At 34.2% G+C, this 283841-nt stretch overlaps 1 long non-coding RNA gene and 1 pseudogene across 1 annotated transcript; one reads left to right on the forward strand and one right to left on the reverse strand.

The window, feature by feature from the left end:
- The first annotated feature begins 1287 nt into the window (after window positions 1-1287).
- On the forward strand, window positions 1288-197666 carry LOC149561351 (uncharacterized). Its single transcript, XR_016363422.1, has 4 exons — window positions 1288-1783; window positions 8890-8997; window positions 187684-187815; window positions 197402-197666. It is a non-coding gene; the product is annotated as an uncharacterized LOC149561351 (long non-coding RNA).
- Window positions 89797-100392, reverse strand: LOC149561352 (xyloglucan endotransglucosylase protein 7-like; annotated as a pseudogene).
- Window positions 197667-283841: the final 86175 nt, after the last annotated feature.

Below are 283841 nucleotides of genomic sequence, written 5' to 3' on the forward strand. Positions count from 1 at the left end.
GGAAACAAAATCCATTTTAAATATTACTTTATGGTTGCCTCCACCTAACATAGTTATCTTTGGAACACCACTTCCTTTTCTTAGTTTGCCATTTCCTTTCCCATACTTTGGGCCCATTTGGTTACTAGAATATGATTTGGAAATTGGAATATGAAATTCTAGATTTGAGATTCTAGAACTTAAAATCAATATTATAGTTTTTACAATTTAGTTTGAGATTGTTTGGTTCACTAATAATTCCTTATAAGAATACACATTTCCTCCATTTGGTTGCACATTTTAGGAATTGGAATACCAACCATAATTTGAGCAAAAATTTATTTTTTTCAACATAAATGATTTTTTTAGAAATATATTATTTTTAAGGTGATTTTAAATGTGTCTCGCATTGCATGATTTTGGCTACAACCAAACAACTCTATGCTATGAGTGTATGAGTTAGAACTAAGAGGTTCATAATTTTTGAAAGAAGAGAGGTAGGATGTGTAGTATGTTTATTAGTTCATTATTATTATTATTTTATATTAATTTGTTCATTGTGCAAATATTTTTAGATTTTTTTTTCTAAAAATAATTATTTGTTCAATAAATTATGTGGTCTAATTATAAAATCAATAAATAGGTGTAGTCTTTATAAATGAATCTAATATGGAATAGGTAATCTTAAAATCAAGAAATATGTATAGTCTTTTGAAACAAATGTAATGAGGAATAGATAATGCGCGTAGTTTTTGTGCACAATCTTGATTGGGAATACGTCATTATTATGCTAATAAGTATTTAAAATTCAATATGATTAAAATTGACTAAAACATATTAAAGACTAATAGACATAAAATATTTACTATCATAAACTAATCTTCACTTTAAATTGTTTGACAAATCTCTATATATCTTCAAAGTAATATAAATTTGAAAAACTAAAATACATTTTAAGATGTAAGAAATAAATTTCAACTTTTCTAAGTTAATTCAATTTTATCCAATCTATATATCCATGGTTATATAAAAGATTAATACAAAATATTAATTTGATATAAACACATATAAGGCATGGTCTTATGGGAGGGGCTTGGGCTCTATTTTTGTGAAGCAGGTGACCCCAGAAGGTTATTCAACTTCCCATAAGAATGAAATAATATCTTTATTTTAAAATTTATGAAACAATTAGATTCCTTTATTTTAGAAACTAAATTTTTAAAAGATAATTCAATATAAAATTTGTTTCCTTGTAAATATTCTTAGAAAAATCTCCAACCAACTGAAGTAAATAAATGCAATTTTCATCTTAAATGATAGATTTTAGGGATTCACTTACTCAAAGTCGGAGATTTTAGGGATTCACTTACTCATAGTCGACGAATAAGGAAAACTTGCAGACAAAGGAAAGGAGATGAAACAGAAGGCGTAGATGAGGGCAAAAGAGGCAGCTACACATTATGATTAGAGAAACTTACCATACTCATGTCTTCCCTGCTGTGGACCATGCAAATTTTAACACTAAAAGTTGATTTCAAATTGATAGTGCAGTGTCGCATGCGAAAGGAAAAAAATCCAGGCAATGGCTTCTGTAACAATTTCAAATAGTGAAATGGAAAATGTTAAGGAAAATAGATGATTCTAGGTTGAACGGAGGGTGGAACAAGCTTTGCGAATCATGTGACCAGCTGCCGACTGAATGCCATGGAAGCAGATCAAAGAGTGGAAGCTTGTCAGAGGGTAGTAATGGACCGAGCCAACAGAATTATTAAACACTGTGCAGTAGGACATCCAAAAAAAATAGGTCAGAGGAACCTAAAAAAATTTTATTTCAATTAATATGCAATTTTCTTTTTACTATGCAATTTTCTTTTTACCAAATTCTATCTATTTAGATGGAAGATTAAATTTTGATTTCAGGGAAAATGGGGATACTAAATTCTATTTTTTTCCAATTTCAATTTTGATTTTGTGCATCCAAATACTAGATTATAAAATTTTCAGAATTTCAAATACCAATTCCTCTCCACAACAACTCAGGCAACCAAAACAACTCAGGCAACCAAAATGACGTTTGTTAAAGTTAAGAAAAAACTACAAAATGATCTTAATGGAATACTTAATAATTATAAATTAAATATGTAAAAATTGAGAAAAAACAAGTACAAAATGACGTTATTGACAAATTGATTAACAAGAGCTGTTATCTGCTGGAGTCCCTGCCTGATTTAAGTGTACTAATAGAATAGGAGTCTCCTTTACAACCATCATCCTATTTGGAAATTCAGTTTTCATAATTTACCTCAATTCAAATGACAGTTTTTATGTGTGAGCACATAGATTTCAAAATTCTTGGATCACTGTTCCCTGCATCCTTCAATTAGCCAAATAGAACCAAGTCTTTCAAGGTTTAAAATTTTACATGGAATTTGACTTTGCAGACTATAGAAAATAAAATATCCACAGGAAAGATCTCCTAATCTTTTGGTCAATACATTGAATTGAACCAACAATACTTCAAAAAATATAAACTCAACATTTTTCAATAGAATAATATGCCAGTACCTCGCAAAAACAGACCAAAAGCAAAAGAGCACTACTCCTTGATTTATGCTCATATTTTTAATACAGAAAGAGTTGTGTTCCAGTAGGTCATAGGAATAGAAAAATTCAGAGCTAGAAAACAAAAGAGTTTCTTGAAAAGGATTCTATGAAAGAGTGAAAAAACAAAAACAAAAAAACTTAGCACTGAACAATTGTTGCACAAGAAAACATATTAAGACTAAATTAGCTAGCAGAGGTCATACCTACAAAGTGAGCTCAAGAAAATTTAGCCTCTCCTTTACATCTTCAGTCATGGGTGAAGTGATCATCAGACACTTTTAAAGCAAGAATTTTTTACTACAAACCACTATAATGAAAAGGAAAAAGAAAAATGTGATACATGTGAGTCAAATCTTTGCAAAGAATCAACATTTCAGAAACACAAAAAATGTACAAATATCCTCATAGTTACAAGGGTAAAAGGAATCATAATTAGGACAATAATTAATGAATGTATTATGCTTATAAAATCAGAACCATCTTGGAAAGTAACATAACATTAAATAGGTCAATTAAATTGTGCCAAACAATGGTATTTGTGCACTGCTTGCAACACTATGCACTAGCTTTTTAAGGAAAATTTAAAAGAGATGTTGCATTGGTAAAAATACGTGAGGAAGCAAGTCCCTTGAATGTGTTTCTGAGTAGAGATATGCTTCTCTGATGCTTAAGTTGGAGGAGGGCACCAATGACTATATTGACCACTATATTCTATCAAGTATGTTGCTAGATATGAAGAACCTTACAGCTGATCTGTAAGATGCTTGGCATGTACAGAATAAATAGGTTAAATCAGCAGGTCTAAAGTTGATGAGGAATGATACAATTTTCAAACAAGCGTCCAAGCTCATCAATGACCCACATGAGAATATTGTAATGATTAATTGGTCTGAAGGATATGCTATTTATACTGCTAGTTGTAATCAATGATCTAAGAGAAATCCAGAAAAGCCTAAGGTTTTAGTAGGAATATAGAAATCTATACGAAATGTGAAGGAAATTTTGTTCGACGAGGTATCACTTGTTGTGAAATGCATGAGAGGTGGTGGGAAAACAATTCTATCATTTTTCCTTTGCAACTGTGGTGTAGATTTTCTTATTTTTCTAACAGTTTATCCCCATGTTCTGCGAGGACTGATTTGAATTTGAATTTGTTAATATAGCATTCTTTCATTGAAAAATTGGTTTTCATCTTGGTTAGTCACAAAATTTAAGAGGCATTTTAGGAGACATAAATCTCAGAATGCTAAAAATGCAAATAAACAGCTAAAGTAGCAGCTCTTGAGGCAATTGAAGCCAATTCTGGTGGTGTTGGATGATGTCTGATTTATAGCTGACAATTTTCTTATTTGGGGCTGAAATTTTCCCAATGATTTAATTTATTTTTTGTTTACAAATTTTAAAATAAAATTTTCTAATCACTCAAAACTGAGCATGGAATTTATTTTTTAAAGATTTCTAATGTTTGTGGGCTACTGATGTCTCTCCAAAATGGGTAGTATGTTTGTTTTCCTGGATAGCTAGTGGACGCGTATGGAATATAAATATGCAACGACAAGTGTCTTTTAGAAGTTGTGGCTAATTACAAACAGATGAATTTAGGCCCCTTCTGATTGTCATTTTTGTCTTTATTTTTATGCTTTTGGGTGAGATTGTGTAAATTTGGCAGCATCAACGTTTTGGATTATACTATAATTTTTATCTTTGTTCATTTCTTTTTCCCTGTCCAAATGGTCTGAATTAGATTCTTCCTTTGTTGGAATGCTTCAAATTATTGGGGGTCAAAATGTGGTCCTTTAGATTTGAGGGCATTATCAAATCTAGGGGATTTCATTTTAGATTCATCCATTTTCATTTTCCCTCCTGAAATCTATTCCTACTTCCATGTCAAAAACACTTCGAGGAGATGCTGAGCAGCTCAATAAGTGTGAAGCAACTGCAGAAATGAGGTTGACTGGCTACTTTGATTGATCGGGAAATGACTATGAAGAGATATAAACTCTATCAACAGAGCAGCTTGCAAGGAGGCATGCACAGGGTCGCTACTTAAGCTATTAATGCATAAGATAGAGGGAATTGCTATTTGTGCACACCCATCTTTCTACAACCGGCTAAAGGAAAGAAAGGGGATGCTTTTTCCACTCATTGCAATAAGCCTAGCGGGCCTCTTTTTGCTGTTGCAGTGCTTACTTTGGTAATTTGGTTCTGCGTCTGGTGTCCCGAGATTACAGTTCGGCAAGATGAGTGAAATATTAATTGGGGGGGTTTAAAGATATTTAGTCAAATGTTGCAAAGTGAGCAATATTGGGTCAAATTTTATACTATACCATATAAGGACGAGGTGTTTAGTATTATGTGTTTCAAATGTTAAAAGAGTTAAAAAGATTAGCATTAAAATATCAAGTTCACCATATTGATCTTATGTTTTTTGTTTAGGCCTAGAGCATTTTCTCTTCCATGCTCGAGATATCCAAGATTCCAAATAGAAATAACAAAGAGTGATTGTCACTGTATCACACCATTTAAGCCGTATGACAAATTCTAGATAATGCACTCCACATTGGATGATTAATGTTAACTCCATGATGTTCTAACTGGGTAATGAATTCTCCATTGATCATTGCATATACCCATGCACTTTAATCAACTCTTCTAATACATTGATCCTTACTCTATTATTACAATTCTGATATCTTTCTCTAGCTCACAAATATGATACAGTACAATACATTAGAAAAAAATGATAAATTTTAAGTGGAGAAATCACAAAATATATAAACTTGCCTGCCACCAAAAAAATAATACCATATGCATAACCAATCTGTAGACACTGAGACAGACAATGACAGAAAACATAGTTTAACAAAATGGAAAACTACGGCATCGTGTAACAGTTATGCTATTGGTTGAAGAATTTTGAAGTGTTATGGAGGAAATAGCCACCACAAATAGAATGGCAAAATCTTCATTATTAAAATTTAAATAACAGAAACCAACAACTTAAGAATTCTAATAATAGAAAAACCATTGCAATCACCTCTCCTTTATCATAAAATATATAGACTACATTACAAAATAGGGGAATCATACCAGAGTTAAGCTCTGCTATAGTAGATACCCTTAACAAACCCAATATTTGGATAACACACAATCTCAATGTGGAAGTGGGAGAAAACCCTGTATAGATTGATCTGCAAAATTGTATTCCAATAATCTGTCAAAATCTCAGAATTTTGTTGATAACAAAAAATTAGATAACTTTTAATAGTGACCCCAAAAGGAAAAACTAATATTTCAAATTTCAAATCAATTTTCACTTTTATTTGCAGGGAACTTGAAAATCATAGTATACTCTGGAATAGATCCAAAAAGTCTGCAACAATTCACAAGAAATTTAGGAACAATCTGGAACTATAAATGGAAAGGCATTCACCCACGACGATTGTAACTGATAGTGTAGTATTAAATGTCGTATTAAGTAAAGCATTACAATGTGTTAATATTTTTAAACTGCCATTTTTTCATTGGTTGGAATATTTTTCCTTTAATTTCTTAATAGAAAAAAAACTAAAACTCCTAGTGAAACGGACTAATGAGAAAATAAGAATAATTAATATAAATGAAATTGAAAATCTGCATGCACTGTACACTATAGGATAAATTTTATTGATGTGGATTTAACTGTGTAGTTTTTGAGTCAAACTCATTGACCCATGTTTCATGAGTAGTGCTTCAACATGAATTCATTTCTCATGAGAATAAATAGAACACTTAGTATTCATTGGATCTAGGTGATGCTCACAGATTAATTACCTCTTAACGAAGCAAAAAGATTAGATGATTTTTAATATCCTTAAACATAGTCTATGGGACAGCCTTCCAACTAAATCAACTTTAACAATTCTATTCTTTTTTAGTACAAACTAATTAATAAATCTAACTAAACCAACTTTAACAATGATGAAGGTGAAAGAAATGATTAGATAATATTAGTATTGGCTCTAAGAAATCCAACTACTCATAGACAAACTGAAATAGATTTAAAAGAGGGAGAATCCATTTTACACCTTAATTTATTTTTGTGTCCATCTACATAGCTATCGATGGAATACGACATCCTTCAATTTCCCAAGTTTCCCAATTCAAAATTTTAAAAAACATTAACGGTTAGATTCCTTCGATTCCCAATCCAACTACGGCTGGATTCCTTTGATTCCCTATTCAACTACGGCTAGATTTCTTTGAGTTCCCTAATTCAAACTTATAAATGTAAACGGCTAGATTATTTTGATTTCCCCAACACAAATTTATAAATCCAAATGGCTACATTCCTTTCCGCTTTATCGCTATGTACGAGGGTACTTTTAGCATATAGGAAACCATTAATGCTGAACAAGAATAGAGATCGCTGAATTGATGTCATGTGTTACTGTTCCATAGAAACCTCAGAATGTGACCCATGAGCAAGGAGATCGATTCAATAATACCATCCCCTGCTTTTGTAGGAAAAAGGGAAGGATAACAAATGTGAGCGATTGGGGTGAAGGAAAATTTGGGGCAGCTTTAAGGTAGCAAATTATAATACATGTTCAATCATTCTTGTCTACTTCACTTGTCAAAATAGCTCTCTTCACGGCTAACCAGAGCATCATGCTAGAAGCATTCAAGGGCGAGAGAAGGAAAACCCATATTATTGATCTCGATATAATTGAAGGGATGTCATAGCCACCATTAATGGAAGCTTTGAAAAGTGGGCTTTATGATATTGAACACCTGGAGAACTTTTCCCTTATATGGGATTGTGGTTGTGATGAGATTATGTCTGAAAAAAGCATTTCTTTAATCGCTACATACTTTGTATTCAGGATTTTCTGCTTATTAGACAATTTTGGGTGTCGCAGATTGATTTTCTTTCTTGGTTAAGAGTCATAAATCAGAGCTTAAGACTACCTGCAATTTCTTACAGGTAAGACAGTTAAAATCTAGACGTATTGCGCAGCCATAATCTTTAGAAAAATTATATGGGATAATCTCTTTCTAGAAATGATTAGGAGAATCCCTTTGTTTTTTTTAAGGGTTTAATTTTAAATGTTGTTCAAAATCAAATGAATCTCATAAGCATCACTAAAAGAAGGTATTTAAATTGGCGAGGAATAGGAGACGTTAGTTGTTATATGAATAGCATTCTTCTGGCTCAATCATTTATAGCAATAGGAAAACGATATTTTATGTGTTCAATAATTCATAGCAATAGGAGAGTTGTTTTCTCCACCATTGAGCTCTTTAGCTGTTACTCTATTTGTAATTTTACAAGCAAGTTTTGAGACATAGACCCTTTAGCTCTTTTCTCACAAAAGTTAGTTTGGATTATTTTAGTAGGAAATAATGTGTGTTTGAAGAGAAAAATGTAGCGAAATGTTCAATCTTTCCTCCTCGTTAAAGATTGAAGTTGTAGCAGCATTTTATGATGTCTTCTAGTACGATTTGAATGTAAGAAACACTCTGCAATATTATCTGTAATATGATTTGAATCTTGGATATAGATAGACCCAAATGTTAGAAATGAACTTTAGAGTTGTATTATCTATTTTTAGGATTATAAATCTTACAGTAATTTGCCCTAAGTATTTAGAAAGGGACATTACAATCAGCAAGAATACAGAGGACTAGTAACGTTGTATCTGAGATAAATTTTATTTTGACAAGTTTATGAAATTATAACTCTGCATATTGTAGGAAAAACTGCTCTGTTGCCTTTTTGATTGGGGTTTTTTGGTGTTTCACTTCTAATTTTGTTTAGTATCCTACTTGGTAACCGTGCTACTTTCTTACAGTTTTTCAAACCCATTGAGCTAAATGAAAAACAAATTAAATCGATGTAAATTCTCTCAACTTATCAAATTTTTTGTATTTTTGCATGGCTCCAGTAATGATTTACTCTACAAAGAGATCCCCATATATCTTAAACCAAAACTTGCAATCCATCAAGTAGTCTCTTCAAGTGTAAATAAATTCTCATATGATGATAATATTTTTGGAAACAATGCAATATCTTTTGTTGCTCATTTAAGCATTTGACAAAATATATCCATGCTTAGGTCTTCATGTGGATTTTGATTCAAAATTGCTTAAGATTTGCTTTTTTGACTTTTTTTTCTTACAAACATGACAAATTTTGAATCTGTTATAATTCGATCTTGTGCATTTTGCCAATAAATATTTTCCAACATCAACCATCTACCAAAGATTTCTACATGCATGCTAACATTTTCTCAATTCACTCAACAAGTACCTTTTTGTTTGCAGATTCAGACCTTCTCACATTTTGGGGCCCTATTCTCACAATGGTAGGTGATAAAAGCAGCACGAGGGAGCTTAAATTACAAAAGGAACAACAAACAAGCTAAAAATCAGGTCTCCTCTTGTCATATATTGCCTCAAAATGAAATAAAAAATAGGTTTTCATTTGTCATTAAATGTTTAAATTTTTTTAAACTGTTTATTTGTAAAGAATTTCTAATTATTGATAATTTTTCATAATTTGGATAAATAGATGTAAATGATTCTAATATTCCTTATAGGACTTAGACTAGTGTAGTTTAAATTAAATATATATGTCCTAAGCTAAATGAGTAAAGATATAATAATTCAGTCTAAGACACTCAAAGTAAAGGTGTAGGAGGGCATGTGAGGATATTTATATGTTATGTTTCAGGTGTGATATACATAAGGTACATACATGTGTGTGTGGATATTTATATGTTATGTTTCAAGTGTGAATATACATAAATACATAAGATACATACATACATATGTGTTTACACACACAAACCCTCCCACATAGATATATATGAACTAACAGAATGGGCTGGAAGGGTGTTGATGCAGAAAAGCAACCCCTACTATTCTAAAGGGGTTGGGTGGGAAGAACCTACTATAATAGTTGTTCTGGGGGCTTGATAGTGTAGAGGGCCCTGACCAAGTCTATGGCCCATACTATTCTCGGTGCAACAATAATCTTCCTATAGCCTATATAAATAATGGGGTGGGGGGCAAGGGCACATCCTATAAATTGCCCATTTTTGTCTAGGCAGGGTGGGGGGGATCTCATTCTTGAACTACCAACAATCAACATTACCACACTAGAATTATTGTACCTCCAAAAAAGCTATAGAGTAAGTCCTTCGAGTTGCTGGTATAATTATAGGTGTCGTGGGACCAGGTTGGGGCCCTATTCGAAAGAGAATCATCTTGGCGACTTCTTTCGAAGATGAGGAGAGCAATCCCTCCCAACTTAGTTAGGGACTCGGGAGATGCCAACAAAACTTTTGTGTGAATCTTGGGGTGGTGGCCCTATAGGGGTGGGTGGGAGGATGCGTGCAAAAGTGCCCTACTATCTATAGGCAAGAAATGAAGGGCATTTCGAGATAGAATTTACACGAAAGTGATTGACAGAGAGTGCAGTTTGGAATAACATTCCACTAGCATTGCATTCGATGAATGGCAGAAAATGAAGCAAGTCAGCTGGTGCGACTCGGTAACAAAATAACATGCTCTACAATAAGACTACTACCAAGGTAGGGCATGAAGGTAAGTGAGAAGGGCCCTGATGAAGCGACAAACTCTCGATCAAGGATAGCACTCAACTGCTTGGTTGGCACTCGATCCTCAAGGATCAAAGACGGGATCACACTCTCTTTGGTTCAGACTCAATGCTCGACCTTCACTCTATAGAGCACTGGGCACTTTGCATTCACACTGACCCCCTTGACTAGATGGGTATTTAGGTAATCAAAATTGAGTCTGGGCCTTTCCCGCTTTGAAAAAATGAGAGATCGAAAAGAAACTATCTATAGTTTCAGCCTATAGTTTATTTAGGGAGATTTCATACCTAACATGCCCACGACCCTACCCCCTGCATACCCCATACTATTGAGAAGGGCCCCACCTTTATTCTATTATTCGGGAGGGTTGTTCCTAGGGAACTGGTGGGAAACAAGAGTTCCTTATGATTCTAGCTGGTTGAAACATAGGACTAAAGTTGGGGGTGGGTGGCCCGTAGGGGGAAGGTCACAAATTGAAACATAGGACTAAAGTTGGCCATAGAATTGTAAGGCAAACCTCAAGATGATACATAACACTGGTTCAAGAATACTACTAGAAGAGTTTTAGAAAGGAAGGGGAATTTAAGAAGACCTATCCTTAACATAACAAGCAATCTGCATGTAGCCCAACTTTTATGGGAGCTGTGAATTGTGTGAAAATACTCTTTATTGATTGATCTGCAAAATTTACATACATAATATGCATCACACACTCAAAGCAGCGAGATCTACAGATAAGTTCATAACAATCTGATTTTTTATCTTCTCAGTGAGAAGAGAGCATACTCTCTATGTCAGAACTTGAGAAAACTAGGACCTTACAAAGACTTAAAGGACTACAACTGACTCAATAACTTGATTACTCATAACCGCTTGCTTCACTTGAAGGAGGAGCTGCTATATATAGGCAAACTTTCTTCATTACAAACTTGAAAGATTTGAAATCTGACCATAGAAGATGGACACGTGTTTCATACTTTCGGCAAGCTTATCTACACGGAATCTCGAACAGGAACTCCACTTAAAAAAAGGAGTTGAACAGTGATTCGAGAAGGAACACACCAACAGACTTTATTAAAAAGCATCTTTTTGATCGAGAAGGTCAACTCAACACATGTTTTAGTTTTACCATGGTTGACAGCCATGTCTATGATGAGTTCACAAAGGGTGAGATGCCTTCATCAAGTTACAACCCCACTTGATAGGATTAATATCTGTGACTGCGAGGTGAACTGGTGTCTTAGTTCATTTCTTCTTCATCTTCAGTCCTAAGTGAGATGGGTCTTCTTTCTTGTTCCAGTCGTTCAAGATGGTCTTCAATGGATTCTTCTTTCCATAGAATACGACGAGTGGTTCTCATGAAGGTCGTTGGAATTGATACATCAGGAGTTCTATTTTTAGGTATTGTCTCATACTGGGTAAATAACTAGAGAGGTTTATTTTGTTGGACAAAGGATGACAACATCCTGAGTTCAATGGTATTAGCTTGTGCACGAGACGGACCATATGTTTCAAAAATTTAATTAGTTATAGGTGTAGGTGTTTCGCTTAGAAACTGAAGATGGAACAAATAACCATAATTAGTGGTTATGGGCTGCTGACTATGTGAATGAGGATAGAGACCCAAAAAGAATTCACTGAGGGCTGAATCCCTATGTAACCATCTATATTGGTTTGGAATATGAGAATTGCTAAGAAACTGAATAGGCCATTCATAAGAAGTAGCATAGGTTTCTATGGGTCCTAAAGCAAGAGAGATTTCTGAATCAGCTTCCTGACAGGGGTATTTAGCAATGAGAGAATCTATAAGAAGTTGTCAATTTGCGGCAAAATGGATGTGGCAAAGATCATCATAGATTTGTTTGGTTAGGAGATATGTATCAAGGATCCAGGGAGTATTACTCACCATTGGATAGATTTTTTTGCGTTCCATGATCATTCTCACATTGTGTTCTTGTGCAGGTGCAAGATCTGGAAGGCACACCAAATTTTGATCTCTTTGATCTTCTGCTAAGCATCCTCTTTCTTCTTCACGTTCGAGCACAACATGATCTTCTCGAACTTCCTGTTGGGTTAGTTGAGGAGAAAAATATACAAAGTTATATAAATTATCTATAACATCAGGCAAAGTTTGAGCAACATTTATGGGAGCTGTGAGTTGTGTGAAAATACTCTTTATTGATTGATCTGCAGAATTTACATACACAATATGCATCACGCATTCAAAGCAGCAAGATCTATAGATAAGTTCATAACAGTCTGATTTTTGATCTTCTCAGTGAGAAGAGAGCATACTCTCTATGTCAGAACTTGAGAACACTAGGACCTTACAAAGACTTAAAGGACTACAACTAACTCAATAACTTGATTACTCAGAACTGCTTGCTTCACCTAAAGGAGGAGCTACTATATATAGGAAAACTTCTTTCATTACAAACTTGAAAGATTTGAAATCTGACCATAGAAGATGGACACATGTTTCATACTTTCGGCAAGCTTATCTACACAGAATCTCAAATAGGAACTCCACTAACAAAAAGGAGTTGAATAGTGATTCGAGAAGGAACACACTGACAGACTTTATTACAAAGCATCTTTTTGAAGCGAGAAGGTTAACTCGACAGATGTCAGTTTTACCATGGTTGACAGCCATGTCTCAGATGAGTTCACAAAGGGTGAGATGTCTTCGTCAAGTGACAACCCCACTTGATAGGATTAATATCCGTGACTACGAGGTAAACTGGTTTTCCAATTCATTTCTTCTTCATCTTTAGTGCTAGGTCAGACGGGTCTTCTTTCTTGTTCCAGTCATTCAATACGGTCTTCAATGGATTCTTCTTTCCATAGAATATGGCAAGTGGTTCTCATGAAGGCTGTTGGAATTAATACATCAGGAGTTCTATTTTTAGGTACTGTCTCATACTGGGTAAATAACTAGAGAGGTTTATTTTGTTGGACAAAGGATGACAACGTCCTAACTTCAATGGTATCAGCTTGTGCACGAGACATACCATATGTTTCAAAAATCCAATTAATTATAGGTGTAGGTGTTTGGCTTTGAAATTGAAGACGGAACAAATAACCATAATTAGTGGTTATGGGCTGCTGACTATGTGAATGAGGATAGAGACCCAAAAAGAATTCACTAAGGGCTAAATCCCTATGTAACCATCTATACTAGTTTGGAATATGAGAATTGCTAAGAAACTGAATAGGCCATTCATAAGAAGTAGCATAGGTTTCTATGGGCCCTAAAGCAGCAGAGATTTCTGAATTAGCTTCCTAACAGGGGTATTTAGCAATGAGAGAATCTGTAAGAAGCTGTCGATTTGTGGCAAAATGGATGTGGAAAAGATCATCATAGATCTATTTGGTTAGGACATATGTATCGGGGATCCAGGGAGTATTACTCACCATTGGATAGATTTCTTTGCGTTCCATGATCATTCTCACATTGTGTTGTTGTGCAGGTGCAAGATCTGGAAGGTGCACCAAATTCTGATCTCTTTGATCTTCTGCTAAGCATCCTCTTTCATCTTCACATTCAAGCATAGCTTGATCTTCTCAAACTTCCTGTTGGGTTAGTTGAGGAACAAAATATACACAGTTATATAAATTATCTATAACATCAGGCAAAGATTGAGCAATAGGATTTGGCCTTGGTTGAAGAAAAGTTGCAATCTCCCTTTCTTTAGAGAGAGCATTAACATAATGACCTTCCATTTCTTAAAAGAGAGCAATAACATAATGTGTCAAGAAATTGTGCCCACCTTAACAGGCGACCACGAGCAACTTTGTTCTTTGATTCTTTCTTGAAGAAATTGGCAAGATGCTGGAGATCACTACGAAGAACAAAGGGCTTATCACCAATGAACAGCTGAAACTTGAAAAAGGCATTAATAATAGCTAATAGCTCTTTGTGTGTACTATGATAATTCATTTTGGATCCTTTAAAAGTGCTAGATTCATATCTGACAACTTCTTCACGAAACTTTCCATTGTGTTCAACAACTTCAAGAAGCACAGTGCCCCACACATCATTGCTAGCGTCTGTCTGGACTATTTTCTTGCTGGATCCTAGAATTCTAAGAGGAGGCAGTTGTTGATACTAATCTTTGATTTGCTGGATAATCTGATTATGCTTTTCTATCCATTGAGGTGGATTCTTGCGCAAAAGCTTATTGAGTTCTTTCCTGGCTTCAGCAACCTTTTCATAATAGCTCGCTATATAGTTGACTAATCCAAGAAATCATTGCAAGGATTTCCTATCCTTAACTTCAACTTTTAAATGGTCATGAGAAAATGTTGTTGAGGATATAATCGACCATTTGGCTCAATCTGGGTACCAATGAACAAGAGACTTTCAGTACACCATTGTAGTTTAATAGGATTGAGACAGATACCATGAGTCTGATAGATGTTAAGAAATTGTCGAAGGTGACTCATATGTGAATTATAATCTTGACTAAATATCAAGAGAGAAGAATCTTGACTTAATTATTTGCATGATAGTACATATTGATATAAAATGAAATTTTAGATTCATTTGAGGAATCTGGAGAGAAGAACTCTTCAGGTTCTTCCTGGGCAGGTGGTTTTCGTTCGAAAAGTCAAAGATGTCTCACTTGAAGAAGATCATCATCACTTTCACTACTGGAACAATCTTCAAGAACTATATCTTCTGAGTCAGAGGCTTCAGAGACAATGGTTACAGGTTCATTGTGAAGATTGGCTCATCGTAGAGCACGAACACGTTTACCCTTTTTCTGTCTGTCAAGACACTTATTAGCATAATGGTTTCCTTTGCAAATATAATAGACAGGCTGAAAATCCTTTTTCTTGACTCTATCTTTCTTTCTTAACACAAATTTTTTTCTTTTAAAATTCTTGTGTTTGGGGAAAGACTTTCTTCTGGCTGGTTGATAGTCGTTTTGATATGATCTATGTTTTTTCTTTCTGTGTTTCTCACAGCCATAAGAAGTAGATACACAATGATAGAGTACACTCTTGAGATAAGGTAAGACTTCTTTTTTCTTTCTGCAATTCTATTTTTCTGTACAAAGATCACTATTTATTTCGTTAAAGAACTGACAGAGTTGTAGAAATGTGACATCATTAATGGACATCTCTAGAGTGTTCATTATACTCATGAGAATCTTTTCTCGATAGTAAGACTCTAGTTGCAAGGTGAAACCATTTAGGAATGTATATTACATCCAGATGTTATTATTGGTTTGACCAGATCTACAAAAATTTGTATACTGATCATTGCAGTATTGATTCAGTTGACTCATGTCACAGATCTTATTTTCCTTAAATTTCTTCAAGGCAGCACATTGTTCATTATCATGTTGTCCTACAAACATTTTGTACAAAGCCCTACTGACAGAAGTAACACGAGCATTTATTAGATCATCTTTGTAATCTACTAGTAGGCTATTCCATGCACTTCTGGCTATACTAGTTAATGCTTTCAAGCCTTTTCTGATAGCTTGGTCTTGTGTCATGTTGGCAGCATAGATGGCATTATCCATCCATGTTCTGAGTGCATCTAATGTAGCTTTGTTCTTGATAGGGTCATATGAATCAAGATTGATATATGGTGGCACATTTTCATTGAAAGCATATAGTTGATCATACGGATCTTGGGTCACCATATTGACATTTTTCCATGTTCCAATAGTAGGGTCAAACTCTTGTAACTTTGGCTTTGGTACATGCAGGACTAATGCTTTTCCTGTATTCTTGGCATGCAGGCATTTGAGATAGGCTTGGGAACTAGAAAAATTGCTTGGCGATCTCACAGAGGTTGTCGTGGCTTGCGGTTGACTACTAGATTTGTCATCAAGGAGATTCTCCACTTGTTTCGAAAGGGTACTTAGGACTTGAGCATCAGCAAGTTGTTGGGAGATCACTTGAGTAGTAGTTTGTTGACCCGTAGATAATTTTTTGGCAATGGTTTGAGTTGTGGATACCAAGGTCTGAGTGGTATTGGAGAGCTGATGGCTAGTAGCAAACAAAGAGGACAAGCGATTTGTACTATCCACCCACCACGCTTCAGACTGAGTGCAAAAAATCTGATAATTGGTTTTAAGGGTGGTTATGTCAGTCTGCATTTGGGTAGGAAATTATTGTTTCAAGAATCATTCAAGGGCTTGAAGGGAAGCAATAATAGTATGGAAGTTTGTATTATTACTAGCAGTGGCCTTTTGAGCAGCAAGCTCCATTTGCACAAGCTTTTGCATGGTATTTTTTTGCGTGAGCAAGGCTTTGCGAATGTAGAGATTAGCATAATTTACCATTTTAATTTGAGTGGGTGCATCAGGTTGACCTAAGGCAATCACATGCTGAGGCCAGCAAGGGATGCTATACTTGTCATCAATAGATTTTAAAATAAAATAATGGAACGTTGGGATGACAGGTTCTTCTAACTTTGCTTCATCAAAAGAAGTTTGCTGTCCTGACATCAACATACGTACATATCTAGGGTGTATGTATGCACAATTGGTACATTGCATTGTACCATCTTCTAATTCTATAAATTGAGGATGCGTACAGGGAGCATTCAAAGGATTGGAAACAGGATCTACAGGGTTTTGTACAGGCTGATTTTCAGACAGAGTAGGAGGATGTCTGAGAGGTGGCATGGACGGAGTCCGAGTCACACTTTTTGTTGGCTAAGTAGGCTAGGATGTTGACAAGCTTCTAGTTAAGGATTTTTTTGCAGGGGTTGATGCAGATAAGGATGCATTAGATGACGCAAAAGATATACGAACTTGATTTTGATCCTCTTGCACATTTGTTATAGCAGTCAAGTTGTTAGGGCCTTCTAATTGCTTCAATCCCTTTGAGATCTATTATCCATTCCTTTGGAAATTGGATATCAGAAAGATGTAACATTTTAGGTGCAGTGATTTGAGCACCCTTTGCTTCTATTTGCCATAATAGAGAATATCTATTTTGAGACTTATCAACATGGGGATCTTTCACTATGGGAATAGTAGTGTTGAATAATCTTCCATATAGGGAAAACCAGAGGGCATGTGTTCTAGACCCAGCTTTCATATTCAGATAATGAGTTCCAAATTGAAACATCATTACTTTATCTAAGTGATCATCAAGCAGGCTTACAGCAAAATTAGGCACAACATCAAATGTTGTAGCTCCAGCAGCCATAGGAGTTGAGATTCCTCCCATAAGCATATCACTATAACGATTATGTCTAACATCAAGTAAGGTCATGAAAACTGTAGTAGGAATACCTTTGCAGTATAAGGGTTCTATACCAGCAACTATACTTCCTATATGCAAATACTTAAATCCATTTTTGGTTTTTGCTTGTTTTACCAAATTTTGAATATCCTTACTGGAAAGAAAATTAATAAAGCTATGAGGCTGATCATTCTTAACAACTACTTATAACTCAATCAGCTTGCAAATAGTCTTAGATTTATATGACATGAAACCTAAATCACTATAAATCTCATTTCACTTTTTGACAGGCAATTTAAATCTTTCACTAGGCAGAGAATAAGTGTCACTACTAGATGCTTCTTCTTCCACATTAACATCTTGCATAGAATCAAAGACAAATCCTAAACTTACAAGTTCTGATATATGCTCTGGAGATTGCTGATCCTTCTGATCGGCCATCTCGCTTTCTGTTCTTTAATAAGGTTGAAATGTGCTACCTTCCCTGCCACTTTATGCCTTCAAACGACTTTCACAACGAGGAATTACTTCACGTAGAGAGACTAAAAGAACAACAATAGACTCTTACAATCCTAAACATACATAAAACTTTGAAAGGAAAGAAACATGTCTCTGATACCAAATTTTATGGGAGCTGTGAATTGTGTGAAAATACTCTTTATTGATTGATCTGCGGAATTTACATACACAATATCCATCATGTGCTTAAAGTAGCGAGATCTACAGATAAGTTCATAACAGTCTTATTTCTTATCTTCTCAGTGAGAAGAGAGCATACTCTCTATGTCAGAACTTGAGAACACTAGGACCTTACAAAGACTTAAAGGACTACAACTGACTTAATAACTTGATTACTCAGATTATAAATATCAACTTTCCTAGAGTAGCGGAGATTTCTGAATCAGCTTCCTGACAGGGGTATTTAGCAATTAGAGAATCTGTAAGAAGCTGTCAATTTGTGGCAAAATGGATGTGGCGAAGATCATCATAGATCTATTTGGTTCGGAGATATGTATCGGGGATCCAAGAAGTATTACTCACCATTGGATAGATTTCTTTGCATTCCATGATCATTCTCACATTGTGTTGTTGTGCAGGTGCAAGATCTGGAAGGCACACCAAATTTTGATCTCTTTGATCTTCTTTTTGTCTCTCTATGTGAAGTAGGTCCTCGTTGTGAAAGCCGTGTGAAGGCATAAAGAGGCAGGGAAGGTAGCGCATTTTGACCTGATAAAAGAATAGAAAGCAAGATGGCCAATTAGAAGGATCACCAATCTACAGAGTATACATTAGAACTTGTAAGTTAAGTATCTGTCTTTGATTCTATACAAGAAGTTAATGTGGAAGAAGAAGCATCTAGTAGTGAAGCTTATTCTATGCTAAGTGAAAGATTTAAATTGCCTGTCAAAAAGTGGAATGAGATTTACAGTGATTTAGGTTTCATGTCATATAAATCTAAGACTATTTGCAAGCTGATTGAGTTACAAGTAGTTGTTAAGAATGATAAACCTCATAGCTTTATTAATTTGCTTTCCAGTAAGGATATTCAAAATTTTGTAAAACAAGCAAAAACCAAAAATTGATTTAAGTATTTGCATATAGGAAGTATAGTTGCTGGTATAGAACCCTTATACCGCAAAGTTATTCCTGCTACAATTTTCATGACCTTACTTGATGTTAGACATAATCGCTATAGTGATATGCTTATGGGAGGAATCTTAGCTCCTATGGCTGCTGGAGCTACAACATTTGATGTTGTGCCTAATTTTGCTGTAAGCCTGCTTGATAATCACTTAGATAAAGTAATGATGTTTCAATTTGGAACTCATTATCTGAATATGAAAGCTGGGTCTAGAACACATGCCCTCTGGTTTTCCCTGTATGGAAGATTATTCAATACTACTGTTCCCATAGCAAAAGATCCCCGTGTTGATAAGTCTCAGAATAGATAATCTCTATTATGGCAAACCGAATTAAAGGGTGCTCAAATCACCGCACCTAAAATGTTACAGCTTTCTGATATCCAAGTTACAAAGGAATGGATAATAGATCTCAAAGCATTGAAGCAATTAGAAGGCCCTAAGAACTTGACTACTATAACAAATGTGCAAGAGGATCAAAATCAAGTTCATATATCTTTTGCGTCATCTAATGCATCCTCATTTGCATCAACCTCTGCAAAAAAATCCTTAACTAGAAGCTTGTCAACATCCTGGCCTACTCAGCCAACAAAAAGTGTGACCCGAACTCTGTCCATGCCACCTCTCAGATCTCGTCCTACTCTATCTAAAAACCAGCTTGTACAAAACCCTGTAGATCCTGTTTCCAATCCTTTGAATGCTTTTTGTACAAATCTTCAATTTATGGAATTAGAAGATGGTACAATGCAATGTACGAATTGTGCATACATACACCCTAGATATGTACATATGTTGATGTCCGGACAACAAACTTCTTTTGATGAAGCAAAGTTACAAGAACCTATCATCCCAACTTTCCATGATTTTATTTTAAAATTTGTTGATGACAAGTATAGCATCCCTTGCTGGCCTCAGCATGTGATTGCCTCAGGTCAACCTAATGCACTCACTCAAATTAAAATGTTGAATTATGCTAATCTCTGCATTCGCAAAGCCTTGCTCATGCAACGAAATACCATGCAAAATCTTGTTCAAATGGAGCTTGCTGCTCAAAAGGCCACTGCTAGTAATAATATAAACTTCTATACTATTATTGCTTCCCTTCAAGCCCTTGAATCGTGCTTGAACCAACAATTTGCTACCCAAATGCAGATTGACATAACCACCCTTAAAACCAATTATCATAATTTTCACACTTAGTCCGAAGCGTGGTGGGCAGATAGTAAAAATCACTTGTCCTCTTTGTCCGTTACAAGCCATTAGCTCTCCAGTACCACTTAGACCTTGGTATCCACAACTCAAACCATTGCCAAAAAATTATCTACAGTTGAACAAACCACTACTCAAGTGATCTCCCAACAACTTGCCGATGCTCAAGTCCTAAGTACCCTTCCGAAACAAGCGAAGAATCTCCTTGATGACAAACTGAGTAGTCAATCGCAAGCCACGATAGCCTCTGTGAGAACGCAAAGAAATTTTCCTAGTTTCCAAGCCTATCTCCAATGCTTGTGTGCCATGAATACAGGAAAAGTATTAGTCCTACATGTACCAAAGCCAAAGCCACAAGAGTTTGACCCTACTATTGGTACATGGAAAAATGTCAATATGATGACCCAAGATCCGTATGATCAACTGTATTCTTTCAATGAAAATGTGCCACCATATATCAATCTTGATTCATATGTTGCTGTCAAGAACAAAGCTACATTAGATGCACTCAGAACATAGATGGATAATGCCATCTATGTTGCCAACATGACACAAGACCAAGCTATCAGAAAAGGCTTGAATGCATTAACTGGTATAGCCAGAAGTGCATGGGATAGCCTACCAGTAGATTACAAAGATGATCTAATAAATGCTAGTGTTACTTCTGTCATTAGTGCTTTGTATAGAATGTTTGTAGGACAACATGATAATGAACAACATGCTGCCTTGAAGAAATTTAAAGAAAGTAAGATCAGTGACATGAGTTAACTGGATCAATACTGCAGTGATCAGTATATGAACTTTTATAGATCTGGTCAGACCAATAATAATGTCTGGATGTATAATACATTCTTAAATGGTTCCCCCTTGCAGCTATAGTCTTACTATCGATAAAAGATTCTCATGAGTATAATGAACACTTTAGAGATGTCCATTAATGATGTTACATTTCCATAACTCTGTTAGTTCATTAAGGAAATAAATAGCGATCTCTGTACAGAAAAATAGAATCGCAGAAAGAAAAAAGAAGTCTTACCTTATCTCAAGAGTGGACTTTGTCATTGTGTATCTACTTCTTATGATTGTCAGAAACACAGAAAGAAAAAACATAAATCATATCAAAATGACTGTCAACCAACCAGAAGAAAGTCTTTCCCCAAACACAAGAATTTCAAAAGAAAAAAATTTGTGTTAAGAAAGAAAGATAGAATCAAGAAAAAGGATTTTCAGCCTGTCTGTTATATTTGCAAAGGAAACCATTATGCTAATAAGTGTCCTGACAGACAGAAAAAGGGTAAACGTGTTCGTGCTCTACGATCAACCAATCTTCACAATGAACCTGTAACCATTGTCTCTGAAGCCTCTAACTCGGAAGATATAGTTCTTGAAGATTTATCTAGTAGTGAAAGTGATGATGATCTCCTTCAAGTGAGACATCTTCGGCTTTTTGAACCAAAGCTGCCTGCCCAGGAAGAACCTGAAGAGTTCTTCTCTCTAAATTCCTCAGATGAATCTAAAATTTCATTTTATTGCAATATGTACTGTCATGCAAATAAGGTCATAGATCGCCATCGATCTTTGACACAAATTGATCCAAATTGGTTGAAACTAACACCTGAACAGAAATTTGAACGAATCCAAATCCGTTGCAGTCAGCTGCTAAAGAGAAAGGAAGACTTTCTCAGTCCTTACCAGTTTGAAAAGATCCAAAAAGAATTAGCAATGTTAGAGGAGCAAAGAAATAAAATTTTACTAGCACAAGAAGAGGAATAAATTCACCCTCTTTGTGATGAAGACGCTCCTGGTGATCTGCCTCTCGTCTCTCATGGTTATTCTCATAAACCTCAGGTAGAGAAAGCCTTTGCTAAGGCTTCCTGCAAAAAATGGCTCTCTCAGCACCTTGCTTTCCTTTATCAAGCTAAAGCTGATGTTATGAAGGAAATACATCAAGTTCAGCAAGAATTGAAAGAATATGATGCTACTTCCAGTCCCCTCAGCGCTTTTGATAAGCTCCTGATTAAAGCAGAACAAAAAGATGATAAATTGCAAAAAGAAGAAACTGTTCCAGAAGAATAGTATGAAGAGGAAAGTAATCCAAAACAAGTTTTTGGATACCTCAAAGGTATGCATAATCCATGCCCTGCATTTTTACTCACAATCAAACTTTCTAGATTAAAAGCATACGCGCTATGTGCCTTGTTAGACTCAGGTGTTGATTGTAACTTAGCTAGACCAGAAGCCTTTTGATCAGATTGTTGGGTGCCTACAAAGACTAGTATTCACTCTGTCACCCATGCCAATAATCCAATCTATTTCCAAGCACACATCCTAGTCCAGTTTGCCACAAAAACTTGTGTTATCACCCTTCTCCAATTCCTTGTTGATCAGTATAACTATATAATAGGAAGTCATACCCTACAACAGTGGAGTCCCTACATTGTTGGGATACAAGGCACTCATATAGATTTCCAGTTTGGCCAAGTTTCACAAATTAATGAGCACCGTTCCTATGCTCTGAAACTCTCTTTCTTGCTCCTCAAAGCCATTCCTCCACAATCACGCGTCTTGTTAGCCACGCAATCTCTTTCCACCCGGGGGGATTTAGCGGTGATACAAACTAATTTTTTCAACACTGTGCTAACCAAAGACCTTAGTAAATATAAGCATCACATGGAATGCAACCTCTCGCTATGACGCGATGAACAAGTTCATCTTATGTTACCCACCTGTAAAGCCAATTATTTTATCCTTTCAAAAGATGAACAAGAACTCTGTAAAAAGGAAATTTAGGATTTACTTCAGAAGAATATCATCTGCCCTAGTAACAGTCCATTTTCTTGTCACGTCATGTATATGCCAAAGAAGGATGAACATGGTAACATTGTTGCTAAAAAAAAATTGTAGTGAATTACAAGCCATTAAATGTTTGCCTGGAAAAAAAACCAACACCCTTTGCCAAGCAAAGATTACATCTGGCAACGCATCCAAGGATGCAACATTTTTAGCAAATTTGATCTAAGCAAAGGATTTTAGCAAGTGTCTGTAAAAGAGGAAGATCGATATAAAATAGCCTTTTCAGTACCACAAGGTCTATTTGAAGAGGAAGATCGATATAAAATAGCCAAATTCATTCAACCATATATTGATGATATCTTGATATTCAGTCAAGATTATAATTCACATATGAGTCACCTCCGACAATTTCTCAACATCTGTCAGACTCATGGTATCTGTCTCAATCCTCTTAAAATACAATGGTGTACTGAAAGTCTCTTGTTCATTGGCACCCAGATTGAGCCAAATGGTTGATTATATCCTCAACAACATTTGCTCATGACCATTCAAAAAGTTGAAGTTAAGGATAAGAAATCCCTGCAACGATTTCCTGGATTAGTCAACTATATAGCGGGCTATTATCAAAAGGTTGCTGAAGCCAGGAAAGAACTCAATAAGCTTTTGCGCAAGAATCCACCTCAATGGACAGAAAAGCATAAACATATTATCCAACAAATCAAAGATCAGTGTCAACAACTGCCTCCTCTCAGAATTCCAAGATCCAGCAAGAAAATAGTTTAGACAGACGCCAACAATGATGTGTGGGGCACTGTGCTTCTTGAAGTTGTTGAACACAATGGAAAGTTTCATGAAGAAGTTGTTAGATATGAATCTGGTGCTTTTAAAAGATTCAAAATGAATTATCATAGTACACACAAAGAGCTATTAGTTTTTATTAATTCCTTTTCCAAGTTTTAGCTCTTCATTGGTGGTAAGCCCTTTGTTCTTCGTAGTGATCTGTGGCATCTTGCCAATTTCTTCAAGAAAGAATCAAAGAACAAAGTTGCTCGTAGTTGCTTGTTAAGGTGGGCGCAATTTCTTGACACATTTGATTTTGAAACAGAATATGTCAAAGGAGTCAACAATGCTCTAGCAGACTTCCTCAGTAGGGAAGGTCATTATGTTAATGCTCTCTCTAAAGAAAGGGAGATTGTAGCTTTTCTTCAACCAAGGCCAAATCCTATTGCTCAATCTTTGCCTGATGTTATAGATAATTTTTATAACTGTGTATATTTTGCTCCTCAACTAACCCAATAGAAAGTTTGAGAAGATCATGTAGTGTTCGAACGTGAAGAAGAAAGAGGATGCTTACCAGAAGATCAAAGAGATTAGAATTTGGTGCACCTTCCAGATCTTGCACCTGCACAACAACACAATGTGAGAATGATCATGGAACGCAAATAAATCTATCCAATGGTGAGTAATACTCCCTCGATCCCTAATACATATCTCCTAACCAAACAGATCTATGATAATCTTCACCGCATCCATTTTGCTGCAAATCGACAGCTTCTTACAGATTCTCTCATTGCTAGATACCCCTATTAGGAAGCTGATTCAGAAATCTCTGCTACTTTAGGACCCATAGAAACCTATGCTAATTCTTATAAATGGCCTATTCAGTTTATTAGCAATTCTCATATTCCAAACCAGTATAGATGGTTACATAGGGATTCAACCCTCAGTGAATTCTTTTTGGGTCTCTATCCTCATTCACATAGTCAGCAGTCCATAACCACTAATTATGGTTATTTGTTGCATCTTCAGTTTCTAAGCCAAACACCTACACCTATAGCTAATTGGCTCTTTGAAACATATGGTCTGTCTCGTGCACAAGATGATACCATTGAACTCAGGAAATTGTCATCCTTTGTCATACAAAATAAACCTCTTTGGTTATTTACCCAGTATGAGACAGTACCTGAACATACAACTCCTGATGTATCAATTCCAACGGCCTTCATTAGAACCACTCACCGTATTCTGTGGAAAGAAGAATCCATTGAAGACCGTCTTGAATGACTGGAACAAGAAAGAAGACCCATCTCACCTAGCACTGAAGATGAAGAAGAAATGAACTGGGAAACCAGTTCACCTCGCAGTCACGGATATTAATCCTATCAAGTGGTGTTATCAGTTGACGAAGGCATCTCACCCTTTGTGAAGTCATCTGATTAATGGCTGTCAACCGTGGTAAAACTGACACATGTTGAGTTAACCTTCTCGCTTCAAAAAGATACTTTATAATAAAGTCTATTGGTGTGTTCCTTCTCGAATCACTGTTCAACTCCTTTTTGTTAGTGGAGTTCCTATTCAAGATTTCGTGTAGATAAGCTTGCCGAAAGTATGAAACATGCATCCATCTTCTATGGTCAGATTTAAAATCTTTCAGGTTTGTAATGAAGAATGTTTGCCTATATATAGCAGCTCCTCCTTTAGGTGAAGCAAGCGGTTCTGAGTAATCAAGTTATTGAGTCACTTGTAGTCCTTTAAGTCTTTGTAAGGTCCTTATGTTCTCAAGTTCTGACATAGAGAGTATGCTCTCTTCTCACTAAGAAGATCAGAAATCAGACTGTTATGAAATTATCTGTTGATCTTGTTGCTTTGAGTGCATGATGCATATTGTTTATGTAAACTCCAAAAATCAATCAATAAAGAGTATTTTCACATAATTCACAGCTCCCATAAAAGTTGGTATCAGAGCCATGTTTCTTTCCTTTCAAAGTTTTATGTATGTTTAGGATTGTAAGAGTCTATCATTGTTCTTTTGGTCTCTCTGCATGAAGTAAGTCCTCATTGTGAAAGCCGTGTGAAGGCGTAAAGAGGCAGGAAAGGTAGCACACTTTGACCTGATAAAAGAATAGAAAGCGAGATGGCCGATCAAAAGGATCAACAATCTATAGAGCATGCATCAGAACTTGTAAGTTTAGGATCTGTCTTTGATTCTATACAAGATGTTAATGTGGAAGAAGAAGCATCTAGTAGTTTTGCTTATTCTATGCCAAGTGAAAGATTTAAATTGCCTATCTAAAAGTGGAACGATATTTACAGTGATTTAGGTTTCATGTCATATAAATCTAAGACTATTTGCAAGTTGATTGAGTTACAAGTAGTTGTTAAGAATGATCAACCTCATAACTTTATTAATTTTCTTTCCAGTAAGGATATTCAAAATTTGGTAAAACAAGCAAAAACCAAAAATGGATTTAAGTATTTTCATATAGGAAGTATAGTTGTTGGTATAGAACCCTTATACCGCAAAGGTATTCGTGCTACAGTTTTCATGACCTTACTTGATGTTTGACATAATTGCTATAGTGATATGCTTATGGGAGGAATCTCAACTCCTATGGCTACTAGAGCTACAACATTTGATGTTGTGCCTAATTTTGCTGTAAGCCTGCTTGATGATCACTTAGATAAAGTAATGATTTTTCAATTTGGAACTCATTATCTAAATATGAAAGCTAGGTCTTGAACACATGCCCTCTGGTTTTCCCTGTATGGAAGATTATTCAACACTATTGTTCCCATAGTGAAAGATCCCCATGTTGATAAGTTTCAAAATTGATATTCTCTATTATGAAAAATAGAAGCAAAGGGTGCTCAAATCACTACACCTAAAATGTTACAGCTTTCTGATATCCAAGTTCCTAAGGAATGTATAATAGATCTCAAAGAATTGAAGCAATTAGAAGGCCCTAAGAACTTGACTACTATAACAAATGTGCAAGAGGATCAAAATCAAGCTCATATATCTTTTGTGTCATCTAATGCATCCTCATCTGCATTGACCCCTGCAAAAAAATCCTTAACTAGAAGCTTGTCAACATCCTAGCCTACTCAGCCAACAAAAGTGTGACTCGGACTCCGTCCATGCCACCTCTCAGACCTCCTCCTGTTCTATCTAAAAACTACCCTATACAAAACCCTATAGATCCTATTTCCAATCCTTTGAACTCCCTAAAGGCATCCTCAATATATGGAATTAGAAGATGGTATAATGCAATGTACCAATTGTGCATACGTACACCCTAGAAATGTACATATGTTGATGTCGGGACAGCAAACTTCTTTTGATGAAGCAAAGTTAGAAGAACTTGTCATCCCAACTTTCCATGATTTTATTTTAAAATCTATTGATGACAAGCATAGCATCCCTTGCTAGCCTCAGCATGTGATTGCCTCAGGTCAACCTGATGCACCCACTTAAATTAAAATGCTAAATTATGCTAATCTTTGCATTCAAAAAGCCTTGCTCACGCAACAAAATACCATGCAAAAGTTTGTGCAAATGGATCTTGCTACTCAAAAGGCTACTGGTAGTAATAATACAAACTTCCATACTGTTATTACTTCCCTTAAAGCCCTTGAATTGTGCTTGAACCAACAATTTGCTACCCAAATGCAAATTGACATAACTACACTTAAAACCAATTATCAGAGTTTTTGCACTCAGTCCGAAGCATGGCTGGCAGATAGTACAAATCGCTTGTCCTCTTTGTTTGGTACTAGCCATCAGCTCTCCAGTACCACTCAGACCTTGGTATCCACAACTGAAACCATTGCCAAAAAATTATCTACGGTTGAACAAACCACTACTCAAGTGACAACCATATCTGATCTCTGGAGTGTTCATTATACACAAGGGAATCTTTTCTTGATAGTAAGACTATAGCTGCAAGGGGAAACCATATAAGAATGTATTATACATCCAAATGTTATTATTGGTCTAACCAAATCTATAAAAATTTGTATACTCACTGCTTTGAGCGCGTGATGCATATTGTGTATGTAAATTTCGCAGATCAATCAATAAAGAGTATTTTCACACAATTCATAGCTCCCATAAAAGTTGGTATCAGAGCCATGTTTATTTCCTTTCAAAGTTTTATGTATGTTTAGGATTGTAAAAGTCTATCGTTATTCTTTTGGTCTCTCCACATGAAGTAAGTCCTCGTTGTGAAATCCATGTGAAGGAATAAAGAGGGAAGGAAGGTAGCGCATTTTGACCTAATAAAAGAACAGAAAGCAAGATGGCCGATCAAAAGGATCAGCAATCTACAGAGCATACATTAGAAGTTGTACGTTTAGGATTTGTCTTTGATTCTATACAAGATGTTAATGTGGAAGAAGAAGAATCTAGTAGTGAAGCTTATTCTATGCCAAGTGAAAGAGTTAAATTGCTTGTCAAAAAGTGGAACAAGATTTACAGTGATTTAGGTTTCATGTCATATAAATCTAAGATTATACCGCAAAGGTATACCTGCTACAATTTTCATGACGTTACTTGATGTTAGACATAATCGCTATAGTGATATGCTTATAGGAGGAATCTCAGCTCCTATTGCTGCTGGAGCTACAAAATTTGATGTTGTGCCTAATTTTGCTGTAAGCCTGCTTGATGATCACTTAGATAAAGTAATGATGTTTCAATTTGGAACTCATTATCTGAATATGAAAGCTGGGTCTAGAACACATGCCCTCTAGTTTTCCCTGTATGGAAGATTATTCAACACTACTATTCCCATAGTGAAAGATCCCTGTGTTAATAAGTCTCAAAATAGATATTCTCTATTATGGCAAACAGAAGCAAAGGGTGCTCAAATCACTGCACCTAAAATGTTACAGCTTTCTAATATCCAAGTTCCAAAGGAATGGATAATAGATCTCAAAGCATTAAAGCAATTAGAAGGCCCTAACAACTTAACTGCTAAAAACAAATGTCCAAGAGGATCAAAATCAAGCTCATATATCTTTTGCGTCATCTAATGCATCCTCATCTGCATCGACCCCTGCAAAACAATCCTTAAGTAGAAGCTTGTCAACATCCTAGTCTACTCAGCCAACAAAAAGTGTGACCCAGACTCTGTCCATGCCACCTCTCAGACCTCCTCCTGCTTCGTCTGAAAACCAGCCTGTACAAAACCCTGTAGATCCTATTTCCAATCCTTTGAATGCTCCCTATACGCATCCTCAATTTATGGAATTAGAAGATGGTACAATGCAATGTACCAATTGTGCATACATACACCCTAGATATGTACGTATGTTGATGTCGGGACAGAAAACTTCTTTTGATGAAGCAAAGTTACAAGAACCTGTCATCCCAACTTTCCATGATTTTATTTTAAAATCTCTTGATGACAAGTATAGCATCCCTTGCTAGCCTCAGCATGTGATTGCCTCAGGTTAACTTGATGCACCAACTGAAATTAAAATGCTGAATTATGCTAATCTCTGCATTCACAAAGCCTTGCTCATGCAACAAAATACCATGAAAAAGCTTGTGCAAATGGAGCTTGCTGCTCAAAAGGCCACTGTTAGTAATAATACAAACTTCCATACTGTTATTGCTTCCCTTCAAGCCCTTGAATCACACTTGAACCAACAATGTGCTACCCAAATGCAGACTGACATAACCACCCTTAAAACCAATTATCAGAATTTTTGCACTAAGTTCGAAGCGTGGTGGGCAGATAGTACAAATCACTTGTCGTCTTTGTCTACTACTAGCCATCAGCTCTCCAATACTACTCAGACCTTGGTATCCACAACTCAAACCATTGCCAAAAAACTATCTACGGTTGAACAAACCACTACTCAAGTGATCTCCCAACAACTTGTCGATGCTCAAGTCTTAAGTACCCTTCCAAAACAACTGGAGAATCTCCTTGATGACAAACTGAGTAGTCAACCGCAAGCCACAACAAACCCTGCGAGACCGCCAAGCAATTTTTCTAGTTCCCAAGCCGATCTCCAACTCCTGCATGCCATGAATATAGGAAAAGTATTAGTCCTACATTGACCAAAGCCAAAGCCATAAGAGTTTGACTCCTCTACTGGTACATGGAAAAATATCAATATGGTGACCCAAGATCCGTATCATCAACTGTATCCTTTCAATGAAAATGTGCCACCATATATCAATCTTGATTCATATGATCCTGTCAAGAACAAAGCTACATTAGATTCACTCAGAACATGGATGGATAATGCCATCTATGCTGCCAACATGACACAAGACCAAGCTATCAAAAAAGGCTTGAATGCTTTAATTTGTATAGCCAAAAGTGCATGGGATAGCCTACTGGTAGATTACAAAGATGATCTAATAAATGTTGGTGTTACTTCTATCAATAGTGCTTTGTACAAAATGTTTGTAGGATAGCATGATAATGAACAACGTGCTACCTTAAAGAAATTTATGGAAAGTAAGATCTGTGACATGAGTCAACTGGATCAATACTGCAGTGATCAGTATACAAATTTTTATAGATCTGGTCAGACCAATAATAATGTCTGGATGTATAATACATTCCTAGATGGTTTCCCCTTGTAGTTAAAATCTTACTATAGAGAAATGATTCTCATGAGTATAATGAACACTCCAGAGGTGTCCATTAATGATGTCACATTTCCACAACTCTGTCAGTTCATTAAGGAAATAAATAGCAATCTCTGTACAGAAAAATAGAATCACAAAAAGAAAAAGGAAGTCTTACCTTATCTCAAGAGTGGACTTTATCATTGTGTATCTACTTCTTATGGCTGTGAGAAGCACAGAAAGAAAAAACATAGATCATATCAAAATGACTATCAACCAGCCAGAAGAAAGTCTTTCCCCAAACACAAGAATTTCAAAAGAAAAAAATTTTGTGTTAAGAAAGAAAGATAGAGTCAAGAAAAAGGATTTTCAGCCTGTCTATTATATTTGCAAAGAAAAACATTATGCTAATAAGTGTCCTCACAGACAGAAAAAGGGTAAACGTGTTCGTGCTCTACGATCAGCCAATCTTCACAATGAACCTATAACCATTGTCTCTGAAGCCTCTGACTCAGAAGATATAGTTCTTGAAGATTGTTCCAGCAGTGAAAGTGATGATGATCTCCTTCAAGTGAGACATCTTTGACTTTTCAAACGAGAGCCACCTGCCCAAGAAGAACCTGAAGAGTTCTTCTCTCCAGATTAGCAATGTTAGAGGAGAAAATAAATAAAATTTTGCTAGCACAAGAAGAGGAAGAAATTCAGCCTCTTTATGATGAAGACGCTCCTGGTGATTTGCCTCCAGTCTCTCATGGCTATTCTCATAAGCTTGAGGCAGAGAAAGCCTTTGCTAAGGCTTCCTGCAAAGAATGGCTCTCTCAGCACCTTGCTTTCCTTTATCAAGCTAAAGCTGATGTTATGAAGGAAATACATCAAGTTTAGCAAGAACTGAAAGAATATGGTGCTGCTTCCAGTTCCCTCAGTGCTTTTGATAAGCTCCCGATTGAAGCATAATCCATGCCCTGCATTTTTACTCACAATCAAACTTTATGGATTAAAAGCATACATTCTATGTGCCTTGTTAGGCTCTGGTGCTGATTGTAACTTAGCCAGACCAGAAGCCTTTCCATCAGATTGTTGGGTGCCTACAAACATTAGTATTCACTCTGTCACCCATGCCAATAATCCAATCTATTTCCAAGCACATATCCCAGTCCAGTTTGCCACACAAACCTGTGTTATCACCTTTCTCCAATTCCTAGTTGATTAGTATGACTGTATAATAGGAAGTCATACCCTACAACAGTGGAGTCCCTACACTGTTGGGATACAAGGCACTCATATAGATTTCCAGTTTAGCTGAGTTTCACAAATTAATGAGCACCATTCCCATGCTCTAAAACTCTCTTTCCCGCTCCTCAAAGCCATTCCTCCACAATCGCGTGTCTGATTAGCCACACAATCTCTTTCGACCTGGGGGGATTTAGCGTTGATACAAACCAATTTTGCCAAAACTGTGCTAACCAAAGACCTTAGTAAATATAAGCATCACATGGAATGCAGCCTCTCGCTGCGACGCGATTAACAAGGTCATCCTATGTTGCCCACCTGTAAAGCCAATTATTTCATTCTTTCAAAAGATGAACAAGAACTTTGTGAAAAGGAAATTTAGGATTTACTTCAGAAGAATATCATCCACCCTAGTAACAGTCCATTTTCTTGTCACGTCATGTACATGCCAAAGAAGGATGAACATGGTAACATTGTTGCTGAAAAAAGACTTGTAGTGAATTACAAGCCCTTAAATGTTTGCCTGAAAAAAAACCAACACCCTTTGCCAAGCAAAGATTACATCTGGCAATGAATCCAAGGATGCAACATTTTTAGCAAATTTGATCTAACCAAAGGATTTTGGCAATCGTCTGTAAAAGAGGAAGATCGATATAAAACAGCCTTTTCAGTACCACAAGGTCTATTTGAATGGAATGTTTTGCCATTTGGTATCAAGACTGCCTCATCTATCTTTCAAAGCCACATGGATAAGATCTTCTCTCCCTATGCCAAATTCATTCAACCATATATTGATGATATCTTGATATTCAATCAAGATTATAATTCACATATGAGTCACCTCCGACAATTTCTCAACATCTGTCAGACTCATGGTATCTGTCTCAATCCTATTAAACTACAATGGTGTACTGAAAGTTTCTTGTTCATTGGTACCCGGATTGACCCAAATGGTCGATTATATCCTCAACAACATTTTCTTATGACCATTCAAAAAGTTGAAGTTAAGGATAAGAAATCCCTGCAATGATTTCTTGGATTAGTCAACTATATAGCGGGCTATTATCAAAAGGTTGCTGAAGCCAGGAAAGAACTCAATAAGCTTTTGCATAAGAATCTACCTCAATGGACAAAAAAGCATAATCAGATTATCCAAAAAATCAAAGATTAGTGTCAACAATTGCCTCCTCTCAGAATTCCAGGATCTGGTAAGAAAATAGTCCAGACAGATGCCAACAATGATGCGTGGGGCGCTGTGCTTCTTGAAGTTGTTGAACACAATGGAAAGTTTCGTGAAGAAGTTTTCAGATATGAATCTAGCACTTTTAAAGGATCTGAAATGAATTATCATAGTACACACAAAGAGCTGTTAACTGTTGGTAATGCCTTTTGCAAGTTTCAGCTCTTCATTGGTGATAAGCCCTTTGTTCTTCGTAGTGATCTCCGACATCTTACCAATTTCTTCAAGAAAGAATCAAAGAACAATGTTGCTTGTGGTCACCTGTTAAGGTGGGTGCAATTTCTTGACACATTTGATTTTGAAACAGAATATGTCGAAGGAGTCAAGAATGTTCTAGCAGACTTCCTCAGTAGGGAAGGTCATTATGTTAATGCTCTCTCTGAAGAAAGGGAGATTGTGGCTTTTCTTCAACCAAGTCCAAATCCTATTGCTCAATCTTTGTCTGATGTTATAGATAATTTTTATAACTGTGTATATTTTTCTCCTCAACTAACCCAACAAGAAGTTCGAGAAGATCATGCTATGCTTGAACGTGAAGAAGAAAGAGAACGCTTAGCAGAAGATCAAAGAGATCAAAATTTGGTGCGCCTTCCAGATCTTGCACCTGTGCAACAACACAATGTGAGAATGATCATGGAATGCAAAGAAATCTATCGAATGGTGAGTAATACTCCCTGGATCCTCGATACATATCTCCTAACCAAAAAGATCTATGATGATCTTTGCCACATCCATTTTTTCGCAAATCGACAGCTTCTTATAGATTCTCTCTAGGATGTTGGGTGGGCCCCTACTATCCATAGAGCCATTCATTCCATATCCTTGCTCCACAATTCTATGGCTTTGCTTGATAGAGTGATGAGGAGCGACCTCGAGCATTCCATGAAAGGTGATGTGATAGTCAAGATGGGAGGGTGGGAATGGTAATGATGCTCGAATTCCCCACTACAAAAGAAGATAGGCCTAGAAAGACCATCCCAAGTTTACACTGGGATGGGTTTTACCTTATTTGTCTTCAATTTCCTCGTGGAATCACCCAAGTGGGGGGGAAGAGTGGAATATAGAGAACAACCAAGATTTCTTTGGCCCTACTCTATAATGGTTGGTATTTTAGAGGAGTGACTAGCTAACACCAACCTCTCAATAGGGCTATAATGCACTTTTGTCTAACTTGACCATCATAGAAGCATTTTGGTTCCTTTTGAACCAAAACTACCTATTAAATAGTAGGTCACTTCCCATAGGGATAGCCTACTATTCTCCCCCACCCTGTATAGTTGGATATTTTGGAGAGTATGCATGCAAAGGTTTACCCCCCCCTCTAGAGTTTAGTTCCTTTTGAGAGTAGGTTATAGTTTTTACCTACACCCCCCCCCCCCCCCCCCCCCACCTTTCTATGGCAGTGAATGAGGAGAGGACCTCATTGGATACCTCACCCCTACTTTATTATGGGCAGGGGCACCTCACCCCTACTTTATTATGGGCAGGGGCAGGGGGTGTTGGACCTGAGGAGAATCCATCTCCATCTCTAGTTGGATAGTTTGGCCCCACCCCATCCTAATTATATAGATAGGGATCCTTTCCCTACCATTAGCCCATAGTGGGTGGGAATGGTAGGGGAAGGAGGTGGGGCAGCCCATAGGGCCCACCTAGATTAGCTCTATAGATAATAGGGGCACTACCTTAGCTATAAAAAATCTAGAATATTATAATCCCATGGCACTATACCCCCCCACTTTCTGTAATAGAGGCCCTGCTCTCCTACTCTGTCATGGTGGTCGATATTTGCAACTAGAATTGGAGCCCACCCTCCCCTATTATTCTATTATTCCCTATGCTAATGCCATAAAGAGGGCTACTCTTGCCCTATCGAATAATGGGCAGGAGGGTATATACCATTGCCGATGAAAGCATGTAGAGGGCTGCTCTCACCCAACCAAATAGTAGGGGCACCATATGTAGTGAACTCTAGCCCCATAGTGCCATTTTTTCTATAGTTGGGCGAGTGCGAGGAGTAGCCATCCACATGAAGTGTTCATTCAAAAAATGAGTGGGAAGTGCATGAATTCTAGCTACCCCCACATATTAATATAGTGGCATTGGATCTACTGCTTATACTGCTGCTTAAACTACTACTGCCTCCCCTGAAGCCTAATTGATTAACTTGGGTTCCTTCGTAGGATGGGAATTGAAGCATTGTCCTTTCGATGCATCTCTGAACAGATTGTGACCCACCACTTATCAACCCCTACCCATACCCCTACTATTTTAAGGAAGGGTAAGGGCCTCCTACATACCCATCACCCCATAGGGTTGAACCATTAATGAATGCCCTTTCTAGCTTTTATCCCTCCTGCTTAGGGTGGCAGGATGAGACACTAGGTAGTTGGTTGGCATTTGGTTTAGCCCCATTGGATCCAACTATGATGAGTAGGATGATAGACTAAGAAATCCACTAGAGCAATGATGCTCCAATCCACGGGTATGAGTTCACACAATTCTTTTGGTGTTGCCTGCAAATGGATCATTGGAGCCCTACCTATATAGCCAGAAAATGGAGCTGGGGTGGGGGGGTGGGCATGTTACATATAGAATCTTGGGATGCCCCTCACTATTCTATGGCAATCATGTTGCCTTTGGAACAACTACTATCTAGTCTGGTCTAGAAGGCACTACCTTTCAATCAGTAAATATTTAAGCCAATTTCTTGAGAATATAGAAGTTTGGGTGAGGGTCCCTACTCTTAGATAGGGGCATTTGTTCCTCATTCCAATTGTGGCTACACCAGATCGACCCCCACAATAATCTATCCCACACACAAATAGTAGGGGGAATATAGAAAATGTTGAAAAGGGTGTAATTTCCTGAAGAGGCAGGCTTCCTACTAATCATGAGACATATATAAATAGGGCCCCACCTCTTTAGATTAGAAGAATCTTCTATATAGAGGGAGGGAGTGAACTAGAGAAAGTATTCTTTCTTTGCCCCTAGTATTGGTAGATAGAGGTGGGGGCCTAATATATAGATCCATATATGAGATAGGGGGTAGGAATGTCCTATCCTCTTCGATCGAGGTGCCCATGATCGGTATAGTGTGCATCCAATGGTAGGGTTACTCCATCCTCACCCCTGGTGCGTGTAAAGGAGCTAAAGCATGCTCAAGCTAGATGCTTGTTGTTGCTCTTTTCATTAGGTAAGGTCAAGTTGGGAGGCCTCCACTATTCTATGGGTGGGCTAGATTTGACAAAAGTAAACTATAGTTCAATAATCAACAATAAGAAGAGTCGAAGGATATTGTTCCCAACAATAGATGCCAACTATAGTCGGCCTATTTCCCACTTTTGAATGATCGAATGCAGGTGGGAGGGCTAAAATTCTATGGTAGGGAGGTGGATTAGAAATTAGGGAGACCTACTTAGTTAATGCCAAGTAAGAATGCACCCCACACAATTGGACTAAGAACATAATGGGTAAGAAGCTTTGGCTATGGGCATGCAGGGGTGGGCATGCTACATATAGAATCTCCCAGAAGGATGATGTTGGGGCCCTCCCTATCAAATAGTATATCTATGGGTATGAACCTTGCATGCATTTAGAGTAGTAGGTTGAGATTCTATACTACACATTGCAACCCCTGCATGCCCATAGAATAGCAGGGGTAGGGTGCGTGGAAAAAGAGTAGGTGCTAGGTGTGACAAATACTATACATAACATGAGTGAGGTAAGCTATCTCCTTACCTTCATTCCTCAAGAATGGGGTTGGGCCCCTAGAAGTGTCAACTCACCTGAATGGAATGAAGGTGAGGGCTATGGCTCATTTGAATGGCATTAGTTTATGAATTGAAAGTAGATTTTCCCTAGGGCCTATCAAATTGTAGGGGGGTTAGAACTCACTCTAGTAGCTATATTCCAGATTCGTTCACGTAACATGCTAACCATCCCCCCCTTCACATTATTGTAGGGCCTTTCTCACGAATAGTAGGGGCTCTGCATTTGCATGCACACACCACCTTGCCGACATAGCCCCTCCCTACAATTCTATGGGCTATTCTATTGGGCCCCACCACATTATTGTAAACATTTTATGTCTAGAATCTAGTGTTGACTTGCCCATAGCCCTATGGGTGAAACAACTAGCCTAGATAGAGTAAGGGCCTATAGGGGCGTGGTAGGGTAAGGCATACAGGATAGTGTGGTTAGTAATAATTGTGGGATTAGCGGGAGGTTGCCAACAACTAATAAACGTTGGCCAATCTTAATTGGTTGTTGAATAGTAGGGAAACCAACGACACTATCTAGTATTGAGGGAATTATCCAACGCTGAAGGTGCTAGCCATAGAATTGTAGGGGCCCTTTGCATGCATGGACAATGACATCCCCATAGAATAGTAGGGGCTATACTAACCCCTTTAAAATAGTAGGGAATAATCTATTTAGGGGGAATAGTAGGGGGCAATTTATCTAGTAGCCTAAGAAGCCCTACTATTATAAAGCCAACAACCCCTATTATTCTACGGGCCCTATATAGATTTATTTTGATGTATTGTATATCGAGCACGAGGAAAGCATAGCTTGCTTGGATAGGATATGGATTTTCTTTATTGGGCAAAGAAAAAGAAGCATTCGTAGTATAAATACACATAGTATAGTATAATGATTATGACTACATCAAAATATATATAGTAGTTACTTCATAGACAATTGACAACTTGCTTGTTTTGTTACTAATAGCAGGTATTGATACATATTTTTAATCTCTAATTTCTTTATTAGAATTAACAATTCCTTGACCACCTCAATCTTGATTTTCTTATTCATCTTAAGATGGGTCCCTGTATGGTTGTATTTGAATTTCTTAATAAACCTCAAGACTAATCAACTATTATCCCTTTCTTAGAATAGACACGAGTCTCCAATATTCAGACCTCATCACAATATTAGTTTACTCTGTGAATCATACCTATTAGGCTAATGAATATTTATTCTTACTAATCACTTCTTTAGATGATACTAATAATAATAATCATTAACTTCTCTAGCATACCATTGTATTAGTGAACTTTTGGGGCAACATTCACCAATATAGTGATACCTAATGGATGATTTCCACTTTTCCATATGAAAAGTCTTATATTGATATCGTCACTGCTCATATTGACTTAATTTAGACTTAATCATTTTTCAATGTCACTCAAGTATCTATCAACTTAAGTGAGTATTTCCTTACCATATGAAATTGTTGTTTTAGAATAACAACATATATTTAAGAAATTGTATTAATATTAGAATTTTACATTACTATTAAAAATGCACATTAATATTAAAAATCTATATTAATATCAAGGAGCATGATATAATATTAAAAATTAATATAAGAAGAATTGATATAACATAAAAAATCTTTAGAAGATCTAAAATGTTGAACACATGTTTGCACATGTTTCCTCTTTTTGTCCACTGACAATCAAAAATATGTAAATCTGATACAAATTTTCTAACAAGGATAACAATCTGCATCCACTATTACTTTTGATATCTTTGAAATAGTTAAGTAATATCTTTCCTTTTTGAAGTTAGTCAAGAATTTAGATAGCTATGGATATCTTTTATTTTTATAGTACGACTCTACCCTATGGAGAAGTGTATGAATTAGTCAATTAGTTTTATTTGTGTATTTCTTAGGATGATTACTTAAATAATCTCTTAATATGAAAATGACAGGACTCTATAGCTACATCAGTTTTGTGGTTGGCATTAGAGAAACTTTAGAAAACAATTGTCCACATCGCTATACAAAAAATATATCATGTCTAAGCTTGAACTATAAATAAGCTAAAAAAATTAAATGCATATAAACCATAATGGATAGTTTGTTACTATTGTGTCTTTCATTATGACATTAAGTCTTATGAAAATAATCAATAAATTTCTTCTCTTCTTCAAACTCCTCTATGATATTTTTATTATCAAGTGAGTAATGATGTTGATATTTTCACTCATTGTATACTTTATTTCACAAAATCTATCAAACATTTTTGTTCTAACATCCCTATTATTCAGAAATCTAGAAAAGATTATATCAGAGTATGTTATTTTACATCTACACACATGTTCCAAATATATCAAAATATTCAACAATTAAAGGTTTCTCTACAAGTTACATTATAGAAGTTGGTAATAACGATTACTTTTTGACAACATTGATTATTTAATAAAAAAATATTTTTTTGCTAGAAATTAGGAAATAAATATTTTTGGAAATGAAATATAAAATAATTACATTCTTATAAATATAAAGTATGGTTGATAAACTTTGATTGCTTCAATCTCAGTACTAACATCATCTATCATGAATGGATTGACATGTTAATCTTCTTTATATAATTTTTCTCTTTTTTAAATCATTCTTAGCAATTTATTTATATCCTCAATTCTATTTTTTTGAAGATATAATTCATGCAATAAGTACACCAGCTTCTTGTTCATCAAATACAAGTAAGACATATAATTCATGCTATACATGAATAAATCAATGATATATTATATTTTTGGTGTCAATTAGACAACAAATTAAATTTAGACTCATAAATAAAATTAACATTGTTCTACTTAAACCATAATTATTTGTTGAGAATGTAGAATCTGTTACAATGATAGAGTCATGTAAACATTTCACCATCATATCTCACATCCATAATGTTTGGATGTCTATGATAAATGAAAGATCTCTCTCTTCCATGTGCCACAAACATACACTTTTTACATCATCTTTATTTTTTAGTGAACGTGGGGAACACACTATTTTCTATCCATTCAATAATTATTTCTCATATATTCACAAAAAAGTGATGATGTAAAAAGTGTATGATAACGACATGCGAAAGAGAAAGATAACTTATTTTACTATAAAAATATATATAATATAGAAAAAAAAATCATTTATCATAAGCATTTAAACACCATGGATGTGAGGGATGATGGTGGAATATTCACATGACTCAATTATTGCAATAAATTTTATAATCTCAATAAATAAATATGGAATAATTAAACAATATTAATTTTATCTGTAGAACTTAATTTAAATTTTAGTATATTTCAGTTAAAAATAATAATGTATCATTGATTTATTCATGTGCAATATGAGTTATACATGTTACTTGTATTTGATGAACAAGAAGTCAGTGTACTTGTTCCATGGGTTATATCCTCAAAAAATAAAATAAAAAATATAAATGAATAGCTAACAAAGATTTACAAAAGATAAAAAAATTATAAAGAAGATTGACATGTCATTGCATTCATGATAGATAATGCTAGTGTTGAGATTGAAGCAATCAAATTTTGTCAACCTTACTCTATATTTATAAGAGTGTAATTATTTGATATTTTATTTACAAAAAATATATTTTTTAATTTCTAACAAAAATTAAATTTTCATTAAATAATCAATTTTGTTTGAATGCAATTGTTATTACCAACTTTTATAATGTAACTTATAGATCAACCTTTGATTGTCGAATACTTTTATGTATTTGGAATATGTGCATAGAACATGGTTGAAGAATGTGTATAGATAAATCAAAATTAAATTTTAGTATATAAGAAACATCACATGCTTAACCATCATAACCTAATATAAATTGTATACTCTAGGTTTGTGAGTAATAGAGATATTAGAAAAAAATATTCGATAGATTGGGTAAAATAATGTATCGATAAAAAAGGAAAAAATCTTAGGTTTTTTTTCAAATAAAATTGGTGTCATAATGAGAGACAATAAGTTCATTAAAATATTCATTATGATTTATATGCATTTACATTTTAACTTGTTTATAATGTAAGCTTGGGCAGTTATTTGCGAAGTTTCTTTCATGCAAACCAAAAAACTAATATAGCTATAGAGTCGTACCATTTTTTACATTAAGAGTCACTATTTAAATGACCATTCTAAAAAATGCACAAGAAAAATTAATTGCTTAATTCATATGCTTCTCCCTAGGGTGGAGTTATACTATAAAAATAAAAGATATCTACAATTATCTAGATTCTTGGCTAACTTCAAAAAGGAAAGATAAAACTAATAGCTGATACAAACTGTTATTCTCATGATCTTCTTCCTGATACATATAAAATAAGAATTCAAACTGATCTAAAAAAATGCTACCTCATTACAAAGTTTGGATTGAATCTACTTGTTTGTGATTGTTAGTGGACAAAAAGACGAAACCCCTGTAAAGATGTGTTAAAGATTTTATATCTTCTAAATAGAAACAAGGGTAAGTGCACAAAAACGTGGTACCAAAAAGATGTTACTTGCATTTTTCCCCTATCCAAGACATAGTGTGATCATCCAATAGCACGATCATAGTATAGGGCAATCATACTATGGGTTGGATAGCATGAGTCATAAACTTGTCAAATTCAAAACATAACATGATCACACTATATTAAAATCACATTGGAATAGTTAAAATTGAAACCCATGACCATTTTGTCATTTTCAACTTTCTAAATGTAGTTTAAGCTTCTTCATCATCTTCCAATACTATGGATGTGTAACTAGGTCAAAATTTATTCATTAAATTGATTAAAAAATGCCTCCATCCACATCAGTGCTAGTCAAAATCTAGTGAAATAAGTAAAAATTTTAACTATTATTTTTTATGAAATTGAAGTTTTTTGTTAAATTTCAATCAATTTTATTTTTGGATGTTTAATTTATAATTTATTAGGTTTTTAAAATAGGATTATTTATCTACAAGGAATGGGTAATCTATAAAATCCTCCACCCAATCCAACACAAAACCTTCCATCAAATCCACCACAAAACGCTCCGAATGAAGAATAGAAACCTCAACAACCACCAATCCAAAAACTTATCAGGATATAAGAATTTTTTTAAAATGAAGATGTTAGAAAGGAAATTGAATTAGAATCATTGGTTAGTAGGTTAAAAAATTCAATTCAAACAAATCCTAGAAGGGTGCAACTTGTATAATCACTTGAATCTATTTTGACCCATGTAAGCTTAGTTAATGAGTAGCTTAATATATGGCATAATAAGAGAAAAATGGAAAAATGTTATTATGCAAGTAAATTGTCATATGAAAATGTAAAAAGGAAAAAGATTTTAAAAGATGACATATAAATTGTTTAAAAAACCAAGAGAAAATGACAGCCTTAGAACTATAGCAAAGAGGTATTCTATTTATTGGTGCATTAATGAGGATCTAAAAAATAACTTTTGGTATAGATGGTGAATGATATTTGATGCCCCTCCCTATAACAATCATGAGGTTCCTATATATTTCTTAAGAAAATTGTATTGCAAGTTTTTTCTTGGAAAGATTAGCATTTGATAGGTAGGAGGCACATTGTGACCCTAATTCACCTAGGGTGCCTATTGGCAAGCATGTTAATGTTCCTTCCATTGTGAAGTAACATGTGGAGGTCGACACATTAGGCACCATTAATTTGCTTTGATTTAGAGTCTCATTTGTTGTGTCACTCCTCTACTTGAGGATGAGTCTCATAAGTTTAGACAAGGCCATATGTGTTAGTCATGTAGATCTTTGTTCTCATTCGATACCACTGACAAAGATGAGGAGGATGGTGGATTGATGATCGATGAGTGCTTCATTGTGACATTTGACATTGATACATAGGTAAATATTTACAATTATTTATATACATGAATGCCTAATAAATTAATATGTATTGATTGTGTTCAAAATTTAGGGTCAGACTATTGGTGTCATTGGTAATGATCCTTTGACCCTATTTCACTCTACATCGATGACTCCACAAGTATGTATTGATTTAATTACTTAAATTAATATGTTTAATTATTATGTAATCATATGAATGGTTGAATCATAACTTATTATGTAGAGGTATATATCTTTGCATGTTATTTGATCTAATTGATTATGTTTATTTAAGAAATGAATGAATAGTTAAAAGAGTTGGTATATTATTATTAATATATAGTGTCATAGTGGTCAGGACGATGTTGAGATGGGGTCACACCTAGCTTTGCAATGAAATCCTAATGTAGAGTAGCTATCATGAACTTTAGGAGAAACCCATGCGATAGTAGCTATCCAGTGTGGAATAAGAATGCAAGCCTACCTCATATGTGGGATACCAGACTATGCCTTCACCTAAATGCCATTGCAAAATGTCTATCTATTAGATTTGATGACTCACAATTGTATTCAAATGGTTTGAACAAGCAAGGCATGTGAAATGGTGCCAAAAGAAATAACATAGACCAAGATGTATGGTGGTGCGATTTCCACGATATCCAATACATTAAGTGCAAACCAGATTACAAGTAACAATGAATAGGATGTTGTGTTCACTAACATAGACTCACCCACCCCCACCCCCCCACCCCCAAGATGAGATCACATCAAACAAACTTTGTAGCCCTTGTTATAAAGTAAGCACCAAGCTCAAAATCCAAATATCTACAAAAGAAAGTCAGTTGAATATGACTAAGTGCTAAGATAGGTCACCCAACAATGATTGCCAACTCCTCTCACTTAGTTGCTCCTCCACTGCTCAATGCTTCCTCATCTAGATCTCCATCTAGGTGTTGCCCTGTTAGCTAGGATCAAGATTCATAATTAATGCATGTAACCTTTTAAGCCATAATGACTAGCTAGGGTACACCCAATTAAAATCTCTAAGGTAATTGCTTAAGGTCGACCCTATTAAAATCTCCAAGGTGACTGCTCATTAACTACTTGGATCTGATGTTATAGAGATCCCACCATAGGACCTATCACACCCTTGCACAAGTATCAAGTAGGCTGACTTCATGCTGGGTGCCTCACCAAGTGTGAAGACCCAAATCAACTTTCTTGAACCATTTGAGTGAACAAATTACTAGGTCTGTCAGCTCCAACAAGGTAACTTGTGTAGTCAGGTCAGCCAGAAGTGCATACCCCTTACACACTACCCCACTAAACTAATGATGATGTTTTCGAGGCCTGTGCAGTCTCTTATGCACGAGGAGATCAACCATGTAGAGTTAGTTTTCATGTTTGAGCTCCTTCCCCAAAGGAACCTAGTCTTTTCATCAAATTCGATCTTGGTCTCATTTTGCCTTGGTATTGAATCTATCCATTGAACCAATCCTGCTCAAAATAGTATAGACAGTATCTCCTCTCCCCAAGTTTTCACTATTTGAGTGAATTATGAAGGGATCTCTGAATCTCCCATTCACTCCTCCATATCAGTAATAACTGAGATCTCTCCAAGGCATGTCATATCCTCAGAACACTCGAGTCCATCTAGGTTACCAAAATGTTATCTGTATGAAAATCCTCATTGATCTCGATGAATTCTAGGTAGGCATCCATTGAATCAATCTCAATACGTGTTAAATTAATCCAGGTGGGCAAATTGCAATAGGGAATGCATCAGTTATTGAAGACATTTCTCCTTGAGTTGCAATGTGTGGCATGGCTTCCAACATGTCTACATATGCAATATCAAGTTGAATTGTTTCGAGAACTAGACTGTCTTCCACATCGTCAATCTATTCCCCTTCTCATTGGATGTATTTAGCTAAATGAATAAGCTCATCTCTCAAAGGCTCATAGGGTACCTCTTCTTGATCTTTCCATATGCAACCATCCACAACTTGAGAGCACTATGCAAAGATCTTGAAAGTGTTGATATACCCCTCTAAATTTGAAGCATCTAAACTATCCCCAAGGTAGAACAATTCCCCAAAGTGAACCACTCCATCTTGACTCCATGTCTTAAAGATCCTTTCTTGGTGAAGATAATCTCCCAAGCCAATGCAATTCAAGATGATGTTACCACTATCAAAACACAACCTAGTTGAGCCATCTCTAAGATACCTGAAGGTGATCAAAATGTAAGGATCTAGATGAACATTGCCTTGGTCTATGCCATGAGGTGAAACTCCCACTATAGCTCCAACCTATGTCACTGTTGGATCATTAACCTCACTTTCATCTTCATGCCCTATGACATTCAAAGTGCCCAACCTCATTGGAGCATCCTACTTTAGCCAAATTAGATCCATGAGCTCTCCTCCTAAAAAAATCTCTACATTTTCCAAGTATATCATTCCATATTGTTTTATCAACCCTGGCCAAGACCACACGAACTCATGAGAGAGTAGCTCGACTAGTTTAGAGAGTCTACCACTCCACGGATCTAGAATTTCTTGTTCATTTCAACTCCATCAATCAAGTGTCTGTGTACAATTGTTTAAAAGTGTCAAGGCTTTTATGTATCCTCTTGCCTACATCTCTCAATGAAATTAATCTAGATCAACAAGTCGGTGCTTGATCTTAGCCATTTGAATGTGAAACATGTAGTGTGGATGTTAGAGGCATATTTACAAAAAAATTCTCTTGAACCTTCTTGATCTTGTATACTTGCACCTGTCATGGTAGTTTCACTAAGGTTCATATCGTCAGGCTCTCCAAATGGCCCATCAAATCTTGGCATTGCTAGAATCTACTCCTCAGTTGGCTTTACCTTCAAAGTTTTGAATGAATGTTGTTGTTTGTCACCCCATTTCCAACCTCTGTCTTTCTTTAGCAAGTTGGTAAAAGGGTTGACAAGGTTGGAGTAGCCTTCTACAAACATTTGGTAGTAGTTGGCTAGGGCAAGGAACTGCCTCACCTTGTGAACATTGTAAATTGGCTCCTAGTCTCAAGTCTCTGTCAGCTTCTCTGGATCATGATAAATTTGCTTGCATCCCACAATGTGTCCCAAAAATGACAACTCCTATTGTACAAACATGCACTTCTTCTTCACATACAAGTCATGCATCTTGAGCAATTTGAACACCTCATAGAGATGATCCTTGTGCTCAATCACATCTTTTTTGTACACAAGTATGTCATCCAAGTAGACTACCTCACACTTGTCCAAAAAAGGTCTGAATACATCATTCATCAAAGTACTACAAGTAGCAAGGGTGTTAGTTAGACCAAAAGACATCACTAAGAATTCATAACTCCCACACAGTCATTATGGCCATTTTCTCCTCATCACTTGGTGTTATCTTGATCTGGTAGTAACCTTACCTCAAATCCAAGTTGTTGGACACCCTTGCATCCACCAAAAAGTCAAAAATATCCATGATCAATGGGAGTACTTGTTCTTTATCATAAGCTTGTTCAATACCTATTATTACACACAAAACCTTAATGTTCCTTACTTCTTGTGCTGAAACAAAACTGACGCTGCATAGGGTGATCTAGATGGTCGAATGTAGCCAACCTTGACAAGATCCATCAACTACTTCAACTTGGCCATATGGGGTCCTAAAAGGCAGTACAGGGCTTTCACAGGTGGTTTAACTTCTTCCTCCAACTCAATCTTATGATCAACGTGTCTTAGTGGTGGAAAAACTGATGACAACTTCTCGAGTATGAGATCGGTATACTCTAGCAAGACATCTTGGACAACCAAGGTGTTGAAAGTCCTAGATGACTCTCCTTCATCCCATCCGCTAACAAATATAGTTAAGTATAGCTCATCCCGATCACTTCTATAGATTTTCTTTACACTCAAGGCATTTAGGATGTTTTCATCATCCTTTCTTTTAACTATCAAGATCAAACAATGTCACTCCAAATCAATTACCAAAATGCAACTCAAGTATGGCACAACCACTATTGATGCTATCCTTAGGAATTCCTACCAAAGGATGAGATCAAACTCATTCATATCAATAGCTACCGTGTCAATCACACCTTGCCAAGGTCAAGCTCAAATGACCTTTTGAATCTCACCGCTCACCTTCTTCATGGGTGTTGTGACTGCCTTGAAATAAGTTGATGTTTCTTCCATCTTAAGGCCTAGGTTCCTAGCCTACCTAGTTGATATGTGGTTGTGTGTTGCCTCTGAGTATACCATAGCCATCACCTTTCTTCCCCCAAAGAAAGTATCCAAATAACAGAACTCATGTTTATCGGCCACAAATGCACCTAATGAGTTGTGCATTGAGTTGAGAAGTTGCAAAGTGCTCATTTCGGACACCTTTGCTTCCTTTCCCAAGACTGTGTTGATCCTAGTCCTGTCTAGACACTCTTTTTCCTAGTGACCAATCTTGTTGCAAATGAAACAACCCAAGTCTTGATTCTTTTTCCTTTATGGGGATGAATCTTTCTTCTTGGCATTGTCTTTTCCATTTGTCTAATTTTTATTCTTCTTGCCTTTGTGACCACTTTCATTGTTGGAAGAGTTATCACCCTTCTTGTTATTCCAGCAAAATCGTTTATCCTAGTTCTCATGAGCTTGTCCAAAGCTTTTAGCAACATCTCCTTTGTAGTCAAGTAGACCGTCTACTACTATGATTGCCTCGACAAGAGTTTGAACTTTTTAACGTTGGATCTTCTCATTAGCCCAAGGTTGTAACCTATTAGTAAATAGGTACAAATGCTCAAAAAAAATTTGCTTGGTGCACTCCAAATCCAACACTTGAAATGTTTTGACATAGTCTTGAATCATGCTTATTTATTTCAAGTTCTCCATCTTTGTCCGGATGATCCAATATGAGTTACCAGGTCTATGCTGATCATGCAAAGCCTACTTCAAATGTGTCTAGGTTTTGATCTCTTTGACAGGCTTGTCAGCACATGCTACTAATTGATGTGTTCTCCACCATAACTTAGCACTCTTAGTCAAGTATGTCATCAACTCTTTGACTTGAGCTTCATTGCTTAGGTTCGATGCACCTGCTAGAAACTCCTCCACATCCCAAAAGAAGTTTTCTAGGATATTTTTGTCTTGAACTCCATCATACTCATTGATCTTGAAAGAATTATTTGCATGTTCTTGTCCTTGTATCAGTGAATGGTAGATTTGCTAACACTCTTTCAAGGAAGGGATGTCTTCCTTGAAAGAGTCAATTTGTTTGCCTAGACTAGCCAACTCAACATTCATCTTCTCTTCTAATCTGTCCTCCAAATCAAAAGTCTCTAAAGCATCCAATCTTGCATCATGTGCTAAAAACCAATCCTGGTGTTTAAGAGTCTTACTCCTTGCATCTTGATGTTAGGTCTGGATTTGGTCCAAATCAGCTTGACTATCCACATTGCCCATGCTTCCACTTCATTCTTAGATATGACCTCAAACAACCGTCTATACAAGTTCCAACTCGATTTTTCTAGAGACCAAATTCTCCAAGATTAGACTTTCTCTAATAGTAATTGTCGTAGACTTTGGGAGAAGCCCATGTGACACTGGCTATCTTGTGCAGAATAAGAATGCAAGCCCAACTCACATGTGGGATACTAGACTACGACTTAACCTAAACGCAAATGTGGAATGCCTATCTATCAAATTTGATCACTCCCAATTGTATACAAATGGTTTGAACAAACAAAGCATGTAAAATGGTGCCAAAAGAAATAACACAAACCAAGATGTATGGTGGGGCAATTTCCCCAATATCCAATATATAAGGTGCAAACTAGATTTCAAGTAACAATGGATAGGATGTTGTGTTGACAAATGCAGATCGCCCCCAGGATAAGATCATTCCAAATAGACTTGGCAATCCCTTATTACAAAGTGAGCACCAAGTTCAAAATCCAAATGTCTCCAAAAGTAAGCCAACCGAATGTGGCTAAGTGCCAAGGAAGTTCACCCAACAATGGTTGCCAACTCATCACACTTCATTGTTCCTCTATTGTTCCTTGCTCCAAATATTTTGATTGCTCTATTCTGTATGTTCTCAAACAAATGTGTAATGCTTCTTATAAAGATAACAACCTTAGGTAGATCTCCAACTAGCTATTGCCTAGTTGGCTAGGACAAAGCTCCATAATTAATGTAGGTGACCTTTTAAGCCATAACGGCTAGTTGGGGTGCACCCTATTGAAATCTCCAAGGTAACCACTCAGGGTCGGCCCTGTTGAAATCTCCAAGATGGCCACTCATTAATTGCTCTGATCCAATCTTAGAGAAACCCCACCATGGCACCTATATTACTCTTGCAAAAGTATCAGTAGGTTGGCTTCATACTTGGTGCCTTGCCAAGTGTGAAGACCCAAGTCAGCTTGCTTGAACCATTTGAGAAAACAAATTACTAGGTTCGTTGGCTATAACAAGGTAATTTGTGCAGCTAGGTCGACCAGAAGTGCAAACATAATCTCCCACTGAACTAGTGGCAACGTCCCTAACACCTGTGAAGTATGCTATACACTGGGAGATCAACCATGTAGACTTAGTTCTACATGTTTGAGCTCCCTTACCAAAGGAACCCAATGTTTTCATAAATTTTTATCTCGGTCTCATTTTGCCTTGGTATTTAAATTACTCATTGAACCAATCCTACTCGATATGGTACAGACCATGTCTCCTCTCAACTATCCCAAGTTTTCACAATTTGAGTGCATTGTGCTAGGATCTCTGAATCTCCCATGTAATCCTCCATATTGGTAATAACTAAGATCTCTCCAAGGAATTTCATATCCTCAGAATGCATGGACTAAATAACATCCCAAATTGAAACAATATTATCTCTGTGAAAATCCTCATTGAACCTGATGAAGTATAAGTAGGCATCCACTAAGTCAATCTCAATACATTTTAAATCTATCCTAGGTGGGCTAAAGACAATAAGGAATGCATCAGTTATCAAAGGCATATCTCCTTGAACTGCAACGTGTGACATAACTTCCAACCTATCTACATCTGCCATATCAAGTTGAAATGTCTTAGGAACTAGTCTATCTTCCACATTGTCGATCTATTCCTCTTCTCCTAGGATGGATTTAGCCAAATGAATAAGTGTGTCTCTAAAAGGCTCATAAGGTACCTTTTTTGGAATACAAACACCACTGAGAGGGGGAGTGAATCAGTGGTTTAAAATACTTTTCAAAACTTGGAACAATTACAAGTTGTAAAATTTTAACACATGAGCAAGATAGTTAATGAATAAAAAAATGACACAAAATTTTAACATGGAAAACCCCTTAGGGTAAAAAATCACTTTGAATCTAAAACTTTATTGGCCTCTTGGGCAAATCTTTTAGAGCTACAACTTTGGGAAGCACCAACACCCTGCTTTAGAAACACCAATTTCAAGGAACACCAATCCCTTACACCTGAAGCACCAACCTCATGAATACAAGAGCACCAACTTCATGAATACAAGGAGCACCAACTTCCAAAATGAAAAAATGAGATATAAAATTAGAGGATCATCTCTGTTACAACACAAATGAAGAATCACTAGTTTCAACTTCTTGTTGAAAACATAATGCAGGATATACTTCTATTCTCCTCAAAACATCCAATATCCAAATAAATTTTCTTTTTCCATTAAAACATTTGATCAAATACTGATATGAATGAATGAAGAAGCAATATATAACCCTTCTTCTACCTCTGATAAACTTCTGCAATGGAAATCAGACCACAAATATGAAAATAGAAACATAAAGCATTACCCTCTTCTTTGCTATTAAAAATCTGCCTGCAAATTGTTTGGTCTACATGGAATTCGATGCCAATCCTTCAACTTCTATCAAAACCACCTATTGAATGTTTTAGAGGAATATATCCTCTACTTATAAACTAAGAAAGTCAAAATTTTGGAGGTAGGTACATACTCCAAATTTCTATTAGACCAAAACTGCTCAAAACTGCTAAAACTGTCATAACAATTTGGTAATTGTTTCTGATAAACAAACTTTTTCTCTTTTCATACATGTGTTATGCAAAAACTAATAAATACCCATTTTAGCTAACTCAAAGACCTTTCCAAATAGGCATGATAGCTGGGGTCTATCTGATAAAAAAGCTTATCGACTTTCTCATAGACCAAAACTATTTTTTTATAATCATTTTCTAAACGAATGTGAACATTAAGTGTCAATTTTATAACACTTAAGTGTTTGTCTTGAATATGTTTTCAATGATATCTAAGGACATCAAATAAGATAATTACATGATGTTGACCATACCATATGCTCATTATAATTACATTATTGACATCAATGACAACAATCAAAGACCAAATACCAATGGTTCAATAACCTCTTCATGATCTTCCCATTCCCAACCATCCACAACTTGAGAGCTCTGTGCAAAGATCCCAGAACTGTCGATATACCTCTCTAAATTTGAAGCATCCAAACTAACCCCAAAGTGTATCACTCCATCTTGATTCCATGTCTCCAAGATCACATCATAGATGATAATAACCAAAATCATACCATTCCAATAAAAAATTTTGAGTGCCTTCATGAAGAATAAATAACAAAGAATAATGAATTTTTATCATGTCTTCTCTTGAGAAAAGTAAGAAAATGGGATCAATTGTCCAAAAAACCCAAAATGAGGGCTAATTGTGAAATAGTAGTGCTATAAGGAAGTAAACAAGAAGTTTGAGAAACGATATGAAACAGGTCTTTTGGAATGATTAAAACTGCCATATTAGGTAAAGATAAAGTGGTCTAGGACATGAGTAAATTGCTACAAGACTATATAAGGAGGACATATTTTGGCAAACTAGGTCTTGAAACCCAAAAGCTTGGAAGGAAGACATACTACCTAGCTAGGAGACCTACATTTAGAGACATGGAAAGAATGTTAGCCCTAGGTTTTATTCAAACAACCCACATAGCCCTAGGAGACTTCTGCATCAAACAACTCACACCAAAAATTGAATAATCATACAATTGAATCAATAGATCAATTCTTCAAATAGAAATTGTTAGATTTTGACGTAGTGTGTCATATATAGAAAAAAATGATAGATATTCTCATATGAAAATCCAAATATGAGTAAAATTGTATGTCTGATAGGCCAATAGAGTATATGCTAGTATACTATAGAGTATATTTAAAACTTATTTGTTTTTCAAGCCAAGAAATGATAAAAAGTCATTATTCTTTCCTACTCGTTCTTCATGAAGGCACTCATAATTTGTTATTGGAATGGTATGATTCTGGTCTCTATCATCTAGTGTGCACCTTGTATTCTTTTTCCTCATTTTATGATGCCAAAAAAAATATTATTTTTTAGATTAGTAACATGATAAAAAGACAACCCTTGTGATAGAAATGAAGCAAGTATCATGAAAATTAGGGAAATTTTTTTATAAAATAATATTTCACAAATATGAAATTTAGTAAATAGTTATAGAAAATATGCTTACTTTATGCAAATAGGAACAAATTATATGATTGATCTATGACTTTCGATTGACCAAGGAATATTAACAATTGTAAGATGTAAACATCTTGACAAGGGAACAATAGATACAATATACTGCAACCAAAATTTGTAGATGGTGCACAAACATTAATTTTGTGTTTTAACATGGATCAAACAAATCAAGAAGAAGAAGAAGATTCCATTATAATTTCAAATGCCACCAATATAGGGAAAGATTCCAAAATATCTTCAAATACCACTAAAATATTACATAAACATTTTTTTTTTCCAATTCATTACTTTTAACTTCTATAATAGTTTAAGATGAAACTCAACATGAAATCTTTTGACTCATAACATGTGCAACATTAATTCCATATTACTATATAAAAAAAATTCAAATTTTAAAGGTATGTGACCTCAAAATATAGCACCGACATTAAACAACATAAAAGTTTTAAATCAAAATGTCTTAAAAGTGGGGTTTTTCAATAATCATTAACATTGCCAATAAGACCAAAATCCTCATCACTCATGTTTGTATCTACTTGATTACCTTCATCATCATCATTTCTGGCATGTAATACATTTTCTCTCCCAATTTCTTTATTGGAAATTAGAATATCTTCTTCAAGAAGTCTCTAATTGTCTCCATCCACGTTTTCAAATTTTTTTTGTAAATTAACATATTGTCTATCGGACAATACATTGGAAGCTTCCATGAATTTTCATCTAGAATGAGATTTTGTTTGAATGATGTATGACCAACCTAGGCTTCTGCAATCATCAATCAAGAATGATTGGTTGATTTGAAGAGAGGAAAAATTTGACAGCCTTTGATAAAAATTGTTGTGTATGTGCACATATAAATCCATACTCATCAAATTGTACTATAGATGGTCGAATCCACTTACATTTTAATAATATAAGACTATTTTCACCAAAATCCACTTGAATGACTCAAATATAAAGTTTATTCTTAGTATCATGAAAAAATTCAACACTATATCACAATTTATCTCCCCTTTGTCTTTTTCTTCAACTCTTAAATGGCTACCATATGTTCACATTCCACCAAAATGTATAGCCCATATATGTGGATATTGTGAGAGCTCACTTTCCTTTGTTGTTATATCTTCACCTTCTTCTTTTTCATAATCCATTCTTCAAAGTTTGGAAAAGAATCATCTCTAATCAAACTACAATATTTGTGGTTCTAAGGTCGATGTTGCATCCAAATTTGACGGTCTTCTTCATATTTTCTACATAGAATAATGTAATATGAATAGTAAGATAAATAACACAAATATGTAAATACAATTGAGAAAGAAAATTATTGTTAATTTTTTTTTCTACTTGTGTCATTTATCAAATGAAGATATGTTCTGAAGAACAAAGACATTTATTGCATTTTTTTCTTGATATGATAACTCGAAGCAAAATCCATTGCCTTCTAATACTTCACCTGTAACTCTCTCATCTTCACATCATCCCATATACATCAATTGACATTTTTTTATAATTCTTCATATATTCTATATAAAATCCTATGCCCTTTTGCATTGAATATCCCTCAACCACATTGCCTTCTAGTTTTGCCATTGTACGAACAAATTTTTAAAAAACCTTCATATATCATTTTGTATGATACACCCATCTTGTTCTTACTAGGCCACAATCCTCTAGTTCATATGCTAGATGTATTAATAGATACATAGAAATTATAAAAGATTGCTTGTGAAAATTCTTGTTCCAATAGACAAAGGGCTTCAACAACCTCCTCCCTCAAACTATCAAACTTTGAAGAATTTAATACATGTAAACTCATTCTTTTTAATATAAGGCTCAACCTTATAATTACCAATCTTGGTCCCTTTGTCAGTCTTGATATACTTACCACAACAAGTAAAATATTCTCAAATGATGACATTATAGTCACAAGTCTTGAGGTCTCTGAAGCTATTAATGTCATTTTGACTTTTGATGTTGCTACCTACATATCTTGTAGGAAAGCGAGTCTGGGACATTAATTATAAGAATTTTTTACGTTGTTTCCTTGTCTAGACATAAGGAGCATTAGACTTTCTATATTTTTCAGTATCATATTTCTCAACCCATAGATTTTGATGAATCTTTATTTCTCAAAAGTCTTCATGTGATAAAATAGTATCAAGAGCACCAAAAAGAATTCATATAATAGCATAAGCTATATTTTTCTCGATATGCATAAAGTCAACAATATATCTAATGGATATGTCTTTGAAGTATGATAACTTGTACAATATGCATAATCATTTTACACCACTTTTATTACATGGACCATACCTACTGCCAATAATCTCATCATTATCAATAACATAATTGCTTGTTATTAATAAAATTGCTTCATGATTCTCTTTTTGACCATTGAAACATGTTTTTTATTGACGATATGGATGGTCCATTTTGAGGTAAGAATGATGTCCACAATAAATACACTTGTGCAAACTTGTTGAGTGCCTTAGAAAATCCTTAAAATTGCAAGCAAGACATCCATGGTATCTATGAACAGAGAGATTAGATAATGTACCATATGTAGGAAGGTCATGAGTTGTAAACAATAAAGAAGATTTTAAAGTGAATTAGATTGAATGACCATCTATGAAAGATTGAATTGCTTCAATTGCTTTCGACAATTCTTTTAGCGCACCATATAATGGCTCTAGATAAGCATCTATTGATTTTGAAGTCACTTTTCTTTCCTGGTACAATCAATGTTAACATTAAGAAAAATTGCTTAGTTGCTAACCATGGAGGCAAGTTATCATTTACTAAAAATACTAACCATGTTGACCATTTAGTACTTTGATCTAAAAATGGGTTCACTCCATCTAGAGCCAAACCCAACTTTATATTATGAGTATTTTGAGAAAAATCAGGCCACCTATTATCAAATTTTATCCATGTCTTAGAATCGGGCACATGTCGTTGTTTTCCATTAGTCATCTTATTTTTATCATACCATTGCATAAATTCAACAATGTCTCTACACCTATACATTCTGCGTAATTGTGAGATTATTGGAAAGTGTCAAAGAACCTTTCTATGAATCATAGCTAATTTCATCCATTGTCTATACCTAGCTTCATGACATCTCGAACACTCACTCTCATTTTCAAGAGTTTTGTGAAATAATACACAACCATTCACACATGTGATATTCTTGTGTGCCAAATTGAGCTTGTCGATTTGATTTTTTCATTGACTTCATCTTTTTGGCAATGTAGAGTCATATGATAGTAATGAACATAATAATGCCAATAATTGTTTTACACTCTCCTTTATCCAACCATGCACCACTTGCAAGATAAGAAATTGAAAGATTGTTGTCAGATGACTTAACTTGCAATTAGCATACACATGCTTTAAAACATCCTCCATTGATTTAGCCCAATCATCACTTAGACCCTCATCCAGTAATCTAGCCACTTCAATCCCTTCATCAAATATTTCTTTCTCTTCATCTATATTTGTTACCTTTGCATCTATGTTTTGTGTCACTCTGTCTACGTTTGTTACTTCTTCATCTCTCAATAGTTGCAAACATATCATATCTTCATAGTAATTATTAGCTTAAGAGTTTATACCACTATGCCCATACTTGATAATATGATTATAAATCACATTCTTTTTTTCACCTTTCCACCAAGACATATTTTGCATGGACATGGATATTTTGTAGTCTCTCCCATTTGATTTCTAAAAGTCATCCTGATGGATGCAACCTTGATGATCTTTGTTTGTTAGTGATCATGATTGGGACCATGAGTGGTCTACACCCTTGGGGTGATTGGATTTATGTTATTGTATCAGTTGGATTGATTATGCTTATGACTGATTTATGAGATTATGATGTACTAGATGGGTTCATTAAGGTTTGTGCTAGTGGTTACCTAGATTGATTTGGTATCATGATGTTGTTCTATAACTACCCTAAGATGTGAACAATGGTTGCACTGTGTTTTGTTTGTCCTACTATATTTTACTAGGTTCTTGCAGTAGTGTTTACTCATGGTGACTTAAATGTGCATAGTGTCATTTAAGTTGTTGAAAAATTGTTAGTAATTCCATTATTGAATGCTTAAATAATTAGAAATAAATTGTCCATATTAGATTCATTGGTTATAGTGCTATGGATAAGTACCTTGTTCATTTTAGTAATTTATGCAAAATGGGCTATTCAAATGATTATGTAAATGAAATTAATTAGATACTTTAATTACATGATTTTGCGTAATTGTCTCTTTGGCTATTATTGTTGTACATCTACACTTGATTGTGTTCGTTTATTGTGCAGGGCTTATATCCTCAGTAATGACACATGGAGTTAGTGATTAGACCTTTCATGTTTAGCCACTATCGTCCCTGTATGGATGATGTATATTTTATTATTAGTTTAATCCTCTAGTAATTGGTAAATCCGGATTCATAATGCATTATGTGATTAGACCTGTGAGCATGTCTATGCATTTAAGATTCCATAGTGATCGTGGAAAATATTAAATTAAATGATGTTTAATGGGTTAGAGGGATTTTAATTATTTTATTTAATCTTTATTTTATTGCTGGTTAATTTGCCATAGTTGAATTTTGATTCAATTGGAACTGATTGATTTAATTTGGGTTAAGGAATCCAATTAGATTATTTAATTTAAATAATCTTAATTTATATGTGTTTGCAAAAATGCATATATTGGCTAAAAATGAGTTTATTCTCAGTTTTCATTTTGCTATTTTATGGTTTTGGGGAAAATTCCTCCAAACTCGCTTGTGATAAATCAGTGTTTTGCTCATTGCAAGAGTTTGGCTTGGTGGATCATTGCGAGATCAGTCTCATTGAATTCATATTGGGATTGCTTCATTATGTTGATGGTTTCATCCGATTCGGTGTCCCCATTATTTGATGGCAGTAATTCTTGTTTTGCCCTTTTGGTTGAGAGGTAGGGCTTTTGAGTTTTATTGGTTTTTCTTCGTTTTAACTTCTAATTCTTGTGGCTAAATGTTAGGGAGTGAAGAACTAGTATTCCCCTCCATTTTTATGCATTCATATTACCTGGTTGGACAGGGGTGATCATTTCCAAAATGTTTTAGTTTTGGGTGTTTTGGCATGGTCTTGTTTTGCGTACCATCTATTTTTTTGCTCATTTCTTCATTTGGCTTATTTAGAGATTCGATCTTATATCAATCACCTTAATGATTAGGATCGTGAAATTAGAATGGTTATAGGACATTCTAGATAATTTTATCTCTTGATCTGAACTCATGTTTCTATAGTGGATTTTGTGGACTCGTGTCTTTTGCCAGATTTTTTGGATTGGTAGTCAACTTGTTTGGTGAATATTATTAGACCCTTGGTCTTGTGACCCTATTCTTGAGTTGGGGTTTCAATTTTGTTGTTATCCAAGAACTTTGAGTTTTGGGCTTTTTATTCTTGCCACATTTTGCAAGCCCCCATATTTGGTTGAGGTTTTGGTAGTGTCTTCTTGGATTGTGGAAATGGATTGTACTCCATGCTTCGTTTGATGTTATGTTTCCACTTCATGAACTTTGGGATTCATGTAGAATCCATACTTTTGGATTTAGGCCAATTGAGTGAGTTTATGATGCTTGGTGATTTATTGTTTATTGGGATTTGTGCCAAATTTATACTCCTAGATAAAGGTTGATTGAGTGATCTTGTCATATTTGGAATTTTTATTGTTTCTAATTCAACCCTTGTTTATGATCTTTATGTAGTTGGTGTGCCCAAACATGAGCATGTAAGCGTGCACTTATCGGGTTCTTGTGAAACCCAAACTCTTGATTGCTATCAATTGAGTTATATTCATTAGGGTTGGGTTGGGAAACTCCATTGTCTATAGGCACTCATTATGTGATGAGCATGGGTATGCAGGGTAGATAAGTGGAGGGGCTTCTCTCATGACCCTGGGTGATGTTCCCAACAAGGTAAATGTAATAAGATAAGATAATGATATTAATGTCAGACAAAAGACCAATGAAGGGTCTAAGGGACTGGAAGATACAACAAGGAAAACAAATAACCCAGTGGGAGCACCAAACAGTGCCCGAAAAAGGATGAGCAAAAAAACAAAACTAAGAGAGGAAACAAGAATGAAAAAATGAGAGAAGGACTAGATATCCTTTCTTGATACAAAGAAATCCATCACTAAGGGATAAGATCTAGGGAGACCAGGAGCCTGAGCCTGAATCTGAGTAGCCCTAGGAGTAGAATGTTGCTACTTGATGAATCCATGACATGATCTAACAAATCTAGTGTGTCCCAATGTAGGTGTATCCAATGGTCGCTTCCTGCCCTTGGAGGGTGACAAGGGGGGATAAGGTGGTGATGAGCTAATCCATGGCCTAACTCTGTGGAAACATAAGTTGTAAAGTGTGGTCATGGAGCTGCGACGTCTCATGGAGGTGGAGGGTTAAACATTGTTGGTTAGGGTAACTGAAGAAGGTCGTCAGAGATTTGCAGTCTTTGAATAGGTAGTGAAACCTACCTCTGATCTCATAGTAGATGGGACATCTAAAGATGTTGTAAAAGCTTCAAAAATAATTGAAATTCTTAAATATAAATTTATTCAATTAAATAGGTTGCATTAATTCTTATGTTTATAATAATTTAATGAAAATTTAATTTACAATTAAAATGTATACTTATTAATTATATTATAATGAATGTAAATATTTACAATAGTTATATATAGATCACTACTCCAAATGATAATTAAAAGATAATATAGATAAAAAAATGTCATCTAACAAACTTAAACTCGTAATATTAAATGATTCATAATAACATAGTTTTTAATTATATATATAATTATTTGATATGTTATAATTGACATAAAGAAATAATAATAATTTGAGCGAGTGAGAGAGAGAGAGAGAGAGAGAGAGAGAGAGAGAGAGAGAGAGAGAGATGTGGTTTGGTAGGGTGGGGGGTGGAAAGGAGATAGAAAGAGAGAATATGCAAAGGGAAGAGAAAGAGAGAGTAAGGGATCGAGAAGAAGAGGGATATGGAGATGAAAGGAAGAGATAAACAAAGATAGTGAGAATGAAATATATAACTAAGAGAAGGTAGAGAGGGAGATATAGGGATAGAGATGGACAAAGGGAGAGATGGAGAAGAAATATGGATATAGAGGAGAGCTGTATGTGGAGAAGAAAAGGGATAGGTGATGAGAGAAGTGAAAGGGGTAGACAAAGATGGAGGGATGAATATAAAAATGAGACACAAGTAAATAGTGTTTGTGTGTGTGTGGGAGAGGGAGAGAGTAGTGAGGGAGAGACACATTCAAGGAGATAATTCGAAATGAATGCTCAAAATGATGTGTAGGACATCCAAAATGATGGTTAAAGTAGTCAAGATGAGGGTTGGGTATGCAAAGATGCAAGATGGAAGATGCAAAGTGATAATTTTTGAGGTGAAATGCAAAGGATGCAAGCTTAAATGGTAATGATTGCAATGTGAATATGAGGGATACTAAAAAGGTGCTATATCAAGTATATATGATGCAAGTATGAGGCTCAAACTATGAAGAATGCAAGTGGATGCTATGCAATAGTGAAATCTATGTTTTGCCAAGCACGTTTAGGAGCATAAGTTGCCATGTTTTCCAAGGTTTGAATGTATTGAACCAAAGTTTGTGATGTTTTGACAATGTTTGATATTTTGACAAGGTTTTGCAAGTTTCCAAGGTGTAAATTTGAATGTTGGATTTTATCTTGATTATGTTTTACACACACACAAGACACATTAAGTCAAGAATAGTTGTTGTTAAAAGTGAACAGTCACACCACAACCTAGGCTTTAGGACTGTATCCACTGAATTCCTACTTGAACAAAAGTTTAGCCGTGCATATCCAGAGTGGACAACTTAAGACCTTGGCCCCACAGGCTCCCCCTTATAGCGCACTCATTTATCGAGGCTACCAAGATCCACTTCCCAAGGGGAATGACTTCTTAAGGGACTGTTGTCTCTACTAAGGACCGTGAGAATGTAGGATGTCTTCACGGGCATGGGTGACCCCTTGAGCCAGTGGATAGAAAGGATTTTGGCCAATAAAACATGGTTTTTAGTAAGGGCATTGCATTCAGCAAGTGAGTGATAAACTTCCTCAGAAGGTCTCTCAGCCTTAAGAACTAGGGTTTGACGCACCACAAGGGTACTGGAGGAGAGCTATCACTCAGCAATACTACTGACACGACTTTCACTGTAATCGAGTTTTATATAGCGGCTGGAACGTTGACTTGGCTTTTGGCCTGTTATCGCTCTGAGGTTGTCCCCTAGCATACCCAATATCGAGTATCTTGGTCCAAGGTAGGCCTCCTATAGAAGTTACATGGATTTCTCTTACACCCAAGATCCACGAATGGCGAGGGGAGAGGATACGTCCAATGTAACTCCTAGGGATTTAAACACTATAAACACGCCAGGAAGAAAATAAAAAGTTCATTTTAAGCACCAAACGAAGTGTTATTTAATCTAATAAATCCACACACATGGTTTTGACAAACACACAATGGTCTTCGACAACGTCCTACAAAGCAAACATTAGTAGTTTATAGTTATGATCATGTCTTCATGCCACAATTGCCACATGCTGCAAGGAGACCATTAATAACACAAAATCATCTAATCTATGTTCTAGAAGGAAATGAAAACTTTAGATTATTTCTTTATAAAAATTGAGAATTCATAAAGAGTTATGGCACATTTATTTTTATTGAATGAATTTGATTTGAAAGTAAAATTAAATATTTTTCATTAATTCAAGTTATAAATTAAAAAAATCAATTAAATGTAACTGCCGAGATAATTAAAGTGAGATAAGTAAAACTAACATGTAACCACACTTTAAAGGTATCTAGTTTGAATCTATTTAACTTCAATGTATCATTTAAACAACTTCACTAATGAAAGAAAGAAAGAAATAATTTAGATGTTCAATTTTTTTTTAACAAATTCAATATTTAAAAAAATGGAAAAATCAATAAGAATATACATTTCTTAACACCATGAATGTGTTACTAATTTTTAATTTAACTTCAATGCATCCATTAAACAACTTCATTAATGAAAGAAATAAATAAATAATTTAGATATACAATTTTTTTTTATCAAATTGTGAACGAAGATAGAAAATATTGATGAAAGCGTGAACAAAGATAGGAAGAACATTAATTTGCAAATATTGAGAAATCTCTCACCTACCTTCGATTTATCTGTGGACAAAATTCATGGCAAAGACAGGCCTGCAATGCACTATCAGGTTGATGCCAAATATGGAGATTGATGGCACAAAATGACGTCTATGATGGAAATTTGCAGTCAATGATTGAAATGTGAGACATGGTGGTTTTTGTTTTGCGATTAGAATGATGTTTCATGCATGTAGATGTAGGTCCCATTTCTAATATTTTTTTCATTTTTTCGACCTTTCGCACGAACACGAAAAATTTACGCATGTTCGCGCAAACATGGTCACTTAATTTTTTGACCACCATCAAATTACAATGGGCATGTTCACCTGAACATGCTTTATATGTTTGTGCGAACACCATATTCAGGCGAACACCCAAAATTAAGAAAATTTCAACCCATTTTTCATTTTATTTTTAATTTTTTTCTCTTTTGACTCCCATAATTGCACGAGAATGATCTCCTACTATAAAATAAAAAATATCAAAATGTGCTACTCAGAGCAAGCTTTCCAATGACTATAATTTTAATACATATTTTAGTCATTAAGACTTTCAAATATGAGTTTAACTCATTATAGGTTCATTACCGGTTCATTACCGATTGAACATCAACCGACTTCGACACCTCAAGAAAATTAGTAAATTAGGTCAAATTTTCTTTGAAAAATATGTAGGCACTAGCTTATTGAGATACCTTACTATTCAAAAAAAAAGTTTAGGTTTATGATAAATTGACTTCAAATTATCTGTGTCAAACATAGTGTATGTTTGAATTACGATTCGTGTCACTTCAAAACTTCATAAACTATACAATATTCAACAAAAATAAATCAAACCAAATGCAGACACTGGATATTGATGTTACAAATCCAACGTCGAAAGAATTACTTTATTATCATTTCTAGAAAAAAAGTTATGTGTGTCAAATGGACTGTCACTCTTTAAAATATTGAATTTTATTATGTACCACTTTTCGAAGGAGATAAAAAAATTGACATAAATATTTTTTTTTTTAGATTAAAAAATATAGTTACAAAGTATTAAAAATCACTAGTTTATGTCATTTTGAAATTATTTATAGTTTTGGAGATATAGTCACTTGAACGTGATGTTTGTTGCAAAAATATTGATTTCAGTGTCAAAATTGGTCAAAAAGTGGAACCCATTATTGGGGGATCACCTAAGACTAAATCATAATCTATGAAGTGTGGCATACTTGAATAACATTGGATTCGTGATAAAATTTATGAATGGGAAGGCCAAGTTATTGCATGGAAAAGGAAATATGGTTGGGTCTAGTAAACAAACTCTAGGAGTTGATGAAATCCAACTCCACAGCTCACCAAGATCACTTACATGCAAATAACCTATCGAAGGAAAACCAAAGAAGGAAGAGATGGAGCTTGGAAAAATCCTAAATAAACTTGAGAGAGAACATATTGCAAAACAAAAAAAATGTATTTACAATGAAAATGAGTTGTTGTGAGATACAATGAGAGAGCCCAAATATAAAGGCCTCATGGAAGCTTGTAGAAAAAGGTGAAAAGTGGTAGAAGATAAGGTTGACAACCAAGCACACTTCCAGAAAAAGGTGGAACATGCTAGAAGGGAACAAACTCTTATGCTGTCAACAACTCATCGCTACAACTATTAACTACATGCATTAACTTAAGTAAACTTAAGTAAATAGAATAAATAAATAATTATTAATTATTTAGTCTAACACCCCCCCTTAAGTGCAACTTAGGGGAATGCCTTTAGCTCACAAAAACTAAGATGAAAATATAGAATGGGTCCTAGAAATAAGGCCATGTTAGGTACCCATGTACAATACAAAGAAATGCAACCTCTAAAAATGAAGAATGAGAGAAAACCACATGGGAAAAACCCTCCCCCAAAAAGAGGTAACCTAGTGAAGGACTGAAGAAGCCTCCAACTAGAGGAATGTCTTAGAAAAAAAGGAACAAAGAGTGATCATGAAGAGCATCACTGAAGCATGAAGAAGCCACAAATTCTACCATTAGAAAAGAAACTACTGATCTAAAGAACCTCCATGGAAGAAGAAGGCATGAACTGAGCATGTCAATATGGTAGATGATCCATCTCACCGAAATGCATAGGTAGCCAGCCACTGCAATCACACAACTGAGAAGGTGAGCCAAAATTCTCTATAGATAGAATCAAGAATGATGAGAGAGGGGAAGAGGTACATACACCTATAAAGACACGATCACACCGACTCTGCATGAAAAAACAAAAGGAAGAAGGCCAAAAATAGCAAACAACTATCCCCCCATGGTGCTTTATAAAAATAGTGAAAGTACAACTATCTCAAAACAACGTTCATGAACTTGAAATGTAAGAGTGACACTTTATCTCAGCGTATATACATAAAAGTGCCTACAAATGATGTCTACAATGATCAGAAAAGGAAAAAAGCTAATACAAAAGATAGTATAGCCCAAAATAAAAGATTTCATGCCAGGAAAATGATCATTAGACGTAAAACACCCAAGATATCCACCATAGAGAAAAAATGTCAAAAACATGATGGAAAGAGCATGGACCAAAATTTGAAGGAAATGATAGCATTTCTAAAAAGATGACAAAACTAGCTTTCCAAAAATATAATGTTTTCAAAAAATTGACATGGGATGCAAAAGATATGCTTGCTAGAGTCTAAAATAGAACTTTAGACTTCAACTAAAAAATGAGGTAAAAAATTATATCAAAACATGAAAATACCTGCACCAATGTCTCCGTCTTGGAACCATCTTTTCGGTGCTTTTTTCAGATCAGAAAAATACTTCTATATACTCAAGTTATGGCCAAAAAATTATGAATAGGTCGAAAAGGACCCTAGAGAGTAAGGGTGTTGATGTAGTGTGATGTCATGCTGATGTTAGCAAACTACTAGAAAAAAATTGATGGCTTTGCAGCTATCACAAGAAAAAATAATGCCACGTGGCAAGGTGGTGATGTCGTGGGTGATGTTGCAAGGGCCATGTGGCAAAGTGCCAACGTCGCACCCATGCCATGTGTCACCACCAAAATGTTTAATGTGGTTCTGATGGTGCAGAGAACTTCCATATAGGTGCTACTGTGGGTGGGTGCTACAAGTGGTGGTGTTGGAGTAGAGTACATTGGTGGAGCAGAGCAAATAGGAGTGCAAGTAGTGCAAAAGGGAGGCACGGCTAGGTCGTGGTGGAGGGAGGGTGGCGGCTGGGCTACGTGCATGGGCAGCCCTACAATGGCCACTGGGTGAAGCTGCGGTGGTGCAGCTCATATATATATATATATATATATATATATATATATATATATATATATATATATTGCTCAAATTGTTCATACGGCCATACAGCAATGCTTGCAACCAAAACAATTTTACCTCCTAGAGCTCTATCTCCAAAATTGGAAAATTTTATGTGAATCTTGACTGTAGCTGACCTTCTAGATCCAATGGCAGTGCCTATTTAGGCCCAAAGTGCTCTAAAATAATGCTCTTCCCTCATATTGAATAAAAATACACAAAAAAACTAGGTTTTGTGTCTTTGAATTGCAGCTTCAAAAATCTTTCAACCAAGAAGTAGTAGGGAGGCTCTGATACCATGTAGGAGTTGATGAAATCCAACTCCATAGCTCACCAAGATCACCTGCATGTCAATAACCTGTCAAAGGGAAACTAATGAAGGAAGAGGTGGAGCTTGGAAAAGCCCTAAATGAACTTGAGAGAGAACATATTGCAAAACAAAGAAAATGTATTTACAATGAAAATGAGTTGTTATGAGATACAATGAGAGAGCCTGAATATAAAGGCTTCATGGAAGCTTGTAGAACAAGCTAGAAAGTGGTAGAAGATAAAGTTGACAACTAAATACACTTCCACAAAAAGGTGGAACATGCTAGAAAGGAACAAATTCTCATGTTTTCAACAACTCATCACTACAACTATTAACTACATGCATTAACCTAAGTAAACTTAAGTAAATAGAATAAATAATTAATTACTCTAACACAAACAAAAGGTAGTTTTTCGACCTAGATCTCAGTGAAAGTTCATGTTTTATTGCTCAAGTACAAAAAAGTTGGTTGTGGCATAAAAGGTTATGTCATGTAAACTTTGATAATCTAATCAAGATAAGAAAGAAGAAAAGAGCAAGAGGTATTCCTGGTCTAAGGAAACCTGATATGGGTCTATGCAAAATTGTCAAATTGGAAAGATGGGAAAGACTAGTTTCAAAAGAAAAAACTATCATTTAGAAGAAGTCTTGGAGTTGGTTCATACAGACCTTTGTGGACCTATTGGAATAGAGAGCTATAGTGGAGACAAGTTTTTTATTTTATTTATTGATGACTGTAATGTATCTAAAAGAAAAATCTAAAGAATTTCAAAATTTTAAGTAGTATTTGGCATGAGTAGAGAAACAAAATGGAAAGAAGATGAAGTGTTTGAGATCAAATAGAAGTGGTGAATTCATTTTCAATGAGTTCAATGAATTCTGCATTGAAAGAGAAAATAAGAGACAAGTATTAGCCCTTGGTACACCACAATAGAATGGTATAGCTAAAAGAAAGAACAGATCGATCATGGATTGTGCAAGAACCTTGATGATAGAAAAGAATGCTGAAATCAAATATTGGAAGGAAGCAATCAATACTAAAGTGCATACCTTGAATAGAGTATAGTTGAAGGAAGACTTAAATCAAACTCCTTATAAACTATGGTATGGCTAAAAACCTAATGTAAGTTACTTGAAAGTATTTGGTAGCAAATGTTATATCTTGAAGGAATCTAAGAAAGGTAAATTTGATGTCAAAGGTGGTGAAGTATATTCCTAGGATACTCCTATAGAATTAAAGCATATAAATGTTTGAATTTATCCACTCATAAAATTAAAAAAAGTGCACATGTGAGAATTGATGAGTTTGTAGAAAAGAGTGAAGAAGAAAGTAGGAAAGAACCTAAGGATTACAAAAGGTTTTTTTACTATGAACCTAATATGTTGCAAAATATATTTGAAAGTTAGGAGGTCTCACCTCCTGAGTCCCCAAAATCTCTAAAATCTACCAAGTTGCAACCAGTGCAACCTGAGTCATAGTCAGAAGGACCTGAGTCATAGTCAGAAGCTACTGAGCTATTGCCAAAGCAAACTAAGTATAATGGACCCAAGTCACAGACAATGGGACCTGAGATTAATATAGAGGAACATGAAGAGGTTAGTGGAACATGTTCTAAATCCAAAGTACCTATGTTAGCAAGATATGTCAAAAGGCATCATGCACCTGATCAGATCATTTGAAAAAAATTAGATGAAATAATGACAAGAAACAAATTGAAAGGTACATATTTGCTTGCTAAATTTAAACTTAGAAATGTTAAAGATGCTTTGCATAATGAAAGTTGGATTGAGGCTATGAATGAAGAAATAGAACAAATAGAGAGGAATAAGACTTAGAATCTTGTTCCTAAACCCAAGGATAAAAATGTAATTGGCACAAAGTGGGTTGTTAGAAATAAGCTAAATGAAGATGGAAAAGTCTTAAGAAACAAAGAAAAGTTAGTTTGTAAAGGTTATTCTCAAGAAGAAGGTATTGATATTGGTGAAATTTTTTCTCATATTACAAGATTAGAAGGTGTTAGAACTTTACTAGCATATGCAACACACGAAGGATTCAAAGTTTATCAAATGGATATGAAATTTGCATTCTTGAATGAAATTCTTGATGAAGAAGTCTACACAGAACAACCTGAAGGTTTTGTGGATCCTAGCAAAAGAGATATGGTCTGCAAATTACAAAAAGAATTGTATGGTCTCAAGCAAGCTCCTAATGTTTTGTATGAAAGACTTCATAACTACTTGATAAAGATTGGTTTTCAAAGAACAAATGATAACAACAACCTATATATCAAAGAAGGAGCAGACAAGAACATTGTGTTTGTAGAAATCTTTATGGATGACACTTTATTTACAGGAAACGATGACTTATGCAAGGCATTTTCAAAAGATATGAGTAAAGAATTTGAGATCTCCATGTTTGGAGAGATAAAATTCTTTGTTGGATTGTAGATACAGCAGAAAAAATATGGCATCTATATTACACAATTCAAATATATCAAGGAGATACTAAAGAAGTTTGGAATAGAAAATTCAAAACTAGTTGGGACACTTATGTCTACTAGACATAAGCTTTCCAAAAATGATGATTTCAAAGTGGTAGATCAAACCACATACAGATCGATGATTAGAAAATTGCAATATGTAGTGTACAAAAGGCTTGACATTACATTAAGAGTTCATATGGTGGCAAGATTCTTAGCAAATTTCAAAGAAAATCACATGATGGCAATCAAGAGAATCATGAGGTATCTGAAGGGTACTAAAGACTATGGATTATGGTACAAAAAATGAGGCAATTTGGATTTGAAAGTATTCATAGATGTCGGTTGGGCAAGAAGTGTTGATGATGGAAAGAGCACCATTGGTGGAGCATTCTTTCTTGGTAAAAGACTAGTGTCTTGGACAAGCAAGAAGAAGAATTGTATTTCTTAGTTCACAAAAGAAGCAGAATATGTGGCAACAGCAATTAATTAATCCAATGTTGTTTTGTTTAAGCAACTATTGACAGGTATGAAGGTAGAGATCAAGGATCCAGTGGTTATTGTAACGCCCTACTCGGGAACCCAAGAGAAATAAACCTATTATGTTACAATGTTTAATGAACTATTTTTATTTTTATTTTTAAGTTTGACAACCTCAAGATAACATTAATGTGGAAGCAATATGAACATATACATCAAATACACATAAGCAATTAAAGATGTAGTTTCAATTCCTCAAGGGTTTTTTTACACTGAGTCACATTTAAGAAGTTTAAATTAATTAATTTATGTTTCAAGTACAATGTCTCTTGAACATAAAGAAATAACAGATACATAATCACATAAGAAAATGCATAAGTATAACTAAGACAATGAAAGTACATCTAATAAATAACATCTACTGCACATGTCATAGGGTATGTGAGAATAGATACAATACATCATAATACATGATAACATATATACATCAATTGAAAAGAAGTCTTTGAGATAAGAAATAAGAATGATAAAGGTACAATTGCATCACTAAATATCCAACAACTGAAAATGTGAGGGGGACCCAAATGGTAAGAAGAAACTACCTCCCGACCACATGGTTACCTAGTCAGGCTTCCACTCCCACTATATAGGGAAGATAATGAACAATCCACAAATGGCTAATCAAACATAAAGCATTCCTAGGATAGGAATCCTAAAAGCCAAAACTATCTAACACATATTCCTCAAGAAGATAAGATACTCCAAAAGAAAGAACACGCAATCCAATACCAACATTGCATAACAAACATCATACATATGCCAAGAATATATCAAATCACCAAAATCATTAGATAAAATCAATGAAAGATATCCACCTCAAGTCAAGGATTACATGACAAAAGTACAATATCCATAAACCACCAATCACCATCAATGAAAGTAAATAACCACATTAAATGCATCCAACAATAAGTACACCACCAAAGGTACAAAAAAAAGCTATAGAGGAGACTTAGCCTACATTCTAAGGAGTGTCATCACATGGTCAAACTATTTGAGTTACCTTGGACTGGTCTCTCAATAGACCCCAGACCCTCAAGCATTGAGTTACCCTAGATTAGTTACTCTGAACCCCGGACCCTCAACATGACACATGTGGAACCAGAGAACCCTCTCAAGAAGATGAAGCAAACCAATCATACTATCATCCCATTCCCATCCTTAGTCTATACAAGCACTCAAAGCATGGGCAAGGAAAATATCTCTAACTTATCTTTTTAGTGTGTTTCTTCAAAATATTAATTACTAGATTATCACTTATTACATAACTTACAATAGGTTACCCTGGCACTAACTGCTTTGGGTCCCAGACCCCTACTGTAATCCACTCCCAAAGACATGCACTTAGATAACCTCTCCTAAGTACATAAAACATAGTTGTGTCCCATACCATAACACCCTTAAAGATCAAACTCAATTCCTTAAAAAGCAACCCAAAAATAAGTTAGTTCTCCCAAACCAAGTAGACATAAATGCACCACATAGAAAAACTTATAAAAGCTCTTTTAGATTAAAAAAAAAAACACAAGCTCATCATAATATTCAAAATAAATATACATCATAAAAGAAATCACAAAGACAACCTCTGGTGCACATCCTAACTTGGCCAACTAAACAATTCACAAAGAGAAATTATCAAGAAAATAAACATCACAAGACTATAAATAGAATATTAGAAAACACATAGTTTTCAACCACATGATTTAATTCCACCAATTTCTCTTGTTTAGTTTGGATCATAAGGATGTCTTTAGAAATAAAGTAAGAATATACATGTTAATATAAATTGTTATGCTAATAAACTTATTTAAAATAATAAGCATTTAAATATCCAATCTTTTTGTGCATCTAAAATATCATGCAATATTATCATATTATTAATTTAAATAATCTTTAATCATAAATGATTTAATTAATAACATACATGTATATTATTAGATTAAGTACTAATATCAATTTCATTTCTAAAATATTAATTTGACTTTTATTTAAGTCCAATATCAATATTTATTTTTCTTTTAATTCATAATGCAACTAGAGATAAAATTATAAATTTAATTGAATTATTTATAATTTCTCTCAAAGTCAAATAGTTATTAAACTAGATGATTACAAAGTGAACTCTGCCACAACTTCTCTAAAAATATAATAAAATTCTAGATATTTATTTATTAACCTCCCTCTTGCATTAATAAATATAAAATTATTTATATGCAACTAAGAGTTTAATTAGACTTAAATAATCACCAATACTACCATTCACTTTATAAATGGATTTAATTTTTATTTAATTTTAGAAATTAATAAATTGTTATTATTAATTTTTTTAAATAAATAAATCTGAAAATTAAATTATATAAAATAAAATTACACATGCAATTAGTATTTCCACATGTCTTTGATCTCTCAAATCATGCAATCATACTATACTTAATTTTTCTACTTTTAGCATATTTGTTTTCACATGCATGTAACCATACTATACTTAGCTTTATATTTTTAATATATTTGTTTTCACATGTATGTAACCATACTATCCTTAGCTTTCTATTTTTAGCATATTTGCTTTCACATGCATGTAACCATACTATACCTAGCTTTCTATTTTTAGCATATTTGTTTTCACATGCATGTATATGTTTAGTTACAATGTGTTTTCCTCTCAATTAATCTTTTGTTTTCCAAATAAATATTGAAATTAAATTATTTTAGATGTAAGAAGAATATTCATCTATATTTTGAGAATTCATGATAATCATATAGTTATAATGACAAATTTAAAGTTGAAAGCCTAACCATTCAATTTATTGTTTTCTTCTAATTTTCAATAATCAAAATTTTTGTTATATTAGAAAAGGGTTTATAAGAATAGAGTCACAATAATTTTCTACATTTTTTCTATAATTTTTCTATTTTTAACATATTTGGTTTCACATGCATGTAACCATACTATACCTAGCTTTCTATTTTTAGCATATTTTTTTTCACATGCATGTATATGTTTAGTTACAATGTGTTTTCCTCTCAATTAATCTTTTGCTTTTCAAATAAATATTGCAACTAAATTATTTTAGATGTAAGAAGAATATTCATCTATAGTTAGAGAATTCATGATAATCATATAGTTCTAATGAAAAATTTAAAGTTGAAAGCCTAACAATTCAATTTATTGTTTTCTTCCAATTTTCAATAATCAAAATTTTCATTATATTAGAAAAGGGTTTATAAGAATAGAATCACAATAAATTTCTACATTTTTTCTATAATTTTTCTCAGTCAAGTTTTCTTGATTCATAAGTTTCCCTTTTTTTCAAAATCTACAACATAATTCTTTATTCAACAATCAATACAGTAAATTAATAAGCAATATGCAAAAACCTAGGAAGACATGAAGTAGACAGATCTTTCAATGAAATTTTACAATGGGTTTTCAAACCCTACCACAAAACCACAACTAAAATTTGAGACAATCTATGAATGCATGCAAATCCAAACCCTTTGAAACTTTCAACAATTCTTTTGATTCTATTCTGAATTTTGCTCCCCAAAATTTGTGTAATTGCAAAATGAGCTCTAGATCTCTAATAAAGAGTTTTCTCCTAAATTGGGGCTCTGATTGTGCAATCACGAGAGAGAATCACTGATCAATTATTGTTTATTACTTGTTATCTTTTACCTTTTCATGCACAACTTTTTAGATATTTAATTAAAATATCTTTATTAAATTAATTGGCTCTCTCTTTAATTAATTTTTGAAGCATTTTTAATAATATATTTATTAATTTAATTAATAACATTATTTAGAGTTTATTTTTAAAATAAAACTCTTAAATAATTATCATTAAATTAAATAAATATGTTATGCCACAATTAGAACTATAACTTTATTTTTAAATTTTGTTTTTTTATATTTTATTTTTCTCCAATTTATTAATTAGTGCAAGCACTAAGTAAAGCATAGTTTATTATTTAAATTAATAATAATAATCAAAGCTCATTATTTAAATACAACTCTAATTTAATTATTATTAAATAAATAATTATAATAAAGTAATATTAAATCTTTAATATTTTAATTCTTTTTTTCTCCAATTTCTTAAGTTAGGCTTTTAAATTAAATCTTTTAAGTTGAAGTAAATATTTAATTAATTTATAATTAATTAAATATCATCATATTCTAATTTCTCTTTAACCAATTTTCTAAATTTAGACTTTTAAATTTAAGCACATATTTAAATAGTTTTTTAATTAATTAAATATTCTAATACTTTAATATTTTCTTTTTAATCAAATAATATTTAATAATTCTCAATATTATATAATTAACTGAAATATTATAATTAAATCATTTACCAAATAAACCACATAGTGAAATCCACATAAAATCAACATTACCAAACTAGACCAAAGCTCAAAATCAAACAATACAAACAAAGATAAACTCACGAGTTTAAAAAGGGTAGATAGTTTGTTATGAGTCCTCCTTGCAGGACAAGTATTTAAGCTATGTCTGGGATTGGACCTGATCATTATCCTCTCATTCTCACTATTTGAGTATTTGTAATTAGGCACGCTCATCATAGCAATTTAGGAAAGTCGATGCTTGGTACTTGCATCATGCATAAAAGATGAGCATGTACATGTATATAAATATATCTAAACTAAACAGGCAATGGCAAGGAGTGGTACATTGTGTAGATCCTGACTAGTAGGTGACTACAACTCCCTCCCTTAACCACATCAAACACATCAGACAGAAGATAAAATAGACATGTGCATCATATACATGCAAGTATGGGGTAAGTACCATAATAATTATAATTCAAACATCAAATGTTCAGACAAAATAATGCACCATTATGAATATGAAGTAATCATCATTAAAGTAGCATTTGACATTACTATGAAAGAAATCACATTTATTAACTATGAATCATTAAAGCATCATTAATGCACCAGTAACCATAACCATTAAAAAATACATGAAATATAGTCAACCAAGTACTCATTACTGATATATCACTAATCCAAGTCATGAAATAATATCATAAAACTATAAATCTAGTATCCCTAAAACTAATCAATACATAAAATTGGCCTAAAAGAGTTTGGTAAATATAATGGAAAAGAAAACTAAAGGTGGGCAATATAGTTATCTTCTGTGATAACACCAGTGCAATTAATATATTAAAGAATCCTGTGATGCATGCAAAAACCAAGCACATTGCTATAAAATATCATTTTTTAATAGAATTGGTACAAGATAAAGAGGTAAGATTGGAATATGTGAATACTAAAGAACAAATTGCAAACATATTCACTAAGTCATTACCTAAAGATGCATTTTTGTATCTAAAAGGTAAGTTAGGGGTCATTCTCCTATTTGAAGCTCACTAAATGAAGTTTAGTGATGCATCAATTAGAGTATGTTGAAGATCAGACAGTTGATATAGTGTTGACAAGGGCACATTATAAATGAATCGGTACATGGGGTACATTGATATTCGCTGAATATTCTTTGGCATGAGATGTCAAAGAGGGAGAGTTTTCTATCATATCTCACAAAAAAATTTTAAAGAGGGAGAGTATATATTTCATAGAAATTTTTACTTCCAGAGATGTCAAATAAGGAGAACTTAGTCTAATATCAAAATTCTTCTATCAAAAGAAGATGTTGAAGACAGATTTTTGCTAATAGAGGGAGAAACTAAAGGCAGAGGGAGTTCACACTAATAGAGGGAGTTCTCATGGATGAGAATTGAAATGAAACTAAGGATATGTTCCTTACTTTATTCTTGCTCTAAAATTTTATTGTATTATGATATGTTGTGTTTCCATCAATGCCAAAGAGGGAGATTGTTGAAAATAATTGGTTAATTATGTATTGTCTTTGATGTTACATAAAATGTCATATCATTTCCAGTCAGTATATGTTGAGTTCACTCGAGAGATGAAGATAGTTTCCTATGTCTGTCGAGCATTCCAAAGTTTGCCAAGTTCAGAAGACAGTGTTTACCAAGTTCACTCGGGCATCAAAGAAAAGTTTGCAGAAGTTGAGTGTTAACTGAGCTCACTTAGTTAATGAATGAAATGTTGGATGAAACTAGTGTTAACTAAGCTCACTCAATTACCAAAGGAACTTTGTGAATATGTAGTGTCAACCAAGTTCACTTAGTTAACACAGAAAAATCATTTCTAAGTTAGTGTCTACCAAGCAAGGTCAACTAACAAAGGATTTTCTTGTTTTGACATATTAAGTTCAATTGTTTGATTGGTGGTTCTAGCTAACTGAGGAGATGAATATTAAATATTCTAAGTTTTATTAAAGACGACTTGACAATGTGTAAGATATAAATATAAGGTCAAGTTGAGAATTAAATGTGTGGAACATAACAAAAGATTTGAAGATGCTTAGAGGAAGCGAATTAGAAGGATAAGCAAAATATCCTTCTTGAGCTGCAAAGATGCATTCAATCAGAAAGGATCAAACATACAATCCAAAATTGAGATCTGTAATTAGCAATTCAATTCCATTAGAAATCAGGTCATTTCATTGTTACTCTCTAACCATTGTAGTAGCGATCTAAATCTCTTAATAGAGTTGGCTTAACGACTATTTATAAATCCTCTAACAAGATCGCAGTTCTATTTGAAGTGTCTTAAAGACCTCTAACAAGGCCACTCCTAATAGGGTGATCAAATCCTCTAATAGGGTCACAATTGGTTCCTAACATGGCTCACTTCAGAAGAGTGAAAATTAGTAACTAGTTGCAATTAGTAGTTTTTTCCAAATTGGCTTTCCATGTTAAATCTTGGTATCACTTTTTATTATGTAACTAACTTAAATTTAAGGTTAATCACATTAATATCAATACATTCAATTATTGCCAAGTTAAAGTTGATTCTCAGTGCTTGCTGAGTTACAAAATTTGCTAGCATAAACCGAGTTCATGTGTGTTTATCAAGTAACGACAGAATACATTTAATTAGAGTTTATGTTTTGAATTTTATTGACATCTAAAGGATCTAGTATTTATTTTTGTAGTAATTGATTCATCTCTACCCTCTCAGTTACTCCTCTCATATTTTCAACAACACCTACTACAAAAAGGAAGTCAAGAATACTGGTAAAGATTAAACAAGAACCTATAAAGAAAAGGGTCAAACAAACCACCAGCGAACTAGGAAAGAGAATAAAAACCATGCAAGTGAGGAGTTTTGAAAGCTTAGAAGATGATACTAAAGATAGACCTATTGAACAAGATGTGCAGGAAGCTAAGACAACTACAAGAAAAAAGGCATGGAAACCAAAGGTAGAGAATCTGAATATGCAGATTAAAAATAATGACAATTTTGTACAATTAAATAATTTTTATAGCATGTATAGCAGCATGGATAGGAGGCAATTAGAGAATTTCATAATAAGAAACATGATTCTGAGTAATAAGAGATTTGATAGCATTTAGAATAAAATTCATGAAGACCTATACAATAGGTTGATTAATAGGAAGAGAAGAGTAGTAGAAGAAGATTTGAACATGAGGATCACATCCATAAACAAGTTATGGGATGTTGGATCAAAAGAAGAATGTAACAAAATTTTGAAGGGTATTGAGCTCTTTCTAAGGAACAAAAGAAAAACAATTCTTCTGATGGAAGGCAATTATGAAAAGGTTAGGTAAGAAACATAGGAGGCAATAGTAAAGTACATGCCCTCAATGCCTAAGGAGAGTGTGCAATCTAAAGATCATAATCCAGTGTATGTGGAAGTCCATACACCTTCTAGGGAAGAGGAAGAACTAGAGGAAACACAACAACCTCTATCACTACCTCATATAGTTATGAGTACTAAATCCATGCAAGTGGATAGTATGCACATAAATGTGGACACTAAGGAGAACCCATTTGTAAGGTATGGAGAAAATATTGTTGGAAATATCAACAATATCACTAATTATTCTAGTTTTGATGATGAGGAAGAAGAGAAAAAGAAGAAGGAAGAACAAGAAAAGAGGGAACAGGAAGCAGAAGAAAAGAAGAAGAAAAGAAGAAGAAAAAAGAAGAGGTAAAGAAGAGAAAAGAAGAAGAGGAAAAGGAAGAAAATAGAAGAAGAAAGGAAGAAGAAAGAAGAAGATGTGAAGAAAGAGGTTGAGGAAAAGAAGAGAGCAGAGGAACAAAAGATAAAGGCTATTATACTTTTAGTAGTGTCAGTAGCTGGAACATCAGCAGTAGCATCCATTCTATCTGATGATGAAGATCATAAAGAATTAATGGGCACTTTGAGCAAGTTATTTGAGAAGAATAAAATAGTTAAGTATTTAGAGAAGACTCTTGTTGAAGTCTTGGAGTGCATGCAGAAAAAAATTTCCACAACTATATCAAATCTAAACTTGCAGGCCAAAGCAAAAGATTTGGTGAAGACCTTTGATCGGGAATTCACAACTTTAGCTGAAGTAGTAGCAGTGCAAGCGCAGAAAAATCATGAAGCAACCCTATTTAACATAGTGTGCACCAATGTTCACAATGATTTGAAGGCACTTGATGAAAAAATCAAGGAATTGAGAAAATGTATTCCTCAAGGTAAGAAGTTGTATGGACATTACACAATGTCTTACACTTAACTATCAAATTTTAATGCAAAGATCAAAGGCCATATGAGCAAGGTTCAAACACTCACTACAAGATTGCAGCAACTTGAGATCAGAATTGAAGATTTTGGGAATGACATTGAGAAGATCCACAATGTTGTCAAAAGCATTGAATGTGACAAGGAGAAGGTAATAAGAATATTCTATGTTCTTAAAGAATATCTGACACTTAAAGTTTTAATTTTGCAAAGGCAATTGAAGGAAGGTCGTTCAGAAAAGAATCCCTATGACAAATTTTCCTATACTGACTTGAGCACAATTGAAGTGGCATCTTATGCACTTTGTGCACTCATTAGTATATCAGATACAATCAAAGGAAACTAGAAGAAACACTTTGACAAACTAAAGATTCATTTTGTAGATTGCATAACCAGAATGACAAGTTGATCAACAACAAGCAATAAGTTTTTTGTGATATAGTTTTGGCACCTTTGTCAATGATGTCAAAGGGGGAGTATTATGTAAAGGAAAATTTGTATAGATGTAAATGTATATGTAGGGGGGTGCTTATGTATGTATCAATGTAAAGGAGTGATAAGGAATGTAATGATCCATCAAAACATGAATAAAATTGTTATGTTTTGAAGGTGATTTTTGTGTAGTTACTTTTATTTGTTTTTGTAATGTATGACATCACTTTGGGACTTAGCCAATTTTTCTAAATGTTTCCATTAATGTCAAAGGGGGAGATTGTTAGAAATATGGTCAAATATATGTCTTGATGATTGTCATTTATGGCAACATACATTCAACATTTTATTTATGCATTTAGAGATAGAAAATTGTCTAAGTATTAGACAGTTTGTAGTAGCATAGAGTATAGATCTTAAGAGTACAGATGATGCATAGAGAGTTAGATAATGCATAGGTGAGGAAAGGTTTGTGGCATTTTCATGATGATGTGTACCAGTGTGCATGTGTGTATGAATAGTATGACACAAGTTATATTAAGATTAACAGTGTAGAAAATAGCATATCAAGTAAACAAAGTTGTATGGCTCTAGGAATTATTTTGGTTATAAAATAATTACTAAGTTATGTTGACCTCACTATGTGGATATTATTTTATAAGTCATTTTATATTATATCAAGAGTGTGATAACATGAAGTTTGACAGTGTAGAGTTTTGAGAATGTGCAAGGTATATGTAAAGATCTTATCTTGCGCAGATAATGGAGAAGTTGCATGATTAGATATGACATGAAAACTATTGTGAGAACTATTAGTGAGCCTTATGCAATGTGAAATCTCATGTAAGATTAGAGAAAGTGTGAGTTACAGCAGCAAAGCAAGTATTGTATGTATACCTATCTTGTGAAGGAATTAAATTGTATAATTACATGTTAGTGTAGTGGGCTCTTCTTGCATACATTGTAATTTTTCTACCAACTCCTAACAGGGTTGAGGTTTCTAACAAGACCAAGTCCTCTAACAAGGACTCGAGACACTATATGCACTTCATAGACTCCTAACAGGGTCAATATCCTTAACATGATCCTATTGTTTAGTGAATCATCTAATGGGTATCATCCCCACCGAGGTTTTCCCTTGGCCAGGGTTTCCCTAGTTAACAAATAATGGTGTTATGAGTTTTCTATGTGCATGGTTATATTTATTGTTCAGTATTTTTGGTTTACTTTCATATGCAAGTTATAAAGTAATTAACAATAGTCAGTTGTGGGCAAATTTTTGCAAAATACTGATTCACCCCCCTTCTCAGCATTATTTATTTCTAACACTATTAAAGATGATGAGGATAATGATAATAATGAAAATATGGCACTTATTTATCCATGGATAATAGATAGTGGTTATTCTCATCACATGGCTAGTGATAAAACAAAGCTTGAACACTTGGGGCACTATTATGCTGGAAGTGTTAAATTTGGAAACAATGAACCATGTTATGAGAAGGGAAAAGGTTGCATTGCATTGACTAATGGAATCATATGTTATAATGCCTACTGGGTTGAAGGACTAAGACATAATCTTCTAAGTGTGGCATAGCTAAACAACATTGGATTCAAGGGAGAATTCATGAATGGGAAGGCCAGGCTTCTGAATGGTAAAGGAAACCTAGTTGGAACTGGTAATCAGACAAAAGGTAACCTAATCTATTTTTATCTCTCTAATAGTTCATGCTTCTTGGCACATGTAGAAGAAAGTTGGTTATGGCATAAAAGGATGTATTACATAAAATTTGATAATCTAGTTACTATAAAGTGAGAAGTATTCCAAATTTGAAGAAACATGAAATGGTGATATGAAAATAATGTCATATTGGAAAGATGGTTACAACTAGCTTCAAAAGTAAGAATTCCAATATTGAAGAAGTCCTGGAATTAGTTCATACAAATCTTGTGGACCAATAGGTACATAGAGCTACATTAGAGATAAATTCTTCAAACTTTTTGTTGATGATTATTCTAAGATGATGATAGTAATGTACTTAAATGATAAATTTGAAGCTTTTAAAAAATTCAAGTGGTATCTAGCTAGAGTTAAGAAATAAACAAGTAAAAAATTAAAATACTTAAGATCAAACAGAGGAGGAGAATTCATCTCTAATGAATTCAATGAGTTCTACAATAAAAGAGAAATCAAAAGACAAGTATTTGCATCTAGTACACCTCAGCAGAATGACATAGCAAAAAGAAGAATAGATCTATCATGGATTGGGCAAGAAGAATACTAATGATAGAGAAAAATATTGCAACCAAATAATGGAAGGAAGCAATCAACACAACAGTTCATACATGTTTGTTAGAAATAGGGATTATTGAGAGGCGGGTGGGGGGGGGTGAATCAGTAATATACAAACTTTAGTCACCAACTAGATATTATTACTTAGTTTAAACCATGCATAACAAAGCAATAAAGTAATGCTAAATAGTAATAGTAACAATGCACAAAGATAACTCATAACACCATATTTTGTTAACTAGGGAAATCCTGGCCAAGGGAAAACCCCGATAGGGATGATAACCACTGGATAATTTATTGATATATATGTTCCTTGTTAGAGGATGGACCCTATTAGGAGTCAATGAGAAAATTCAGTATAACGGTCCTTGTTAGGAGACTTTGAATCCCTGTTAGGATATTCCAACCCTGTTAGGAGTTATAGAGTAATGTATGCAAGATGAGCCCACTGCCCAAATATGCAATTTCAAATATGTAATATAATTTTATTTGCATTCCTTGTCTAATCTTTGATCTTCAGCTCGATCTTAGATCACTAGATAGTTCATACAAAACTTTTCATATATCACTTTCACAAAAGTTCGCTCACTTTGCAATATTACTTGATAACACTTCAATACAAGCACTACGTCCTTCTTATCATAAGAAGTCCTTTACATAAATACCATGTCTTTACATAAAATATTTTTGGGTCAGCTAAGACCATAATTCACTTTTTTAAGTTAGAGTAAACATCTAGGATGTTGGCCCTAATTGGACAAACAATTCTTTCTTGTTGTTTCATTGTCCTACTTCATCAAAACACAATTAACTCGGTTCTATACAATCTGTACAAATTTTTGAGGTTATACATGTCATCATTGACATGTATACTATCTCCATGTAACTTTTTTTTTCCATAATATGACTTTTGCAACATGTTATAAACAAAATAATACACTGTTGTAAACCAAATTCTACACTTAGACAATTTTATGATAGCCAAACACTAAGTATCTTTATTTCTAAGGTTTCCTGTCAACATGTACATTATGTGTTGCCATTAATGAAAACAATTACATATCATAATTAGACAATTTTCAACAATCTCTCCCTTTGGCATTGATGGCAACAAAATAGGGAAAATTGGCTAAGTGACAAAAACTTAACTATCAAAATAAACATTACATATCTATTACAACTTTACATATATGCTCGCCATTACAATATACTTCATACTAAACATAACAATCACAATATTCTACTTTCTAATTTTCTCTACTATTACTCCCCCTTTAACATCAATGACAAAGGTCACAAAATGTCAAGATTAGGTCTAAAATTGTCAAAATTGTTGGCCTTCCCTTTATGCTATAATAATCTTCATACAATCTTCAAAAATAGTCTTCAAGTTGTCCATATCTTTTGTCCATGTCTCTTTTGTAGACTTTTTTGATGAGAGAATTGCACATAATACATATGATGCAATCTCAACTACATTGATATCTGAATACAAAAAGTTTGTATATGTGTCCTTGGCCTTGACACATTCTTCTAGTTGCTTCTCAACAAATGATAATTTTAGAGCAATGGATTCTCTAAAATCAAATGTTCTCTTCAATATCTTCTCTTTCCGAAGTTCCATTTTCCTGATCTCACTATGAACATTGGCAACTTGACTCTCAATATCATCAACTTTATTGGATGGGTGCATGATCTAGCTGGATAAAGCCTCAAGTTCATTCATCTTTGTCTCTATCTGACTATCCAAATCCTTAGTCAGTTTGTATGATAAGGTACACTTAACATACAAAGCTTTCCCTTCCTACTGACATCTTCGAAGATCTTTTATGCATGTATCAAGATTGACTAAGTCGTTCTTGGTAGTCTGGCAGATGGTGCTAAACAAGTTAGCATCATGGGAAATTTGACCTTTTTCCTCTGCAACATTCAAAAAAATTGTAAAATCTTCATCAAAAGACTTTAGCACTGCTTGTGCTCTTAGTTTGGGATTTGACTTAGTGTGTTGTATTGTCAAAGTACTGTGCAACCTGTCAGTTCCATCATTGATCTCTGCAAACTCTTTATTGTCTTATTCTTCTATAGGAATTTGGATAAGGATGAAATCAGATCAGTCTGATCATCATCATCAGTGGCCCAACTTGCAAGAGAGAGCGAAGTAGATGAACTAGATGGTTTAGTTTCATCCTCCCTTTATTTCTTTGCTACTTCCTTAGCTTTCCCCTCTTCCTCTTCTTTCCTTTCCCTTTCCTCTTCTTCTCTTCAAATCTTTTCTTTTCTTCCTCCTCTATTTTTCTTTTCCTTTCTTCTTTTGCAATTCTTTTATTATCTTCTTCTTCTTCTCTTTTCCTTTCAGCATCAAGCAATTCTTGCTTGGCTTCCTCTATCTTTTGCTTTTCAATTTCTATAAGCCTCTTTTCTTCCTCAATTTGTTTCATCTTATCTTCAACATCCTCTGTATCAGGTACATTTGGTTTAGAGTCACCAAATGGATTGGTATCATCAATGTTAAGAATAACATTGGTTTGATCAATCTTCATGGTATCACCACTAACTGATACTTCTATAGTTCTAGGGGTTGGAGGAGATGATGTCCTGGATTCTAACAACATCCGACTAATAATTTTTGTTGTCTCTTTCCTCAACTTATCATTCTCACCAACCATAAATAAGAATGGCCTCAACTTATTCCTTAGTTATAGTGCAAGGTTATTCAGAAATCTCTCAATCTCATCTTCATCATTAGTCTTGTGGATTGTCCTTAGCATAGACTTCTAAAGTTCAAGGTTGTCTTCCCTTGCTAGAGTCTTCTTCTCTACAAGTCTCTCATAGAATTTCTGGTTCACTACTCCCTTGATATCTTTCATACTTAAATCATTCACAATGGTATGTCTTACAATAGAGATATCAATTTGATCTTTCTCAAAGTTATTATATAGATCATTAAATTTGTTCATCTAAACAAAGTTTCCCTCATTGGCAATTGTTGTGTTTATCTTTTCAATCTTCAGCTTCCATGGTTGTTGAGCTTTTTCGAATACTTGTTTAGGTGGAGTCACCTTCTTAGCTTACTTGATTTCTTGTTCCTCAATTTCCTCATCACTACTGGATTCAATTGTCAACAATGCCTTCTACTTCTTTCCAGGTCCTAAAGCCATCTGTTTGACTCTCTTAGTCTTTGTTGGCACTGCTTCAGCTAATCTCTCTTATTTTCTCTTATGGTCACTAGGATGAAGATCAAATATTGCTTCATATGGTATAATTTGTCCCAAAGTTTTCTCAGCAACTGAAACTAACAAGTGTTGAATATTTAATACACCTTGTTTCAATGTCTATCTCATAGCCTCAGATTCACTCTTTGACATTCTGGCCTCAGATAATGCCTTCTTCATAATTGACTCAAGCTTCTTGTGAGATGCCTTCTCCAAGGTTACTTGATGAGCATGCTTTGTGATCTTATCAAATGTACCAAATCTGTACTCAACTTTATCTATCTCAGAATTCAACAATAAATTAATGTAGCCAACTACAACATCATCACTCAATTCATAGCTCAAAGGATCCAAAAATGTTTCCCAAGGTTCTACTACTCGAATGTATCTATAGTCAGTAAAAACTTAAATACATATGTCCTCCTTGAACCTATCCACAATTGCAGGTGAGATTCTAAATCTCTATTTCATCTCATTTTGGAATGTTCTCATAATTAGATTACCACTATTTAACACCTTGTCTATAGGGTGTCTTCTGCATACATCTGATATCTTTTCCATAGTGCATCTATCACTACTCATAATATCTGTTACTAACAAGTAAGGAAATCTCTTTAACACATGAAAGAATATGTGATTAATCAATGATTGGAATCTAAATACACCATTTTTTATTCTCTTAATCTTTTCAAGGTTCTCCAAGAGTTGCATCCTTAGAATTTCACTCAAATTCACTTGTTCTTTCTCAACACAAATCTTGTAAGATGAATATATAAATCCAACTAAAAGTTCATCTATCTTAGAACTTGCACATACTGAATAAGCTATTATTCTGCTAAGAAATCTCACATCATCCTACTTGATGGAGCTGATTACCATAGCCTTCCCATTGTAAACTGCCTTAGTGTAGCTTTCTACTTTCTTCTTAACCAAATTTTCTCCTATGGGTACACTGCCTTGTTTGCTAAGACCAATTACCTCATGTATAAGGTTGGTAGAAATGTCTACTACATTATCTTGCATCCACAACTTACCATCATGTATCCTACTTAGTATAATTTGAGTCCATTCATCTGTATCTAGTTCTTGGTAAAAATGATATGTAAACAAGTCCAATTCACTCAAATGTTCAAATCTGGCCTTCATTATCATCTCATGGTTAAAGACCAATCCCATATCCTTATTCATATATTCACTGCCAATTGACTCAAACTTGCAATTCAAATAGTTTTCTACATCTTCCAAATAGACTACATTGTTCGAGGTGATAGACAATGCAAAATTAGGGTTTCCATCACTAGGTTTTATGGAAAATACCTTAAACATAGGTGTATCCTCATTCTCAACACTGTGAACAACTGACATATCCATAACTCTTATCAACAATATCCTTTACCAAACAAATATTGCAAAAAAATGATAAAATACCTCTTTCCAAAAATAGGGCTTGCTTTGAAATTTCTCTCACAAGTCACTTTAGAATGCACTTCACTTTGAATAAATTTGCAATGAATTAGAATCAATTCTGTACTCCATTTATGCATCAACTTGAAACTGCATTAATTGCATACTTCGCAAACATGAAAAAGTTGTTATTTGTGTTTTGCAATCAGATAACTGTCCAGAATCATCTGTCTAATCTTCAAATGTCACCCAAGGTTTACTATGGCCTCCTTTCATCATGAAAAACATCCTCAAAGATTCGCATCACAAAATTCTCTGCAAAAATGTACTTTCATCTTCTATTACAAAATTACTCTTTACTGTAATACCAATAACCCTAAAACTCATCATAACTTGTTTAGATGAGCTCCAAATTACAAGCAAGCTTAGGTACCATCTAAACACAACTAGATACATCTTTTCCCAACTTCGCTACCTATAATTTGATCTCTGAATGAAGTTCTCAAATTCTGATGCTGTGAACAAGCTTAATCCAACTTAATTGAATCAAACTCGACAACTAACTTTGATTTTTCTGTCTCATCATCATCTAACTTTTCTTTTGAGATATATGTACCTTTCATGAATGCTTCATTAAGCTCTTCTTGAAGTTCACCCACAATGTTTCTTTGTTCTTCATTGTTGGATCTAGAGTTCCTTTCATGGTTCCTTTTGTCATTCCTTTTGTTTTTGAAGTTTCTTCCATTATTCCTTCTGTCTCCAAATTTTCTGTCCATTCTATAGTACTTTGTTGTGTGTTCGAAGTTATTGCATAACTGGCATACAGGTGCTCTACTTCTAGGATTCTGTTGATCATCAAGTGCATGAAAATTCTGAGCAATGTGTCCTAAGCTGTTACACTTATAACACACAATCTATCTTCTATCATCATAAGATCTTCTTTTCCTCAATGTCCTTTTATTAGATCTTCTTCTATTTGCAGGGTTAGTGTTTCTAGACATTCTACTATTTCTTCTATCATTATCATACTTAGGTTTCCTACAATCAATTGCATTATGGCCCATACAATGACAATTATGATAATAAAAGTCCTTAACATGATTAAATGACTTATTAGTAAAATCTCTTTTTATATGATCTATTTCATTACATAAAAAGCACTTACCTCTAAATTCGTACCTAGTTTCCTTGGGAGTCTCCACTTGCTTTGATTCATCCAAGATTTCAATTTCCTTGTTTTGCTCAACTTCTTTAGGTTTCTCAAAAGATTGATCAGATTCAATCTTATCATCAGATTTGTTTTTTTTCTTTCGGATCTGATCTAATCTCAGGTTTCTTTGCAGACATGTTAATTAGATAACCAAGACTAGTCTTATCATAAGAAGGTCTCTGTATAGACATAGAATCATCAAGTTTTTTTTGCTAGAATGGAGTTTCTTAAGCCGTTGTTTGCACTGTGTCAATTCACCTTTCACAATAGTATTGTACTTATGGAGTTCTTCATGATCTTCTTTCAATGTTTCAAGCTTATATGTTTTCTTTGCCAAACTTGCTCTCATATTTGCATTTTTTATTTTCAAATTAGATTCAATTTTGCTAGGATCATTTCTCAAAGTCAACTTCAAATTTGTAATCTTCAATTCATGCTTCAAGATCTTGTACTCAATCTTCAACTATGAATAGTCATCATCAGTAGAACTTCCAGATTCAGTAGATTTAGGTTTTGATTTCAGATGATCAATCTTTTCCTTCAACTAACCAATGTATACTTTGGAATCTTCATAGATGTCCTTTATCTTATCTCTTTCTTCAATGAGGTGATCAATTTGACCATGCATAACAAAGCAATAAAGTAATGTGGAATAGTAACAGTAACAATGCACAAAGATAACTCATAACACCATATTTTGTTAACTAGGGAAACCTTGGCCAAGGGAAAACCCCGGTGGGGGATAATACTCACTAGATAATATATTGATATATATGTTCCTTGTTAGAGGCTGGATCCTATTAGGAGTCAATGAGAAAATTTAGTATAACGATCCCTATTAGGAGACTTTGAGTCTCTATTAGGAGATTCCAACCCTATTAGGAGTTTTAGAGTAATGTGTGTATGTAAGATGAGCCCACTACCCAAACATGTAATTTCAACTACAAGAAGAGCTCACTGCTCATACAAGTAATCTATTATTATTTTCCTTCCTTGTCTAATCTTTGATCTTTAGCTTGATCTCATATCACTAGATAGTTCATTCAAAACTTTGCATATATTGCTTTCACAAAAGTTCACTCACTTCACAATCTTACTTGATAACACTTGAATACAAGCACTACTTCCTTCTTATCTCAAGAAGTCTTTTACATAAATACCATGCCTTTACATAAAATATTGTTGGGTCGACTAAGACCATAATTCACTTTTCCAAGTTAGAGTAAACATCTAGGATGTTGGCCCTAATTAGACAAACAATTCTTTCCTATTGTTTCATTGTCCTACTTCATCAAAACACAATTAACTATGTTTCATACAGTCCATACAAATTTTTGAGGTTATACACATCATCATCAACATGTATACTATCTCCATGTAACTTCACTTGCCATAATATGATGTCTGCAACATGTTATAAACAAAACAATACATTGTTGTAAACCAAACTCTATACTTGGACCATTTTCTGATAGCCAAACACTAAGTATCTTTATTTTTGAGGTTTCCTATCAACATGTACATCATGTGTTTCCATTAATGACAATAATTACATATCACAATTAGCAAATTGTGAAAAATATTGTGTTTCGATCAATGTCAAAGAGGGAGATTGTTGATAACAATTATTCAATTGTATATTGTCATTGATGTTACAAAAATCTTATACTCTAATTGAGCACTACCAGTTGGAACCGAGTTTAGAAGACTCCCGTATTCACTAAGAAAAATTTTAGAAGAAGAGAAGTTCAAGAGTTCCTATGTAAATTGAGTTTGGTCGGTTACTAAAGGAGTTTAGTGTAAACTAAGTTAGGTCGGTTACCAAGGAACTTAGTGGTAACTGAGTGACCTAGTTTTAGCCAATCTCTAGTAGATTAGTTTTATCTATTTTTTGGTTTATGAAAGCTGACTCAGTGCATGTTATTTGTTTTTTTGTAAGGGTATTCAAGCTGACTTGATATTGGATTTCATATAAATGAAAGGTCAAAATGTGGATTAAATAGTATGCAAGAAGAGAAGAAGATTGGATGTAAATAAAGAAGGATATCTGATTAACAGAAAAGTATCCAAGGAGTTGCAAAGAACATTCTAATCAAGGAGGATCCAAAGGATAAGCCAAAATAGTGATCTAAATCTACAATCTAGTTGCTTCATAAATTAGGTCAATCTCTCTCTAACAATTGCAGCAGTGAAGAAATCTCTTATTAGAGTTGACTTTACAGTCATTTTGCAAATCCTCTAACCAAGTGGCATTTCTAGATTGAAGTGTCTTAAGACCTCTAACAAGGCCACTCCTAACAAGGTGATTTAAATCCTTTAACATGTTCATAGCTAATAGTGTTTTTTGTAACCTTTAACAGGGTTTCCTTCTAATAGGGCTCACTTTAGAAGAGTGAAAAGTTGTAACTAGATGCATTGGTGGTTTTCCTAAATTGGGTTTCCATATTAAATCTTGGTATCACATGTGTTCATGTTATTTTCTTATTGCTTTATCTTTCTGCAACTAAGTTACTAAAGGTTAATACACATTAATATATCATATTGTTTTGTTAACCGAGTTACAGTTCATATCTAGTTCTAACCGCGTTATGTGTTTTAAGGAAATTTTATTGACATCTAAGGGGTTTGGAATTGTTTTAGTGGTAACTGATTCACCCCTCCCCTCTCAATTACTCTTATATTTGTAACATATACATCCCTACATTTACACAAATTCTAGAAAACCTCAACTTGGTCTTGGAGCTAGCGGTTAAATCTACCTTAATGAAGTGTTTAAAGGAATCTCCAATCCTTTTGAACACTCTCTCATCCCAATATTCTAGCAGAAGCTTAGGTAACCTAACCCAAACAAGCACCAAATTAAATAAGTCTCGATTAGGTCAGAATCCCATTTTTCATCTAGTGATTGTCAATAGATACTTTCCATAGTGACAAGAGTTTTCTGGGATGATGTTTTAGTCTGTCTCTATAGTTAATTTGAATAGGAAAAGGGAGCTTGTCATCGCCAAGGCTGTTACCAATCCAAACAGTCTCCATCATGAAGAGCACCATTTCCTAACCATGTCCACATTAGGTCTAAAAGAAACAAATTTACCAACAAGGCTCAAGGTGAGTCCTGAGGAAATCGAGTCAACCACAGAATCTGAGAGAGAAATCTCTGGCTCTGTAACACTTGAAACCATCGTTGGTTTCACCCCAATCTCGACATGACTCTTGGATCCAACAACCACCTCCTTCCAGTTTGGTTTAAGGCGATCTATTCTCATGTGACTCAAATCCTCCATGGGTCCCCTCAGAGGTTGCGGTCCCAAACATGCCAACTTATTTGAGACTTTCCATGCCCAAAAAGCAAGGGAAAAAACTCATGAACATAGATATGCAAACATAATAACTTAAGCATGCAACAAAACATGAACAACATGAGCTGAGGGATTCCTACCTTCAAAATCAAGTTATGGAAATTGCACAAATTTGAGAGGGTTTGAGTGTTCACCCAACCTCTAGTTTTAGATTAGAATTTAGGATTGAAGGAGAAGGAGAGGAAAAGGGCATGACAGGACTCTAAACGCTTCTGCCAGGTTAAAACCCTGAGTAGAACAAGACCCATCTTGGGCATTTTGGGTATTAGTAGAAAGAACCAAAAAAAGGTCCAGACAATCCTGCACCTGATCCAGGGAGGAGGGAGGGGTGGGGCAGGGAGACTCCATCCCCCTGAGGATGACGGAGGCATGCACCTAGGTTGCAGTCAGGTGCAAAGGTGGGAAGTTGCAAAGCAATGAAGAGCAATACATTTGATAAATTTGTTATTATCGATACTGAACATTTTTTATCCTTCAAAATTTCCCTCTAACCATCAATTCTTTATATGTGCCATAAATGTTTCGTCTTGAAACCACTTTTTTTTTGGATGGATTTCAGGAAGGTTTATGTGGTGTTGATATTTCTAATTTGACTGGATAATGATCTAATCCTACATTTGGAAGTATTGAAGTTTGAACAGAGTGCTTGAAGTTTCTAAGATCACCTTTAAAGATAAATCAATTATTATTATTGAACTTTATTATTATTACAACATTCATTTATTTTCACATTCATATTTTTTCTACAATTTTTTACTTTATAAAATATTTCTAAAAAGAAGTTAAAATTTTATAACTTAAATCGGTTCCAAGCCTTAGATTTTATATTTCAATGTCTAATAGAATACTTATATATAATACTTAGTTACATTAAAAAATTGAAATTTCTAATAGAATAGGTAGATATAAATTAATAATGTTTAATACTTACTAGATGTAAAATGTTAAAACTAAGTGTGCTGCCAATTAAATATATTACAAATAACATTAGCTAAAGTTATCTTTTCATCTTTTTTCACTCCCTATCTCCTCTCATTCTTTATTTCAATTTTTTTGATGAATAGTCCTGTTCTATTAAAAAATATACTAAGAATACAATTCACAAAAAAGGGGTCAGGGGATACAAGATCACCCTTTAAGTCTCTTATTCTTTACAAATCTAATCATGTGTCATTTAAAGTTTCTTTACTCAATTATAAAAGATCAGAATAAATTGTTCGAAAAGAATGCCTAACTTTTTACAACAAGATTTCACACAATTATATTCTAGAGATTATCATGTTAGATGCAGGGGATGAACCAGTTTCATCAATTTAGGGGTTAATGGCACATTCAATGGGAACGGTCGAAAATCTTCCAGACTTATCTTTGCAGTAGTCGTAAAACATATCATTTTTCTGAACCCTTTTGATCTTATTGAGTTGATCTTGATTGAGGCCCTCAAACTCTAGTTGCTCCCACCAACGTCCAACACAGGGGGTAGGTGAAGATAATTCTCTGCACCTATCCACTTTGAAAGCTTCAAAAGATGCAATGAAAGGTGCTTTGCTCCAATCTATTTTCACTTTCCCGCCATTTGTGGCCCAGTCTTCCCCATTCCAAATGGTGGAGATTATTTTCATCGGTCGATTATGAGGATACGGGAAACCCAAAGATTCATTGTTTCTAAAAGCCCTAATGGGAATCGCATCCACACTAAATTTGTTTTTAAATTATAGAATGATATCAGGTACAATTATGCAAACATTTGCAGTCATAGCTTAGTTGAATAGATATTTGATTCACGAAATATAGAAATTGAACATAATGGGAAACTCTTTTATACGGATAAATTGGAAACACGTATATTTTTTATTAGATAATCGTTATAAATCAGAAGATGAGGGTTTTGAAAGAGGAAATTATGGTTAACCCATTTAATGTTTGGTAGAAATCTCGTTGGTTGCACAAAGGCCCTGTAATAACCCTTACCAATGGGCCACTAAAAATTACCAATGCTGAAGTATGAAATTCTGTGCAATGTAAAATACTGAATACATAATAAGCAATTTAAACACTTGACAAGCAATCTTCAGATTCTATCTTCTACAAAGGATGCAATGCAAAGAGTCTTCACTATTTTAATTACTCTTTAATGTTTTGTTACATGCAATAGTCTTTAATTAAAATATGCAAAGTAGACAGTGACTGGTTTTTTAATAACTATGATAGCAATGATTGAAATTTCAAACCCTTATTACAATTGTGACTTCCATTCACTCAACTAATTGTTATATTGAAATAAGGAGAACCTGGATTAATGCCAATGAGATTGGCTGAATGATGAATGATGCAAGTCCTCCAATGATAAATGATGCAAGAACCCCACCACAAGACTCCAAAAATTGTCAACCTTTAAACAAGTCTGAATATTCAATGAAGCCCAATATGAAATGGCTGAATACCACCTCCAATGTGCAACCCTTCAGAAGATCTTTCACTTCCTCAGTTATGCGATCTACTGGGAGGTATCGTTCCCAAAGACCAATAGACTATCAAAAACCCTTGGCTTCACAATAGACCATGTGATTGTATTCACAATCTGATGTCAAGAGAAATAATAAAAATTAGATGCTAAGAATGAAGCCCCGGATGCCTATTTATTCTTTTTTCCTTAATAGGTCGTCCTCCTTTTTAATTTTAATTCTTTTTTCTCTGCTTCTTCTAGCAACTTCTAGAACATTACTTTATATTATTTATTAAGTGACTTTATAAGATATTTTATAATTCAAGTCACTTTATTAAATTAATTAAATATAAAGTTACCTTTTAATATTTATTTATTTGATAACTTTATAAATAATTAACTTAATACCACTTATTTATTTAATTAAAATAATTAATTAGTCATCCTCATAAATATTATTATTTTGGACAACTTAATTAATTAAATTAATCAAATCAAATTACAGCTAAAATGGGGACATTATAGTCTGCCCCTCCTGTAATTGCTTGTCCCCAAGCAATCTCAGCAACAAGTACCATTCTCCTCCACCTCGATCCCAAGTGAAGACCTGTGTAATGTCTCAATCATCACCAAATAGCTCTTGCATCATTTGCTCAATCCATCTATCATTTTGTCGTACCAACTCAATACCACCAACACATTCCATTGGCCTAAGTGGAATGTACAACCCAAGTCTGCAACAATGGTGAACACTCCCGAATGAAACTGTACCCAGTATGGAGAATCCACATACTATACAACTCCTTGTAGAACCCAAATCAACTGAACCTACCTCCAGTGGAAATGAATCAAACATGCCAATACTAGTATCGAGGATAGATATATCCTCATCTCCACTGCCTCTATCAACCTTGACCATGGATAGTCTCGGAACACCAAACAACACAACTTGTGATTGTACAGAATCTGGTAAAGACTGCAGTCGCTCTAACTCCATGGTCACCTCAGCCAAATGAAACTATGACTCCTTGAAATCTAGCTGTGTATTCTTAAGAAACTCAGAAGTCACCTCGAGCTGCTGAGTAAGCTCACTCACCTCATCTTCCTTGGTCAATAATCTGTCATATGTTGTACTACCCCACTCCATAAGATAATCTTTGTCGGCTACCAACTGCATATAATTCTATCTTAGAATTTGAATAGCCCCCCATAAAGAGTGGATCTCTATCAAGGAAATATAATTTCCTCCCTTCTCATCACTAGTAGGAGAACCCCATCCATAAACTGCTAACAACTGATGAGCAACATCGAAATGCTCGCAAGCGATAGCAATGTCTCGCTCACTAACTCTCAGCTGACTAGACACATGATTGTGTTGGCTGGTTGAACTCCTATATTTTACCCCTAGTACACTGTCTAAAGGAGTAACCTCATAATAGCTATCATCTGTAATACTGCCATCCAAATTCTGCAGACCAACTAATGAACTCGTATTATCATACGGAGTCACTGAAGCATCAACATAAACCTTTATATCAAAGGAACCCACTGAAGAGACTACGTCCTCAACACTGCCAACAACATCCTCTTGGGTGTCATCTATAATAATCAAATCCTGGGACTCTTCTGTAAACTCTATAGTGCAAAAAATACTACTACCAAAGAATGATAGATATCTCTGATCAAAACAATCCCAAGTACTAAGATAAGGATCCCAACATCCAATCCATGAACAGAGATCAACTGGAAACTCAAGTAAATTTCTCACCTGCGTAATGTGAACAATACCAACTGACTTCACGTACCTTCTACTATACCCATTACAATCTTTGAATCTGGAATGTGAATGTTAGACATACTCATATCATCATCAACATGTGACTTGACTATAAAAGAAAGTTGAGTCCCTGCCATACACACTAACTCTTGACCTGAACTCAACTCTAAACAAAGCTCATCCACATGTCTCTCAGAATCTTGGAGAGCCAACTGAGTACACACCAAGGAATTTCGAGTATCCTCCAGCTCATGAGAAAGCTGGTCAACCTCCTCTTCCTTCCTCTTCAATGCATCTAAATAGATTCCTGCAAGATTAAAGAGATGATTGTGATCTGAAAATAGATATAAAAAACTTACCTTCATAGCTTCCATGCCTTCCTTGATCTATTGTAAGTTGTCACAAGAAGAACTTGTTGTGACTCCTTTTTTTCTCTCCTACAGTTGAATCATCCAAATGTGATTCTTGATCAATCCATGCATCCTGTCATGATGAGATAAAGCCACGACAATATCCTTTTCCTTCATCTTTAGGTGGCTTGCCAAAACAAGTGAAGAACTACTAGCCTCTATCTCATGTGAAGAAGCATCCAACTATGCCTGATACTCATTTTCTGCAAAGTCCTGACTGCTCATGATAGTATCCTCAACTGTTGTAACTTCATTTAGACCAACTGTACTAGAATCACTATTTGCATCAATCAAGCAATCTGGTGTGCCTGTGATATCACCCTCATATGCCCCTGACTCAATCTACAAAACATCTTTAATCACTTCTGCCTATGAAGGTGACACAGATAAATCATTTCTTAAATGTTTGCTAATGTCACCCTGTACTGGATCAGCATGTCTATTAAACTCCTCATACAAGTTTCTTCCTGTCATAGGGAAAGTACTTCGATCCTTAGGCCTATTTATTAGACTCTTTAACCACGTACTTGCCTCAGGTGACATATTCCTCTTTTTTGTCCAAGTCCACCATAAATCTTCTGCCAACAATTTAGAAATTTTACCCTCCTCCTTAAACAAGATTGTAAACATGATGGAGTGCATCGAGGCTAATACACTGCTAGGATGAAGCTCATCAATAAAATTCCAAAAGGTATTAAACATCCTGTGAATGCTACCAATACAACCTACTGACAACATAATGTGTTCAAATCTACACCTTGCAAATACTTCAAGTAGTTTAACCTTCTTTGTGAAATAAGGGTCCCTGATGTCATCCAATTTTTCGAAGCTTTTCACCATGGCATGAAGTACGTCTCTCATAATCTGATCATCATAAGAATTAAGGCCAGCTATTATCCTCATGATTTGACTAATGCAAGAGAGAGCTGCAAGTCTTACCACCTCCTCAGGATGTCTCAATAATCGGGGCTTAACCAACGAATCAAATGCTGGAGATAACATTTTTTGCATAGCATCATGTCTTAACTGATCAATCTTGCCTAAATAAGTTTTGAACTCCTCCAAAGTTCTTAGAAGGTCCTCTGTTTGTTGAAATGGACAGTCTAATTTCTTCTTTGCATTTCGCATTCTTTCTTCCAAATCCTTGTCTCCTGTTAAAGCCATGCTGACAATTGAATTCAATCTGAGATAACCTAGTCAGGTTGGTAGGAAACTGCTCTGATACCACTGTAATAACCCTTACCAATGGGCCACTAAAAATTACCAATGCTGAAGTATGAAATTCTGTGCAATGTAAAATATTGAATACATAATAAGCAATTTAAACACTCGACAAGCAATCTTCAGATTCTTGTGAGGCCTCGCCCCAACCCTTCGTAGCCTTAGTTATTACTTTATCTTTTTGTTACACTCGACCTGAGATGTCGAGACATTATTAGATACTTGAACATATCATATTATTTCATGTTGTGTGATGTTATTTTCAGATATTTGATGTCCGTCATTTAATGCTTTATGTATATGTATGTGATGAATTAAGTAAAATGTAGGATTAACACATTGATTTTGGAATCTTTATGATTAAGGATATAAGTAGTATGCAAGAAACCCTAATTTATGTATGTTTCAATTTATGTAAATTTTTGATACGTATATATATGTATATGTGATTTTCGGGGCTACTGATGGGTGTAATGAGTGTGTAGATATTTTAGTCGAGGAAACTGACGGAGGAACAAAACTGATCTCTATGTGTTAATTTTTTGAAACCTTGTTGTTCATAATTCAAGTATTGTATTGTGAGATGTATGTATGTATCCTTTTTGTGATCAGTTAATGTCAATGTTTGTAACTATGTCCTTTTAGTGTCACTTGACACTCGTGAATTATTTGTGCTCTTTAGCGTGCTAGTTAGGGTTAGCTGTGTAACCCTTGAACCTAAGTCGGTTTAAGATAGTGTTAGTTTGCTAATTGAGTTCTTAATCGAGGTTAGTCATCCCTTAATCTGATTTAGTGCTTAATCTCAATTTTAGAGTTGTTAGTTGGTCCTAATTAATCCCTATCTTTTGTTTGGCTCTTAACCTATTCCTAAGGCTTTAAAACATGGAATATTTATACCCAATGGGTATGGGTATGGGTTAGGGGTCTTTTCAAACCCCTAAGCCCCTTTTATTGACTTTTGAGACCACTCAAAAAGTCTCTTTTTGCTTTTGTACGAAAATTGACAATGGCTACCATGAGTTTCATTACCCCACCTCCACTTAGTGTTTAACCATAGTGAGAGTAGAGTTAGGAGTTTCTAGAATTGCTAGTGGGTGGGAGAAGTTATTGAGCCCTTTGGTGGTTGAGTTGGAAGCTTATTTAGAGGCCCTTTTTGGTCTAGTGGAGGTTGTTACCCAATCTCTACATTTAGAGAGGAGTTCTTGAAGATTGAAGCAAGGAAAGGGAAGCTCTACTCAAACTTGTTCATTGCCAATACCTCTTTGTGAAGGTTGGAATTCTCATCTCCCTTGTTTAGATTTTATTCTTGTTTCATGCTTATGCTACCTTGTTGTTGTTTCAATGTTTGTATGTTTGTGGGTATGTTGGGAAGCTTTGAAAACCATGTTATTTTTGGATGATTTCCTTTCATGTTTATGTTTGCAATTTTCGAGATTTTTCTTGCATGGGTGTTTTGGTATTACTCACCCTTGGAGAGGGAAAAAGTGACCAATTTTGGGAAAGGTCTATTTAGTCAGACTCCAACCAGTGTAGAGTCTCTTCTCAGGATGAGAAGAGGGAGAAAGGGTAGGGTGTTATGGGCCCCTACCTGTCAGCACAAACCTTGTATGATTTTTGTATGTTGAAATGGAAGAACAAAAGTTCTTGGTTTATAGCCCCGATTGGGCATCTGTTGGTGTTGTGCTTGACTTCTCCTGGTTGGAAGAATCCACCTTTCTCTAGTTTTGATTCATTGTGAATCCTATTGTGTAAACCATGTACGAATATGTATGCTTGATTGACTCTTGGTTATGCTTGGTTGTCACCCGATCAGATTTTGTTTCCTCCATGGTTCTAGAAACGTGTTGCAAAAATAGTTATGGATCCCTTGATGAGGGTCATGAAGAAAATTCAATTGAATTTTTGTAATTGGGATTGATATCCTATGTAATTTGTTTTTCAAACTTTGTTGTAATGGCAATGACACCGGGTTTTCTTCCTAGTTCTTTCCTGGTTGAGCCCTTGAATCAGGTTTGCCAATAAAATTGGTGTTTTAGTATAATTGCTTGTCATGTGATTTAATTGTAAATTTTAAACTGGATGGATGCACATCAAAATAAGATGGAAATAATGTCGATTTAACTAGGCAAATTTTAAGTTTACTTCTATGTTGGAAACGAAAATTATATCATGGATGTAGATTCAGTTTGATTGAGCAAATTATTAAGTTTTTCCTTATTCGATAAATATGAAAATTTATGTTAAGGAAAGCAAAATGATTATAGTTAGTAGTTCTATTTAGGATGTTTAGGAGATAAAATTTAATCATGTTTTTATAAGACATAAAATAATGTATCAATGTTTAAAGCTATTCAAAAATGTATACCTTAAAAAAATATATACATGGTTTTGAAATCTACTTAGACAATTTTCTAAAAAAAAAGGGTGTGCTTCAAGAGAGTAAAAACTCTCTGCCTTTTGTATGAGAGAAGCATTTAAATGTCTTTTGTGACAGAGAATAAAAAAGATTCCCACTTTATCCCTTTTGTTTTATAAAATTTTTGTATTTAAAATTATAAAGAAACAAATAATAATAAAATCTATTTAAAAAGGAAAGAAATTATACTTAACACTTTTCCTAATATCTTCTCACCCATAAAACTTTATGAGTTTATTTCATACCCTTCTCACCATGGTGGACGTCAGTCTTGGAATGATTGTTTCAAAAGGGGTTTTTTTAAAAAGTGTTTTCTTTGCTTGTCAACAAATCAACATGGGGGAGGAGGGGGGGGGGGGGGGGGGGGTGGGTGACGTCACCCTACCCCCATGTCCCATCCACCTTTTTCTTTCTTAGTTGGAGCGCTCAAATGTTCTTTTATTTTACCCATGTTATGTTAGCAAGGTGGGCAAGTTGTGTTTACTTTATAAAATTTTTGGGGCTTGCGTTTGTTTGGGCGGCCACCTTGGGACAGAGGTACTGACGCAAGTCAGTACTAAGGCCAGTGCACTTATCAAGCGTTGCCCATGGAGAGGGGATGGGGGGGGGGGGGAAGTGTAGGTGTAGGGTAGCTTAGGGTATGGGGGGGGGGGAGTTTGAGTTAGTAGTTGTTTTTTTTTAAAGTTAGATTAAGTTATGATGTTAGTGATAGTGTTTAGTTTAGTTTTGAAATTAAATTGGTTAGTTTTAAATTTTAAGATAGTTTTAGTTTGAGTATTATGTTAGGTTAGGTTAGTATTATTGTTAATTAAATTAAAATTGGTTAGTATTAGTTAGTAGTATTAGTTATTAGTGAGCTTTTATGGTTAGTTTAATACTAAATTTAGAATTGTGTTAGTTTTTACCTTGTCATTAGTTTTTAGTTAGTTGTTATAGGTTTTGTTTAATTTTTTAAATTATTATAGTTTTATTTTAAGTGAAGTTAGTTAGTTAGTTTTCAGAATGTAACTAAGTTGTTATTAGTAGTTAGTTAAATTTATTTTAAATTGTGAGATAGTATGAGTTAGCATGTTAGTTACAAATAGGTTTTAATTTATTAAAATTGTTTTTAGTTGGTAGTATATATTACGTTTTATCGTTACATTATGTTATTGGTTAAATTGTTATTACTTTTGAATTAGTTAAATTTAATGTAATTTAGTTAGTTTTATCATTAATGTTATTTAAATCTAAGTATAGAAGGGTTGATTGCCTTTTTGGAAATAAGTTAAAATGGGAAATTTGTTTAATTAATTTTTCTTTTCAGATACATTGTTATTTAAGTAAATTTCGCATATCATTATAAGTTAATGTAATATCATAAACTTTTGTCTATATCAACTTAATAATGAGAGTAGTAATTTAACAATGTCAAGAAACTATACCTAAAACTGTGAGCATAACCTTATCATCTTAGTGCATTTTATTTATCTTCAAAAAAATTTGGTGTTTTTGCCCTTGTAGTTTGGGCATGACAATTCTATCTTCTACAAAGGATGAAATGCAAAGAGTCCTCACTGTTTTAATTTCTCTTTAATGTTTTGTTACATACAATAGTCTTTAATTAAAATATGCAAAGTAGACAGTGACCGGTTTTTTAATAACTATGACAACAATGACTAAAATTTCAAACCCTTATTACAATTGTGACTCCCATTCACTCAACTAATTGTTATATCAAAATAAGGAGAACCTGGATTAATGCCAATGAGATTGACTGAATGATGAATTGAAACCTTAGATCTGTTCTTGACCTGCCCCTATACAACCTGCCAACACTACCATACCTGTACGGCTCTGTGCAATTTCTAGTAGAATTCGTAGCCTTCAAACATAGTGCCTAATCTGGTATGGACTGAATTGCCTAGGTTCAAGGAAGACAATGCAATAGGTAGCATGAAGTTTGGACCAGGTATGAGGAACTTATAACCATAAATATGCTTCCCAACTTCCCTTCGAAATTCTCCAGTTTTGCAACAATTTGTGTAGATGGCAATTTATTCAACTCTTGCAAGTCCTCCAATGATAAATGATGCAAGAACCCCACCAAAAGACTCCAAAAATTGTCAACCTTCAAACAAGTTTGAATACTCAATGAAGCCCAATATGAAATGGCTGAATACCACCTCCAATGTGCAACCCTTCAGAAGATCTTTCACTTCCTCAGTTATGCGATCTACTGGGAGGTATCATTCCCAAAGACCAATAGACTATCAGAAACCCTTGGCTTCACAATAGACCATGTGATTGTATTCACAATCTAATGTCAAGAGAAATAATAAAAATTGGATGCTGAGAATGAAGCCCCGGATGCCTATTTATTCTTTTTTCCTTAATAGGTCAACCTCCTTTTTAATTTTAATTTTTTTTCCTCCACTTCTTCCAGCAACTTCCAAACATTACTTTATATTATTTATTAAGTGACTTTATAAGATATTTTATAATTCAAGTCACTTTATTAAATTAATTAAATATAAAGTTACCTTTTAATATGTATTTATTTGATAACTTTATAAATAATTAACTTAATACCACTTATTTATTTAATTAAAATAATTAATTAGTCATCCTCATAAATATTATCATTTTGGACAACTTAATTAATTAAATTAATTAAATCAAATTACAGCTAAAACTGGGACATTGCAGGCCCTCAAAGTTTTGAAACATCAAACAAAATGGGAAAAACAAACGCAAACAATTTCATATTGAGAAGAATAAAATAAATGATCTGCTTTTGGTTCCACAGGATTGAGTAGTTATGGAAATCTATTGATGGGTCAAACCAGAGTCGAATTCTTTGCTCTCTATTTCCAGATCCATTTACAAAAATGTTGGTCTACAAATGATAACCCTTTCCAGGCAGGTTTCCCAAAAATTTGAAGTCGATCTCATCATGAGATGTTGAATCTGATATTTTAAACTTGTGGAATAGGATTGATATTTTAAACTAGTGTTGTAAATGAAAGAAATATTTACATTAGATAGGTTTAACATTTTTCTTAGAAAATAAAAAATATCCAAAAAGTATTTTTCAAGACAAGAGCCGAGCTTATCACTCAAAAAAATTAATGAATATTTGTATAGAGGACTCTAGTCTGCAGGTAAGCAGTCCATAGTTTCTTTCTAAATTTTTTTTACGTGGAGATAATCTATATTACTAAAACTTTCTGGTTATGAGACTTGCTTACATACATAATATGCTATGACTGTTCCTGCAGAATTTCCAGCTATCAGCTTAATTTTCATGTTAAAGTTCCCAAACAGATATTTATATTTCGAGATAAAACCAGACCCTGAAACAACCATTGAAAGACAATGTTAGTTTTGTTCTAATTAAGTTTTCATAAACATTGTATTATACAATATACAATCTTCTTGATTGTTACAATGATAAGTGGAATACCTAAAGCTTTGTCCAAAGAGAGCTCTACCGTCTCTCCATTATTTAACATGGTCATTTCCCCATGAGATATCAAAGCTGTCATTGACGGAGGAGGATTCTCCTTGTGAGGAAAAGTGTAGAATGAGCATCAAAAGTGAAGAGGCATACCGTCCACCTCTTTTTAAAACTAAAAGCTTCTGACAAGTCATCTTCATTTGCAAATACTGGAAGTAATTTTTTTAGTTGCTTTACCTTACTAGACATTAAGGGAACAAATTCTGACAGAGCACCCTTCTCTCAATGTCTTTATGTTTCTATATACTGTTCAATATGCCATACTATTGATGAAGGTTGTACAAATAGTAAATACACTGAAGATAAAAGGAACTATCAATGCAAGTGACATTTATGGTTGTAGCTGGAGTCATACTATTTTTCAGTGGTGGAATCCATTCCACTTATAATTGTCAAATATTCTGAATAGAGAACATTTTTTCATGTTTTTTGGTTTTTTATGGTAGAAAATTGAATGTAGTATAAAAGATAAATAACATATTCTATATAGAATTTGAAAATCATGATACTGAATAAGTTTCTACAATACAAAATTTATACGCAACTGTTATGCTCTATCAGATCTGTTAGCGAAGTTGAATGATTCTTAGAGAGTCTATTAGCGATCAAGCTTTTTCGACTGCAATACTCTCCTATTGTAAAGGACAAAACTTAGATTATACCCCAACTCCAGACAAATTTCGTGAAAGAGATATCCTCAAATCCTCAGCTTTTAGCCAAAAAGATTCAGCCTAAAATTCATACATATCAATAGTAAATAATTTTTGCTTCCCTTAACCTATTTTTTATAACTACTGGAAAATATTAATCTAGAGTTATTACCAGGGTAAGTAACTATTTTTTTGTAACTGGCATAAAATTCTCTGAACCGTACTAGTTATATGAATGAGTTTGGTGTTAACTTAAAGCTATGAACGATTGTAGGAACTAAATTTCATAAAACTGGGTCCCATACATTAACCAAGATAGCATTTTCATGCTCCTCTGTTGGACAATCAAATGATTTTTCTTTTTTGGCTTAATATAATTCAACAGTTCTTGAGTTGAGGTGGACATTTACTATTGGTTTTAGAAGAATAGTCGGTCATCTGAGGAATCATGAAATGAAGAAAGGTATTTGTTCTTTTCATTTACAGGTCTGAGATAGTTGTTTCCAAATTTTATTCCATTAGAATAGATTACAACTGGCCCATATCTGATATAAAAGTCATATGCAAGGCTTTCTGTCGTACATGTCAGGAGCATTTAAGGTCTTGGAAAGTATGGACCTACTTTCTTCATGGAATTGATGATCTGATGAGATATAATAGCTCTAAATTAGGGAGAGGGTTCAGTAGTTCCACATGTTATGGTTTAATTATAATTGTGATAAAAGTAGCAATAAGGTGTAATGATTATTCTGTTAGGAAGATTTAACCTTAAAACTATATCAAAATAATAGTTAAAAAAGAAAATAAATGTTGTTTTAAAGTTCAAATTTGTTCATTTTTACAAACATAAATTTTAAAAGTTTAATATTTGGTTCAAGGGGTTATAGTTGGTTGAAGCGATAACTTCTTATTGTGGAGACCCTAGTTCAAATTCCAAGAGGGACATCTTTGTGGAATTCTAAGTTGTGACTCTTGGTCTTCCAAATGTTGTTTCTAATGTGGTTTCTCAAAAGGAGCTTCAAATTTCAAAATTTAAATGGGTCAGCTATTTTCAATCCAATGATATTTTACCAACTCTCACATCAAAACTTTTCACCTCAAATCCTTACAAATATTCAAATAAAACATCAAAGCAAATAAAAACATCATTAAAATTTTGGAAGCAATTTGTTCATTATTTTATTTAGTTTCATTATATTTTTAGTTGTAATTGGATTTCATTTAAGATATGTTAAAGAGGGGTGTGTTTTTTTTTTTTTGATCGGTAAGAAGTCGAAGCCAATATTCATTATTATTATGTGATGTGATCAATTATTATTATTATTATTATGCTTGTGTAGAGTTGAACCCAAAATCTCTCGGATAAGAGGTTACCGTTGTGTTGTAGGCTCTTGCCTATTAAAGAGGAGTGTTGATCTTATATAGTAAAGATGAATAAAGATTCTTTGAACTAATTTTCTCTAGCAACACTTTTTTTTTTGCCAATATTTTGGATCTTAGCAATTCAATCTAGTATATTAGTGAAGGAAACGAGCTTACATAAAGCTAGGGTTTCCACTTTTAGGCATTCGTGGATCTCCTAGTAGGGATTAGAGAGAGAAAATTGGTCCAAAAGTAACACTACCTGATACTTGCTACGTTCATGTGTGGTCGGCTATTAGTAGATGTGTTTTCATTTTTTAGACTTGGTCTATTCCCCTATTCTAATCGTTAAAATTCCTTCTAGTTGCCATACAAATGATGAAGTTTTGAAATATATAATTTCTTTATAGATCATAGCATGTGACGTAAAATACTTTACATTTATATTGAAATAAATGACTTACTCAAATACAATATTATTATGATAATAATAAAAAGTTTGTCAATTTGTATAAGAATGTATATTTTTTCTTCAAATGAAAGATTTATTTTATGTTGGACCATAAAATGTTGCTTAAAATACATATTAAAAAGAAAAATTTACACAATCTTATCTAAAATATAAAATATAAAGAATAAAAAAAAAACAAGTAAATTTTCCTCTCTTTTTTTCAAAATTTATGAAATAAAATAAAATACATTTTAACTAAATTTAAAAATATGTTAGCCCATAAGAATTATATTTCAATATTTTTTTGAAATTGAAAAATGATCATTCTCATTCTAAGAAAAAGAAAAAAATAAAGATAATCTTGAAATGTAAGGGCCTATTTGGCAATGGGAATATGAGTGGAATAGGCATATGTAAACTCTTTAAATTTTGAATTCTCCATTTGGGTACATCAAATTGGAATTGCAAAAGGAATACATATTCCAATTTTTGCCCAAAAATGAGCATTTCCAATTCCACCTGTTTAGGTGGAATTGGAATACATATTCCTATTCTAGTTTTATTTATTTTATTAAACATAAATTTTTGGGTACATGAATTCCCCATCAAATTCTAACTAAACCAAACAAGAAAAGGAATATGTATCCCCATTTTCTATTCCAGAATAACAATTCCAATTCTCATATTTCCATTCCCGCAGCCAAACGAACCTTTAAACAAGTTAGGCACAACTTGCTAGCAATACTAATTGTCTGGAAAGCATGTCAAATGTTATAAATCCCATTACCCATGTTTAGTGTTTGCAACAATCAATGTGCAGATGTAGGTCTCTCAAGTAAGTGCATGTATACGTCCTTCCACCGCATTAATTACTATTATAGAGATAACCAAGAGCAATTGAACTTCTACCATGCCCTCCCAAATTGCAACAAATTCATAATAAATTCAATATAAAGATCGAATGCATTCAAAAAATAAATAAAATGCGAGTATCCCAAGAATTTATAAAAATGAACATCAATATCCATAAGAAAATTCCAACCCAAAAAGATTTCTAGATGAGATCTAATGAGAAAATTCTAATCAATCAAAATAAAAGAAAAACTTAAAAAACAAATCTAATTTTATATAAAGAAAGTTGGTTAAATTATATACTTCTTAATAATTTTCTTAATTGCTCCAAATTTTCGGATCTTCTAAATCACAATCCCCTTTAATTGGTCAAGGAATCTCCCCCTCTCAATGTCCTCAACCGACAGAGGAGAGGAGACTTGGATAAATATGAACTAAATTTGTTAAAAAAAGAAAACAATGTAGGGTCCCAATTACATACAAATGGCGACAACAATAAGAAAGTTTTTTCCTTTTAGAATAACAGAAGATATTAGGACTGAACTAAACAAGAAAAGGAATATGTATCCCCATTTTCTATTCCAGAATAACTATTCTCAAATAACAATTTCAATTCCCATATTTATATTCCCGCAGCCAAACAAACCATTAGGGAAAGAGAATGAGTAAAATACTAAGCCAGTAATGAAACTAATGTTAATGTCATGACAAGACATCTACCAAAGAGAACATTTGAAATGCAATTTGATAGAAGGAAAATGCAATTACTGATAGCACAAAATGACCAGAAGCAAGCCTAATAAAATTCATTTCATTCTTGCAAATTCAAAAGGATTTGGAATCGGTATCTCACGATTGCCACACTATGAAAACATGAAGATCTTAAGAAATCCCAAAAGAAGCCCAAATTCCAGTCAAATTTTTTTCTCACCAAAAAACTTGTCAAGGTTTGTAAATACCAAGAAATCAGGTGAGAAAATTGGAGGAATTGTTCTCAAAGAAGTTGGATCCTATCTTAGAATTAAATAAAATATTAATCTGCAAGTATAATTATCAGGGTGTTCTATTTGAATGCCATAAGGGGTTGTTTGGATCGTGGATTTGGACAGGAATTAGAATTTGGATTTCGCAAAAATTTCTAATCCATTGTTTGGGTCTGCAAAGTGGGAATGGGAATTGGAGAAAATAGAATTTGGTATCCTCATTTACCCCCCAAAACAAGGATTTGGTCTTCCATCTAAATAGGCAGAATTGCTCAAATACCCATTCTAATTCTAATTTTTCAAAACTAAGAATTCCAAATTAATTGAAATAAATTTGATTTTGGCATCCACTTGTGTACGACCCTCACTTTCGCTATGCAAACACGAGTTTTTTTATCATTGCTATCTCTGCTCATATTTTTGTTTCCATTGTTTGCTCGCATGTATGGTCTATTTGCTGATGAGCACTATTGGGACAACATTATCCCAAGTGGGTTTAGGCCTTTGTTTTTATCATTGTCGATAAAACTAATAAGATATTTCAAATGTCATTGCCATTTATATAAGTTTCCAGGTTCACTCCAATTTACAAATAACATAGGGGAGAGGACCTAGTAGTTGAGCACCCTAAATTTGCACTTCTCAAATCCTATGTGGAAATTTCAAATCACTCCCATTTTTTGATAGTAGCTTACTTGGCAAGTCCCCTGCTTACAACTAAGATTTTAGAGCAACATGATCAAATATGATTGCACATCAACATGCTTTTTTTGAAGGTTTCTAAAACAACCCAAAACAAAAGTGAGACCAATCATAATGCATTAGTGACCCCACGCTTGTGCAGCTGATGTGGCATCACACTATTGGTTTTTTTTGGGAAAAGGAACACTTTTCATTCATTTATGGGTACTCATCATTAGCAAGAACAACTTTAAAGTCACAACTATTGGTACAATCTTGTCAAAAATGTTGGATATTAAATCAACAAGTGTGGGTGTTAAGTTAACAACTCCTATCACAACCATTGAAACGTGCTCAAGTATTGGATCCTCTCCTCTATAAAAAAAATGATGTTCAAGACTTGATTCAGGCCAAACAATTTGAAGATTCTCGTGATGGACCCATCTCATGAGCACATTTATTGCAATTGAGAAATAATCTTACTGACTAGTTATAATACAACCCTCAACAACATATATTGAAACAAAATATGCACTTTAGTTTAGTTATGGAAGGAATATTTCCAATTTAAGCAATGACTTGAACATTTGGCTTTGTATATTCAAAAAAAAATCTCTACACCATAGAAACATATGGACTAGTACAAATATTGATCTCAAAATAGAAAAAAATGCATATAATCTAATAGAAAGTAAAGAATGACAAAACTTTATATTTCCTATGCATTTCAAACAATTCTAGAATACTTATTTCTAAGAGTTTAATGGTGGTTGGTTTGTTTCATTTCTATGTAAAATCTATTCTAGCTGATTGGAGTTTATAGAGTACTTTAATAACAGATCAAAGGGAAAGAGTGATAGTCCAAGCCAATTGGAGCTTGGGAATGGAAAAATTAGTATACCAAGAATAGAGGGTGGAGAAGCTATAGGTTCTGAGAAGAATTAAAAATGTTTATTCTAGTTGGTATTCCAATTCTAAAAATGTGCAACCAAATAGAGGAAAATTTTTCTGACATTATGAATTCTTGATGAACCAAACAGTCTCAAATCAAATTCCCAAAACCGTGATCTGGATTTCAAGTTCAAGAATCCCAAATCCAAGATTTTGAATGCCAATTCTCAAATCATATTCCAGCAACCAAACGGGCCCTAAAATGTTATAATTAGATACAGTATAAACCTACAAGCATGGTGTTCGATTAGAATAGTGCACTTTGAGGCATTCTGGTTTATGTCAAGTTGTTCATACGCTTGTTTATGCATCCAAATTGTGTGTATGATATGATTCTTGGAAGCTTATTATGTAAACAATCATTGGATGCATTCTCTCAAATAGTTCACATGTATTGATTGAAAGTTTCCAAACCATTCAAAAAAAAACATTTTCCCCTCATATCCTATGATCGTATCATTCAACAAGACCACACATTTTGGAGGCATTTTGTCAAACTATATAATGCTTCCATATTTTACATCCATATCCTATTTGAATGCTCTCATTTTGGCACATGTCACATGCAAATGAAAACCACTCAGATCAAAAACATGTCTTGTAGTGGAGATTTTCTGGTCGAGAGAGAACAAGTTTAAAAATTTGAACTTTGCACGAGAAGGACAACGATCTATAACAAAAAAAATGGACGAGTCTAAAATGCATGATGGCTTAAACATCACATAGTAAAGTTTGATTCCTAGGCTAAAAGTATTAAATAGTCAAATTTCACTTATTTTTCCTAGCTTAATTTCTTCCTTAGTGTGTGATGTTTAAGGGTGGCCCTACTAGAATGTCAACACCTGATTAGGTAGACATTTAAATTTTTTCAAGCAAAGAAGTTGGGAGCTGTGACATTGGACAATGATGATTCAACCAGTTTTCAACTTATAATAGCTTATCAACTAATGAATAAACATTAATTAAATATTGGTAAACATCTAATTTGGTGAAACAATGCTTGTGATGTTAGATTTAAGATTAATGATTCAAATTTAATTTTCTTCTATTAATCATCTTTAGCATGTAACAAAATAAAATTTAATTAGATCATTCTAATTGCTCTGAGATCTATAGAGCAAGCCTTTTTAACATCATTTGAAAGGTTTATAAGTTTGTCTCACAATGCTTGATCAGTTTGACTAGTCTTCTAGACATTGTTTAGTATAGAATTAGTTGATTTAACAAGATGAGAAAACCTCTTACCATCATTAGCACGTTTGAGGGAAAAATGCCTCTTTTAGAAACCATTATCCAAGTGTTTTGGGAAATGTAGGATCTAAATTGACTTCAAATAGAAATCTTCACAATAGCTTAAACTTCAATTCAATCTCATTCACTTGAATAAAAATTCTAGACATTGAAAAGCTCGTCCTATATAGCATTTTCTATCTATTTGTTCACTTTTTTGTCACTCCCTCTCTCTTTCTCTCTCGACATCCAATTTTTTAAAAGATGAAAGATGGCTAAATGTTAACAACATCTACTTTGTCTCCCTCTTTCCTTCCAACCCCTCTCGCTTTCTGAATACTGAATGAACATCTAAATACTTATCTTGCTATCTATTTTTCCTCACTCTTGTTCTCTACAAAATAAAATCTAACTTAATTCTTACAAAATTTAATTTCTTTTATCATTTCCTCCAAACTAATGAACACTACCAATCCCAAATCCACATTTTCTCTTTAGCCAAGGTTTGTTGTAGCCAAGTTTGAGAAGGCTTCTGATAGACAGATTGTTATTTCTAAGAGTTTTTTCACCTAGGAGAATCACTTCCCTTTGATGATGAAACCTTGGTAGGCAGACTTCAATCCTTCTTCGGAAACCTTTTGCAAGGTGTCTATTTGTGTCTGGCTCCTATACCTCCCCGTCCATATTTAGGTGGATTCAATCCTAAAGGAAGTTGGTGTTGCCCTATGTGACTTTGCAATGGTTGATGAGGACTCATGATTACCTTTTCTTACATTCTTGTAGATATTGATGGTTCTACGGGTCTATCAATAGAGATTGAGCTGAAATCTCCAAAGGGCTCTTGGATTTAACCTCTAAATTTTGAGGGCTTTCCTTTCAGATGTAGAAAGTCTTTCAAAACTATGCATGTTACAACTTATTGTAGGATAGTGAAAACTAAACCAAATAAGTATTCCTCATGGTGGAAGGGTGTTTCTAATTCTCACTACACAATTCTTAAGAACCCTCCTCATTCAGATGGGAATGCTCTACTATCGGCCCATGACGGTGAGTCTCCCTCTAATTCCTCTAGGTGATTATTGTGTTTTACCGTTTGGTGCTTTCTAGTTGCCTGCATAGGAATGAGGTGAATGTTATGATTTGTCTTTAGGTGCTTTCCAGTTGCTTGTAAAGGACTAAGGTGAATATTGTATTTTATCTATAGGTGTTTTCCAATCACTTGTTAAGGGCTAAGGTGAAAACAGTGATGCTATGATTTGTACTTTTTATGAGCCTATGGTAGGTAATCTATGTGTACATTGGGAAATGGCTTGCAATGGAGGTCGGAGCCCAGAGTGGCTACCTAGGAAACTCATTGGAAGTTGTTTTTAATAAATGATAACATTTCATTAAATGGGTTTTTAAATGAATTAATAAGACTAAGGTGATTATTGTGTTTTACCTTCTGGTGTTTTCCAATTGTTTGCATAGGACTGAAGTGAATGTTATGATTTATCTTTAGTTTTTTCTAGTTTCTTGTAAAGGACCGAGGTGAATATTGTATTTTATCTATAGGTTCTTTCCAATCACTTTCTAAGGGCTGAGATGAAAATTGTGATTCTATGATTTGTATTTTTATGAGCCTAAGGTAGGTAATCTATGTGTACGTTGGGAAGTGGCTTGCAATGGAGGTCAGAGCCTAGAGTGGCTGCCTAGGTAACCCATTGCAATTTGTTTTTAATAAGTGATAAGGGTATGTGGATGAGCACGGTGTACCAAACTATGGCCTTAAGTGGCAGTGAAAAATTAGCAAATCAGGGTTATGTCAACTTGACACATAATTTTGAAGTGGTTATGGACTTTATATCAAAAAGTTGTAAAAAAGTAATCTTTAGGAAATTAAATGTAGTTTCTAAACTACTAGGCCTTATTAGGAGAAAAAAATAATTGATTGGTCAAAAGTTTAAATTTTAATGTAGTATTATGAAAATTTTAGGGCAAAAATAAAAAGTAGGTGTATGTCTAACCACCTTAATCAAAATCAAATGATAATTATTTTTTAATATAATTATAGATATGAAAAGTAGACTCATGCCTAAATGTGACACATATTTTTCGGTATTTTTATTCCACATAAATAATTAAATATGAATTTATTACCAAAACTTTTTTGAAAAAAAAGTCTCATGTCTGACCACCTTAACTAATAGAAAATTTTACCAAATTTAATTTATTTTACTTTTTATCATACTAGGCAAAGCATAGAATGTGACACAACTTTTAGATTTAAAAAATGTTATACCGTTTGAAAGTTATAGCTATTTTTCAATCAGTATGTCAATCAACACTTTACAATAATTTTCATTGATAATTAACTAATAAATACTTATCGAACTCAGAATTTGATAGAAATTATATTGATGGAATCTCGAGAGCGATATTAAAAAACTCTTTTCGTTTCATTCAATTTCGATCAAAATAACATTGTTAGATGTCTACCTGAAGTCTGGGTATCACTAAAACCCTCTTCAAACATGTCTTTTGGGTTGACCGGGTAGGCTTGGTAAATACTAAGCCTAATTGGATATCTGATTTGAAATTGGATATTCGATATGGCTCGGTAAATTTTGCTGGAAAATTTGAAATCCCAACCCATTTTGGAGGGAAAACCAGGTTTAAGAGTTATAGCTTATGATTTATAAATTATTTCGGTTATATTACTATGTGTGTATATATATATATATATATATATATATATATAATAACATAATGTAAAGATATAAGATATAATCTATTAATATATAATAATATATTATGTTATTCTTATTATAATCTATAAATATAATTTATATTATTATTATTTTTACTAAATATAATAATGTAATATTTTCATTAAATATAATATGTATTATATATTATTATATTAATATGTATGTTATTAATATATATAATAACATAATATTTTTATTAAATATAATAATGTAATATATATATATATATGTTATTAATGTATATTATTATATTAATATGTATTTTATTAATATATATAAGTTAAAGGGGGTCATAGGTTGACCTATGACCCCCTTTGACCCATTAAATGATGGCATATGTCCCTAGGGGTCCTAGGACCCCTAGAGACATATTAGAATCGTTCTTATTGGTCGAAGGGGGTCATAGGTTGACCTATGACCCCCTTCGACCCATTACATGACCACATATGTCCCTACATATGTGGTCATGTAATGGGTCGAAGGGGGTCATAGGTCAACCTATGACCCCCTTTGACTCATATATATTAATAATATACATATATCTTAATAACATACATATTAATATAATAATATATATTAATAACATACATATTATATATATAATATGTTACGTTATTATACATATATTATATTATTATACATATTAATATAATAATATATAATACATATTATATTTAATAAAAATATTACGTTATTATATATATATATTAATAACATACCTATTAATATGTATAATAAGAACGATTTTCATATGTCCCTAAGGGTCCTACGGACATATGTCATCATGTAATGGGTCAAAAGGGGTGATAGGTCAACCTATGACCCCCTTTGACCCATATGAACAATTCTAATATGTCCCTAGGGGTCCTAGACCTATGACCCCCTTTGACCCATATAAACAATTCTAATATGTCCCCTAGGGACATATGTCATCAATTAATGGGTCGTGGGGGGTCATAGGTCACCATATGAACCCTTTGACCCATATTAACAATTCTAATATGTAACATATGTCATCATTTAATGGGTTGAAGCCCTTTGACCCATAAGAACAAAATATGTCCCTAGGGGTCCTAGGACCCCTAGGGACATATGTCATCATGTAATGTGTTGAAGGGGGTCATAGGTTGACCCATAAGAGTGATTCTCATATGTCCCTAGGGGTCCTAGGGACATATGTCATCATGCAATGGGTCAAAGGGGGTGATAGGTCAACCTATGACCCCCTTTGACCCATATGAACAATTCTAATATGTCCTTAGGGGTCCTAGGAGTCCTAGGGACATATGTCATCATTTAATGGGTTGAAGGGGGTCATAGGTCAATCTCTGACCCCCTTTGACCCATATGAACAATTCTAATATGTCCCTAGGACCCCTAAGGACATATGTCATCATTTAATGGATCAAAGGGGGTCATAGGTCACCCTATGACCCTCTTTGATTCATTTAGGACCCCTAGGGACATATTAGAATTGTTCATACGGTCAAAGGGGGTCATAGGTTCGCCCTATGACCCCCTTTGACCTATTAAATGATGACATATGTCCCTAGGGGTCCTAGGACCCCTAGGGACATATTAGAATTGTTCATATGGGTCAAAGGGGTCATAGGAACCATTAAATGATGACATATGTCCTTAGGGGTCCTAGGACCCCTAGGGACATATTAGAATGGTTAATATGGGTCAAAGGGGGTCAGAGGGTGACCTATGACCCCATTTGACCTATTAAATGATGACATATGTCCCTAGGGGTCCTAGCCCTAGGACATATTAGAATTGTTCATATGGGTCAAAGGGGGTCATAGGGTGACCTATGACCCCCTTTCACCCATTAAATGATGACATATGTTCCTAGGGGTCCTATGACCCGTAGGGACATATTAGGATTGTTCATATTGGTCAAAGGGGATCATAGGTTCACCATATGACCCCCTTTGACCCATTAAATGATGGCATATGTCCCTAGGGGTCCTAGGACCCCTAGGGACATATTAGAATTGTTCATATGGGTCAAAGGGGGTCATAGGGTGACCTATGACCCCCTTTGACCCATTAAATGATAACATATGTCCCTAAGGGTCCTAGGACCCCTAGGGACATATTAGAATTGTTCATATGGGTCAAAGGGGGTCATAGGGTGACCTATGACCCCCTTTGACCCATTAAATAACGACATATGTCCCTAGGGGTCCTAGGATCTGTAGGGACATATTAGAATTGTTCATATGGGTCATAGGACCCCTAGGGACTGCTGATCATGGAATCAAATTGTTAGCACCATTAACTCCGAGTGGGTGGGTGAACCCTAGTCACACCCTTGTTCTAGCCACGGAGACCATCCATCATCCGCGGCCACCGCGTACCAAGGAGTCTCCAAGGTGCTCTAAATGCATTTCGAGGTCAATCTTTCGAGGTACTTATATGTCTTATGTTCCTATTATTATCTGTATAAGTAACACATCTTTTTATGTTATTATAGTTTATGTTTAAAAGGCAAAATATATGTTAAAAGCATTTGGTTAGCTCAACCACTCAGAATAAGACTTTTCTAGTGCCAGGGACATTGAGAATAAATATTGAATTCATATGATATTAATTTTTAAATGGGCTAGTGAATTGACTAATTTTCATCTTGAAAGTTTTATGGTTAAATAGGTTTTGAGTTAGAGTAGTGCAAGGATGGTGATTTTTAAGAAGTTTTGTCATCTATATCAGCATTGCTAGAATGCAATAAGTGTTAAATAGAACATACATTCTTATAAGTCATAAATCTGTACAAACCACTACTCATATAATATGAATCAATAATAAAAACTTGAACTGTAATATACCATTTATTAATAATGAGCATATCAAAATAGACCAGCATATCCATAGACAAAGTACTCAAATATATATCAAAATACATAAATCTATATACAAAATGTGGCTGATCATGCCATCAAAATGTGTATAATATCAATGTTTCTATATAAAATGTGGCATATGCCATCTCAAAATGTCTCATGATGCATCCTACGAAAACTATACTATCCTAGGGTGTTGGTGGATGATCAAAATGCAGCCTCTTTGCTGCAATAGGTGGATCAAATACCTCCTACATAAACAAAAACGGAAAACCCAAAGTTAGACTACTAAATTTATATGATTCTTTGTATCTAACATTGAATTACTCAAATGCATAATGATCTTTTTTGTAATGAAGATTTATACTATCAAAATTTCATAATTAATACCTCTCTTGTCGACATCTTGCACTGGTCAAGAGTCCTCTCATATGCCCTTGGCAATGCTTCTACCTCTCTGATTGTGGCTTGTATATGTTCAAATATGTTTGTCAGATGAATCTACAATTTAAACTATAACATTATAATTCATAGCTTGCTAAATTTATAATATATTTAATCATAAATTCAAACTACAACTTACTATTCTAGGCTCCTCCTCAGGAGAGAGTACCCACATCATCAAATCTACATAACTCTCCCGTTAGACCTCATGTGCACTAGGAGTCTCCTATGAGATACAAAATAGTAGTTGTTAATATCATGAAAATCAGTTTTAAATTTATTTATGAAGATAAGGACAATAAAAAATAAATGATACTTATACATACAATGGGGCTCTCAGTGCGAATGGAAATCCCTAATGGTCTACGACACAGAATCTGTACATGCTCATCACCTGTAGCCATGCCCTATATACAATAAAGAATGTAATTAAATGGGATTACCAAAAACATATTACAAGAATGCATCAATATTTAATCAAATAAAAAGCACCTAATTACCTTTCCTTTGTCAATGTGCGCTGGCTCACCCTCCGCACTTTGTCCCCCCAGGATAGTTGCTACCTACAAGATAAAAGAAAGTTTAGCAACCATATATGCTACAATATCAAATAAATAAATAAATGTGAACACAACATAATGTACCGTAGATATCTCAAGGCCAAATGAAATGGCCGAGAGCATGGCATCATCAATCTGTCTGAGCTCCTCCTCGGTCATCAACTAAACATGAATGAAGATCACATACATATAAAAGTCAATATGGCTTAAAAATTAAAATTACTCTATTATAAAAATTAACTTTAAATCGCATATGTCATAACAAAAAAATGTATACATGTACTGACACCGAAGGAGTCCATGCCTCTGCATTCCCCTACTCTCTTGCATCGGGGTCTGTAGTCTCTGCACATGTGTCTGTGTATCCTCATCTAATACAAAATGATACTCAAGAAGATCACCTATGGGACCTAGGCAAATATTCTTGCATGTAATGCAAGTGTGAGGCGCACAAACATGTGATGAGCTAGCCGATGATGAACTGGCACCAGCATCATCAACACGAGGAGGCAGGACTGACCTAGCCTGAGATATCATGAGGCTACTCAGCCTATGAATGGCTCTGATGGTCTGAGAGCTAGCCTTTGTCATAATATCTAGATGGTGCACTTGAGGAGGAGGGGAGATATCAGTGGGGGGGACAAAAGTGCCAGCTTTCTTCCGCTAGGAAGAGGGTCTATCCTGAGGAGCTCCTAGTCCTAAACCCATGTTGGGCTTCATGCTCCAATAGTTCACTTTAAGTTTCAACACAAATTCTGCATATAATTCTCTAAGGAAATAAAATGGTATGTCTGAATTGTCATGTGGAGGGATATCAAAGACCATCCACCAACAATCCCAAAAGTTTTCATGTATGACATCATTTGTGCACCATTTAATGGATAGTTTGGATTTTTTTGGGTCAACTCCTAAACCCATTTTCGGGTTCACAAAAAGGCTAGCCAAATCTTCTTTGGTTATGTTGAAGGCTGCAACCTTATCATAGTCCAAACCATCATCAAACATTGCGTGCATTTCATCATGCCAACGAAGATCGACATTTTGTTGGTTTGTAAGGGTTTCAATGTTATCCACTATGGTGTTTAATATGGATAACATTGGAGCCAATGCGGGTACATTATTATATGTCTTATGCAAACCGCTCAACTTGGTGAGGTTTTCATTTATCAAATCCTCAATTTGAGGAGGGTTTTGAGGGGGTAGAGGATCATTTGGTGGACAGTTTTGTGGGGGTACTGGATTGTTTGGTGGGGGGTTACGAGGAATATTATTTCCTGCCTCAGTGTCATCATTCTGATCAGCCATTCCTATTGAATTGCAAAACATAATATATATTTAAAAAAACTTTAATTTTAACCATTTTTTTCAAAAAAACCTAGATTCAACTAAAACAAACAAAATTATGAAAAATCTATTGAATTTAGATTAAAAATGAGTGAAAAAAAAAAAAAAAACCTACTTGGATATCTGATATCCTATATTGTATCTGATATTCGGTCGCCCTTGCAAACTGGCCCCTTGAAATACCAAAAAATAATGCCCGTGGGTCTTTTTTTTTTATGTATGCAGCAAATATCGGATATCTGATATGCAGTGACATATTATATATATTATATATAACATATTACATTATATTATATTTTATATTATATTATATTATTATATTATTATATTATATTATTATATATTATATTATAATATATTACTTTATTATTATTATATTTTATATTTTTTTAAATTATATTTTATAAATATTATAATACATTAATATATTATAATATAAAATATTATATTATATTATTATAATGTATTATATTATATTATATTACATTACTATATATTATAATATTAATTATTATATTATATTATTATAATATAATACATTATAATGTAATATTGTTATAATATAATATAATAATAATATAATAATAATAATAATATATATTATATTATATAATAATAAATATATAATAATAATATTATTATATTATTAGTATAATATTATATTATACTATTATAATATAATATTTTTATATTATTATGATATAATAATAATATTATATTTTTCTATTACATCGACTATCGGATATTCGATATGCATTATCCGATAAGGCTCGACCTTACCTTCCAAGTTTGGTACCTGGATAGGTGGAAAAAAGTCAAAGTGGATTTTGAAGTGCTTTTAGACGTCTTCAAACTCTATTTTTTTCACATCGCCACTTTTTGGCACACCATGATCTTGCACATACCCATAACATTTCATTAAATGGGTTTTAAAATAAATTAATAAGAGTCAGTGTTTTTCCTCACCCATGCCTTGAGTGCTAGTATAGGCTACAATTGGAGTAGAGAGGACGCTTGGTTCCAATCTTGCTTTGTTAGTATGCCTTGTCTGTACAAAAGGATACTAGTATCGCATAGAGACACAAGGAGGCCAGAGTCCAGAGTGGTTGCCAAGTTAACCTTAGAGTTCGCTCATGCGATGGCACTTGCCAACTTACATAGTAGATTTCCTTTGTGTCTTTGTTGCGCAAGGGATTAGATGATACTTGTGTCTTGGTACCCTTTGAGATAGGTTTCTTTTAGGTGTTTTCTTGACCTAGATGTTGATTTTGACTTGTGTTTTGAAATTCATATGGGACTTGAGTTTATCTCCTTGGCGAGGTGGGAGTGGGCCATTTAGGTTCCACGAGGTCGGGTGGTAGTGCATTTTTCTTTTACCATTGAGATATGATAGTTCAATGCCATTGCTGAAGTTCTCTGTTCTGTATTACCTTTCTTTCTAATCTTATATTTCTGTTGGATCATTATATCTTGTTATATTGTACTTGATTTATCATAGATCTTATGAGATGATGTATTTTATATATGTTGTATATTCGTTGAGCTTTTTATACCTTGTGACTTGTACAGTGGATGATTATGCATTTTGGTTATGCCAAGTGGCAGCTTATGTAATTGTAAATTTATTTAAATGGATTCATACTATTAGTGTAGTTTTTTTTATTTTTCCTATTTTGCTAGGTTTTTCCTACACTTTTAATAATCTCGCTTAGGTTAATAAAGCATGTCTTATAGGTGAATGGTTGTGAGGTGTCACCTTCCTACATGTGAGCATCCATTAGCTATCTTGAGAAGATATTTTTCCATCTTTAGTCCGATAGATGGTTGCTCCTCATTGGTTGCTATTGCCACCTCTTCCCTCTTCCTAGCCTATATAAGCATGCTACCTAGCCTGTATTTGCATCTCTTGTTTTTGCATCCTCTTAATGTTATTTTGCTTCCAGCATTTGCATTACTCTCTTGGAGACTAACTCTATGATGTTATTTTAATTTTGTATCATTTGCATTCATAGTTTAGATATTTATTCTTTGCACTAGTTTTCTGAGTTATTAATCTTATCAGATTCTAACATGCTATTAGAGCTTTTCTATGTGCAAGAGTAGATTTTAGTTTCCTTATTTGAGAGATTCGGGGGGGGCCTAATAAACTTTATTGTAGTTTTTTGAAAAATGAAGTATGCTCTTCTCTTGCATCTTTGGATGATCCTGAGAATTAGAAAAGTTTTGACAAAAATGGTTTTTCTCTGGGGTTTCAATCTCAAATCTAACAACCAACTTGCATATTTGGAGTTTTCAATTAGTATTGCAGGTTCCAACATGTCATTGATGGACTTAGGAAGCTGATCCAGCATTTGCATGTCATATTTTGGTTGCTAGGGTCAGTTTTTTATTTTTGGAGGCCATTTTTTATTGTTAAAGGCATCTAATTTACACTACAGCAGCATCTTCTATACATCAACAAGAAAAATGCTTTTTGGATTTTTTTCACAGCCCCAAAAAACCATCTGGGTATCTTTTAGATTTTGCATGCAAGGTGTATATTTTGCAAAATCGAGCATGAAAGGCTACAACCATACTCCTCTCCATTGGCAGTCGCAGATTTGAACACAATTTTCAAATGTCTCGTTCTTGCTCATATGGACTCCGATTCTGATGATTCTTGTTATGAACTTGGCTATTTTTTTGTGATCTATCCACTAGTGGAGTTTTTTTAAAATTTTCATGCATGAATTCTTTAGAAATTACAGATTCTCAGTCGTGACTGTGCACAATTCTCGTTTTGAAAACTTCGGAGGATCATAACTTTCTCATACGACCTCGTATTGAGGCAATTCTTTTTTTGAAAGTGCATGATTTTTTGAGTAGATCGTAGTGGTGCTATTTGTTTCCTTGATTATTGTGCTCAAGTTTCACTTTTAGCATATGCTCTTCATGAGAGTTTGTAATGCATTGAAACCAAGACCACTAAGTATTTCTTTCTAGTGGTAGTTGTAAACACACTAAAATAAAGTGTCAAATCATATTTTTTTTGGGGGGGGGGGGGGGGGGGGGTTTCTTTGATTGAGCAAAAAAGGGGGGACATTGTCGTGGCTGGGTTCTCTTCTTTTTCGCATTTCTTCTCTGCATTTTTTCATCATGGATCAAACAAATATGCCCATCCTAACTCCATACAATTACTTTGAGTGGAAATCACGCATGGCAATTCACTTAAGGAAAGCTGGATTAAATAGGATAACTATGGGACTTGAAATTGAACCTGCTAAAGATGAAGATAAGCCTAAATGGTTTAATAAATGTGATGAGGCATTTGGAACATTGTGTTTGTTTGTTTCGCCTGACTTGCTATTTCACATTGAGTCTTTGGATATACCAAATGAAGTATGGACAAAGCTAGAAACACTATTTGGCACACAAGATTCAATGAGGGGTTATATGTTGGAAAATGAATTAATTAGTTTGAGTCCAGGCAATTTCAACACAATCCAATATTTCTTCACCAAATTAAAATCACTAAGGCTACAGTTAAAACAATGTGGAATTGAAAAGAAAGATGAACAACTAATTCTTATTATTCTCTCTAAGCTGAGTTCAGAATATTTTGTGTTTGTCTCTACCTTCTATGCTACTAAGGGTGCACTTGGTACTCAATTCACCATGCCATCTTTAGATAATTTTTCTATCAATCTCACTCAAGAACAGGACAAGCTAATCTAGATGGGCACTCTTAAGTCCTCTGAGTCACATGCCTTGGCTGCCAACCAAGGCACAAAAGAACAACAAGGACAAAGTAGTAACAACAATAGTAAGGACAAGAAACAAAAGAATAATGAGGATAAGGATCAAATATTGATTTCTTCAAAAGAAACTATCGATACACCATCTTCCAAGGGCAATAAGCCTAAGAAAGAAAAGGTCAAATGTGCCTATTGTGAAAGACCTAGTCATGATGAACATAAATGTTTGTAGAAACAACTTGATCACTTGACATACATTCTTGAGAAGAATAATATCAGTGTTCTTGAGTCTATTAAACAAAGTTCTAATGAAGGGTCTAACAAGGAAAAACAAAACAACAAGGGGAAAGGAAAGGGAAAGGCCCTTTTTACAGTTGCTTCCTCACCATCCACTTGGGTTCTTGATTCAGGTGCTTCACACTATATGGCTTCATCTAAGGAAGAACTTGCATCCTTGGAGCCGTGTACTATGCCTTCTATTTTGATGGGTGATAAAACTCTTGTTGAGGTGTGTGGGAGAGGGTCTATTGATGTGGGGGATGGCACATTCGATGATGTTCCTTGTCTACCCTCATTGTCAACTAATCTCCTATCGGTACACCAGATCACTCACACAAGTTTAGGCAAGTGGGTTGAGTTCACTCTTGATTCAGTGGAGATACGTGAGTTGCACAATGATTCTACAGTTGTAGTTAGGAGACCAGATCATCAGTCACGACTCTATATGTTTTCTCACTTTGTTCCTAATCCTCCTTTGATTGTTTCACTCACTCACTCTAACGATGTGAGCAGATTATGGCATGAGTAGTTTGGCCATTTTAACTTCCACTACTTGCATTAGCTTAACCAGCAGAGCATGGTCACAGGGTTGCCTTCTACTTTGACATTGGAGTCACTTGGAATACATGATAGATCTTCTAATGGGTCAGATTCACTTGAGCGGTCTTCTACCTCCAATTCTGATGCAGAGAGTGATTCAAAGGACTCACCTCCTTCCTCTCCTAGTCATCATTTACAAGTTGATGATTCTCCTCTACATTCTCCATCTTCTGGTCCACTTTGGGCTAGATAGACCTTACAATTTGCAGGTGATTGGGTTGGGGATCCATCAGACACCAAGCAGACTCGTTCACAATTCCAGGATGCTCTACATATCTTCATTTCTACTGCCTCAAATCCATAGTCCTTTCATGAGGCTTCTGGTATTTCTGAGTGGGATACAACTATGCAGGAAGAGTATAGTTCCTTGATGAGGAACCACAATTGGGATCTTTTCCCTTTTCCTAAGGGAAGAAAACTTGTTCGATGTAAGTGGATCTACCGGAAAAAATTTGCAAGCTTTGCTGGAGGTGCGGGATGCTTCATCTTTTGGGGGGGCCTCTTCCTCTCACTTGGAGTCCTAATTTTCTTTGGGGAGTCTCTTTTCTCTCTCTTTTGGGGGAATTTTATGTACATGGGTACCTCATCAGGCTTGACTTGTCGGGACCTATTTCTACATCCACCTAAGCTTCACTTATGGGGGGCTGTTAGTGTAGTTTTTTATTTTTCCTATTTTGCTAGGTTTTTCCTACACTTTAAATAATCTCGCTTAGGTTAATAAAGCATGTCTTATTAGGTGAATGGTTGTGAGGTGTCACCTTCCTACATGTGAGCATCCATTAGCTATCTTGGAAAGATACTTTTCTATCTTTAGTCTGATAGATGGTTGCTCCTCATTGGTTGGTGTTGCCACCTCCTCCCTCTTCCTAGCCTATATAAGCATGCTACCTGGCTTGTATTTGCATCTCTTGTTTTTGCATCCTCTTAATGCTATTTTTTTTATAGCATTTGCATTACTCTCTTGGAGAATAACTCTATGATGTTATTTTGATTTTGTATCATTTGCATTCATAGTTTAGATATTTATTCTTTGCACTAGTTTTCTAGATTGATTCTAACACATACTTGTGATTATTCTATGATGTGGATTTTGGTTATGTATTGGATTTAGTATTTAATTAAACTTAAATGTGATTCAACATCATCAGACTCTTAGGAGATGTAATCTGTTTATGATGGTTGTATGTATGTGAGTTATTGCTTCTGTTATTTTATATCTTGTTGTTATTGCTTCTATTGTATTATTTGTTATTGTTAAGTTATTATCTTTAAAAAAAATGTTGGACAAACATAGTGAAACTTTAGGTTAATTTCTTTAGGGTTCCCTAGCAAGGCATTACACATTGTATATTGAAAAAACAATCTCTACACTATAGAAACATATGGACTAGTACAAATACTGATCTCAAAATAGGAAAAAACACATATAATCTAACAGAAAGTGAAGAATGATAGAACTTTGTATTTCTTGTGCATTTCAAACAATTCTAGACTACCTATTTCTAAGAGTTTAATGGTGGTTGGTTTGTTACATTTTTATGTACACTCTCTTGTAGCTGATTGGAGTTTGTGGAGTACTTTAATAATAGATCAAAGGGAAAGAGTGATAGTCGAAGCCAATTGGAGCTTGGGAATGACAAAATCAATACGCTATGAATAGAGGATGGAGAAGGTACAAGTTTTGTGAAGAATAAAAAATGTTTATTATGGTTGGTATTCCAATTCTAAAAATGTACAACCAAATGGAGGAAATGTTTTTTGAAATTATGAATTCTTGATTAGTCAAACTATCTCAAATCAAATTCCCAAAATTGCAATCTAGATTTCAAGTTCAAGAATCCCAAATCCAAAATTTTAGATGCCAATTCTCAAATCATATTCCAGCAACCAAACGGACCTTAAAATATTATAATTAGATACAAGTATAAATCTACAAATAAGGTTTTCTATTAGAATAGTGCACTTTGAGTCATTCTAGTTTTTTTTGAGTCATTAAGATGCTTGTTTATGCATCCAAATTTTGTGTATGCTACAATTCTTGGAAGCTCATTTTGTAAACAATAATTGGATTCCTTCTCTCAAACAATTCACTTGCATTGATTGAAAGTTTCCAAACCATTCAAAACAAACATATTTTCCTTATATCTTGCGATCATATCATTCAACAAGACCACACATTTTGGAGGCATTCTGTCAAACTATATAATGCTTCCACATTTTACATCCATGCCCTATTTGAATGCTCCTATTTTGGCATAGGTCACCTGCAAATGAAAACCGCTCAGATTAGAAACATGTGTCTTGCAGTGGAGATCTTCTAGTTGGGAGAGAACAAGTTTTAAAAATTGAACTTTGCACGAGAAGGACAACAAACTAGACGAGTTTGAAATGCATGACAACTTAAACATCACATACTAAGGCTTGATTCCTAGGCTAAAAGTGTTAAATAGTCAAAGTTGACTTATTTTTCCAAGCTTAATTTCTTCCTTAGTGTGTGATGTTTAAGGGTGGCCCTACTAGCATGTCAACAACTGAGTAGGTTGACATTTAAATTTTTGCAAGTAGAGAAGTTGGGAGCCATGACACTGGACAATAATGATTCAAGTAGTTTTCAACTTATAATAGCTTATCAACTAATTAATATACATTAATTAAATATTGGTAAACATCTAAATCAGTGAAACAATGCTTGTGATTATGTTACATTTAAGATTAATGATTCAAATTTAATTTGTTTATATTTAATGTGTATAAAAAAATAAAATTTAATTAGATCATTCTAATTCCTATAAGATCTATAGAGCAAGCCTTTTTTACATCTTTGAAAGGTTTATAAGTTTGTCTCACAATGCTTGATCAATTTGACTAGTCTTCTAGACATTATTTAATATAGAACTAGTTGATTTAACAAGATGAAAAAACCTCTTACCATCATTAGCATGTTTGAGTGGAAAACACCTCTTTTAGAAACCATCATCCAAATTTTTTGGGAAATGTAGGATCTAAATTAACTTCAAATAGAAATCTTCACAATAGCTTAAACTTCAATTCAATGTCATTCACTTGAATAAAAAAATTCTAGACATTCAAAAGCTCATCCTATATAACATTTTCTATCTATCTGTTCACTTTTTTGTCACCCTCTCTCTTTCTCTCTCGACATCCAATTTTCTAAAAGATGAAAGATGGTTAAATGTTAACAACATCTAATTTTTCTACCTCTTTTCTTCCAACCCCTCTCGCTTTCTTAATACTAAATGAACATCTAAATACTTATCTTGCTATCCACTTTTCCTCACTTCTATTCTCTACAAAATAAAATCTAACTTAATTCTTGCAACATTTAATTTTTTTATCATTTCCTCCAAACTAAAGAACACTACCAATCCCAAATTCACATTTTCTCTTTAGCCAAGGTTTTTTTTGAAACAAAGTTTGAGAAGGCTTCTGATAGATAGATTGTTCTTTGCAAGAGTTTTTTCACCTAAGAGAATCACTTCCGTTTGATGATGAAGCCTTGCCAAGTAGACTTCAATCCTTCTTTGGAAACCTTTTTCAAGGTGCCTATTTGCATTCGGCTCCTATACCTCCCCCTCCATCTTTGGGTGGATCCAATCCTGGAGGAAGTTGGTGTTTCTGTGTGTGACTTCCTAATTGTTGATGAGGACTCATGATTACCTTTGTTCATATTCTTGTAGATATTGGTGGTTGTAAGGGCCTATTCATAGAGATTGAGTTGAAGTCTCCAAAGGGCTCTTGGATTTAACCTCTAGATTATGAGGGCTTTGCTTTCAGATGTAGAAAGTCTTTCAAAACTGTGCATGTTACAATAATTGCAGGATAGTGAAAACTAAACCAAATAAGTATTCCTCATGGTGGAAGGGTGTTTATGATTCTCATTACACAATTCTTAAGGACCCTCCTCATTCGGATGGGAATGCTCTATTTTCGGCCCATGATGGTGAGTCTCCCTCTAATTCATCTAGGGGTACCACCTCTTTGAATGTTGTTTTTGCTTTGTCAAATGAAGGTTTGACTATTATTCTTGCTAAAAGTAACCCAGTTAATATTACTATTGTCATTGTTTCTACTTCTCCTCTTACTCCTAAGGATTTGGTTGTCCCTTTTATAGCACAAAATGTCATACCCTCTAGTGGTGTTGGTTTTGCTCCCCTTGGTGAGCCTGCTACCATTTTCACTGTTAGTGTTGGTATTGCTCCTCTGGGAAAGTGTTACTGTTGGCTCTCATAGTTTTTTGGATTCATTGGCTTGGCATTCTAAGATGGTTAGGTTGAAGAAGGATGAATTACGGTCAAAAGAAAACTTTCAAAAAACCCTCTCCTCCTTTGACATGACCCTTAGATCCCACAAATAGGGATCTAAGGGGAAATCTTAACCTTGTTGATTTTTCATTTTTGGGTTTAGTCTAATGATTGATTGTATTTACTTTTCTTGACAACTCGTTAGTATTTGTAGAGGATGCGTGTTGTTTGGTTCCCCCTTCTTTGTCTTTGTCTCATTTTTTCCTTATTATTTTATTTCTTTGTAGAACTTATTGCACATCTTTCCATATAAACTCTAGATCTCAAATTTTAAAACTCGCCTGCCTTATATTAGATTTTAAAACCCCTCAAAACTTATTTTTACTTAATAAAAAACACTACCAATGCCAGCCTAATCCAAATCCTATAGGTCAAGTCACTCATGAGTATCCACTTCAAATTTCTTCATTCATTCCTCAAGGTTTATCTATCCCACATATCTTCTAATTTTCAAACTTTGATTATTCATTTCTTTACTAACAAGCCTTGTCCCTCCTTCATTGTCTTTGAACTCTACTCTTTGGACTCATTGCCTTCTCACAATGATACAAAATTTTTTCAAATGTTATATTTAGTTTTATACATTGAAACTCAAATGCTTATTTCTCATGTCACACCATATGAAAAATTTGTCTACAACACTTAGAAAACAACTAAAGGTTGATAAGGACCTAGAATATGACAAGTCAAGAATCAAAGCATGCTATAAAATCGATTCCAAGATTACACAATAATAAAGGAGTCTACCCAACTCAATACCACCATCAGTACGTTGCACAATAAAGGAAAAATCAACATAACTAACTTCAAAAAATATTAATAGGAAAAAGCTTAACATGAATATATCAAGAAACAATAATGATATTAAGCTATAGATTGTAGAAATTTAATATATCTTTTAATGTATTATAGATTTCGCCAAAATTACATTATGTTACCAAAACTCTATAAGATTGTTTGAATTGATCTCTCAGGTGCACTTTTGTTTTTTTAAAAGGTGAAAGAAACAATCTTTATCTGATGTATACTTTTATTCCACTTTGTTGCTAGTTTGATTTTTTAACAATTATTTTAAATTTTATTTTTTCAAATTATCAAACATTTCTATTTAACCTATAAAATCAAATCTTTCAAGTACAATTGTCAAGAAAAGTTAAATTTTTTTAACCCACCAAGACAATGAAATTCAAATATTGTATCCTAGCATGTCACACTAGATGGCAAATTTGTCTATATAGCACTTAGAAACAAGGACTTGGAAAAAGAGGGAAAAAAGGAGAGCATGATATCCAACACAACACCACTACTAGTACGTTGTATAATGGAGAAAAACTAGCAGAAGTAATTTACAATAAGAAACTAACAATGTCCAAGTCAATCGAATTGATACTAATTTTTGCCAACATACGAAGAGGACTATAGTTGGCAAACTCATGCTTGGAGTCTTTTCATTTATGTTTCTCTCAATGACTCCTAGTCAAATATCTCTTTGTTTAGTTTTTCCTATTAGTATCACTGTGGACATTTACTAGTTCTACAAAGCATGCCAAAAAAGTTTCTCTATGTATAAGATTTTTATGCATTCATTTTTGTTCATTGTGACACATCGTCTTTGTGTTAGTATCCCCACAATAGCTAATACCAATTGTATATGTAATACCACTCTTTTGGGCTATAATCGGTTGTTCCATCATTATTATGGTTGTGATCTCCATTTTATTTGGTCAGGTAATTTGGCTCTTTAATCTTTTATATTTCTTCTACTTGTAAAATTGATATAATTTTAATAAAACATGTTAATGATTTTGTTTATAGGTTGATCCACCAAACCTATAGTGACATATATTTAATACATGAAAATAAGAGTAAGGAGTAATGTTATGTAAATTTCTAAAACCTTTTTTCTTAAATGCATTCACCTTGTCTAATAATATCTCTTTCTTTTTCAATAGCTGTGCTTGAGCAAAACATCACATGCTAAGGAAGAAATTTAGCTTGGAAAAATAAGTCAACTTTGACTATTTAACATTTTTAGCCTAGGAATTTAGCCTTAGTGTATGATGTTTAAGTCCTCTGCAATTTGTGACCTTTTTTTTTTTTTTCTCTTTTTCTTTTTGCATCCTATAGAGGGGGTTGGAAATTTCCATGCTCCTCAACTCTATTATTTAAGTTTCTAGATAGGGATTTACGCTTTTGGTGAGTGGAATGATTTTTTTTTCATTTTGCTTGGACTAAACTCTGGTGATATTCATTTCATAGACATGTTATCTAAGCCAAGGATTGGTTTAAATTTGGAAGATGAAGCAACAGATGCATGAATATCTCTAAATTTATCAATAGATTTTGTCATGGTCACTAGTTGGTAAATTTTGGAGTAATAAATTTACATAATTAACTAATTTTGGGAACTTATCATTGATAGTACTAGATGAGTTTTGACCATCTGCAACATGAATAATAATGGAAAAGTCAAAAATATTGAAAGAAAAATATATTTTTTTTTTTAAATAATGGTTTTAAAATTTACCAATTGTGTTACCTTCACCAACATTAAAAACCTTGAACACACCTTGATTTTGTGAATGTATAAAACCATCTACAATTGAAATATGGATTAATTAATGCTAAGAATCATATAATCATTTGATATTTAATTATAAAGCTTATATAATCATTAGGGCAATGACATTAATTTCCTGACTAGAACTTCTCTCCCTTTATCATCATAAACAACCAATGGATTATAAGCTTCTATAATTTAAAATGACTAATATAGTTAGTACAAAAAAAAATATTATTAAAATATAGATAAATTAATCCTAAATCTCAAATGATACTTACTAACAACTTGTTCATGTTTGTTCCTTTTTAATATATATAATATCTTCAACGTGCATGTTTGCATGTGTTTCCTCTTTTTACCCACTCACAATCACACACATACGAATTTAGTCCAAATTCCTAACAAAATATCATTTTGTTGGAATAGTTTGACTTCTAACGTTATATGTGTTTGGTAGGTGACCATCTAGATAACAATTTGTAGTTGGTATTGTTTTTCATCTCTCTAAAGAAGTTATGTAATATCTTTCCTTTTTGAAGTTGGTTAAAAAATTTAAATAGTTGCAAAGATCTTTTATATTTATAGAATGGTTCTACCCTATGGAGAAGTGTATAATTGATCCAATCCATTCTTCTTGTGCATTTCCTAGAACAATCACTTAGATAGCGACTATTGATGTGGGAGTGATATGACTCAATTAATGCATTAGTTTCTCGCATAAGGGAAGCTTCGAAAGTCTTTTGTCCACATTGCTATACAAATAAACATGATATATTAGCATATAGAATAAGAAATTTAAATCTATTAATACATAAAAATTATAAAGAATAATTTGGATGACCTTACCAATGCGACTTTGATCATGACACCAATAATTCTGAAAGTAATCAATGAATTTCTTCTCTTCTTTGAATTTTTCCATGAACTTTATTATCAAATGATTAATGTCATCTTCATTTTCACTCATTGCATACATGATCTCACCCAATCTATCAAATATTCTTGTTCCAACATCTTTATTCATGATAAATCTGAATTATATAACACAATATGGAGTTATTATGTGATGTATGTGATTTTTTATATATTCTAATGAAAGATCAAATTACTTGTACACATTCTTCAACGATGCCCTACATACATGCCAAATGCATAACAACACTCGGCAATCAAAGGATAATCTACAAGACAATACATTATCAAAGTTCATAAGTAGCATTCTAATAAAATAATTATTAAATTAAAACTAGTTAATTCCAAAATTGGGTAAACGAATATCTATATAAACTAAATACAAAGAAATTACACCCGTATAACTATTAAGGAAGGTTGATAAAAACCTAATTGCTTCAATCTTGACATTAGCGTCATCTGTCATGAATGAATTGACATTCAAATCTTCTCTATATTATTTCCCTCTTTTGTAAATCTTAGTTAACCATTCCTTTATATCATAAACTTTATTTCTTGAGGAAATGGCCCATGCAACAGGTACACCAACTTTTTGTTCATTAAATACAAGCAAGGTACATAAATCAATGGTAAATTAATTTTTTATTCAAATAAGATTAATGGTTAAATTATATAATTCATAAATAAAATTAGCAATGTTCTACTTACACAATATTTATTTTTTAAGAATGTGGAATCCATTGCAATAATTAAGTCCTGTGAATACTTCACAATCATCTATTGCATCCATGGTGTTTGAATGTTTATAATAAATTGAATGTTTTTCATATTTTTTGGTGTTTTATAACTTGAAAGTTATCTTTCTCCTCTACATGCCACAGACATACACTTTTTGCATCATCTTCATTTTTTTGTGAATGTAGGGAATGTACTCATTTACATGCATTTAACACATCATTTCTTAACAAGCACATGTCCCTCTTATTCATGGACTTTGTGAGACCAGAATCCAAGTATTATTTTTCACATATTGTGTCAATCTCCACGCCCATCAATAGTAAGGATTCAATGTATGATTTGCATTCACTTGTCAACTTTGGTGCAAAACTACTCCTTCAATCGCTAGAAGGGTCATCCTTGCCGTGAAAAAAATTCACCATTAGCATCTTGATGGATAAATTCATTATTTGTAATTATTTCAATATATGGGCTACCATACACAACCCTAACATGAAAGTGGGTCTGACAACCCCTTTTTTGAGTGAAATTATGTTTTCTTTCCTTGCTTTTTAGTGCATTTCTTTTATCTAGTGGCCAAAAAGCACAATGATAATTGTTTATACATGCAAAAGAAAAAATTGCGGTCAATATAATAAATAAATAAATAAGCAACACATTCAATCAATTTATTAAATCTAGACAAACCTTGAATACATCTTTGTGGCATGGTTAGTAGGTTCTATCAAATTACTCTCCACAATATTTTTATGTATAAATGTTGTTTCAGTACTTTCCAGTAAACCTTTTCCTTTGACAAATTGAGGGAGTCTCTCAAGAGGGATGGCAACACACTTGTCTATATGTTGCTTAATACCATCTCCAATAGGTTTCCATTCAAGTTCATAACTTGATAAATGACTTCCTAATGTAGGAGCTTTTAGTAAAATTTTAAAAGATTTTAATGTTTTCTATTTTTTTTTAAAGTTGATTTTTATTAATAACCTCAAAATATTACTTCCAATTTTGAATATTAGTGGGTAGTTCATCATATCTCGATTTTAGGAAGCTTCATGAAAAAATTCAACTTTTTTAGAGTTGTTTTTAAAAATTACCAAAAATGGCAAAAAACCAGTTTTATGAAAAAATTGTCAAATTTGGCAATTTCAAATTTTTATTTAAATTTGTATTTCCTCTCATTGTGGGGGAGGAGAATGATTTGGAAGAATAATAAAGAAGAATTTGGAATTTTGAAAATTTGTTCTTTTTTCTCTCTCTTATGTTTATGCTAATAGTTTAAGGAATTTCGGTTGCATCATCTGGTATTAGAGCTCCAAAGGTCTGGGCAAAGGGGATTTTTGTAGTTGTGTGGTTATGAGTTTATGTTTATGCAAGTTGAGAAGAGGAACAAGTTTCCAAAAATCAAGGTAGAAAAGAGAAAAGATCCAGTTGTGGCAAAGGATGGACTCATTTGAAGAGCTAGATTTATTGATGGGGTATTTGCAGAAGAGGAAAGAAGAAAATAAAATAAAAGAGAAAGAGGGGAAGAGGAAGGAGAAAGAGATGAGACAATTAGAGTTGAAAGAAATGTTGAGAGAATTACAACAAATTTTTCAACAATCAAGATAATTAATAGAATTAGAAATGCAAAAATGGTACCTACCAGTCAAGAAGAAGATCACATTGCCTATTCAGAAGAAGAAAATGAAAGAAGAGACACAAAAAATAAAGGAAGAGCTAAAAAATGAAATGATGAGTATACCAATTACTGTTTTGACATCAAGAATTGAAGAAGCCAAGATAAATCAAGCCGTGAAAGAGTCTTTTTGTCATTTTTAGCAGTATGTTTAGAATGAGCATACAAAAATAGTTGTTTATAATGAGATTTCTAATAAAGATGTTTCTAATTTTTTTTGTTAATGAGGTGTATGAATATTTCCAAAGGTATTATGTTAATTGTGGCAATGGTGGATATGTTGAAGACATAAGTGGTTATGGTACAAAATCATATGCAAAGGAAATAGAATTTTGGATTCTAAAGGTCAAGAGGATGCTAAACAAAATATGGGTTAAAAAAATAAGAGGAAGAGGGATCTAATGAAAATTGCAAAGTTTCCTTAATCTATCACATAATTGGAAGACCATAAAGAATAAACAAACCTGTATTCAAGAAGACTTGAATTTTCTTTTATCTCGATAAATAAAACTCATATCCAATACAATGAGAAACATTAGATTAAAAGAAGAAGAAAAAGAAGCATGCATTCAAAAAGAAACTTGCAGAAGCTACGTTCTTTCAACTAGAGGAGAATGATATAGGAGTTTTTAGTGGCTTTTTGATGCAGGAGCTTTTAGTAAATTTCAAAAGGATTTTAATCTTTTCTATTTTTTAGAAAGTTGATTTTTATTAATAACCTCAAAATATTACTTCCAATTTAGAATGGTAGTTGGCAGTTCATCTTATTGCAATTTTAGGAAACTTCACCAAAAAATTCATCTTTTTTTGAGTTGTTTTTAAAAAATTACAAAAATTGGTAAAAATCAAGTTTAATTTCAGATTTGTATTTAAATTTCCATTTCCTCTCATTGTTGGGGATGAGAAGGATTTAGAAGAATAATAAAGAAGAATTTTGAATTTTGAAAATATGTTCCCGCACACAACACACCCCCCCCCCCCCCCCCCCCGCCTCTCTCTCTCTCTCTCTCTCTCTCTCTCTCTCTCTCTCTCTCTCTCTCTCTCTCTCTCACACACACACACACACACACACACACACACACACACACACACACACACACACACACATGTTTATGTTAATAGTTTAAAGAATTTTCATTGCATCACTTCATTTGAGATGTCTTCCATGTCTAACTTAATAAGTGATTTCCACTTATTTTTTCTACCCATCCTGAAAGGTATTAATATTCTTAGTGGCCCTTTATATTTATTTGAATAATTTTTTTACAAAGGAATAATTTTCTTACTATAAGTATAGACTAAAAAGAGAGACAAAACTAAAAAATCTACAATTTAAGATTGAAGTCCCTATTTGACTTTAAGTGATGTAGTTGTAATCTAATAGGACAAACACATAAGACACAAAAAAAAACCTTATAGTTATTCAAGTGGGAGTGGCTCCTAGTATGGCACCACCAGACAAAGCTAATATATTTTTTAGTATACTAAAATAATTAATTAATTATCATAAATTCTTCACAAATTTTTTAACATTTTTAAGTTAATACTTGAAATATTTGAAAGATGCTAAAGTAGATGTAGTTTGGAGATTCAAGAATAAAATACTAATAGTCCAAATAAAAAATAAAACTTAATACAAACATTGATGCTCAATTCCAATTTTCTTTTACTTCAAGGATGTAAAAGCTTATGAAAGTAGAATAGATGTAAAAATAATATACATCTTAAATATTTAGTAATCTTAGAGGGATGTAAATATATCATCATGTGTCAAATAAGATAGTTAAAATAAACTTTTAAAGAATATATCATCATGTGTAAATATATCATCATGTGTAAAGAATATATTATAATATTTAGGGTTCATATAACATTTTATAGTTGTATGGGCATTTTCATTACAATAATTTACAAACCAAAACAACCATATGCACCATTAGAGTTTCCCTAGGTATCTCTCTTTGTCTTCTTTAAATTAGGAACTTTTACCACCCTATAGGGTTTTTAACAATTTGGCATCAACCTTCCTTAAACTAATTTTCCTTAAATTTGAATATGTCACCACTACCGTGACCTCCTGTTGTGATTAGCCCTTGTGTCGCCTTCTCTACCTAATATGGTTGTCATCTTCTTTACCTGATTTGGCCACCTACAAACCCTTTTCCCACCACCATCCCTCTAGCCAACATGTGTTGACCAACACCTTTGGGAACCACTCACTACACATTTTTCCCAACCATGCACCATCAACATTGTCTATCAAGACCCATCACAAAACATCAAGCATCAACTTTTTTTAGAACTAATCTATTTTTTCCATTGGGGAGATATTATTTTCTAGCGAATGAGATTTTTTTGGCCACCAGATCCAGCTTTGGCCTAGGATCCATCGAACTTTAGGGTCCATAAGCCAACATCTACATGTTAAGGTTTGCGGAGTGGGGTAGAGGGTAGCACTTGATGAGATGGAGGAGATTCTGACCTAACCACCAAGATGGGGAACACAGGAGTCAAAGTTAACTTCAAAGGTGACACCATAGTGGTTCCCTCAATGGTTAGCCCTTCAGATATGATCATTGGAGTGCTAGCCAATATGGGGACCTCTTCATGTCACTTTTCCTTAATACGATGAGAGGCGGATGGAAGATACATTAACACATGGCTCACATTCAAACTCAAAATGTTCCTCGCAATGGATTCTACACTATGAATCAAATAGGAGGCTGGATAGGGAGGTACAATCCCCCTAAAGGTTGATGTCATGTTTCAACTAGATAGTGAGATCTTGAATCCTCTGTGTGATGACCAAGTTCTCATCAAGGAACGTTCTTATTGGAACAAAATCCAAGGTTAAAGTGTCCATGGCTCAATACATGCCAAGTTCAAGTTCAACATAGGAAACTTCATTCACATGGTCATAATTACTGGGGAGCTATTTCATTTGGGGTTCATTATCAACCTTGATTTGGTTTGCTTCTCCTCTCAAAGGAAGCCATAAGTTAGAAAAGTCTACAGATATATAGCAATTAAGATATTTTGACCAATTTTGACTTAACAACATCCCATAGGTTTTAGGAATGTCCACAAATTGGATATTAATGACATTAGACACTTGAGGTTATTGGAAAAGTTAGATTTGAACATTCTTTAGCTTACCTACCATTTTGACGGTGGTTTTATCAAGTTAACTATTGCACCCTTGGATGGCGTGGGGACCAACTCAAGCATCTTACAAATGGATAAGGGCGTGATGTTGCTAAAAGCTCCAGAGTCAACTATGTAATTGTGAAATTATTTTCTGTAGATCTTTAGGCCGAGCAAAAAGGGAGGATGCATAGTGTTTCTCCAAAAATGGTCATGTTGGCATCATTGAAAGTCACATTCTTTGTGATGACAAGGTATATTAATGGGATGTCAAGTTGTTGTATGAGGGCCTTCTACTTCCCGAGGAAACTCAATGACACATCCATCAAGTACATTATGGTTTTAGTATTTTTCATCACCCTCATGACGTCAAAATTTACTCTTGAGGACCCCTGCAAGCCCTTTATTGTGAAATGACAAGGTTGCAGTGTCGGTCCCTTTGGAAGAGGCAACTTTATGTTAGTGTGATGGTCTAGAGGAATAGATGTATTCTTGGGTGGGACTAATGTCATGAAGGGGCCCTTGTTAAGTTGGATCCTTGTGTTATAAGGATGCCATGAATTGGTAAATGTATTGGCCTCATGAGTAGGGATGAAGTCAGTGAAGAACCCTTGGAGAACAAGTTCTTCCTTGTCTTGTTCAAGTTCTTTGTAAATGATAGTTTCACAAACAAAGGAAGAGTTATAAATTTCTTCTGAAGGCTTTAGAGATTTGTTCAAATTGATCTTGTTGATCTAAGTGAGATATATGAATTATCTTCTCAAGGGTAGCATATGTGGCCTCTGAGTGGGACTCGATATCATTTAACCAACACCAAGTTATTAAAGGGTAAAAATTCTACAAGATGAGTGGAATGAATAGGTCCTAAATTTCCCTAATGGTTAGGTTGTCTCTTAGGGAAAACTCTTATTGTTTGTTGTGTTATTCCATTATTGGTTACTTGACATTTGATTATAGTTGTCATTGTTGGCACCCTTAGGACCAGAGTTATAGGAACATCTTTGTCCAAAGAATATGTTCCCATGTTGCAGGAGATGAGGATGTTGATTGGTCATTGAGGCCTTATCTAATTTCAACTAACTCATATCATTAGTCATACTAGTAAAAATCCTCAAGAAGGCTTCCATGTCAGTTGCAAGGCATATCACTTGAGCAAGCACTTGTGAAGATTGTACTTGCATGCTTGACAAAATGGTAGGAGCAGTAGGATTTTTTTGACTTGGTTTGGTTGAAAGAAAGGCAAGGACTTCATATGATGATATACCATGTGGGATTGAGGTAGGAAGGACAGTTCCACGTACCATTTATTGAGTCTAACAAGAATACTTAGGAGCTAGAAGAGGAGAAACCTATGGGAGATAAGTATAGTGGGAGGTTGAATAGGCCTGAAGTCCCACTACATGGATCATATTATAGCTACCCAGGTGAGGAGCTCCTCTAGACTGAGGATGACATGGTAAACATTTTCATGAGTCTATCCAAGTTTCGGTAAGATGAATGAAGAATCCCAAGTCCAAGCCATAAACTTTGGCCAAGGTATCTTAATCTCCTTGAGGTACAGTTTGTATAATGAGTATGGACACGACTCAGTGTATAACATCCAAGTAAGTTCTCAGGATAAGTTTCAAAGTCAGTGTAAAGGCATCGAAACATTTCTCAAGGGCACATTGAAACCAATTATTAAAGGTAGGTAAAGATTCATTTGTCTCTTTTTGGATTCCAATAAAATGGTAATAACAAAGAGTGGGATCAATTAGGAATTGAAACATTGAGAGGAAGGTCCTCTCCATGTCGACCTATCCGTTGATGGAATTAGCAGGGAGATTAAGGTCCTAGTTTAGTTCATTGGGACCCAAGGTAATTGGGAACATGCAACAACCTGTATCTTTATGCTTGACATTATTCCTAGCCAAGGCATCCTTAAATGCATGGATGAATTATTCTATTGTTTGAGAACCCAAATGTTTAGATTTTGGACACAGTTTCTTGAGGTGGGATGTCATAGTATTCATTATTGTGAAGACTGTAAAGGTTGAGAACTATACTTTGAGAAACATGAGTTGTTGTGGGTTAGCCATTGTCCTAGTTAGTAATTGGGATGCATGTTCACTCTGAGCAGTAGGAGGTTGAGACATGAAAAAATTACCTTTCTTCTTTCATTTCTTTTTCTTATTTCAGACTAGAGGCTCAAGCTCTACAAACTCTGTGGAGACAACAGATGAATGGAATTACTGAAAGTGAGCTAACAAGTTGCAAAAGAGAAGCTGAGTTGACATAGAATCTAGAGGGTGACATATTGGCCAAATGACCATTCAGGTGGAGACTAGTGGAGGTCCTCTAGTTCAAAACGATGATTTCACCAAGTTAGTGAACTTGAAGTTTCTTGTGCTGGATTTTGTAGCCCACAGAATTGAACAACACCAAGACTTACAACAAGCCATAGAGAACTATTTGAAGGCTTTTCTATTCCATCCTAGCACAATTTATCTACTAATGTAACTTTATTTCACATCCAACCAACAAAGTAACAATTATCACCAAATTTGGATGTTTAGCCAATATCACCTAAAAGAATGGGAAGCAAAAAAATTCCACTCCCAACCTCCCTATAGACCAGGTCTCGGTCATGCAAGGATACAAAAAGTTGGATGAGAATGTGACTAATTTATCATAAGGTGGGCAATCAATTCATCATTTTCCCTTGTTTTTGATTAAGCATTAGAATACTGGACTTAGTTGGAAAAATATCTCAATAGAGAACTATAGAAAGAAAGGATAAGAGAGCCTACATAGTTAGAAATTTAATCTACCTATAGTCTACTTTTGGTACTATTATTATCAACAATATATGCTTGAATGGAAGGGCTCCTTAATATGTGCTTAATCAATCAATCTAACACATACATGTATTGCAAATAAATTTGCTACTAAAGTAAACAAGGAAGATAATAGCAATAAAATAGAAAGATCTCACTATTTTCAAAGGTAAATGAATCCCATAGCAAGCACTCCAAGATCCCTTTTACTCAAAACACATCTTATAAATACCAACAATAATTGAGTGAAAAAATGATTTTCTAAAAGAAATTTTTTCTTTCATTCATGAAGTAAGGTGTTACAGTAGTATGGAAAATAAAATCATCAAATTAACAAACCCTAGAATGATCAATATTTCTCTTATTTATAGAAAAGTATCAATACCTAGGGCAAGAAAATAACTTCTTATCCTAACTAACTCACCTACCACCTTGATTACCACTATCTACTGATATCTTCATGCAAGAACACTTGCAAAATAAAATAAGTTTAAATCACAACCATGAAAAGAACTGAAAGAAGTGAGGAAGAGGATAGTTCTCGAGGGAAATCTGATCCAAATGGTCATCTTTACACACTTTTCATGTCAAATCTTTGAGATTTATCTCTTCTAGACATCCATTGATTGATAAGAGCACTCCACTTCTCTGAAAACATTAAATGCATTGGGTATGCAAGGAAACACACATGAGAAAAAGTAATTATCTATCATTATTTGTTGCTCACTTACACCATTAATAAGTCTATTAGCCAACAATGATAGCGGATGGTTAGCTTCAAAAGGAATCTTAGCACATCTTACTAAGTCAAAGATTAACTTGAGTAGATAAAACTTCTGGGTCTTTGAGTATCAACTACCATAGAATGCAAGCTCACCTGATTAGATCAAAAGAAAAAAGGAATCTTAGACCTAGAACTTCACCTTGTAGAGTTGTGGTGCTTTTGAAAACAAGTGAAGCTCCTTTTGAGAAGGTAGTGAATCAAACCAAGAGGATCCTTCGGCACTAAAAATCTTGCTTGTAGTGGAGTCCTCATTGCACATCATTCTATCTCATGATGCAAGGTGCATCAAACATAGAAGGGGAAGCCTTATTGATCTTGGAAGATAAATGCATCGGGTATACAAGGAAAAACAAAAGAGGAAAAAAAATTATTTATCATTATTTGTTGCCCACTTGTGCCATTAATAAATCTATTAGCCAACAACAACATCAGTTGGTTGGCTTTGGAAGGAATCTTAACACATCTGGCCAAGTCAAAGATGAACTTAAGTAGATAAAAGGATCCAAATATTTGAGTATAAGCTACCACAAAATGCAAGCTTACTCAATAAGATCATGAGAAAGAAGGAATCTCAGACCTAGAACTTTACCTTGTAGATTTTGGTGCTTCTGAAAGAAAGTGAAGCTCCTTTTGAGTAGGTAGTGAATCAAACCAAGAGGATCCTTTGACACTAAAAATCTTGCTTGTAGTGGGGTCCTCATCACACATCATTCTATGTTATGATGCAAGGTGCATCAAATATAGAAGGGGAAGCCTTATCGATCTTGGAAGATAAATACATCAGGTATGCAAGGAAACATAGGAGAAAATATTTATCTATCATTATTTGTTGCCCACTTGTGCCATTAATAAGTCTATTAGCTAACAAAAATGGTGGATGGTCAACTTTGGAAGGAATTTTAGCACATCTCACCAAGTCAAAGATGAACTTAAGTAGATAAAATTTTTGGGTCCAAAATTTTGAGTATCAACTACCACAAAATGCAAGCTCACTCGATTAGATCATGAGAAAGAAGGGATCTCAGACCTAGAACTTCACCTTGTAGAGTTGTGGTGATTTTGAAAGCAAGTGAAGCTCCTTTTGAGTAGGTAGTGAATCAAACTAAGAGGATCCTTTGACACTAAAAATCTTTCTTGTAGTGGGGTCCTCATCACACATCATTCTATTCATGATGCAAGGTGCATCATACATAGAAGGGGAAGCCTTATTGATCTTGAAAGATAAATATTCCAAACTCTTTGTTGTGAGGTTTTGAACCTATGAGCAACCTTTCATTCATTACCTAACTGCTTTCTTGACTTGATTTTCCTGGATGACTTTCATCCGTTGTTGACAACTAGTCCTTCCACAACTGGGATCTAATGACCTAGCTAGCCTGTAACCCTTGGGGAATCACCTTCTCATCTTTGCTTGGAGATGCCTATTTTACAAGGCAATAACCATCTTCTCAAATTTACACTAGTTCATATTCGGCCCCGATACTCAAATATCTTTGTTGATCCTCTGAAGCCAATATCCATTAACACCTATGAGGACTAGACATGAATTAATATCATGACCCTTTTGAAATATATTAACTTTACCAAGCTTACAATTTATGGTTCTCAGGACCTTGTGTTCTCCCATCCTTTGGTAAGATGAATATGCTATCTAGGAGAAGACACAAAATGTGAGAGCCAAAAATAGGTAAAATAACTTCTAGTAAAATATAAAGGATGGTATCTAAAAACCATACCTTTGAAGAACAAAAATTTACCTCACATTGGACATGGGAAATGAGATCCCTGAACCCTAAGCACCTACAACCTTTAAAATTAATGAGTGCACAATAGATAGTCTCAGACTTGCAAAATATCCATTATTTATTCTTCGTTGGAATCTCAAATCGCATTGCTCAGACAAAGACTCCAACAACATAGCTTATAATGTCAAGTTGTCCTTGTACGATTAACAAGATTATTATTCAATATTCATTCACATGACACATGGGACTAACAAATGTTTCATACCTTGGATGTGATAACCAATTGAATTCTAAATACCAACTAATTGTATTATGAATGACAAACAACATTCAACCTAAGGGAGGGTGATGCATCTTGATGAGAGATAAGAGGTAAGAATTGCCTCGTACAGTCACCTAAGACCATGAAAGGGCTACTAGTGCAGTGCCAAAAAGCCACCACTAACCCACCACAATTGAGGTTACACGTGTAATTGTAATAGTGACAACACATCCCACATTCTAACTTTTAGAGTCGAAGCCACCAATTAGACACCCATAAAGGCATGCCTCTAACTTTTTGGCCAAGACAAATAAATGAACTTGATTTGAGGGATCCATCCCTATGTAGAACCAAGGACAAAAATAGACACTAGAAGATGCCCAAGAAGAAAATTGTTCTCTCGATAGGGCCAACACCTAGAAAAGTTAGAAGAGACAAACTTGCACCACCAAATAGCAAACCCAGAAAAAGAAACCAACATAACTAGGAAAACCTTCACCTAGTGGAATACATTATGTACCATGAAAGAAAGCCACCACAAGTGACTAAAATTCAAGGTACCAAGGGCATTCGATGGGAAAAACATTAACTTGCTTTGCACATGATGAGGGTGAAGCTGAAAAAGCTCCGCCTCACAACAAACAAATAGTAAAAACAAGTAAAAGATGAAAAATGACTAGCAAAACAACAACCCAAAAGAAAAGAAAAGACAAATAAAAAGGGTACCAAAGGAATATAAAAAATCCAAAGAAAAATATGAGTAGTGAAGCAGAAAAAAAAAAAGATAAGGGTTAAACACTAACTTGTAGAGATATCGCGGTGCTCAGACCTGTCCTTGTTACATGAACTAGAACTAGCATGACCCACCAAAGCACTTACAGAATTTAGAAATGATCGTGCATAGGTGAGGTAACACCCCAAAGGAAAACTTTCACTTCCAAAGAACAATTGTGATTACTAAATAAAGTGACAATTAACCACTTTAGGCATATTAAATAACTTGTCAATCATGATAATTAAAAGGAACATTTATTGTACTCATTCTTCATTAATAAATCTTTCCACATATCCAAACTGAGACTACAAAAATCCTTTTTTCTGTAGAAGACACAAGGGAAAGGGTTCCTGACAAGTCTAAAAAATAATTTTCTCCTCAGTCCTAGACCATTGGCATGAGGTTGGGGATCCTTACTTCCTTCTTCCACACAAGAGGGACCAACACCCAAAACAGGGATGTAGGAACTTGAACATCAAAAATTAGAACAAACCAAAAGGACTTGTCTCAAATGAGACAAGACAAGAAGCAAAAAGAGGGGACCCAACTTTTTTCTCACAAAAAGTAGGGATGAGTATGCATAGCATAACAGGTACCTAACATATTATATGTTGAGGAGAAAGAAAAACTTCAATGTATTTTCTTGTAGAATAAAAGGAAAATCCATAAAAACTTAAGATGATAAACTATATAATACTTATTATAATATTCACACCAAGTAAACATACATTGCACTATACTATTTACATCATAAATCACTAAGACCTTCAAGTAGAACTTGGTTGCTTGCAACAAGAACTAGGGGATGATGAAAAACATAAGAAAGTAAAAACTCAAGGAAAAATTATTGTGCCCTAACAAATCTCACATTCTCACAAGCTAATCAAAGAAATGATAAGAACATTAAAAATGTTTTCATAAAGGTAGAAAAGTGGAGCTCATTGGGATAAAATGAAAAGTACAAGTTTAAACTAAACCATCTTCTCAACCCTCCTTTCCTTACATAAATGATAAAGTATTGTAAGATTTATATAAAAGGAACAAAAGGTCAAAAATGTGTGGGGTTGCCTACATTGACATGCTGGCAAATTGCATGCTAAAATCCACTACCTACAAAAATACAAACACCTCCAAAATGTGCAACTTGATGAGCATTGTGATTGTAGGATATGAACAATCAAGATTTTATTGAAATTATTTTTAACTCCATGCAATCAAAAATAGAAGAAAAATTAGAAATGGGTAGCCATGTACAAAAAGCGTGGAAGGAGAGACACATATGTGAGTGGTTGAAAATAACCATACAAAATATATTATCTTACATTCAATATAGATTTATTTAAGTGGATTATAAAATTTCAAGCAAGTGTTTTTTATAGAGCTATGGTCCCAAGCATTTACTAGTATTATCTTATGATCTATGTCAAATTAGTAGTGAGGAGTACAAAGATAACACAAAGGAAAAAGGGGTCCATGCAAAAACATAACAAACGAAGATAAAAAAAGATGCTAGATGGGCTTGGTTGCTAGTTGTATGTAAATTTGGTAAGAAAACAAGAGGTCGACAATACTATAATGGAGAGACTAAATACTCCTCCATTATTTATCCATAACTATGTTAAATTTAAAGTATTTCCTCTCCCATGAAGGCTTGCTTAGTTTCTCATTTCCATTCTTCATGCTTGGAAAATTATTAAACTCGCAAGTGAAAGTTACAAAAAAATACTACAAATTGATCTTATCAAAAATTTGGTTAAGAATGTGTAGAAGGATATAATTCTTACTAATGATTCGCACGAAAAGATGATTAGACTATGTTGATATTGTCTTAAGGAACTATTCTTGAAAGACACTAGAGATCCAATTAATCTATGTGCATACTTAAATAAAATTGTGAGAGAGAATATGCACCTTTAAAGGAAACAAAATCCATTTTAAATATTACTTTATGGTTGCCTCCACCTAACATAGTTATCTATGGAACACCACTTCCTTTTCTTAGTTTGCCATTTCCTTTCCCATACTTTGGGCCCATTTGGTTACTAGAATATGATTTGGAAATTGGAATATGAAATTCTATATTTGAGATTCTAGAACTTAAAATCAATATTATAGTTTTTAGAATTTAGTTTGAGATTGTTTGGTTCACCAATAATTCCTTATAAGAATACACATTTCCTCCATTTGGTTCCGCATTTTAGGAATTGGAATACCAACCATAATTTGAGAAAAAATTTAATTTTTTCAACATAAATGATTTTTTTAGAAATATATTATTTTAAAGGTGGTTTTAAATGTGTCTCGCATTGCATGATTTTGGCTACAACCAAACAACTCTATGCTATGAGTGTATGAGTTAGAACTAAGAGGTTCATAATTTTTGAAAGAAGAGAGGTAGGATGTGTAGTATGTTTATTAGTTCATTATTATTATTATTTTATATTAATTTGTTCATTGTGCAAATATTTTTAGATTTTTTTTTTCTAAAAATAATTATTTGTTCAATAAATTATGTGGTCTAATTATAAAATCAATAAATAGGTGTAGTCTTTAGAAATGAATCTAATATGGAATAGGTAATCTTAAAATCAAGAAATATGTATAGTCTTTTGAAACAAATGTAATGAGGAATAGATAATGCGCGTAGTTTTTGTGCAAAATCTTGATTGGGAATACGTCATTATTATGCTAATAAGTATTTCAAATTCAATATGATTAAAATTGACTAAAACATATTAAAGACTAATAGACATAAAATATTTACTATCATAAACTAATCTTCACTTTAAATTGTTTGGCAAATCTCTATATATCTTCAAAGTAATATAAATTTGAAAAACTAAAATACATTTTAAGATGTAAGAAATAAATTTAAACTTTTCTAAGTTAATTCAATTTTATCCAATCTATATATATCCATGGTTATATAAAAGATTAATACAAAATATTAATTTGATATAAACACATATAAGGCATGGTCTTATGGGAGGGGCTTGGGCTCTATTTTTGTGAAGCAGGTGACCCCATGACAACTTATTAAGGGAAGGTTCTTCAACTTCCCATAAGAATGAAATAATATCTTTATTTTAAAATTTATGAAACAATTAGTTTCCTTTATTTTAGAAACTAAATTTTTTAAAAATAATTCAATATAAAATTTGTTTCCCTGTAAATATTCTTAGAAAAATCTCCAACCAACTGAAGTAAATAAATGCAATTTTCATCTTAAATGATAGATTTTAGGATTCACTTACTCAAAGTCGAAGATTTTAGGGATTCACTTACTCATAGTCGACGAATAAGGAAAACTTGCAGACAAAGGAAAGGAGATGAAACAGGAGGCGTAGATGAGGGCAAAAGAGGTAGCTACACATTATGATTAGAGAAACTTACCATACTCATGTCTTCCCTGCTGTGGACCATGCAAATTTTAACACTAAAATTTGATTTCAAATTGATAGTGCAGTGTCGCATGCGAAAGGAAAAAAATCCAGGCAATGGCTTCTGTAACAATTTCAAATAGGGAAATGGAAAATGTTAAGGAAAATAGATGATTCTAGGTCAAATGAAGGGTGGAACAAGCTCTACGAATCATGTGACCAACTGCCGACTGAATGCTATGGAACTAGATCAAAGAGTGGAAGCTTGTCGAAGGGTAGTAATGGACTGAGCCAACAGAATTATTAAACACTGTGCAGTAGGACATCCAAAAAAAATAGGTCAGAGGAACCTCAAATTTTTTTATTTCAATTAATATGCAATTTTCTTTTTACTATGCAATTTTCTTTTTACCAAATTCTATCTATTTAGATGGAAGATTAAATTTTGATTTCAGGGAAAATGGGGATACTAGATTCTAATTTTTTCCAATTTCAATTCTGATTTCGTGCATCCAAATACTAGATTATAAAATTTTCAAAATTTCAAATACCAATTCCTCTCCACAACAACTTAGGAAACCAAAATGACGATTGTTAAAGTTAGGAAAAAACTACAAAATGATCTTAATGGCATACTTAATAATTATAAATTAAATATGTAAAAATTGAAAAAAAACTAGTACAAAATGATGTTATTGACAAATTGATTAACAAGAGTTGTTATATGCTGGAGTCCCTGCCTGATTTAAGTGTACTAATAGAATAGGAGTCTCCTTTACAACCATCATCCTATCTGGAAATTCAGTTTTCATAATTTACCTCAATTCAAATGACACAGTTTTTATGTGTGAGCACATAGATTTCAAAATTCTTGGATCACTGTTCCCTGCATCCTTCAATTAGCCAAATAGAACCAAGTCTTTCAAGGTTTCAAATTTTACATGGAATTTGATTTTGCAGACTATAGAAAATAAAATATCCATAGGAAAGATCTCCTAATCTTTTGGTCAATACATTGAATTGAACCAACAATACTTCAAAAAATATAAACTCAACATTTTTCAATAGAATAATATGCCAATACCTCGCAGAAACAAACCAAAAGCAAAAGAGCGCTACTCCTTGATTTATGCTCATATTTTTAATACAAAAAGAGTCTTATTCCAGTAGGTCATAGGAATAGAAAAATTCAGAGCTAGAAAACAAAAGAGTTTCTTGAAAAGGATACTAAGAAAGAGTGAAAAAAAAAAAAAAAACTCAACACTAAACAATTGTTGCACAAGAAAACATATTAAGACTAAATTAGCTAGCAGAGGTCATACCTACAAAGTGAGCTCAAGAAAATTTAGCCTCTCCTTTATATCTTCAGTCATGGGTGAAGTGATCATCAGACACTTTTAAAGCAAGAATTTTTTACTACAAACCACTATAACAAAAAGGAAAAAGAAAAATGTGATACATGTGAGTCAAATCTTTGCAAAGAATCAACATTTCAGAAACTAAAAAAATGTACAAATATCCTCATAGTTACAAGGGTAAAAGGAATCATAATTAGGACAATAATGAATGAATGTATTATGCTTATAAAATCAGAACCATCTTGGAAAGTAACATAGCATTAAATAGGTCAATTAAATTGTGCCAAACAATGGTATTTGTGCACTGCATGCAACACTGTGCACTAGCTTTTTAAGGAAAATTTAAAAGAGATGTTGCATTGGTAAAAATAAGTGAGGAAGCAAGTCCCTTGAATGTGTTTCTGAGTAGAGATATGCTTCTCTGATGCTTAAGTTGGAGGAGAGCACCAACAACTATATTGACCACTATATTCTATCAAGTATGTTGCTGGATATGAAGAACCTTATAGCTGATCTGTAAGATGCTTGGCATGTACAGAATAAGCAGGTTAAATCAACAGGTCTAAAGTTGATGATGAATGATGAATGATGAATGACCCACATGAGAATACTGTAATGATTAATTGGTCTGAAGGATATGCTATTTATACTGCTAGTTGTAATCAATGATCTAAGAGAAATCTAGAAAAGCCTAAGGTTTTAGTAGGAATATAGAAATCTATACAAAATTTGAAGGAAATTTTGTTCGACGAGGTATCACTTGTTGTGAAATGCATGAGAGGTGGTGGGAAAACAATTTTATCATTTTTCCTTTGCAACTGTGGTGTAGATTATCTTATTTTTCTAACGGTTTATCCCCATGTTCTACGAGGACTGATTTGAATTTGAATTTGTTAATATAGCATTCTTTTAGTGAAAAATTGGTTTTTATCTTGGTTAGTCACAAAATTTAAGAGGCATTTTAGGAGACATAAATCTTAGAATGCTAAAAATACAAATAAACAGCTAAAGTAGCAGCTCTTGAGGCAATTGAAGCCAATTCTGGTGGTGTTGGATGATGTCTGATTTATAGCTGACAATTTTCTTATTTGGGGCTGAAATTTTCCCAATGATTTAATTTATTTTCTGTTTACAAATTTTAAAATCAAATTTCCTAATCACTCAAAATTGAGCATGGAATTTATTTTTTAAAGATTTCTAATGTTTGTGGGCTACTGATGTCTCTCCAAAATGGGTAGTATGTTTGTTTTCCTGGATAGCTAGTGGACGCGTATGGAATATAAATATGCAACAACAATTGTCTTTTAGAAGTTGTGGCTAACTACAAATAGATGAATTTAGGCCCCTTCTGATTGTCATTTTTGTCTTTATGTTTATGCTTTTGGGTGAGATTGTGTAAATTTGGTAGCATCAACGTTTTGGATTATACTATGATTTTTATCTTTGTTCATTTCTTTTTCCCTGTCCAAATGGTCTGAATTAGATTCTTCCTCTGCTGGAATGCTTCAAATTATTGGGGCTCAAAATGTGGTCCTTTAGATTTGAGGGCATTATCAAATCTAAGGGATTTCATTTTAGATTCATCCATTTTCATTTTCCCTCCTAAAATCTATTCCTACTTCCATGTCAAAAACACTTTGAAGAGATGTTGAGCAGCTCAACAAGTGTGAAGCAACTACAGAAATGAGGTTGACTAGCTACTTTGATTGATCGGGAAATGACTATGAAGAGATATAAACTCTGTCAACAGAGCAGCTTGCAAGGAGGCATGCACAGGGTCGCTACTTAAGCTATTAATGCATAAGATAGAGGGAATTGCTATTTGTGCACACCCATCTCTTATGTTGTTTGCAAACAACAACAGAACTGCTTTTGCCTAAGTATATGAGGAACCCGTCTTTCTACAACCGGCTAAAGGAAAGAAAGGGGATGCTTTTTCCACTCATTGCAATAAGCCTAGCGGGCCTCTTTTTGTTGTTGCAGTGCTTACTTTGGTAACTTGGTTTTGCGTCTAGTGTCCCAAGATTACAGTTTGGCAAGATGAGTGAAATATTAATTGGGGGGGTTTAAAGATATTTAGTCAAATGTTACAAAGTGAGCAATATTGGGTCAAATTTTATACTATACCATATAAGGACGAGGTGTTCAGTATTATGTGTTTCAAATGTTAAAAGAGTTAAAAAGATTAGCATTAAAATATCAAGTGCACCATATTGATCTTATGTTTTTTGTTTAGGCCTAGAGAATTTTCTCTTCCATGCTCAAGATATCCAAGATTCCAAAGAGAAATAACAAAGAGTGATTGTCACTGTATCACACCATTTAAGTTGTATGACGAATTCTAGATAATGCACTCCACATTGGATGTTTAATGTTAACTCCATGATGTTCTAACTGGGTAATGAATCCTCCATTGATCATTGCATATACCCATGCACTTTAATCAACTCTTCTAATACATTGATCGTTACTCTATTATTACAATTCTGATATCTTTCTCTAGCTCACAAATATGATACAGTGCAATACATTAGAAAAAATGATAAATTTTAAGTGGAGAAATCACAAAATATATAAACTTGCCTGCCACCAAAAAAATAATACCATATGCATAACCAATCTGTAGACACTGAGACAAACAATGACAGAAAACAGAGTTTAACAAAATGGAAAACTACGGCATCGTGTAATAGTTATGCTATTGGTTGAAGAATTTTGAAGTGGTATGGAGGAAATAGCCACCACAAATAGAATAACAAAATCTTCATTATTAAAATTTAAATAACAGAAACCAACAACTTAAGAATTCTAATAATAGAAAAACCATTGCAATCACCTCTCCTTTATCATAAAATCTATAGACTGCATTACAAAATAGGGGAATCATACCAGAGTTAAGCTCCACTACAGTAGATACCCTTAACAAACCCAATATTTGGATAACACACAATCTCAATGTGGAAGTGGGAGAAAACCCTGCATAGATTTATCTGCAAAATTGTATTCCAATAATCAGTCAAAATCTCAGAAATTTGTTGACAACAAAAAATTAGATAACTTTTAATAGTGACCCCAAAAGAAAAAACTAATATTTCAAATTTCAAATCAATTTTCACTTTTACTTGCAAGGAACTTGAAAATCATAGTAGACTCTGGAATAGATCCAAAAAGTCTGCAACAATTCACAAGAAATTTAGGAACAATCTGGAACTATAAATGGAAAGGCATTCACCCACAACAATTGTAACTGATAGTGTAGTATTAAATGCCGTATTAAGTAAAGCATTACAATGTGTTAATATTTTTAAACTGCCATTTGTTCATTGGTTGGAACATTTTTCCTTTAATTTCTTAATAGAAAAAAAACTAAAACTCCTAGTGAAACGGACTAATGAGAAAATAAGAATAATTAATATAAATGAAATTGAAAATTTGTATGCACTGTACACTATAGGATAAATTTTATTGATGTGGATTTAACTGTGTAGTTTTTGAGTCAAACTCATTGACCCATGTTTCATGAGTAGTGCTTCAACATGAATTCATTTCTCATGAGAATAAATAGAACACTTAGTATTCATTGGATCTAGGTGATGCTCATAGATTAATTACCTCTTAACGAAGCAAAAAGATTAGATGATTTTTAATGTCCTTAAACATAGTCTATGAGACAACCTTCCAACTAAATCAACTTTAACAATTCTATTCTTTTTTAGTACAAGCTAATTAATAAATCTAACTAAACCAACTTTAACAATGATGAATGTGAAACAAATGATTAGATAATATTAGTATTGGCTCTAAGAAATCCAACTACTCATAGACAAACTGAAATAGATTTATAAGAGGGAGAATCCATTTTAAACCTTAATTTATTTTTGTGTCCATCTACATAGCTATCGATGGAATACGACATCCTTCAATTTCCCTAGTTCCCCAATTTAAAATTTTAAAAAACATTAACAGTTAGATTCCTTCGATTCCCAATCCAACTACGGCTGGATTCCTTTGATTCCCTATTCAACTACGGCTGGATTTCTTTGAGTTCCCTAATTCAAACTTATAAATGTAAACGGCTAGATTATTTTGATTTCCCCAAAACAAATTTATAAATCCCAACTTTCCATGATTTTATTTTAAAATCTGTTGATGACAAGTATAGCATCCCTTGCTGGCCCCATCATGTGATTGCCTTAGGTCAACGTGATGCACCCACTCAAATTAAAATGTTGAATTATGCTAATCTCTGCATTCGCAAAGCCTTTCTCACGCAACAAAATACCATGCAAAAGCTTGTGGAAATGGAGCTTGCTGCTCAAAAGGCCACTGCTAGTAATAATACGAACTTCCATATTGTTATTGCTTCCCTTCAAGCCCTTGAATCATGCTTGAACCAACAATTTGCTACCCAAATGCAGACTCACATAACCACCCTTAAAACCAATTATCATAGTTTTCACACTCAGTCCGAAGTGTGGTGGGCGGATAGTACAAATCACTTGTCCTCTTTGTCTGCTACTAGCCATCAGCTCTCCAGTACCACTCAGACCTTGGTATCCACAACTCAAACCATTGCCAAAAATTTATCTACGATTGAACAAACCACTACTCAAGTGATCTCCCAACAACTTGCCGATGCTCAAGTCCTAAGTACCCATCCAAAAAAAGTGGAGAATCTCCTTGATGAAAAACTGAGTAGTGTACCGCAAGCCACGATAGCCTCTGCGAGACCGCAAAGCAATTTTCCTAGTTTCCAAACCGATCTCCAACACCTGTGTGTCATGCATATAAGAAAAGCATTAGTCCTGCATGTACCAAAGCCAAAGCCACAAGAGTTTGACCCTACTACTAGTACATGGAAAAATCTCAATATGGTGACCCAAGATCCGTATGATCAACTGTATGCTTTCAATGAAAATGTGCCACCATATATCAATCTTGATTCATATGATTCTATCAAGAACAAAGCTACATTAGATGCACTCAGAACATGGATGGATAATGCCATCTATGCTGCCAACATGACACAAGACCAAGCTATCAGAAAAGGCTTGAATGCATTAACTAGTATAGCCAAAAGTGCATGGGATAGCCTACCAGTAGATTACAAAGATGATCTAATAAATGTTGGTGTTACTTCTATCAGTAGTGCATTGTACAAAATGTTTGTAGGACAACATCATAATGAACAACGTGCTGCCTTGAAGAAATTTAAGGAAAGTAAGATCTGTGACATGAGTCAACTAGATCAATACTACAATGATTAGTATACGAATTTTTATAGACCTGGTCAGACCAATAATAACGTCTGGATGTATAATACATTCCTAGATGGTTCTCCCTTGCAGCTACAGTCTTACTATCGAGAAGAGATTCTCATGAGTATAATGAACACTCTAGAGATGTCCATTAATGATGTCACATTTCCATAACTTTATCAATTCATTAAAGAAATAAATAGCAATCTCTGTACAGAAAAACAAAATCCCAGAAAGAAAAAAGAAGTCTTACCTTATCTCAAGAGTGGACTTTGTCATTGTGTATCTACTTCTTATGGTTGTGAGAAACACAGAAAGAAAAAAACATAGATCATATCAAAATGACTATCAACCAGCCAGAAGAAAGTCTTTCCCCAAACACAAGAATTTCAAAAGAAAAAAATTTGTGTTAAGAAAGAAAGATAGAATCAGGAAAAAGGATTTTCAGCCTGTCTGTTATATTTGCAAAGGAAACCATTATGCTAATAAGTGTCCTGACAGACAGAAAAAGGGTAAATGTGTTCATGCTCTACGATCAACCAATCTTCACAATGAACCTGTAACCATTGTCTCTGAAGCCTCCGACTCAGAAGATATAGTTCTTGAAGATTGTTCTAGCAGTGAAAGTGATGATGATCTCCTTCAAGTGAGACATCTTTGACTTTTTGAACCAGAGCCACTTGCGCAAGAAGAAACTGAAGAGTTCTTCTCTCCAAAATCCTCAGATGAATCTGAAATTTCATTTTATTGCAATATGTACCGTCATGCAAATAAGGTGATAGATCGCCATCGATCTCTAACACAAATTGATCCAAATTGGTTGAAACTAACACCTGAACAGGAATTTGAACGAATCCAAATCTGTTGCAGTCAGCTGCTAAAGAGAAAGGAAGACTTTCTCACTCCTTACCAGTTTGAAAAGATCAAAAAAGAATTAGCAATGTTAGAGGAGCAAAGAAATAAAATTTTGCTAGCACAAGAAGAGGAAGAAATTCACCCTCTTTATGATGAAGACGCTCTTGGTGATCTGCCTCCAGTCTCTCATGGTTATTCTCATAACCCTCAGGCAGAGAAAGCCTTTGCTAAGGATTCTTGCAAAGAATGGCTCTCTTAGCACCTTGCTTTCCTTTATCAAGCTAAAGCTGATGTTATGAAGGAAATACATCAAGTTCAGTAAGAACTGAAAGAATATGATACTGCTTCCAGTTCCCTCAACGCTTTTGATAAGCTCCTGATTGAAGCAGAACAAAAGGATGATAAATTACAGAAAGAAGAAACTGTTCCAGAATAACAGTATGAAGAGGAAAGTAATCCAAAACAAGTTTTTGGATACCTCAAAGGTATGCATAATCCATGCCCTGCATTTTTACTCACAATCAAACTTTCTAGATTAAAAGCATACACGCTATTTGTCTTGTTAGACTTAGGTGCTGATTGTAACTTAGCTAGACCAGAAGCCTTTCGATCAGATTGTTGGGTGCCTACAAAGACTAGTATTCACTCTGTCACCCATGCCAATAATCAAATCTATTTCCAAGCACACATCCTAGTCCAGTTTGCCACAAAAACCTGTGTTATCACCTTTCTCCAATTCCTTGTTGATCAGTATGACTATATAATAGGAAGTCATACCCTACAATAGTGGAGTCCCTACACTGTTGGGATACAAGACACTCATATAGATTTCCAGTTTGGCCAAGTTTCACAAATTAATGAGCACCGTTCCTATGCTCCGAAACTTTCTTTCTCGCTCCTCAAAGCCATTCCTCCACAATCGCATATCTGGTTAGCCATGCAATCTCTTTCCACCCGGAGGGATTTAGCAGTGATACAAACCAATTTTTCCAACACTATGCTAACCAAAGACCTTAGTAAATATAAGCGTCACACGGAATGCAGCCTCCCGCTGCGACGTGATGAACAAGGTCATCCTATGTTACCCACCTGTAAAGCCAATTATTTCATCATTTCAAAAGATGAACAAGAACTCTGTGAAAAGGAAATTCAGGATTTACTTCAGAAGAATATCATCCACCCTAGTAACAGTCCATTTTCTTTTCACGTCATGTATATTCCAAAGAAGGATGAACATGGTAACATTGTTGCTGAAAAAAGACTTGTAGTGAATTACAAGCCCTTAAATGTTTGCGTGGAAAAAAACCAACACCCTTTGCCAAGCAAAGATTACATCTGGCAGCACATCCAAGGATGCAAAATTTTTAGCGAATTTGATCTAACCAAAGGATTTTGGCAAGTGTTTGTAAAAGAGGAAGATCGATATAAAATAGCCTTTTCAGTACCACAAGGATTGTTTGAATGGAATATTTTGCCATTTGGTATCAAGACTACCCCGTCTATCTTTCAAAGACACATGGATCATATCTTCTCTCCCTATGCCAAATTCATTCAACCCTATATTGATGATATCTTGATATTCAATCAAGATTATAATTCACATATGAGTCACCTCCGACAATTTCTCAACATCTGTCAGACTCATGGTATCTGTCTCAATCCTGTTAAACTACAATGGTGTACTGAAAGTCTCTTGTTCATTGGCACCCAGATTGAGCCAAATGGTTGATTATATCCTCAACAACATTTTCTCATGACCATTAAAAAAGTTGAAGTTAAGGATAAGAAATCCCTGCAACAATTTCTTGGATTAGTCAACTATATAGCGGGCTATTATCAAAAGGTTGCTGAAGCCAGTAAAGAACTCAATAAGCTTTTGCGCAAGAATCCACCTCAATGGACAGAAAAGCATAATCAGATTATCCAGCATATCAAAGATTAGTGTCAACAACTGCCTCCTCTTAGAATTCCAAGATTCGACAAGAAAATAGTCCAGACAGACGCCAGTAATGATGCGTGGGGCACTGTGCTTCTTGAAGTTGTTGAACACAATGGAAAGTTTCGTGAAGAAGTTGTCAGATATGAATCTGACACTTTTAAAGGTTTCAAAATGAATTATCATAATACACACAAAGAGTTGTTAGCTGTTATTAATTCCTTTTTCAAGTTTCAGCTCTTCATTGGTGATAAGCCCTTTGTTCTTCATAGTGATCTCTGGCATCTTGCCAATTTCTTCAAGAAAGAATCAAAGAACAAAGTTGCTCGTGGTCGCTTGTTAGGGTGGGCGCAATTTCTTGACACATTTTATTTTGAAACAGAATATGTCGAAGGAGTCAAGAATGTTCTGGCAGACTTCCTCAGTAGGGAAGGTCATTATGCTAATGCTCTCTTTGAAGAAAGGGAGATTGCAACTTTTCTTCAACCAAGGCCAAATCCTATTGCTCAATCTTTGCCTGATGTTATAGATAATTTTTATAAGTGTGTATATTTTGCTCCCAAACTAACCCAACAAGAAGTTCGAGAAGATCATGTTGTGCTCAAACGTGAAGAGGAAAGAGGACGCTTAGCAGAAGATCAAAGAGATCAGAATTTGGTGTGCCTTCCAGATCTTGCACCTGCACAACAACACAATGTGAGAATGATCATGGAATGCAAAGAAATCTATCCAATGGTGAGTAATACTCCCTGGATCCCTGATACATATCTCCTAACCAAATAGATCTATGATGATCTTTGCCACATCCATTTTGCTGCAAATTGACAGCTTCTTATAGATTCTCTCATTGCTAAATACCCCTGTCAGGAAGCTGATTCAGAAATCTCTGCTACTTTAGGACCCATAGAAACCTATGCTACTTCTTATGAATGGCCTATTTAGTTTCTTAGCAATTCTCATATTCCAAACCAGTATAGATGGTTACATAGGGATTCAACCCTCAGTGAATTCTTTTTGGGTCTCTATCCTCATTCATATAGTCAGCAGCCCATAACCACTAATTATGGTTATTTGTTCCATCTTTAGTTTCTAAGCCAAACACCTACACCTATAACTAATTGGCTTTTCGAAACATATGGTTTGTCTCATGCACAAGCTGATACCATTGAACTCAGGACGTTGTCATCCTTTGTCCAACAAAATAAACGTCTCTGGTTATTTACCCAGTATGAGACAGTACCTGAAAATAGAACTCCTGATGTATCAATTCCAATGGCCTTCATGAGAACCACTCATCGTATTCTGTCAAAAGAAGAATCCATTGAAGACCATCTTGAATGACTGGAACAAGAAAGAAGACCCATCTCACCTAGCACTAAAGATGAAGAAGAAATGAACTGGGAAACCAGTTCACCTTGCAGTCACGGATATTAATCCTATCAAGTGGGGTTGTCACTTAACGAAAGCATCTCACCCTTTGTGAACTCATTTGAGACATGGCTGTCAACCATGGTAAAACTGACACATGTTGAGTTAACTTTTTTGCTTCAAAAAGATGCTTTGTAATAAAGTCTGTCGGTGTGTTCCTTCTGGAATAACTGTTCAACTCCTTTTTGTTAGTGGAGTTCCTGTTCGAGATTTTGTGTAGATAAGCTTGCCGAAAGCATGAAAAATGCGTCCACCTTCTATGGTCGAATTTCAAATCTTTCAAGTTTGTAATGAAGGAAGTTTTCCTATATATAGAAGCTCCTCTGTCAGGTGAAGCAAGCAGTTCTGAGTAATCAAGTTATTGAGACAGTTGTAGTCCTTTAAGTCTTTGTAAGGTCCTAGCGTTTTGAAGTTCTGACATAGAGAGTATGCTCTCTTCTCAATGAGAAGATCATAAATTAGACTGTTATGAACTTATCTTTAGATCTCGCTTCTTTGAGCGCATGATGCATATTGTGTATGTAAATTCCGCAGATCAATTAATAAAGAGTATTTTACAACAATTCACAGCTCCCTTCTCAAATCACTATTCAACTCCTTTTTGTTAGTGGAGTTCCTATTCGAGATTCTGTGTAGATAAGCTTGCCGAAAGTATGAAACACGCATCCATCTTCTATGGTCGGATTTCAAATCTTTCAAGTTTGTAATGAAGGAAGTTTGCCTATATATAGCAGCTCCTCCTTAAGGTGAAGCAAGTGGTTCTAAGTAATCAAGTTATTGAGTCAGTTGTAGTCCTTTAAGTCTTTGTATGGTCCTAGTGTTCTCAAGTTCTGACATAGAGAGTATGCTCTCTTCTCACTGACAAGATCAAAAATCAGACTGTTATGAACTTATCTTTAGATCTCGCCACTTTGAGTGCATGATGCATATTGTGTATGTAAATTCCATAGATCAATCAATAAAGAGTATTTTCAAACAATTCATAGCTCCCATAAAAGTTGGTATCAGAGCCATGTTTCTTTCCTTTCAAAGTTTTATGTATGTTTAGGATTGTAAGAGTCTATCGTTGTTCTTTTGGTCTCTCCGTGTGAAGTAAGTCCTTATTGTGAAAGCCATGTGAAGGCATAAAGAGGTAGGGAAGGTAGCGCATTTTGACCTAATAAAGGAACAAAAAGCGAGATGGCCAATCAGAAGGATCAACAATTTGCATAGCATACATCAGAACTTGTAAGTTTAGGATCTGTCTTTGATTCTATACAAAATGTTAATGTGGAAGAAGAAGCATCTAGTAGTGAAGCTTATTCTATGCCAAGTGAAAGATTTAAATTGTCTGTCAAAAAGTGAAACAAGATTTACAGTGATTTAGGTTTCATGTCATATAAATCTAAGACTATTTGCAAGCTGATTGAGTTACAAGTAGTTGTTAAGAATGATCAGCCTCATAGCTTTATTAATTTGCTTTCCATTAAGGATATTCAGAATTTTGTAAAACAAGAAAAAAACAAAAATGGATTTAAGTATTTTCATATAGGAAGTATAGTTGCTGGTATAGAACCCTTATACTGCAAAGCTATTCCTGCTACAGTTTTCATGACCTTACTTGATGTTAGACATAATCGCTATAGTGATACGCTTATGGGAGGAATCTCAGCTCCTATTGCTGTTGGAGCTATAGCATTTGATGTTGTGCCTAATTTTGTTGTAAGCCTGCTTGATGATCAGTTAGATAAAGTAATTATGTTTCAATTTGGAACTCATTATTTGAATATGAAAGTTGGATCTAGAACACATGCCCTCTGGTTTTCCCTGTATGGAAGATTATTCAACACTATTGTTACCATAGTGAAAGATCCCCGTGTTGATAAGTCTCAAAATAGATATTCTCTATTATGGAAAACAGAAGCAAAGGGTACTCAAATCACCCACCTAAAATGTTACAACTTTCTGATATCCAAGTTCCAAGGGAATGGATAATAGATCTCAAAGCGTTGACGCAATTAGAAGGCCCTAAGAACTTTACTGCTATAACAAATGTGCAAGAGGATCAAAATCAACCTCGTGTATCTTTTGCGTCGTCTAATGCATCCTCATTTGCATCGACCCCTGTAAAACAATCTTTAACTAGAAGCTTGTCAACATCCTGGCCTACTCAGCCAACAAAAAGTGTGACTCGAACTTCGTCCATGCCACCTCTCAGACCTCCTCCTGCTCCGTCTGAAAACCAACCTAAAAAAAACCCTATAGATCTTGTTTCCAATCCTTTGAATGCTCCTTGTAAACATTCTCAGTTTATGGAATTAGAAGATGGTACAATGAAATGTACCAATTGTGCATACATACACCCTAGATATGTATGTATGTTGATGTTGGGACAACAAACTTCTTTTGATGAAGCAAAGTTAGAAGAACCTGTCATCCCAAGTTTTCATGATTTTATTTTAAAATCTGTTGATGACAAGAATAGCATCCCTTGCTGGCCCCATCATGTGATTGCCTTAGGTCAACGTGATGCACCCACTCAAATTAAAATGTTGAATTATGCTAATCTCTGCATTCACAAAGCCTTTCTCACGCAACAAAATACCATGCAAAAGCTTGTGGAAATGGAGCTTGCTGCTCAAAAGGCCACTGCTAGTAATAATACGAACTTTCATATTGTTATTGCTTCCCTTCAAGCCCTTGAATCATGCTTGAACCAAAAATTTGCTACCCAAATGTAGACTAACATAACCACCCTTAAAACCAATTATCATAGTTTTCACACTCAGTCTGAAGTGTGGTGGGCGGATAGTACAAATCGCTTGTCCTCTTTGTCTGCTACTAGCCATCAGCTCTCCAGTACCACTCAGACCTTGGTATCCACAACTCAAACCATTGTCAAAAAATTATCTACAGTTGAACAAACCACTACTCAAGTGATCTCCCAACAACTTGCCGAAGCTCAAGTCCTAAGTACCCTTTCGAAATCTACTTGATGACAAACTGAGTAGTCAACCACAAGCCATGACAGCCTCTGCGAGACCGCCAAGCAATTTTCCTAGTTCCCAAGCTGATCTCCAACACCTGCGTGCCATGAATATAGGAAAAGCATTAGTCCTACATGTACCAAAGCCAAAGCCACAAAAGTTTGACCCTACTACTAGTACATGGAAAAATGTCAATATGGTGACCCAAGATCCGTATGATCAACTGTATGCTATCAATGAAAATGTCCCACCATATATCAATCTTGATTCATATGATCCTATCAAGAACAAAGCTACATTAGATGCACTCAAAAAATGGATGGATAATGCTATCTATGCTGCCAACATGACACAAGACCAAGCTATCAGAAAAGGCTTGAATGCATTAACTGGTATAGCCAGAAGTGCATGGGATAGCCTACCAATAGATTACAAAGATGATCTAATAAATGTTGGTGTTACTTCTATCGGTAGTGCTTTGTACAGAATGTTTGTAGGATAGCATGACAATGAACAACGTGCTACCTTGAAGAAATTTAAGGAAAGTAAGATCTGTGACATGAGTCAACTGGATCAATACTGCAGTGATCAGTATACAAATTTTTATAGATCTGGTCAGACCAATAATAACGTCTAGATGTATAATACATTCTTAGATGGTTTCCCCTTGTAGCTACAGTCTTACTATCAAGAAAAGATTCTCATGAGTATAATTTACACTCTAGAGATGTCCATTAATGATGTCACATTTCCACAACTCTGTCAGTTCATTAAGGAAATAAATAGCGATCTCTGTATAGAAAAACAAAATCGTAGAAAGAAAAAAGAAGTCTTACCTTATCTCAAGAGTGGACTCTGTCATTGTGTATCTACTTCTTATGGCTGTGAGAAACACAGAAAGAAAAAACATAGATCATATCAAAATGACTATCAACCAGCCAGAAGAAAGTCTTTCCCCAAACACAAGAATTTCAAAAGGAAAAAATTTGTGTTAAGAAAGAAAGATAGAGTCAAGAAAAAAGATTTTCAACCTGTCTGTTATATTTGCAAAGGAAACCATTATGCTAATAAGTGTCCTAATAGAAGGAAAAAGGGTAAATGTGTTTGTGCTCTATGATCAACCAATCTTCACAATGAACCTGTAACCATTGTCTCTGAAGCCTCCGACTCAAAAGATATAGTTCTTGAAGATTGTTCCAGCAGTGAAAGTGATGATGATATCCTTCAAGTGAGACATCTTCAACTTTTTGAACCAGAGCCACCTGCCTAGGAAGAACTTGAAGAGTTCTTCTCTCCATATTCCTCAGATGAATCTAAAATTTTATTTTATTGCAATATGTACCGTCATGCAAATAAGGTCATAGATCGCCATTGATCTCTGACACAAATTGATCCAAATTGGTTGAAACTAACACCTGAACAGGAACTTGAACGGATCCAAATCCATTGCAGTCAGCTGCTAAAGAGAAAGGAAGACTTTCTCACTCCTTACCAGTTTGAAAAGATCAAAAAATAATTAGCAATATTAGAGGAGCAAATAAATAAAAAATTTCTAGCACAAGAAGAGGAAGAAATTGACGCTCTTTATGATGAAGATGCTCCTGATGATCTGTATCAAGTCTCTCATGGTTATTCTCATAACCCTCAGGCAGAGAAATCCTTTGCTAAGGCTTCCCGCAAAGAATGGCTCTCTCAGTGCCTTGCTTTCCTTTATCAAGCTAAAGCTGATGTTATGAAGGAAATATATCAAGTTCAGCAAGAACTAAAAGAATATGATGCTGCTTCGAGTTCCCTCAGCGCTTTTGATAAGCTCTTGATTGAAGCAGAACAAAAGGATGATAAATTGCAGAAAGAAGAAACTGTTCCAGAAGAATAGTATGAAGAGGAAAGTAATCCAAAAAAAGTTTTTGGATACCTCAAAGGTATGCATAATCCATGCTCGACATTTTTACTCACAATCAAACTTTCTGGATTAAAAGCATACACACTATGTGCCTTGTTAGACTCTGGTGCTGATTATAACTTAGCCAGGTCAGAAGCCTTAGGATTTGGCCTTGGTTGAAGAAAAGCTGCAATCTCCCTTTCTTTAGAGAGAGCATTAACATAATGACCTTCCCTACTGAGGAAGTCTGCTAGAACATTCTTGACTCCTTCGACATATTTTGTTTCAAAATCAAATGTGTCAAGAAGTTGCGCCCACCTTAACAGGTGACCATGAGCAACTTTTTTCTTTAATTCTTTCTTGAAGAAATTGGCAAGATGTCAGAGATCACTACGAAGAACAAAGGGCTTATCACCAATGAAGAGCTAAAACTTCGAAAAGGCATTAATAACAGCTAACAGCTCTTTGTGTGTACTATGATAATTCATTTCGAATCCTTTAAAAGTGCCAAATTCATATCTGACAACTTCTTCACAAAACTTTCCATTATGTTCAACAACATCAAGAAGCACAACGCCCCACACATCATTGTTGGCGTATGTCTGGACTATTTTCTTGCCAGATCCTAGAATTCTGAGAGGAGGCAGTTGTTGAAAGTGATCTTTGATTTGCTAGATAATCTGATTATGCTTTTTTGTCCATTGAGGTTGATTCTTGTGCAAAAGCTTATTGAGTTCTTTCCTGGCTTCAACAACCTTTTGACAATAGCCCGCTATATAGTTGACTAATCCAAGAAATCGTTGCAGAGATTTCTTATCCTTAACTTCAACTTTTTGATTGGTCGTGAGAAAATATTGTTGAGGATATAATCGACCATTTGGCTCAATCCGGGTACCAATGAACATGAGACTTTCAGTACACCATTGTAGTTTAATAGGATTGAGATAGATACCATGAGTTTGATAGATGTTGAGAAATTGTCGGAGGTGACTCATATGTGAATTATAATCTTGAATGAATATCAAGATATCATCAATATATGGTTGAATGAATTTGGCATAGGGAGAGAAGATCCGATCCATGTGGCTTTGAAAGATAGATGGGACAGTCTTGATACCAAATGGCAGAACATTCCATTCAAACAGACCTTGTGGTACTAAAAAGGCTGTTTTATATCGATCTTCCTCTTTTACAGACACTTGCCAAAATCATTTGGTCAGATCAAATTTTCTAAAACTGTTGCATCCTTGAATGCGTTGACAGATGTAATCTTTGCTTGGCAAAGGGTGTTGGTTTTTTTCCAGGCAAACGTTTAAGGGCTTGTAATTCACTACAAGTCTTTTTCAGCAACAATGTTACCATGTTCATCCTTCTTTGGCATATACATGACGTGACAAGAAAATGGATTGTTACTAGGGCGGATGATATTCTTCTGAAGTAAATCCTGAATTTCCTTTTCACAGAGTTCTTGTTCATCTTTTGAAAGGATGAAATAATTGGCTTTACAGGTGGGTAACATAGGATGACCTTGTTCATCGCGTCGTAGCGGGAGGCTATATTCTATGTGACGCTTATATTTACTAAGGTCTTTAGTTAGCACAGTGTTGGCAAAATCAGTTTGTATCGCCACTAAATCCCCCCAAGTGGAAAGAGATTGCGTGGCTAACTAGACATGCGATTGTGGAGGAATGGCTTTGAGGAGCGGGAAAGAGAGTTTTGGAGCATAGGAACGGTGCTCATTAATTTTTGAAACTCAGCCAAATTGGAAATCTATATGACTACCTTGTATCCCAAAAGTGTAGGGACTCCACTATTGTAGGGTATGACTTCCTATTATGCAATCATACTTATCAACTAGGAATTGGAGAAAGGTGATCACACTGGTTTGTGTGGCAAACTGGACTGGGATGTGTGCTTGGAAACAGATTGGATTATTGGCATGGGTGACAGAGTGAATACTAGTCTTTGTAGGCACCCAACAATCTAATGGAAAGGCTTCTAGTCTAGCTAAGTTACAATCAACACCAAAGTCTAACAAGACACATAGCCTGTATGCTTTTAATCCAGAAAGTTTGATTGTGAGTACAAATGTAGGGCATGGATTATGCATACCTTTGAGGTATCTAAAAACTTGTTTTGGATTACTTTCCTCTTCATACTGTTCTTCTGTAATAGTTTCTTCTTTCTACAATTTATCATCCTTTTGTTCTGCTTCAATCAGGAGCTTATCAAAAGTGTTGAGGGAACTGGAAGCAACATCACATTCCTTTAGTTCTTGTTGAACTTGATATATTTCCTTCATAACATCAGCTTTAGCTTGATAAAGAAAAACAAGGCGCTGAGAGAGCCATTCTTTGCGAGAAGCCTTAGCAAAGGCTTTCTTTGCCTGAGGGTTATGAGAATAACCATGAGAGATTGGAGGCAGATCACCAGGAGCGTCTTCATCATAAAGAGGGTGAATTTTTTTCTCTTCTTGTGCTAATAAAATTTTATCTCTTTTCTCCTCTAACATTGCTAATTCTTTTTTGATCTTTTCAAACTGGTAAGGAGTGAGAAAGTCTTCCTTTCTCTTTAGCAGCTGATTGCAATGGATTTGGATCCGTTCAACTTCCTATTCAGGTGTTAGTTTCAACCAATTCGAATCAATTTGTGTCAGAGATCGATGGCGATCTATGACTTTATTTGCATGATGGTACATATTGCAATAAAATGAAATTTTAGATTCATCTGAGGAATTTGGAGAGAAGAACTCTTCAGGTTCTTCCTGGGTAGGTGGCTCTGGTTGGGAAAGTCAAAGATGTCTCACTTGAAGGAGATCATCATCACTTTCACTACTAGAACAATCTTCAAGAACTATATCTTCTGAGTCGAAGGCTTCAGAGACAATGGTTACAGGTTCATTGTGAAAATTGGCTGATCGTAGAGCACAAACACATTTACCCTTTTTCTGTCTGTCAAGACACTTAGTAGCATAATGGTTTCCTTTGCAAATATAACAGATAGGCTAAAATCCTTTTTCTTGACTCTATCTTTCTTTCTTAACACAAATTTTTTTCTTTTGAAATTCTTGTGTTTGGGGAAAGACTTTCTTCTGGCTGGTTGATAGTCATTTTGATATGATCTATGTTTTTTCTTTTTGTGTTTCTCACAGCCATAAGAAGTAGATACACAATGACAGAGTCCACTCTTGAGATAAGGTAAGACTTCTTTTTTCTTTCTGCGATTCTATTTTTCTGTACAGAGATCGCTATTTATTTCCTTAATGAACTGACAGAGTTGTGGAAATGTGACATCATTAATGGACATCTCTAGAGTGTTCATTATACTCATGAGAATCTTTTCTTAATAGTAAGATTGTAGCTGCAAGGGAAAACCATCTAGGAATTTATTATACATCCAGACATTATTATTGGTCTAACCAAATCTATAAAAATTCATATACTGATCACTGCAGTATTGATCCAGTTGAATCATGTCACAGATCTTACTTTCCTTAAATTTCTTCAAGGCAGGACGTTGTTCATTATCATGCTGTCCTACAAACATTCTGTACAAAGCACTACTGACAGAAGTAACACTACCATTTATTAGATCATCTTTGTAATCTACTGGTAGGCCATCCCATGCACTTCTAGCTATACCAGTTAATGCATTCAAGCCTTTCTGATAGCTTGGTCTTGTGTCATGTTGGAAGCATAGATGGCATTATCCATCCATGTTCTGAGTACATCTAATGTAGCTTTGTTCTTGACAGGATCATATGAATCAAGATTGATATATGCTGGCACATTTTCATTGAAAGCATACAGTTGATCATACGGATCTTGGGTCACCATATTGACATTTTTCCATGTACCAGTAGTAGGGTCAAACTCTTGTGGCTTTGGCTTTGATACATGTAGGACTAATGCTTTTCCTATATTCATGACATGCAGGCATTGGAGATTGGCTTGGGAACTAGGAAAATTAGTTGGTAGTCTCATAGAGTCTGTCGTGGCTTGCGGTTGACTACTCAGTTTGTCATCAAGGAGATTCTCCACTTGTTTCGAAAGGGTACTTAGGACTTGAGCATCGGCAAGTTGTTGGGAGATCACTTGAGTAGTGGTTTGTTCAACCGTAGATAATTTTTTGGCAATGGTTTGAGTTGTGGATACCAAGGTTTGAGTGGTATTGGAGAGCTAATGGCTAGTAGCAGACAAAGAGGACAAGCAATTTGTACTATCCACCCACCATGCTTCGGATAGAGTGCGTAAACTCTGATAATTGGTTTTAAGGGTGGTTATGTCAATCTGCATTTGGGTAGAAAATTGTTGGTTCAAGCGTGATTCAAGGGCTTGAAGGGAAGTAATAACACTGTGGAAGTTTTAATTATTACTAGCAGTGGCCTTTTGAGCAACAAGCTCCATTTGCACAAGCTTTTGCATGGTATTTTGTTCGTGAGCAAGGCTTTGCGAATGCAGAGATTAGCATAATTCAACATTTTAATTTGAGTGGGTGCATCAGGTTGACCTAAGGAAATCACATATTGAGGCCAGCAAGAGATGCTATACTTGTCATCAACAGATTTTAAAATAAAATCATGGAAAGTTGGGATGACAGGTTCTTCTAAGTTTGCTTCATCAAAAGAAGTTTGGTGTCCTGACATCAACATATGTACATATCTAGGGTGTATGTATGCACAATTAGTACATTGCATTGTACCATCTTCTAATTCCATAAATTGAGGATGTGTACTGGGAGCGTTCAAAGGATTTGAAATATGATCTACAGGGTTTTGTATAGGCTGGTTTTCAGACGGAGCAGGAGGAGGTCTGAGAGGTGGCATGGATGGAGTTCGGGTCACACTTTTTGTTGGCTGAGTAGGCCAGGATGTTGACAAGCTTCTAGTTAAGGATTTTTTTGCAGGGGTTGATGCAGATGAGGATGCATTAGACGACACAAAAGATATATGAGCTTGCTTTTGATCATCTTGCACATTTGTTATAGCAGTCAAGTTCTTAGGGCTTTCTAATTGATTCAATACTTTGAGATCTATTATGCATTCCTTTGGAACTTGGATATCAAAAAGCTGTAGCAGGAATACCTTTGTGGTATAAGGGTTCTATACCAGCAACTATACTTCCTATATGCAAATACTTAAATCCATTTTTAGTTTTTGCTTGTTTTACCAAATTCTGAATATCCTTACTGGAAAGCAAATTAATAAAGCTACGAGGCTGATCATTCTTAACAACTACTTGTAACTCAATCAGCTTGCAAATAGTCTTAGATTTATATGACATGAACCCTAAAGCACTGTAAATCTCGTTCCACTTTTTAACAAGCAATTTAAATCTTTTAGTTGGCATAGAATAAGCTTCACTACTAGATGCTTCTTCTTCCACATTAACATCTTGTATATAATCAAAGACAAATCCTAAACTTACAAGTTCTAATGTATGCTGTGCAGATTGCTGATCCTTCTGATTAGCCATCTCGCTCTCTGTTCTTTTATCAAGTCGAAATATGCTACCTTCCCTACCTCTTTATGCCTTTACATGACTTTCACCGCACTTAAAATGTTACAGCTTTCTGATATCCAAGTTCCAAAGGAATGGATAATAGATCTCAAAGCATTGAAACAATTAGAAGGCCCTAAGAACTTGACTGCTATAACAAATGTGCAAGAGGATCAAAATTAAGCTCATATATCTTTTGCGTTGTCTAATGCATCCTCATCTGCATCGACCCCTACAAAACAATTCTTAACTAGAAGCTTGTCAACATCTTGGCCTACTCAGCCAACAAAAAGTGTGATCCAGACTCCGTCCATTCCACCTCTCAGACCTCCTGCTCCGTCTAAAAACCAGCCTGTAAAAAACCATGTAGATCCTATTTCCAATCCTTTGAATGCTCCTTGTATGCATCTTCAATTTATGGAATTAGAAGATGGTACAATGCAATGTACCAATTGTGCATACATACACCCTAGATATGTGCGTATGTTGATGTCAGGACAGCAAACTTCTTTTGATGAAGCAAAGTTAGAAGAACCTGTCATCCCAACTTTCCATGATTTTATTTTAAAATCTGTTGATGACAAGCATAGCATCCCTTGCTGGCCTCAGCATGTGATTGGCTCAGGTCAACCTGATGCACCCACTCAAATTAAAATGCTGAATTATGCTAATCTCTGCATTCGCAAAGCCTTGCTCACGCAACAAAATACCATGAAAAAGCTTGTGCAAATGGAGCTTGCTGCTCAAAAGGCCACTGCTAGTAATAATACAAACTTCCATACTGCTATTGCTTCCCTTCAAGCCCTTGAATCGCACTTGAACCAACAATTTTCTACCCAAATGAAGACTGATATAACCACCCTTAAAACAAATTATCAGAGTTTTTGCACTCAGTCCGAAGCGTGGTGGGTGGATAGTACAAATCGCTTGTCCTCTTTGTCTTCTACTAGCCATTAGCTCTCTAGTACCACTCAAACCTTGGTATCCACAACTCAAACCATTGCCAAAAATGTATCTACAGTTGAACAAACCAATACTCAAGTGATCTCCCAACAACTTGCCGATGCTCAAGTCCTAAGTACCCTTCCGAAACAAGTCGAGAATCTCCTTGATGACAAACTGAGTAGTCAACCGCAAGCCACGACAGCCTCTGTGAGACCGCCAAGCAATTTTCCTAGTTCCCAAGCCAATCTCCAACGCGTGCGTGCCATGAATATAGGAAAAACATTAGTCTTGCATGTACCAAAGCCAAACCCATAAGAGTTTGAACCTACTACTGGTACATGGAAAAATGTCAATATAGTGACCCAAGATCCGTATGATCAACTGTATGCTTTCAATGAAAATGTGCCACCATATATCAATCTTGATTCATATGATCCTGTCAAGAACAAAGCTAAATTAGATGCACTCAGAACATGGATGGATAATGCCATCTATGCTCCAACATGACACAAGACCAAGCTATTAGAAAAGGCTTGAATGCATTAACTGGTATAGCCAGAAGTGCATGGGATAGCCTACCAGTAGATTACAAAGATGATCTAATAAATGCTTGTGTTACTTCTGTTAGTAGTGCTTTGTACAGAATGTTTGTTGGACAACATGATAATGAACAACATGTTGCCTTGAAGAAATTTAAGGAAAGTAAGATCAGTGACATGAGTCAACTGGATCAATACTGCAGTGATCAATATACGAATTTTTATAGATCTGGTCAGACCAATAATAATGTTTAGATGTATAATACATTCCTAGATGGTTTCCCCTTGTAGCTACAGTCTTACTATCGAGAAAAGATTCTCATGAGTATAATGAGCACTCTAGAGATGTCCATTAATGATCTCACATTTCCACAACTCTGTCAGTTCATTAAGGAAATAAATAGCGATCTCTATACAGAAAAATAGAATCGCAGAAAGAAAAAAGAAGTCTTACCTTATCTCAATAGTGGACTCTGTCATTGTGTATCTACTTCTTATGGCTATGAGAAACACAGAAAGAAAAAACATAGATCATATCAAAATGACTATCAACCAGCCCGAAGAAAGTCTTTCCCCAAACACAAGAATCTCAAAAGAAAAAAATTTGTATTACGAAAGAAAGATAGAGTCAAGAAAAAGGACTTTCAGCCTGTCAGTTATATTTGCAAAGGAAACCATTATGCTAATAAGTGTCTTGATAGACAGAAAAACGATAAACATGTTCGTGCTCTACGATCAACCAATCTTCACAATGAACCTATAACCATTGTCTCTGAAGCCTCTAACTCAGAAGATATAGTTCTTGAAGATTGTTTCAAGAGTGAAAGTGATGATGATCTCCTTCAAGTGAGATATCTTTGACTTTTCGAACCAGAGCCACCTCCCCAGGAACAACCTAAAGAGTTCTTCTCTCCAGATTCCTCAGATGAATCTAAAATTTCATTTTATTGCAATATGCACCATCATGCAAATAAGGTGATAGACTGCCATCGATCTCTGACACAAATTGATCCAAATTGGTTGAAACTAACACCTGAACAGGAACTTGAATGGATCCAAATCCATTGCAGTCAGCTTCTAAAGAGAAAGGAAGACTTTCTCACTCCTTACCAGTTTGAAAAGATCAAAAAAGAATTAGCAATGTAAGAGGAGCAAAGAAATAAAATTTTTCTAGCACAAGAAGAGGAAGAAATTCACCCTCTTTATGATGAAGACGCTCCTGGTGATCTGCCTCCAGTCTCTCATGGTTATTCTCATAACCCTCAGGAAGAGAAAGTCCTTGCTAAGGCTTCCCACAAAGAATGGCTCTCTCAGCGCCTTGCTTTCCTTTATCAAGCTAAAGCTGATGTTATGAAGGAAATACATCAAGTTCAGCAAGAACTGAAAGAATATGATGCTGCTTCCAGTTCCCTCAGCGCTTTTGATAAGCTCCTGATTGAAGCAGAACAAAAGGATGATAAATTGTAGAAAGAAGAAACTATTTCAGAAGAACAGTATGAAAAGGAAAGTAATCCAAAACAAGTTTTTGGATACTTCAAAGGTATGCATAATCCATGCCCTACATTTTTACTCACAATCAAACTTTCTAGATTAAAAGCATACATGCTATGTGCCTTGTTAGACTCGGGTGCTGATTGTAACTTAGCCAGACCAAAAGCCTTTCCATCAGATTGTTGGGTGCCTACAAAGACTAGTATTCACTCTATCAACGATGCCAATAATCCAATCTATTTCCAAGCATACATCCAAGTCCAGTTTGCCACACAAATCTGTGTTATCACCTTTCTCCAATTTCTAGTTGATCAGTATGACTATATAATAGGAAGTCATACCCTACAACAGTGGAGTCCCTATACTGTTGGGATACAAGGCACTCATATAGATTTCCATTTTGGCCGAGTTTCACAAATTAATGAGCACCGTTTCTATGCTCCAAAACTCTCTTTCCTGCTCCTCAAAGCCATTCCTCCACAATCGCGTGTCTGGTTAGCCATGCAATCTCTTTCCACCTAGAGGGATTTAGCAGTGATACAAACTGATTTTTCGAACACTGTGCTAACCAAAGACCTTAGTAAATATAAGAGTCACATGGAATGCAACCCCCTGTTGCGACCCGATGAACAAGGTCATCCTATGCTACCCACCTATAAAGCCAATTATTTCATCCTTTCAAAAGATGAACAAGAACTCTATGAAAAGGAAATTCAAGATTTACTTCAGAAGAATATCATCAACCCTAGTATCAGTCCATTTTCTTGTCACATCATGTATATGCCAAAGAAGGATGAACATGGTCACATTGTTGCTGAAAAAAGACTTGTAGTGAATTACAAGCCCTTAAATGTTTGCCTGAAAAAAATTCAACACCCTTTGCCAAGAAAAGATTACATCTGGCAACGCATCCAAGGATGCAAATTTTTTAGCAAATTTGATCTAACCAAAGGATTTTGGCAAGTGTCTGTAAAAGAGGAAGATTGATATAAAATAGCCTTTTCAGTACCACAAGGTCTGTTTGAATGGAATGTTCTTTCATTTGGTATCAAGACTGCCCCATCTATCTTTCAAAGCCACATTGATCGGATCTTCTCTCCCTATGCCAAATTCATTCAACCATATATTGATGATATCTCGATATTCAGTCAAGATTATAATTCACATATGAGTCACCTCTGACAATTTCTCAACATCTATCAGACTCATGGTATCTGTCTCAATCCTATTAAACTATAATGGTGTACTGAAAGTCTCTTGTTCATTGGAACTCGGATTGAGCCAAATGGTCAATTATATCCTCAACAACATTTTCTCACGACCATTCAAAAAGGGTAAGTTAAGGATAAGAAATCCCTGCAACGATTTCTTGGATTAGTCAACTATATAGCGGGCTATTATCAAAAGGTTGTTGAAGCCAAGAAAGAACTCAATAAGCTTTTGCACAAGAACCCACCTCAATGGACAGAAAAGCATAATCAGATTATCCAACAAATCAAAGATCAGTGTCAACAACTGTGTCCTCTCAAAATTCTAGGATCCAGTAAGAAAATAGTCCATACAGACGCCAACAATGATGCGTGGGGCGCTGTGCTTCTTGAAGTTGTTGAACATAATGGAAAGTTTCGTGAAGAAGTTGTCAGATATGAATCTGGCACTTTTAAAGGATCCGAAATGAATTATCATAGTACACACAAAGAGCTGTTAGCTGTTATTAATGCCTTTTCCAAGTTTCAGCTCTTCATAGGTGATAAGCAATTTGTTCTTCATAGTGATCTCCGACATCTTGCCAATTTCTTCAAGAAAGAATCAAAGAACAAAGTTGTTCGTGGTCGCTTGTTAAGGTGGGCGCAATTTCTTGACACATTTGATTTTGAAACAGAATATGTCGAAGGAGTCAAGAATGTTCTGGTAGACTTCCTCAGTAGGGATGGTCATTATGTTAATGCTCTCTCTGAAGAAAGGGAGATTGCAGCTTTTCTTCAACAAAGGCCAAATCCTATTGCTCAATCTTTGCCAGATATTATAGATAATTTATATAATTGTGTATATTTTTCTCCTCAACTAACCGAACAAGAAGTTCGAGAAGATCATGCTGTGCTCGAATGTGAAGAAGAAAGAGGACACTTAGCAGAAGATCAAAGAGATCAAAATTTGGTGCGCCTTCCAGATCTGGCACCTGCACAACAACACAATGTGAGAATGATCATGGAACACAAAGAAATCTATCCAATGGTGAGTAATACTCCCTGGATCCCTGATACATATCTCCTAACCAAACAGATCTATGATGATCTTCGCCACATCCATTTTGCCACAAATCGACAGCTTCTTATAGATTTTCTCTAGGATGGTGGGTGGGCCCCTACTATCCATAGGGCCATTCATTCCATATCCCTGCTCCACAATTCTATGGCTTTGCTTGACATAGTGATGAGGAGCCACCTCGGGCATTCCATGAATGGTGATGTGATAGTCAAGATGGGAGGGTGGGAATGGTAATGATGCTCGAATTCCCCACTACAAAAGAAGATAGGCCCATAAAGACCATCCCAAGTTTACACTGGGTTGGGTTTTACCTTATTTGTCTTCTATTTCCTCGTGGAATCACCCAGGTGGGGGGGAATAGTGGAATATAGAGAACAACCAAGATTTCTTTGGCCCTACTCTATAATGGCTGGTATTTTAGAAGAGTGACTGGCTAACACCAACCTCTCAACAGGGCTATAATGCACTTTTGTCTAACTTGACCATCATAGTAGCATTTTGGTTCCTTTTGAACCAAAACTGCCTATTAAATAGTAGGTCACTTCCCATAGGGATACCCTACTATTTTCCTTCGCCCTGTATAGTTGGATAGTTTAGAGAATATGCATGCAAAGGTTTATCCCCCCCTCCCTCTAGAGTTTAGTTCCTTTTGAGAGTAGGTTATAGTTTTTACCTACCCCCCCCCACCTTTCTATGGCGGCGATTGAGGAGAGGACCTCATTGGTTACCTCACCCCTACTTTATTATGGGCAGGGGCAGGGGGTGTTCAACCTGAGGAGAGTCCATCTCCATCTCTAGTTGGATATTTTGGCCCCACCCCATCTTGATTATATAGATAGGGAGCCTTTCCCTTCCATTAGCCTGTAGTGGGTGGGAATGGTAAGGGAAGGAGGTGGGGCGGCCCATAGGGTCCACCTAGATTAACTCTATAGATAGTAGGGGCCCTACCTTAGCTATGAAGAATCTAGAATATTATAATCCCATGGCACTACCCCCCCCCCCGATTTCCATAATAGAGGCCCTACTCTCCTACTCTGTCATGGTGGTCGATATTTGCAACTAGAATTGGAGCCCACCCTCCCCTATTATTCTATTATTCCCTGTGCTAATGCCATAAAGAGGGCTACTCTTGCCCTATCGGATAATGGGCAGGAGGGTATATACCATTGCCAATGAAAGCATGCAGAGGGCTGCTCTCACCCAACCAAATAGTAGGGGCACCATATGTAGTGAACTCTAGCCCCATAGTGCCATTTTTTCTATCGTTGGGCGAGTGGGAAGAGTAGCCATCCACATGAAGTGTTCATTCAAAAAATGAGTGGGTGGTGCATGAATTCTAGCTACCCCCACATATTAATATAGTGGTGTTGGATCTACTACTTTTACTGCTACTTAAACTATTGATGCCTCCCCTAAAGCCTAATTGATTAACTTGGGTTCCTTCGTAGGATGGGAATCGAAGCATTGTCCTTCCGATGCATCTCTGAATGGATTGTCACCCACCACTTATCAACCCCTACCCCTACCCCTACTATTTTAAGGAAGGGTAAGGGCTTCCTACATACCCATCACCCCATAGGGCTGAACCATTAATGAATGCCCTTTCTAGCTTTTATCTCTCCTACCCGGGGTGGCAGGAGGAGACACTAGGTAGTTGGTTGGCATTTGGTTTAGCCCCATTGGATCCAACTATGATGAGTAGGATGATAGACTAAGAAATCCACTAGAGCAATGATGCTCCAATCCACGGGTATGAGTTCGCACAATTCTTTTGGTGTTTCCTGCAAATGGATCATTGGAGCCCTACCTATATAGCCAACAAATGGAGTTGGGGTGGGGGGGTGGGCATGTTACATATAGAATCTTGGGATGCCCCCCATTATTCTATGGCAATCATGTTGCCTTTGGAACAACTACTATCTGGTCTAGTCTAGAAGGCACTACCTTTCAATCAGTAAATCTTTAAGGCAATTTCTTGAGAATATAGAAGTTTGGGTGAGGGTCCCTACTCTTAGATAGGGGCATTTGTTCCTCATTCCAATTGTGGCTACACCAGATCAACCCCCACAATAATCTATCCCACACACAAATAGTAGGGGGAATATAGAAAATGTTGAAAAGGGCGTAATTGCTTGAAGAGGCAGGCTTCCTACTAATCATGCAACATATATAAATAGGGCCCCACCTATTTAGATAAGAAGAATCTTCTATATAGAGGGAGGTAGTGAACTAGAGAAAGTATTCTTTCTTTTCCCCTAGTATTGGTAGATAGAGGTGGAGGCCTAATATATAGATCCATATATGAGATAGGGGGTAGGAATGTCATATCCTCTTCGATCGAGGTGCCCATGATCGGTATAGTGTGCATCCAATGGTAGGGTTACTCCATCCTCACCCTTGGTGCATGTAAAGGAGCTAAAGCATGCTCGAGCTAGATGCTTGTTGTTGCTCTTTTTCATTAGGTAAGGTCAAGTTGGGAGGCCTCTACTATTCTATGGGTGGGCTAGATTTGACAAAAGTAAACTATAGTTCAATAACCAACAATAAGAAGAGTTGAAGGATATTGTTCCCAACAATAGATACCAACTATAGTCGGCCTATTTCCCACTTCTAAATGATCGAGTGCAGGTGGGAGGGCTAAAATTCTATGGTAGGGAGGTGGATTAGAAATTAGGGAGACCTACTTAGTTAATGCCAAGTGAGAATGCACCCTACACAATTGGACTAAGAACATAATGGGTAAGAAGCTTTGGCTATGGGCATGCAGGGGTAGGCATGCTACATATAGAATCTCCTAGAAGGATGGTGCTGGGGCCCTCCCTGTCGAATAGTATATCTATGGGTATGAACCTTGCATGCATTTAGAGTTGTAGGTTGAGATTCTATACTACACATTGCAACCCCTGCATGCCAATAGAATAGCAGGGGTAGGGTGAGTGGAAAAATAGTAGGCACTGGGTGTGACAAATACTATACATAACATGAGTGAGGTAAGCTATCTCCTTACCTTCATTGCTCAAGAATGGGGTTGGGCCCCTGGAAGTGTCAACTCACATAAATGGAATGAAGGTGAGGGCTATGGCTCATTTGAATGGCATTAGTTTATGAATTGAAAGTAGATTTTCCCTAGGGCCTATCAAATTGTAGGGGGGTTAGAACTCACTATAGTAGCTATATTCCAGATTCGTTCATGTAACATGCCAACCATCCCCCCCTTCAAATTATTGTAGGGCCTTTCTCACGAATAGTAGGGGCTCTGCATTTGCATACATACACCACCTTGCCGACATAGCCCCTCCCTACAATTCTATGGGCTATTCTATTGGGCCCCACCACATTATTGTAAGCATGATATGTCTAGAATCTGGTGTTGACTTGCCCATAGCCCTACGGGTGAAACAACTAGCCTAGATAGTGTAAGGCCCTATAGGGGGGTGGTAGGGTAAGGCATATAGGATAGTGGGGTTAGTAATAATTGTGGGATTAGCGAGAGGTTGCCAACAACTAATAAACGTTGGCCAATCTTAATTGGTTGTTGAATAGTAGGGAAACCAATGACACTATCCAGTATTGAGGGACTTATCCAAGGCTGAAGGTGCTAGCCATAGAATTGTAGGGGCCCTTTGCTTGCATGCACAATGACATCCCCATAGAATAGTAGGGGCTATAGTAACCCCTTTAAAATAGTAGGGAATAATCTATTTAGGGGGAATAGTAGGGGGCAATTTATCTAGTAGCCTAAGAAGCCCTACTATTATAAAGGCAACAACCCCTATTATTCTACGGGCCCTGTATAGATTTATTTTGATGTATTGTATATCGAGCGCAAGGAAAGCATAGCTTGCTTGGATAGGATATGGATTTTCTTTATTGGACAAAGAAAAAGAAGCATTCATAGTATAAATACACATAGTATAGTATAATGATTATGACTACATCAAAATATATATAGTAGTTACTTCATAGATAATCGACAACTTGCTTGTTTTGTTACTAATAGCAGGTATTGATACATATTTTTAATCTCTAATTTCTTTATTAGAATTAACAATTCCTTGACCAGTTCAATCTTGATTTTCTTATTCATCTTAAGATGGGTCCCTGTATGGTTGTATTTGAATTTCTTAATAAACCTCAAGACTAATCAACTATTATCCCTTGCTCAGAATAGACACGAGTCTCCAATATTCAGACCTCATCACAATATTAGTTTACTCTATGAATCATACCTATTAGGCCATTGAATATTTATTCTTACTAATCACTTCTTTAGATGATACTAATAATAATAATCATTAACTTCTCTAGCATACCATTGTATTAGTGAATTGTTGGGGCAACATTCACCAATATAGTGATACCTAATGGATGATTTCCACTTTTCCATATGAAAAGTCTTATATTGATATCGTCACTGCTCATATTGAGTTAATTCAGACTTAATCATTTTTCAATGTCACTCAAGTATCTATCAACTTAAGTGAGTATTTCCTTACCATATGAAATTTTGTTTTAGAATAACAACATATATTTAAGAAATTGTATTAATATGAGAATTTTACATTAATATTAAAAATGCATATTAATATTAAAAATCTATATTAATATCAAGGAGCATGATATAATATTAAAAATTAATATAATAAGAACTGATATAACATAAAAAATCTTTAGAAGATCTAAAATTTTGAACACATGTTTGCACATGTTTCCTCTTTTTGTCCACTGACAATCACAAATATGTAAATCTGATACAAATTTTCTAACAAGGATAACAATCTGCATCCACTATTACTTTTGATATCTTTGAAATAATTAAGTAATATCTTTCCTTTTTGAAGTTAGTCAAGAATTTAGATAGCTATGGATATCTTTTATTTTTATAGTACGACTCTACCCTATGGAGAAGTGTATGAATTACTCAATCTATTTTATTTGTGTATTTCTTAGGATGATTACTTAAATAGTCTCTTAATATGAAAATGGCAGGACTCTATAGCTACATCAGTTTTGTGGTTGGCATTAGAGAAACTTTAGAAAACAATTGTCGACATCGCTATACAAAAAATATATGATGTCTAAGCTTGAACTATAAATAAGCTAAAAAAATTAAATGCATATAAACCATAATGGATAGTTTGTTACTATTGTGTCTTTCATTATGACACCAAGTCTTATGAAAATAATCAATAAATTTCTTCTCTTCTTCAAACTCCTCTATGATATTTTTATTATCAAGTGAGTAATGATGTTGATATTTTCACTCATTGTATACTTTATTTCACTCAATCTATCAAACATTTTTGTTCTAACATCCCTATTATTCAGAAATCTAGAAACGATTATATCAGAGTATGTTATTTTAAATCTACACACATGTTCCAAATATATCAAAATATTCAACAATTAAAGGTTGCTCTACAAGTTACATTATAGAAGTTGGTAATAACGATTACTTTTTGACAAAATTGATTATTTAATAAAAAAATATTTTTTTGCTAGATATTAGGAAATAAATATTTTTGGAAATGAAATATAAAATAATTACATTCTTATAAATATAAAGTATGGTTGATAAACTTTGATTGCTTCAATCTCAGTACTAACATCATCTATCATGAATGGATTGACATGCTAATCTTCTTTATATAATTTTTCTCTTTTGTAAATCATTCTTAACAATTTATTTATATCCTCAATTCTATTTTTTTGAAGATATAATTCATGCAATAAGTACACCAGCTTCTTGTTCATCAAATACAAGTAAGACATATAATTCATGCTATACATGAATAAATCAATGATATATTATATTTTTGGTGTCAATTAGGCAACAAATTAAATTAGACTCATAAATAAAATTAACATTGTTCTACTTACACCATAATTATTTGTTGAGAATGTAGAATCTGTTACAATGATAGAGTCATGTAAACATTTCATCATCATATCTCACATCCATAATGTTTGGATGTCTATGATAAATGAAATATCTCTCTCTTCCATGTGCCACAAACATACACTTGTTACATCATCTTTATTTTTTAGTGAACGTGGGGAACACACTATTTTCTATCCATTAAATAATTATTTCTCATATATTCACAAAAAAGTGATGATGTAAAAAGTGTATCATAACGACATGCGAAAGAGAAAGATAACTTATTTTACTATAAAAAAATAATATAATATAGAAAAAAAATCATTTATCATAAGCATTTAAACACCATGGATGTGAGGGATGATGGTGGAATATTCACATGACTCAATTATTGCAATAAATTTTATAATCTCAATAAATAAATATGGAATAATTAAACAATATTAATTTTATTTGTAGATCTTAATTTAAATTTTAGTATATTTCAATTAAAAATAATAATGTATCATTGATTTATTCATGTGCAATATGAGTTATATATGTTACTTGTATTTGATGAACAAGAAGTCAGTGCACTTGTTCTATGGGTTATATCCTCAAAAAATAAAATAAAAAATATAAATGAATAGCTAACAAAGATTTAAAAAAGATAAAAAAAATTATAAAGAAGATTGACATGTCATTGCATTCATGATAGATAATGCTCGTGTTGAGATTGAAGCAATCAAATTTTGTCAACCTTACTCTATATTTATAAGAGTGTAATTATTTGATATTTTATTTACACAAAATATATTTCTTAATTTCTAATAAAAATTAAATTTTCATTAAATAGTCAATTTTGTTTGAATGCAATTGTTATTACCAACTTTTATAATGTAACTTATAGATCAACCTTTGATTGTCGAATAATTTTATGTATTTGGAATATGTGCATAGAACATGGTTGAAGAATGTGTATAGATAAATCAAAATTCAATTTTAGTATATAAGAAACATCACATGCTTAACCATCATAACCTAATATAAATTGTATACTCTAGGCTTGTGAGTAATAGAGATATTAGAAAAAAATATTCGATAGATTGGGTAAAATAATGTATCGATAAAAAAGGAAAAAATCGTAGATTTTTTTTCAAATAAAATTGGTGTCATAATGAGAGACAATAAGTTCATTAAAATATTCGTTATGATTTATATGCATTTACATTTTAATTTGTTTATAATGTAAGCTTGGGCAGTTATTTGCGAAGTTTCTTTCATGCAAACCAAAAAACTAATATAGCTATAGAGTCATACCATTTTTTACATTAAGAGTCACTATTTAAATGACCATTCTAAAAATGCACAAGAAAAATTAATTGCTTAATTCATATGCTTCTCCATAGGGTGGAGTTATACTATAAAAATAAAAGATATCTACAATTATCTAGATTCTTGGCTAACTTCAAAAAGGAAAGATAAAACTAATAGCTGATACAAACTATTATTCTCATGATCTTCTTCCTGATACATATAAAATAAGAAGTCAAACTGATCTAACAAAATGCTACCTCATTACAAAGTTTGGATTGAATCTACTTGTTTGTGATTGTTAGTCGACAAAAAGACGAAACCCCTGTAAAGATGTGTTAAAGATTTTATATCTTCTAAATAGAAACAAGGGTAAGTGCACAAAAACGTGGTACCAAAAAGATGTTACTTGCATTTTTCCCCTATCCAAGACATAGTGTGATCGTCCAATAGCACGATCATAGTATAGGGCAATCATACTATGGGTTGGATAGCATGAGTCACAAACTTGTCAAATTCAAAACATAACATGATCACACTATATTAAAATCACATTGGAATAGTTAAAATTGAAACCCATGACCATTTTGTCATTTTCAACTTTCTAAATGTAGTTTAAGCTTCTTCCTCATCTTCCAATACTGTGGATGTGTAACTAGGTCAAAATTTATTCATTAAATTGATTAAAAAATGCCTCCATCCACATCAGTGCTAGTCAAAATCTAGTGAAATAAGTAAAAATTTTGACTATTATTTTTTATGAAATTTAAGTTTTTTGTTAACTTTCAATCAATTTTATTTTTGGATGTTTAATTTATAATTTATTAGGTTTTTAAAATAGGATTATTTATCTACAAGGAATGGGTAATCTGTAAAATCCTCCACCCAATCCAACACAAAACCTTCCATCAAATCCACCACAAAACACTCCGAATGAAGAATAGAAACCTCAACAACCACCAATCCAAAAACTTATCAGGATATACGAATTTTTTTAAAATGAAGATGTTAGAAAGGAAATTGAATTAGAATCATTGGTTAGTAGGTTAAAAAATTCAATTCAAACAAATCCTAGAAGGGCGCAACTTGTATAATCACTTGAATCTATTTTGACCCATGTAAGCTTAGTTAACCAGTAGCTTAATATATGGCATAATAAGAGAAAAATGGAAAAATGTTATTATGCAAGTAAATTGTCATATGAAAATGTAAAAAGGAAAAAGATTTTAAAAGATGACATATAAATTGTTTAAAAAGCCAAGAGAAAATGATAGCCTTAGAACTATAGCAAAGAGGTATCCTATTTATTGGTGCATTAATGAGGATCTAAAAAATGACTTTTGGTATAGATGGTGAATGATATTTGATGCCCCTCCTTATAACAATCATGAGGTTCCTATATATTTCTTAAGAAAATTGTATTGCAAGTTTTTTCTTGGAAAGATTAGCATTTGATAGATAGGAGGCACATTGTGACCCTAATTCACCTAGGGTGCCTATTGGCAAGCATGTTAATGTTCCTTCCATTGTGAAGGAACATGTAGAGGTCGACACATTAGGCACCATTAATTTGCTTTGATTTAGAGTCTCATTTGTTGTGTCACTCCTCTACTTGAGGATGAGTCTCATAAGTTTAGACGAGGCCATATGTGTTAGTCATGTAGATCTTTGTTCTCATTCGACACCACTGACAAAGATGAGGAGGATGGTGGATTGATGATCGATGAGTGCTTCATTGTGACATTTGACATTGATACATAGGTAAATATTTACAATTATTTATATACATGAATGCCTAATAAATTAATATGTATTGATTGTGTTCAAAATTTAGGATCAGACTATTGGTGTCATTGGTAATGATCCTTTGACCCTATTTCACTCTACATCGATGACTCCACAAGTATGTATTGATTTAATTACTTAAATTAATATGTTTAATTATTATGTAATCATATGAATGGTTGAATCATAACTTATTATGTAGAGGTATATATCTTTGCATGTTATTGGATCTAATTGATTATGTTTATTTAAGAAATGAATGAATAGTTAAAAGAGTTGGTATATTATGATTAATATATAGAGTCATAGTGGTCAGGACGATGTTGAGATGGGGTCACACCTAGCTTTGCAATGAAATCCTAATGTAGAGTAGCTATCACAGACTTTAGGAGAAACCCATGCGATAGTAGCTATCCAGTGTGGGATAAGAATGCAAGCCTACCTCATATGTGGGATACCAGACTATGCCTTCACCTAAATGCCATTGCAAAATGTCTATCTATTAGATTTGATGACTCACAATTGTATTCAAATGGTTTGAACAAGCAAGGCATGTGAAATGGTGCCAAAAGAAATAACACAGACCAAGATGTATGGTGGTGCGATTTCCACGATATCCAATACATTAAGTGCAAACTAGATTACAAGTAACAATGAATAGGATGTTGTGTTCACTAACATAGACTCATCCACCCCCACCCACCCACCCCCAAGATGAGATTGTGTCAAACAAACTTTGTAGCCCTTATTACAAAGTAAGCACCAAGCTCAAAATCCAAATGTCTACAAAAGAAAGTCAGTTGAATATGACTAAGTGCTAAGATAGGTCACCCAACAATGATTGCCAACTCCTCTCACTTAGTTGCTCCTCCACTGCTCAATGCTTCCTCATCTAGATCTCCATCTAGGTGTTGCCCTGTCAACTAGGATCAAGCTTCATAATTAATGCATGTAACCTTTTAAGCCGTAATGACTAGCCAGGGTACACCCAATTAAAATCTCTAAGGTAACTGCTTAAGGTCGACCCTATTAAAATCTCCAAGGTGACCACTCATTAACTACTTGGATCTGATGTTATAGAGATCCCACCATAGGACCTATCACACCCTTGCACAAGTATCAAGTAGGCCGACTTCATACTCGGTGCCTCACCAAGTATGAAGACCCAAATCAACTTTCTTGAACCATTTGAGTGAACAATTTACTAGGTCGGTCAGCTCCAACAAGGTAACTTGTGTAGTCAAGTCAACCAAAAGTGCATACCCCTTACACACTACCCCACTAAACTAATGATGATGTTCTCGATGCCTGTACAGTCTCTTATGCACGAGGAGATCAACCATGTAGAGTTAGTTCTCATGTTTGAGCTCCTTCCCTAAAGGAACCTAGTCTTTTCATCAAATTCCATCTTGGTCTCGTTTTGCCTTGGTATTGAATCTATCCATTGAACCAATCCTGCTCAAAATAGTATAGACGGTGTCTCCTCTCCCCAAGTTTTCACTATTTGAGTGCATTATGAAGGGATCTCTGAATCTCCCATGCACTCCTCCATATCGGTAATAACTTAGATCTCTCCAAGGCATGTCATATCCTCAGAACACTCGAGTCCATCTAGGTTACCACAATGCTATCTGTATGAAAATCCTCATTGATCTCGATGAAGTCTAGGTAGGCATCCACTAAATCAATCTCAATACATGTTAAATTAATCCAGGTAGGAAAATTGCAATAGGGAATGCATCAGTTATTGAAGACATTTATCCTTGAGTTGCAATGTGTGGCATGGCTTCCAACATGTCTACATATGCAATATCAAGTTGAATTGTCTCGAGAACTAGGCTGTCTTCCACATTGTCAATCTATTCCCCTTCTCCTTGGATGGATTTAGCTAAATGAATAAGCTCATCTCTCAAAGGCTCACAAGGTACCTCTTCTTGATCTTTCCATACGCAACCAGCTACAACTTGAGAGCACTATGCAAAGATCTTGAAAGTGTTGATATACCCCTCTAAATTTGAAGCATCTAAACTATCCCCAAGGTAGAACAATTCCCCAAAGTGAACCACTCCATCTCGACTCCATGTCTTGAAGATCCTTTCTTGGTGAAGATAATCTCCCAAGCCAATGCAATTCAAGATGATGTTACCACTATCAAAACACAACCTAGTTGAGCCATCTCTAAGATGCCTAAAGGTGATCAAAATGTAAGGATCTAGATGAACATTGCCTTGGTCTATGCCATGAAGTGAAACTCCCACTATAGCTCCAACCTATCTCACTGCTAGATCATTAACCTCACTTTCATCTTCGTGCTCTGTGACATTCAAAGTGCCCAACCTCATTGGAGCATCCTACTCTAGCCAAATTAGATCCATGAGCTCTCCTCCTAAAAAAATCTCTACATTGTCCAAGTATATCATTCCATATTGTTTTATCAACCCTGGCCAAGACCACACGAACTCATGAGAGAGTGGCTCAACTAGTTTAGAGAGTCTACCACTCCACGGATCTAGAATTTATTGATCATTTCAACTCCATCAATCAAGTGTCTGTGTACAATTGTTTAAAAGTGTCTAGGTTTTTTTGTATCCTCTTGCCTACATCTCTCAATGAAATTGATTTTTGTCACTCCTAACGATCAAGTGTAGCATCCTCCAAGTAGATGTCATCTAGATCAGCAGGTCGGTGCTTGATCTTATCCATTTGAATGTGATGCACGTAGTGTGGATGTTAGAGGCATATTTACAAAATTGTTCTCTTGAACCTTCTTGATCTTGTATACTTGCACCTATCATGGTAGTTTCACTAAGGTTCATATTGTTAGGCTCTCCAAATGGCCCATCAAATCTTGGCATTGCTAGAATCTGCTCCTCGGTTGGCTTTACCTTCAAAGTTTTGAATGAATGTTGTTGTTTTTCACCCCATTTCCAGCCTCTGTCTTTCTTTAGAAAGTTGGTAAAAGGGTTGACAAGCTTGGGGTAGCCTTCTATAAACTTTTGGTAGTAGTTGGCTAGGCCAAGGAACTGCCTCACCTTGTGAACATTGTAAATTGGCTCCTAGTCTCAAGTCTATGTCAGCTTCTTTGGATCATGATTAATTTGCTTGCATCCCACAATGTGTCCCAAAAATGACACCTCCTATTGTACAAACATGCACTTCTTCTTCACATACAAGTCGTGCATCTTGAGCAATTTGAACACCTCATAGAGATGATCCTTGTGCTCAATCACATCTTTTTTGTACACAAGTATGTCATCCAAGTAGACTACCTCACACTTGTCCAAAAAAGGTATGAATACATCATTCATCAAAGTACTTAAAGTAGCAAGGGTGTTAGTTAGACCAAAAGACATCACTAAGAATTCATAACTCTGACACAGTCGTTATGGCCATTTTCTCCTCATCACTTCATGTTATCTTGATCTGGTAGTAACCTTACCTAAAATCCAAGTTGTTGGACACCCTTGCATCCAACAAGAAGTCAAAACTATCCATAATCAATGGGAGTACTTTTTCTTTATCATAAACTTGTTCAATGCCTAGTAGTACACACAAAACCTTAATGTTCCTTACTTCTTGTGCTGAAACAAAACTGACGCTGCATAGGGTGATCTAGATGGTCAAAGGTAGCCAACCTCGACCAGATCCATCAACTACTTCAACTTGGCCATCTGGGGTCCTAAAAGGTAGTACAAGGCTTTCATAGGTGGTTTAACTTCTTCCTCCAACTCAATCTTATGATCAACGTGTCTTAGTGGTGGAAAAACTGATGACAACTTCTCGAGTATGAGATCGGTATACTCTAGCAAGACATCTTGGACAACCAAAGTGTTGAAAGTCCTAGATGACTCTCCTTCATCCCATCCGCTAAGAAATATAGTTAATTATAGCTCATCCTGGTCACTTCTATAGATCTTCTTTACACTCAAGGCATTTAGGACGTTTTCATCATCCTTTCTTTTCACTATCAAGATCAAACAATGCCACTCCAAATCAATTACAAAAATGCAACTCAAGTATGGCACCACCACTATTAATGCTATCCTTAGGAATTCCTACCCAAGGATGAGATCAAACTCATTCATATCAATAGCTACCATGTCAATCACACCTTGCCAAGGTCGAGCTCAAATGACCTTTCGAATCTCACCGCTCACCTTCTTCATGTGTGTTGTGACTGCCTTGAAATAAGTTGATGTTTCTTCCATCTTAAGGCCTAGGTTCCTAGCCTACCTAGTTGATATGTGGTTGTGTGTTGCCTCTGAGTATACCATAGCCATCACCTTTCTTCCCCCAAAGAAAGTATCCAAATAACATAACTCATGTTTATCGGCCAAAAATGCACCTAATGAGTTGTGCATTGAGTTGAAAAGTTGCAAAGTGCTCATTTCGGGCACCTTTGCTTCCTCTCCCAAGACTGTGTTGATCCTAGTCCTTTCTGGACACTCTTTTGCCTAGTGACCAATCTTGTTGCAAATGAAATAACCCAAGTCTTGATTCTTTTTCCTTTATGGGGATGAATCTTTCTTCTTGGCATTGTCTTTTCCATTTGTCTAATTTTTATTCTTCTTGCCTTTGTGACCGCCTTCATTGTTGGAAGAGTTCTCACCCTTCTTGTTATTCCAGCAAAATTGTTTATCCTAGTTCTCATGAGCTTGTCCAAAGCTTTTAGCAAGATTTCCTTTGTAGTCAAGTAGACCGTCTACTACTATGATTGCCTCAACAAGAGTTTGAACTTTTTAACGTTGGATCTTCTCATTAGCCCAAGGTTGTAACCCATTAGTGAATAGGTACAAATGCTCAAAATTGTTTCGCTTGGTGCACTCCAAATCCAACATTTGAAATGTTTTGACATAGTCTTGAATCATGCTTATTTATTTCAAGTTCTCCATCTTTGTCCGGATGATCCGATATGAGTTACTAGGTCTATGCTGATCATGAAAAGCATACTTCAAATGTGTCCAGGTTTTGATCTCTTTGATAGGCTTGTCAGCACATGCTACTAATTGATGTGTTCTCCACCATAACTTAGCACTCTTAGTCAAGTACATCCCAAAAGAAGTTGTCTAGGATATTTTTGTCTTGAACTCCATCATACTCATTGATCTTGAAAGAATTATTTGCATGTCCTTGTCCTTGTATCAGTGAATGGTAGATTTGCTAACTCTCTTTCAAGGAAGGGATGTCTTCCTTCAAAGTCAATTTGTTTGCCCAGACTAGCCAACTCAACATTCATCTTCTCTTCTAATTTGCCCTCCAAATCAAAAGTCTCTAAAGCATCCAATCTTGCATCATGTGCTAACAACCAATCCTAGTGTTTAAGAGTCTTACTCCTTGCATCTTGATGTTAGGTCTGGATTTGGTCCAAATCAGCTTGACTATCCACATTGCCCATGCTTCCACTTCATTCTCAGATGTGAGCTCAAACAACCCTCTGTCCAAGTTCCAACTAGATTTGTCTAGAGACCAAATTCTCGAAGATTAGACTTTCTCTAATAGTAATTGTCGTAGACTTTGGGAGACACCCATGTGACACTAGCTATCTCGTGCAGAATAAGAATGCAAGTCCAACTCACATGTGGGATAGTAGACTACGACTTAACCTAAACGCAAATGTGGAATTCCTATCTATCAAATCTGATCACTCCCAATTGTATGCAAATGGTTTGAACAAGCAAAGCATGTAAAATGGTGCCAAAAGAAATAACACTGACCAAGATGTATGGTGGGGAAATTTCCCCAATATCCAATATATTAGGTGCAAACTAGATTTCAAGTAACAATGGATAGGATGTTGTGTTTGCAAATGCAGATTGCCCCCAGGATAAGATCATGCCAAATAGACTTGGCAATCCCTTATTACAAAGTGAGCACCAAGTTCAAAATCCAAATGTCTCCAAAAGTAAGCCAACTGAATGTGGCTAAGTGCCAAGGAAGTTCACCCAACAATGGTTGCCAACTCATCACACTTCATTGTTCCTCTGTTGTTCCTTGCTCCAAAGATTTTGATTGCTCTATTTTGTATGTTCTCAAACAAATGTGTAATGCTTCTTATAAAAATAAAAACCTTAGGTAGATCTCCAACTAGTTGTTACCCAGTTGGCTAGGACAAAGCTCCATAATTAATGTAGGTGACCTTTTAAGCCATAACGGCTAGTTGTGGTGCACCCTATTTAAATCTCCAAGGTAACCACTTAGGGTCGGCCCTGTTGAAATCTCCAAGATGGCCACTCATTAATTGCTCTGATCCGATCTTAGACCCCACCATGGGACCTATAATACTCTTGCACAAGTATCAATAGGTTGGCTTCATACTTGGTGCCTTGCCAAGTGTGAAGACCCAAGTCAGCTTGCTTGAACCATTTGAGAAAACAAATTACCAGGTTGGTTGGCTATAACAAGGTAATTTTTGCAGCTAGGTTGACCAGAAGTGCAGACATACTCTCCCACTGAACTAGTGGCAACGTCCCTAACACCTGTGAAGTATGCTATACACTGGGAGATCAACCATGTAGACTTAGCTCTACATGTTTGAGCTCCCTTACCAAAGGAACCCAGTGTTTTCATAAATTTTTATCTTGGTCTCATTTTGCCTTGCTATTGAAATTTCTCATTGAACCAATCCTACTCGAAATGGTACAGACTGTGTCTCCTCTCGACTATCCCAAGTTTTCACAATTTGAGTGCATTGTACTAGGATCTTCGAATCTCCCATGTACTCCTCCATATTGGTAATAACTAAGATCTCTCCAAGGCATGTCATATCCTCAGAATGCATGGACTAAATAACATCCCAAATTGAAACAATATTATCTCTGTGAAAATCCTCATTGAACCCGATGAAGTCTAAGTAGGCATCCACTAAGTCAATCTCAATACATTTTAAATCTATCCTAGGTGGGCTAAAGACAATAAGGAATGCATTGGTTATCAAAGGCATATCTCCTTGAGCTACAACGTGTGACATAACTTCCAACCTATCTACATCTGCCATATCAAGTTGAAATGTCTTAGGAACTAGTATGTCTTCCACATTGTCGATCTATTCCTCTTCTCCTAGGATGGATTTAGCCAAATGAATAAGTGTGTCTCTCAAAGGCTCATAAGGTACCTTTGTTGGAATAAAAACACCACTAAGAGGGGGAGTGAATCAGTGGTTTAAAATACTTTTCAAAACTTGGAACAATTACAATTTATACGATTTTAGCACATGAGCAAGATAGTTAATGAATAAAAAAGTGACACAAAATTTTAACATGGAAAACCCCTTAGGGTAAAAAATCACTTTGAATCTGAAACTTTATTTGCCTCTTGGGAAAATCTTTCAGAGCTACAACTTTGGGAAGCACCAACACCCTGCTTGAGAAACACCAATTTCAAGGAACACCAATCCCTTACACTTGAAGCACCAACCTCACGAATAACAGAGCACCGACTTCATGAATACAAGGAGCACCAACTTCCAAAATGAAAAAATGAGATATAAAATTAAAGGATCATCTCTATTACAACACAAATGAAGAATCACTAGTTTCAACTTCTTGTTGAAAACATAATGCAGGATATACTTCTATTCTCCTCAAAACATCCAATATCCAAATAAATTTTCTTTTTCCATTAAAAGATTTGATCAAATACTGATATGAATGAATGAAGAAGCAATATATAACCCTTCTTCTACCTCTGATAAACTTTTGCAATGGAAATCAAATCACAAATATGAAAATAGAAACATAAAGCATTACCCTCTTCTTTGCTATTAAAAATCTGACTGTAAATTGTTTGGTCTACATGGAATTTGATGCCAATCCTTCAACTTCTATCAAAACCACCTATTGAATGTTTTAGAGGAATATATCCTCTACTTATAAACTAAGAAAGTCAAAATTTTGGAGGTAGGTACATGCTCCAAACTTCCATTAGACCAAAACCGCTCAAAACTACTAAAACTGTCATAACAATTTGGTAATAGTTTCTGATAAACAAACTTTTTCTCTTTTCATACATGTGTTATGCAAAAACTAATAAAGACCCATTTTAGCTAACTCAAACACCTTTCCAAATAGGCATGATAGCTGGGATGTATCTGATAAAAAAGCTTATCGACTTTCTCATAGACCAAAACTATTTTTTTATAATCATTTTCTAAACGAATGTGAACATTAAGTGTCAATTGTATAACACTTAAGTGTTTGTCTTGAATATGTTTTCAACGATATTTAAGGACATCAAATAAGATAATTACATGATGTTAACCATACCATATGCTTATTATAATTACATTATTGACATCAATGACAACAATCAAAGACCAAATACCAATGGTTCAACAACCTCTTCGTGATCTTCCCATTCCCAACCATCCACAACTTGAGAGTTCTGTGCAAAGATCCCAGAACTGTCAATATACCTCTCTAAATTTGAGGCATCCAAACTAACCCCAAAGTAGAACAAATCCCCAAAGTGTATCACTCCATCTTGATTCCATGTCTCCAAGATCACATCATAAACCCATTAAGGTAATTCAAGAAGCATTAAAATGTAATAATTTCCATATTTTTGTGAATCCCAACACCAAATTTGGTAGGAGGATGAGGGATGATATGTAATTTATTACATCAAAATTGTAGTTTTTCATGCAACAATTTGGCATGTTCTTAGGGCCATAGAAGTGATTGTAAAATGTCATAGAAGAAGGTTTTAATAGTGTAAGTTTGAAATCATGCTTTGTCCATGAAGTTGAAGTAGGGTTTGGCCATGATAGCTATGAGAGTGATTTGAAGAGAATTTTTTTAACAAGTTTACAATATCTTGGAAGGGTTTGAGGGTCCAAGGATAAGACCATCCAATATAGTTTGTAGAGTTGATTCGGCTTTCATATAGGACAAAAAATAATGAGTCCATATTTTATGTTAATGACATTATATAAGAAGTTTAAAGTGTGTTGGGGTATGGGCAAGGCCCGAGGAAGGTGTGAAGGTAGTGTTCTATTACTTAGGGTGAAGGGACATTAAGTTGGAATGATGATAGGTGATTGTCACAAATGGAAAATAGTGGATTCTATGAGGAGTATTTGACCATTAAGTGGTCTTTTAATGCTTTGCCTTCTTACATTAATGTTGTGCCGTTGGAAATTACACATTCTTTGCTTCTAAAAGTTTTGTCTTCTTTCCCTCATCATACTTATTAACATTTGTTATTCTCATGACAAGTATTGAAGATCTTGCATGGGGCATAAAGCTTGTTTGGATAGGACTTGGAGATTTTTGAAAAGGCCAGCAACAAATTAAGAGTTTGTTGTAAAGAATTTGAAGTCAATGAGGCCCTTTGTAAAAAAATCGAAGGTAATTTGAAATCCAAAACATGCATATTTCATTCTGATTAGGTTGATGTCAACTAAATGTAAGATGTATCTTTAGAATAAATCATAATTTTGATTTCTTTTTATTATGCTCTCTGCTAAAAGTGAGGACTTTCAACAATAATTTTGCATCTCTATTTTGAGATTCATCTTTATTTTCTTTAAATCAAAAACTAAATTAATTTTGGAATTCATAAAATTACATATGGATAAACATCAAAGGTTGACTATAGGTCAATATATATCATGCTTATGATGAAATAATAGCCAATGAGGGGAACATGGACAAATAACCATGTCCATGCAAAATATGTCTTGGTTGAAAGGTTAAAAAAAAGAATGTGATTTATAATCATATGATTAGGTTTGGGCATAGTGGTATAAGTGCTTGGGCTGATAATTACTATGAAGATATGATAGATTTGCAGCTAGTGAGAGATGAAGAGGTAAAAAACAAAGTGATACAAAACACAAATGAAGAGGCAAAAAACATAGATGAAGAGGAAGAAATATTTGACAAAGTGATTAAAGTGGCTAGAATGTTGAATGATGGTCTAAATGATGATTGGGTTGAGTTAATGGAGGATGTTTTAAACTCTATGTATGTTAATTGCAGGTTAAGTCATTTGACAACAATCCTTCAAATTCTTAACTTACAAGTGGTGCATGGTTGGACAAATGAGAGTGTAGATCAATTATTGACATTATTGAGTTCATTACTATTAGATGACTTTACATTGCCAAAAAAATAAAGTCAATGTAAAAATCAAATCAACAAACTCGACTTGGCATAAAATAACATCCACACATGTGTGAATGGTTGTGTATTATATCACGAAACTCTTGAAAATGAGAGTGAGTGTCCAAGACGTCATGCAACCAGGAATAGACAAAGGATGAAATCAACTATGGTACCTAGATAGGTTCTTTGACACATTTTAATAATCCCATGATTATTCAAAATGTATAGGTGCATAGACATTGTTGAACTTATGTAATGACATGATAAAAATAAGAGCACTGATGGAAAACAATGACATGTGCTTGATTCTAAGACATAGATGTAATTTGATAATAGGTGGCCTTATTTTCTCAAGATCCTTGTAACATAAGATTGAGTTTGGCTCTAGATGGGGTGAACCCATTTCTAGATCAAAGTACTAAATGGTCAACTTGGCCAGTGTTTCTAATAAATTATAACTTCCCTCCATGGTTACCAACTAAGCAATTTTTCTTAATATTAACATGGATTATACCAAGAATGAAAAGTGTGACTTTAGATTCAATAGATGCCTATTGAGAGCCATTATTTGATGAGCTAAAGTAAATTGTGGATAGGAATTGAAACAATTCAATCTTTAATAGATGGTCATTCAATCAGAATCACTTTAAGAGCTTCTTTATTATTTACAATTCATAACCTTCCTACATATAACACATTATCTGGTCTCTCTCTTCATGGATACCATGGATGTCCTGCTTCTAATTTTAAGGATTTTGTGAGACACTCAAAAAGTTTGTGCAAGTGTATTTATTGTAGACATCGTGCTCACCTCAAAATGGACCATCCATATCGTCAACAAAAAACACATTTCAATGGTCAAGAAGAGAATCATGAAGCACCATTATTAATAACAAGTGATTATATTATTGAGATTGAAAAAAAGAGAATGTAACTTATTGATAATGAGGGAATTATTGGTAGCAGGTATGGTCCATGTAATGAAAGTGATGTAAAATGATTGTGCATATTGTACAAGTTGTCATACTTCGAGGGCATATCTATTAGACATACTATTGACTTTATGCATACCCATAAAATATGGCTTATGTTATTATAGAATCTCTTTTTGGTGATCTTGACACTATTTCATCACATGATGACTTTCGAAAAATAAAGATTCATCAAAATCTTTGAGTTCAAAAATATGATAATGAAAAATATAGAAAGTCTAATGCCCCTTATGTTTGGACAAGGGAACAATGTGCAAAATTCTTACAATTAATGTCTCAAACTCACTTTCTTATAGGATATGTAAATAGCAACATCAAAATTCAAAATGACATTAATAGCTTCAAAGGCCTCAAGATTCATGACTATAACGTTATCATTGAAAATATTTTATTTGTTGTGGTACATATATCAAGACTGACAAAGAGACGAAGATTGACAATTATAAGGTTGAGCTTTATATTAAAGAGAATGACTTTACATCATGTATTAGATTCTTCAAACTTTGATAGTTTGAGCGGGGAGGTTGTTTAAGTCCTTTGACTATTGGAATAAGAATTTCCACCAACAATCTTTAACATTTCTATGCATCTATTAATACATCTAGAATATGAATTAGAGTATTGTGGCCTAGTAAGAACAAGATGGATGTATCATATAGAATGATATATGAAAGTCTTGAAAAAAATTGTTCATATAATAGCAAAATTAGAAGGCAGCATGTCTAAGAGATATTCATTGCAAGAGGCCATGGGTTTTTGTACAGAATATATGAAGAATTTTAAAAATGTCAATCAACATATATGAGATGATGACGAAGATGAGAAAGTTGCAGGCAAAGTATTAAAATAATTTATTTCGCTTTAGGTTATCATATTAAGAAAGAAGTGCAATACATGGCTTTTTTCTTCAGAACACATCTTCATTCAATAAGTGACATAGGTAGAAAAAAATTAACAATAATTTTTTTCTCAATTGTATTTACATATTTATGTTATTTATCTTACTATTTGTATTACATTATTCAATGTAGAAAATATGAAGAAGATTGTCAAATTTGGATGCAACATCAATCTCAAAAAAACAAATATCATAGTTTGATTAAAGTCTATTCTTTTTCAAAATTTGAAGACTGAATTGCTAATGCAATCAGTGATACGAAAGAAGAAGGTGAAGATACAATAATAGAGAAAAGTGAGCTCTCACAATATCTACATATATGGGCTATGTGTATTGGTGGAATGTTGGCATATGATAGCCATTTAAGAGTTGAAGAAAAAAACAAAGAGAAGATAAATTGTGATTTTGCTGTTAGTGTTGAATTTTTTCATGATACTAAAAAAAATATATATGTTGGATTTATTTAAGAATTTTTTCAAGTGGATTTTGGTGAAAATAGTCCTATATTGTTAAATTGTAAGTGGATCCGACCATCTACAGTACAATTTGATGAGTATGGATTTGTATGTGAACATACACAAGAAATTTTATTAGAGAAAAATGAGCCATATATTTTCCCTCTTCAAATCAGCCAATCATTCTTGATTGATGATTGCAGAAGCCTAGGTTTGTCATATGTCATTCAAACAGAGTCTCATTCTTAATGAAAATTCATGGAAGTTTCCACTATATTGCTTGATGGACAATATGTTATTTTACAAGAAATATTTAAAGACGTGGATGGAGATAATGAGAGACTTCTTGAAGAAGATATTTTAATTGCCAATGAAGAAATTAGGAGAGAATGTATTACATGACAGAAATGAGGATGATGAAGAAAATCAAGTAAATGCAACTATGAGTGATGAGGATTTTGGTCTTCTTGAAAATGTTAATGATTATTGAGAAGTTCCACTTTTTTAAGACCTTTTGATTTAAAACTTTTATGTTGTTTAAAGTTAGTGATATATTTTGAAGTCACTTACCTTTAAAATTTAAATGTTTTCCATATATTATTATGGAATTAATGTTGCACATGTTATGAGTCAAAAGATTTCATGTTGAGTTTCATCTTAAACTATTGTGGAAGTTAAAAGTAATGAACTAAAAAAATTATGTTTATTTAATATTTTGGTTGTATTCAAAGATATTTTGGAATCTTTCACTGTATTGGTGGCTTTTGAAATTATCTTGGAATCTTCATTTTCTTGATTTGTTTGATCACTATTATAAGACATAATTAATATTTGTGCACCATCTACAAATTTTTTTGAAGTCTATTGTATCTATTGCTCCCCTTGTCAAGATGTTTACATCTTACAATTGTTAATATTCCTTGATCAATAGAAACTTGCAAAACAATCATATAATTCATTCCTATTTGCATAAAGTAAGCATATTTTCTGTAACTATTTGCTAAATTTCATATTCATGAAATATTATTTTATAATAATTATCTTTTCCCAATTTTCATGATACTTGCTCCATTTCTATCACGAAGGTTGTCTTTTTATCATGTTGTTAATCTATAAATTAATATGTTTTTTGACATCAAAAAATGAGGAAAAAGAATACAAGGCACACATTAGATGATAATAAACAAAATCATACCATTCCAATAACAAATTTTGAGTGCCTTCATGAAGAATAAATAACAAAGAATAATGACTTTTTATCATGTCTTCGCATGAAAAAAGTAAAAAATTGGGATCAATTGTCCAAAAAACCCAAAATGAGGGCTAATTGTGAAATAGTAGTGCTATAAGGAAGTAAACAAGAAGTTTGAGAAACGATATGAAAGAGGTCTTTTGGAATGATTAAAACTGCCATATTAGGTAAAGATAAAGTGGTCTAGGACATGAGTAAACTGCTACAAGACTATATAAGGAGGACATATTTTGGCAAACTAGGTCTTGAAACCCAAAAGCTTGGAAGGAAGACATACTACCTAGCTAGGAGACCTACATTTAGAGACATGGAAAGAATGTTAGCCCTAGGTTTTATTCAAACAACCCACATAGCCCTAGGAGACCTCTGCATCAAACAACTCACACCAAAAATTGAATAATCATACAATTGAATCAATAGATCAATCCTTCAAATAGAAATTGTTTAGATTTTGACGTAGTGTGTCATATATAGAAAAAAATGATAGATATTCTCATATGAAAATCCAAATATGAGTAAAATTGTATGTCTGATAGGCCAATAGAGTATATGCTAGTATACTATAGAGTATATTTAAAACTTATTTGTTTTTCAAGGCAAGACATGATAAAAAGTCATTATTCTTTGCTACTCATTCTTCATGAAGGCACTCATAATTTGTTATTGGAATGGTATGATTCTGGTCTCTATCATCTAGTGTGCACCTTGTATTCTTTTTCCTCATTTTATGATGCCAAAAAACATATTATTTTTTAGATTAGTAACATGATAAAAAGACAACCCTTGTGATAGAAATGAAGCAAGTATCATGAAAATTAGGAAAAAAAATTTATAAAATAATATTTCACGAATATGAAATTTAGAAAACAGTTATAGAAAATATGCTTACTTTATGCAAATAGGAACAAATTATATGATTGATCTATGACTTTCAATTGACCAAGGAATATTAACAATTGTAAGATGTAAACATCTTGACAAGGGAACAATAGATACAATATACTGCAACCAAAATTTGTAGATGGTGCACAAACATTAATTTTGTGTTTTAACATGGATCAAATAAATCAAGAAGAAGAAGAAGATTCCATTATAATTTCAAATGCCACCAATATAGGGAAAGATTCCAAAATATCTTCAAACGCCACTAAAATATTACATAAACATTTTTTTTCCAATTCATTACTTTTAACTTCTACAATAGTTTAAGATGAAACTCAACATGAAATCTTTTGACTCATACCATGTGCAACATTAATTCCATATTACTATATAAAAAACATTCAAATTTTAAAGGTATGTGACCTCAAAATATAGCACCAACATTAAACAACATAAAAGTTTTAAATCAAAATGTCTTAAAAGTGGGGTTTCTCAATAATCATTAACATTTCCAATAAGACCAAAATACTCATCACTTATGTTTGTATCTACTTGATTACCTTCATCATCATCATTTGTGGCATGTAATACATTTTCTCTCCCAATTTCTTTATTGGCAATTAGAATATCTTCGTCAAGAAGTCTCTAATTGTCTCCATCCACGTCTTCAAATGTTTCTTGTAAATTAACATATTGTCTATCGGACAATACATTGGAAGCTTCCATGAATTTTCATCTAGAACGAGATTTTGTTTGAATGACGTATGACCAACCTAGGCTTCTGCGATCATTAATCAAGAATGATTGGTTGATTTGAAGAAAGGAAAAATTTGACAGTCTTTGATAAAAATTGTTGTGTATGTGCACATATAAATCCATACTCATCAAATTGTACTGTAGATGGTCGAATCCACTTACATTTTAATAATATAAGACTATTTTCACCAAAATCCACTTGAATGAATCAAATATAAAGTTTCTTCTTAGTATCATGAAAAAATTCAACACTAATAACACAATCACAATTTATCTCCCCTTTGTCTTTTTCTTCAACTCTTAAATGGCTACCATATGTTCACATTCCACCAAAATGTATAGGCCATATATGTGGATATTGTGAGAGCTCACTTTCCTTTGTTGTTATATCTTCACCTTCTTCTTTTGCATAATCCATTCTTCAAAGTTTGGAAAAGAATCGCCTCTAATCAAACTACAATATTTGTGGTTCTAAGGTCGATGTTGCATCCAAATTTGACGGTCTTCTTCATATTTTCAACATAGAATAATGTAATATGAATAGTAAGATAAATAACACAAATATATAAATACAATTGAGAAAGAAAATTATTGTTAATTTTTTCTTTTCTACTTGTGTCATTTAACAAATGAAGATATGTTCTGAAGAACAAAGACATTTATTGCATTTTTTTCTTGATATGATAACTTGAAGCAAAATCCATTGCCTTCTAATAGTTCACCTATAACTCTCTCATCTTCACATCATCCCATATACGTCAATTGACATTTTTTTATAATTCTTCATATATTCTATATAAAAACCTATGCCCTTTTGCATTGAATATCTCTCAAACATGTTGCCTTCTAGTTTTGCCATTGTATGAACAAACTTTTTTAAAACCTTCATATATCATTCTGTATGATACACCCATCTTGTTCTTACTAGGCCACAATACTCTAGTTTATATGCTAGATGTATTAATAGATACATAGAAATGTTAAAAGATTGCTTGTGAAAATTCTTGTTCCAATAGACAAAGGGCTTCAACAACCTCCTCCCTCAAACTATCAAAGTTTGAAAAATTTAATACATGTAAACTCATTCTCTTTAATATAAGGCTCAACCTTATAATTACCAATCTTGGTCAATTTGTCAGTCTAGATATACTTACCACAACAAGTAAAATATTCTCAAATGATGACATTATAGTCACGAGTCTTGAGGTCTCTGAAGCTATTAATGTCATTTTGACTTTTGATGTTGCTACCTACATATCTTGTAGGAAAGCAAGTCTGGGACATTAACTATAAGAATTATGTACGTTGTTTCCTTGTCTAGACATAAGGAGCATTAGACTTTCTATATTTTTCAGTATCATATTTCTCAACCCAAAGATTTTGATGAATCTTTATTTCTCAAAAGTCTTCACGTGATAAAATAGTATCAAGAGCACCAAAAAGAATTCATATAATAGCATAAGCTATATTTTTCTTGATATGCATAAAGTCAACAATATGTCTAATGGATATGTCTTTGAAGTATGATAACTTGTACAATATGCATAATCGTTTTACACCACTTTTATTACATGGACCATACCTACTGCCAATAATCTCATCATTATCAATAACATAATTGCTTGTTATTAATAAAATTGCTTCATGATTCTCTTTTTGACCATTGAAACATGTTTTTTATTGATGATATGGATGGTCCATTTTGAGGTAAGCATGATGTCCACAATAAATATACTTGTGCAAACTTGTTGAGTTTCTTAGAAAATCCTTAAAATTCCAAGCAAGACATCCATGGTATCTATGAACAGAGAGATTAGATAATGTGCCATATGTAGGAAGGTCATGAGTTGTAAACAATAAAGAAGCTTTTAAAGTGAATCAGATTGAATGACCATCTGTTAAAGATTGAATTGCTTCAATTCCTTTCCACAATTCTTTTAGCGCACCATATAATGGCTCTAGATAAGCATCTATTGATTTTGAGTCACTTTTCTTTCTTGGTACAATCAATGTTAACATTAAGAAAAATTTCTTCGTTGCTAACCATGGAGGCAAGTTATCATTTACTAAAAATTCTAACCATGTTGACCATTTAGTACTTTGATCTAAAAATGGGTTCACTCCATCTAGAGCCAAACCCAACTTTATATTATGAGTATTTTGAGAAAAATTATGCCACCTATTATCAAATTTTATCCATGTCTTAGAATCAGACACAAGTCATTGTTTTCCATTAGTGATCTTATTTTTATCATACCATTGCATAAATTCAACAATGTCTCTACACCTATACATTCTGTGTAATTGTGAGATTATTGGAAAGTGTCAAAGAACCTTTCTATGAATCATAGCTAATTTCATCCATTGTCTATACCTGGCTTGATGACATCTCGAACACTCACTCTCATTTTCAAGAGTTTTGTGAAATAATACACAACCATTCACACATGTGATATTCTTGTGCACCAAATTGAGCTTGCCGATTTGATTTTTTCATTGACTTCATCTTTTTGGCAATGTAGAGTCATATGATAGTAATGAACTTAATAATGCCAATAATTGTTTTACACTCTCCTTTATCCAACCATGCACCACTTGGAAGATAAGAATTTGAAAGATTGTTGTCAGCTGACTTAACTTGCAATTAGCATACACATGCTTTAAAACATCCTCCATTGATTTAGCCTAATCATCACTTAGACCCTCATCCAGTAATCTAGCCACTTCAATCCCTTTATCAAATATTTCTTTCTCTTCATCTATAGTTGTTACCTTTGCATCTATGTTTTGTGTCACTCTGTCTACGTTTGTTACTTCTTCATCGCTCACTAGTTGCAAACATATCATATATTCATAGTAATTATTAGCCTAAGAGTTTATACCACTATGCCTATACTTGATAATATGATTATAAATCACATTCTTTTTTTCACCTTTCCACCAAGACATATTTTGCATGCACATGGATATTTTGTAGTCTCTCCCATTTGATTTCTATAAGTCATCCTGATGGATGCAACCTTGGTGATCTTTTTTTGTTAGTGATCATGATTGGGACCATGAGTGGTCTACACCCTTGGGGTGATTGGATTTATGTTATTGTATCAGTTGGATTGATTATGCTTATGACTGATTTATGAGATTATGATGTACTAGATGGGTTCACTGAGGTTTGTGCTAGTGGTTACGTAGATTGATTTGGTATCATGATGTTGTTCTGTAATTACCCTGAGATGTGAAAAATGGTTGCACTATATTTTGTTTGTCCTACTATATTTGACTAGGTTCTTGTAGTAGTGTTTACTCACGGTGACTTAAATGTGCATAGTGTCATTTAAGTTGTTGAACAATTGTTATTAATTCCATTATTGAATGCTTAAATAATTAGAAATAAATTTTCCATGTTAGATTCATTGGTTATAGTGCTATGGATAAGTACCTTGTTCATTTTAGTAATTTATGCAAAATGGGCTATTTAAATGATTATGTAAATGAAATTAATTAGATACTTTAATTACATGATTTTTTGTAATTGTCTCTTCGGCTATTATTGTTGTACAACTACACTTGATTGTGTTCGTTTATTGTGCAGAGCTTATATCCTCGATAATGACACATGGAGTTAGTGATTAGACCTTTCATGTTTAGCCAATATCGTCCCTGTATGGATGATGTATATTTTATTGTTAGTTTAATCCTCCAGTAATTGGTAAATCCGAATTCATAATGCATTATGTGATTAGACCTATGAGCATGTCTATGCATTTAAGATTCCATAGTGATCGTGGAAAATATTAAATTAAATGATGTTTAATGGGTTAGAGGGATTTTAATTATTTGATTTAATCTTTATTTTATTGCTGGTTAATTTGCCATAGTTGAATTTTGATTCAATTGGAGCTAATTGATTTGATTTGGGTTAAGGGAGCCAATTAGATTATTTAATTTAAATAATCTTAATTTATATGTGTTTGTAAAAATGCATATATTGGCTAAAAGTGAGTTTATTCTCAGTTTTCATTTTGCTATTTTATGGTTTTGGGGAAAATTCCTCCAAACCCGCTTGTGAGAAATCACTATTTTGCTCATTGCAAGAGTTTGGCTCGGTGGATCATTGCGCGATTGGTCTCATTGAATTCATATTGGGATTGCTTCATTATGTTGATGGTTTCATCCGATTCGGTGTCCCCATTATTTTATGGTAGTAATTCTTGTTTTTCCCTTTTGGTTGAGAGGTAGGGCTTTTGAGTTTTATTTGTTTTTCTTCGTTTTAACTTCTAATTCTTGTGGCTAAATGTTAGGGAGTGAAGAACTAGTATTCCCCTCCATTTTTATGCATTCATATTACCTGGTTGGATGGGGGTGATCATTTCTATTTCATAGGAAATTAGAAATGCAAGATTAGGCGCTATTATGTTGCTAGTTTTGACGTGGTTGCTTAGAAGTCAAATTTTATTTGACATTCCTTAGTTTGGGACTATTTGATCAATGGGTTTCCAATTTTGTCAAATTCCAAAATGTTTTAGTTTTGGGTGTTTTGGCATTGTCTCATTTTGCGTACCATCTATTTTTTCGCTCATTTCTTCATTTGGCTTATTTAGAGATTTGATCTTATATCAGTCACCTTAATGATTAGGATAATGAAATTAGAATGGTTATAGGACATTCTAGATAATTTTATCTCTCAATCTGAACTCATGTTTCTATAGTGGATTTTGTGGACTCGTGTCTTTTGCCAGATTTTTCGGATTGGTAGTCAGCTTGTTTGGTGAATATTATTAGACCCTTGGTCTTGTGACCCTATTCTTGAGTTGGGGTTTCAATTTTGTTGTTATCCAAGAACTTTGAGTTTTGGGCTTTTTATTCTTGCGTCATTTTGCATGCCCCCATATTTGGTTGAGGTTTTGGTAGTGTCTTCTTGGATTGTGGAAATGGATTGTACTCCATGCTTCATTTCATGTTATGTTTCCACTTCATGGACTTTGGGATTCATGTAGAATCCATACTTTTGGATTTAGGCCAATTGAGTGAGTTTATGATGCTTGGTGATTTATTGTTTATTGGGATTCGTGCCAAATCTATACTCCTAGATAAAGGTCGATTGAGTGATCTTGTCATATTTGAAATTTTTATTGTTTCTAATTCAACCCTTGTTTATGATCTTTATGTAGTTGGTTTGCCCAAACGTGAGCATGCAAGCGTGCACTTATCGGGTTCTTGCGAAACCCAAACTCTTGATTGCTATCAATTGAGTTATATTCATTGGGGTTGGGTTGGGAAACTCCATTGTCTATAGGCACTCATTATGTGATGACCATGGGTATGCAGGGTAGATAAGTGGAGGGGCTTCTCTCATGACCCTGGATGATGTTCCCAACAAGGTAAATGTAATAAGATAAGATAATGATATTAATGTCAAACAAAATACCAATGAAGGGTCTAAGGGACTGGAAGATACAACAAGGAAAACAAATAACCCAGTGGGAGCACCAAACAATGCCCGAAAAAGGATGAGCAACAAAACAAAACTAAGAGAGGAAACAAGAATTAACAAATGAGAGAAGGACTAGATATCCTTTCTTGATACAAAGAAATACATCACTAAGGGATAAGATCTAGGGAGACTAGGAGCCTGAGCCTGAATCTGAGTAGCCCTAGGAGTAGAATGTTGCTACTTGATGAATCCATGACGTAATCTAACAGATCTGGTGTGTCCCAATGCAGGTGTATCCAATGGTCGCTTCCTACCCTTGGAGGGTGACAAGTGGGGATAAGGTGGTGATGAGCTAATCTGTGGCCTAACTCTGTGGAAACATGAGTTGTAAAGTGTGTTCATGGAGCTGCAAAGTCTCATGGAGGTAGAGGGTTAAACATCATTGGTTAGGGTAACTGAAGAAGGTTGTCAGAGATCTACAGTCTCTGAATAGATAGTGAAACCTACCTCTGATCTCATAGTAGATGGGACATTTAAAGATGAAATGGATCGCGGTCTTCATCTCAGATAGAGTACAAAGGTGATAGATCTGATCGTCTTTGACCAAGTAGTGATCGGTCTGGCAACACAGTTTGTGTGAACCTACTCTAAAGGACCCCGAGGAGATACGAAGGGTGTGGCTCCAACGTTGGCTCAAGTAGAAAGGGCGCACAATAATCCCCTCATGGATCTCAAGAAAATGCTCCAAGTAGAAGGTCATTCGTGGGTGCAGACCCCTGTGTGGGTTAACCCAGGTCGTGGTGGTGTACTATCTATAAATGTCAAGTCTAACATGCCCATTCAAATCACCCTTTGATGGGAGTATCTAGTGAGAAATGGTAAGGAGGGAGACAATCAATATCAATCCCTATCAAGCTAAGTAAGGCCTCATGTTGAATTTGGGGCCGAAGAACTTAACTCCAAGGTAAGTGTATGACGAGACAATCTCAATCTCCTGATCATGATAGGTAAAGTGAAAATGATAAGCCATTGAAGACCATGACTCAAGTCTTGCCTAGGTTCACAATGAGTTGGTGATGGACACAAAAAGAGGCTAATCCATCAATAAGTCTCTAGAGCCCCTTAAGAGAGGAGGCAAGGAGAATCACATCATCAACAAAGAGGAGAATGGAGATAAGAACCTAGTGTAAGCAGCAACCATCTCCAGGGAGCGAGGCCTCCTTGAGAAAGGTCTCCAGCTCATCGATGTATACACCAAATAAAGTGGGGAAGAGAGGGCAACCCTACTTCACCCCAATGGTACTATGAATCGAATCGAAGAAAACCTCAAGAATTTGAAATTTTCCCACCATTGCCTCAAATAATCTCATGATCGCTCTCAAAAGAATGTCTGAAATACCCATGTCTCTGAGCCTTTAGAAGAGGGCTCCACGGGGAATAGAGTCAAAGGGTTTACAAAAGTCTACAAAACAACAATAGACTTTTGCAACACAATGTTGAGCCTCCTTAATGACAGCCTGCAATGTCAAGAAGTGATCCATAGTCTGGTAGTTTATATGAAAGAAAACCTATCCTCTAGCATGGTGCCGCCCCTTGTCAAGGTTACCAAAAAAGATAGTATTCAAGACTGTAGCATAGAGCTCGGTAAAGGTATTCTCGATAATGATGGTCCTGTAGTTGCCAAGGTTCGAAACCATCCCAAACTTATAGATGACATAAATCACGTGTCTCGACCAAGAGTTGGGAAACCTAGTGAAGAAGTTTCTAATAAGTGATAACTAAATGAACTAATGGGTAATAAAACTAAGATAAGATAATAGAATATATGTATGGGTTGATATGAGGGTATGTGCTTGTACAAGTTTTCTAAGGGCGATGTCTATATGAGTTTACCGAGGACACAATGTGATGGCCTTCCAAGGGAGAGTTTCCACACGATGTTTAGCTTGGGCTCCATGATGCCAAATGATCTACTCTCTATTAGAGTCCCTACATAGTAGACCCATAGAGTGTGTGACCAGGACTTTTTCTATTGCATTGTCTCTTGGTTTTAGTCCTCTATACTATTTGGCATGAGTATTAGCCATGGATGATTGTGTTGTGTTTGTGGTCGAATCATTATCTCCATCAGCATAACAAGAGTGGGCCTACAGGTACCACATGGTTGGGAGGCATAGCTACCTATACCACTGCAAGGGACTAGTGTACAGAGATGGTCTATTTCTAGTTTGAGGTTGGTGTTAGATATTCACTTGGTACTTCAATATATGTAGAGTATGTTCTCTTGTGATTTATGGTTTATCTTGGATGCATTGATATCATATTCTATATTATGTTTAATATGTTTACTTTATGCATTCTTTTATCACAATGTTGCATCATATTGCTAGATGATGTTTCTTACCACTACTTTGGATTAGTGTTGCTATTGGTAGATTAGCAAGTTGTACATACTCATTCTTATGATGTTATTTGATTGTTATTGGTAAGAATGATCTCACGAGACAACTCCAACTATCTTGTTGGCAATTTGAGATTCATGCTCGAAGGTATGGTTAGGGCATTTGAGGTCTCATGATACCATTATGGTTGGGAGGAAATAATCATGGTTGTTTTTAGTTTGGTGGCTTCTAATCTTGTGCTTTCCTTCTTGAGATAGTTGATTTCTACACATGTATGTTCATTTCGGTGTTTCTTTTTGTATGATTACATTAGATACTATGGATTAGATGTTAGAGTTATTTGATCTCCTTTATGCTTTTTATTGTTTACTCCTTGACTATGTTGGTTCTGGTACTCTCCAATGTGGAATTTCTAACCCTACTTTGTCTCTCAAATGGCTAATTCGCCTTATGTTCAAAACCTGGATGATATTTGTTCAACATTGGGTGATGCTGGAAAAGTATTGCACTATAGTAGTGAAGGATATTGTATGATACTGGTAAAGCATTGCATGGCCATAATATATGTGTCACATGCCTATAGTAAGAATTATCACATGGCTATAGTAAGTAGTATCGCATGGGTCAAAAGTATCGCATGACTATAGTAAGAAGTGTCATATGAGGTCAGTGGGAAAACCTACTTAGGCAAACAACATGCACTTTTTGACTTGTTAGATGTGGTCTTGAAGGAGATTTGGGTACCCTTTTGGAGGTTCTTGCTTCCAAAATATAAAATATATCATTTAAATATAAGTGGCATTCTCTTCTTCATTTACTTTTCCTCTTCTTCTTGTTCTTCTTCTTATATATATAAGCAACGATTCATTTGAGATAGGTTTCAGACCTCTCCGAGTTAAGATAAAGAATCTAGAAAATCCAACGAATGAGTGGTTGTAACCATGAGCCCTCATCTTGTGCATGAGCATTTGATGGTCTCTGCCTTTAATTCTTGATTATGCTATGGTTAGTTGGAAATGGACTTGTATGTTTAATCATTCTAGGAACTTGTTTCTTGGGGCTTAAAAATAAGATCTCTCCTTGTGTATTCTCATGATTTGTGTGATTTGTAGTTGTAAGTTATGGTTTAATGCTCAAGGATCTTTGGAAGTGGTTGTAAGACTTCCGCTGGTCTAACTGAACATGTGAGTTTAGTCATGTTCCCTATTTTATTATCTTGTATAGATGTTTCATTCTTGCACTTGGTTACTTTATGTTGTTAGTAACTTATCTAAAGAAAAAATTATTCAGTGCATGCTTTATCCTTGTGTTCCAAGGATCTCTGGGTGGAGCATTACATATTTGTCTATTTTCCACTCATTGGCTATTCTTTCATCATACACATGATGTTGACCTATAGTCAATCTTTGATGTTGATCCATCTATAATATTATGAATTCCAAGGTTAATTTAGTTTTTTATTTAAAGAAAATATGGATGAATCTCAAAAGAGAGATGCAAAATTATTCTTCAAAGTACTCACTTTTAGCAAAGAGCATAGTAAAAAGAAGGAGAAATTATGATTTTTCCTAAAGATACATCTTACATTTATTTGATTTCAATCTAATCAGAATGAAATGTGCATGTTTTGGATTTCAAATTACCTTTGAATTTTTTGTGGAGGGTCTCACTAACTTCAAATTTTTTACAAACTCTGAATTCGTTGCCTACCTTTTCAATAGTCTCCAAGTCTTATCCGAACATGCTTTATTGCCCATGCAAGATCTTCAATACCTATCCATGAGAATAACAAATGTTAATAACTATGATGGAGGTAATAAGACCAAACATTTAGAAGCAAAGAATGTGTAATTTACAATGGAAAAGCATTAATGTAAGAAGACAAAGCATTTAGAAGCAAAGAATGTGTAATTTACAACGACAAAGCATTAATGTAAGAAGACAGTATTAAAAGACCTCTTAATGGTCAAATACTCCTCCTAGAATCCATTATTCTCTACATGTCAATAGTCTCTCAAATTTGACCACAATCTAATCAACATCCTCTATCCTTTGATTGCTTACTCTCAATACTAACCAAAGTGTTTCTTGAACAATGTGACAAATTATCACTGTCATTGTCATAGTTACTAGCATTTTCCATTTATGACAATCACCTATCACCATTCCAACTTAATGTCCCTTCACCTTAAGTAATAGAACATTGCCTTCACACCTTTCTCAAGCCTTGCCCATACCTCAACACACTTTAAACTTCTTAGACAATGTCATTAACATAAAACATGGACTCATTATTTGTTGTCCTATATGAAAGCCAAATTAACTCTGCAAACTATATTGGATAGTCCTATCCTTGGACTCTCAAACCCTTCCAAGATATTGTAAACATGTCAAAAAATTCTCTTCAAATCACTCTCATAGCCTTCATGGCCAAACCCTGCTTCAACTTCATGGACAAAGTCTGATTTCATACTTACACTATTAAAACCTTCCTCTATGACATTTCACAGTGACTTCTATGGCCCTAAGAACATGCCAAATTGTTGCATGAAAGCCTACAACTTTGATGTAAGAAATTACATGTCATCCCTCATCCTCCTACCAAATTTGGGGTTGGAATTCATGAAAATATGGAAATTATCACATTTTAATGCTTCTCAAATCACCTATGGGATGTAATGGGATAACCTCTTAGAGTTAGTAAGCAATAAGTTGTTGAACTTGACAACTTGTCATCTCAACAACATTTCATTAGAATAATAAGTGATAATGGTTTATTTTTAAGTTAGTTGTGATTATTTGGGGTTGGAGAGTCCTTAAATATAATGTATTTGATTCCTTTAATGAGGGAATGCACAAGGAAGAACAATAATGAACTAATTTTGAAAGCTTTGAATGTAAATAATTGGATTCACATTACTAACTCGCGGATCTTTCTATTATTTTGTTATTACCGAGCATTTTACTCATTGAAAAATTATTTTAATGCCTCCAAGTTGATATTGGTTGTAAAGATATTTGAGCCTGCTTTCTTTTGGCATTGGAATCATCAAATTTAATTCAGTTTTGTGGAAGTTATTCAAATTTTAGTAAAACTAGTTTGAAATCATCTAGGGTAAACAACAAGTGTAAACTAATGTAGTACTTATTTCTTTGACATGGAATAAACCATCCAATGGAGGGAAATGTTATTAGAAATTTTATTTTCAATGTTTCCAATGGTTGTAGGGATCTGTGATGAGATTTTCATTCTGATGTAACAAGATAAAATGGAAGTTTGTTGTCTCAAAGGAAGAAATACCAAATTTGAGAAGTGGGCATGTACAAATTATAGAAAATCATTAATAAGTGTTCCATGGGAATCAAAGTGTGTGGGGAACATGAGGCTACCATATAAAGTGCTAATGTATCCATATTATCAAAGGAAAGAGTGAAAAAGATGACTGTCCTAAGTATGTTATAGACTATCCAGGCAAGGCAGCAATAATAGTGGTAAGATTAAATTGTTTGGAGTCATTATAAATGTTGTGCATCATCAATGAATTAGTATTGGATGAGTTTTAGATTCCCTAAAAGTGTATGGAACAATAAAAGGTTTGCTATGTACATGCGTTTCAAACTCGGTGATTGAATGTGAGATGATTGTGTAGGTTTAGGTGAGGATAGTCATTGCCAACTTTTTGTGTAATGAATCAATGTCATTGATTTGTATCAAATAGTGTAAAGAAACCAATGGTTACATTAGAAATCACAATTCAACCCCTAGATACCATTCTCATAAGAGAGGAGAAAGATTATTATTACACAAAAGATAGAACTCAAAAAACTCCCTTAAGAGTTACAACTTTAGAGGGAAGTGTAAAGAATATTCAACCTCTGGGAAGAGTGCTTACAAAAGGTGACTGATTCATCCATAGCATTGAATTTTCAATATGCTAATATAGGTTTGGAACACTTGAAGGTTATTGCAGGGGAAATTCTAGTGGTAAGTTTTTCTAAAGGAATCACAACTACAAATGTCCAAGGTCATTTTAAACCATTCTTGCCAAGCCCAACAAATTTCATTACCTCAAGTTGGAGCTCAGGATAGATCCTATTTGAATCATCAAAGATTCCCTTTCCATCTTCAAGTTTACCGAGTCTAATAGCTATAAATTGTCCTAGTAGGTTATGGATGCAATGTATTTTATATAAGCTAACAAATTTTAATTAGTTATTAATGGAAGTAATAATTGAATAGAGTATTTAGATCTAATAACATTAGAGTAGAAAACTAGCAACAATGAAATGTCCAACATAGATGTATATAGCTGACAATTTGAGATAAGAGACTTTAAACACCTTTATTGTGAGCTAGCACAACTAGGTAAGGACTGATAAATTGCTACAATGACTTGCAAAATCACCTTCAAAGTTGACTATCAACATAGAATGATCAACGTCTAGGTATATGGCTGGGGTGACATCTGATTATCTATGCTTCTTGCAAGGAAAGACATGTACAAACATAAATGACATTTAATAGTGAATTAGCTACTCAATAATAAGTTAATACTTATATAATTCTCAAATCAGATGATCAACCCAGCCAAAAGACCATTGGTCCTATTGGAACTCAAACTTGAGCCTGCAATAAGTGTAGTGACATTCTAAGAATGAAGCATATACTTTAAGATAGATGATAAGCCTATTTTCTCTCTATTGTAGAGTTTAGGACATAGGCAACACCTATAAGATTAATCACTATGCGAATAAGTGTTGAACAACAATGCAACAACAGTAAAATCGCACCAAATGCAAGAAATTAGATCATACTTAGATGTGATTACAAATAATAATTGATCCTTAAAATGGAATTTCAACTATGAGGATTTTTGTTCCTAAATCCTCTAAGATGCTATGGGGATTTTCACCATTTGGAAATTACTACCAAGGGGTTTCGTCCTTTGGAAATTCTAACCATAGGATTTTGTCCTTTTTGCTCTAATTTGAATTTTTGAATTTTTGCAAATGCTAGTTTTACCTTTGCAAGCATTTTCTATCAAATATAAGTTAGGCACATTACATCGAGTGTTTAGGACCAAGGACTTTCAAGCCAAAAAATGCTTTTATATCCCATCTATATGCACATTTGAAATATTGCTAGCAAAATTTGTATCATAAATATGAACAACTTATGTTAGCTTATAGAAAACAAAGGGAGAACTTGGTAAAAGATTCTAATAGCTATAGGAGGACCATGCAATATGTTGTACGTGCTTTGGCATAATGAAAGGGTATCTATAATTGTCTTTGGGATGGTAAACCAATGACAAAGAAGTTTCATTGGACTTTGCTCACTTTGTAGAGTTGAGGAATTGTTGGACAGTGTTGTGTTAAATAGGATTGGAAGTTTATAATGTGTTAAGGTCATGCAAGGACAAGAGAACCCAAGGAAGGGAAATGTGGAACAAAACCACATAGATATCATTAGGAGGGCGGCGGGGGGGGGGGGTGGAATTTGGAGACATGATCAGTCAATATTGCACAAACAACCACTACAATCAAGGAGGAGTCAACGTACATTAGTGAACAACATTTAGCAAAAATTTGAAAGTAATTTGCATCACAATATATAAAATAACTATCACACAATTCATCTAATTAGCGTCAAATGCATCTGATGTACAGAGGAGTCAATCAACACTAGAGCTCAACTTGAGGGATTATGCATTCAAGGGTACTCAACAATGGATTTCCCCTCTACATACATTTGGACAAGCTCACTAAACCAATCCATACACTTAACATCTCTTCTTGACATTTCCAACATTCAATATAACTATTAATTAGAGGCATTCTTATTCAAATCAACTCTCCTTGTCAAGAAATCAACTATTGAACTCATTTCAACTAGCTTTACAATACAAACTCTTCAAGCAATCAATATAATCCATACAATGTCCATCAAGCTACATCAAACTTTTAACATAACCATGATCACAATTGAGGTTCATCTTTATTCCATCTACAAATGCAATTTATAAGTTTGAACTTGAAGAAATCATATCTAGTATCAGACTGACTGCCTACACTTAAATCTTATTTATTCTTTCATTCAAATTCAAGGGGCACACCTTAATTTGTGGTACAATCTATATGTTAATCTTTCAATCTACCTCGAGGATCCTTCAAACACACATCTAACTTAATCCAACATAATAATAATCAAACTAAATTTAATTCACAATGCTATCATCTACAAGATATTTCAACCACTGATTTCTACCAGTGATTTGGTTTGAACCCATTCCCACCATGAAATTTTGTATTCTAATATGTTTTCTGACATTCTAGAGGACATCAATTTTTATTTAGCATTGTATCGGTTAGGGTTATGACTAATAGCTATTTATAGAGATTGAACTAAAAACACTGATTAAACCAACTCGAACGAAGTGCGAAATGATGGATGCCCTTGCGTGAACAAAGTGTGAAATGTTGGGTGCCTTGGCACAAACCCTGCGTTGATGCTTGGCGGGATAGTTTCTGGTTTTATTTTTTCTATTTTATATGCACCCAATATTTTAATTTTTTTAATGCCTATCAAATAGAGTAAATGCTAAAAGGAGAAATATTTGTAATTTATTAATTAAATTAAAAATTATATGGTAATTGATTTGTAGTTTTTGTTATTGATTTGTCATTTAAATTTAATCAAAATTAGAATATAAATGGAAATCCTATTGGATGTATTACCATTTCATCTACCTTCATTATAATTATTGATTAATTAATTATTTAAATAATATATTTTATACAATTTAATCGATTAGGATAAATTTTAAATTAATATACTTCAAATTTTAATTTTGAATTTCAATCTAAGCATCAATTAAATATTATTTATTGCCAACTATATATATATATATATATATATATTATGTTAATTATCATTAGAGATGAGTTTGTGTACACCAATAGTCATGAAACATTGGTCAATGAGACAATCGACTCCAAAAACTACACAGTTGAATTGTGATAGCAGTAGAACAAATGAAAAAATATGGAGAACTAATTCTCATATATTTATTTTTTATTCATTTTTGTTCTTATTATATCTAAATGGTGTTTTATCAATATTAGATTTTAAAATCACATGAAATCCAAATATTTGGTGTTAGTGAGGTGTACATGGATTTCTTATGCAATAATCCTATTAGCGAACAATCATTTCTAGTGAAATGAAACTTCTAAGTTATATATTTGTTTATGATTATTTTATCAAATGTTATTATAAATGAGTAATAATAATTTATTCATTCATTTTTGTTTAAGTACTTGATTATTTGTGACTAACTATTTAGTCATTTATTTAGTAGTTTTTTGTTTAGGTGACTATTTTTTCAGTCATCTATTTAGTCATTTATTTGATAGTTTATCCAGTCACTTTCATTTGGATATCTTGTGATTCTATCTGATGACTAAGTTAGTCACTTATTTAATCACCTCTTGTTGTAACTTACAAACAAGTAGTAGAATGTGATCAATTTTGGTCATGTGACTAAATATTTTAGTGGTGTCACAATTTTTTTTAGTCACTTAGTCACATATTTGCCAAAATGCACTAGTGGACCCTTCCATAAGTAGTGCTCTCTCTCTCTCTCTCTCTCTCTCTCTCTCTCTCTCTCTCTCTCTCTCTCTCTCTCTCTCTCTCTCTCTCTCTCTCTCTCTCTCTCTCTCTCTCTCTCTCTCTCTCTCTCTCTCTCTCTCTCTCTCTCTACAAAAATTTGCCCCTCCTCTGAAACCTCATCAGTATGTAACTATTGAAAATCATGGCCGCTAGTCGTTTGACATCCTGATTGACTAGTAGGGGCATAGGGGTGGCTTATTTCTCTAGTGGAGGAGGAGGCAAAGGTGGCTTTCCTAGTGGCATAGGTGGTAGACCTACTGGTTCTTGCAGCAGTGGAGGTAATTGGTTCATATGCTTTCCTAGGGATTCTCTTCGAGGCGTGTCTCTTATGACTCTGCATTCTAGTCAACAAAAAATCGAATTCTAAAAAGGTCAAAGAAATTAGAGCCATATCCTTCTAAGGAATCTATCCATCCCTCATGGTATGTAGACTCCTGGAGTTTGATAGGTTGTTCGAGAATGGAAGGAGATGTCCGAGTTGCACTCCTAAAGCTTTCCTCTTCTGCAGACCTAGCTGATAGGGTCCTCTTATTTAGTAGGAGATATTCAATCTCATCCCCTTTCTCTTCTTCTACTTTTGGTATAGTCTTTGGAATTTTAGGAGATGAAGCACTCTTCTTCTTCTTTAGCTTCCTCATCTTCTCCCCTACCACCACTATCTCAATTCTAGCCCTCTTGGGCACTGACAGAGAAGCTTTTGTTTTGGTTGGGGTTTCTGTAGGTGGAGCATGAGCTTCTTCCCCTTGAACTAGCACTTCTTTTCTCTGAGCCTCTTCTAGATGGGCTTCTTCCTCCTAGGTTTGTTTCTTTTGAACATCCCTCTTTCTCTTCTTCATCTTCATCTTATCTATTTGGAAGTGTTCTACTTCCTACTCATGTTTATGTACAGTTTCAGGTGTGCCTGACAACTTCTTTGGATATGTGGGAACTATAACTTTAGTTCCCCTACCCTTTTTGGGTATTGTGGTCACTTGAAGAGTTGGAGCATTTGGAACTGCATCCAAGTAGAAAGGCTTTCTAGCCCACTCCTTGGTGAGTTGAACCACATGCCTAACCCTATTTTGGATGTAATCATTTTCCTCCTAGCCAATTTTGGCATTCAGGATAGGTTGCTCAAAGATTTTTTTCTTGTTGTAGAGAGGGTCTAACACATTAGGACTATCTTTGTCCCATATCTTCAAAGATATAACCAAGTTGAGCACCTTTTTTGATATTTGTAGACTCATCCTATAATAATCCCTAATCCAATCATAATCATCTATACAATTCATCCAGTGATCTTCAATTGCTACATCTGGAAAGAATTTTGTCCCTATGAGATATCTCCCCATCCCAATATTGTCAAAGTAGGGGCGTCCTACTAGGTAATCATCTAAGGGATATTGATCATATTCAACCTTGAAAGTGGATATGTCTTTCTTTTGTTTGACCTCAAAGATACCAATGGTAATTGATCATACCCACATCTTCTTGTGTTCCTTTCACACTCTATCATAAGCGGAGGCCAACTGCCTAACTATCTCCAATAATATCAACATATCTAAAGGATAGCGTTGAAGCTTCTTCGGGCATAAGAGAGTACCAACTAGCTAGATATATGTTAAGGTATTGAACTAAAGGAAATAAGCACCCACTTGTGTTATTCTAGTTGTTTCTTCCACCAATATTCTCTTGGCATAGCCTCCCTTAATAAACTAGATGATGGCAAAGATAAAACAATCATGCACCAATCTCTATTTAGGGATTTTGAAAGGTAGCTTCTTCTTTACCAGTTGGGGGTGTACTATATGTGGCTAGGCATTTGCATTTTGCATGTTGCCTCTCTTTACCAACCCTGGGTAATCTATTGGCCTAGCTGCTAGAAGATAAGTGTCATAGGAGGTCATGTAGAACTATGGATCATTCTTTATCGAGATGAGTTTCTCATCAATGTCATCACTAATAATTGTGGCCCAATCAATTTTTCTTGTTTTGGTGGTTTCTATGAAATGAACCATCCATTTCTCTAGACGACTTTCTATGGGGAGGCCCATGTGTCTACTAAAAAATGACTATAGAGTAGCCAATATATTTTTGATCATGTACCCTCAGATTATGTTGAGCTTTCCACCTCTTCGGTTTGATGGTGGTCTAGCCAGGAGGTAGTTTTCTTGTAACAGTTCTTTCGCTTCCATCTCATTCTCTTGGTACCATCGATCTACCATGTTGTAGCTAATATGTAAGTATTGATCTACCCTTGGTAGATAGAAGACCTTCTCAATATTTTGTGGATGTATATCCAACACAATTTTTGTGGTTATGCTCTTGGCCACCTTCTTTGTAGATATGTAGTGATGGGCTAAATTCATTATTATCTCGAAAGACTGGACAGATACAGGTTGTGCAGTTATGCTTCACTATCCACTTCTGATAAAAGATGATACGATCTTTCCTTTGTTTCTTTGCAGATCACTAAGAATGATGCATTCCAATCAATACACCCTGGCTTAGTATCACAGATCTTAGAATGCTTATCCACGAATAGGAACTTCTTTGGTGCCCCTTCATACTAGAAGGTCATCAATTTAGGAATGATCGTAGTTTCCATAGAGGATGATGAGGATGCCATTTTTACCCTAGCACAAAAGATTAACGTTATGATACCATCAATGGAAGAATAAAAGATGCTTAACTCACTCTCCTAGACTGGCAAAAATTGACAGGATGAAGAGAAATGGCAAGAAAAGGTGAAGGTGTGCACTATCGCACCTTGCACACCTATACAGGTGGACAGACGTATCCGATGTGCATTCTGAGTCCAACCAACGCACCTTGTGCATGTAGTGCATGTTGCACATGTATGCTAAGTGTACATGGTGTAGAGCTAGTTGACTTGATCTAGTTTAGGTCAAATTAGCTTTAAGTAGTGATCACACATGGTGCACATGGCCCACCTACGAAGGTGTGCAGGGTGAACATGTGTGCACATTGCCCTACCTTAAAATCTAGACGCAAAGGTTATGTAGGTGCAAGGGTGTGATGGTGCACTCTATAGGGCCTCAATGAATGCAAATAATGAATGGGTTGGGGGGGGGATGGGATTTATAGGCACACATGGCCCTAGTGTGCAATGTGTGCATGTGCACCCTATGCCTTTGCCTTGTCAAATCTTGTTTTTCTAACCTCCTAACTTGGTTTAAGACCGACTAATTGGGCATCCTAGACCAACCTAGACCTAGATGGAGACCCCATCCATCAAAGCATCCTAAAAGAAAAGAGGGGGTCCTCATTTTGAATTCAAAATGGGGCATATGTTGTGAAGCCACAACAAATAGCCCCAAAAAAAGGAAGAAATAACAAAGGCATTTATTTATCATCAAACATTATGCAAACTTGTGTCAATTTTGCAACTTGATTCCTGATGTCACAAGCGGCTTCTAAGTACTTAAAACCAGAAACTCAAAGTTTTTAACTTTCATGCTCAATTTGTGTTTAATGTCTTAATTATTTTGATGCTCTCAAGTGCCAACCATTGTGAGTGTGCAACAATGCAAAAATAATCTTTTGCTAACCAAAAGGGGCGTAAAAAATTCCCATAAACTTACTACCAATAACTTGACCAGATGTGAGAATTTGTTGAAAGAGATCTTAACGAGTCATCAATTTCTTGTCTTTAGGTAGTTGATAACCCATTGGTTTGCTTTGTGGAGCTCACACATTTCCACTCGATTCTTCCTTAAAGCTTTTTTTTTTGTGTGAACTGGACTAGCGATTATGTTGTGCTAGCTCCATTTTATTACCTTTTTCATTTATATCAAGCTCTAGGATCTTTTGTGTGACACCATTCATATTTTCTTTTCTTTTCTTTTCTCTTTCCATTTGAGCACAATTAGAATGTGTAGCCAAGGTGTTGGTGTTTTCTTTTTGATCTATTCTAGTCTGATAACTCCTGCATCCCTCTTTTAATAAACTTTTGGAAACTCACATGCCAAACAATAATCTTGATAGGTCTCTGGGGAAATCTTCCATCCAAACCAGTAAGTTTTGAATTATCCCTTCCTACCATCTACTTGAATTGAAGGCAACCTAGATGGTCAATTCTTTTAAATTTGTAAAGTGTTGAGAGTAATCAATTTAGAAACCAATTTTAAGGCTGAAAGTCCCCTTTAGCCTACAAATATCAACTATATTTAGTTTGTACAAGAAACAAAGTTATCCAAATGTTTTGACAAAGAAATACCTCTTCTAAAAAATGAGACTAGTTGGGATAGTTCACCTACTAATAGCAATCTTGAATACACACTAACTCTTGAATCAAACAAAACAACTAAAACAAACACACAACTCAAAGTAAGTTACTAATTTTTTTAAATAATATTTTCTCTTTCAGGCTTTGAAATAATGTTTCAAAAACTGGCCATTGATTAGTAACAAAACCAATTCTCCTAGTAAAGTACTTAGCCTAAAAGTATTTTCTCTCAAAATCTCCGTAATCTAATAAGGACCAATCCACAAGCATTGAGACTTAGTGTGATTGCTAGGCTTTTCTTTTTCCTTGTCCCACATGAGAACAAGGTCAAAGATTCTAAAAGATTTTATTTTGGCTCCCTTGTTGAACCGACATTTGATGACTACTTGATATTTTGACACGTGTTCTAATGTCATTGTCCTTTTCTCATCCATTTCCAAAAGGTTCATCAATTTGATTTGGACCCTATCTGCATTTTTAACATATCCCCTCATGAATTTTAACACTAGAATCTTGAGGTTGAGGGAAAATACAGGTTCCTATCTATAGACTGGAAAATAAGAAGATGTGCCCAAAGCATTCTTTACTCAGATTGTATTAGTCGGCAAGGCATATTTCAATTGTGTGTGCCAATCCCTTGGATTTTTAGTGAGAAAACACTTTATGACCATTATTAGGTTATTGTTGGTAGACCCAGCCACTACATTCCCTTGCAGATAATAGTTGGATGAGAATTTGATCATGACCTGATTCTGCAATGCCCATTGGGTAAGAAAAATTGATGCAAAATATGATCCATTATCGCAAACTAGAAAGAACAACATCCCAAACTTGGTCACAATATGTTCTTCCAAGAAATCAATGACGACTTTTGTAGTACAATTCCTAAAAGTTTCATCTTCAGTCCATCGTGTGCAATAATCTGTAGTTGTTAGAACAAAAATATGTCATGTAGAAGATGGTGGGTTTGTAGGCCCAACAAAATTTAGCTCCCACTTGGAAAAAGGGTGAACCTCAAAAACTAGTTACAACGACATAACCAGGTTTCTTTCCCTATTGGCACTTGTTTGGAAAATGTGAGAAGAACACACATGTTTGTATGTGTCCTTAAAAATGGTAGGCTGAAAGTGCTTTGATCTTAGAATCTGATGGGTCATGGCCTCCACTGATCCATGTCTAGTACAATACTTGTCATGATATTTCTCTAGTACTTCTCTTGCTTCTTCACAACCCAAACATTTCAAGCAAATCCTTTCATAGTTTCTCTTGTAGAGTTTTCAATCTTGAAACATATAGGATTCACATTTCATCTTCAGACCCATAAGTTGGGATTTGTTCATCCATTGGGGGCACTGATTTTGCAACAAGAAAAATACTATGCCTTGATACTAGACATCTGTAATCATCCCTTTTAGTGTCCACATGAGACACCATGCTTTGTTCTTCATTGTCTACCATCATTAGTGTCCACATGAGACACCATGCTTCATCCATTGCTCTTTGAAATGTAGCTTTTGAATTAGTTAATCCAAAGGACATCCTTTTATATGAAAATGTTCCCCACTTGGTGGTGAATGTTTTCTTCAATATAACCTCTTTGTCTACCATCACTTGGTTGTATCCTGAGTATCTGTCTAAGAAAGACATAATCTTAGATCCATTTACAATCTGTAATACTTTGTCAAGCAAAGGAAATGGGTAATTATCTTTTTGAGATGCTTGAATTTTACCTCTTCAGTTTTGTCCTTTCCTTGGGTTGTAGTGCACTAGTAGAGATTGTGAGTGTGTTAGCTACTACATTCCTTCTTCTTGGGATAGATTTTATATTTGGTGCTTCAAAATCCTCCATCAATTCCCAAACTCTTTTACGATAAGCCATCAACCTTTTCCTATTGCAGGAATAAATTGATTTGACTTGTCAAATCACCACCAAGGAATCTCCTTCAATTATGAGAGCTTTGAAATTCTTTTCTAGCATGAAAAGGAGTCCTTGTATCAAGGCTTCATTTTCTACCACATTGTTAGTACATATGAATTGTAAATAGTATATAGCATAGAAATATATACCATTGGGATTAACCAGCTCAATTCTGGCTGTGGCTCCTAGTTTGCATTTGGAACCATCAAACCTAAGTGTCTAGACTTGTCTTTTGTTTATTTTTCTAAACATTTTCCTTCATTTGGTCCTTGAAATATCATTTCTTGGGGACCCACTGCATTGTTCCCCGTGTTGGGCTCGATGAGCCACTTGTAGTTGAAGTTGACACATGGATTTCTTGTTCCCTTTGATTTTACTTGATCTCTTCAATCAAATCCATGATTTTGGAAGTTTGAGGTTTAGGATGGATGACAATCAAGGGCCAACCTTGACCTTTCATAAAGAATCTCCTTTTATGAACTTTGATTATTCCTTCTAGAAGGGATGATAAAGCTCCACCATTAGAGGATGTATCACTATATGAAGCATTCAAATCTTCTTCAATTTCTTCCATAAGGACATCATTCGTGACTTCAAGGTCACCTAGGTGAACCGAATTATCTATAGGTATGTCACTCATAACTTTGTTGGTGGTGGACTGTGTTATCTAAGTCAAAACTCTCGAAACTATGTCTTAACAATTTAAGCATTCAAACTCTAAGTGACTTGTATAGTGCAACCTACAAAATCTTGGAAGGAGTAAGATATTTTGATTTGCATCTTCTCATAAGCATTACAAGTTTTCTACCATATCGTCCATGAATTGAGTAACAATTTCTTCCCGTGGCTGTGGTGATCTTGTGATCCTATAGTAGCCTGGTCATTGGATTTTTTGATCTAGGATATATTAAATGTCGTCACTCTATAGGAGCCTAGGCTAATCAAAGGAAAAACACTTCATTAGGAGTATTGTATTTTGTGATCATTATCTTTACTTTTGACTCAACCCCTATTTTGATCTAGTTGTTCAATCCATTCCAAGGTAGCCATAATTGAGTGAAAATACATTGAGAACCATCCTCTCAAACACCTATTCCATTCTCTGCTTAGAAGCAAGTCGTATGTTTCTAGGATGTCCACATAAATGTCGATGAAATCTTAGATTTTGGGATCTGTAGTCAACTATATGCGAACATCTTTAAGCACTCTGATGACTTTTACTTCCATTTTGTTGAGTTGGATTACAATTCAATGCCTACCCCTACTTGACTTTTACGTGGTGGAGCTAGATTCTTTTAGGCTAGTTTTCTGATTGTGTTTAATGATTATCGGTGCTTGGTTACCATATTTGATTAAATGTTATTTCATACTTAGTTGAATTATGCGATGAGATACTTGAGTCATTCAGTTATTTCATATGTTCATGACTGTTTCGATGATATATATATATATATATATATATATATATATATATATATATATATACATATATATACATATATATACATATACATATACATATACATATATATACATATACATATACATATATATACATATACATATGCATATACATATACATATATATACATATACATATACATATACATATACATATACATATATATATGTATATACATAGATATATATACACATATATATGTATATATACATATATATACACATATATATGTATATATATGTATATGTATATATATGTATGTATATGTATGTATATATATGTATATATATGTATGTATGTATATATATATATATATATATATATATATATATATATATATATATATATACATATATATATATATATGTATATATACATATATATATATATATGTATATATACATATATATATATATATATATACATATATATATATATGTATATATACATATATATATATATATATATATGTATATATATATATATATATATATATATATGTTTATTTAATGACTTTTACTTATCTCATGATGATTAGTAGATGGATTATTTATATGTAGTTCTTATGGTTACTTACCTCATACTTGCATGTGTATGGTGTACTTGTCTGTTTTACTTTATGATTCACGTTCTTGATGTGGTTGAGGAAGGGAGTTGTAGTCACTTGCTAGTGAAGATCTACACAATGTACCACTTCCTGCCATTGTTTATTTAGTTTAGAATATAGGTGTTTGTACATGCATGGATTTTATGCATATTGCAAGTACTATGTATCGACTTCCCTGAATTGCCAAGATGAGCGTACCCTATCACAGTATTTCAATGGTATAAGTGGGGAGATAACTCTTGAGTCTAAATCCTAACCTAAGACAATTGTCCTAGAAACTAGGACAAGTATATGAGTTAGTTTCACTTCTCCAAATTCATCAATTAACGTGAATTTGTAACATTGACCTCGGAGTTTGATTATGTTCTTTGTCTTCAGTTGAATGGTCGTATTTGGTTTTGTGGGTCTATTGTGATTTTCAATTATAATTAAATTAAATTAAAAGATAATTTAATGACTTAATTTAATGGAGAATTTATAAAGAAACTTGATATTTAATTATATTTAAAGATTTTATTAAAGTTATATTTTTGGCATATTTTTATTTATTTAATTTAATAATAATTTATTTAAGAGTTTTCATAATAAACTCTAAATAATATTATTAGTTGAATTAATAAATATATTATTAAAGCATCTCATGATTTAATAAGAGAAAGAAAACATAATTTAATAAAGTTTATTTTAATTAAATTGCATAAAGCTTATGCTTGAAATTTAAATATAATAAATTAATTAAAGAGAGAAAGCTAATTATTTAAATAAAGATATTTTGTAATTAAATATCTAAAAGCTTGTGCATGAAAATGTAAAAAGATAATCAAATAATAAAATATAATAATCATTGAGTTCCCTCATGTGATTGCACAATCAAAGCCCCAAATTTAGGGAAGAACTCTTTATCAAAGATCTAAAGCTCATTGTTGTAGGAACCGGGTTTTGGGAGAAGCATTTTTCAGAGAAGGAAGCTTTTCAGAAGGAAGGGGTTTTCTCATATGCTTCGTGTGTTTATGGGTTTACATCTTTGCGTTAGATCCAGATAGGATCTCGTGGTTTAATTGTATAGTCAATTTCCATTCTTCAAATTCCTGTCTTCTTTGTGTCTGGATAAATTTGTTTTCAAAGTTTTTAAATGTGGTTGAAAACCCTTGTGTTGAAATCTTCTCTACCTTGCTCTTAATATGTCTTTGAGCAAAGTAGTTTGATTGAAACCCTTGTATATTTTAATTGTTCTTCGTTTGATTCTCTGTATATGAGAAATAGAGATTTGGAACCCTCATTCTTTTAAATTTTGGTCAGATGGGTTTTGGATTAAAAATCAAATTTTATAATCTAAATTCGAATACCTTTTCTGGGTTTCCCTATCAGAGTATTTTTTCACAGTTTTATATTATAATAATAATAATAATATTTTAAAATTTATTTATTTGTTTAGTTTTTTTTTTTTTTTTTGGGGGGGTGTTTATGAATTTCATTTTGTTGCTTTAATAAAAAAAAAAAAATTTAAAAAAATTTAAAAAACTTGTTTAGGGGTGGGACCACCAATCCCCCCACTTCCCACTGATGTCCTTGTTGATGGCACAGGAACTGTCGTAGTAGTCCTACTGCAACAACAACATGCATTACTTATGTGGGACTTGCTACAGCCATAATAGGGCCTACTACAACACAACAACCACTTTAGTATAGCAGGCTGATGGGCCTTAAAACACACTGTGTTTTATAAATCATTTTATTAAAAAAATTATATTATTTAAATTTTATGTTATTTAAAATTTTAATTCATTTAAATTTAAATTTAATTAAAATTTTATTATTATATATTTTTATAAATAGCTTTCTTTCAATTATTAAAATATTATTAGTTGTTAAGTATTTTATATGTTATTAGCAATTTAAGTTAATTAATTGAATTATTAATTAATAAATTTGTTAATAGGATGTTAGAAGGTAATCAATTTTATGAGATTTATTTTATCTTTTAATATTGTTAAATAATTAATAGTTAATTATTTATTAACTATTATTTTAAATTGATAATCCTTATAAAGACGTTAGTTTTGTGAGTTAATGGTAATGATGCGTTCATATTTAAGTGTGACAATGGGTTAAGTTGAAAGGGGAAAATAGTGAACTTTATCGAATTGAAATCGTACAACAAAATAAAAACTTGAACCTTACTATAAACTCAAACTATGTGTTTTCAAAATCAAATAGAACTACGAAACTGAACTATCTGTTGTATGTTTACTTCTATGTTGAGTTTCAAGTTGACTTAGTTCTTTGACCAATCAGGATGTTTACCAAAGGTTTGGGGGTTCTTCTGTGATGTCATGATGATGTTTTGATCTCGATCTTTTGAGTGTTATTTCTTTCCAGTGTTTTTGTGTGAAATTGAGGTGAATGCTGTGACCTATCTGATATAACCTTTGAGTCTTCAATCAGTTGTATTTGGATTTTTTTTTAGTCACTTGTATAGGACTGAGGTGTTTGTATGATTTGTTCTTGGTGATGTCATGTTATGACGTGGATTGGTTTATGTGTACTTGATTTTTGATTAGTCTTGTTAGGATGATCATATTGGTGCAATCCATGATTATGATCAGTGATCTTCAGTCCTTGTTGGTTGCTTGTTTAAGAACTAATGTATGGTATGTGATCTTTTGTGATCTTTTGCTTTTTTTGAGCTTAGGGTAGGTTATATGTATGTCATATTGGGAAGTGGCTTGCAATGGATGCCAAAGCCCTAAAGAGGATGCCTGGGTAACCCATTGTAGGTTGTTTTAATAAGTGATAACATTTCATTAAAATGGTTTAAAATGAATTAACAAGATATTGGTACTACAGAAAGTCACTAGGGGATCAAAGGATTAAAAGACTAACCGGGTAACCTTAGAGCTGACTCGTTACTACGCCTTGTCAGTACAAAAGGATACTAGTGTCACATAGATTCACTGGGGGGCTGAGGATTAAAAGACTAGTCAGGTAACCTTAGAGTTGGCTCATGCGATGACACTTTCTCACATGCATAATAGATTCCCTACATGTCATTGTTGCCTTTGGGTTTAGTTGATACTTGTGTCTTGGTACCTTTGAGTTAGATTGCCTTTAGGTTTTCCTTGACTTAAATGTTGGATTTGAATTTTGCATTTGTTATCCTATTTGGGACTTGAGACTCTCCTTAGCACGATGGGAGTGGACCTTTTTGTGTTACTATGAGGTCGGGTGGTGGTGCTTTTTCTTGTACTATTGAGATCCAATAGTTCGATGCCATGGCTAGAGTTCCCTATTTCTACATCTCTTTCATTTTATTTCTATGTACTATGATGGATGGTTATACTTGTTGTATTATATTTGTTTACATGAATCTTACGAGATGTTGTTGTAATCTATTTTTATGATGTATATTCTTTCAGCCCTTCATAGCCTGTGACCTGTACAATGGATGAAGGTGCATTATGATTATTGCTAAGTGGCATTCAAGATGATTATATTTTTTAAATGGATTCATACTTGCACATTATTCTTTGATGAGGATTTATTATATATTGGATTTAGTTTTAATTAAAATTAAATGTGATTCATCATCATGAGACCCTTAAGAGTTGTAACCTGTTTATGTGTTGTTAATATTTGAGTGTATGTTATTGCTTCTAGTATTCTATTACTATTGTGTATGTTATCTTTTTAAAAAAAATTTGTCAAACTTAGTAAAAACTTTAGGTTAACTTCTTTTGGGTTCCCTAGCAGGGCATTGCATCTGGTATCAGAGCTCAAGTTTCTATATTGGGAGCTCTAGGTATATTGGAACGCCACTAGTTGTTAACTAGTTGAATTGAAACAAAACTTAAACTATGATATGTATTTATTACAAACTTGAACTTCAAACTAAAACAAAACCTAAATAGTGTTATGTATCTTTTGCAACTCTAACACTTGGAAACTTCAAACTTGAACACTTGAAAATTGAAACTTTAGACTACATACTTGAAACATAGTAAAAGGTAAAACTTGTGAGTTGGATTTTAGACATGTTTCTTATGATTGTGCTTTAAGTTTGTATTCCTTTGATTGATTTTGTGAGCATTTTTGTTGTTCTTGACCTTCAATTTATGTCTACACATTATAACTTTTATGTTTTCTGATGGATTTAGAGATGTTGATTGTTTGTTTGGAGTGTTCTAGGGGATCTATTTCAGTGTGTGTTAAAAAGATGAATGTTGGATCAATATGGTTTTTAGTTTATTATTAAACTAGAATCATATTGCTCTAAGTGATTGAAAGTGTATACTTAGTTAACTTAATTGTATTAGTCTCTTAAATGAGTTTTTTGTTTGATATTATAGATAGTACTCTTTGACTTTCATTTACCCTAGTCATTGTAGTAGGCTTTAAAGTAAGCCTAAGTCTAGGGGGAGTGGATGTAATGCCTACCCCTACTTGACTTTTCTATGGTAGTGTCAGATTCTTTTAGGCCAGTTTTCTGATTGTGTTTTATAATTATCCATGCTTGGTTATCGGATTTGATTAAATGTTATTTCATACTTAGTTGAATTATGTGATGAGCTACTTGAGTCATTCAATTATTTCATATGTTCATGATTTTTTTGATGATGATATATATGTTCATTTAATGACTTTTAGTCATCTCATGATGATTAGTAGATGGATTATTTATATGCAGTTCTTATGGTTAGTTACCCCGTACTTGCATGTGTATGGTGTACATGTCTATTTTACTTTATGATTGGCGCTCTTGATTTGGTTGACGAAGGGAGTCATAGTCACCTACTAGTCAGGATCTAAATGATGTACCACTTCCTATCATTGCCTATTTTGTTTAGAATATATGTGTTTGTACATGCGTGGATTTTATGCAGATTGTAAGTACTGGGTATCGACTTCCCTAAATTGGTAGGATGAGCATACTTTATCGCAGTATTTCAATAGTATAAGTGGGGAGATAACTCTTGAGTCCAAATCCTAACTTAAGCCAATTTTCCTAGAAAGTAGGACAAACATCTGAGTTAGTTTCACTTTTCCAAATTCGACAAGTGACGTGAAATCATGACTTTGACCCCAGAGTTTGATTATGTTCTTTGTCTTTAGTTGAATTGTTGTATTTGGTTTTGTGGGTCTATTGTGATTTTCAATTATAATTAAATCAAATTCAAATATAATTTAATAATTTAATTTAATGGAGATTTTATAAAGAAATTTGATATTTAATTATATTTAATTAATTGAAAAATTAATTAAATAAAAGAATTAATTTTAAAGATTTTATTAAAGTTCTACTTTTGGCGTATTTATATTTATTTAATTTAATAATAATTTATATAAGAGTTTTAATAATAAACTCTAAATAATATTATTAGTTGAATTAATAAATATATTATTAAAGCATCTCATAATTTAATAAGAGAGAGAAAACATAATTTAATAAAATTTATTTTAATTAAATTGCATAAAGCTTATGCTTGAAATTTAAATATAATAAATTAATTAAAGAGAGAAAGCTAATTATTTAAATAAAAATATTTTGTAATTAAATATCTAAAAGTTTGTGCATGAAAATGTAAAAAGATAATAAAATAATAAAAGATAATGAGCATTGAGTTCCCTCGCATGATTGTACAATTAGAGCCCCAAATTTAGGGGAGAACTCTTTATCAAAGATCTAGAGCTCATTGTTGCAGGAACTGGGTTTTGGGAGAAACATTTTTTTAGAGAAGAAAGCTTTTCAAAAGGAAGGGGTTTTCTTGTGTGCTTCGTGTGTTTGTGTGTTAGTATTAGATCTAGGTAGGATCTCGTGGTTTAATTGTACAATGGATTTCCGTTATTTGAATTTCTGTCTTCTTGTTGTTTGGATAAACATGTTTTTAGAGTTTTTAAATGTGGTTGAAAACCCTTGTGTTGAAATCTTCTCTACCTTGTTCTTAATACATCTTTGAGCAAAGTAATTTGATTGAAACCCTTGTATATTTTAATTGTTCTTCGTTTGATTATCTGTATATGAGAAATAGAGATTTGGAATCCTCATTCTTTTAAATTTTAATCAGATGGGTTTTGGATTAAAATCGAATTCTAGAATGTAAATTCAAATACTTTTTCTGGGTTTCCCTATCAAAGTATTTTTTCATAGTTTTATATAATAATAATAAATTAAAAAAATTATTATTATTATTATTTTTGGGCGAGGGGGCTATGAATTTTGTTTTGTTGTTTTAATAAAAGAAAATTTTTAAAAATATAAAATGAAATTTGGTTGGGGGCGGGGCCACCAAACCCCCACCCCCATCGATGTCCTTGTTGACGGTACAGGGATTGTCATAGCAGTCCTGCTATGACAACAACAGGCACTGCTTATGCAGAACTTGTTGTGGCTGTAGCAAGGCCTGCTACGACACGATGACCAGCTTAGCATAGCAAGCCGACGAGTCTTAAAACACGTGTTTATAAAAAAAAAATTAAAAAAATTATATTATTTAAATTTTCTGTTATTTAAAATTTTAATTAATTTTAATTTTAATTTAATTTTAATTTGATTATTATATATTTTTATAAATAGCTTTCTTTCCATTATTAAAATATTGTTAGTTGTTAAGTATTTTATATGTTATTAGAAATTTAAGTTAATTAATTTAATTATTAATTAATAAATTTGTTATTCGGACGTTAGAAGGTAATCAATTTATGAGATTTATTTTATCTTTTAATATTGTTAAATAATTACTAGTTAATTATTTATTAACTATTATTTTAAATTGATGATCCTTATAGAGACATCGATTTTGTGAGTTAATGGTAATGATGTGTTCATATTTAATTGTGACAGTGGGTTAAGTTGTAAGGGGAATATAGTAAACTTTATCGAACTAAAATCATACAACAAAATGAAAACTTGAACCTTACTGTAAACTCAAACTGTGTGTTTTCAAAATCAAATAGAACTACGAAACTACACTGTCTATTGTATGTTTACTTCTATGTTGGGTTTCAAGTTGACTTAGTTCTTTGACCAATCAAGATGTTTACCAGAGGCTTGGGGGTTGTTTTGCGATGCCATGATGATGTTTTGATCTCAATTTTTTATACTCAACCATGGTAATGTGTCTTGTATGCTCTATGAAGAGTTTTGATCTATTGATTGTTATTGCTTTCTAGTGTTCTTGTGTGAAACTGAGGTGAATGGTGTGATCTATCTGATATAACCTTTAAGTCTTGAATCAGTTCTATTGGGATTTCTTTTCAGTCACTTATATAGGATTGAGGTGTTTGTATGATTTGTTCTTGGTGATGTCATGTTATGATGTGGATTGATTTATGTGTACTTGATTTTTGATTAGTCCTATTAGGATGATTGTATTGGTGGAATCCGTAATTTTTAGTCCTTTTCAATTGCTTGTTTATGAACTAATGTATGGTATGCGATCTTTTGTGATCTACTGTTTTTGTTGAGCTTAGGGTAGGTTATCTATATGTCATGTTGGGAAGTGGCTTGAAATGGAGATCAGAGCCCTAAAGAGGCTGCCTGGGTAACCCATTGTAGGTTGTTTTAATAAGTAATAACATTTCATTAAATGGGTTTAAAATGAATTAACAAGATATTGGTACTACAGAAAGTCACTAGGGGTTCGGAGGATTAAAAGACTAGCTGGGTAACCTTAGAGCTGACTTGTTAGTATGATTTGTCAGTATGAAAGGATACTAGTGCCACATAGAGTCACTAAGGGGCGGGAGGATTAAACAAATAGTTGAGTAACCTTAGAGTTGGCTCGTGCAATGACACTTGCCCACATGCATAATAGATTCCCTATGTGTCATTGTTGCCTCTGGGTTTAGTTGATACTTGTGTCTTGGTACCTTTTAGTTAGATTGCCATTAGGTTCTCTTTGACTTAGATGTTGGATTTGAATTTTGTGTTTGTTATCTTGTTTGGGACTTGAGACTATCTCCTCAGTGCGGTGGGAGTGGACCTTTTTGGGTTACCACGAGGTCAGGTGGTAGTGCTTTTTCTTGTACCATTGAGATCTGACAGTTCGATGTCGTGGCTAGAGTTCCCTATTTTGCATCTCTTTCATTCTATTTTTGTGTACTATGATGGATGGTTATACCTATTGTACTATATATATATATATATATATATATATATGTATATATATATATATATATGTATATATATATATATGTATATATGTATATATATATATATGTATATATGTATATATGTATATATGTATATATATATATGTATATATGTACATATATATATATACATATATATGTACATATATATATATACATATATATGTACATATATATATATACATATATATGTACATATATACATATATATGTACATATATACATATATATGTACATATATATGTACATATATACATATATATGTACATATATACATATATATGTACATATATATATATATATATATATATATATATATATATATGTGTGTACATATATATATATATATATATATATATGTGTACATATATATATATATATATATATATATGTGTACATATATATATATATATATATATATATATGTGTACATATATATATATATATATATATATATATATATATATATATATATATATATATATATATTATGAATCTTATGAGATGTTGCATTCTATTTTTATGATGTATATTCTTTTAGCCCTTCATACCCTGTGACTTGTATAGTGGATGCAGGTGCATTAAGATTATTGCCAAGTGGCATTCAAGATGATTGTATATTGTTTAAATGGATTCATACTTGTACATTATTCTTTGATGATGATTTATTATATATTGGATTTAGTGTTAATTAAAATTAAATGTGATTCATCATAATGGGACCCTTAAGAGTTGTAACCTGATTATGTGTTGTTAATATTTGAGTGTATGTTATTGCTTCTGCTATTCTATTACTGTTGTGTATGTTATCTTTAAAAAAAAATGTTTGTCAAACTTAGTAAAACTTTAGGTTAACTTATTTTGGGTTCCCTAGTGGGATGTTACATACAATATGATTTATAGGTTGTGGAGTAACCCCTAGCCTTTGGGATATCGAAAGTACCATGACATTGTACGAAGCGTTTAAATGAATGAGGCAATTGTGAAGACTTTTTGCAAAAGTTCAGAGACTTAGCGAAAAAAGGGGCACCTCTTCTTTTTCTTTGTACATAGTAGGGATAGCCTCAATAGTGTTAATCTATGGGGTAATTATCTTCTGAGTGCAAGTGTCAGTCGTTTCTTTTGTATGATCAAGGGTCTTCAACAATGCTTCCCTTTGGCTAGGAGAACTTTGTAGCATATCGTACATTGAGATACTTTTCTTAGTCCTTTTTAATTCTTCAATTGCATTGTACTTCTCTACTGACCATGCAAGATTCTTCGGTATAGTAGGTATGTTTTCTTGTGTCTGAGTTTGTTTTCTTGAGAAGGGTATTCTTATAGGTGTTAGATTATTACTCGCCCTCAAATCAAGTGGTGTTGGTTGTAATACTAGAGGAATTCCATCACTCATGGGTTCCCTTCGGTTATGTAGGTTGTAATTGTTTTGATTATCATTCTGGAAAGCAAACATCTCAACTGGCTCGGGCTTTGATTCTTGATTGAATGGGAACACAAATTCTTCATTGGATGGGTCTCCCATTTCAGTATTCTGTGGAGAATCATAAGATTCCAACAACATGGTGTTGAACTGAATAGGGGACTCGTTGTTGGCATTGTGTGAATTCTGGTTCATCTCTTGATTTCTGCCAAAGAACATGGTATCATCATTTGGTACATTCTGGTTTGTATTGAGTTGATTGATATCGACAAGCTGAGTATTATTATTAGTGTCTGCAGGGATACTTCCATTGTTCAAATGAGTATTCCATTGTCGATTTTGCCTTTGAAAGCTATCGGTTCGGTCTGGCATGTTGGAATTATTTTCCACAACATTATTTCCATTGAAATTCTTATGGTAATTTTGACCATAACCATTATTGTTTGGGGGTGTATTAGCTCTTTGTAAATTGTTATTCTACCATTGTGATAATCGAAGACAAGTTATCTCATTGGTTATTTGAGACATGGTCTTTTTTGTTTGGTCTAGCTCAGTTGTAACATTGTTCTCCACCTCGGTGGATGGTATAACCTTTTGCTCAATGAAAGCAACTTTTGGAGGTTCATACCCTGGGTAGGTTATAATCAGAGCTAAGATAACAAGTGTCTATTGTATTGGAACTATATTCAATGGAATGAATTGATTAGGCATCGCTTGTGTTGTTGCAAGGTATGGTTGTACCATCACACCAACATTACCTGAAATCATCATGCCTCCTCCATTGGGGTTAGCCTATTTGGTGAAGGTGACTGCTTCTTCGAAAACCCTTTTGAGAGTATCAATGTCTGCAAGAGGCAGTCTCCTTAGGAAGATAGAGGTGAGGTGGTCCATAGAGTTCAAATAAATTTGAATTGCATCCCACACTGCTATAGTGTAAGGAGTTTCCAACTTTCAGTATGCCATGTGAAAATGATGATTGAAGTGGGAGATGGTCTCTGCTGGATCCCTCTTGATAGATATGAATTGGTGATGTACAATGACCTGATTGATGAATGTTTTGAATTGATCTAAGAACAACTTCTCAAAAGTTACCTAGTTTGGAATAGATCCTGATGGCAAGTTTGCGTACTAGTTAAATGAAACCTCTCCCAAGGTGTATGAGAATAGACAAAAGACCACATTTTCTTCTTGAATTTGTTTCCAATTGCATATTTCTTTGGAAACTTTGATGTGATCTTCCACCACCCATTTCTCTCTATAGATGAACCTTGGGAAAAACTTCTCAGAGTTCTTGGGAAGATCATTGAGTGGACCTTGTAGGTTGATTGTTGAATCTATTGCATTTGCAAAGAAAGTCATAGGTGGAGGATTAGGTGGAATGATGAGTGGGGGTAAACTAGAATGCAGAATAGATGAAGATGATGGAATTTGTAATGTGAGTGGTTGGAGCTTGGGTGTCCCTTTCTCGCTGCGAGGCTTGTGAAAGTGATTGAGTTGTAAGAACTCCTATCTGTCAAGTGAAGACCTCAATGCTCGCTCAAAGGGTGATGGTGGGTCAAGATCTTCTAGTTTGTGCACCTTTCAAGAAGAACACTATGTATCCTAGAGAACCTTGATGAAAATAATACCTTATGAAAAGCGCACCTTGTGACTGTGAATAGACTATTAAAAAAATAGAACTGTGAAATTTGTAGAATTGTCACACAATGACTCAGTCTTTTGGTAGAATAACTTGTAGGCCCTCCTTTTAGTGCCACTTTTGTTGAGCAGTCATTTGGCACGATGATAACAAGGAAAACTCTCCTGAATCTCTCTCTTGAAAAATAATCATCCAGAACCTTGGAGTTGGTCATTGATCAACTTTACAAGAGAGATTCAAGAGACTTTTTGTCGTTAGCATAGTGCCAAACAACCACTCAACATGTACAATGCATATTTTGGTCAAATATCATTTCTCAAGGGAGAAAGTACTTGAGTAACAAGTTGTCTTAGAATACATTGCTACTAAATAGTAAATTGTAGACATTTTCACAAAACCTCTTCCAAAAGAGACTTTTGAGTACCTAAGAGACAAATTGATAGTGATGTCACTCTCATCCATTTGCTAAGTTTTCAAGAGAAGCATTTCTTAAGGAGGAGATATTGATTCCCTTAATTAGTTAGCCCTAGATACCATTTTTTCTTGATGTGAATGGGGGATAAGTTGAGTATAGAGGATTGATGCAGTCAAGGGGAGCATTTTGATCAAATAGAATCATATAACCAAGTTGCACTCCAAGTTTATTTCTTTATAGGATTGAAATCAATTATAAAGGGAGACATTGTTAGAAATTATTGTGATTGATGACAAAGCATGGCCAACTTATTTAGTAGATAAAAAATTACAAATCGGGTTATTCAATAGAATGTAAATTTCCTTTAACAATGTGCAAATTAGAAATAATTGTTGTTAAATTATGAATAAATATGTTTTCATGTTGTTGGTTGACCTCCTCAAATCTTGGCACCTAGAAAGGAAGAGATAATGAGGTTTTAATAGCTAACCTCCTTATAAAGTTGTCCTACTTTGGCAATTAAATTCTAAATTCCAAGATTAAAAATACAAGAATAAATGTATTATAGAATAGGCCCAACCCTTGTGTGGCATCCATGTTAAAATGTTTTTGAAAAATAAAAATACAAGACATTGCTAAGGGCCGACCTCCCTTGGAACACCCATTTTGGGGGAAAAGTTCTAAAATTAAATAAATATCCTTTGATTGACCTAATTGAGAAATCACAACTATTGGTGAAAGTTTGCATTGCAAATATGCGTGTGTGCATGTGTGTGTGTGTGGATATTCTCTCTCTCTTTGAGATCTAATGTTGGATCACTTTATTCAAGAGATAGGATTATCTAGCTAAGTTAAAGCTTAGGGAGGGGATTGTGTCTACTATGGGTTGGTGCGTACAAAGTCGTAAGAATTTATTTATAAAATAAATGAATTTCTCCCATATAGGTTCACATAAAATTGTGTGCATTTTGTGTTATTTTATTAGATCTTGTGGATACTTTTTTCTCTTCTTTGAGATTGCTAATATTAAAATTGAGAAAGTATGATCTTATTTTGATTCACTCCCTCCCAACTCTCCCCCCAAAGTATAAGTGCATGAGTGTTTTCTTCAAGTCCATTTCTAATTCTTCTTTAGTTTTGACTAACCAATACCCTGTCAATAGTTGACTTCTTCATGACACCATAATTTTTTAGCAAGATCAATTAAAGTTGTCTCCATTTCTATAACATATTTTCATACAATTACAAAGTGATGTACATGTTCTTCCATTTCACCTCACAACTTTTGCATTCATCATAATTTTCTTTAGCCGTGTCAATGCTATTGTATTCTGAAGGTCCTCTATATGTATCCTCCCTAACGTCGTCACCATTGGTGCTCTTGACCAAAGACATTCCTTTCCACATCATCAAAAGAGTTGGTAATATTAATGAAGTCTTGAATGCTTGTTTGGTGTGGAGTCTTAAATTTATGCCAATGGCTACCTAACAACTTATATGCACCCCATCCAATGTTAAATAGTGTAAGTAAGTTATATTTTCATTATAAATTGGTGCATTCTGGTGGCACTATAGACGACACCTAAATTTATGCCCTTGTCTTAATTTGTGAGCCTTCAACCATCAATTATGTTGCTTGTAGGTTTTGGATAATGTTTCACAAGCAATGTTGAGAGTTGATTTATTTGATTGAATGCTTGTATGGTTTGAATTGTTTATTGTTGTCCTCATGGTTTGACATCTTCATTAGTGAGCCTTACACCTTCAAGAGTGTTGCATGTAGGTATAACGTGATGCAACTAGGTGTTTGAGTTTGATCAATGGGGTATACAATCATGTTTTTTGATTAGATGCACTTTGATAAGTAGGAGATAATTTCCACAGCAAGTCAAGTTGTGATATTGCTATCAGGATTTAACTGTGTAATTTTGAGTCAAACTCATTGACTCATGTTTCATGAGTGGTGATTCAACATGAGTCCATCTCTCGTGAGAATAAATGGAACACTTAGCACTCATTGGATCTAGGTGATGCTCACATAGGTGAAGCACCAGGACTTCCCAGGAGTAGTAGTACCGGGATGGGTGACCTCCCAAGAAGTCCTGGTGCTTCACCCCAGTGAGCATCACCTAGATCCAATGAGTGCTAAGTGTTCCATTTATTCTCATGAGAGATGGATTCATGTTGAATCACCACTCATGAAACATGGGTCAATGAGTTTGACTCAAAATTACACAGTTAAATCCTGATAGCAATATCACTAGATGTACTTTAATATTTGGAATACTATGACATGTTAATGGTCGTATTTGATTATATGATATTTTAGATGGGCTTGTTTTATAATGACAAAATAAGTATTTTTTTTTAACCATAGAACTTTATTATTGATAGAATTAAAATGTAGGTGAAAGTATTAAAATGTATCGTCTAAATGTATGTGCAAAACCTTATACAAAATACTTTATATGTTGCTGTATCCAAATTTCTAGCATGTAGGACATTTATAATCACCAAACAATTGTTTAGTTTGAATGTAATTATTTCTTAAGCTCCACTTGAATACGTGCCCATTTAAGAATCAATTTTGATAAACTCCTTTACCGAATATAAGATTCCACTTCAATGTCGAACCCTCTCCCCTACAAGTCCCTGCTGTAGTGTTTTAGTTTGTTTACGCTGTTGGAAGTGATCATAAGCCCAAAAGCAAGCTTGAGACTTATTTTCCCATCTAAGATGAACACTTCCATTTGCACTGCTAGAATTGGCTCCATGAAATATATTCTTCACCTTACTTGAGATTTTGGGAGCATTTTGAGCCGTCTCTTAGTAGAGATGAGGCATTAATTGTTGAAACTCACAGAGGAAATTTAAATGATTTCGAGCTTTCCAAATGCTCTAGATTATATACTTTTGACGTAAAAGTTTGACTAAAAGAGGTCAATCAACCATATTATGCATATTATGTTCGACTAAAAGAGGCCAATCAGCCAAATTACGCAAATGTGATTAGAGAGTTATCAAGCCTCTTCCAAAGAAGTTTGAATGTTGACAGAAGGATTTATATTACCAAGCATCAACTTCCATAATTCCACAGCATTAGGAAATGCTCTTCATTGGAGATTAAGATCTATTAGCTGCTGATTTCAGGGACGGTCCCTTTATGTCAGATGGGCCACCAATTTGCACAAGTAGGATAATCTCCTTGTAGCTTTTTGTATCCTTTCTTGGTAGAATAAGCCCTTGTACTTTCAATCTACTAGAATTACTCTAGTTTTTGTCAGCTTGGAGTTTGGGTAGTCACTATGTATCCTTGGAAATGATCAATCTCCAGAGAGTTCACAGCCAAGACCTTTTGATGATCTTGTTTCCAGACCCCCTCTTTTGCTTTTCATTATTTGCTCCCATTTGATGAGAAGGGATTTCTTTTGGGGAGGGCAGCCAAAACAGAGTTTAATAAGAGCATTCTGGCTGGAGATGGCAAACAAATATTAGACCAACTGTTTTTCCCCTATATTTTGGCAAGAATTATCTACCTATTCTAAACCTGATTTGCCAATAATATTTTACAAATTTATTTATTCTGAACAAATGCTGAATCAATTCCCATCAACAAAGGACATTAAGAGCTGCAGTACACCATAATCATTAGTATTGTTGGGAAGATGAAATAGCAGGAGATGAAGAAGATCTATATTTGCTGACATCTTAAACAGTAGATCTGCCTAATAATGCAAAATGAGAGAAATAGAAATCAACGATATTACATTGTATAGAGTAAAATTATGTTTTCTTGAAGAATTCATAAATCCATGGAGAACCGAGCACTATTTGCAGTTGGGTGCATTTATTCTATACATGACTAAAAAGCACAGTCGCAGGGTGGGCATTGGAGCAGAGCTCTGGATACATTAATTCTTGATATAAGATGCCCTGTGTTACTGGGTTAAGAAACATTGAAAGAGGATGGAATAAAGGGGCAGATGCTTTTTAAGTATGACACATGTGTTCTGTTCTTGAAGCAAGAAATCTTTAAAAATATCTTTGAAGAGTTCAAATGATTCAGTGTAGAAATTGTATTCTGTTTTCAACAGTAGAAGTGGCAGGACAAACACTGTTACGTAAAATTCCATTCATACTAAAATAAGGTTTCAGAACTATGATAAAATCTAGATACCTTTTAGAGAAACCCACAAACAAATTACTCTCTGTAGCCGGCACTCACCATCACATTTTGTACAAAGAATCTCGAATACCAAATTACCATGTATCAGGCAAACCCAGAAACAGAGTCAATACTGAGATTTGCTATCTGGATTTGATTGTGTGACCAATTTTTTACATCAACGTTTCAGATCACACTCCGTGATCCATCATCAGGATGCAAACAATAGAAGAGAAGGATCACAGAGTGTGATCCGAAATGTTGATGTAAAAAATTGGTCACACAATCAAATCCAGATAGCAAATCTCAGCATTGATGGATTGTGGAAATCTGATAGCTCTTAGAGTCAATACTGTTAAGAAGTTTAGACTCTACATAGACGCGAAGACTTTCAAACTCAAAACCATCAACATGAATGTAATGCACATCAACGCTTTACAAGACCATGATCAAGATTTTTGGAGGATGGAATCTCAAAATTATGTCATCCAAGGAGTTTCCATGACTAAATACCATTCTATTCTGCTAACCCTAACTGTATGAATATTCTGAAATCAAGAGTTTCAATAAATGGGCTTGACAAGGAGATTTGCACCAATCCCATGCTCAATACAGTTTAGCATTGGGGTCGCAGAGTTATGATGAACATTGGAGCAGAGCTCTGGATACATTAATTCTTTTTATTGAGTATTATACATTTGTTATCTTCTTGAAGCAAGAAATCTTTATGTTGAAACTTTTCAAGAGTTTAAATGATTCAGAGTAGAATTTCTGTTCTGTTTTAAACAGTAGAAGTGGCAGGATACATACAGTTGCATATTATTCCATTCATACTAAAATACGGAGTATGTACTTTGATATAATCTAGATAACCTTTCAGAGAAACCCACAAACAAATTACTCTGTGGCACTCACCACGAAATTATGTACAAAAAAGCTTGAATACCGAATTGCCACGTATTGGGCAAACCCAGAAACAGAGTCAATACTATTAAGAAGTTTAGAATTTACATAGAAACAAAGACTTTCAAACTCAAAACCATCAACATGAATAAGATTTTACATCAACGCTTCACAAGACCATGATCAGGATTTTTGGAGGATGGAATCTCAAAACTGATGTCATCCAAAGAGTTTCGACGACAAAATTCCATTCTATTCTGCTAACCTAACTGTATAAATATTCTGAAATCAAGGGTTTCAATAAATGGGCTTCACAAGAAGATTTGCATCAATCCATTATATGACAGGATTCCAAATACGAATTTGAAATGAAAAGTAGTACCTCCAGAATTCTGCAATTTAACCCACAACAAGCAGAAGAAAGGGCTATTTAGAAAGATCCATGGGTGCGTTATCTTTCTCCTGCAGAAGAAGAGCACTCTTGGTTTGTATTTTTCCCACAGCCCTTGCCAAGTAAGCCTTCACAGCTAAGTCCACTATGGACTTGTGATTGTCTGGATATAAATTAATATTGTCAAATACAGACAAATAGTGATTTAAAACCATCATAGTTCGTCTCAAGCTTCGGTTTTCTAATCTCGTGGCTTTTAAGCTCTCGTACTCTGATACTTCCTTTCTTATCCGTTCAATACAACCTTCCATCTCTGCATTTTCTTTCAGCAAAACACGGAGACCCACGTCCGTCATTATGCAAGGCGCACAGGTTCCTGTAAAGAATGGGAACGGAAAATGGGGTTAAAAGGTTTGCAAAAGCCCTCGAAATCTGAGTATATACCCACAACAAATATTTAAACCTGACCTGTAAACAATATTTGAAGAATGAGATCCAATAAAGGAAGATGGTCGTCAAATCCCACAATCTTTATGCTAACAAAAGCCCTGCAGCATCACACAGAAAGGAACTTCGGAAACTCTTTTATGAGAAGACAGAGCACCGGCAGCTTTGAACATAAGAGCTTGCAGATTAGCACCACTGTTATTTATATTTATTTGAGGTATAAATAAAATGGAAATAAAATTGTTTTAAATCTTGTATTTTATTTAATATTTTAGAAAAAAATTGTTTATCATTCTTGATTTTTATAAATATATTTTTCCCTTATTAGTTCTGCCTTATATATAAGGCATAAATAACATTCTAAGGTTTGGAAGACTTTACTTTTAAAATTTATTTTTGTACATTAATTTTTTTTGGTTGGTGAGTTTCAATTTTGTTAGGGGTTTAATTTCTTTTATAACCCAAAAAAAATAGAGAAAATACAGTCCAGAATTTTCTTCGTGTATCTTCTTATCAAAACAAAGAATCTTGAAATTTTCAATTTTTTGGCAGCTGTCTGTGTTGGGAAAAATGTCTGACATCTTGGAATCTTTCACAGGGCATTAGGGATTCTCGATTATTCTTAATGTCTTAGAAAAACATAGGAAGCATTGTATTTCATGAATATTGTTATCTCTGGAGACAACAATAAGCCATTGCCAACATCCCTCTTACAAATTGTACGTCATAATCTTTGCACTCCTATGAGACCTTAAGCACGCATCTTCTTCAACTCCCAAACATTCAATCTATCTTCTCCGCAATTTCCCTCGAACCCACTCCAACATTCTCCCTTTGGTTTCTATCTGTGGATGACTTTACTGGCTGGTCAAGGAGGCCAATCTGGGGGCTTGTGCTTAATTCAAATTTGTGCCAATGCATGGCACCCCAATGAGCTTTTATACCTTTATCTATATTAGTATGCGTCCAAACCCACGAAGAGGAAGGCTCTTGGCAAACATTTGCAAGTCAACCTTTCTTTAAATACATTTAATATTCCAACTAAATATGGCATTTGGATGCATCACGAATTAAACAATTAACTTAATGTTATGCGACATTATTTTTAATTTGCACAAGGCAGGGACTCAAGCTCTCTCAGAGCTTTTGTTACAATTATTATTAACAGATTAATCTCTTTTTTTCTTTTGTGTCTAAAAAAAATGATTTTAATGTCCACTTCTTATATTGCTATCATTGTACTTCTAGATTGCTATCTTAAACATTTAGTATCACATACATCTATCTAGTTAGCAAACATGTTAGTGAGAACACCACACAACCCCTAAAAAGTTAGAAAAATAGTCACAACATAATTAGTTTGCAAGGTTCGAATATGTACATTTTTGTATTCATTTGGTGTTGTGGCTACATGATATACCACATTTGTTAGAGTAATAAAGTATTTTCTTATTAGTTAAATCATATTGATTTAATTATTAAGTCACTTATTATCTCTAGTTTACTTAAGCTGAACTTTGGGTATATAATAATTAATTCTTTTATTAATTATTATCATGCAACCTAGGTTAGTTACTAGTCAGGATTTTAATTTCCTTTTAAAAGGTTAGGATAGATCTCTGATCTTTGATATCTTTTTAATAATTCATTCAATTTGGATAATAGCAATTTCTCTTTTTACTCATCAAGAATGTCTCATCTATGGATCTGAGAATTCCAACCTCCATAGCTTTTGCTTCTCTCTTTCTATGACAGGTGTTTGCATATAGGTGATTCTTGGGAGTTGTAGGGTTGATCTTTCATCAACTTCAACATGGTCTTAGAACTTTAGATCTTCATGCCCATGTTCTGTTTATGAGAGGTTTGGCTTGGCTTTCAGATTTGTGCTTTTTCTTTTAGAGAGTTTAATTTTTCAAAGAATTTTTGTATTGGATCTAGTGGGGTCACTAATTTTCGGTGCACTTTGAGCAAAGATGGACATCACTATTGAGCTCAAAGCACCCCAAAATCCCTATTTATAAAATTTGTCCAATTTGGATACAATTGGAATTTGAGGCAAAATAATATTGCTCCCAAATTGGGCACATATTTCGAGGCAATGATATTTTTTGCCCGAAGAGTACTTTTTTGACTTACCTTTTTTTTTTTTGTTGTAACTTGCTCATCCAGACTCTAGTTTTCACAAATGAGATATCACCAGAAAACTTGTTCCGAGCTTGTTCCAATGGTGTAGTTTATTTGGACTTTTGATATTGTTTGGTTGTCAGTTTATGTAGTCAAAGTTAGATGTTCTATTTTGCACTCTGAGAGACATATCTCGAGACATTTTATTTTTTAAATTTTGTTCTAGGCACATTCCAATCAATTTTTTTCTTTTTGCATTTCTATTGGATATATTGGTTGTTTCAGGTTTGGAGATTGATTTTGTTGTTTTAGATGCTTTGTCATGGGTTACAGTACTATCTCTTGTATCAATATTATGTCTCTTTTGATCTTTGTTGACATCCTTTTGTAGTATTTTTGTAAACGCATTGAAATAATGTGTCACTCTATTGCATTTTGAAATCTTGCACATCTTTGTATTTTTTTGTACTCGCACTACATTATAAAGTGCCTTGGGGGGTTTCATGTTGGCCATATTTGCCATCTTCCTTTGTCAAATGAGTGTCCCTTCCATAACATTAGTCTCATGATGTGTTGATGATACATGCCATTATAGGTGTTTGTATTTCTTTTGCACTCTCAATGTTCCTAGTTCTTCTTTATACAAGAGATATTGCATTCAGTTTCAATGTTCATGTCTTACCTCACAACATTAGAGGGTGGATATGTTGGTTCTATTGCTTTCTTGATTCGATGGGGTAAGCTATGTATTTAATACTTGATCCTATGTACTAGGCAATTGCAATGGTTGGATACTTATGCATTTCGGTAAGATGGATCATTTACCATATAGATATTCTTTCATTCCTATTTTTGGAGGCCAAAAAGATACCTTCCATCTTCAATTGATCAACTCTTTAGACTTAGTCTTCTCTATGTAGTTGTATTTTATACAATGGAAGTTCTTCAAATCAACAGTTTCACTATGATTACAACTTCATGCTTTAGTGGTGTTCTTCATGATCATCCTTTTGTTCTTATTTTCTAGAACATTCTATCCATCTCTTTTTGGAGTAGGGTTTTTCCCATATGATTTTCTCTATTTCTCTTTTTTTTTCAAAGATTTGGTTGTGCTTGGGTACCTCAGCAAGCCTTGTTGTCAAGACCCAAATTTAATTTCAGTAGTAGTTTCTAGGTTTTTAGCTACTCCCTAAGTTTATCTTGGGGGGGGGGGGGGGGTTGGGGGGTTGGGTTTTCTTATTAATTAAATCATATTGATTTAATTATTAAGTCACTTATTATCTCTATTTAACTTAAGCTAAACTTTAGGGATATAATAATTATTTCTTTTATTAATTATTATCATGCAACCTAGGTTTTACTTGTTAGGGTTTTGATCACTTTGCAATTTATTCATTCACTTTTGATAATAGCAATTTCCTTTTTTGCTCATCAAGAATGTCTCATCTATGGATCTGAGAATTCCAACTTCCATAGCTTTTTGCTTCTCTCTTTTTCTGACAAGTGTTTGCATACAGGTGATTCTTGAGAGCTGTGGGGTTGATCTTTCATCAACTTCAACAACATTGACCTATCATATCACATACATAACCACTTAATATTTGTAAAGTGTCACATCCAATTATTTGAACATCTTGAAATTACCATGACATAATGATGATGACTTGCTTGAGATTTCCCTTACATATAGGAATCAATTCAAGTCATTTTTTAAAAAACTTTTTTTATGGAGGGTTTTGACCTATGAGGTGACCCAATGAGACACAAAGCCTGTGAGCTAACAACTAGCGAAGGCCACCATAGAAATATTTTAGGAACCCGATATAGGCCCAGTGATACCTAAAAAGCTCTTTGACCTAGAGCCAAGGCCTGATGGGCATCCACGCCATCAAAATCACCTGGGGCACAATCTCAACCTCATCCCTTATGATGTTGTAGCTTTGCACTCAACAAGACTTGATCGTAAGTGGGCTCTTTGTGAACTATTCAACTTCACGAGAAGTTGTTTCTTTTAATTTTAGCTAGTTATGTTTTAAATTCCAAAAATCAAGTAGCGCCCTGTAAACTAGTGTCTCTCATAAACTATTTTTCACTTGACTTGTTACATTAGCATGACACTCTCTCTAGTAGCACAAGGATATGGGAGGCTAGACCTTGTGACCCCTTGTGTATTGTAACGCCCTGTCAGGGAACCCAAAAGAAATTAACTTAAAGTTTCACTAAGTTTGTCACATTTTTTTAAAAACATAATTACTTATCAACAACAAATATAATATAGCAAAAGCAATAACCACATACATAAACACAATTCATAAAACATATTACATCTCTTAAGGGTCCCATGACGTTTAATCACATTTAAGATTAATTAATACTAAATTGGATACATAAAAATTTCACATAAAAGAATAAGTACAAGTGCAATTCCATTTAAATAATATACAATCATATCGAATGCCACTTGGCAACAATCAGAATGCATAATGATCCACTATACAAGTCATAGGGTATGAAAAGCTCAAAGAATATACAACATAAAATAAATTACATCATCTCATAAGATCTCTGAAATCAAATACAATGCAATAGAGTATAGCCATCCATCAGAAATACAAGATAAAAAAGAAAGGTAATACAATACAGGGAACTCCAGTAATGACACCCAACAGTCGGATCTAAATGGTATAAGAAAAATGCACTACCACCTGATCTCGTGGAACCTAAATGACCCACTCCCACCATGCCAAGAAGATAGTCTCAAGTTCCATATGGCTATCAATCTCAAAAGTCAAATCCAACATCTAGGTCAAGGAAAACTTGAAAGCAATATATCTCAAAGGTACCAAGACGTGAATGACATCTAAACCTAGAGGCAAAAAAGATACGTAGGAAATCTACTATGTAAGTGGAAAAATATCATCGTATTAGCCAACTTTAAGGTTACCATGGCAACCTCTCTGGACTTCAGCCCCCTAGTGTTTCTATGCGACACCAATATCCTTTCGTATAAACAAGACATACTAAAGAGGGAAGGTCTCAACCAAGCATTCTCTCTACTCCCTTCATAGCCTATACTAGTACTCAAGGTGTGAGTGAGGAAAAACATAGACTCTTATTAATTTATTTAAAAATCAGTTTAATGAAATGTTATCACTTATTAAAACAACTTACAATGGGTTACCTAGATAATCTCTTTAGGGCTCTGGCCTCTACTGCAAGCCACTTCCCATTGTACACATAGATTACATACCCTAGGCTCATAAAAATACAACTCATAAAATTAGTGATAACTTTAAGAAACCCCTCCTGAAAAAATCCTAAAATGCTAGTGAATCCAAAATTTTGTGGATAGAAAAATTTTAATGTCGAGGGTGGTTTTTTTGTTCCATATAGGAAAATAAAATATTATATGTTGGTGATTTTTTTCTTGCCCTAGCAAAAATTATTTTAAATGTGGCAAATTAATATTTTTTTTGCTGACGGATAAATAAATGATGGCTATTTTTTCCTTTGTCAAAAATGAATTAATAATGTCAGAGGGGAATTACTTGTTTTGTAGGAAAATAAATAATAATAGTCTTGGCTAATCTTCAGTGGTAAATTGAAAAATTGTTTAATCTAAAAGTGAAATTTGCACATGTATTAGCTAGTGGTTGTATTGACTGCTAAGTAGTCACTTCAAGTATCAACTTGTGTACTATCTTAGGTGTATTATTAATAATGTTATAACATCGTTATGTCAATGTCACTATTACCAAGTCGGCTACCGTCATTTTCATATTGTTAATAGTAAATACAATAGTTTTATTGATCGTTGATTAGTTAGAGATCAACGGTAGAAGATGCATCTTGAGGCCACTCGCTTGAAAAGACCTAGAGTTGCACATAATTCTCTGAAACGGAGACACATGGAAAGGTTTGCATGAAAATCATCACTCAATGTCGGGCACTATCGACTGTCCGACATTAATGCCAGTACATTTTAGCATTTCACACATTTGAAAATTAATAGGAATACGTAAAAATAAGATATAAAAGATCGTGAATGCCAAAGAATTAAAAGCAACTACCATTAAATAGCCTCTTCAATTCCCCTTTCATTATCATTTCTCATATTCTCCAATCTGAATTCGGTTTGCAGTTGCAGTTTGCAGAGTTTCTTGAATCTTAGTCATGGATACGCCAATTCGCTTGAAATGCACTACAATGCCTCTGCAAAAGCCCTTTTTGAGTAGAATTCTTGATGATGTCTTTGCCATGGTTTGTAAGGTAGATGCCCAAAGTCCTTTTATCCGCCATGCTATATTCATGGTACTCGGCCATGAATTTTTGAGAAATGATAAGAGGTACCATGTGTCCATGAATATTACCTCTCGCTTCCTCGCATCTCTTCTCAACCTTGGAGGCAGTCAAATAGACATGTTGATGTTTTTGTGTAACATTTTTAAAGAAACGTTTTTAGAAGATGATGTCAAAATTCTTGTATTGGCCAAGCAGGTATTAGGGCCAGACATTGGCATCCCTTTTGCAGATGTAGACAAGTGTTGGAAGGAAGGCATAGGGTGCATTATACATAAGCATCCTTTCTTGCTCAACATGAATGAACGACAATTGACTCGCCATCGTAAGTGGGCACAACTTGGAAGAGATTTTCTACTAAAATGGTTGTTGCTGGACGACGTCAGTGAGACTGGCTTCAAATGGCTGAACGAGTTAAGTGACATCATCTTCTCCAACAGATTCGTCACGGATGAACTTGAAGACCTTTCTGATTAAAGGCTTCAAGCCCTCGACCCTTCAGCCCATTAATGCTTCTATCCTCCTTGGTTCCTTGGTTCCCTATTCCCTATTTTCAAATATTGTTTCCTTACCCATTGCCCTTAGGGAAAAAAATTGTTTTTAAGGTATATTTATTTTTCTTTGGATTGGGCCTTACCCTTTTTTGTAAATTACAAAATAGTAAAATTAGGTTGATTTAATCAGCTATTTTGAATATCTATGCTATGAATTAGTACTATGTACATTATACAGTCTAAAATATTATCAATGAAAACAATAATTTTTGGCTTCTCAAAATGTTGTTTTTGTTAGTCTACGACTTTGTAAGTTTGTTTTTGGCATCGTGATTCTCAATGCACTGTTGAAATGTTACTATTAGTCTGTGACTTTGTTAAAAATAGTTAACTGTTAATATTAACTATTTAAAAAAAAATACGATTGGTTAAAACAAATGGAGCTTCAAGGAAAACTAAAGATTAATAGATTATAACCTTAACAAAGTTAAATATAATTTTGATAATTTATGTGTCAAATTTTTATTTCATACCTATCTTGTCACCTATTCCTAACTTTTTTTTCATTATGAAATATTTTAAATGATGAAGAATAGTTTATAAACAATTATCACAATTTTCAATATATGTTAAATTTTAATAATTTATAGATATTTTAACTATAATATATTTTAATTTTGAAACTAAATAATAAATATGAATAAAAATATAGCATTTGTAATTATATTTTTAAATTGTAATTATTTTATTTACATTAAACTATTGTCATTTTTATTATTTCATGATATCTTGCACCAATTTTATTTTATATAATTTAATATATCTTCATTGAATTTTTCATATCATCTTTACAATAAAAAGCTTATGATAGAAAAGAAAATCATTTCTATAATAGAAAAGAAAATATTTTATTTATATATATTAAAACTATTATAATAGTTATTATAAATTATATTATATATATAATATTTTATATAAATAATTAAATTAACATCATGATTTTGACATGCTCATTGCTCAAGCTTAAAAGTAAAATAATTAATAACAATTTCTCTTATTTTTCTCTATATTAATTAATATGCTATGTAAATTCTTTTCAAGGACGGTGACTCAATTTCAGGTCAAATTTTAAAAGATTGAAGTTAAAGTCTATTTCTACCCGAAATCGGGACATCTGTACTCGAATATTCTACCCGAAATCTTGACCATTGCATAAAAGAAGGATCGACGGCTCGAGATGAATTTTGAGTCGATTTGGAGAATGCTTTCCCATGTACCTAGATTCATCTGGAATCATGACACATGTCTGGTCATTGTCAATTGGAAGACTCGGTTAATATTATTAATAATTATGTTTATAAACAATTATCACAATTATCAATATATGTTAATAATTTATAGATAATTAAACTATATTACATTTTTATTTTGAAACTAAATAATAAATATGAATAAAAATATAACATTTGTAATTATATTTTTTAATTTTATTTAAATTAAACTATTGTCATTATAATTTATTAATAATTATTAGTACTTGCTGGTAGGTACTAGGCTTAGGGCTAAGTGCTAAATATGTCATTTTCAATGTGATTCATTAACGTTAATAGTTTTATTTTTTTAATGTAAGTGCATTGGTTTATATTTTATATTGTAATAATGTATTTTTTCATGAATTATAATTTCTTTTTGTCATTCAATTAAAAATAATATTACTTATATTATATAATCATTTAAGATTTATTATTATTATAAAAATATTATTATTTTTATTTATAATTCTTTATTATATAATATAACATATAATATAATATAATTATAACCATATGATATATATGTAATAGAACATATATATCAATAATTATATAATATATTAGGCAAGAGCCTATAACACAATGGTAAATTGTGAGCTTCTTATCAAAGACGTCTTGGGTTCAAATCTACTCGCAATCATGCTTAATAAATAATAATAATTAATTACAACACATAATATTTAATCTTGGCTTTGGCCTCTTATTGATAAAAAAAATTATTATATAATATATTTATGAATAAAATTTAAATTTAAATTAACATCATTACAGAAAAATATAATTATATTATATTTTTATTAATTAAAATATTTTATATATTATAATAAATTTATTAAATTTAAATTAGATTTATATAAAAACTAAAGGCAAGTACTAGTGGCACTTGTTTCATATCTTGCACCAATTTTATTTTATAAAAATTAATATATCTTCATTGAATATTAATAATTAAATTAACCCAAAATCGAGACATGTGTACTACAAGATTCTACACGAAAATTGAAATCCTGACCGTTGACTAAAAGAAAGATCGATGGCCTGAGATGAATTTTAGACCGATTTGGAGAATGCTTTCCCAAGTGCTTAGATTCATCCAAAATTGTTACACGTGTCCTTGACAAGTGTCATGATTCTGGATGACTCTTGACAACAATGATATCACTCCACAAATTCACCCAAAAATTATATTGAATCATCGATAATTAAGTTCTATTTTTATTAATTAATTTATTTAAAATGAACAAATTTATTCAAATGTATATCAATGTAATAAATTTTTACTTTTTGTTATTATTGTTATGTACATTACTAAATTATTGAGTCTTGACTCTTTAATTCATTTACATGTACATTGTACATATTGTTAATAAAGTACCTAAAACCATTAATTACTTAATACTTTCTTTTTAACTATTAACCTATATGTTTTTAGAGTAAGAAGTTGAAAGTTCTCCAAGTCGAGTCCGATACAATAGGGTTTTCAAATTTCAAATTTTCTCATACTGACAGAACTCCATTTTGTGTTCTAAAGACTAAAAGTGTGAAACTTGAGTATTAGATGACAACACCAATTATCCAATCTTGATTCTAGGTATTTAATTTTTTTTAAACTTTTTTCATTGCAATTTGTAGCAATAGAAATCTTGATTTTAATTGTCTTAGGTTTACACCTTACAATTATTTTAAATAGGGTCTAAAAAAGAATTTTGTGTAATAACTAGTAGTAGGCATGGACAAAACAAAGTAAAAAGCTCCTATACGAGTGCAAGCATAAAGGAAAATAAACACATTATAGAACTCAGACAAGTGCTACAAACCCTAGGTTTCACCGATGAATGTCATGATATTTTTTATCCTGTTATCCATGGAGATTTATGAATTATGAGAATTAGATATTCATTGTTTAATAAGTGGAAAGATTCACTAAAGGGGAGAAATTATTACAAATATAACAACAATATTCGTGCACATACAAATAAACTAGCTACTCTGGTTATTGGATTAGCAAATCTCATTGTCCCTGAAGTATTCCCTTGCCCTAAAATTGTAATGCTATGCACTCAAAATTATGATGAAAATAGAAAGACAATTGTAAACCAAAACACTCATGAGGAAATTTTATCCATGACTGAGAGTGACTTTTTCACTCTACTAGACCTAGGGCTAGGCTTTAAATCACAAAGCTTTAATGAGCACATTGACTTGGATAAACTAGCATAGGCTTATGACACACTAGAAAGAGTTTTTCAAGATTCATTTATTAAGGGTTTAATGAGCTATGAGTCCTCTACTAGTGTTACACTAGACATAGACCATAAACCTCCTTATCAGTATGATATTTTTGTGCCATGGGTTCATAATACTATTTCTTTGTTATCATTTTTTCTGGGATTGCATAGTAAAAAGGAAGTAGGGGCTAGTGTTCTTGAAATGATTTATAATATCCATTGTCAAGGTTAGTCAGTTGAGAAGGTAGATGTAAGATATAATTTTGTTCAACACATTGTTGAATCTATGCAACAACAATTACTGATGATTAAACAAAGTACCACTATAGGCAAGATGAAGACATTATATTCACAAGTTACTTATGCTACCTTCTTTTAGCAAAGCATTGCCCAATATTCGAGATAGAGAACAACAAGCTTGATATTGAGGTCTATAAATTTGATGAGAAAATTTAGAAGAAATCAAAGACTACAAGTCCAGTATATGAGTGGACACATAAGATGAGGATGACTGCTGCAAATAAAAACTACAACCATTTTGTAGACTTCTTTTTGGCACCTATTTACCAAAAAGTCACAGGCACTTCGATGCCTAGATTGCCTATGTCTTGTAAAGATTGCATTCAACTGGGAAGTCAAATTCAATTAGCTGACTGGTTCTTAATGGAAGAGTACATTGTCTTAAGGTTTTGCGATTCAATGGTTGAACCCTGCAAACTTCCAATGCATGTTACAAAAAGAGTTTTTGCATTAGAATATGTATGACAGATGGAGAGCGCAGATGAACTTTTCAGTGGACAACAAAAGAAAATGATATTTCCTTCCTTGCCTTTCACAATTGGAGGCCTCTCATTTGAGAGAAATGATTTCAAAGTGGCAAATGAATTGGAAACTTTTTTTGGCTTTGATTTTGTCAGTCACTGGAATTATGATCCATTGAACATAATAAAAATGAGACTTATTGCCAATGGGAACTCTGTGAGAAAATATCAACATTAGGAGATGCCATTGATAGAAAAGTTAAAAAACAAGGATTCATGGGATGAGGTTAAGAAAGGGATGGAGAAACATGCAACAGAGAATAATATTTCAATGCAAGAATTGTCATCCCAAATTATGACATTGCACAAATCAAAGCCTCTGACATACTCAAATTTCTACAAGAAAGCATCTGAACTTTCTAAGAGGTCTATGGTAAAAGAAATTAAAGAGGCATACATAGCTGAATTGTGGTGTCAAACCAATATGACTGATTTTTGGAAAATGAGGCAAAATTTGGGTGAACCAATGACATTAGCTAGTTTTGATGAAATTGAGGAGGATGAACTTTTTAGAAATTATTGGAATAAAGAGCATCCAACTATATTATATGATTTTCGCAGTGACAGTGATAATGAAAGACAAAAGGACCTCGAGTTTGATACGAACATTCAAGTTATTCATGATTCTAGGTCAATTAGGGGTAGAGATATTGTTAAACTTCAAATGAGTAATTCTGTTAAGAAAACATATAGTAAAGGGGCAACTATGATACAAAAAATGGGTTATTCAGGTATAGGGCCCATTGGTGCAAGTGGTGAAGGGATTTGGAACCTAGTTCCAGTACTAGACCCACCCAAAAGAGGATGTAATCCAGTCACTAGACTCTCTAAGATTGAAGATGATTCATCTAGAAAGGGCAAAAAATATTATACTTTTTCTTCTTAAGGTCATCCCAACACATTATTTGTTAAATCTTCAAATCCAGTTGTAGTTGATCCCACTAGCACTGGCACTAGCACTAGCATGGATGAACCTTGTGCAAAAAAGTAAAAATTTATGACAATTACATTGCTAGCAATGTCAATGGTTACTTCACCACTGTATGCACTAGTAACTTCTGTACAAAATCCAAAAAATAGTCCTAAAATGCTAGGATTTGGAATGGGCCATCTTTAGTCTATTGGCAATCCTCAAAATACAATTGTAGGTGGAGTAAGTTTAACTAGAGTTGGAGAAGCATACAACGATACTGTATATGAGAAAATGTTAGTATGCTAATAGAAACCAAATTTAAATAAAGCTTCTACAAACTAAACAAAATTCATAAACTTCAAGATAGACTAAGATGAGATCTCAATTGAAAATATGAGCCATTAATGGGCTCTCTCAATGAGAAGCTCTCTTGTTGAGTAGCTTTGTCTAAAAAGATAGGATGTATGCTCAAGCTTTATGCTTCAAAAAGGGCTTCAATGGATGATTGTGGATTTTTGGTGTGGATAGATGGCTTTAGTATGGATTTGGCTCTCAAAATAGCATTATAACTTTACTTCATGGATTGTGTTATTTTGCAAAGGGGAAGGATCCAATTTATAGGCAAGAGGCTTGAGGGATTGAGGGCTAAGATGCAAGGATGGGAAAAAGCTTATGGAGGGCTCAGATTGCATGAGAGGAGAGCACATGGATTGTGCTTCCTTATAGCCAATCAAGGAGTGACACATGTCACATGGTGAGAGGATGGAGGAAAGGGCAAGGATGAGTCAACAAAGGAGGCTCAAGAGATAAAATCTTCATAAAGACCCTCATAATGACTTGTAAGAGCAATAAAAGGGCTTGTAAGAGTCATTTATGACCTAGTGGACTTCATAAAGTTTTATGGTTGAGATATTTTGAGGGTGATGAGAGCAATTTCGACTTGGACTTGATTAGGAAGGTTTAAAGCTTGTTTAGGCTTGTGCAAATGATTAGAGGATGGATTAGGATGGTTTAGGATTAGCTTAGGGATAGGCAAGTGGATGGCATTTAATGAGGGTGGGTGAAGGAGGAGATATTTATTAACTTTGGCTTGGGTTAGTAAGTTTTAACCCATGTTTAGGGAATGTGACAAGGTTAGGAGGGGATTAGGATTAGGTTTAAAGACATCTTCTAGAAGAGTCTAGATTTTGGATGAGGATAAAGACTTTCTAGAATAGTCTAGAATTTCCTAGGATGAGGATTAAGACTTTCTAGAAGAGTCTAGAACTTCTTAGGATGAGGATAAATTAGATTTTTAGAAAATAAATAAAATTTTATTTATTTCAAGGGTTTGGGTTGAGGAGATATTTATTAAAACTTTTTTAATAAACATGAGGATTAATATTTAATTTTAATTAAATATTTTGAGTTGGGATTAGGGGTAGGAAATGATGGGATTAGCCTTTAATCAAAATTAAAGAAGGATTAGAAGATTTTGGAAGAGGTTATTGGTCATAAGGAAATTGGCCAACTTTTGGGAAAAAAATAAATTTTTTATTTATTTTAGGATTTTTGGTCAATTTATTAATTAAATAATTAATAAATAAGGAAATAATGTTTAAATAAGATTTAAACATTTTTGGGAGGGATTCCTTAATTAAATATTTTTAATTAAGATAAAGGGATTTAATGGCATAAAAATTAATTAATTAATTAATTAATGATGATGTCATTAGGACTTTTTCAGAAAATAAAAATACTTTATTTTCTAAAGGTTTTTAGGTGTCTACATTTTGCCCCTCTTTGATGTAATGCCGCAAGTGGCATGGCATCAAAGATAAGAAAATAAGATGCCCAAGGCTAGAGCAGAAGAGAAGAGAATGGACTGTGAGTTGCCCCCTCAAGAAGGTAGCGAGGAGAGAAAGCGAGGCTCGATGGCTTCTTGAAAAGTACAAGAATCCGAGATGAGCAAGGAGACTCAGATTGGCAAAGAGAAGGGGCTGAAATAGCTCAAACTCTCACTATGGGAGAATGATAAAGGAGAATCAGATGCACAAGAGGAAGCAAGCTTAAGACCTTAGGGAAGGTGGAGGATGAAGGAGCAGAGTGCTATAAAAAGGAATCCAGGATAGGGATATGGATGAGGGGATTATAAAGCTGATGGAACAGGATTTCAAAGAGTTAGATTGGCGGAAGATGGGTTTCGGAGATCCCTAGGACTAGGATTGTGGATCTCGAAAGATGAGGCTTGGTGGGTTGATTTGGATTGGTGGATCCCTAAGACTAGGATTGTGGATCCCTAAAGCTAAGAGTGATGAGTGATTCAAAGAGATACTGATGCATCAGCTAGGGTAGGAGAGACAGATGCTAGATATGGGTGGGGGATAATGGAGATGAAGGAAAACCATTGAAGCTTTTTGAGCGGGGGGATACTTCAAAGAGAAGTACCACCATGTAGTTGAGCACTAGATTTGCTATAGGACTATTGGTTAATTGCCAAGGTTACCAAGAACATCAAGGCCTTTTCACCAACCGTCCAAAGGACTAACAAACTAACTCAAAAAAAATACACAAGGATTGCCCCAGCATCACACATGAATCCTAGAGGAAGCAGCGTGGAAACGACACTGGAGAACCCACAAGCAGAAAAGAAAAACAAACGAAAGACCTGATCAAGACCTTACACTCTAATTGCCCCATTCGCAGCATACCATGATATGGAAGATCGTGGCAACCTTGAGGAGGGAACAAGGAGATTGCTTGAAAAAGATACTTCAAGACCCAAAAGGGAAGATCCCAAATCAAAAGAAAGTGAAAATCCAAAAGAGAGCCGTTTGCCAACGAGATGGGTAGGACAAGGCACTAACGGACCAAGATCAGACATGAGGAAAGCTATATCGTGCAAGGACCTATTGGAGAGCACCGAAGCTGGTGGATTTGGATGAGTGATGCGTCTGGCAAGCTGAACTAAGAAAGATAACACTTTGGTGATAGGAAATCTAGCTAAAGGATGAATTGGAATAGCTAACCAAGATGTGCGATGGGTGCAAGATGTTGATCAAGGACGAACTGACATGAACGCTGGATAGATGCAATGGTACTAAGCTAAAGAGGATGTACAAGCTAACAGACCAAGATATTTACAAGTGAGCTAATCAAGATATGGTACAAGCTAATGGACCAAGATAGTTACAAGCAGGCAAAAGCTCAGGATGATAGGATAGCGGGATGGTTCGATGTTGTGCAAGATGCGAAAGCTAAGGGTGGGGTGATAGCAAAAGATATGGATTTGGCAGGATGCATCCAATGATGATGAGAGATTTTGTGACCAAGGATAGCTAGAGGAGCAGGATGAGATGGTTGGATAGGATGGTAGATAGCTAGGATTATGATGGATATAAAGAGATGACATTGGGTTTGCATGAGGATAGCCTAGAGCTAGATACCAATGACAAGGTAGGATGGACAAGATGAGATCTCCAAGGAATATAGTGCCCCCAATCAGAAGATAACATGCAGAAGGAGGTCTTATGATGGATGTAATAGGATTGAAGCTAGGATGGAAAAAGCTGAAGGGGCTAGGGAGATGGATGATAGCTGAGATGATTGGCTGAAGCTGCATAAGATTAGTGGATGGTGTGAGATGGAAGCTGGAGGATGGAGGATAGATGGATAGATTGGAAGATGGAGTTGGATGTCAAGAGATGACCAAAAGCATGAGGGTGATAGGCTAAGCTAAGGATGGCGGGCTTACGCATGACGCTTGTTTGCCAAGTTTTCATCATGGTACTTGTCCAAGGCGCTTGAATTGCCAAGTTTTCACCAGTGGACGCTTTATTTTTCTTTTCTTTTTTGACTTTTTGACTTTGGACTTAGCTGGAATGATTTTGGCTTTCTTCAGCTATTTTGGCTTTCTTTTGAGATTTTTCACTAGCTATTGGAATGTTCAATTTTGTTGCTAGCTGTTGGTACACCAGATGTGTGATTTATGCAATAGATCAGATTAGATGGGATTGATGGTAGGAGATGGAGGGATGAAAATGTTGGAAAGGAGCATGAGATGGGGATTCTTGCAAGAGCAACATTGGCACATGTTGGGACGGGTGTGAAAAGAGCATATGGGGGATAGATGGTAGATGCGGGCATGATGGAGGATTTGTGGAAGCGTGCTTGGGGATATAGGCACCCAAGATGGAGTTAGGAGATGGGGGACATGAGTCACTAGATGGGGGATTAGCAATGGTGGATGCCATTATGAATTGGGTTTCAACTTTTTTCTTGGGGATCCACATGGTTTTGGATTTTCTTTTCATAGGCTTTTGCATTGTTTTGCATTCTTTGATTGGATTTTGCCTTTTTGGAGTATGTCTTTTAGAATAGACATATGATTGCCTAGGATGTGGATTTTTAGCTTTATGCATTTTGAAGTTGGCATTCACATTGTTGTGGTAAGCTTTGGGAAGATGGTTAGGAGAAGCTTTGTGAGATGGAGAGGATATGAAAGAGCGTGTAGGGGGATGATGATGGATGATGTGCCCTGATATGTGCCTTTGTTGATCTTTCATAGGAATGGATGGAATAGGATTTTTATGATGGCTAATAGGAGGATGGAGGATGGTAGATTTTGGGACATAGGGACCCAAAATGGATTTAGCGGATGAAGGGGGGATATGGTAGGTTGTTTTGGGTTGCAAAGATGGTGGAGGGGGGATGACATAAGATTTCTTGAAGGAGTGATGGGAGGCTGGCATGGTGGGCTTGGAGATAGGCTTGGTTTGGGGGTGTGGTGTACCAACACCTTTAGATGGTGAGCCTTTGGATACATATCCAAGACCATGAAATCCTAGATTTTTTTGTGCAATAATAGGCTCTCTGATTCCTTGCTCTTGTGGTCCTAAACCTTGACCTTGATAATGCCATCGATTGAGCATTTGAACAAGCTGAGGAAACTTTTTGCTTGCGGAAAATGGTAGAAGTGATTTATTAGGTGTATTGCAATGGGGAGATACTGTTCTTAATTCTTCTGCTGAGAGAGGGCCACCGTGGATGAATGTAAGTGAACCAAGAGGGTAGATTATAGATGGTGGAATAGCTTGGATAGGTGGTAAGATGGAAGCATGGAGTCTAGGAGATGGTAGGATAGGATCTTGATTTAGTTGATAGGATAAAAAGATACTTTGTAGTAGAGGAGGTATGGCTTGAGGTTTTGGAGATGGAGGGGATGGTGACTGCACTATGGATGGAAGACATGGTACGATGATATCTTCATTTATGCTTTGGGGGATGTCAACATGCTTTTGGGCAGGATCTTGATAGGATTGGTTTGGAGTGGATGGTGTGATAGGAGGTGAAGGGATGGATTCTTCAAAGGCAGTGGATGGATAGATGGGAGATTTAGTAGTGGAGATGGGTGAGTAGAAGATGGATGCATAAGGGTCATTACGAGAGATTTTGAAAATGCTTGGAGGCAATGTGGATATGATTTGGAGGGATTTGATAGGTGGTGGGATTTTGATGCTTGCGGGAAGTGGAAGGATTTTAAGCAATTTGATGGATGGTATGGGGATGATAGCTATGGGAGATGGAGGTGATATTATAGATGGGGAAGCTTCATCACTGACTACTTCACATGGTTGGATTAGATGACATGGCTTATCGACTATTGGAGGCAACTTTTCTTGTATTTCCTCTAGGAGATTCATTGGAGACTCGTGTGTCGAAGGTGGAGGTGGATTGACAGGAATAGCTAGTGTGATGGGGGTGGAAGATTGGAAGCTTGGTTGATGGGGTGATGGAGGGGAAGCTGGAATATCAGATGGCATGACTAGATAGTTTGGAATAACTCTTGGATTTTGGGGGATGCTTGGGGGAATGTTTCTAAGGCTTTCAATATACCCATCATAGTCAACAAGATTTTCATCATCATTGGAATAGGAGGTGGCGGGAGCAAGGACAATGTGACCAAACACATCATGATAGGATTGGTACTTCATGCTTTGATGATGAGTTTGATGGGGATGGGGTCTTGCATATGGATGAACACGGAAGCTCATGGTTGGATTTGGATTAAGCACAGATTTTGGATTGGCTGATGAAAGATTTCCTAGGGAGAGTCAAAGCTACATGACAGACCTAAGGAGGATTGGCTAGAGATTTTTGGCTTTCCTGTGGATGGAAGACTTAAAGGATATGCTATCAAAAAGTGAGAGTTTTGCTTTCCTATGCGCTAGATTTGGTGGTGGCTGTGTCAACTTGAGGATAGACTAATGATCCTATGGGCATGACATGAGATTGACCACTTGTGGATCCCAACCTTTAGCTCAAGGTGATGAGGGATGCAAGTGATGAAGCTAGATTACCCTAGACAATGCTCTGTCAGAGGGATAACCTTGGTGAGATTGGTTGATTGGTAGGATTGATTGGATAGAAAAATCTAGCAAAGTGACAACAACTCTTTAAAGGCTTGGGTGATTTTGGATTGGGTTGCTAGCTGGCTGGGGGGATGATTTGGATGGACTTTGGATTTGGGATTGTTCTAAGGCAAAGAACTAGATAGATTTGGTTGCATCGGGGGAGCTTGGATGATTTTCTGATAAGGCAGTGACTACGCTAAGTATGCCTTGAGTTGGAAGATTTTTGCTTTTCTGGGATTTTGACCAAAATTGGCAAACATTCATTCAAAAGCTATGAACAAACAAGCAGACAAAAGTTTTGAGCAAGTACGTCAAACACACCAACATCTTAGGAAGCTTTCTACAAGGATGAAATTTGGTTTAGCTAGGGAGTCCTCGATATACACAAGGTACGTGAGGCCCAAATCTGTAGATGAAACCAAAAAGATGTCACATAGCCGAGAGGAGCGGTAACCCACTTCTCCTCTTTCACTTCTCAAGGGTATAAAGTTCCTTGAGGCTTAGCCCGAGTGACAAAATTTTGATCCCAAGAGAGGTGTCTTTGGATTCACCTCCTGATCTTTATACTCCGCCAGAACGCTAGAGTTGAGGTCGTCCCAAGGGGTGATGAAATCCCCAAGCAGGCCTCCTAAAAAGCTAAGACAAGATTTTGGATCCTAATCTTATGCACCCAAGATAGCCTCGAAAGACGACAAGGGGAGAGAAGACTTGGATGATCTTGGGCTAAAAGACAGAATTCTTTTCCAACTGACGCTTAAGTTTTCTGATCTAGACTTTGCAAGCACTCATGTTTAAGATACAATGTTTATTCCAACTTTGAAGCGTCAACAAAAATAAAATCGATCGAAGAATGCAAACAAGAAGAAGAGTTAGGGTCAACAAGAAAGTAAACTCGCGCGCCCGGAGGCCCTCCACGTCAAGTATCGATTGATTTTTCTTTAAGGCATTCAAGATTGAGTGTGAGTTTATTTTAAGCCCAAAACAACGGTGTGTGAGATTCGATTTCAAGCGCGTGCCTGGAGGCCCTCCACGTCAAGATTTGTCCAATTTTTATGCCCAAATGAAGTGTGAGCGAGATTAATGTGTATTCAAGGAATTTTCTAACTTAGAAAAACCACTAAAAACCCAAGTGAGTGGAGTTTGATTTGCGTGGAGCACTTAACACCCTCTTAGGTGGACCCATCCCCATAGATGGCACTGAGATTGCAACCAATGGTTAAATTGATGGGTGATTAAAGAGGGTGAGTCCAACTACAAACTTACTCAAAGCGTCTTTATTAGTTTTTATAACTTAGAAGATTTCAAAAATGTGGATTCTTTTTATGCTCCAAAAGATGATTATTTGATCTATGGCATTCAAGATTGGATTTTTTTGTTTTAATCATGCATTCATAAAAAAAAAAAACTTTGATTTTAATCCATGGCACTCAAGAGTGATTTTAGCAACATCCATTCAAAGACAAGTGATTAAACATTCAAGTTTTTTCCTTTGAGCATTCAAGATTGAGATTTTGTGTGTTGTTTTAAGAACTTTGAAGTGCTTTGTTTTAACCTTAGATCATTCAAGATTGTTTTTGGACTCAAAAGTGAAAATGACTCTTTGGACTTTGCTTTTCATTCAAGATTTTGTGTTCTAGTTTGCATGTTTTAAGCCCAAAAATGATATTCCTAGATTGTTTTGATGCATGAAAATCCTAAGAAACATTCAAGATTTTGCAATAAGACATTTTTTTGGAACAAATAACAAAGTTTTTAGGACAATTTTTGGCAACCATTTAGGACTCTTAGTTTTCATGAGATTTTTTAAAAGAACTTTAGTGTGCACTTAGTGTTGATTTTGAACCTTTTGAAATGGAAACTTGAAGTTCTTTTTAAATTCCCAAAAATGAAGTGTTCCTAATTTTGCATGAATGCATCTAAAACCTTGATGTTGCAAGGATGCAAATGATTAGATTGGTTTAGTTTCACTTGTTAAAAGATTTTTTCTTTCTTGCAAATTTTTAATTTTTCAATGGATTTAAGTATGATTTGGGGGTTCATTTTAAGCACTAAAAAGAAGTGTGTATGATTTTGCTTCTTTAAAAAAAAATGGCCAAGATCTCCCACAAGAAGAAGAAGAAGAAGTGGATGGAATAAGAAGAATATAGACAAGAAGAGGAAGAAGAATTTCAAGTTCTTTGTCCACCTATAAGCTTGAAAAATCTGCAAACACTATGAGATAGATTATGAGTTCCTTTGTCTTCTTCATGCTCATGTAGACCTACAAAACCAATTTATACAATCCTACCAATCACAAAAACAAGAAAAATTAGCCAAAATCAGAAAATAACATACAAAACTTGACTAAAAAAGCTAATGAAGATGATCCATGCGGGGTCCCACCGGGCGTGCCAAAATGTATATGAGAAAATGTTAGTATGCTAATAGAAACCAAATTTAAATAAAGCTTCTACAAACTAAACAAAATTCATAAACTTCAAGATAGACTAAGATGAGATCTCAATTGAAAATATGAGCCATTAATGGGCTCTCTCAATGAGAAGCTCTCTTGTTGAGTAGCTTTGTCTAAAAAGATAGGATGTATGCTCAAGCTTTATGCTTCAAAAAGGGCTTCAATGGATGATTGTGGATTTTTGGTGTGGATAGATGGCTTTAGTATGGATTTGGCTCTCAAAATAGCATTATAACTTTACTTCATGGATTGTGTTATTTTGCAAAGGGGAAGGATCCAATTTATAGGCAAGAGGCTTGAGGGATTGAGGGCTAAGATGCAAGGATGGGAAAAAGCTTATGGAGGGCTCAGATTGCATGAGAGGAGAGCACATGGATTGTGCTTCCTTATAGCCAATCAAGGAGTGACACATGTCACATGGTGAGAGGATGGAGGAAAGGGCAAGGATGAGTCAACAAAGGAGGCTCAAGAGATAAAATCTTCATAAAGACCCTCATAATGACTTGTAAGAGCAATAAAAGGGCTTGTAAGAGTCATTTATGACCTAGTGGACTTCATAAAGTTTTATGGTTGAGATATTTTGAGGGTGATGAGAGCAATTTCGACTTGGACTTGATTAGGAAGGTTTAAAGCTTGTTTAGGCTTGTGCAAATGATTAGAGGATGGATTAGGATGGTTTAGGATTAGCTTAGGGATAGGCAAGTGGATGGCATTTAATGAGGGTGGGTGAAGGAGGAGATATTTATTAACTTTGGCTTGGGTTAGTAAGTTTTAACCCATGTTTAGGGAATGTGACAAGGTTAGGAGGGGATTAGGATTAGGTTTAAAGACATCTTCTAGAAGAGTCTAGATTTTGGATGAGGATAAAGACTTTCTAGAATAGTCTAGAATTTCCTAGGATGAGGATTAAGACTTTCTAGAAGAGTCTAGAACTTCTTAGGATGAGGATAAATTAGATTTTTAGAAAATAAATAAAATTTTATTTATTTCAAGGGTTTGGGTTGAGGAGATATTTATTAAAACTTTTTTAATAAACATGAGGATTAATATTTAATTTTAATTAAATATTTTGAGTTGGGATTAGGGGTAGGAAATGATGGGATTAGCCTTTAATCAAAATTAAAGAAGGATTAGAAGATTTTGGAAGAGGTTATTGGTCATAAGGAAATTGGCCAACTTTTGGGAAAAAAATAAATTTTTTATTTATTTTAGGATTTTTGGTCAATTTATTAATTAAATAATTAATAAATAAGGAAATAATGTTTAAATAAGATTTAAACATTTTTGGGAGGGATTCCTTAATTAAATATTTTTAATTAAGATAAAGGGATTTAATGGCATAAAAATTAATTAATTAATTAATTAATTAATGATGATGTCATCAGGACTTTTTCAGAAAATAAAAATACTTTATTTTCTAAAGGTTTTTAGGTGTCTACAGATACAACTGATAATTCACCTTTCAAACACTCAATTGTGTCAGCAAACCTAGATTTTAGTTTGAACGAGTGTGCATCAAAGTTTGAATAGACAAGTGAAAGAAATAGGTAAATTATGAAGACTTTAAAAAGTGATGCAGTTGTTGAATGTCAGGGATCTACTAACAGAATATTTCCAACATATGATCCAAACAATGAAATGATGAACTTCATGGCTGTTATGCCCTTGGGTAGAGATAATAATCCACCAAAAAATGTAATAAATCATAACTATATACAAGTTACAAGTCTTCAAATGGATTTGTCAAAAGTGAAAAATATTGACAAAATCAATATATCAAAAGAGAGCAACAAAATGGTCTACTCTACAATTCTGAAAGCAGAGAGGGAAAACAAAAGGCTTATAAAGAAAATTGAAAAGTTACAAGCAGACCTTAATAATGCGAAGGTGAAGGAGAAAGTAGCACACAATAGGTTCAAAGAATTGCAAAACAAGATAAAGAAATCTTCTTCTATAGAGACAATTGTCCAGTAAGAAAAGATGAATGAACAAAAGGCTTATGATATAGTTGATTGGCATTTTCTCTGTAAAGTCTTAGAAGCGCTTGGCTTTGCACAAAAATTGACTAAAGAATTGGATGAGTGGCAAAAAAGACTTTAGCGTGAACAAGCCTCTACTACACAATTATTCAAGTCTATAGAGAGTAGTGCATAGGTCATGTTCAATAAATTGAAAAATGACCTGGACTTTGCTGTCAAGGAAAATAATAATTTGAAGATTGAATTGGAGAATGAAAAGAAAAATTCAGAGTCTAGGGCAAGGATGATTTTTAGTTTGCAAAAGGAATTGGGGAATGAGAAGAAAAAAGAGGAATCTAGTGAAAACACAATCCATAATTTGAATAAGCAATTGGAGAATATGAAACAAAAAGAGGAGTCATCTGCAAAAACTATCAGTGATTTGAAGAAGGAATTGGAGAATGCAAAGAAAATGAAGCCTAGTGCTATTGCAAGCACTAACACAATCCATCATATGAGGAGGGAATTGGAGTATGCAAAGAAAAAAGAGGAGTCAGTTGTAAAGAAAATCCTCGATTTGAGAAAGGAATTGGAGAACGTGAAGAAAGAGGAATCTACTCAAGGACTCCATGATTTGAAGAAGGAATTGGATAATGCGAAGAAAAAGGAGTCCACTACAAAGACAATCCATGATTTGAAAAGGGAACTCAAGGATGAGAAGAAAAAAGAGGTAACTACTGCAAATAAAATCCAAGATTTGAAGAAGAAATTGGAGGATGAGAGGAAGAGAGCAATTAATTGGCAAGGGCAACTAGAAGAAATACTGAAAAAGAGTGAAAAAGAGATGTTTAAAATGAAGAAAAAGATGGAGAATGTAATGGAAAAAAATAGAATGACCTATTCCGAAGACCATCATGTGAAGGATACTATAATAAACATGGTTAAGCTTATCAAATAAGAAAATTGAGACAAAATAATGAAGAAAAATGATAGTTTGTTTGAATGGCTTGATTTAAAATTCAATCTCAAACTTGTCTTTGAAATGTAAAAAATGATATTGTGGGTAAAAGACAAATCGTCACCAACTCTTTAAAAAATATTTTTGACCAAATTTTGAATAAAGTAAAGAGATCTAGGGACAGGAATTTGGCAGACCATGGAATAAAAAACTACTTGGATGCCTCTGTAATGACCATTGAAATCTATCACAATTGTGAACAAGTAATAGAAATAGCTAAAGCTCTCAAATTTTCTTCCAAAGAATTGATGAAGACGAATAACATCATACTGAATTTGCTGACTATTGGATTGTCAAATCTAGCTAACTCAGATGACAGATTCATTGGAAAATAAAATTACATGAAAAAGTTGCAGGACAACATGAATTCCGATTTAGGCAACTTGCTTGAGGAAACCACTCCAAAAGAATTGCAAGTTGCATCAAACCACTGTCAAAAATGAATGAAGTTATAGATAAATTCATCGATTAATGTAAAACTATCTCTCAAAAGTATTTATTGTCGATGAGGTTGCAACTATTTAGCTACAACTCAAACAAATGGAGCTTCCAAATGATGCATAATGGAGCGCCCTAAAGAAATTTATTGAAGCTAGGTCATTTTCTCAAACTGAAACTATTACTATTTTTGTCAGTGGTAGTCATAGCTGATAGCACTAAGAAGTAATAATTAGTAAGTGATAGTACTATAATCATTTTGTTACTTGTTGCTCTTTAATTTCAAATTTTAGATTTAATTTCAACTTTGTTTAATGTTAATTGTTACAAGAATCAAGAGCCAGCAGATCAGGATAGTTGGGCAGCTAGGCACTGGCATACTATTACTACACATAGTAGATGGAAAAATTTCCCTAGTCCTACTACTTGAAAAAATTGTATAATTAGAAATGTGGCAAATTGGTAATGTGATTGTATACCAAAGTAACAAGAATCAAAATCAACAAGCTTGAATTAAATCATGAATTGAATCGCTGAATCGTGTGAATCATGTAAATCATTGTGATTCTTGCAACTACGTTGTATACACATAATGTATTATGTTGTAATAATCTGATTATATATACAATTACAAACTGACCAACTATTGTTGCTCCCTTGTATCTGCAAAAGGGAATTTAGGGTCAATGGTCATTTCAATTTGACATCAAGTCATTTGCAAAGGGTTGTAATTGTTTGTAATTATTAAATGTATTATGTTACAGGTTGATTTATAATTATAAATTATAATACAATTTTTTTTAAAAATAGATCTTATTCTGTTAAATGCATTATGTTACAATTTCTTAAAGAAACTAGAATCAATAAAAATTTCAACATGTTAAAAGAATACAATCAATGAAAATCTCAACATGTAAGTTTGTAACATCAACATGTTCAAAAAAATAATTTAAGCATCTATAAAAGGATAGTGAATGAAGGCTATAAATTGACTTCTACAAACATAATTAATTAGTAGATAGAGTCTTATATCAGAGCTACTACTACTAGCCTACTCCCTGACTCACACAGAAGTTAGAACTTGAGGTTGAGAAGCTATTATAGTTGCCAATCCACCTGGACTGGCTCAACATCACTACCATAAGAATCTTCCTCATTTATTGCATATAACATTTCATTGTTCATTGAGTTTTTTTCAGATTCACTATCAACATCAATATGCATGCCAAGGTCAACATCATCTTCATTGCTTCTAATACCAGGACATGAACCACTACCACCACCATTGCCACTACCACTACCACTTGGATTTGAAATGTTGGCAATCCCTCTTCTTTGACATTGGTTTCTCCAAATGCTGAGAGCCCTGTCATAAGGGAAACTATCTACCTCATACCTAGAATTATAGAGCCTCAAACAATTATCCAGATTTTTGTCTAATTTGTTTCTAACCTTTGACTTCAGGAAGCCCAAAGTATTGAAAACTCTCTCATCCTCCACTAAATCCAATATCATTGTCAAACATAAATTAGTAAGCTTGAAATATTCTGGTATTGACTCTCTCAACTGATTACTTTCACCAAGGTTTTTCCAAAGCTTTTTTATTGCTCCCTCTTCATTTGGGTTCTCCATAAGATCATATTGTTCCCTCATTATGTTTGCAAAAGAATATGATTGATCTCTCAGTCAAGATTCATCTAAAATTCCATTTATAGTTACTCCATTGATTACTTTAGGTTTGCAAAAATTCTAAATCAAAGTTGTCATCCTTCTTCAAAAATTAGTCGAATAATTTAGAGACCAATATTGTGGAAAAATAGTTGACACTGATTCGAGCAGTTCCTCTGGGGGAATCTGAATCTAATTTCTGACGAAAGATTGTAGCAAACTCACTTGACAGAGTCAAGCACAGAGTCTTTGATCTTTTTGAAGTCTTCACTTGTAACATGTGAAAGTACCTTCTTTGGTTCTGGTTCAAATTCACTTCCTGCTTTGTTGGGGTTGGAGTCAGGGTTGACGCAGGCATAGTACTGCATTGGTATGTCAACTCCATGTACCCTAGCATAAACCTCATTGTTTGCACCAATCTGTAAAAAGTTTAGAGGATTGTTCAAATCTGTGATTTCTATCCATTTTGCAAACTTTGATTCATCTAATGGTATTAATCGATACAAAGTATCTAGGCTATTACATGTCATTTTACATAGCTTATATATTCTACAATGTACATAACTCTTTGTTGAACCTTTTTTTATAATATTTCTCATGTCCTGTAGCATGGGGACAATAGCTACTAAAGTTAAGAGTATCTTAACATTAGTTAGACTTGAATATAGTTGAGGGAATTTGTCTCACACAGAGTGGATTAGTCCAAGCAATGAAGGATATTCAAAGATTACTCGATGCACTGGTCCATCCAAAGAGATCCATCTGGTATCATTGTCTTTAAGAAGCTTCTTCCCATCAATAATTCCTTGAGCAAAGTGTTGAAATTCTCGGACTCATTTTGGACTTCAATAAAAGTATTGGTAAATCTCTTTGATTAGAGATTCCACTTTACTTACACAACCAAAATTGCTAACAATTTCAAAAGCTAGATTCATTCGATGGGCCATGCAATGAATGAGAATAGCGTAGGGTGCCAAATCATGCTTGATATTTTTGCAAAGACCGCCTTTATGACCTTGCATAACTGAAGCTCCATCTTCTCCAACACACACCAACTTTTTGGCAATCTCCATTTTATCCAAACCTCCACATTCAATTAGAGTACTCTTTAATAAATCATATAAATTTTCAGCTATCACACTACAATTTAATTTAGCAACATATAGTAGAAAGGGTTGACGACAAAGATTGTTTACATTATAAACATGCATGCACACCCAAGAAGTATTATCAATTGTTGTAACTTCATCTAGAGACAGTGCAATAAAATTTCATATCTTCTTTTTCAACCTATGCAAGACATCTAGCCCATTCCTACCTAGTGATTGTTTGGATAGTTTCAAAGTTTGACAAAGCGCAATAAGGCAATAATTGAAGGGTAGTCTATCATAGGACATCCTCTACTCAAAATATAAAACATCACACTTAATTGAACTACTTTTCCCATATTTTGCAATTCCATTGCTTTCCCAATAAAATCTTCAATGGAACATTTTATTACAGAACACTTCTCCCATATTTGCTGGTGTAACTCATATATTTTGGCATTCCTGATATGCAGACAGTTGTCCTTTGTTTTCCAAGTTAGTATGAATTTTTCAACTCCATCTATAGTTTTCTTTTTGTAAACTTTACCGACATGCTTTTCTATGGTATCAAGTTTAAGTTGCAACCTCTTCTCCTTCTTTGTTATCTCTATGCAAATCTTACATCAGCATTCTACAGGAGGCTTACCATCAATTGGATTGGCCACTAGTTCAATGAACCAATACTTTTCGACCCATTCTAACTAAAAATTCCTTTTAGAAAGATCCTAGTGAGATTGATCTTTCTTTGATTCCAATTTTCTTTTCCCCTTTTGTGCATGAACATGATTTATGGAATTACTTTTGGTTTTCTCACCTGACTGGTCTGGGACTGACTCCAACTCTATAATATTAGTTTCTAACTCCCTACTCAGAGGAAGTGCCTCCAAATCATGTTCAAGTTCATTCTTGATTGAGATATCAGGTTCACCAACTTGAACTTCAATACGGTCAGAGTCTCCAACTTGTGATGAATCTCCTTTTTCAATAAGCACTGGAGATCTAACTTGTGAATCTTGTAGGCTGCCAACATTTTCATCACCAAAATATGCCACTATGCTTTTGCATTTTGGTAAAGGTGGCCTCTCTTGGCTTTTAGGAATCCTACTGAAACCCCTGTTACCCCTCTTGTTTGACATTGCAAAATAATAAAGGCTGCAAAAAATAAATCAACTTAGTTGTTGAACAAAAGACTCAAATAGTAATGACTCAAAGATTGTGAATAGTGATAGTAGACTACTTAGACTACATATAATAACAATAATATGACTCATTCTCCAAAAAATGGTACTACTGCTAGGTTACTGTAGTCTATGGTACTACCCAATATAATTTTCAAACCTATAAGCTCTAGCTATCTTAGCATGTGAGATGTCCAATCACTAGTGGTAAAACTAAAAAATAACCAGTACCACTGTACTAGTATGGTAGTACCATTGTTGACATAAAATAATTAAAAATCACTTGCCTTTTGCGAAAACTAGGGTCCACAAGTCAATGGGAAATGCACTCAACACTCTAAAACTTTGGCGACAATAAGAAATGCCAGTCTTCAGACCAAAAAATAGTGAATTGTGTATAATAATAATATCTTATAGTCCAATCTAGGTTGGTGAATTACATAGGATTAATAAGCAAGAATGTCAAATGTAGGTGAAGCACACCTTCCTATGCAAGCCCACAGTATGAAACAGTTGGCTAAATGGGGCTGGTGGTTGACACGTGTCGAAAAAATAGTAGGCAATACCCAACCCAAGGAAAAATTATTTGGTTGTAGTAATGGTGAAATAACATGGGCCAATAAGAAACAAACATGCAAAAGTTGTAAAAATGTTTAAAATAAATGTATCCAAAATGTATATTGCATTGGCGATTGGAGTAATATTTTTGACCAATCATGTGATAACTAATGGGCAACTACCATGGGCGTTGAACCCAATTCTGATAAATATCTGACGACGTAGTTGCACAAAGTTGCATATGCTATTCACCAAATGATGATTGACCCATGAGATGGGATCGCTAAAAGGCAAATATTCGCCACTAAAGTAATCTCTACATAAAATCACAATTTTCACCTCAATCCTTTATAAGCAACTGGAAAACACCTATAGATAAAACATTGTATTCACCTCGGTCCTTTGCAAACAACTAGAAAGCACTTAAAGACTAATCACAATAATTAGCTCGGTCCTATACAAACAATGGAAAAACATCACAAGATAACTGATCAAAACTCAAATGTTACACAAAGAAAATCATACCATTCACCTTAGTTCTATACAAGCAATTGGAAAGCGTTAACAAACAAAAAATCAAACTCATCATAGAAGACATGTGACTACATCACAATAGTCAAGTAGAAAAGATCATATACATAACATCATCATATAAAAAAGACCTTAAGCCTTTGGTGAACTAATTGGTCAAAGAACTAAGTCAAACTCAAACCCGAACACAAAAGAAAACATACATCATAGCAGTGTAGTTTGTAATTTGTTTGGTTTTGAAAACATAAGAATTTGATTTAACATAGAGTTCTAGTTATTGTTTATCCAAGTTCATGTTTGTTAAGGTTTTTGAATCCATGATTATTCCAATAATAACATTTCTTGAAATTTGAAATGAAAAGTTCTTTTAAATAACAATCTCAAGAAACAAATGTTTAATCAAATTTAAACTGACATTGTATTTAACCACTTATTATTAAATATCGTCATTATTAAAATATATTTGCAACAACCCCATAATCAAATTTTATTAACTATTATTGAATTATTAATACTAATAATTATTTAATTACTAATAAAATAATAGATATAATTTATTATTTAATAATAATAATAAAATTAACTAATAATAATAAAATAATAACACTAATAATAAAAATCTTATTAATAATGATATTAAAAATTAATAATTATATTAATATTAATAATATAAAGTAACTTATAAATAACAAAAAAACACAAAATATCAATTGTGATTCATATCACACATACCATTTATGGGAAGCCACCTAGTGCCTTGGCTGTCGTTGCTTTTGTAGTTGGGTGGGGGGGAGTTCACAACCCCTCTCATTTTTTTAATTTTTAATTCTTATTTTATGAAAATATTAAAAAAAATGCCTCCATAGTAAATTCACATAGTCTAAATTTACATGGGTAATTTCAAAACATTGTTTTATTGTATCAAATTATCACAATACATTTATTTAATGTGGTAATTTTATAATATATATATTTAATCAATTAACACAATAGACTCGATAGGAATATATACAAACAACCAATTGGATTTGTATATTAAATTTGATTTCTTTTCCAAACCCTACTCGAAACAAAATACAATTCTCTACATTTATAAAATGAGGGTTTCTAATTTTCAAATCATATATAGATGTTTTTGAAAACAAGGAACAATTAAATTCAAAAAAAAGGGTTTCAACCCAAATAAAATTCTGAAAACAATTTTCATTTAGACACGAAGAAGACATATATTTCAATGAAAGTGACTATTGCGTAAAACCCACAAGATCCTATCTAGATTTGATGATAAACAATGAATGCACAGAGCTCACAAGAAATTTCCTTTTATTTCGAAAATCCTCTTCTCAAAAATTGACTCCTCCAAAAATCTTGGTATGGAGAAATGAGCTCTAAGTCCTTAATAAAGAGCTTTCCCCAATTAGGGCTTCAATTTTGCAATCACACGAAACCTTTTCCTTTATTATTTTAATTATTTTAATTTCATGTGCAAGATTTTTGTAATTTAATTAAAATAATCTTTATTAAATTTATTTCCTTATCTCTCTTATTAAATCATAAGACATTTTTAATAATATATTTATTAATTTAAATAATAATAATATTTAGAGTTTATTACAAAATGAAACTCCTAAATATTAAATTAACATAATTACACCAAAATTAGACTTAATTAAATCTTTTAAATTTAATTCTTTTATTTAATTAATTTCTCAATTAATTAAATATAATTAAATAATGATTTTTATTTATAAAATTTTCATTAAATTAAATCATTTAATACTCTTTTAATTTGATTTAATTATAACTCAAAATCACAACAGACCCACAAATCCAAATACATAAACTCAACTAAAAGACAAGGCACAGATTCAAACTACATAGTCAAGATCATGAATTCATGTCACTAGACGAATTCAAAAGGGTAAAACTCAGATACTTGTTCTTCTTTCTAGGACAATTGGCGTAGGATTAGGATTTGGAGTCCAGAATCATCTCCCCTCTTTTACCATTGAGATACTACAATATGACACACTCGTCCTAGCAATTCATGGAAGTCAGTGCCCAGTACATGTAATCTACATAAAATTTGAGCATGTACACATAAATATAATCTAAACTAAACATGCAATGGCAAGGACTGATGCATCGTATAGATCCCAACTAGTAGGTGACTACGACTCCCTTCCTTAACCACATTTGAAACGTCAAACATAAGGTAAAACATACAAGTACACCATACACATGCGAGTATGGTGTAAGTAACCATAGAAATGCATATAAATATTCCATTTAATTATCATCATAAAATAATTAAAATCACTGTATGAACATACCTATATCATCATCAAAATAATCATGAACACATGAAATAACTAGGTAACTCATCACATAAATCAACTGAGCATAAAATAACATCTAATCAAATTTGGTAACCAAGTACCTCTAATCATAAACATAATCATAAAATTGGCCTAAAAGAATCCAACAATCCAATATGAAAAATAAACTAGGGGTGGGCACTACATCCACCCCTTGTAGACTTAGGCTTACTCCTAAAATTCTACAAGAAAGATAAAACTCAAGCACTCACTATGTAGGTCCCATTGGACCCTTTTTCCTTGTAGGAGGATAAGACTCCACTGAAATTACCCTTTGCAATCTACCTGTATCATCAATAGTGGGTTATGAAGTTGTAGATTTTTGATCTGAAAACTATGATTTCCATTGAGTACAATGAGACAACTTGTGTCTGCATTGTCCACATGAAAAAAATTCTCCAACAAAACTCTTCTACACCTTAGGTGTGCTAGACTACTTAAAACTACCTCCACTTGAAAAAAATGAGTACTTTGTGATGACTATTCACACTGGTTATGCTTATTATGCTAAGATTACTATGAATCCCTAGAGTGTGAACCACCGTCACCACTCCATACTGAAGGATAGGATACTCCCTGATGTTGTTGTTGATTGCCTCTTGAAGATGCAGGATTCCTATTGCTACCTGATCCCTGATTACCTTTGGACACTGATGTTGTAGGTGCTCCCACAAAACCTCCATGTCCTAAGGTAATGCTCCACTCTACTGGGATAGCTTGATGCACCACATCCTTGAGGGTTTTAGGTTGGAAAAATATTACACCCCCAATAAGATAGTTGTTCAAACCCCAAATGAAGTGTTGAACCATCAACGATGAACTCTTACTAGTTCTAGCATAAGGAATGAGCTCATAGAATTTTTGATCATACTCTGCCATAGTCATGGTGCATTGTCTCGGATTGTGAAACTCATCGGGCCTCTATTGGTGCCATTCCTCTGGTTGGAAATGATCACAAAAGTTCCCAAGGAATAACTCCCATGTAATAGTGCTCATGTTCACACCCAGTTTCTTGTCTTCGATGGTCCACCATGTAGCCCAAAGAGTTCCAGGTGGATGATGAAAAACCTTGCTTTGACATTAGAGTCAAAGTCCTGCATCACAAAACATCTATCTAAGGAAATTAGCCACTACTCTACCACATAGCCTGTACTAACCCCAATGAAGGGTTTGATCTTGGACCTCTGTAGGTCCTTCATCTAAGTGGCCTTCGCCGACCTCTATCTATCACCATGAAGGTATAGGTGCTCCATAATAGTTCTCATCATTTGTCTCAAATTAGTTCCCTATGAATCAACATGCTCTTCTCTATGACTCTCTTCCCTATTCTCTTCTAGAACATGACTCTCTCTATGAGTTGGAGGAGGACCATCATGTCCACCTCTTCCACAACCTCTACCTCTTCCTGCACTATGACCTCTAACAACCGATCTAGTCTCATACACCATCCTCCTATAACACCCAAGAAAGAACAAAAAAATGCTCACAAGGTCAACAAAGGCATACCACCATAAAGCACAACCATAAGAAAATATGTTTGAAATCCAACTCAATAGTTTTTCCTTTTTCCATGTTTCAAGTATCCAAGTTTGAAGTTTCCAAGTGTTCAAGTTGTAAAAGATACATAACATAGTTAACTTTTGTCTCAGTATGACTAGTTGTCATCTAGTAGCGTTCCAATATACCCAGAGCTCCCAATGTAGAAACTCGGGCTCTAATACTGGATGTAATGCTCTGCCAAGGAACCCAAAACAAATTAACCTAAAGTTTCACTAAGTTTGTCAAACATTTTTTTATAAAGATAATAGCTTAATAAAAATAGATACAATATAGTGGAAGCACTAATCACATACATAAGCATAATCCACTAGTACATTTGAACTTGTTTTTCTACCAACATTTTTGACCAAAACTATGATTTCATTTTTTTTGGTTAATTTTCATCCCGTGTTCGTCGAAAATGCCCTAAATTTTCTCGAGTTGGTCAAAATTTTGACCAACTCGGGTCATAATTCAAATAAGAAATAATAAAGTATATGATGGTATTCACGTGTATGTTATTATTGTCATATGTGCTTATGCAGGGCTTCATTCTCGCATCTCAACCAGAATGGTAGCAATGTTCTCTAGCAAAACTCGCGAACGAATGTCTTCTCAAAAATCTTAAACACTCGTGAATTTTCATCGTTGGAGCTGAAAATAGGGATATCTCCACTCTGATAAGATATATATAGTTCATGATAACTCCTTTGTAGAATATTGGGGCTTTTCCCATTATTGAAGATATATTATTCCGAGCATGACAGTTTTGTAAGTTGCAGTGATCGCTGGAAGAAGAATCCACTTGTTCTTGCAAAGTCCCATAGGATTTATGCAATTGATCTTCTTGGGTATGGATACTCAGGTGATTTTTTATAGAGTGACCAAGCTTTGGATGGTATTCTTGGTTTTGGACAAGCCAATACATCTATTCTTTCACAGCTAGCTTTATCAGGCAAAGTTCGCAAGGTTTTTGCTCATTGTTTAGATGGAGACAAGGGAGGAGACCTCTTGGCTATTGGAGATGAACAAAATGATGTGCTTACAACCCCACTAATTCCCAATCAATAACAACTAATGCTTTTCTTTGCCTAAATTTATACGATTTAAGCCATTGGACATATCATATTTACACTTTTTGATGTTGTATATCTTAATACTTGGTTTCGAAAGAATGCTTGAGATGTGGTCTTGGATGCTTTGTTGACAAGTTTGAGTTATGTCATTTGCCTTGAAAAAGAGTATTTTGTTATTTTTTAATTTTTTTTTATGGTGAAGTTCTTCTAAGATGAGCATAAAACTTATCAGCCTAAGTTGAATCTTTTAATGGAACCGAATTTTCATTTTTTCAATCTATTCTTCCATGACTTGATTATGATCAGATGGATTTACCAGTCTTCATTTAGTCCCTTAACTTTGGTCCTTTATTCTTCCTTATATTGCAACAAGCTTTACAATGCTTCTTAAGAAATTTGATACTTGTTAGACTATTCTTATAAAAAAGGACCTTATGAGCATGTCTCTCTCTTTGCCTCTGCACATGCATATTTTTTCCAAATCATCATATTTACAATGAATTGGAATGGTTTTGAAATTGAAATTATGATTTTTGCCTTAATATCTGTAACTATTTTTCCTTTAGGATTGTTGGCTTTTGCCACTTATCCAACTTGTTTCTCTCTACAATTGCCTCACTAATACTCAAAGCTTTAGATCATTATTTTGTTGAGTGATGTTAACATGTAATTTGGGAAGTCCCTTCTTCAATCATTGAGGAAAATCATGATTAGCTAGAAATGTGAGAGTAGATATACTATTACTCCATGGTAAGGGAAGAGCTGGAATGCCATTGTTGTAATCATTTTGATTGAATGTTTAAGATGTTCTGTACCCAACGAGATTAGGGGTGGATGAAAGTGATTCTCCTCTTAAGGTTGATTGTTAAAAAGCTGGAAAAGTAGATCCATAGGGTGCTACTTTCTTTCAAGACATTGTGCAAACTTTATAATTCCATAGTTCTTTAATTATAGGCAGCGAGAGGCAAAATAGGTCTCCCTACTACAAAGTTGTCCTCTTTTTTTCTTCTTTTGTAGAATGGAAATTTTTGCTCTACAATGTGCATAATTTTCTCTATCAGTTGAATGTAAAACACCTTAGACTATCCAAGATGTCTTCCTATTCCTTTTCAAACCAGTATAGAGTAGGGCTCAAAATGAGTGCTTGATGAGCTGTCATGGTCATTTATTGCAAGATGGTAAATTTTAGAATCAACAACTCATGACCTATAGGGGTGTCCCAAAAATATTTCTTTAATTTGTCCATTGTAGGACACCTTAAACTAGAAAAGTGTGTGAGGAAATCCTCTATTGAAAGCAGAGGAAGTCATATAATGTTCAGCTTGAGTGAAAAGAGGCTTTGTAAAGTTCATTAAGAAGATGCACAACTTGACGACACATAAGTTGAAATCATGTAAATGGATTTATCAAACAATAGGGTATTGGTGTAAGAGAACCCAATGTAATGATATCAACTATATGAGCCTTTGTTATTGATGCACACATTGACCACTTTGTATCATAGGTTTGTAGTTCCTTTGCTATTTTCAGGATCTGCTACTATAATCTTGACCTCTATATCTCGCCTCTATATGTGTAGTATGTTTCTTTCTTGGGATTGGTAGGCCCAACAAACCACATTTGTCTTACCTAAAATTAGCAATCATCCTTGGTTATTATTGTTGATTGTACATCATAGGTTGTCTTCATGAATCATCTGTCATGATATTCCATTCCCATATTTGTTGCTTGTACACTATTCTCAATTAACTTGTATTTCCTATTGTATGTCAATAACTATTGTAACATATCTTCATTATGAATATGTTGTCTTTCACCATAGAAAACATGCCCTCTTTGTGCTATCTACATCCTTCCACTTGTAGATCTTTTTTGCAGTAAAGTTACTTGTCCTTTCATTAGGCTTTTTTGAACAATTAGACCAGCCCCCTTAGAAAATTTCTTACTCAAACTTTATCTCACAACAGTTGCAAGCAGAAGTCGAAAGATGGGTGTTGCTTCTTCACTCAGAATGTATATTTCCCTCAAATTGATAATTTTTATATTGCTAAAAGAAAGGCTCCTAGGCTGTTATTGAATGCACCCATGTTTACCTAGATCTTTCTTTCTCTTTCCATCTCTGGTATTTCAATGATTACAAGAACCGGTTATTTTCCATCTTCACTACAAAAGCCTTGAAACTGTTAATAGGGACATTCATCAAAATGATTAATCAAATTTGATTTGAATTGATTGATCCCCGCATCATACCTCTCTCATGTGCCTCTCCATTCCTTTCCTTTCTACTACCTTTGTTCTTGATATAGGCTATGTATTGAAGCACTAGAAAGCTTACACTGTTAATAACACAAAGAAAGCATGCATTTATTGTGGTAAACTTCACCCCCGAGAGCACCTTTGAGAGGCTAGATAATCACAAAATATGAAATATCTAGAAAGTTTTTTTTTTGGAATATTGAAGTAGTTTTTATGAGTTTCATGAACTCACAAAAATATTAAATGTCTAGAAAATTCATTTTTTATGGAATATCAAAGTGTGTTTTTATGAGTTACATTGTAGGAACTTCTTTGTTTGTTGGATTCTTTCCATTTGCTTCAGTTTATTGGCTATATAACACATCAAATTTGAGAAAAAGGAAAGCTAGAGTAGAAAAAAAATTGAGAAACTCAAGAAAAAAATCCAATCGTGGTATTTTGGCATTGAGTGTTGGGTACTGTTAACAATGAAGTGATTGGAGGCTGGCTGTAGCACTCAGGAAGAACTCCCCTACAAGTTAGTGCATCACCACTTAGAATTTTGTGCACTTTTATACTAGACTTGTTATGTAAAGTTTTACATTATGTAGAATTGGAATTAGTTCATCTTAAGGGATGCATCATTTAGGTAATCTTGTTTATTGTTCTATGCCTATTCAATTATTTTCCATTAACAGAGGTCTCTTTTGTCAATGGTCACTAAGCATCTTTTTGCATATGTGGTTAAAATGTCTTAGCATTAGTTTTAGTTCATGAAAAAAAATAGAGAAGGTTATATTATAGGAGTATCAATAAACATTGTAAGTCTGTAAGCTTACAAGCTCTCAAGGAAGGCCAGGTATCCTAGACCAAACACAATCATGGACAAAACTATAACAATTATTATCTACCAAACAGTGTCATGACTGCCATGAGGACTAGGAAGACCCTAAACAACCATGTCTATCTTAAGAGTAACATACACATCCAAAGATTAATAGGCTTAGAATGTTCTTTAGTTATTGACTAAAGTAGATTAAGTTTTAACAATAGCATGACTTAGAAATATCAACATATAATATCAAAATTTGGTACATCCATCAACTACAGTCATTTCTGATTATCATAATCACGAGTGGCAACATAGAAATGTGTATGCAACACACTTTTCTTTAGTGTAGGGTTTTTCTGTTAGAGGAATTCTATGGATCTTGTCTTGTTGGTAATAATATTTGAGATATTTTCAAGGAATGTCGGCTAGATTAAGCATTGAGAGAGTATTAGCATAGTGTTTGACGTAAATTGTTTATATGCTTTCTTTGAAGTGTTGGTTAGCTATAGTGCTTTTGTAGGTTTTTCATGTTTTTGCATCATCTACATCTCATTTGTGGGTTGTTCTGATTTATAGTCCCAACTGAAGATGCAAATATTTTCTTTTTCAAAATTTAACTATAGTATATGGATTTTCTATTAAGGAGTGATTAAAAGGCTTGGTAGTGATTTGGTTTTGATCAATCAAGTATGCTTCATGTGTCCAGACTTTGTCTACTCAGAATTTAGCTCTTGTTTATGGCCTATTATTATTATGAGCTTTATAAGTTTATATAGTTCATTTCTCTATTAAAAATTGCTTTTACATTTTGGTTTTCTTTGTGTTGTACATAATCCAAATTAGCCTCGTTGTCTTGAACTTCACTTATTCATCTACGAAAGTGCTTTAAATTTTTTAAACTTATCTCTTCCTTATGCCACTTTACATCTTCCAGATTGGTAGGGGGTTTCTCTTTCTCTACTGTACCAACCATGTCAATTGCATTTGATTATAGTGATTATCTATGCTATGACCCTTTTTGTATGTTCTTTTTTGGGCTTCTTTTATATAAAATATCTACGATTTGATTATGATCTATAAGAATGGGGATTTAGGTGAGCCTCTCTGACAAGTGCTCAAATTAGTTTTAACTGGAATCCATCTCTCTTCTTACTTGAGCTAAGTATAATTTATTAAGATCTGAGAAGGATTGCATTTAATAGCGTTGTTTGTCAAGATAGTTGAATGAAATCTATCAATGTATGAAGCAATGCCCTTTTTTTAGAGAACCATCATCATGCTATTTGAGAGCATACAATGTTTAACTAGGCATGAGACAAAAATAATTTTGGGGTGAAATCTTCTATTATGTTCTTTAGTTTATCTTCTTTTCTACTAGTCTTTATATGATCTCTTATTATAACTGTAAAATTCTATTTAGTATCTTTTTTTGTCACCATAAACATCATAAATAGAAGAGACATGTCACTTGGAGTTCCATCTAAACTCTAGCAAGTCTAAACAAACTGGCTATGGAGGGAGGAAGTGATCTTGCTTACCCATAAGAATACATCTCAAGATTTTTAAGATTGGCAAAAGAGGTGATATAGAGGTGCTCTAGTATGGTTAGATTTTGTTGCTTACTTGCAAGCCCTAGGCTCTGCAATTTTGCTGCATAATTGGAGTTTATAGCTAGGCGGGATAGATATATAAAACTTCCCAAACTCTAGTGAATTTCACCTTTCCAGTTACTTGGAAGCTAAGCATATTATCTAGATTTCTTAGCTTATTGACTGACTTTCTTTAGCAACTCTAGTAGGTTTTCTTGTTTCTTCTAGTTCCTGCAATACTATGGTTATTGTTATTGGTATTGAGACCTGCCATGCCTTTTATGCTTTAGAATTATATGGGGCACAAACCTTACCAACACGTAAGGTTTAATGTTACCATTTTTTTGTCTTTTTAATTGAACACTATATATATTGCTAATTAGAATGATATTTGTTACGCATTAAAAAATCCAGTGAAAATAGTCATACTTTGAGAGTTCGAACAAAATAATGGTCCAAAATAGAAATTGTTATATTTTTCACAAATGTTTCAATGTGTTGGCTTATCATTTTCATTCACCAACTTGTTGGCCTGCATGTGCCTGGCATTACTTTAAAGTAACTCTCTGTTGTGTTTGACTGAGTGTTGTTTCAGTTCTATTAGCATAGTTGTTGTTTCTCTTGCAGCCATTATAATTGACTTTAATGGGTTTCTTCTAGACATTTTACAGAGCAACCTTTAACTTGTAGCTCTTTGCAGTTTCTAATAAAGCATTTCTTTGTAACTACTGTTGTTATTTTTAAATGTTATCCAACTTAAGTCCAATAAAAAACATACACTATGAGAATGTAGTAATAAGAATCAATGCCTATTTTTTTCATACGCATCCTTTGTTTCCTTGAAATGCCTATCTAGTCATTCATTGAATAAAATTTGAAAGATTTGTCAAAGCCTAAGGAATTTCACTTTTCCAGTTAAGTAAAGAAAATAAGCCTCTTCAACTTTCCAATTCAGAAGGGATAATCTTTGCAAACAAATCCCACTGAGATTAAACATAGTAATTGGAGTTTGACTTTGGAAACCACCTAAAAAATAAGTTAAAAAGAGTAGCTTGAGCCTCCTCAACTCTCCACTATCAAATCACCATGTCCAGGATCCCCTTGATAATCATCCAATGCTGTATCTAGACTAGCCATCTTTTCATAATCTAAGTTGGCCCACTATTCATTAAGTCACATCTTTTCTTTATTCTACAATTTGTGCATTGCTTCTCCAAAAACAAAAGCTTCAATTTTTCCTCTATTGGGAGCTGCCATTTCTCTTACCTCAGACATTTTTCTCCTATAAAAATTCCTTAAGTAAAGGTATAATTCTTGATTAGCAGATTATGCTTTTATTTATTTGGAGGTTGAAATTAGATGTTCAATGACAATGAGTATTATTAGGTACGATTGGAAACAAATTCCTAGATATGAATGAAAGCTAAAAGAGTAACACATGATTTATTTGTCTTCCATGACTGAGAAGCATTTGCTATCTTATACAGTTTTGGAAAGCATACATAGTGCATTATGTAAGAATTTTTGGCCTCATTTAGAATATGAGATTTACTCCCCATAAGACTATTGTGCATCATTGCTTCTGCTTGCACTTGAAACTTTGTGATGATTTAAATAAAATTCTAATTAACAACTACTGCCATAGCTGGATGTGAGTAGGTTACATACTTCTCCTACATTGGTTTGTACTAGCTCATTGCTAATATCAACCATGGTTTCATGTTCCCATTGTAATGCATGACAAATCCACCATCTGTCAACTACATATCAATGCGTAGGAAGGAGTTGGAGCTGGAGCATGGTGTAAGGGTTTCCTTGATTTTTTCTAAAATATTTAGAATCTCTACACTTCAATTCCCTTGTAGCATATTGTGATGCAGTTACTGATGATTGTGATTCCACAAGCCAGATGCTCTAGATGTTGTGGGTGTTCACAGGGAGATCATTTTGTGTCTTGGTCTGCTTGCAGACTAGACGAGAGTAGTTTGCAAGGATCAGGGCAAAATCTTGTCACATTCTTGTGCTACCTAGAGTAAACCTTGAATTTAGTTTAATGACATCTTGATATTAAATTGTTGATCTGGTGAGATTGAAGGATGGAAATTAATTTTAAAAATGCCACTTCTTGCTTCAGTAATTACTAGCATAACAAGCAAGTTTAATGTCCTCCAAAAAAGCATCTATGCATATTTTCTTTTGACATTGTGTGCATGTGCAGGTATACTATAGGGATGATAACACCTGAACCAACCCGTGAAATTTCTCTTGGTGATTTTGGTCCAAAAGCTCAAATATGGATGCGGTTCCCTCCAAATGGATCTAAATTTACTCCTCCTCATCAGTCTGTTGAGTTTAGATGGAAAGATTACTGCCCTATGGTTTTTAGGTCAGTTGTTCTTCATACTTAACTATCTAGGCTTCTGATTCTATAGGGATAATTTTTACATGGTGTACATATTGATAAATGAATGCCATTTCCATAATGATGCCATCTTCAATGCAAGCATATGTTCATTTGTGTTTGGCTTGGATAATATCAGTATATGTTGTATATAATATATGCTTGTAAACCATGTTTAAAGATATCATAGGATGTTTTTATTGAGTCCCAATTTTGCAATTATAGATGCATATATTTATTTGTTTGATTGTTGTGAAGCCTAAGTAGGGTTGGTATTATTAATTTTTCCTTTTAAAGGTAGAAGAGAAGAGTAAAGATTTTTTCTTGAAGATATCTAGTGGCAAAGGTGCAATGCTACTGTGAATTAAATTGCAGAGTCTGTGTCAAAGGGAAAGTTGGAAGCACACATAAAATAAACTTAACTTCTTTCCTGACTTCTTAAAGAACTCAAATGTGCTAAGCACTTTTTCTGTCATATTTGTGTTTATTTATATCTTTGCAAATATATTACAATACCTTATTGGAGGTTTGAAAGTGGACCTCTATGATACATGCCTTAATTTATTTTTTCATGCATTGAGGAACTTGCACCTTAGAATGAAAGTAATATAGGGCTCAACTGAAGGATACATGGAAACCTGAGTGTTTTAATCATGAATGCTAGTAGATACTCAAGATAAATGAAACTGAGATGCAATCTACTGTGTTTGACTCAATCAAAATAGAAAATATGATATTGCATTGATAATATTGTGTGTAGACAATGCATTTGAGCAAGCAATCTAGAAGTTGTTTGTATGCATGCTTTTACCCAATGTTCTCTAAGCTTACATGATTTCTTAGATGATATCCTATGATATAATTTTGTTTCTTCTTGAATTAAAATTTTCTTTTTTATGTAGGGTGAATCATAGAAAAACATGTACGTGTTCTCCTCCACCTACTGCTAGTCCAGCCATGGTCCAAGAGAGTTGAATTGCTTTTTTTTTCCCTAATATTTGTTGTCAACTGAAAACAATGCCGAACTAGATCTATCTTGCTGCCTTCTTAAACTTAAAATAGGTGATATGTTAGAGGTTATCATTAAAATATTTTCCACATAAAGTGGAGTATCATAGATCTAGATTTGAGTAGTTATCCCCTTAAGTTTTAACTGTTTAGTCACAATGAACTAACGAGGTTGAAAAGTTGTTTGCAATTTGTTATCATTAGTTATTTTTTATAAGGTTAGAGGAAAACTAGAATCATTTGATTATTATAGGCTTATAAATCATTTGATATGATAGACTGATCCAAAACCAATCATAGTCCAAAGTTTGGTTTTTTAGAATGCTTGTAAAAGCAATTAAATAAGAGTTAGAAATTCAAATTTTAGAAATCTAAAAACTAGTTCAAGATTATGAGGGAAACTTGATTTAAGGCCTTTTATGACAAAAACAAATATCATCCCACCCTAATAATGATTTCACACTTTTAAGATCAAACAACATCCATTTCATGGGTAGATTTGTTAAATAATGCACACAGAAGCTCATCATACAAGTTGAGTTGAGGAAGGCCTAGATGATCTTTGTCATCATTATTGTTGACTGACGTTGTTGCCTAAGATGTACTACTGGTACTTTTGTAAGTCATTAATACATTGATTACCTATATCTGCTAGCTCTTATCTAGAGGTCATTGCATCTCTAACATTTGTTGCCTAGGGAGGATATTACAAGCTCTTTTTATACCAGAAGTAATAACAGCAATTGAACATCGTATTTGACTTGTTTCATAAATAATAATCAAAACATCAAATGAATTACTACCTTAAGAGTTTGGCCTGGACATTTTTCCTGCATATCTAATTTAGTACCTTATGCATGCAGTAAGTAGCTAGCCCATTCCTTAAACCTTACTTATAATTGGCAGTACAATGTAAGAAACCCATGTTTTATTCTATTGTTTTCAAGTTGTTGGGAGTGTCTATCTTGCAATATATTTTCTATTGGAACATTACCAATGATGAGAAAAGATGCCATATTTAGGTTTCTAACAATGCCCTTACCTTGTTTTCTAGAACAACAACTGGCAGGACATGTTTAATTGCAACCAAGACATCTTCTACATATTTGGTCTTCAATAGCTTTTTACACATTGCAACCCTCCAACCAGCAATGGGAGCTCTCACATTGAATTGTTGAGGATCAAAACATTAGATGCGACCAATTCTTATTAGGATTCCCTAACCCAAATCTTAGTTATGAAGAATCTCTCCACAAGAGGATCAAGCAACAATCACCAATCACTAGGAAAACTCAGTGACCTGAGGATAACACCTAATCATAAGAGAAATCACCATGACCCTGCAAACAAAAGCCAAAAGTCTCACATCACAAAAATGGAATGAATGTTTCCTACTCAATTTGGTATCAACTAAATATAAGACTGAGAAAAGAAATCTTTATTAAGGAAAAGATAAATATAAATAGTGAATTCAATTAAAATAAAAATAATGTGCCTTTGTATTCGTTGGGCTTAAATGCACTCAGGGTCTTATGAAATTGGAAGTATTTCTTGTCTGGGAGGAAAACATTTACATAAAAGCTGCAACCTTAAAACAACAATACTCACTAGGTTTTTGAGTTGAAGACCACACTGACTTTTTTCAACCAGAACAACAATTTTTTATATTCCTTAGCAAGCAGAAGACTCGACGAATAACACCACAAATCCATCCTAAATCACATGTTTTATTAGATTAATACTTATTCCCTGTCCTTAACTCTCTAACATGTCCACTAGATAAATGTCATGTCCTAGCCATCTTAGAGGAATTGCAATTCATGGACCTCTTTATATTGCAGGGATTTCAGTATCAGATGCTGGCAAAACCATCTCAAAGCTTTGGCAAGAAAATAATTCATACCCATTCCAACAAATGATACAAACTCCATTTCTAAGCACATCCATGAGGAAGAACTGGTCTTTCATACAGAGTATGCATTCATCTTTCATTTTATGGCCTTTACCAATAGCTAAAGCCACCACAATGAGGATAAAGACAGTCACAGACAGCCCAGTGCAAAGTCTTCAAAGTAGTGCAAGCACAGGAAAGGACAATTGAGCTTGGCCGATCCAAAGAAGTAAATAACAAATAATATACAACATTAAGGAAGCCAATCGTCAACAATCTAATTGAATTCATAGCACTCTTTATACAATCAATAAGTCACAGATTCAGTATATGAACAATATTAAGTAATGATTTCTCATAAATATGCATTGCTCCCTGAACTAAATTTATGAATTACAAGTTGCTCATATCCAAGAGTTAGATAACTAAAAAAGAATAAGATGAGGTAGTAGGGAAGCAACAGTAATTCTTATGAAAAGAAGTGATCCTATATGAAGAGAAACAACCTTGGGAACAGGGGGGTATTCTTGGGAATAGATGCAACTCTTTGTCTCAAGAAGAGAAATAGCCTTGGGAACAGGGGGGGTATTCTTGGGAATAGATGCAACTCTTTGTCTCAAGAAGTATATAAGGCAACTAAGAGTATCAGAAACTCTTTGTCTCCATCTTGTTATAGAGGGCCAAAATAAGAGCTCTAACCAAATTCAAGTTTTCTTTTATGGAGTGTATAATATGTGCTACAACTTATGTTCATTGCCCAGTTTGTGCATATCCAGCAACCATGGCTTTTGATGACCACATTACGTTTAGGCATCCTGTCAAATAGTTCACATGACTTATCTATGCTTCCATTTTGCAAGCATGTCTCCCAAGGAAAATGCTACCACTTCATCTACACTATCTGACAAAATCCTTTATGCTTTGATCGATGCCTATAGCTTATCCCAAAGCTCTCAACAAAATCCTTTATGCTTTGATGGATGCCTATATCTTATCCCAAAGCTCTCATTCAGCTGAATGAGAGATGTGGGATAAGCTATAGGCATCCATCAAAGCATAAAGGATTTTGTCAAATGGTGTAGATGAAGTAGATTGTTTACCAGCCATAGTACTAGTGCTTAGTTTTTGCTTAGATGAAGTAGCACTAGTAGTGCTTTTCTAGGTTTTTGCTAAGCAAATGTTGATATTAAAGAAGTGGGGTTGTTTGGCATTTTATGCAAAAAAATTTGGTGTAATTTAAGATTTGAAGAAAACTAATGAAATTTTTCCTATCCTTCCTATCTATATTTCGCACATTCCCAGTGTTGATATTATTCCGCATCAAGCTATTGTGGGAACTTTCATGTCCATGTTATCTTTTATATTTTGGAAATATTGCACACACCTTCTTCATTAGATTTTTTATTTATTATATCTTAAGTTTTAATATTTACTGAGCTCTTTTGATTGTAGCTAAAATGTCTTGAATGAAGCCTTTGTTTATGGGAGATTCATAAATAAGCCAGCTCCTTAGCATTTTCAGATAAGAGCATTTTTCTAGTCAAATAATTAAAACATGAGATTTTGCAAAGAGAGATGATTTCTACTACAACCCCATTTTATCCCATGAATGATATGATTATCATGGTTCATCTTAACAACTATGGTTCATTTTATCCCAATCACTAATTTGGATTTTTCTCCAATATTTCCCAAACAACTAGGGAAACTAGAACCTGATTAAGATACTCTTTTGGGATCTATACATCCTCCCTAAGTTTCAATATCAACTCTATTGGACCATACCCAAGATCCAATACCCCTAGTGACACCAAACAAGGCCTACTTCTCTCCCATTTTCAAAGCAACTCATAGCTTCACTTATCCTCTTGTCCCCAAACATTGAAATAGTCTTTCTAGGGCTCATGAAACAAGATATTTTGAAATCTCCAAGGTTCTATTAGCCATCCAATTCATTTGTCGCCAAACCCTTGGTTCTAGGGTCACCAAACTAGGTCCTGTTCAATGAGACCTCTAACAACATCACCAAAACAAAAGGACTACACCAACACTTCATAAATGTCATCCCCATACATATTCCTTCACCAAATATCATTATCCTTGAAGGAAAGCCCATTCATGTTGACTGGTGCTCACATAGGCTCTTTCACAATCAGTAAATAAACAATCAACACTGATTCTCCACCAAGATTCTCTATTCTCTTGCAACTAGGCCTAATTAGCCTCCATTTACAAAGCAACTCCTTTTTTCTCTCACTCCCAACATTCCAAACCTTAACACAGTCTTAAGGAATCTATTAAATAGTAGGATTCCTAAAAAAATTTACACATCTGTTCATATCTAATCACTCTTTCACCAAACCCTTGTTTTAAGGGTTTCTAACCTAGGGCTCTCAAGAAAAGACCCTTCCCAAACTTTCAAAACCATTCAAATGGTTTAAAAACCTTATTATATTATCCCTCAAATGTTTCCAATCAGTATTTAGCCAATCCAACCCTCAGTTCCTCTTATCCAACCTATGGTGCTCTTCAAGTCCACCTTCACTGTTTTGTCCACCAGTCACAATTTTGCCAGTCTACTGAAAGACCTGCACTCATTTCACAGTAAAATACATGTTAAAGACATTGTAATCCTCTCCCACATGTTACATTGATAAAAAAAAGTGGGAGAGGTATTATTCCATTTTCTCACAAACTACTAAGTGACTGTCACTTGTTTGTGACATACAGTGTATTATTCAGCACTGTTACAATAAAACTTTTACAATACATTTAACTCTAATGCTAAAGAGACTCTTAAGAAATCATTGATAGCCTCTTATGAACCTTAAATCTTACAAAACATCAAAATTTTCATGCAAAGAAACTTGGAAATGTAACAACAATTAACAGTCACAATGTGACAGTAGAAACATAGATTTCATTGACTTTTTTTTCTTCTAAACTTGATTTCTCTTCGACCACCATTGTCTCATACATTTCAAATTACATTCTTTTAAATACCCTTTGCCCTCTAACTATCTTCCAAACCTCTTCGATTGAACCAACTCCCTTATAACTGTCATAGGATAGTCATTAAACAGTGATATCCTTTTAATATTAATATGAAAGACAAGACACTGAAATGTAACTCTTATAGAAGATTGAAATAAATTCAGACTTCTAATATATGACAGTTATATGAATACTCAAGGTATTCTATATTATCTTTTACTTCCAAACTATAATTTATATTATGTAACTGAATTGAATGTAGACAAACTGTGTTGTAGATCTGATTGCTACTGAGACTAATGCATTACCTTTTGTTATCGATGACAGTCTCCAACGATTGATATATATATATAAACATAGAGTGTCATGTTCCCATAGGGACATGACTCTACATGGCCTTTGAGCCACGTAGAGTCATGACCCTATGGGGCCATGAACTTGATTAGTTAAGCCAACAAATGTGTAATTAAAAGACCCGATCAAGAACTATCGATTCACAATGAGCAATAATGTACATTGTATATTATATAATGATTAATATAAGTATATGAGAATTATTCCAGAGTACATAACAATGAGAATATATGTAATCATTAAGACTTTCAAATATGAGTTTAACTCATTATAGGTTCATTACCGATTGAACATCAACCGACTTTGACACCTCAGGAAAATTAGTAAATTAGGTCAAATTTTTTTTGAAAAATATGGAGGCACTGGCTTATTGAGATACCTTTCTATTCAAAAAAAAAAATGGTTTATGATAAATTGACTTCAAATTATCTGTGTCAAACGGAACGTATGTCTGAATTACGGTTCATGTCACTTCAAAACTTCATAAACTATACAATATTCAACAAAAATAAATCAAACCAAATGTAGACACTGGATATTGATGCTAAAAATCCAACACAGAAAGAATTACTTCATTATCATTTCTAGAAAAAAAGTTATGTGTGTCAAACAGACTGTCACTTTTTAAAATATTGAATTTTATTATGTACCACTTTTTGGAGGAGATAAAAATAAATTGACATAAATAATTTTTTTTTTAAGATTAAAAAATATGGTTACAAAGTAGGAACAAAGTACTCAAAATCACTAGTTTATTTCATCTTGAAATTATTTATAGTTTTGGAGATATAGTCACTTGAACGTGACGTTTGTTGCAAAAATATTGATTTCAGAGTCAAAATTGATCAAAAAGTGGAAACCATTATTGTGGGATCACCCGAGTGGTTGATGTAAGTGCTCCTTGAGAGTTATGTTGATGGTGTTAAGCATTTTAATAACATTAGCCTTGAAGACATTTTTTCAGTCTTAAATTTGTGGTATCTCCAAAGAAGGCTTCTACCTTATTTTTTG

This window comes from Cupressus sempervirens, chromosome 4, assembly GCF_028749045.1.
Source record: "Cupressus sempervirens isolate cs-2001-9-10 chromosome 4, ASM2874904v1, whole genome shotgun sequence".
Lineage (NCBI taxonomy): Eukaryota > Viridiplantae > Streptophyta > Pinopsida > Cupressales > Cupressaceae > Cupressus > Cupressus sempervirens.